The following is a 277,239-nucleotide window of genomic DNA, read 5'->3' as shown; positions in this document are numbered from 1 at the left end:
CCCTCAGCCCTCCCAGAACCTGGCCCTCACCGTGGGTGGCGACCTTTGACAAGTCACCCAACTTCTAAGCCTCGACTTCCTCATCCACAAAACAGGCTTGTTCCTGTGGTGGACATCCACTGTGGTCTGGGGACCCTCTGCAGCTATCATGGGTCATAGAGTAGATCTCTACATACTGACACAGCAAGGGCTCCAGGGGCCAGTAGCCAATGGGAAAGCCAGCTTACGTGATGACAGACAGAGCAATGCCACTTATTTTACAACATATGTGCACATGCCTGCACAACGCACTTGATTTACAACACGCACACGCAGGCACATGCACACAGACACACACACTCACACACAAATAAAACTACAGATTCTGGCCGAGTGTGGTGGCTCACGCCTGTAATCTCAGCACTTTAGGAGGCCGAGGCAGGTGGATCACCTGAGGTCAGGTGTTCGAGACCAGCCTGGCCACCATGGAGAAACCCCATCTCTACTAAAACACCAAAAAAAAAAAAAAAAAAATTGGCCAGGTGTGGCAGCGCACACCTGTAATCCCAGCTACTCAGAAAGCTGAAACAGGAGAACTCCTTGAACTCGGGAGCTGTTGAAGGTTGCAGTCAGCCAAGATGGTGCCACTGCACTCCAACCTGGGCAACAGTGAGACTTCATCTGACAAAAAAAAAAAAAAAAAAAAGGCTGGGTGCAGTGCCTGTAATCCCAGCACTTTGGGAGGCCAAGGCAGGCGGATCACCTGAGGTCGGGAGTTCAAGACTAGCTTGACCAACATGGAGAAACCCCTGTCTCTACTAAAAATACGAAATTAGCCGGGTGTGGTAGCACATGCCTGTAATCCTAGCTACTCCGGCTGAGGCAGGAGAATCGCTTGAACCTGGGAGGCAGAGGTTTCAGTGAGCCAATATCGTGCCATCGCACTCCAGCCTGGAGTGCAAGACTACCTCTCAAACAAGAGCAAGACTACCTTGCTAAAAAAAAAAAAAAAAAAAAAAAAAACCTACAAATTTTGGTGGGTTTTGAGACAGGCTCTCACTCTGTCACCCAGGCTGGAGTGCAGTGGTGTGATCATGGTTCACTGCAGCCTCAGCCTCCTGGGCTCAAGCGATCCTCCTGTCTCAGCTTCCCAAGAAGCTGAGACCACAGGCACCCGCCAATTTTTGTAGAAACGGGGTTCTGCCATGTTGCTCAGGCTGGTCTTGAACTCCTGGGCTCAAGCCTTCCACGGGCCTCAGAAAATTATGAATTCATATATGTCAGCACCACACAAGGAAAACTCTGGCAAATATGCAGACGGCAAACAAACCAGGAGGGGCAAGACCAAAGGGTCTTGATCAAGATAGACTTGAATTTTATTGGTAATGCTTTAATTTTTATGAGAGCGTTCAAGAATTACTGTGCGATTTTAAATAAATAAAGTTTAAAATAGAGTCCTTCTTGCAAGGGTGTGGGAGAATCACACCCTCAGAGCCCGATGAGGGCCGCGCCTGGGCCCTCACTCCTGTCTCCCCAGCACCTCACTCCAGGTCATTTATTCATTCAACAAGCATGTGCTGCTGCCTCCTCCATGCTGGCCTCAAGCTGGACCCTGGGTCAGAGATGACTCCGAGGCAGGCCCTGGCCTGGAGAGGCGTGCAGCCCAGCAGGAAGCTGCAGTGAGGGCTGGACTAGGGGAATTTCACCCCCAGCCCTGGGCACTGGGAGCCACTTCCGCAGTGTTGCCTCAATGTTTGGAGATGCCTGAGGATCCTGCAATAGTGCTCCTCACGCCAAACCCTGATGAATAATTTCTTCAAAAGAGAAAGTGTGTCAGACCGAAATTGATTAGCCACACAATGAAATACAGAGCCAAACCAAAGCGGCCCTAGAACCTGGTATCCCAACCATGAAGAAATAACAGAAAACAAATAACTTAGAGAATTTTTCAAACACCTGAAACACCCCAGCAGGGTGTTCCTGGAGCTTCAGATCAGAACTCCAGACCCCCGCTGCCCTTTCGGAGCCCGCGCTGTCGGCGGCATCCTCGGGGTTCTGCCGTTAGTCCTCCCCAGACCAGCATCCAGCCCCTTTCCGATGACTTTTCCCAAGCCTGCCTCTGGACCCAAACGCCCCGGTGTCTCTAAGCCAGCCAAGTGTGCCCACAATCACCCATCCCTGTGGGCACCTTCAGCAACTGCTCCCAGAAGCCCCTGCTCTGGGCCTGGCCCTAGGGTGCAGCCTCCAGCCAAAAGCGCAGTTCCCAGGGTCCCCCGTGGACTGGGGCACATTCCCCAGCTCTGGTCACCTTGGCCAGAGGATCTCCCCAGAGACCTGGGAGGAACGTAGGTGTATGTCAGGCCCGGTGGAATGCAGTCTCCAGGAGGGCACCAGGAAAAACAAGTTCCAGGGCAACCTCCCTGGAGGTCTCACCTGCTGCCAGGCTCTGCGGGACTCCAGAGCATCCGGGAAGAACTGCTGTCTGCAGACAGCAGTGCCGGGTGCACAGGGTCAGGGCCTGGAGAGCAGAGCTGTGGCAGGAGCTGAGGCTGGGGAGGGTGCAGAGCCCAATTAGAGGGCAGAGGAGGAAGCTGCCTGGGCAGGCCGGAGTGACACCAGCAATGGACAGGGGAAGCCTAGGACCAGAGACGTCCTTGGCAGGTGGGAGGGAACCAGTGCCCAGGCCAGGGCCGAAGGTTAGGAAATAGGTCCTGGCTGAGGCCTGGCCAGGAAAAGCAAGTGTAGGAACTAGGCCAGACTCACAGGATCCCGGCATTCACGGGCAGAGCCTATCTGTCAGACACTCGCTGGAGAACTGTGGACACTGGGCACCTGAGGCTCCCCCTGATGCACCTGTGGGAAGGCAGGGCTTGCGGGCAGCCTCAGTGGGTGTGGGAACCAGAGGGCAAGAAAGGCAGGAGCCCCCAGTGCCACACAGGGTGGTGTTGCTGCGTGCCAGGCTCTGTGCTGAGCTCCAAGCAGGCCAGGGAGCAGCCTTTCTCAGGATCCTGGCCAGGAAGCGTGGCCTCTGGGAGCCAGGCCAGGTGGGCCTTGCCCCAAGGTGGACGCTGCTAACCCTACTCCACCTGCCCAGGGATCACGGCCAGCATTCACAGACCAGCAACGTCAGCTCAGTTAATCTCACAGCAGCTCAGGAGGTAGACAAGGTCATCCTCCCCACTTTCCAGGATGAGGAAATGAGGCACTGAGAGGGGAAGTGACCTGCCCACGGGCGCACAGCTAGCATTCAGCAGAGCCTGCATTCAGACCCGCAGGCCATCTGAAGCCAGAGTCCCAGCTCCTAGCACCCCACTGTGCCACCCATCCCAAATCAGTGTGAGAACAGGAGCCCCGGCCCAGGGTCGGGCTGAAGACCCTCCGCCCCTCCCACCTCCCAGCTGCTGACACTTTCTTGCCTAGACCTGCTGCCCATGTAGCAGTACAGAGGGGCTGTCTGGCATCACATGACACCAGGTTCAAGTCAGATTCAGCCACTTAGCAATGTGTGACTGAGTCAGGAACTTCATCTCCACCCCAAGCCTCAGTTTCCTCATCTGTCAAATGAGGTTGTGACGTCCACATCAGCAGGCCATGGTGAGACTGCCTGAGAATGCACTGAGGTGACCCACGCTCCTTTGGATATTACGATTTGAGACGGTGGGGTGTGTGTTGAGGGGAGGGGTCAGCCCTAAAATCAGGGCCAGGAAAACAGTCACAGTGCAGCCACTCTTCAGGCCTCCTGCCTGAGCTCCGGGTTCCCCAGAGGAGCCTTGCGCCCAGCCCGCCTAGAATGGGCTGTCAGAGGCCTTCCCGTCGGGGAGAGGGGCCCTGTGCTCCCAGTGGCCTCCTCTATCACTGGGGAGGCTCCAGGCAGTCAGAGCAGTTTTGGGGTCCACGCCTCCATCCCCATCCCCAGACCCACAGCAGGAGACAGCTGGAGAAACAAGGCTGGCCTGGGGTGGGTCCCGGCTGCCGCACCCAGTTGTCTAGAAAATACCCGAATTTGTGGTCAGCTTTAGGTCGGAAGGGGCTGGGGCTCACTGAGTCTCTGCCAATGGCCCTGCCAGTGCTGCGTCTGAGGGACACCGACTGAATCCTTTTTGCTATCACTGCTGCTGATGCTGATGAACTGCAACTGGGCAAGTCACCGCCCCATCCACCAACTGGAGCAAATACCACCACCCACGCGGTGCTTAAGTGAACATGTACCGCCTTGGTAATCAGAAAATAACAACAGGACGCTTTACAAACAATAATGTAATAGCCCCGGTCCAGCTGGGGCGGGCAGCAGATGATAGGATCGTGCTGTGGGCGGGGCTTGGGGAACTCCCGGTGAGATCAGAGTCTCCGTGTCCAGGCCTGACCACCCCGACCACAGGCACTGGCGTTCCGCCCACGGCCGAGCCTCGAACCCTGAAGAAGTCCATGCACTCCTCGGCTTCCACTGCAGTGCACTGTCCTGCCCAGGGGCTGTACGGGCCCCCATTCTCCCAATCTCAGCCCTTTGCCCCAGGTCCCCCGCTGAGGCCGTGTGGAGGCTGCCTCCGCCAGGAAGGAAAAAGAGACCTTGCTTCCACCCTGCCCTTGGTGTCTGGGTGGCGTGAGTGGACCGGCCCTCAGGCAGCACCCCACTGAGCCATATGCGTGATCCCTCAGTCCCAGACCAACGTGTGCACTGGCGGCCTATTTCCCCCATGTACACAGAGGAGCTGGCAGAGCAGAGCTGGTCACTGCACGAGGTGAGTCATGTTCTCCTGGGGCAGAGCATTGAGGGCCACGGCCTCTAAGGGCCCACCAGCCTTCTGCAAGGCTGCGGCCCGGCCTACCACAATGCCACCCGGGGGGGCTGGCTGGCTGCACCCTGCACCCTCGTCCCAGCCATGGGAGCTTGGACCCTCTAAGGGGCTTCCCAGGAGCCTTAGATGCCACAGATATTTGCATTGTATGAGGATTTGGGTTTAAAAAAAAAAAAAAAGGCCAGGTGCGGTGGCTCAGGCCTGTAATCCCAGCACTTTGGGAGGCTGAGGTGGGCGGATCACGAGGTCAGGATATCGAGACCATCCTGGCTAACACAGTGAAATTCTGTCTCTACTGAAAATACAAAAAAAAAAAAAAACAGCTGGGCGTGGCGGCGGGTGCCTGTAGTCCCAGCTACTCAGGAGGCTGAGGCAGGAGAATGGCGTGAACCCGGGAGGCGGAGCTTGCAGTGAGCTGAGATCCGCCACTGGGCTCCAGCCTGGGCGACAGAGCGAGACTCCGTCATGGAAAAAAAAAAAAAAGAAGACGGGGAGGGCGTGTCAAATCAAACACCATGATCTGCCTGGAAGTTTACATTTCACAGTGCAGCCTTTCACTTGAGAACCCCACGTGTAACTCACTGGAAGGTGGTAAAGGCTTATAGTGGAGGCTTTTGGTGAGGGAGGCTCCAGGCATGGCCCTGCCTCCTGCTCTGTGCCCGCAATTCCCATGAGCCTGAACTTGGGCCTCAGCCCCTCTGCCTCTCAGCCGTGAGGCCCAGCATAGGCCCCGGGGAACAGACGGTGGACAGAGGGACGGCCGCTGGGAAGCATGGCAGGTGCTTCCTGTCCCTGCCAGGAGACCACTGGCTGTGATGTCACTCTTGTGCTCTGGCCTAGCGGTGACAGCTCTGGTCATGACCCAGTTCCCCTCAGGTGACTCACCTGCACCTTCTTCTGCTCCTCAGGTCATCATCGAGCATGACTCACCTTCAGCACCGGCTGAGCGAGGCCCAGAAGATGACCAACTCCGTGGGGACCTGAGGTCAGGAGGCAAACGTGCAAGGTGGCTCATGCCTCTAATCCAACACTTTGGGAGGCTGAGGCAGGAGGATCACTTGAGCCCAGGAGTTTGAGACCAGCCTGGGCAACATAGTGAGACCAAAAAATATAAAAATTACCCGGGCATGATAGCACACACCTGTGGTCCCAGCTACTCAGGAGGCTGAGCTGGGAGGATCACCTGAGCCCAGGAGGTCGAGGTTGCAAATCACGGCACTGCACTCCAGCCTGGGTGACAGAGGAAGACATGGTCTCAAAAAGAAAAAAGGAGACAAACATCACCGGGGGCCATCCTGCAGGAGCTTGGGGAGTTTCTGCTGCTGCCTCCTAGAGACCTTCCTGCAGGGTGTGGCTCTTTACAGTTTGCACAGCTAGGTCCCCCCAACCCCATTCTCTCATGGAGGCTCCAGAGGGGCCCTGATGGCCTAGTCAGCAGGGCGGCCAGAACGCACTGCCAGTCTCCTAACTCTGAGCCCAGTGTCCTTTGGGTCGGCCAGGCTCAGCCCGAGCTGAGGGGAGAGGGAGGAGAGCCGGAGGCCCCACCAGACGGTGAGAGGAGGGAGGGCAGCAGCCAGGGTGGGTGCACAGCAGGTGCCAGGCCTGGAGGGCATTCATGAGCCCCTTTGAGGCCTTTGGTCTCACCTGCCTGGCAGGGAAAAGTTAGAGGTCAGAGGCAGCTGAGGAGGGCACAGCGTGTCTGGGTAGATGAGGGGGCAGAGGTGAGAAGGCACCATCCACCCTCCAGCTGGATGGGGCGGGAGACCGAGCTCCCACCAGGAGCTCTGAGCTTTCGTCTCATGGCCCTGGCAGTACCTGTCACGACAGGTGGAGGCTCAGGTGCGGACAGTGTGCTCACGCCCTCCTGGCTGGGAAGTCTCATGGGCCTTGACTTCAGGCTCCTCAAGGTCCCATCTGTTGGCTCCCAGGCAGAGGAGATGCCTGGCCTGTGGTGAGAGTGTGGGGTCCGGGTCCCCCAACCCCCACTCCGCCTCACTGGGCCAGTTTCAGCTCTGTCAGTCGGTGCCTGGCTGGCCCCCCTCTCCCCAGAGAATCCCAGTGCCCCCTCCACAGTGTCCAGCCCAGACACCTTGGTGGCCCAGAGGTACCCAGAGAGCAAAGGGGAGGGAGGCAGGGGGCAGCCAGGCTGGGCTTGGACCTGCGGAAGCCCACCCTCAAGCCTCCAGGCAGATGGAAGGCGTGGTGCTGCCGCCCCCGGTCCTGCTCAGCCTGGCTGGAGTGTCTATTCTTACATCCATACTTCCTGCTTCTTTTCCGGTTCTAGGTAAAGGCTGAGGGGCTCTATGGGGCCTGGCTTCTCACCCAAGCCTGATCCCACTTTCTGGGCAGAACCATGAAATGGGGGGCTCCTACACACCTCCCCAGAGAGGGTCCTTCTGCTGCAGGGCGGCCTTGGGGATGCCTCTGCTTAGCCGCAGCCACTGCCCACATGTCTGTCTGTCTTGCACCCCACACTTCCCACCCCCAGATGCATTCTGTCACACGGCATCCTGCCAGACCCAGAGGAACCAGAGAGGAGGAAGGAGTGGGCTGGAGGAATCAAGAGGAGACTGCCTCGCTTTTTTGTTTGTTTGTTTGTTTGTTTTCACTAGAGACAGGGTCTCGCTGTGTTGCCCAGGCTGGAGTGCAGAAGCTGTTCACAGGCACGATCAGAGCACCACAGCCTCAAACAGGAATCCTGGGCTCAAGCGATTCTCCCGCCTCAGCCTCCCGAGTAGCTGGGACTGTGGGTGTGCAACACCTTGCCTGGCCTGGTTTTCTTTAAAAAGAACAATTCTGAGCTTTATCTCTGGCGCCCCTGGCTGTGGATCCACAGAAGCAGGGATCGCGTCTCTCTCACTTGGGGGGAATCTCGGTGAATTGTGAAATGCGTTCCTGCTGCGGCAGTGAAAACTGATACGGCCCCGCGGGGTTCACAGGTCACAGCCGTGGGGGGACGGTGGCTATCAGTTCTTTCGGCCACCAGCACTCAGACACCAGTTCGGGCGCAACTCAGGCAAAAAGAAGACTCTCCTGGAAGGAGGTGGAGTGTCTCCAGGTGAAAGGGGAGCCCACCCTTCCAGTCTGCAGCCTTGAAACTGGGGCCACCTCTAGGCAGGTCAATGTCTCCCTGAGGCACAGCCAGCTCAGTGCCGGGGCTGGTGATATTTCAGGAAGCTCATGGAAATGATTTCACTTATTCTAAAATCAGGAGAAAATGGACTTTTAGGTTGAAGAAAAGGTTTGTATGTGGACTCTTAACATATTCATTTTGCCATCAATGCAGTTACGGCCCTTCCTCATACCTACCCCACAAACCGGGGGCTCCTCCCTGGCCCATCAGGCTTCAGGAGGAGAGTCTGACCCTCAACTAGAGTCAGGGCCCACTGGGGGACCAATCGGCTGAAGCCCGTGGGACAGGATGACCCGGTCCAGACTTGGGCCACTCCATGTCAGGGACATTCCTGGAGAAGGGTAGGGGCTAGGAGCCCCCACAGTGGGCTCTACCCTGCCGTTGTGGTCCCCTGTGGTGGCTGCCATCAGAGTCTCCCACCTCCAGGCTGAGCCATGCCCTTGGTCTGCCCTCTGCCCTCTCACAGGTAGGCACCCGCATGCAGGAACCTTGGGGCTGCAGGCGAGGGTGGGGCACTCGCCCGCTGGAGCAGGCCAGCAGAGGCGGCATGGCCATGGCCACTTTCGAGGTCAGCACCACCGGCCCTGACCTCGGCTGTGGGAGGACAAGGACGCTCCTGAGCATGCAGGAGTTTGCTGGAGGGACCATCGGAGGGAGACCTCCCCCAGGCTCCCTGACAGCTGGCAGGGAGCAGGCATGGGGGGGACTCTGGGCCACAGGAATTTGGGAGATGGTATGAGAAGGGGCCATCCTTAGTGGCCGTGGATGGAGCCAAGACCAGCCCCTTCTTTGGTCCCCGTTAGGTCCCCTGATAAAACCTCATCAGGCTGGGGCAGAGTCTACTTAAAGGATAGGGGAGTAGAGGCCAGGGTGCCCCCCACTGTGCTTCCTGGGAGTCCTGGATCAGCTTTTCTGAATGCTGGTTCTCTAACCAGAGCCTGGAGAAGGGACGGTAACATGAAGAGTTTGCAGCATTTGGTGGTCGAGGATCCATATGAAGGGCATCCGGCTTGGGGCTGGCATGCTGGATCTCGTAGCGAAGCTGGTGACTGGCCTCCCTGCGAGGCCAGGGCCCCCTCCTCAGGAGCCGCCACAGCCACCAGGCAGGAAAGTCCACTGTGGAGCCATCCAAGCCAGAAGGGGCCTCAGACATCATCGTTTTGCAGATGGGGAAATGGAGGCCCAGAGAGGGAAAATGATTAACCCAGGGACACACAGCAATTATGGCAGAACCGGGGCTGCCCCATGGGAGAACAATGGGCTTTGGGACAGGCTTTGGACCAGCTGTGGGACTCTGGGCAAACTCTTTCCTCCCTAAACCTCACTTCCCTCTTCTGTAAAGAAACCCAGCTAGGCATGGTGGCTCACGCCTGCAATCCCAGTACTTTAGGAGGCTGAGTAGTAATCCCAGTACTTTTGAGGCAGGAGGATCGCTTGAGCCCAGGAGTTTGAGACCAGCCTGGGAAACATAACGAGTCCCTGTCTCTACAAAAATACAAAAATTAGCCAGGTGTGGTGGTGTGCACCTGTGGTCCCAGCTACTCAAGAGGCTGAGGTGGGAGAATCACTTGAGCCTGGTAGGTCGAGGCTGCAGTGAGCCAAGATGGTGCCACTGCCCTCCAGCCTGGGCAACACACCAAGACCCTGTCTCAAAAACAAACAAACAAGAAAAGAAAAAAAGAAAAAACTTCAAGGACCAAGCTCATGCATCGCTGGAGCAGTGCGGGGAGAAGGAGAGTGAGGAGAATCTTGAGACGAGATAGATTCTCAAACGGACATTTACAGAGCCCTCATTACTAGGCACTTGCCAAGTCCTTTGGGGGCATCTTGAGACTCTTTTTTAATTTTAATTTTATTTTGTTTTATTTTTGAGATGGAGTCTCGCTCTGTCACCCAGGCTGGAATGCAGTAGCATGATCTCAGCTCACTGCAAACTCCACCTCCCGGTTTCAAGCTATTCTCCTGTCTCAACCTAAGGAGTAGCTGGGATTACAGACATGCACCGCCATGCCTGGCTAATTTTTGTATTTTAGTAGAGACAGGGTTTCACCATGTTGGCCAAGCTGGTCTCGAACTCCTGACCTCAGGTGATCCACCTGCCTCAGCCTCTGGAGTAGCTGGCGTACACCAATACGCCTGGCTAATTTTTGCATTTTTGGTAGATACGGGGTTTCACTGTTAGCCAGGCTAGTCACAAACTCCTGACCTCAAGTGATCTGCCCGCCTCAGCCTCCCAAAGTGCTGGGAGAATCGTTTTCTAATTTAATTAATTTTTTTTTTTCAGAGATGTTCCTCAGGACTCAAACTCCTGGGCTCAGGTGATCCTCCTGACTCAGCCCCAGAGTAGCTGGGACTACAGGCATACACCATCACCCTTGGCTTGGGAATCTTGAGGGGAAATGAACTAGCCCAGGCCTTCTGGGAGCCAGAGGAGGTCATGACAGACAGCAGGAGGCCGGGAGGCTCCCAGTCATGACAGACAGCAGGAGGCCGGGAGGCTCCCGGTCATGACAGACAGCAGGAGGCCGGGAGGCTCCCGGTCATGACAGACAGCAGGAGGCCGGGAGGCTCCCGGTCATGACAGACAGCAGGAGGCCGGGAGGCTCCCGGTCATGACAGACAGCAGGAGGCCAGGAGACTCCCAGGAGGAAAGTCTGGCACGCTGTCCCTCCCAGACCACAGCGGCTCTCCAGGCCCTGTAGTGGGACAGCCTCTCACCATCCCCCTGGCCTTGGAGTTTCTGTACATCCTGTGCCCTGCAGGCCAGGGTGCTCTTGCCCACGTGTCAGCCCAGGCCACCCAGTGCAGACCCAGGAAATCTTCCAGACCTGTGGGAGCCCCTCATCCCCACCCTGTGTGCACTATGCACCTGGGGCACACCCAGGGCACCTTCCCAAGTGCTGACTATGTCCGGGCACCTGGGCTGCGCCATCTCACCCTCACAGCCACCCTTGAGGCAGGTGCCCTGATTCTTATCCCTGTCCACAGCTGAGAGAAGCCAAGCTCAGGGAACTGGGTCGCAGAGCAGCGGCAGGGGCTGCATCAGGTCTGTCTGTGTCGCCTCGACAAGCGCAATGTCCCGTCAGGGCAGCTTCTGAAGCGGGCCTGCCCTGCCTGCCGGTCTCTGAGACAAGCTCCCTGGGACCGGGCTGGAGCCGGTTGGTCTTTGTGGTGTCCAGGGACTACCTTGCGTGCAGGGCAAGGTTAACCAGGTCCCTGCCAAGACTGCGGCTCACATGTGGCATCCCTACCCAGCCCACTGCCCTGCAGGAGTGGCTCCACTTGGCACTGAACTGGAGTAGGCTGTACAGTTCTGTCCCAGGCCAGGAGGGGAGGGCCTGAGGCCAGGTGCAATTCCCCAGGGCTGGTCCTCACAGGTCCTCCCATGGTGTTAGCAGGGCCCCAAGGCCCCCACCCAGGCCCGAGGCCTCCTTGCTGTTCCATCCGGCCCCAGGGTGCAAGCGCTGCCATTTGGCACTTACATAAAGCATTCAGCAGGCACTCAGCCTGGGCAGGGCCGGGGAGTGGGAGGCAGCTCCTAACATCTGGAGAACATCACCTCCCTGTCCTACATGCTGGAGATAATACAGCTTGTTTGTCTGGGGAGATGCACCTTCCTGGCTGTGCCCAGAGCCGACGGGGCTTTTATGCAATCGAGTGTTTTCAGTGATGACCCTGGAGAGCCACCCCACTTTGGGGGTGAAGGAGGGCCCACACTCGAATATTTTCTATATTGTAAGTTATTTAATCCCTCTGGAGTGGATCTCTCCCAGTGATGTGAAATAAACCAGCTTTCTCTCTTGAGAGTTGTCCAAACCCTATGTACAGAGTAGTCTACCTTTTCCCCCACGGATCTGCAGAGCCAGCTCTTTGTGGGTCAAGTTCTTTAAGAGTTTAGGTTTGATCCTAAAAGTAGCAGAGACCAGTAAACCACTCTAATCCAGGGGGCTGTAGCCTGAGCAGAGAACCATGGCAGGGCAAGCTGGGCGGTGGCTGCTCTCAGCCGGGGTGCGGGGGGGGTATGAGGAGGCAGCAGGGAGGCAAAGGAGGGGCAGGCTTGGAAATAACCTGGGGGGTCTGTTCCCAGTGAGGTCCTGGCTGTCTCCCCTGGGAGCGCTTCTGCAGGCAGGGTCTGCTCTTGGGCAGCCGGGTCTGGCTTCCCTGGCAGGGCCAGGAACGGGGCCCGGAGCCCTGCACGAGACGGATCTGACTGGGTGTCCTGCCTGAGAGCGCCTTCATTTCCCGGATTCCAGGAAGGCTCCCAGAGGGGCAGCGGGCAAGCCCTCAATAGGGGTGTGCGCATCCTGCAGCTCTCGCCAGCCCTTCCGGTGGCCAACAAGAGGCCGGGTGGAGTTTCTGGGAGTGTGTCTGGCCATCCGGAGTCAGGGGCTGGCAGGCAGGAAGGCCCCAAGTTCAGCTAGGCCCCGAGCCTCCCAGAACAGCAGGGAACCGAGGTCCAAGAACCAGCCCGCAGTCACAGAGCAGAGCCACCAAGGGAGAGCCCAGGGCTGCTGGGGGAAAACGGGTGGTGGCAGCCAGTGCCTGGCTGCTGGCCCTGGCCCTCTGTGTGGCCTGGACCCTTCGGCCCCTCCCTGTCTGAAAGCTGCTGGCTGACCGGCTCCACGTTCCAGGTGTCCAAGGCCATGCACAGCCACGTGCTGACCGTGAAGTTGTCCCTGAGCCCAAGCATGCCGACCAGTTGGCCTGGGCACTGCCACGGCAGTGGAGGGCAGCACAGACACAGGCTGCAGGCGACAGGCCTGCCCAAGGGGGAGTTGGCAGCGCACCAGAGGCGAAGGCAGATTCTGAGTTTGCAGCCTCAGCTTCCTGGGGCAGGGGGCAGAGCTAGGGAGGCAGAAATGTGGGAGGGCAGGAAGATGGGGAGAGGCCAGAGGGTTCTGGTTGCCTCTGTAGAAAGGCTGGTGGGGTCCCCTTGCAACACTGGCCCTTGGGCACTCAGCATTCAGGCGGGGCCATGGAGGCAGGCTGCACCAAGACGGAGGTGACCAGCTGTAGGGTGGACTTGGGGATGAGCTAATGAGGCACAGAGAGGGAGGGCTGTGCCCAGGGAAGAATGACTGGGGACCCTAAGAATGAAGCCCAGGGAGGAGGGGGCGTCCCATGCGGGAGACATGGAGTCCCATCACCACACCTGCCAGTGGGCCTCTCTAAATCGCCCCTACCCTTCCAGCCAGCTGCCCCCGAAATGCTGGAGCAGCAGAAACAGCGCAGCTGCTGGCTCTTGCTGGGAGGCCCTGCTCCCGACAGAGCTGTCCTCAGGAGAGGGCAGGGGAATGGGGTTGGAGGGAGCATCCAGCCAGCTGTCTCAGAGGTTGGGGGAAGGAGAGAGAGGAGGCTTGCGCTGTGGATACCCACTGGTGACTTCCAGCAAACAGCTCAGGATGAAAAGGGCTGACTGGAGCACTAGCTCCTCCCATGACGAAGGGAGGTGGGCATTGCTGCTGGGCGACCCCTGGCCCGGGCTAGGAGGGTGGGGGAGCCATTCATCCCAACAGCTTCTCATTCGGTGACCCTGAAACAGGGGGCAAAGCAGGCGTCAGCGTTTCCCGAGCATTTCCTCTGGTGGATCTGCAGCACGTGGGCACGCTTCCAGGGCACTCTGCCAGTCCCCAAAACCACACACGGGGTTGCCACAGAGGGGACTGAAAACATACTGAGCAGCTTCAGTGCTGGACCACAATTGTAAGCACATTTTCTAGCGGCGATTTCACGGTCCTCAAAAGGTGAGTCCCTTGGGTCCCTCCCAAGGAGCCCCAGAGGCCGAGAGGCCAGTGCTGGTTAATGGACCTCACTTTATTCCAGCTTTATTAGCTAATGGCAGCTAAAAGTGATTTTACACAAAATAATGTGTCGGAGATCATTGTTCCCGGGCACAGGTCCCAAATTCCAGCCCACGACCGAAGGCCAAACGTGCCCGTTAATGATTAAACCTCTGGAGTCAGTGCTCAGGGACACAGGCAGGGAGCAGCCCGGAGAGCTGCCGGTCAAGGTGCCCGGCCGGGTGGGGGTGGGGCAGCAGCCAGGCCCCGCCCAACAGGAACCAGTTCCTGCCCAAAGCAGGAGGGGAAAGGCTTTTCCACCAAGGGAAAGCTAAATATTGTCTAAATCCGGCACCCAGGACGACACACAGGCTTCCCATTGTCTGCCACACAGCAGGTCTCGGCCACGGCCCAGGTTGCACCCGTGTGAGGTCAGGGAGGGTGGAGCATCCCGGGGAGGGGGCCTGCCCCCACCGTCTTCCTCTGCACCGAGGCACATTCTTGGGAAAGGTCTTATGTTGCCAAAAGGGCTTAACCACATGACACAAGTGAGCGTAGGTGGGCACCAGTGAGGAAAAGCCATCCTTGGCAGCAGAAGCCGGTGCAGGGGCGACGCTTCAGACCACAGGAAGCGAGCTCTCCACGGTGGCCGAGGGCTTTTCCACTCGGCGAGCCTGGGCACCAGTCCCAGCTCTGCTACCTTTTCGCTGTCGTAGGTTATCTCAGTTTCCTCCTCTGTAAAATGGGAACGTGGTACCTGACCTCAAGGTCACCAAGAGGTCTACCGAGTGGCCCCTGTGAAACACGTAGTGCCGGAGCCCTGGTACCTGCAAGCTCTCAATACCCGGCGATCACGTTCATTACGATTAGGATCACCAGATTCTGTTCCTTTGCGAGATCCTTTCCAACTGCACTTTCATGTCAGTGTTCGTTTGCAGGTTGATGTTGGACCGTATTTACATTCAGTGTTTGGGGCTGACCGGGAAGAAATCTGAAAGTGGAAGAGAAGGGAAGGCACCGGTAACCTCGTCTTCCCAAGAGGAGGTCAGAGGTGAGTGTGAAAGTAAACATATTCTTTTTTTTTTTGAGACGGAGTCTCACTCTGTTGCCCAGGCTGGAGTACAATGTCACCATCTCAGCTCACTGCAAGCTCTGCCTCCCGGTTTCAAGCAATTCTCCTGTCTCAGCCTCCCGAGTAGCTGGGATTACAGGCCCCCACCACCACGCCTGGCTAATTTTCGCATTTTTAGTAAAGATGGGATTTTAGCACGTTAGCCAGGCTGGTCTCGAACTCCTGACCTCTGGTGATCCGCCTGCCTCGGCCTCCCAAAGTGCTGGGATTATAGGCGTGAGCGACTGCACTTGGCCTAAAAGCTCATTATTGAAAGCCACTCAGTTACAGAGCGAGACGACCTCAGAAAGCAGAGAAAATGCGCCCGCTTTAAGTTTTTTTTATATGGGGGTCTTATCTGTATAAAGACTAAACTAAGCTGTGCCCACGTGCGCGGGTGGGCTGATAGCATGACAGAATTTATTATTCGGTTGATTTAAAGAAAACTATCCTTGACATTTTAGTATGCAGGTACAAACAGCATAAGTAGAATTATCTTGAAAGCATATATTATTGTGTCTATCAGAACATCTGGACTTTTCATCGTTGTGGGAGTGTGTCCTTGCAGGTATTTTTAAGCTGTTTTCTCATTTGTAAATATCTCAGTACTATGTGACTGGCAAGGAATGTCCTTTACTAGTTTTAAGATGAAGTTTGTTTTAAGATGTTGTGACCCTGGCTCTCCTAGGCTCTTGTTTCCCTAATAGCAGAAAGAATATTATTTAAAGTTACCAAGGGCCGGGAGCAGTGGCTCATGCCTGTAATCCCAGCAATCTGGGAGGCTGAGGCAGTCAGATCACTTAAGCTCAGGAATTCAAGACCAGCCTGAGCAACACGGTGAAACCCCGCTCTGCAAAAATACAAAAAGTAGCTGGCAGCGTGGTGTACGCCTGTAGTCCCAGTCACACAGGAGGACTAGGTGGGAGGATCGATTGGGCCCCGGAGTTCGAGGCTGCAGTGAGCTGTGTCCACACCACTGCACTCCATCCTGGGTGACAGAGCAAGACCCTGTCTTTAAAAATTAAATTAAAACATATGCCGGGCGCAGTGGTTCAAGCCTGTAATCCCAGCACTTTGGGAGGCTGAGGTGGGCGATCACCTGAGGTCGGGAGTTCCAGACCAGCCTGGCCAACGTGGTGAAACCCCATCTTTACTAAAAATACAAAAATTAGCTGGGTGTAGTGGTGCGCGCCTGTAGGCCTAGCTACTTGGGAGGCTGAGGCAGGAGAGTCACTTGAACCCGGGAGGCAGAGGTTGCAGTTAGCTGAGATCACGCCACCGCACTCCAGCATAGGCAACAGAGAGAAACTGTCTCAAAAAAAAAAAAAAAAAAAAAGTCTGGGCATGGTGGCTCACACCTGTAATCCCAGCACTTTGGGAGGCTGAGGTGGGCAGATCACCTGAGGTCAGGAGTTCGAGACCAGCCCAACCAACATAGTGAAACTCCGTCTCTACTAAAAATAGAAAATTAGCTGGGCGTAGTGGTGGGCACCTGTAATCCCAGCTACTCGGGAGGCTGAGGCAAGAAAATCACTTGAACCCAGAAGGCAGAGGTTGCAGTGAGCCGAGACTGTGCCGCTGCACTCCAGCCTGGGCAATAAGAGCGAAATTGCATCTCGAAAATAAATAATAAATAAATAAATAAATAAAGTTACCAAAAAAGCAGTAGAAGAAATAAAAATAATTACATTAACAATAAAGTTTGTAGGGTAATGTGATGTAGCTGAATTCCCATCTTTCACATGGAGGAGTCAGTAGTGTCTAAAATTTGGTAAGTCGGAGAAAAGAGACGCTGTGCATGGCGCAGAGCTGTCCAGGTCATTGTCAGCAGAACTACACACAGCAGGAGTCAAAGGAAGCAGCTCTTGGGGAGACCCTGGGAAGAAAAACTGGGGTGGGGAGGTTGGGGGCACAGTGTTACTTCCCATCATAAACATCTCTGTGTCGGCCGGGTGCGGTGGCTCACGTCTGTAATCCCAGCACTTTGGGAGGCCTAGGCGGGTGGATCACGAGGTCAGGAAATCCTGGCTAACACGGTGAAACCCCATCTCTACTAAAAATACAAAAATTAGCCAGGCATGGTGGTGGGCGCCTATAGTCCCAGCTACTCAGGAGGCTGAGGCAGGAGAATGGCGTGACCCGGGAGGCGGAGCTTGCAGTGAGCCAAGATCGCGCCACTGCACTCCAGCCTGGGTGACAGCGAGACTCCGTCTCAAAAAAAAAAAAAAAAATCTCTGTGTCATTTATGACTATGACTGTTTTGCTTTCATTCAAAGGACACTTTGTTGGCCAGCTACGTTGGCTTGCGCCTATAACTCCAGAATTTTGGGAGGCCAAGGCAGGAGGGTGGCTTGAGCCCAGGAGTTTGAGATCAGCCTGGGCAACACAGTGAGACCCTATCTCTATTACAATAATATAATTTTTAATATGTTTAAGTATAAAATTATTTTTTAAAAAAAGATGCTTTGTTGATTTGTTTGTTCATTTACAGACAGGGTTTCTTTCTGCTACCCAGGCTGGAATGTAGTGGCAAGATCACAGCTCACTGCAGCCTCAAACTCCCTGCCTCAAGCAATCCTCCTACCTCAGCCTCCCGAGTAGCTGAGACCATAGACGTGCATCACCACTTCTGGCTACTTTTTTAAACAACTTTTTGTAGAGACAGAGTCTCACCATGCTGCCTAGGCTAGTGTGGAACTCCTGGCCTCAAGTGATCCTCCCACCCTGACCTCCCAAAGCACTGGGATTTCAGGCCTAAGCCATCATGCCCAGCCAAGACACTTTGTTAATTATAAAAATGTTTGGAGTCATCAACAATTTCAGAACTAAAAATGTAAGTTTGCAAAAAGATCGGGTTCCATTTACCATTTGGCAGAAGCCCCAGAAGAGAAGGTGTCTGAAACCAGCAGGCAGCTTGAGCCTCAAGAAACCATCTGCCTCCCTGGTACTTCTGCCACTGGTTCTTGGTCCACCTGTGGAGCCGTGAGGCTCAGGAGGGGTGTCCTTGCCTACTCCCAAGGGACAGTCCTCTAAATATTCAAAGGCAGCTCTCCTGCTCCCCTGAGCCTTGTCATCTGCAGGGTAAACTTTACCCACCTCTCCAGCTGTTTTATGGACAGCCTATATGATTCTTTCTGGCCAGAAACCCCAGCAAATCAGCATATACAGGGAGACAGGAGTGGTCCTCTGGCTGCTGCTGAGAACACACCATTCACCCACCCATCCACCCACCCATCCACCTATCCACCCACCTCCCCATCCACCCACCCGCCCAACCACCCATCCACCCACCCACCCACCCAACCACCCATCCACCCATCCATCCAACCACCCATCCACCCACCCACCCATCCACCCATCCACCCATCCATCTACCCATCCATCCACCCATCCACCCATCCACCCATCCACCTATTTATCCACCTACCCACCCATCTTTTTTTTTTTGTTTGAGACGTCTCACTCTGTTGCCCAGGCTAGAGTGCAGTGGCATGATCTCGGCTCACTGCAGCCTTCGCCTCCCGGGTTCAAGCAATTCTCCTGCCTCAGCCTCCTAAGTAGCTGGGATTACGGGCACATGCCACCATGCCTGGCTAATTTTTTGTATTTTTTTTTTCTAGTACAGATAGGTTTCACCATATTGGCCAGGCTGGTCTCAAACTCCTGACCTCAGGTGATCTGCCCGCCTTGGCCTCCCAAAGTGCTGGGATTACAGATGTGAGCTACCATACCTGGCCATCCACCCACCCATCTATCTGTCTACCCACCCACCTATTCATCCATCCATCCATCCATCCACCCACCCCACCCCCACCCACCTGTCCATCCATCCATCCATCTATCTACTCACCCACTCATCGACCCATCCATCCATTCACTCACCCACCCATGCACCTGTCCATCAATCCATCCATCCATCCACCCATCCACTTGTCCATCAATCCATCTATGTATCCACATATCCACCAACCAACCCACCCATCTATCCATCCATCCATCCATCCAACCATCCAACCATCCACGCACCCATCCATCCATCCATCCACCCACCCACCTTTCCATTTATCCATCCATCTGCCCATCTATTCATCCACCTGTCCATCCATGCATCCACCCACCTGTCCGTACACACACACATCTGCCCACTCATCCGCCGGCTCATCCATTCATCTACCTACCCACCTACCCACCCTTCCATCTGCCACTTCCTGTTTCCTTCTCAGAGCCAGCACCATGAGCTCTGTCCTTACAGAACATCGAATGCAAGGGCCAGACTGACCTGTAAGCCAGCAATGACCACATGGGATGAGCAGTGTTGGGTCAGCCCCAGATGCAAGAGCATCAAAAAATACTTCCTGTTTGGGGGAGACAGTGAGGAAGACACTTGAATAACCAGTCTCAGGTTAGGGCAGCAGAGAGTGGGAGAAGCAGGGGGTTGTCCACATGGCCAAGTCTGACCAACTCAGGGGTCAGGTCAGAGAAGAACAACGATGTCACCAGTAGTAGTGATTCTACAGCAGTCTCCAGCCTCCTTCTGCAGACACCCTCCCCAACCTCAGGAAAGGCTCTGCAGCAACAAACTCAGCTTTGGAGCCCCTCCTGCTTGTGTCCTGGCCTGCTTCTCCCACTGAGTGTTCAACCTTGGGCAATGAATTCCCTTCCTGAGCCTCCAATCGCTACCTGTATAAATGAGAAACAAGGCTGAGTCTGGTGGCTCATGCCTGTAATCCCAGCGCTTTGAGAGGCTGAGGTGGGTGGATGGCTTGAGCTCAGGAGTTTGAGACCATCCTGGGCAACATGGCAAAAACCTGTCTCTACTAAAAATACAAAAAATTAGCCAGGCATGGTGGTACGTGCCTGTGGTCCCAGCTACTCGGAAGGCTGAGGTGGGAGGATCGCTTGAGCTAGGGAGGCAGAGGTTGCAGTGAACCAAGATCGCGCCACTGCACTCGAAAAAAAAGAAAAGGCTGGGCGTGGTGGCTCATGCCTGTAATCCCAGCACTTTGGGAGGCCGAGGCGGGTGGATCACGAGGTCAGGAAATCGAGACCATCCTGGCTAACACGGTGAAACCCCATCTCTACTAAAAATACAAAACATTAGCCGGGTGCGGTGGCAGGCGCCTGTAGTCCCAGCTACTCGGGAGGCTGAGGCAGAAGAATGGCGTGAACCCAGGAGGCAGAGTTTGCAGTGAGCCGGGATCGCGCCACTGCACTCCAGCCTGGGCGATAGAGCAAGACTCTGTCTCAAAAAAAAAAAAAAAAAAAAAAAAAAAAAGAAAAAAGAAAAGCATTGTGAAATGTTCTTGGGGGTTTGTGTGACAAGGGTTTATTGAGTACCTGGTATATGTCAGACACAGTTCTAGGCCCTGGGATACAGCTGTGAGCCGAAGTCTCGCCCTCGAGGCCCTGTGAATTAGAGTGAGCGCCAAAAGCATGCAGCACAGCAGGGCTGAAAAACCAGCAGCCTCAAGAAGTGTTGCCTTTTTTTTTTTTTTGAGACAGGGCCTCACTGTCACACAGGCTGGAGTGCAGTGGCAAGAACATGGTTCACTGCAGCCTCTACCTCCCCAGGCTCAAGTGAACCTCCCACTTCATCCTCTTGAGTACTTGGGACTACAGGTGTGTGCCAAGCCTGGCTAATTTTTGTATGTTTTGTAGAAATGAGGGCTGGGCATGGTGGCTCACACCTGTAATTCCAGCACTTTGGGAGGCCGAGGTGGGCAGATCACTTGAGGTCAGGAGTCCAAGACCAGCGTGGCAGACGTGGTGAAACCCTGTCTCTACTAAAAATACAAAAATTAGCCAGGCATGATGGTACGTACCTGTAATCCCAGCTACTCCGGAGGCTGACCCAGGAGAATCACTTGACCCTGGGAGGTGGAGGTTGCAGTGAGCCGAGATCATGCCACCACACTCCAGCCTGGGTGACAGAGCGAAACTCCATCTCAAAAAAAAAAAAAAGTCCGGGCGCAGTGGCTCAGGCCTGTAATCCCAGCACTTTGGGAGGCCAAGGCAGGTGGATCATTTGAAGTCAGGAGTTCAACACCAACCTGGCCAACATGGTGAAACCCCGTCTCTACTAACAATACAAAAATTAGTCAGGCGTGGTGGTGCACACCTGTAATCCCAGCTACTCGGGAGGCTGAGTCAGGAGAATCACTTGAGCCTGGGAAGTGGAGGTTGCGGTGAGCCGAGATTGTGCCACTGCACTCCAGTCTTGGCTACAGAGTGAGACCCTGTCTCAAAAAAAAAGAAATGAGGTTTCACCAAGTTGCCCAGGCTGATCTCGAACTCCTGGGCCCAAGCAATCTGACAGCTTCAGCCTCCCAAAGTGCTGGGATTACAGGCATGAGTCACTCCATGTAGCCAAATGTCACTTTCTTAACAACAATGCAGATGCAGGACCCCCCACTGCACACAGGGCCCTGGGCCTGCCTCTGGAGGGGATGCCATGAGCCCCTCCAGCCCCTTCTTCAGCTGTTGAGGAATGTGCGCCCACAGATTCTGTTGGTGGAGACTTTCTGCTGAGCCGGCTGTGGTTCTGGAAACCCCCTTTCCCCCTTAAAAAAACCTTCAAGGCCTCCTAGCTATGGCCTGCGGAGGGGGTAATAAACATGAAGGAGATGTGGCTCTTCCTTCCCACAGGCCTCAACCTGCTCATTCTGTTCAGCCTCCTCCAGCTCAGGGAGCAGGACCGCGGGCCACAGGTCGCATGGCTGCGGGAAGAGTCCATCCTGCAATTGATAGGAAAAGATCCTGCGGCCGAGTTTGGCCAAGCTGTTGATGGCCACTATGGAAGTGACCTCCGGAGACGGCACATCTGACTGGCCCCGGATGCTCACTCACAGCCACGGCACTGCCCAGACACGGGGCCTTCTTCCATAAGACCCGGAGGCCTGGCCTGGAGGGCCTGGATAAGCACGCGGCAGGCTGGGCGTGTGGTGGGCACCCACCCAGGGAGGGGCGGGGGAAGCTGGATGTCGCCGCAGGAAAGGCCCAGGCTCGCCTTCTTGTCAATTTGCCATTGTCACCAAGTCCAGGACACAGCATCAGAGAAGAAGGTGGCTGCGGCAGGCAAGGCCCGGGCTGGGTGGGGGAGGGGCGCCGGGGGAAAAGAGCACCGACCCGGTCTGGGAGAACAGAAGCCCCCCAGCAGGAAGGAAACGTGGCGGGCAGGAGGGGCCCTCTGGACTCAGGAAAGGGAAGAGGCGGTGCCGGCCACGCCCAGGCCACGCCCCCATACCACGCCCCCCGTGGGTGGCGGGGCACCTGGGCGCTCCAGAGCCCAGGGCGCACCCTCAGCCAAAACCCTTGTCAAGCGTCCTGAAGCCGGCTGGCCGCCCGCCTGTCCCTGCCGCGTCCTCCTCCACCGGGAGGGCAGGAAGGCGCGCCCGGCTGCCTCTGCTTGGCTTCTCCAACGTCCCCCCAGCCGGTGCGCGCTCACCCCTACACTGGGCCTTCGCAGGTTCAGGGCGCTGGGGGTGACCACCACCCCGACGTGGCTCTCCCTGCCTGGGACCGTCACAGGCCCCCGGGAAGGGTCTGCCGGGTTGGACCGTATCTGAGCCTGGGCCAGGGTCAGTAGAAGGTGTTCTACTACCTAGACAGTAGAAGGTATTCAGGAATGGAGAGAGCCAAGGCCTGCCCACTTGCTCGCCCCAGGGAGCACCTTCTCCCCAGGAAGAGGCTCTGCCTGAGTGGCTGCTCGGGGCCTCTTATCTGAACCCTCCTGGGAACAGGAAGCCCTGAACCCTGGACCTAGGGATGGCTACAAACATAGGACAAGAACACCAGCCACAAGCCACCACAGTGGCTGCCACCATCGACCTGCACCTTCCTGGGGACTGTCACTTTTTTTTTTTTTTTAACAGGGACTGATCTCTGCTTACTGCAGCCTCCACCTCCCAGGCTCAAGAGACCCTCCTACCTCAGCCTCCCCAGTATCTGGGACTACAGGCGCAAGCCACCATGCCTGGCTTTTTTTTTTTTTCAATTTTTTGTAGAGATGGGGTCTCAATATGTTTTGCCCAGGCTGGTTTTGAACTCCTGAGCTCAAGCGATCCTCCTTCCTGGGGCTCCCAAAGTGCTGGGATTATAGGCTTGAGCCACAGCGCCCAGCGCATTAGGGAAGCAGGAGCCCAGGACAGCCAGAGCAATGCCATTGTAAGTTCATCTCCATCCTGAGACTAACAAGGCACATTCCTTGCCAGCCACAACTTGTGGTCACAAGAAGCTTACAATTAAGGGAACAGCCTAAAGATACCTGCAAGGATGCACTCCTACAAGAGAAAGTCCAGATGTCCCCATACTCGTAACAACATATGCTTTCGAAATAATTACAGCTATCATTAGATGTACTTACACTAAAGTGTCAAGGATAGTTTTCTTTTTGTTTTGGTTTTTGGGTTTTTGGGGGGTTTTTAGGTTTTGTTTAGACAGGGTTTCGCTCTGTTGCCCAGGCTAGAGCACAGTGGCACTATCATAGCTCACTGCAGCCTCAGCCTCCTGGCCTCAAGCGATCCTCCCACCTTGGCCTCCCAAAGTATTGGGATTAGCCACCTCGCCTGGCTTGTTACTCCGTTATACTCCGCTAACAAGTGATTCCACCTGACCAGCCAGCATCCAGGGGGATTGTGCCCAGGGAGGATGGTACCAGGGCCCCTCACAGTGGTCAGAGCCAGGAATGGGCCTGGGATGGCCATGCTCCAAGGTCCAGCTGACAGCCCCAGACAGCAGGGAGGGCAGGCCTCAGGGCAGAAGGTGACCAGTGGCTGGGACCCAGACCAAGGCTGCAGCCCTGAGGTGCCACACAGGGTCAGGCAGACAGGGACCAACAAGAATGGTACAAAAGGGAAGGGACCCGGCCAGTTGGATGGGCTGTAAGAGGGTTCTGCGCAGAGCCACCTAGCAGGAACCAACCTGGTCAAGCCCTCTGGCCTCAAATCTGGCTTGGCTCCTGCGACTGAGCTGGAGCCCAGCAGGGGAATGGGGAGAGTAGGACCAGTCATGTGGCTCTAGGGATCCTGTGGCAGGGAGCCAGGCCAGGCCTGAGACTCCCTCTGCAGGGGTCAGAGGCCCAGTTCTGGGCCCCCACGTACCAGCCTGTGGCCAACCTCTAGGCTTTTCTGACCAAGGCCAGACTTTTCCTGTAAGGTCCCCTGAGACCAGGCCTGGAGGGAGTTGGACGGTGGAGCCTCAAGAGCCCACATCTTGACAGGGCCCCGCACTACCACCTCCTGTCTATGGAACACCCCATCCCTCCTCTCTTCAGGGCAGTTCAGACATTGAAGGAAGAGACAAAGAGCCTTGAATGTCACGAAAAGGAGGTTGGACTTTATCCTGCAGGCAATCAGAAGCCAGAAAGGTTTCAGGATGGATGGGCTGATCAGATTTGAGTTTCAACAGGCCACTGTGTGAGTATGCGGAAAGGGTGTGGCTGGGGACAGGAACCCCAGTGAATGGCACTGCTGTCCATGAAGAGGGGCAGCAGGGGCCTGGGCTGTGCAGGGACCAGGGGGTACAGCAAAGGGGCTGGTATCCAGAGAAAGCCCAGGGATGCCCCGGGACAGTCGTAGCACCGTGAGTCTTTGGGCCCTGTCCCTTTCCTTGAAGACCCAGCAGAGCGAGTGCTGCTTGATTTCCCAGAAGCCCTTTGTGGAGAGTAACTCGCCCCATCCCCCACCCCTGCCACACAGGCTGCTACAGACACCCAGACACCGGAGCTCCAGCCGGGGCAGGCTGCAGGATGCCCAGCCGTGTCCCCAGGATGCCCTGCACGCTGTCCTGAAAACTAACCTGTAACTGCAGCTCTTGGAGCCTTCCGGAACCCAGATCCCCACCTGAGATCAAACCAAAGACCTGGTTTAAGGTCCCTGGTTTGGCTTGTTGCCACCCAACGCTGCCCCAGTTTGCCGTCTTTTTTTTTTTTTTGAGACGGAGTCTCGCTCTGTCGCCCAGGCTGGAGTGCAGTGGCGCGATCTCGGCTCACTGCAAGCTCCGCCTCCCGGGTTCACGCCATTCTCCTGCCTCAGCCTCCCGAGTAGCTGGGACTACAGGCGCCCGCCATCACACGTGGCTAATTTTTTTGTATTTTTAGTAGAGACGGGCTTTCGCCGTGTTAGCCAGGATGGTCTCGATCTCCTGACCGCGTGATCCACCCGCCTCGGCCCCCCAGAGTGCTGGGATTACAGGCGTGAGCCACCGCGCCCGGCCGACTTCGCTATGTCTTTAGGCCAGCCCTGACCGCCCTGAGCCCCAGCTTGCCCAGGCCCTTGCAGAGTGATGGGGTCACAGAGAGGTACAGACACACAGTAGAACAACAGACATGTACATGGGGGGTGGCACATGTGACCATGGGAACAGAGAAGAGGGAGAGGGAGGAGGTCAGGGTGAGGACATCAGAGTTGGTGCCTGAAGGTGGGATGAGGCAGAGCCAGGGGTTGCCGTCACCGCCCTCTCCCCCAGGCACCAGCACCCAGCACTGGCTCTTGCTCATGGGCAGGAATGAGGAACGGATGTCATTAGTAGCAGCTCCCAGTAACTACCAATAGGTGTGAAGCCCGGTACAGTTAAAGAGGCCTGACATGCTGCAACCTGCACTTTGGCAGCACGTACCTGGGCTTTGAAGTAAGTTTCATTATCTCCAATGCACAAATGAAGAGACTGAGGGCCAGGGTGAGTAAGTCACTGTCAGTGAGTAGCCATCCTTGTCGGGTGGGAGTGTAGGCCCTGGGGGCCCAGAGTGGGCAGGGTGCTGAAGTCCCCTCCCTGTATTCCTGGGCAGCCAGGTGTGCCCTGCCAGAGCCTTGGAGCATCTCCAGTCTTGGGGCAGGAGATCCCTTAAAGTGAAGCCGAGGGTGAGCCCCCAGGTGAGGGGGTCCGAGGGCTCAGCCCATCTCCTTCCCTCCGGCCTGCCCTGAGTTTCTGAGCTGGGTGATGGGGCCCAGGAGAGCAGGAATTGTGGGCGAGGCTGGCCTCCCTGAGACTAGGTAGATCAGGAACAGTTTCTTGGAGGAGGAAGTGCCTGAGCTGAACCTTGAAGGCCGTGTCCAATTTTCACTAGCGAGGATGGAAGCAGGGACGTGTTGGGATCAACCAACAGCATGAGCAAGGATGGGCCCGGAGGGCAGGCAAGGGAATGATGAGCGGGAGGTGAAGCCAGAGGAGTTGGAATGGAGGGCCGAGGGGAGCAGGAGCCAGGGCAGGCCTCCTTCAGCACTTGGGGCCCTGCAGACACCAGCAGGTCACTTCTGTGTCAAGCTCTGAAGCAGCACCAGGGAGGCCTGGGGAACCACCTCCCAGACACACACCCTACACTGTTGGCCTGCAAGATCAGCCCTTCTAGGGCAGCACCACTGCCCAGTTACAGTCGGGTCTGGTCAGTGCCTAAGACCAGGAGGGCACAGGGGCATGGAAGTCAGGGGATTGGAGACCAGGGGCCCTGCTCCAAGAGAGGCCTCAGAGGAGCCAGCTCCACTGAGCTCTCCCCATGGCCAGCCGGTGGCACGCGCCCCTCTGAGGAGGTAAGAAATCCGAGCCTGACAACGAGCCAGATGATTGTTTCTCCTGGGATAGCAGGCCCCGAGCCAGTGCCTGCAGGCCCAGGCGTGACTGCCAGCCCCCAGCCCCGCCTCCCTCCCGGCACTGCCTGGCACTCCACTCAGCTGGGCCCTGTGCAAGGCTGCTTTGATGGTGGAAATGCACAGTCACCACTGCCCATAGGTTTGGGAGCACCTGGAGCTGAGTCTGAGGTTGCAGGGGCTCCAGGCCCCATCCCGCCTGTGTGACCTAATGGCTGGTTAATTCGCCTCTCTCGGCCTTGGTTTCCTCATCTGTCAAGTAGGAATGACAGCAGTGCTTGCTTCCTGGAGACTGTTTGAGGATGAAAGGACAATGTGTGTGAAAGGCCCCGGGGAGCTCCAGCCAGGGCGCAGGGGAGGAAGGATTAGGCAGCACCCCACAAAGCAAAGTCAGAGCTACCTAACAAGTCCACACACCTTCGAGGGGGTCAGGAGGTGGCGGAAGGTGCCTGGGAAGGCTTCCAGCAGGAAGGTTCTGGAACATCTGCCCATGTTTGAACCCCTCTCAGCGTCCTTCCAGCAATGGAGCGCCTCGCTGCTCCTCCAGGCATAGCTGCAGGTCCTCCACTCTTCTACAGAACATCCTGTGAGTCCCCTGCCCCCCCACCCCCCCAGCCCTGCAGTGTGTCCCTGGGTTTTCAAGACCAAAATGGCCAACCGGCTCGGTGGCTCACGCCTGTAATCCCAGCATTTTGGGAGGCCAAGGCAGGCAGATCACCAGGTCAGGAGTTCGAGACCAGACCAACCTGGCCAATATGGTGTAACCCCATCTCTACTAAAAATACAAAAATTGGCTGGACATGGTGGTGGGCGTCTGCAGTCCCAGCTACTCAGGAGGCTGAGGCAGAAGAATTGCTTGAACCCGGGAGACAGAGGTTGCAATGAGCTGAGATCCTGGGTGACAGAGAGACACTCTGTCTCAAAAAAAAAAAAAAAAGGCCAGCCGCAGTGGCTCACACCTGTAATCCCAGCACTTTGGGAGGCTGAGGCAGGCGGATCGTGAGGCCAATAGATCGAGACCATCCTGGCCAACATGATGAAACCCCGTCTGCACTAAAAATACAAAAATTAGCTGGGCATGGTGGCGTGCGCCTGTAGTCCCAGCTACTTGGGAGGCTGGGGCAGAAGAATTGCTTGAACCCAGGAGGTGGAGGTTGCAGTGAGCCGAGATCGCACCACTGCACTATATAGCCTGGCGACAAAGCGAGACTCCGTCTCAAAAAAAAAAAAAAAAAAAAAAAAAGAGTGGAATGACTGGAGCCACTGGTCATGGCCCGTCATCGTCAGGGGAGAAGGTGACCTGCACCATCCCTGTCCAGGGGCTTGTGCAATTTCCAGGATGCCCAGGGAGTCCCCCCGCAGCCCCCGCCCAGCTGGGAGTCCTTTCTGTGGTGCCCTGCTAAAGCTGTTCCTTCTTGGGACGAGGGAGGCAGGCATTGGCTCTGGAAGGCTCCAGTAAAGAGGAGCAAGTTCCAAGTTCCCGTCAGCAGCCCCAAAACTACTTGGCAGGTAGCTGAGTCCCACCCCAAGGGCCTCATTCCATAAATGGTGTGACATGGGCTCCCAGCACACGGGTCTTCGGTCAGTGGCCCAAGGTCAAGTCTCTGCCTTACCACCTAGTCCCTGTGTGGCCTTGAGCTAGTTGCTCAACTCCTCTGACTCTGTTCACTCACCTGAAAAGTTGTGGGTGACAATTGCGTGACCTTCCTCCAGGGAGAGCTGTGAATGCTATCAAGTTAAGTACCAGGCCAGGCGCGGTGGCTCACGCCTGTAATCCCAGCACTTTGGGAGGCCGAGGCAGGCGGATCACGAGGTCAGGAGATCGAGACCATCCTGGCTAACACAGTGAAACCCCGTCTCTACTGAAAATACAAAAAATTAGCCGGGCGTGGTGGTGGGCACCTGTAATCCCAGCTACTTGGGAGGCTGAGGCAGGAGAATGGTGTGAACCCGGGAGGCGGAGCTTGCAGTGAGCAGAGATCGCGCCACTGCACTCCAGCCTGGGCGAAAGAGCGAGACTCTGTCTCAAAAAAAAAAAAAAAAAAAAAAGTTAAGTACCAAAAAGAAGTCACAGGTGAACAACTTTTTTTTTTTTTGGAGATGGAGTCTCCCTCTGTCACCCAGGTTGGAGTGCAGTGGCACGATCTCAGCTCAGGTTTTAAGCCCTGCATGCATTAGGTATTTGTCCTAATGCTCTCCCTCCCCTTGCCTCCCCAACCCCTGACAGGCCCCACTGTGTGATGTTCCCCTCCCTGGGTCCATGTGTTCTCATTGTTCAACTCCCACTTATAAGTGAGAACATGCGGTGTTTGGTTTTCTGTTCCTGTGTTAGTTTGCTGAGAATGATGGCTTCCAGCTTCATCCATGTCCCTGCAAAGGACATGAACTCATTATTTTTTACGCTGCATTACAAAAAGATTTTTTGTAGAGATGAGGTTTCACCATATTACCCAGGCTGGGTCTTTGTATGAACATATGTTATCATTTCTCAAGGGTAAATGACTAGAAGTGGGACTATATATACACACACATTAAATTTTATAAGAAGGCCAGGCACGGTGGCTCACGCCTGTAATCCTAGCACTTTGGGAGGCCGAGGTGGGAGGATCACCTGAGGTCAGGAGTTCAAGACCAGCCTGGCCAACATGGTAAAAAACTGTCTCTACTAAAAATACAAAAATTTGCTGGGCATGGTGGCATGCACCTGTAATCCCAGCACTTTCTGAGGCTGAGGCAGGAGAATCGCCTGAACCCAGGAGACAGAGGTTGCAGTGAGTCAAGATGGTGCCACTGCCCTCCAGCCTGGGCAACAGAGCAAGAATCCATCTCAAAAAAAAAAAAGGGGGCCGGGCACGGTGGCTCACGCCTGTAATCCCAGCATTTTGGGAGGCCGAGGCGGGCGGATCACAAGGTCAAGAGATCGAGACCATCCTGGCCAACATGGTGAAACCCCATCTCTACTAAAAAAAAAATACAAAAAATTAGCTGGGCGTGGTGGTGTGTGCCTGTAGTCCCAGCTACTCGGGAGGCTGAGGCAGAAGAATGGCTTGAACCCGGGAGGTGGAGCTTGCAGTGAGCTGAGATCGCGCCACTGCACTCCAGCCTGGGCGACAGAGTGAGACTGTCTCAAAAAAAAAAAAAAAAAAAAAAAAATCTGTACACAGATGGCCATGGCAGCTTTATGCATAATTGCCAAACTTGGAAGCAACCAAGATGTCCTTCAGTAGGTCAATGGATAAATAAACTGTGGTACATCCAGAGAATGAAATATTTTTCAGCACTAAAAATAAATGAGCTATCAAACATAAAAAGACATGGCTGGGCACAGTGGCTCATGGCCTGTAATCCCAGCAATTTGGGAAGCTGAGGCAGAAGGATCACTTGAACCCAGGAGTTTGAGACCAGCCTGGGAAACATAGTAAGACCCCCATCTCTACAAAAAATCAACAAAATTAGCCAGTGTGACGGTGTGCACCTTGTGGTCCCAGTTGCTTGGGAGGCTGAGATGGGAGGATGGCCTGAGCACAGGAGGTTGAGGCTGTAGTAAGCCAAGATTGCACTATTGCCCTCCAGCCCGGGTGACAGAGTGAGACCCTATTTGTGTGTTTTGTTTGTTTGTTTGTTTTTTTGAGACGGACTCTCGCTCTGTCACCCAGGCTGGAGTGCAGTGGTGTGATCTCGGCTCACTGCAAGCTCTGCCTCCCGGGTTCACGCCATTCTCCTGCCTCAGCCTCCCGAGTAGCTGGGACTACAGGCGCCCACCACCATGCCTGGCTAATTTTTTTTTTTTTTTTTTTTTTGTATTTTTAGTAGAGACGGGGTTTCACCGTGTTAGCCAGGATGGTCTTGATCTCCTGACCTCGTGATCCGACTGCTTCGGCCTCCCAAAGTGCTGGGATTACAGGCGTGAGCCACTGCACCTGGCCGAGTGAGGCCCTATTTGAAAAAAAAAAACAAAAACCCAAAATACGAAAAAATGAAAAGCCTACATACTGTATGATTTCAGTACAGGACATTCTGTAACAAGCAAAACTACGGAGACAGCATAAGGTCAGTGGTTGCCCGAAGTTGGGGAGGGAGGGATGAATAGTGGAGCACGGGGGATTTTTAGGACAGAGAAACTACTCTGTATGACACTAGAGTGGCAGATACATATGGTTATGCATTTGTCCAAACCCATAGAATGTATGAGAGCAAGCGTGAGCCCGAATGTAAACTATGGACTCTGGAGATCATGATGTGTCAATGAAGGTTCATTGATTGTAACAAACGTGCCACTGTCAGGGGAGATGTTGGCAGTGGAGGAGGCTGCATGGGGTGGAGGGACAGCGGTCTATGGGAGAGCTCTGTGTCTTCCACTCCATTTGGCTGTGAACCTAAAACTTCTCTAAAAAATAAAGCCTATCATAATATTTTTAAAAAATCAAGCCAGGCAGAACAGGGTCTGGAGGCAGGGAATCTAAGGGCATTTCACACCAACTTCCTAGAACTAAATTGAAAAGAAAACCCTAACTTTCCAAGCCTAAATAACAAAAGGAGCCGAAGCTACTTCTTTTGCAAACCTCCTTTTTTTTTTTTTTTTTTTGGAGACAGGGTCTCTGTGGTCGAGGCTGGAGTGCCAGTGGCATGATCTTGGCTCACTGCAACCTCTGCCTCCCAAGTCCAAGCGATTCTCCTGCCTCAGCCTCCCGAGTAGCTGGGACCACAGGCAGGTGCCACCACCACGCCCAACTAATTTTTTTGTATTTTTAGTAGAGATGGGGTTTCGCCATGTTGGCCAGGCTGGTCCTGAACTTCTGACCTCAAGTGATCCGCTCTCCTCAGTTTCCTAAAGTGCTGGGATTACAAGCGTGAGCCACTGCACCTGGCTTGAACCCACACCTTTTCTTCATGGCAGATGGGAAATTGGCTGTTGGCAACCAATCAGACTGAATGGTGACCGAGTCTTCATTTGCACAGGAGTATAACTTTGTAACTTTAGCCTCTGATTGGTCACTTTCTATAGCCAATCAGATGTTTGCACAGGAGTGTGACCTTTGTAACTTCACTTCAGCCTCTGATTGACTGCTTTCCGCAACCAATTGTGGGCCACTGCTTCATTTACATAAGGTGACTACCAAGTGGCCAATAGGAAACCTGTAGTGGGTATTTGAACCCGAGAAGATTCTGTATCCGGGCTCTTGAGCTGCTCCAGCTGCTTCCACACTGTGGAGTGTACTTTCATTTTCAGTAAATCCCTGCTTTCGTTCTTTCATTGCTTCATTCTTTCTTTGCGTTGCTGGGCATTTTGTCCAATTCTTTGTTCAAAACGCCAAGAACCTGGAAAACTTGCAGTCAAGACCCTCTACTGGTGACACAAGTACATGGATTATTATTATGATGATGATTTTTTTGGAGACAGAGTCTCGTTCTGTTTTCCAGGCTGGAGTGCAGTGGCATGATCTAGGCTTACTTCAATCTCCACCTCCCAGGTTAAATCAATTCTTGTGCCCCAGCCTCCCGAGTAGCTGGGATTACAGGTGCGTGCCACCACACCTCGCTAATTTGTCTATTTTTAGTAGGGATGGGGTTTCACCATGTTGGCCAGCCTGATCTCAAACTCCTGGCCTCAAGACATCCGCCGGTATGTGCATGTATGTGGGGGTGTGTGTGTGTGTGTAAATTCCCCCCTGGCCCCAGCTGGACCCGTCTTTCAAGACCAACATCCTTCAGCAAAGCCCCTCCTGGCCTTGCCTGTGCTCTTCAGACCTCGCTCAGCTGAGCAGACCCCTGGCTCCGGGCAGGCTAAGGGGCCAGCAACTTCCTTTCAGCGTTTCTGGGAGGTATGCACCATGTCCTCCTACTTCACTTGAGAGGTGTTTCCTGAACTTTTCAGAACCATCTCAGGCACCCCAGCACCAATTGCAGCAGTCAGCCACCTTATCTCCAAATGCCACTGCCAGCTGCCTTCTCTGGTGTTGGCAAAAAGGACAGATCACCCTGTTCCCCTCTGTACTCATGTCTATGTGGGGAAGGCTGGTGTGGGTGAGCCAGTGAGAAGATGCTGCTGTTGAGCTGGTGGGAGTGTTTCAAGGTCAGGTCGGCAGCCTTCTCACTCAAGGCAGATCAGCAGATGAGCTGGCTGGCCATGAGATGGGGCCCTCCCTAGCAGGCAGCAGCGTCTCACCCAGTGCAGGGACACAGCAAATGCCGATGTGGTGTTCACCATGTGATGCACACATTGTTTCATGTAACTGACAAAAATCCTTGAGGGAGGCTGGGCGCTGTGGCTCACTACTGTAATCCCAGCACTTTGCGAGGCCAAGGCGGGTGGATCACCTAAGGTCAGGTGTTTGAGACCAGCCTGGCCAACATGGTGAAACTTCGTCTCTACTAAAAATACAAAAATTAGCTGGGCATGGTGGTGCACGCTTGTAGTCCCAGCTACTTGGGAGGCTGAGGCAGGAGAATTGCTTGAACCCGAGAGGTGGAGGTTGCAGTGAGCCGAGATCTTACCACTGCACTCCAGCCTAGGTGACAGAGCAAGACTCTGTCTCAAAAATAATAATAATAATAATAATAATAATAATAATAATAATAATAATCCTTGAGGGAGGCACTGTTATTATCCCCATCTACAGGTGAGCAAACTAAGGCACAGAAACGTTATGTAACTGGCCCAAAATTACACAGCCGAAACTAAGTGGCAGATGTTCTCTAGCTCCACAGTCCAAGCTCATAGGTACTGTGTGAAAGAAAGCACATTTTGGGCCGGGCGCGGTGGCTCACGCCTGTAATCCCAGCACTTTGGGAGGCCGAGGCGGGCAGATCACGAGGTCAGGAGATCGAGACCATCCTGGCTAACATGGTGAAACCCCGTCTCTACTAAAAATACAAAAAATTAGCCGGGCGAGGTGGCGGGCGCCTGTAGTCCCAGCTGCTCAGGAGGCTGAGGCAGGAGAATGGCGTGAACCCAGGGGGCGGAGCCTGCAGTGAGCTGAGATCCAGCCAAGATTGCGCCACTGCACTCCAGCCTGGGCAACAGCGAGACTCCATCTCCAAAAAAAAAAAAAAAAGAAAGAAAGAAAAGAAAGCACATTTTGCTAACTTCTTGCTACAAAATATCCAAGTAGTTACTGCCAAATGGATCCTGAGCTCATAAAACAATGCAAAGTGTATACATTGTAGAGAGTGCAGGATTTAGAGTCAGAAGAGCTGGATTTGAATCTTGGCTCTCCCACTCAGAGGCTGAAAGACCCGGAAAGCCTCCATATCCTCATCTGTAATGAAGGAGAAATGGTATTTCCTTCACAGGATTATAGCGACCGGCAAGTGAGATAAAATCCTTTGAAACACTTGGGAATGATGCAATGACAATTTTGAAAATCAAAATTAAATTTCAACATAAAAATAAATTAAGGAGCACTCAGAACTGGCCTTGATTCGGCCCTCTAGAAAGACCACAGCAGACGGACTAGGAGAGAAACCCCTGGCCAGGAAAGGCAGGGGCATCTGAGAAGCTTCAAGAAGGGGTTTTCGTACATGACAGATGACGGAATCAGCGCTCCTGCTTGGGACAGTGAAGGGACATTGTCCTCAGGAGTGGGACCCAAGGTTGACCTGGAAGCAGCTGGCCGGCGGGAAGGACAGGGCAGGGCTGGAAGCCAGCGTGCCAGCCGAGTCGCTTCTCCCCAGGCTCAACTTCCTCCCACCAGGAGCCCCTGTGACAGGGAGCACAGATGGTCGGAGAGTTCCAGGTGGGCCAGGGAACAGAGAATTCGGACCGAGAGTTGGACGGAGGCAGGCCGTTGGGTGCCCACCCAGGGGACTGCAGGGAGGTGGGTGCCGAGGGAGCACAGAGGCTAGACACTGGCAAGGGAGCGAGCAGGGATGGTCTGAGCTGGGAATGGTTTGCCAGCAGCTTCACTGGGCAGAACTGGCAACACTCTCCACCCCTTAGTTACCTGTGAGGGAGCCAAGGAGTTGTCCTCCAAGGAGGTGGTCAGCCAATTTCAGAGGTCAGCCGAGAAGAGGCACCCCTTCTTCTCAGGCCTCCTTCCCTTTCCCTTCCCCACCCTCAACATTCACTAAACACCTGCAGAGGTTTATGGGACCAGGTGCCAGGAAGGCCCCACATCTGTCCCCACCCGGCCAGCTCATGTGGTCCTTCCTTTCCTTCCTTCCCTCCCTCCCTCCCTGGCTCCTTCCCTCCACTCGCTCCCTCCCTCCCCTGGCTCCCTCACTTCCTTCCTTCCTCCCCCTTCCCTTCCTTCCCTCCCTCCCTTCCTCCCTTCCTTCCTTAGTGGTTACTTACTGAGTGTCAGGCACTGTTTTAAGTGCTTGGGACACATATACAGATCCCTGCTCTCCTGGAACTTATATTTTACTAGGAGCAAGACAATAAACAATAAATATAATAAGACCAGGCATGGTGGCTCATGCCTGTAATCCCAGCACTTTGGGAGGCCGAGACAGGTGGATCACCTGAGGTCGGGAGTTCGAGACCATCCTGACCAACATGGAGAAACCCCGTCTCTACTAAAAATACAAAATTAGCCAGGCGTGGTGGCACATGCCTATAATCCCAGCTACTGGAGAGGCTGAGGCAGGAGAATCGCTTGAACCCCGGAGGCGGAGGTTGCGGTGAGCCAAGATCGCGCCATTGCACTCCAGCTGGGGCGACAAGAGTGAAACTCCGTCTCAAAAAAAAAAAAAAAAAAAAAAAAAAAAAAAATATATATATATATATATATATATATATATATATATATATATATATATATATATAATATGTGAATAAAATGTTATATTAGAAGGCAATATATGTTAGGGGAAAGAGAAAAAGTAGAACAGAGCATCCTGGGTTGGCTGTCCAGAGGGTGAGCCCAGAAACTGGGATTCCAGGGCCAGCTGTGGGTCTGGAAAGTGATCCTAGGAAGCGAGATGAGGAGGGAAGGAGAGAGGACAGGGTGCATAGCTGAACAGGGTACCCTGCGCCTGCCTGGGCTCAGTGGCCTCTGGGCAGCTGTGTGGAACGTGCATCCAAGCAGAGCCGGCCCGTCAGGGGAGGGGGCCGGGGACCCTCCAGCCCCAGTCTTTGTGAGGACTGCTCCTATGCAGCAGCCATCGTGGTGGAGTGGCCTCCCACAGCCTCAGGGGCTGCCAGACGGGTCGGGTGGGGACAGCCTGGGGCAGTGGCTCTCCAAGTGTGGTCCCTGGACCAGCAGCATCAGCAGCACAGGGGAACTTGTTAGAAATGCGAATACTTGGGCCCATCCCAGACCTACTGGAGCAGACGCCCTGGGGATGGACCCAGCCCTCCAGGCGATTCTCAGGTGCTGAAGATGGAGAAGCAGCGGCTTTAGGGATGTGGCTAGGCACTGCTAAGGGATGTGGCTAGGCACTGCTAAGGGATGTGGCTAGGCACTGCTAAGTTCTGCACAGGGTTTGGGGAATCGGGAGTGAGTGGGGTAGTGTAGGGGTGGTGTCTTAGTTGCAGCTGCTGTAACAAAGTATCATTAACTGGGTGCTTGTCAACAACAAAAATGTATTTCTCACAGTTCTGCAGACTGGAAAGTCCAAAGTCAGGGCAGCAGCAGGTGCAGGGTCTAAGGAGGGCCTGCTTTCTGCTTCAGCTTCATAGACAGTACCTTTTTTTTTTTTTTTTTTTTTTTTTGAGATGGAGTCTTGCTCTGTCGCTAGGCTGGGGTGCAGCAGCACGACCTTGGCTCACTGCAACCTTCGCTTCCGGGTTCAAGTGATTCTCCTGCCTCAGCCTCCTGAGTAGCTGGGATTACAGGTGCCCACCACGTCCGGCTAATTTTTGTGTTTTTAGTAGAGACGGGGTTTTGTCATGTTGGTCAGGCTGGTCTTGAACTCTTGACCTCAGGTGATCCGCCCGCCTCAGCCTTCCAAAGTGCTGGGATTACAGGCGTGAGCCACCGCACCCGGTCGACAGCACCTTTTGACAGTGTCCACACATGCCAGAAGGGGTGAGGGGTCTCTCTAAGACCCCTTTTATAAGGGCATTAATCCCATTCATGAGGCTCTGCTTGTTATGGACTGAATGTGCTCTCCCCAAATTCATGTGTTGAAATCCTAACCCTTAAGGTGGTGGTATTTGGAAATACATTTGCACTATCGGAGGAGGCCTTGAAGGACAGACCACGTGTCAGCAGATCCACCTAGAATGGAAGAGAGGGGCCTTGGAGAGCCACAGCCCGGACCACAGGGGCTGTGGAGAACACAGCAGTCTGGCTTGCTGGGAGCAGAGTTGGGGCACTGCCGGCGAGGCCACCAGGTGTGGCTGTTACATGACAGCCATAGATGGTGCTATGGAAGGGCCTTCAGTGGGGTAGTGACATACGTATTTTGGGGTTCTGTTAAAATGCAGTTGTTCTTACAAACCAGGAAGGCTCTGGCTCAGGAATTCTCTTGATGTCTCATACTACAGAAACCCCCTACAAAGAAGAAAGGTGTTTGTGCAGAAGTTTCCTGCACACCTGTGCTGGGTGTCCGGCTCTCGTCCTCCCAGATTGATGCTCCATCCTTCACCCTGCTTTTGCCTTTTGGGGCCACCTCCATGGGCTGCAGCCAGATGTGGAGGTGCCCTGTGGGAGGTCAAAGGCAGGAGAGGGAGCGATGCGGGAATGGATCCCCTCCCTCTTTGGGCCTGCCTCTGACCAATGCCACTGCCCTCCAGGCCAGCCTCCTCTGGACTTTCTTCTTTGCTGGAGAGCTCCCCTTTCTCTTCCTTCCAGCCCTGATGGTGGAAAGAGTCCCCCTAATGCTGGTCCCAGAGTCCTGCCCTCCCCTAGTGGTCCCCCCTTCCTTCTGTAAGCATCCCCCTTTGTAAATCGCCTTCCTGGAATTTCCCTAATTTGAGGAAGCCATCTGTTTCCCTATGGGACCCTGACTGATGTGACAGCGTTGTGAGTAATGGCGGGAACTGGAAGCAGCCAAGAGGCAGAGAGCTGGGGAAAAGCAGTGGGTTAGGTAGAAGAATGTCAGGGAAAACCCGAAATAAAGGCAGGAGTGAGCGGGCGCTTAGGGTGGGATGCTTGGTGAAGAAGAAAAGACGGAAGACTAAAGTGTGTGGCCTGACACAACATCCAGAGGGAAAGCTCGCTGTGTGCAGGGACCAAGACTCCTACCCTCCTTCGGGCCTAGCACGGAGGACGCAAGAAAGGTCAGGAATGAATGAATGGATGAAGTGTCCTGGCCCAGCAGCCTTTTCTTCCTCACAGGGGCCCCAGACAGATTCCAGAAGGAAGGGAGAAAGAGAGGTTTAGACCCTGAAAGACCAGTACAGTGTGTGTAGGACACCAGGCAAACCCTGCCAAGGCAGAGGGCGGGACTTGTGGAGCTGGGAGTTTTTGGAGGCAGCGGCCACCAGGTGGAGGCCATAGACTTGGCTCCGGGTTCCAGTCACAGGCTCCGTAGCTCTGTGGCCCTGGGCAAGTGGCAAAGCCTCTCTGGGCTTCAGAGAACGCCTGCCCCGCTCTGAGTCCTCGCAGGAAGATGAGGCTGCAGTCAGCTGAACACTTGCTGAGTTCTGGGCATGGCGACCCCTACCCCTGGACAGTGATCCTGTGACAGAGGCCTGTTGCAGGAATGAAAACAGGTGGGTTGGCTCCGGAGACCCCCTCTCTGAGTTCCAAGACTCCTGTGTGGGAACTCCTGGCAGGGACACTCTTTTCTGTGGCCTGGGGTGGATGTCGCTGGGTTTCCAGCTGTATTTTATTTGGTGGAGGCAGCGGTGGAGTCTGCCCTCCATGCACATTTATTAGGTGTCTACTGTGTGCTGGGCACTGGGGATCTGGTGGGGGACACAAGTGCAGCCTCACAGGCCACAGGGGCCACCCACGGCCAAACAAAAGACCAAAAACAAGCAGATCGCTGGGTGTTTTCCCACCAACTTATTTTCTAACCTGGATAACAAAAAATATTACTTAATGCCCCAGAGGAGCAAATGGAACCACGACTGGTTCACAGCCAACACTTGTGAAAACAGGTTTCCCCGGGCAGCTGTGGGGGTGGAACAGGAGCTGCACGTCCCATTGTCCCAGAGTCCCCACCCCCACACTGGGGAGGGGCTGCCAGCGGGGCCTAGGGTGGGGTGGGAGTCGGCCTGGAGCGGGGGATGGTGAGGGCATGAGGCTGGAGAGCCGCAAACCCAAGCCCTCAGGGGTTTAACTACCCTTGACCGTCAGGGCAGAAGGGAGGCCCCGAGGGGTCCCAGTGGGGAGTGGTTGGGTCGGATTTTCCAGCGGGAGGGAGGCTAACTTGGAGTAGAGGTGAGGGCAGCTCAGGTTGGGGTGGGGCCAGAGAAAAAAGGAGGTGTGTGTGTTGTGGGGGAAGGACTGAGGGGGTGAGGGGCACGGTAACACCTGGCATTTGGCTGCAGTGCCAGATGGATCCCAGAGTGGGCCACAGGCCCAGGCTGGACAGGAAGGGGAGTCATGAAATGTGGCCTTCTTGGGGACAGCGTGGCCAAGCAGATGTCAGCACAGAGCCCACAGCGCCCTCTCTTAGGCCTGGATAAGGCACTGTGGGTGCCAGGTTGCAGGCCCTGCACAGCAGCCCCAAAGCCTGGAGCCATCCTGAGTCCTTCCTTTCCTCCTCCCAACTCCCACCCTTCAAATCTTACCCCAGATAGAAGCCCTTCCCCACATCCACTTCCTCTACCTTCCTCATCCTAAGGGCCCGTCCTCCTCCACTGCTGCGGAAGGCCAGCCAACTTCCACCGGAAGCTTAAGACTGTAAATCAGCTGTCAGAAAGAGTTTCCCCTGGAAACACCAGAGGGAAGGCCCTCTGCCCTCAGGGCCAACAAAATCCAGACCCGCCACAGCCCGCAAACTGAAGCCTGACCCTACCTCCCTCCATAGCCTCCAGCACTTTCCTTACCTGCTCCTCCCCCTCCCTGCTCCTGCAGCCTGCAACTCCCTGGCAGAGGCAGCTGTCTCTGTCACATTATCTGGCTTTATTATTATTGTTGTTATTACTATTTTGAGGCAGGGTCTCCCTCTTTTGCCCAGGCTGGAGTGTAGTGGTGCGATCTCAGCTCACTGCAGCCTCAGACTCCTGGGCTCAAGCGATCCTTCCACCTCAGCCTCCCAAAGTAACTGGGACTACAGGAGCACTCCACCACGTCTGACTACTTTTTGTATTTTTGCTGTAGAGACAGGCTCTCCTTATGTTTCCCAGGCTGGTCTTTAACTCCTGTCCTCAAGTGATCCTCCCACTCCAGCCTCCCAAAGTGCTGGGATTACAGATGTGAGCCACCGCGCCCGGCCTGGACTTATTGTTAAAAATACACTTACCAGCATTTGTGTTCTTGTCTATCGTCTTCTTGCCTGGCCGGAATACAAACTCTGTGAGGACAGGGACCTCACTGTTTTGCTCAAGGCTGTGTCACCAGGGCCTGGACCTGGGTGGGTACATGGAAGAAACCAGGCGACACCTGTTCATGGAGCCTGCTGGCCCCTGGGGCAACAGGTACATAGACAGCTCCAAGGTGGCAGATTGTGATGCGTGACCCAGGTCTGGGCAGTCTGGAGGAATGTGGTGAGATGCGTCATCCCTGGGCGATCTGGGGAAATGCTGCAGAAGAAGGCTTTGATTTTCAACAGAACAGGAAGCACTCCTTTCTGAGGGATACACAGAGTGCTTTCTCGTACACAGGGAGGTGGGTGGACAAGGGCCTGGAGGTAGGGTCTTCAGACAGGTAATTAGGTAAAATGAAGTCCTATGGCTGGGCCCTAATGCAATGTGACTATGACCTATGAAAAGAGAGACACCAGGCAGGTGCACACACAGCAAAAGATCATGTTAGGAGCCCACAAGAGGGTGGTCATCTGCCAGCCAAGGCAAGAGGTCTTGGAAGAGTCCAGCCCTGCAGCACCTGGAGCTTGGACTTCCAGAAAACTACCACGAAACTGTGAGAAAATAAATTTCTGTTTTTTTAAGCCACCCAGTCTGTGGTATTTTGTTATGGTAGGCCTAGCAAACCAATACGGGTCTTAGGCATGTTTTTTTTTGTTGCTGTTGTTTTATTTTGTTTTTGAGACAGGGTCTCACTCTGTTACCCAGGTGGGAGTACACTGGTGTTATCTCGGTTCACTGCAGCCTTGACCCCCGGGCTCAAGCAGATCCTTCCACCTCAGCCTCCTGAGAAGATGGGACCGAAGCCGCCTGCCACTATGCCCAGCTAATTTTTAAAATTTTTGTAGAGGCCAGGCGGCGGTGGCTCATGCCTGTAATCCCAGCACTTTGGGAGGCTGAGGTGGGTGGATCACCTGAGGTCAGGAGTTCAAGACCAGCCTGGCCAACATGGTGAAACCCCGTCTCTACTAAAAATACAAAAATTAGCTGGGCGTGGTGGCTCATGCCTATAATCCCAGCTACTCAGGAGGCTGAGGCAGAAGAGTCGCTTGAGCCCAAGAGGTGGAGGTTGCAGTGAGCCAAGATCGTGCCACAGCACTCCAGCCTGGGTGACAAGAGTGAAACTCCGTCTGAAAAAACAAAAAAACTAAAAACAAAAAACACAAAATTTTTTTGTAGAGATGGGGTCTCACCATGTTGCCCAGGCTGGTCTCAAACTTTTGGGCTCAAGCAATCCTCCCACCTCAGCCTCCCAAGTAGCTGGAACCACAGGCACATGCCACCACACCTGGCTGATTTTTGTATTTTTGGTAGAAATGGGATTTTGCCGTGTTGCCCAGGCTGGTCTCCAACTCCTGAGCTCAAGCAAGGCACCCATCCCAGCCTCTGAAAGTGCTAGGATTATAGGCATGAGGCACCATGCCCAGTCAAGTTTTAAAACATGTTATTGTAATTTAGTAATATAGTCACCTGATTCAAAAATCAAACATGAAATGCAACAGCAGCCTAGAGATGAAGGTCAGCGTCAATGGCACTGTCATGCTGATCATATGTATCCTTGATACAATCGGATGAGAATGGTCCCGTACCTCTGTGGTCTTCCTCCCCCAAACTCATAACATCAGTGTAATCATTAGAAAAACATCACATACATTTCAACTGAGGGACAGTCTACAAAATACCTGACAAGCACTCAAAACTGTCAAAGCCATAAAAAACAAGGAAAGCTGGCGAGGAGCGGTGGCTCACACCTGTAATCCCAGCACACTGGGAGGCTGAGGCAGGCGGATGACCTGAGGTCGGAAGTTCGAGACCAACCTGACCAACATGGAGAAACCCCGTCTCTACTAAAAATGCAAAAGTTAGCCAGGCGTGGCGGCGGGTGCCTGTAGTCCCAGCTACTCGGGAGGCTGAGGCAGGAGAATCACTTGAACCCGGGAGGCAGAGGTTGCGGTGAGCCGAGATCGCGCCATTGCACTCCAGTCTGGGCAGTGAGAACAAAATTCTGTCTCAAAAAAAAAAAAACAAAAAAACAAAACAACAACAACAAAAAAAAAAAACAAGGAAAGCCGAGACTGTCACAGCCAAGAGGAGTCTAAGGAGACAAGGAGACATGACGACTGAACGCCACGTGATGTCCTGAAACAAAGGCACTGGCTAAAAACTAAGGAAATCTGGGAAAAGTATGGACCCGAGTTGATACTAACGTATAGATAATGGTTCATTTGTTGTAACAGATGTACTGTACTGATGTAAGATGTTAAAAAATGGGGAAAACTGGATGGAGAAAGGGGTATCTGGGAACTCTCTGTATTTCAAACTCTTTGCAATTTTTCTATAAAACTGTTCTAAAAATAAAGTTTATTTTTCAAAAACTAATAGTGAAAAGCCTCACTCTGATTTCTGCCCCTTATCAACCCAGTTCCCATTCCCACGTGCAGTCATCACTTTATTAGTGTTCCCTGGATTCTTCCAGAATGTATTTATGCCAATATGAATATATACTAATGTCCTCCCTAAAGGGACTTTTTATCTGTTTTAAGAGTATTTAATCATTTTTAATTTTTTTAAATTAAAATAGAGATGGGGGGGGGTCTTGCTATGTTGCCCAGGTTGGTCTCGAACTCCTGGGCTCAAGCAATCCTCCTGTCTTGGCCTCCCAAAATGCTGGGATTACAGGCATGAGCCACCATGCTCAGCCTTTTATTTTTTTATTTTGAGACAGAGTCTTGCTGTCACCAAGGCTGGGGTGCAGTGGGGCAAACTCAACTACTGCAACCTCCGCCTCCAGGGTTCAAGAGATTCTCCTGCCTCAGCGTCCCGATAAGCTGGAATTAGAGGCGCCCACCATCATGCTCAGATAACTTTTTTTTTTTTTTGATACAGAGTCTTACTCCGTTGCCCAGACTGGAGTGCAGTGGCGCGATCTCAGCTCACTGCAACCTCTGCCTCCCGGGTTCAAGCAATTCTCCTGCCTCAGCCTCCCGAGTAGCTGGGATTATAGGCGTGTGCCACCACGCCTGGCTAACTTTGTATTTTACTAGAGACTGGTTGGTCAGGCTGGTCTCGAACTCCTGACCTCAAGCAATCTGCCTGCCTCAGCCTCCCAAAGTGCTGGGATTACAGGCGTGAGCCACTGCACCTGGCCTAATTTTTGTATTTTCGGTACAGACAGGGTTTCAGCATGTTGGCTAGGCTGATCTCAAACTCCTTACCTCAGGTGATCCGCCCGCCTTGGCCTCCCAAGTGCTGGGATCACAGGCTTAAGCCACCATGCCCAGCCATGCCCAGCCTTTAATCTACAGCCTTTAATCTTTATTTTTTTTTTTCCTGAGGCAGGGTCTATGTTGCCCAGGCTAGAGTGCAGTGGCGTGATCTTGGCTCACTGCAGCTTCCATCTCCCGGGCTCAAGTGAACCTGTTGCCTCAGCCTCCTGAGGAGCCGGGACTACAAGTGAGCACCACCATGCCTTGCTTTTATTTATTTATTTATTTATTTATTTATTTTGAGATGGAGTCTTGCTCTGTCTCCCAGGCTGGAGTGCAGTGCCGCAATCTCGGCTCACTGCAACCTCTGCCTCCTGGGTTAAGTGATTCTCCAGCCTCAGCCTCCCGAGTAGCTGGGATTACAGGCGTATGCCACCACGCCTAGTTAATTTTGTATTTTAGTAGAGACGGGGTTTCACCGTGTTGGCAAGGTTGGTCTTGAACTCTTGACCTCAAGTGATCCACCCACCTTGGCCTCCCAAAGTGCTGGGATTTCAAGCAGAGCCACCGTGCCCAGCCCCTTTAATCATTTTTTTTTTTTTGAGACGGAGTCTCACTCTGTTGCCGGGCTGGAGTGCAGTGGCACAATCTCGGCTCACTGCAATCTCTGCCTGCCGGGTTCAAGTGATTCTCCTGCCTCAGCCTCCCAAGTAGTTGGGACTACAGGCACTCGCCACCACGGCCGGTTAATTTTTGTATTTTTAGTAGAGACAGGGTTTCACCATGTTGGCCAGGATGGTCTTGATCTCTTGACCTCGTGATCCACCCGCCTCGGCCTCCCAAAGTGCTGGGAGTACAGGTGTGAGCCACCGCGCCCGGCCCCTTTAATCATTTTTAACATAAAATATTTCAAACATAGAGTATAAAGTACAATGCACCCCAACATACCCACCATCCAGGTTCAAATGTTATCAAGAATTTGCCACGTATGTTTCAGTTATTCCTAATTGCTTGGCTCTCTTTCCCTCTGGCTGAATTGTTTTTAAACAAATTGCAGACCCCTTACATATGCTAGGATGCATCTCTAAAAAATATGGACATCTTCTTCCGTAACCTTAATGCCTATATCCCATCATTACTGGTGATTCCTTTTTTTTTTTTTTTTTTTTTAGAGATGGGGGGATCTCATTGTGTTGACCAGGCCGGTCTCGAACTCCTGGCCTGGCCTCAAGCAATCCTCCCATCTTGGCCCCCCAAAGTGGTAGAATTACAGGCGTGAGCCACTGCACATTAACAACATTCACGGCGATTCCTGATGGGCTGCTCGTGAACTTTGGTCTGTGTAATGGAGAGACACAGAAGGGCTTTACAGGGTTGGGCCGTGTGTGCTCCAGGAAGATGGAGGGCAGGGGCGTGTTGGGAATGGTGGGGGCGTGGAGGCTAGAGCAGTGGGCTTATAATGAATGAGCTTGGTCCAGGTGGGAGGTGATGGGCCGATGCCTGGAGGTGGCAGGCTGGGTGGAGAGGAGGATGGGGACCAGCGGGAAGGACTTGAGGGGGAGCTGACCAGCCTGCCTCAAATGGACCCTTACCTGGAGGATATAGGATGCTTTGGTGTGAGGCACGGTAGCTGCCACTGTCTGTGCCCACAGGTCCTGCAGGCAAGAGGGGAGCCCTTGTGCCAATGCTTCCCTTCCTGGAAGAGCAGGCTCATTTGGATCACCTTACCCCGGGGGGCACCTCTCTGAAGAGCCTTGGCAAAACCTGTCCTTTGTCAGGCTTCGTGGGCCAGAAGTACCCCTTCGTGACTCAGGGACATCAGCTGTCAAAGCTGGGGAAACCAAGGCCCAGAGAAGGAGTGCAAGTTGCCTAAGGCCCCACAGGAGGTCAGAAGCAGAGCAGCTAGAATTAGAACTTAAGTATGTCTCTGACTTTCAGCCTAGGATCACTCATTATCTAGAGCCTCCTCTTCTCTCCAAACTCTGCTCCCAGAAGAGGGGTGTCATTAGCCATTCATGCCCAGGTGTGGATAGGTTTAAAAATCCCAGGGACGTCTGTACACTAAGCCTCCTTGCTAATCACGGCCCAACTACAGAATGCTATTTATGGAACAGCTACCACGTGCCACAAATTGTGCTGGGCGCTTTCCATCCCTCGCATCCGAAAAAGCCTCTTGACACGAGGCAGGCACTATTATCCCTACACTCTCCCATCACAGAGACAAGCACACTACGATGCAGAGAAGATGCGGCTTGTTTAGGATCCCAGGCGAGGGTGTGGCGGAGGCGGTGCTGAACCAAGTCTGTCTAACTGGAAAGTCCACACTCGCAAACACGAGCCCCCGTGGCCTCTGAGGGACAGGGGTGGCTCCCCAGGAATGGGCTGGTGGGAGCTCCCTGGCCTCCTCCCTTGCTCTGCCCCCACTCTGCAGCAGCCAGAAGCCTCTCCGAGAACCAGACAGGCTCCAGACTGACCCTGACCTCGCGGCGGCCTTCTCCACTGGGCCGGCGCTTCCCAGGGCGGCTTACGCCTTCTGTGTCTGGGGCCATCCGCAGACCTTGCCTTCTGATGCCCGTGGGAGTTCGGTGCTGCCGCGGGGAGCACCTCAGTCCCCCTGTCTGCTCTCCGCCGCGGTCCGGGCGAATGGCACCATGTGGGGGGCCCCGAGCGGGTGCCTACCCCCCTGGCAGCCTTTACTGAGGGTCTGCTCAGGGCCCTGCCCAGGGCTCTGTCACTCCGGCGCTCAGGCCCGAGGGGGCGGCGCCTCTGGAGACGGGACTGCAGGGAGAGACCCAGGCCCTGGAGACGAGGACCGGACCCTCCCCGGGGACGCTGGAGCTGGACCTCGAGGGATGCTGGCGCAGGTGGGCACAGGTGGCACAGGTGGGCGCGGGGTTCTAGGCGGGAGATCGCTCGGGCGAAGGCCAAGGCTCGGGAGCTGGTGCGGGGGGCGCGGCCCCGAGAGCCGCGGAAGACGCCGGTGGGGGAGAAGCAGGTGCCAGCCAAGGGCGTCGGGCCGGGGCTGGTTCCGAGCGCGCGGCCTCGGGTCACATGCTCGCTCCGGGGGCCCCCCGCGCCCCTCCCACTGGCCTCTGGGCCGCAGCCCCACGGCGCGCCGGCAGCCGGGGGTCAGGCCGCGGTCAGAGTGCGGGCGCGCGCCGTCGCCGCAGGGACGCTCCCGGCCCACAGTCGGCCCCCGGGAGCCCGGGTTCGAGTCCCGGCCCTGCCGTGATCCGCTGCGGGACCCGGGCCGGCCCTTCCCTGTCGGGCCTCAGTCCTCCCACCGTCCGCGGTCTTCCCTAGTCGGGGCTCACGCAAGGGCGGGGGAGGCCACCGGTGCCCACTGCGCGTCCGCCCCTCCCCCGCCGCCGGGAGCGCGGACGCGCACGCACCTGGCCGCCGCTGAGAGCGAGGGTAGCGGGCGGAGCCGGGAAGCCCCGCCCCTCTCCCCGCCCCCGCTCCCACCGGGCCAATCAGAGGGGGCTACGGGACCCGTGCGGGGCGTCGCGCTGGGGGCGGGGCCTGCGGGGGCTGAAGAGCGAGCCGGGCGGGCGGGCCGCAGGCTGTCGGGCTGGGGCTGAGGCTGAGGCTGAGGTTGAGGCGGCGGCGGCGGCGGCCGGGTGCCCGGGACAGCGACGCAGCGCGCCGGCGGCCGCGACAGGGCCAGCGAGAGCCCCGCAGCCCGCCGCAGCTGCCGCCTCGCCGCGGCCGGGCCGGAGAGCACGGCGGCGGGAGCGCGGCCTTAGGAGGCGGCCGGAGCGGTGGGCACAGCTCGGCGCGGAGCGTCCTGTCAGGCGGCGGCCGAGGGCGTCGCGGACTCTCCCCGCGATGATGCCGGTGGGTGAGGGCGGGCGGGAGGTGGCGGCGGCTTCCTCCGCGGGCCGCTGGCCAAACCTCCTTCCTCCCGCGGCTCCCAGCCCCCGCGGGCCGGTGCGAGGCCGGGCGGGCGGGGAAGGAAGTGGCTGGGCGGGCGCGCCCGGCCGCGGCGCCCCCCAGGCGGGCAGGTGGGGGCGGCGCCGGGCTGTCAGCGCGGGGCCGGGGCCGCCTGCGGGCCCTTCCTGCTCGGCCTCCGCGGCCGCGGGGAGAAGCAGATGCATTTGGGGCCGGTCATCTCCTCGGTCCTCTCAGGTGCGCGGTCGGACGCTGGGGCACAGGTCTGGTGGGTGGCGCAGCTGTGACCCGCCTGAAACGAACGTTCTGGGGTCGCCCTGGGAGTCGGCGGGGTGGGCACCCGCGCCCGGAGTTCCCACACTCTGCAGGCGCATTCCCGTAGCCTTCGCGGTTGTACTGAGGAAAGGTGCCGAGTGCACGGATTTGGAGAGCCATCTTAGGAATTCCCTTTTCCCGTATCTGCAATGTTGGTTCGTTTTGCTTTAACTGGTTTGTTCTCCGTGTTCTGAAGGTTGAACGAGGTTCGTTTGTAGTGGTGGTGTCTTTGTCCTGCCCTTAAGGATGCTTTCGCCTAGAAAGACATTGGCCATTAGATTTGCCATCGTCCTACCGACCCTTCCCTTTACCTATAATCTGAATAGGAGGGGATGCTGAATTCTGATTTTTAAAAATTGGCTTTTTGGGAGGTAAGCATCATGACTTATGAAAAAATGTGGGACTGGTTGTACCCAGTTGGAGAGGTATTGGTTTTCTGAGCGCCTATATCGTAAGTAAAATTCTCAAACACGTTTATAGTAAAGTAACACAGTCATTTTTTTAACCTACAATACTACGTTGAAAATCACATTTCACAGGAAAGTGCAGTTTCCCTGCATTCTCTACTTGAATATTGCCATTCTGCTATGCTGCACCCAAGGACATTTAGATTAGATCCCCCTTCTTCCTCTTTGATTTCCTTTCTCTTGATAATCTCTTCTCCCCGTTTTTAACGGATTCCAGCATGTTTTGTAGCCGGCTTTCAGCGTTTTCCAAGTCTTAAGGTTTGATCTACTTGATCCTTAGGTCTTTCTTTAGCATCAGACTTGTTGGGTTTCTAAACATTTGGTTTTAAATGAATAATTGTCTTGTAATGGAAAGAGAATTGGATGAGCATCAGAAGATCTGGGGTGAAACGCTGGTTCTTCCACTTTTTAGCTATGTGACCTTGAAGAAGTCAAGGTCTTTGAGCCTGGAATTACCTCTAAAGTAGGGATAAAAATGTACCAATATCTGAGCGCTGTCCTGAGGATCAAATAGGATGATGTATCCAAAAGTGATGGTTGAACAGAATGTCATACAAATATTTATTATTCTTAATATGGCTTTGAATTTTCAATTTCTAACTTTATAAGATAAGGCATTTGGAAACTTCCCTCCCTAATTCTCACTAGCTAGATTTTGATGAAAGGCATTATGGTGTTTCAGAATTTTGAAAGTAGTTTTAGTTAAATCCTGTAATAGTTGATTGATGCATTCATACTGTGGTGGCATTGAAGGATATCTAGAAAAATTTTGGCTGGCTTCGTCGTTGTATAATGTTTAATTATAAATATCCTGCTAAGAAACTTGGCTTACATTTTCCATATGATTCATTCAGACATCTTACCTCTATTCCACGGGAGTAGAGTTTTGAGTTCCTACCTTCACAGGTTTCCTTTTTAAGAGGTTTGTTTAGCTGGGAATTGGGGCATTTCTTCGGATTTCTCAAAACAATAAAATACTGTTTTTTAAAAAAACAGGTCTATTACCTGTTTAAAACACCGCTTTTGTTTAAAAATGCCTTTTAGAAACAGATGGTATTTCTCTTAGACTCTCATGTATGGCTTTTACTTTTGTATTTCCTTTTTGATCCCTAAAAATACTACTTGTAGGACTGAGTCCTTCCTCTATTAACACAGTTGGAGTTGGTTGTAAATTTAGTAGGAGTTTTCAGAAATGCCATTCTTACTTGGTAATATTTTAAACTATCCAAAAATGTAAATAAGATTTTTCTCGATTTATTGTATATTTGGTATTCATCATGATGATGATGAATCAAAGGAACGTTGGGTCATATTTTGCAGTTTGTGTAGAGCAGTACTGTCCAATAAAAATGTAAAGCAAGCCACAAATGCAATTTTAAATTTTGTGGTAACTACATGAAACAAGTTGAAAAAGTACTAATTTTAGTAGTATCCTTTTATTAACTTAGCATATCCAAAATATTATTTTAACACGTATTCAATATGAAAAAACCACTAATGAGATATTATACATTTTTTCTGGTACTAAGTGTCTGAAATCTGGTGTGAATCCGGTGACAGTTTGCATTTTACAGCACACACCTCAGCTCAGACTAGCACATTTCCAGTGCTCAGTAGCTACATGTGCTTAGTGACTACCATATTGGACAACATAGGCTTAGAGTATATTTTATTTTATTTGAAAATTGGCAATTAGTATATAATGTCGTGGTAACTTTTTTCTTTTTTTCTTTTTTTGTGACAGAGTCTCACTCTGTTGCCCAGGCTGGAGTGCAACATGATCTTGACTCACCGCAACCTCCACCTCCCAGGTTCGAGAGATTCTCCTGCCCCAGCCTCCTGAGTAGCTGGGATTACAGGCACCCTCCATCCTGCCTGGCTAATTTTTGTATTTTTGTAGAAACAGGGTTTCACTATGTTGGGCAGGCTGACCTTGAACTCATGACCTCAGGTGATCTGCCCACCTTGGCCTCCTAAAGTGCTGGGATTACAGGCATGAGCCACTGCGCCCGGCCATGTGGTAACTTTTAATTAATCACATGGTGTACTACAGTGCCCAGTCTCTCAGCTGTTGAGAATAAATGAGAGTGAGTGGCCAAATTCTCATCTGACACAATCAAATCTCTGTAGAAGTCTTCTATTTGCTGTCGTACAAAGTGCTGTGACTTTCCACCTTCTTTTTTTTTTTATTTTTCGAGACAGGGTTTCACTCCTGTTGCCAAGGCTGGAGTGCAATGATACGATCTCAGCTTACGGCGACCTCCGCCTCCTAGGCTCAAGTGATTCTCATGCCACAGCCTCCCGAGTAGCTGGGACCACAGACACACGCCACGGCAAACGGCTAATTTTTGTATTTTTAGTAGAGACGGGGTTTCACCTTGTTGCTCAAGCTGGTCTCGAATTTCTGAGCTTGAGTGATCTGCCCGCCCCAGCCTCCCAAAGTGCTGGGATTACAGGTGTGAGCCACCCCTCTGCCCCTGCACCTGGCCTTTCCACTTTTTTTTTTTTTTTGAGACGGAGTCTTGCTCTGTCGCCACGCTGGAGTGCAGTGGCATGACCTCGGCTCACTGCAACCTCTGCCTCCTGGGTTCAAGTGATTCTTCTGCCTCAGCCTACCAAGTAGCTCAGACTACAGGCGTGCGCCGCCACGCCCAGCTAATTTTTGTATTTTTAGTAGAGATGGGGTTTCACCACGTTGGCCAGGATTGTCTTGATCTCTTGACCTTGTGATCTGCCTGCCTCAGCCTCCCAACGTGCTGGGATAACAGGCGTATGCCACTGCGCTCTGCCGTCCTTTCCACTTCTAAACTAAATTATATTTTGGAATTTTCCCTTATGAAAATAGTATTTTTTTGTTGTTGTTATTGGTAGTCACTCACCTTTTTATCAATGGATGACATTTTAAAAATGTTTTCCCAGGAAAAAATGGTACCATTTAAATAATACTTTTTGTTTAGTCCCTAAGATCTGGCCCTGAAAGCATTTACAAGTTTGATAGAAGTAAGAATTTTAGTAAAAATGGAAAGCCCAATTTAGATTATAGAAAGGATGAAAACTGCCTTGATTCAGCATGATTTATTTTTTTTTTTGAGACAGAGTCTCGCTCTGTCACCCAGGCTAGAGTGCAGTGGCAGGATCTCAGCTCACTGCAACCTCTGCCTCCTGGATTCAAGTGATTCTCGTGCCCCAGCCTCCACAGTAGCTGGGACTACATGTGCACACCACCATGCCTGGCTAATTTTTTCAAATTTTTGGTAGAGACAGGGTTTCACCATGTTGGCCAGGCTGGTCTCGAACTCCTGGCCTCCAGTTATCTGCCCACCTCAACTTCCCAAAGTGCTGGGATTACAGGCGTGAGCCACCGCACCTAGCTCAGCATCGTTTCTTTTTGAAAGAGTGTGGACGTTTTGTAGCTAGTAAAACTTTTCGTGCATAGATGAGATATATGTGGGGAATGTTGCTTAAGATACTTTTTTTGTTTGTTTTCAGACAAGATCTCACTCTGTTGCCCAGGCTGGAGTGCAGTGGCGCGATCTTGGCTCACTGCAACCTCCGCCTCCCGGGTTCAAGCAATTCTCCCACCATAGCCTCCCAAGGAGCTGGGATTACAGGGGCATGCCACCATGCCTGGCTAATTTTAGCATGTTTAGTAGAGGTGGAATTTCCCCATGTTTGGCCAGGCTGGTCTTGAACTCCTGACCTCAGGTGATCCACCTGCCTCAGCCTCCCAAAGTGGTGGGATTACAGGTGTGAGCCACCGAGCCCGGCCAGCATACTTTTTCTTTTCCAAAAGAGTATCGACGAGTCAAGAACTGTTCTGTAGCTCTGAAGTGTTTTCTCTTCATAAAGAAGGTACTCTGGGCTTGGTATGGTGGCTCACGCCTGTAATCCCAGCACTTTGGGAAGCTGAGATGGGCAGATCACCTGAGGTCAGGAGTTCAAGACCAGCCTGCTCAACATGGTAAAACCCCATCTCTACTAAAAATACAAAAATTAGCCAGGTGTGATGGAGGGTGCCTGTAGTCCCAGCTACTCAGGAGACTGAGGCAGAAGAAACGCTTGAACCTGGGAGGCGGAGGTTGCAGTGAGCCGAGACAGTGCCACTGCACTCCAGCCTGGGTGACAATGCAAGACTCCATCTCAAAAAAAAAAAAAAAAAAAGAAGGCACTCTGGTGGTGGTGTTTGGTGATGTTAGCAATGGGGCACCTAACTTCTACTAGATGCTGTGAAGTGTGGCTATGATTCTACTTATTTCTGTCCTAGGAGCCCTTTCAGCATGTTTACTGCAGGGTAGGGATGACATTAATTTGTTTTCAGTATTTAGCTTTCATTAAATATTTACTTATTCTAGGTATTCATTTTCTTCCCAACTATGTAGAAGCATTTTGAGATACTAGAATAGGTTTTTCTCTTTTTTAAATAAACAAATAACACGTAATTGACAACAAAACCCTGAACTGGAAATAGGGTTCTTGCTCCTACTTGTTAGTGAGGACCTTTGGACTTAGTCTCTTCGGGCCTCAGTTTCTCATCTGTAAAATGAGGTGGATGTGGTAATTTTCAGGCATTTATGGTTGGTCCAGTAGCTGATTTATAGCAGATACTTGCATGAAGTTCTCTAATATTCATATTCGCTTCATCAAAGGTTGAGGCAACTTGACACTTGTTTTGGCAGGCTTCTAGTAAACTCTTTCATTTCCGAAGCATCTTTTATGACAGAGCAGATAGTAAGAGCTCAGTAAATGTTTGCTACTATTTTTTAATTAAGAATTAGGTGACTTGATAAGCTTGATTTTACAGCCTAATTCAGTAAACAAACACCAAAGACAGGACAATATTTAAAAAAATTTTTTTTTCTTTTTTTTTCTTTTTGAGTTGGAGTGTTGACCTGTTGCCCAGGCTGGAGTGCAGTGGTGTGATCTCGGCTCACTGCCATCTCTGCCTACAGGGCTCAAGCGATTCTCCCACCTCAGCGTCCTGAGTAGCTGGGATTACAGGCGCCCGCCACCATGCCTGGCTAATTTTTTTGTATTTTTAGTAGAGATGGAGTTTCACCGCGTTGGCCAGGCTGGTCACAAACTCCTGACTTCAAGTGATCTGCCCGCCTCGGCCTCTCAGAGTGCTGGGATTACAGGCTTGAGCCACCGCGCCCAGCCTAAAAAAAATTTTTTTTTTTGAGACAGAGTTTCGCTCTTGTTGTACAGGCTGGACTGCAGTGGCACCCTCTCAGCCCACTGCAACCTCCATCTCTTGGGTTAAAGTGATTCTCCTGCCTCAGCCTCCCGAGTAGCTGGGATTACAGGCATGTACCACCATGCCTGGCTAATTTTGTATTTTTAGTAGAGACAGGGTTTCTCCATGTTGGTCAGGCGGGTCTTGAACTCCCGACCTCAGGTGACATGCCGCCTCAGCTTCCCAAAGCGTTGGGATTACAGGCGTGAGCCACTGCTGCTGGCAAAAAAAATTTTTAATTAATATGTTTATATATGTTTCTGAGGTATATGTGATATTTTGTTACATGCATAGAATGTGTAATGATCAAGTCAGGGTATTTGGGATATCCATTGCTTCTAGCACTTACCATTTCCATGTGTTGGGAACATTTCAGTGGCTCTCCTGTTTCAAAATACACAATAATGTTCTTTTCTTTTCTTTCTTTCTTTTTTTTTTTGAGAGGAAGTCTCCTTCTGTTGCCCAGGCTGGGGTGCAGGGGTGCCATCTCGGCTTACTGCAACCTCCACCTCCCAGGTTCAAGCAATTTTCCTGCCTCATCCTCCAAAGCAGCTGGGTTTACAGGCATGTGCTTCCACACCCAGCTAATATTTTTGTATTTTTAGGAGAGACAGGGTTTCACCATGTTGGCCAAGCTGGTCTCAAACTCCTGACCTCAAATGATCTGCCCACCTCGGCCTCCCAAAGTGCTGGAATTACAGGCGTGAGCCACTGCGCCCTGCCAAAAAGAGGTAGTTTTTTCCACCTGGAGTTTAGGGACAACTCAGTTTTAAATGTAAATGTGTTAAATGTATTTTCTTCATTCCTTTCTCAGCATCCTACTCTGAACGGTTTTAGGATTAACAGTTTCTTAGGATTTTTAGCAAAATAAGAACTTAAAATATCACTGGGTTATTGTATTGAAGTTATATAACTGGTTGTCAACATGCGTTTGTATGTGTTTGCACAGATGGAGAATACTTTCTCAGCAAAAGTGTGGTGGGATTTTGGTGCCTTGAAATGCTGTTGTCATAGTTATTTCACAAACTGTGGTTCTAGGGCTAAACAGAGGAATGGTGGTAATCAGATTCTATTGTGACACTTTCTTGGCTTGATTGCTTTGCTTTATTTCACTGCAGAGATAGCTATATGACTGTTGTTCAGACTAATTGGTAAGCAAAAGCTGCTGTTACTGGATTTTGTAAAATAAGAATCTTTGGTGATATCATATAGAACAATATAAAACTGGAAAATTTAGGTAGTTTTTATTAAAATTTATGACATTTGAAATATTAGTGTACAGTTCAGTACAAGATCTTGTTAGTGGCATTATTGATGTGTTTAGAGAAAATGTTAACTGAGGTTTTAGCAGAATCATGATTTATGCCACATGTTGTGATTGTAATTATCATAGCTCAAGAAAATGCAAACGCCATGTGGTAGGAGCATGCCCAGCATGCTGGAGAAACAAAAGTAGGCCTGTGTGGCTGGAGCAGAGTGAGTAAGGGGGAAAGTGGAGGAGGTGAAGTCAGGTGATGGAGAGAGTAGTGTAGGATTGATCTTGTAGGGCCTTAGAGGCTATTGTAATGACAAAGGAGATAGAAAGATTTTTTTTTTTTTTTTGAGGCAGAGTTTTGCTCTTGTTGCCCAGGTTGGAGTGCAGTGGCATGATCTTGGGTCACCACAACCTCCACCTCCCAGGTTCAAGGGGTTCTTCTGACTCAGCCTCTCGAGTAGCTGGGATTACAGGCATGCACCACCACGCCCGGCTAATTTTGTATTTTTAGTGGAGATGGGGTTTCTCCATGTTGGTCAGGCTGGTCTCAAACTCCCAACGTCAGGTGATCTGCCTGCCTCAACCCCCCAAAGTGCTGGGGTTAACAGGCGTGAGCCACTGTGCCCGGCGAGAGATTTCTTTTATCAGAAATGAAACACAGTGGGCTGGGTGCTGTGGCTCACGCCTGTAATCCCAGCACTTTGGGAGGCTGAGGTGGGCAGATCACAAGGTTAGGAGATCAAGACCATCCTGGCTAACACGGTGAAATCCCGTCTCTACTAAAAATACAAAAAATTAGCTGGGTGTGGTGGCACGTGCCTGTAATCACAGCTACTTGGGAGGCTGAGGCAGGAGAATCGCTTGAACCTGGGAGGCAGAGATTGCGGTGAGCAGAGGTTGCGGTGAGCCGAGATTGCACCACTGCTCTCCAGCCTGGGTGACAAAGCAAGACTCTGTCTCAAAGAAAAAAAGAAAAAGAAATGAAACACAGTGGTCTGTGTTTATTGCATCGTAAGTAGTTCTGAGTAATAGTCATTGCCTAGGTGACTTTACTGTAGCAGGTAAGAGTGCAGACCCTCACTTTATTCTGCTTAAATATGGATGCTGGCATTGCCATTTGTGGGCTCTCTGACCTTAAAGTTACTTGACCCCTCACTTACCTCTGAGTTGAGCATAATAGTAACTTTACATTGTTGGTAGGAGGATCAGATGCATTAGTACGGTGAAAGTTGCCTGGCATGTAGTAAATGCTCAGTAAATATGTTATTTGTAAGCTCTGTTATTTCCTCTGGAAAGTTTTCACCGTCTCTGCCTTAGCCAACTCCACCATCAGAGGTGCTCACCCTGCCGTGTCTTTTTCTGGGGAGGGGGATATGGTATAATTCATGTGCTATAAAATTCACCTTTTAATGTGTACAGTTCATTGGTTTTCAGTATATGCACGAGACAACTATTGCCACTGTCTAATTTCAGATTATTTTATTTGGAGGTTCTTTGCAGTAATTGTCTTAGTTGTAATCTTAAACATTTGTTTGTGTGACTGGTTGATTTCTGTTTCTTGTCCTAGACTGTGAGCTTCATGAGAGCAGGAGCTCTCTCTTTTTGTTTCCCATTATACCACTGCCGTTTAGCCCAGTGATTGACACATAGTTGGTGCTAAATAAATATTTGTTGAATGAAGAAAGATATGATGTGGAAGGTCCTGTTGGACCCCATTGTGAAGAGCTGTGTGTGTCTGTGTGTGTGTGTGTGTGTGTGTGTGTGCCATAACAGAGTTAGACTTGATCCTGTAGAGATGATCAGAAACCACCAAATGTTTTTATTGTTGTTATTTACTTTATTTATTTGTTTATTTTGAGATGGAGTCTCACTCTGTCGCCCAGGCTGGAGTGCAGTGGTGTGATCTCGGCTCACTGCAACCTTCGCCTCCTAGGTTCAAGCGATTCTTCTGCCTCAGCCTCCCGAGGAGCTGGGACTACAGGTGTGCGCCACCATGCCTGGCTAATTTTTGTATTTTTATTAGAGATGGGGTTTCACCATGTTGTCCAGGCTGGTCTTGAACTCCTGACCTCAGGTGATCTGTCTGCCTTGGCCTCCCAAAGTGCTGGGATTACAGTTGTGAGCTGCCATGCCCAGCCAGAAACCACCAAATGTTTTTAAAAAGTGGAGTGATAGAGTCAGGTTTGTATGATAGAAAGATAATTCTAGAGCCAGAATTATTGGAAGAGAGATAGTTGGTGCAGTAAGGGAGATTAAAAATAAACAGGAAGAGTAGTTAGGAAACAAATTGTTGTAGGCCTGACTTGAGGACCTGAAGAAGAGAAAGATCCAGTTGAAAAGCAGTAAATAGATCGGATGGAGAGTGTGTGTATGTGTGCGTGTGAATGTGTGCATGTGAGGGAGTGAGTGCTTGCGTGCATGCACATGTAAGTGTGTGTGAGAGAGAGAGAGGAAGGAAGGAGGGAGGGAGGGAGATAGCTGGAATTGAGGATAACAGATTTATTGCTTCAGCAGCCAGGCTTGCCTTTCCTTTAAGATAGAAAATACTGCTTGAGAAAGGAGTAAGTTTAAAGGGTTGTGAGAATAAGGAGTTTTATTTTGGCTGTGTGGAGCTTGAGATAGATGCCTGCCATGTCCAGAAAGATGTTATCCTTAAATCTTAAGGTAAAATAGATATGTTAAATAAAACTTTTTGCCTATGTTCAGTGGCTTTAGCATAGTGGGTTCTGGATTGCTGCCTGGGCATCTGCAGCACCCACACACGTCCTCCCTGTGTTTCCGGTTTGCCTGATGAGCGTCACCCTGAGCCCACTGGACCAAGGTTCTCAGGGCAGGGACTGGACTCACTTTGTCCATCTTTGTGCTCCAGGCACCTGGCAGAGTTTATATGTACACTTTTTGTAGAGGTGTAATTTCTGTCTGTGTTGATTTCTTGTGTCCTGCTTTTTACTCAGTTGCATGTTTGTATTTCTATCCAATGACATTCTTGAAAATAGTATCAGTAAATAATAGTCAACATCACAAATTACCAAAGTATAAACAGAGATTTTTGTGATAGAGCTAGTATTTGTGATGGGAAATACAGATGTGAAAGTGTAGAGCATAGTGGTTATCAGCAAGTCCAGACCCGAGACTGTATATTCTGGCTTTGCCTCTTACTAACTCTGTGACTTTGGACAATTTTTTTTTTTTTTTTTTCTTTTCTGAGACAGACTCTTGCTCTGTTGCCCAGGCTGGAGTGCGATGGCGCTATCTTGGCTCACTGCAACCTCCGCCTCCCAGGTTTGAGTGATTCTCCTGCCTCAGCCTCCCGAGTAGCTGAGATTACAGGTGCGTGCCACCACGCCCAGCTAATTTTTTTTATCTTTAGTAGAGATGGGGTTTCGCCATGTTGGCTAGGCTGGTCTCAAACTCCTGACCTCATGATCCGCCTGCCTCTCCCTCCCAAAGTGCTGGGATTACAGGCATGAGCCACAGCGTCCAGCCAACTTTGGACAAATTGTTTAACCCCTTTGTGCCTTATTTTCCTATTTGTAAAAATGGGTTTAATAACACTATATTTCATGATACTGTTAGGATTGTCAGGTGCTTAGAGCATTGTCTGTTACTATATGTAATAAGTAGTTAGGGGCTGGGCATGGTGGTTCACGCCTGTAATCTCAGCACTTTGGGAGGCCAAGGCAGGCGGATCACCTGAGGTCAGGAATTCGAGACCAGCCTCGCCAACATAGTGAAACCCCATCTCTACTAAAAATATAAAAATCAGCCAGGTGTGGTGGCGGGCGCCTGTAATCTCAGCTATTTGGGAGGGTGAGGCAGGAGAATTGCTTGAGCCTGGGAGGCGGAAATTGCAGTGAGCTAAGATCGTGCCTCTGCACTCCAGCCTGGGCAACAAAGTGAGACTGTGTCTTAAAAAAAAAAAAAAAAGTCAGTAGGCCAGGCGCCATGGCTTACATCTGCAATCCCAGCACTTCAGGAGGCCAAGGGGGAAGGATTGCTTGAGGCTAGGAGTTTGAGACTAGACAGGGCAACATAGTGAGACCCTGTCTATATTAAAAAAAATTAAAGGCCAGGCACAGTGGCTCACGCCTGTAATCCCGCACTTTGGGAGGCCGAGGCAGGCGGATCACGAGGTCATGAGATCGAGACCATCCTGGCTAACACAGTGAAACCCCGTCTCTACTAAAAAATACAAAAAATTAGCTGGGCATGGTGGCGGGCGCCTGTAATCCCAGCTACTTGGGAGGCTGAGGCAGGAGAATGGCATGAACCCAGGAGGCGGAGCTTGCAGTGAGCCGAGATCGTGCCACTGCACTCCAGCCTGGGCGGCAAAGCGAGACTCCGTCTCAAAAAAAAAATAAATAAATAAAAATAAAAATTAGCAGGACATAGTGGCATGCCTTTGTAGACCCAGCAACTCAGGAGGCTAAGGCACTAGGATCGCTTGAACCCAGAAGTTGAGGCTGCAGTGAGGTATGATCACACCACTGTACTTCAGTCTGGGCAACAGAGCAAGACCTGGTCTCTTTAAAAAAAAAAAAAAAAAAAAGTGCTGGGCGCAGTGGCTCATGCCTGTAATCCCAGCACTTTGGGAGGCAGAGGTGGGAGGATTGCTTGAGCCCAGGAGTTTAACACCAGCTTGGCCATCATGGCAAAACTCCATCTCTACCAAAATAATACAAAAATTAGCTGGACATGGTGGCTGACACCAGTGGTCCCAGCTACTCAGGAGGCCAAGGTAGGAGGATCGCTTGAGCCTGGGAGGTGGAGGTTGCAGTGAGCCGTCTTCATGCCATTGTACTCCAGCCTGGCAGAGTACAGGCTGTACAGAGTACAGACAGATCCTGTCTAAAAGAAAAAAAAGAGCAAATGTTTACTGAGTACTTTAAGTTTTCTCCAGCAACCATGAGGCTTCTTCTTAGCAAACAAGATTCAGTCAGAAAAGGATCACAATTACCCTATTACTCTGAAGCAGAATGCTTGTGCCCTTCATGCTGAGAGTAGCTAGGTGGTTAATTGCAAAATCTATTAAGTTAATATGGACAGAGAGAGAATAGTTTGCTTTTCTTAGAAATCAAAGTTTAGCCAGTGCGGTGGCTCACGCCTGTAATCCCAGCATTTTGGGAGTCCGAGGTGGGTGGCTTACCTGAGGTCAGGAGTTCAAGATCAGCCTGACCAACATGGTGAAACCTCATCTCCACTAAGAATACAAAAAAAATAGCCAGGCATGGTGGTGGGTACCTGTAATCCCAGTTACTCAGGAGGCTGAGGGAGGAGAATCACTTGCACCCGGAGGGCGGAGGTTGTGGTGAGTCGAGATTGCTCCATTGCCCTCCAGCCTGGGCAACAAGAGCGAAACTCGGTCTCAAAAAAAAAAAAAAAAAAAAAAAAAAGACATTAAAATTTACCTTCCCTGTGCAGTGCTTTCTGTTTTCCAGACCTGACTCAGAACCAGAATAAGGTTCACTTCATGCAGTGTCCTGTCAGTCAGCTGAAAAGCCCTTCTTGGGGTCTCTACCTCGATGGCATCTTCCATCTTGTATGAAATGCCTCTCCCCTTCTTGTGCTTTATTCCTCTTTGTAGTACTTACTAGTTTTTGAGACAGAGTCTCACTCTGTCACCGAGGCTAGAGTGCACTGGCATGATCTTGGCTCACTGCAACCTCTGCCTCCTGGTTTCAAGTGATTCTCGTGCCTCAGCCTCCCAAGCAGCTGGGACCACAGGCGTGTGCCACCATGCCCAGCTAGTTTTTTGTATTTTTAGTAAAGACGGGGTTTCGCCATGTTGGTCAGGCTGGTCTTGAACGTCTGGCCTCAAGTGATCCACACGCCTTGGCCTCCCAAAGTGCTGGGATTACAGGTGTGAGCCACCACGCCCAGCCAGTTCCTCTTTGTAGTACTTATATCAGCCTGGTGTTTATTTGTGGAAGCACCATGAAAGCAGAGTTTTGTTTTCTTTTCCCACTGCAGTATCCTTGGCACTTAGGACATTGTTGGTCTCTGGTAGGCATTTAACATGTACTTGCTTACTGAAGGAACTCAGCATGCCTTTAGGATTCATCATTTACATGCTGGGTCAGCCATTGCTTTCGGTGAGCTCACATTGTCGAGAACAATCATGTAACTAAAACATGCCATTCCAAAAGATAAAAGTCAGGATACAAGGTGCAGCAGAGTACGGTGGCAGAGAGGTCTTCTCAACCTCAGGATGTTGGGAAGTTTCACAGAGGAGGCAACATTTGAGTGGGGTTTGGAAGATTGAGGAAGAGGGAGTGAAGGTGATAGGGAAGGACTTTTAGGTAGAAGGATTTTATTTTATTTTTTATTTTTTTGAGATGGAGTCTCGCTCTGTCACCCAGGCTGGAGTGCAGTAGTGCGATCTTGTCTCACTGTAACCTCCGCCTCCCAGGTTCAAGTGATTCTCATGCCTCAGCTTCCCCAGGAGCTGGCATTACAGGTGTGCACAACAACACCCAGCTAATTTTTGTATTTTAGTAGAAACAGCGTTTCACCATGTTGGCCAGGCTGGTCTTAAACTCCTGACCTCAGGTGATCCACTCGCCTCGGCCTCCCAAAGTGCTAGGATTACAGGCATGAGCCACCACGCCTGGCCAGGTAGAAAGATTGACATGCAGAATGTTGAGGTCTGAATCAGCATGGTATGTTGAGGGAAGTTGCCTAGGATATGAGGCCAAAGGAGGTAAGAGGAAGGGGATGAGGCTGGAAAAGTGGTAGAAGCCAGATGTGAGGGAAGTGTATTACCTACATAAGAATTTGAACCTGTTCCTGAGAAAGATATGAAAATATTGAAGGATTATTTTAATGTTAAAATATGAGTTACCATTTTAGCCATTTTTAAGTGTACAGTTCTGTGGCATTAAGTACATTCACATTGTTTAGCAACCATTATCACCATCTACCTCCAGAACGTTTTTATCTGCATCTTCTCAAACTGAAACTACTATTGATGGATCTTTTTTTTTTTTCTTTTTGGAGACATAATCTCGCTCTGTCACCTAGGCTGGAGTGCAGTGGCACGATCTCGGCTCACTGCAGCCGCTGCCTCCCAGGTTCAAGTGATTCTCGTGCCCCATCCTCCCAAGTAGCTGGGATTACAGGCGCCCATCACCACACCCAGCTAATTTTTGTATTTTTAGTAGAGACGAAGTTTCGCCATGTTGGCCAGGCTGGTCTCGAACTCTGACCTCTGGTGATTCTTCCCCCTGCACCCCGCCCCCCCTTGGCCTCCCAAAGTGCTGGGATGCTGGGATTATAGGCATGGGCCACCATGCCCAGCTGATGGATCTTAAGCTGAGATGTAAAGTGCTGCAATTTAAGTTAAAATTGATACCTTTAAGTGTCTGGAGTTGAAGAGAGTAGTCCCTTACAATAGTCAAGGCAGAGAAGGGTCTCTGAGTGATCAAAATAGTTGTCAAGGAACTTGGCGTTGAAACTGAATTCAGTTTGTAGACTTCTTCAATCCTTCACATAACCTTTATTCTTACATGTTACACAGTTCTAATTTACCAGGCTTCTAAGTCATTAGAAGCTGCATCTGAGATTACTAGAGGGGTAGTCGTTGGCAGACAGACTGGCTGGAGAGTGTGGTCTCAGACTGGAAATCATACAGAGGTATAGCTTCAAGCACAACCTGAGGTTGAGGTCTGAAGGTGGGCAGCCTGACCTTAGTCATCCCAACAATTGTCACAATTACAGATGACAGATTACACATAGGGTAGTAGTTAAAGTTCCTCATGATGACTGAGTCATCAAGAAAACAGTAAATAATATCAATGATGTAGACAGCAACTGGATACATTTTAGATGAGCTGTGTGCAATAGAAACATAACTTTTTTTTTTTTTTTAAGAGATAGGGTCTTGCTTTGCTGCCCAGGCTGGAATGCAGTGACAGACTTACTGTAAAGTCCTGGACTTAAACTCCTGGACTCAAACAATCCTCCTGCCTCAGCCTCCTGAGTAGCTGGGACTACAGGTGCACACCACCATCCCTGGCTAATTTTTGGTGTTGTTTTTTTTTGTGATGGATTCTTGCTCTGTCACCCAGGCTGGAGTACAGTGGCATGGTCTCGGCTCACTGCAACCTCCGCCTCCCAGGTTCAAGTGATTCTCCTGCCTCAGCCTCCCAAATAGCTGGGACTACAGCCATGTGTCACCATGCCTGGCTAATTTTTGTACTTTTAGTAGAGACGGGGTTTCACCATGTTGGCCAGGTTGGTCTTGAACTCCTGTCCTCAAGTGATCCACCCACCTTGGCCTCCCAAAGTGCTGGGATTATAGGCGTGAGCCACTGCGCCCGGCCACAATTTAAAATTTTCTAGGAGCCTCTTTAAAAAGGCAAAAGAGGCCGAGCATGGTGGCTCACGCCTATAATCCCAGCACTTTGGGAGGCTGAGGCGGGTGGATCACTTGAGGTCAGGAGTTAGAGACTAGCCTGGCCAACATGGGGAAACCCTCTCGGTACTAAAAATACAAAAATTAGCCGGGTGTGGTGACAGGCGCCCTGTAATGCCAGCTACTGGGGAGGCTGAGATACGAGAATCACTTGAACCTGGGAGGCAGAGATTGCAGTGAGCTGAGATCGCACCACTGCACTCCAGCCTGGGTGACAGAGTGAGACTCTGCCTAAAAAAAAAAAAAAAAGTAAAAGAATGAAGTTGAAATTAATTTTAATATATTTTATTTAACTCATTATATAAAAAATATTACTTGAGGCCGGGCGTAGTGGCTCATGCCTGTAATCCCAGCATTTTGGGAGGTCGAGGTGGGCAGATCATGAGGTCAGGGGATCGAGACCATCCTGACTAATGTGGTGAAACCCCATCTCTACCAAAAATACAAAACATCAGCTGGGCGTGGTGGCACACGCCTGTAGTCCCAGCTACTTGGCAGGCCGAGGCAGAAGAATCACTTGAACTCGGGAGGCGGAGGTTGCAGTGAGCCAAGATCGTGCCGTTGCACTCCAGCCTGGGCGACAGAGTGAGACTTCGTCTCAAAAAAAAAAAAAAAAAATTACTTGAGTATGTAGTTAATATTAAAACATCATTAGTGGGGTAGTTTACATTCTTTTTTTTAATACTAAGTCTCTCAAATTTTAGAACATATTTTACGTATATGACACAACTCATTTGGCTTAACCATACCCTAGGTTCTCAATAGCCATGTGTGCCAGTGGCCATCATATGCACAACACAATTTCAGATTTTGCCTGAGATGGAAGGGTTAAATCCCCAGCCATTCAGAGAATGCTGCCATTCATAAGAATTAATTCCTTAAGGATTATAGATGGCTGGGGTTTTATTATAGTAGTTTTCAGTTATGAATACTTGGTTTGTATGTTTGGAAAACTACTGGGAGGCAGTAAAGAGTACAGATTTTGGAACAGACTATCTGGGTTTGAATCTCAACACTGTCTTTTCCTAGCCCTGTAATCTTGGGTGAGTTACTTAATTTCTCTGCGTCTCAGTTTCCTCATCTATAAAATGGAGGGCATAGTAGTACCTACCTCATTAGGTTTTACGAGTTTTAAATGAGTTGTTACATAAAAAGAACCTAAAAGAGGCTGGGCAAGGTGGCTCACTCCTGTAATCCTAGCACTTTGGGAGGCTGAGGTGGGGAGGTCACCTGAGGTCAGGAGTTTGAGGCCAGCCTGGCCAACTTGGTGAAACCTCATCTGTACTAAAAATATAAAAATTAGCCGGGCATGGTGGTGTGTGCCTGTAATCCCAGCTACTCGGGAGGCTAAGGCAAGAGAATCAGTTGAACTCGGGAGGCAGAGGTTGCAGTGAGCTGAGATTGCACCACAGCGCTCCAGCCTGGGTGACAAGAGTGAGATTTCATTTCAAATAAATAAATAAATAAAATAAAAATAAAAATACAGGCCAGGCGTGGTGGCTCATGCCTGTAATCCCAGCACTTTGGGAGGCCAAGGTGGGTGGATCATGACATCAGGAGATGGAGACCATCCTGGCCAACACGGTGAAACCCTGTCTCTACTAAAAATACAAAAATTAGCTGGGCATGGTGGCGTGCATCTGTAGTCCCAGCTACTTGGGAGGCTGACTCGGGAGAATCGCTTGAACCCGGGAGGTGGAGGTTGCAGTGAGCTGAGATCGTGCCACTGCACTCCAGCCTGGTGACAGAGGGAGACTGCGTTTAAAAAAAAAATAGTAAAATATTTAGCCAGGTGTGGTGGTGCTCACCTGTAGTCCCCAGCTACTTTAGAGGCTGAGGTGGCAGAAATGCCTGAGCCCAGGAGTTTGAGGCTGCATTGAGCTGTGATGGTATCATTGAACTCCAGCCTAGGTGGCATAGTGAGACCCTTGTGTATAGTAACTATACACTATAGATGTGTGTTTTTATCCTCAAAATATTTATTATCTTTAAAATGTCAGGCTGGATATGGGTGGCTCACTCTTGTAATCCCATCATTTTGGGAGGCCAAGGCAGGAGGGTTGCTTGAGGCCAGCAGCAGTCTGAGACCAGCCTGGGCAACAACATAGAAAGACCTTGTCTGTATTAAAAAAAAATTTTTTTTAAAAACATTAAATTATTTTGATTCACTATAGTTCAAAGACATTCTTGCTTTAGAGATTGCTTAATTTCACATAGGCATTTAGCAAGTTTTCACAGGTGAAGAAAAAAATGTTGAAGTGTCATTTTGTGAGGATGCTTTCTAATTGATGTCTTTAGGTAACTAGTTTCCTTGTTCGCTGCAACATTAACAAGCACAGCAGTAGTGTGATTAAATAAAGGATTTAGATTTATAATTAAAATTAGAAAAATTTTGAGAGGATGGTTTTTATCAGCATTTAATTAATACTGTTACAATTAAGCCACTCTTTCTCTCTGAAACACTTTAGAATCCTACTATGTCTGGGGAGACTTCATGGTTTTATCTTTTTTTGCAGTCAGTATATTTAACACACTGGATTATTTTGAGAGTCTCCACTTCTTTGTTAATAGAGTAGAAAAGAGTAGCAAAAGTAAAATAAAAATATAAAAAGATTACTATTTAGTACTTGGAAGACAGGTAAGAGGAGGACCTTTATCACCTTATAGAATGAAGACGCATGGCTGGAAACAACCAAATCTTCGTATGGTTCTTTGAATGTCAAGTTTTTGGCACAGAAGAAAGCAGCTCCTAATGGGGGATTCTTCAGTCCTGCTTTCATCTGCCGTTGATTAGCAGTCCGGCCCTGCTGTTTCCAGTCTGTCCTGTCTTCTTGGGACATAATCTGCCCACCCTCTCATTCCATCTGTGGCTTACTCCTTTCTGTCTTAACCTTCCGTGGCGTCCTTTGGGAAGTCTTTCCTGTTGGAGCAGGCAGCCCTTCTGTGGGATCTCGTGGCATTCTGCAGTTCTGTACCATAGTTTTCTGCTGTCCTTTCTCTGTGTCTGCTCCAAGTTTAGTGAGGGCAGAAGTTAGCTCAGAGCCTGGCCCAGGGCCAAGCTGGGCTGAGTAAAATTTTCCTAAATGAATGAATGAGTGATCCTGTAAATGTAACCAATTTATGTTACATAAAAGGTAACACTGCCTTACACTATGGGTTTTGGCTTCTTGCACTTTTTTTTTTTTTTTTTTGGAGACAGAGTTTCGCTCTTGTTGCCCAGGCTGGAGAGCAGTGGTGTGATCTCGGCTCACTGCAGTCTCTGCCTCCCAGGTTCAAGTGATTCTCCTGCCTCTGCCTCTCAAGTAGCTCGGATTACAGGTGCCCGCCACCATGTCTGGCTAATTTTTTTGTATTTTTAGTAGAGTTGGGGTTTCACCATTTTGGCCAGGCTGGTCTCGAACTCCTGACCTTGGGTGATCCACCCACCTCGGCCTCCTACAGTGCTGGGATTACAGGCATGAACCACTGCACCCGGCCGTGCTTTTTATACTGCCATGTCTTGCCATAAAACAAAAACATTAGAGCCCAATTTTAGTCTCTTTGTGTGGTTGGTTATTTGCCTCTGGAATTGAACAAACTCTTAAAAATCACTCTTAATAGAGAATACCTTATGGTCCAATTGGTTTCTTGTCCTTTTTGAGAGTTGCTGGTAGTTAGATACTAAGGCTTCTGTGGGATAACTAGGAGAGGAAAATGCTGTTTTTATAATAGCAATAGTAGCTGCTTATACTTTTGGTAATAAAGTCACAGTAGCTAAGTTCCATGATTAAATGTAATGGAAAAATGAACCTCAGTGTTTTGTTAGCTTTTTTTGTTAGGTGACAACCAATTGTTATCGAAGTCTCTTAAGCTGAAGCTTTATGGTTAATGATATAGTATATCATATCTATATTTATATATCTATAGTATTATATATACTTTATAATACTATATATCTATAGTATTATATATACCATATATCATACACCAGATATCACACTATAGATCTATAGTGTGATATATACTATATCATACTATAACTTTCTAGCAGTTTGTGATGTATTGGCTAATATTCAGAGGAGAAGTCTGGTGCTAGGAATTACTGAAACCAAAATTTTACACTACCATGAGATAAGAAATGGGTTTCTCAATGTTTTTGGAGGCTGTACTACACATCTAGATTTTTGCAAAATCTCATTGCTTTCACATTCCACTCTCCACCCCAAAAAGTATCTAGTACAGTCTTTTTTTTGGAGTCTCGCTCTGTCGCTTGGGTTGGAGTGCAGTGGCGCGATCTCTGCTCACTGCAAGCTCCACCTGCCGGGTTCACACCATTCTCCTGCCTCAGCCTCCTGAGTAGCTGGGACTACAGGTGCGTGCCACCACACCTGCCACCACACCTGGCTAATTTTTTGTATTTTTAATAGAGATGGGGTTTCACCGTGTTAACCAGGATGGTCTCGATCTCCTGACCTCATGATCCACCCGCCTCGGCCTCCCAAAGTGCTGGGATTACTGGCGTGTGCCACCGTGCCCAGCCTTAATCTACTTTTTTTTGCCTTTTTTTTTTTGAGATGGAGTTTCGCTCTGTCACCCAGGCTGGAGTGCAGTGGCATGATCTCCGCTCACTGCAAGCTCTGCCTCCCGGGTTCATGCCATTCTCTTGCCTCAGCCTCCCCAGTAGCTGGGACTACAGGCGCCTGCCACCACGCCCAGCTAATTTTTTTTTTGTATTTTTAGTAGAGACAGGGTTTCACCTTGTTAGCCAGGATGGTCTCTATCTCCTGACCTTGTGATCTGCCCGCCTTGGCCTCCCAAAGTGCTGGGATTACAGGCATGAGCCACTGCACCTGGCTTTTTTTTTTTTTTTTTGGTAGAGACAGGGTCTAGCTGTGTTGCCCAGGCTGGTCTCAACCTCCTGTCTTCCCCACTGTGCATGGCCTATACCTACCATAATCTAAACTTAACTGCTTTGTACTTTTGTTTTGAAATTTTCAATGTATTTCTTGTGATTTGAAGCTTTATTAGTTTGTCATAAAACCATAATTTATGAACTCTCTTACTATAAAGCGAGGAGAAATCCAGACTAATAACTGCTAAGATCCTTTGTAATGCTGACTTCTCATGGTAATACCTGAGTAGACCTCTTTATGTGAAAGCCCTGTTAGGGAAGCTCCTGGTGAAGCAGGTGGGTTTCAAGTTTGAATTGTGTATGCATCCTGAGATCCAGAAAGGTCAAGTGGCCTGGGCTGAGCGGGAAGTAGTTATATCCTGGGTGTTAAATCTATAAAGGCTTACTTTGAAGATATTGCGAGTTTGGTTCCAGACTACTTTAATAAAGCAAATAATCGCAATAAAGTGAGTCACACAAATTTTTTGGTTTCTCAGTGCATATAGGTTATGTTTGGCCGAGTGTGGTGGCTCGCAGCTGTAATCCCAACACTTTGGGAGGCCAAGGCAGGTGGATCACCTGAGGTCAGGAGTTTGAGACAAGCCTGACCAACATGGTGAAACCTGTCTCTACTAAAAATACAAAAATTAAAAATAATAGTAAAAATAAAAATACAAAAATTAACCAGGCCTGGTGGTGGGCACCTGTAATTTCAGCTACTCTGGAGGCTGAGGCATGAGAATCACTTGAACCCGGGAGGTGGAGGTTGTAGTGAGCCAAGATTGCGCCACTGTACTCCAGCCTTGGCGATAGAGCGAGACTCTCTCTCAAAAAAAAAAAAAAAAGAAAAGAAAAAATCACTGTCTACAGTGTTGTTTAGTGTAGTCACCTTCGTCAGTGATTGTAGCTGGATCTTCTGGATAACTTGCTGCAGCTTTTCTGTCATTACTTGTTGTTTCACCTTGCACTTTTATGATACAGAGATGACTTCTTTCCTTGAAGCTCATGAACCAACCTCTGCTAGCTTCCAACTTTCTTTTGCAGCTTCCTCACCTTTCTCAGCCTTCATAGAATTGAAGAGAGGCCCTTGCTCTGGATTAGGCTTTGGCATAAGGGAATGTTATAGCTCATTTTATTGATCCAGACTACTAAAACTTTCTCCATATCAATACTAAGGCTGTTTCAGGCTTTTATCATTTGTGTGTTCACTGGGTAGCACTTTTAATTTATTTTAGGAAGTTTTCCTTTGCATTCACAACTTGGCAAGAGACATAGCTTTCAGCCTATCTCAGCTTTTGACATTCCTTCCTCTTAAGGTTAATCATTTCTAGCTTTTGATTTAAAGTGACAGACATGGTCACTTTCCTTTCACTTGAGCACTTAGAGGCCACTGTAGGGTTATTAATTGGCCTGATTTCAATAATGTGTCTCAGGGAATAGGGAGGCTCGAGAAAGGGAGAGAAATGGGGGAATGGCCAGTTGGTGGAGCAGTCAGAACACACACAACACTTACCAGTTAAGTTTGCTGTTCTACGTGGGTGCTATTTGTGGTGCCCCAAAGCAATTACAATAGTAACGTTAAAGACCACTGATCACAGATCACCATAGGAAATATAATAATAATGAAAAAGTTTGAAATATTGAGAGAATTGTGACACATGGGTGAGCACATGCTGTTGGAAAATGGCACCAGTAGACGTGCTTGACACAGGGTTGCCACAGCCCGTCAATTTGTTAAAAAAAATGCAATATCTGCAGAACTCAATAAAGCAAAGCACAATAAAACAAGATATGCCTGTACTTTCAACAAATATATTTGTGCTCTGACTAAATGCCAGGGCATTGTGAAAGATGTGATGGCCCAGTAGGGAAGATAAATGTAGTACAAAGAAAGTGACATACAACAAATATTTATTACCCTTTTATTATATACCCACATGATCATAGGCACTGTGGACTTAAAGACACTCATTTGCTGTCTCCTTTTTTTTTTTTTTGAGGCGGAGTCTCGCTCTGTCGCCCATGCTGGAGTGCAGTGGCGTGATCTCAGCTCACTGCAACCTCTACCTCCCAGTTCAACCGATTCTCGTGCCTCAGCCTCCAGAGTAGCTGGGACTACAGGTGTGCGCCACCACGTCCAGCTAATTTTTGTACTTTTTTAGTAGAGATGGGATTTCACCATATTGGCCAGGCTAGTCTCGAACTCCTGACCTCGTGATCCGCCCACCTCAGCCTCCCAAAGTGCTGGGATTACAGGTGTGAGCCACAGCACCCTGCCTAATAATGCCTGTCTCTAAATAAATTATGATGTGATCATATAGAGAAATAGCCTTAAAAAAGAGAATGAGGGCTGGATGCTGTGGCTCACACCTGTAATCCCAGCACTTTGGGAGGCCGAGGCGGGCAGATCACAAGGTCAGGAGATTGAGACCATCCTGGCTAACACGGTGAAATCCCGTCTCTACTAAAAATACAGAAATTAGCTGGGCGTGGTTGCACGCACCTGTAGTCCCAGCTACTCGGGAGGCTGAGGCAGGAGAATTGCTTGAACCTGGGAGGTGGAGGTCGCAATGAGCCGAGATCGCGCCACTGCACTCCAGTCTGGCGACAGAGCAAGACTGCATCTCAAAAAAAAAAAAAAAAAAAAAAAAAGGATGAGGTAGAATGTTTTTCAGCTGACAAAACATATTGTTAGCTGGAAAACTAACATTCTACTTCATGTGGCCTCATTGTGAAAAAGGAAGGAAAGTGTTTTGTGGTGTAGAAAGGGTTTGAAAGGATATGTATGTACCTGCTGTTTAAAGTGTGGGTCATTAGGGGGCTATTTTTTATTTCCTCTATTGGTTGACTTTTTTTTTTAAAGTGTATGTATATTAATTTGTAAAAATAAGAAAGATACTTTAAAAAACAGGATTTCTGGCAGGCTTGAAAGTTGTTATACATGGAAAGTGATCAGCACAAAGTCCAGCATATAGTAAATGTCAATAAGTGGGTGCTATTACTGTTATTGTTGGAGGTGGCAGTCAAGGAGGAGGAAGACTGCTAGACTGAATAATTTTGATGGTTGAAATTTGGTTCTGGGGTTTAGAATTTCCAAGGTCATTTGATTCCCCAGGTATAAGATCTTGGTGACAAGGTAGGGTCCAGAGCCCATGAGTTTTGGCTGGCCTTGTGTGAAGGAAGCAAAATGTAGACCAAAGCTAGGTCCAGTGTGCAAGTCGTATGTGAACACTGTTCTCCCTTCTCCATCCCTCCCCTTCTCCTTTGAGAATAACACTGTCCAGCTCACCTTGATGGAGGGAGAGCAGTGGCCTGCCAAATTGTCCCTGTTGTTTTTTTTTTTTCTTTTTTTTGAGACAGAGTCTCACTGTGTCACCCAGGCTGAAGTGCAGTGGCGCGATCTCAGCTCACTGCAACCTCCGCCTCCTGGGTTCAAGCGATTCTCCTGCCTCAGCCTCCCAAGTAGCTGGGACCTACAGGCACCCGCCACCACGCCCAGCTAATTTTTTGTATTTTTAGTAGAGACAGGGTTTCACCGTGTTACCCAGGATGGTCTCGATCTCCTGACCTCATGATCTGCCTGCCTCAGCCTCCCAAAGTGCTGGGATTACAGCTGTGAGCCACTGTGCCCGGCCAAATTGTCCCTGTTCTAAGAGACTTAGGGATCCTTATGGGCAATGTGATATAGTAGGCTTTTGGGGTCATCCCTGGGTTTAGATTCTGATCCCCAGCAAGGTGTCAAGCATCTCTTGAGTCTGCTTCTCCATCTGTAACGTGGGGATGATATGACCTACCTCATTCATTTGCATGTCATAAATGGTTCTTTTCCTTGTTCCTGTTCAATGCAGGAAGGATTAGGAAATACTTTTTTTTTTTCTCGAGATGGAGTCTTGCTCTGTCTCTCAGACTGGAGTGCAATGGTGCAATCTCAGCTCACTGCAACCTCTGCCTCCCAGGTTCAAGTGATTCTTTTGCCTCAGCCTCCCCAGTAGCTGGGATTACAGGCGTGCGCCACCACACCTGGTTAATTTTTTGTATTTTTAGTAGAAATGGGGTTTCACCATGTTGGCCAGGCTGGTCTTGAACTCCTGACCTTGTGATCCACCTGCCTTGGACTCCCAAAGTGCTGGGATTACAGGCGTGAGCCACCGGTGAAATAGGTAGTTAGGGTGAATTTTTATGAACAAAGAAATGTATTCTGTGGGGTTTTGGTGTTTTCTCTTTAGACTTGATTTTATAAAAGTTTGTGGTTTTGGCTGGGTGCAGTGGCTCACGCTTCTTCTAATCCCAGCACTTTGGGAGGCCAAGAAGGGCAGATCACCTGAGTTCAGGAGTTGGACACCAGCCTGGTCAACACGGCGAAACCCCGTGTCTACTAAAAATACAAAAATTAGCCTAGCGTGGTGGTGGGTGCCTGTAGTCCCAGCTACTTGGGAGGCTGAGGTAGGAGAATTGCTTGAATCCAGGAGGCGGAGGTTGCAGTGAGCTGAGACTGTGCCACTGCACCCCAGCCTGGGCGACAAGAGCAAAACTCCGTCTCCAAAAAAAAAAAAGTGGCTTTTTGATCCTCATCTCTTGGGATTGTCTTGTGGATGAAACAATGTAGTTTTTCATAGGCATGATTTGTATTGGGTTTCCATATATCCAGATGTGCATGGGAAGGTCTTGGTTTTACCTGTTGTCCTAGCACTCTGTCCTGTTAGCTTATTTTTTTCACTCAAAAGCAGCATATTTAGTTCTTAATTTTATGATAGCTCAATTATATCTCAACTAAATGCCTTGGACTTATTTATTTTTAACAAATATTGTCACTTAGCTTACATTTTCCAGGGTCTTGTTGGTATTTATGGAGCCCTCTTATGTTTTCAAATCATATTATAGATCTATTTTGTGGTCAGCTCCTCTTTATTTATTTATTTATTTTATTTATTTATTTTTTTGAGGTGGAATTTTGCTCTTGTTGCCCAGGCTGGAGTGCAATGGCGCAATCTCAGCTTACCGCAACCTCTGCCTCCCGGGTTCAAGCAATTCTCCTGCCTTAGCCTCCCGAGTATCTGGGATTACAGGCAGGCATCACCACGCCCGGCTAATTTTGTATTTTTAGTAGAGATGGGGTTACTCCATGTTGGTTAGGCTGGTCTCGAACTCCCAACCTCAGGTGATCCGCCCACCTCAGCCTCCCAAAGTGCTGGGATTATAGGCGTGAGCCACTGTGCCCAGTGCTCCTCTGTATTTATAATTCACACTTGATATGTTCCTGTGTCAATTTTGGGTCTCTTTTGTGACTTAATTTCAGTTCATTTCTATGATTTTAAAAGTTGCGGGGAGGCTTCCCGACTTTTTCAGTGCCCATTATTATCAGGTACTGAAATTAAAAAGAGGAAGAGGAAATTAGATTTGAGAGAATATGGTATGTCGTGCTGTTGCTAGACATTTTACAGACCTCCTTTAATATTCAGTGAACAAGGTAACTGAATACTGACAAGGATGTGTCATGCAGGGATGAGAATCAGCCTGGATTTTAGTCTTCATTTTGTTACCAAGATGATTTATTAACCTTGACAAATTATTTCCTTTTCTGGGCTTCTACTTCCTCATCTACAAAATGGGGAAAGAGTGTTGGATAGATTAGGTTCTAATCTGGCTCTAAGATTTTATGACTGATCTTTTTGATAGCTTGAAATCTCAACATAACCCTTTTAATTGAATGCTTTCAAAAGGACTAAGTAGCAATCACTTTCTTGCTTACTAACTCAAATTACAAGAAAAACAAAAAGTTATCCCTTTTTTCCCCGCAAACAACTTTAGTGACTATAGAAAAAAATTGAGGCACCTATGTAGTGTTGTTTTAAGTTTGCAGCTTCTAATGTAAGCTTTTCTTCTGAAAGGACTAGGGCTGGGTGCAGTGGCTCACACTTGTAATACCAGCACCTTGGGAAGCTGAGGTGGGAGGATCACTTGGGACTAGGAGTTGGAGACCAGCCTGGGCATCATAGAGCGGCCACCCTGTCTCTACAAAAAAAAAAAAAAAAAAAAAAATCCTGGGCATGGTGGTATGTGTGCCAGTCCCAGCTACTTGTGAGGCTGAGGTGGGAGGATAGTTTGAGCCTAGGAAGTTGAGGGTGCAGTGAACCATAATTGCACCACTGCACTCCAGCCTGGGTAACAGAGTGAGACCCTGTCTATTAAAAAAAAAAAAAGGACTAATGTGAATGTTTATTGAATGTTTTATTTTTGTGTCAAAAATACGGGTCCTTGTGAGAACATCCTGAGTGCTAAGCCAATAACAACACTATTTTTGAGAAGAGAGAGAAAATGATTTTGCAGCAGTGTAGAAAGATGATAAAACAAAAGGAAAGGTGATCTGCGAATTTGGCCCCATTTTCTCTCCTCTTCTGTGGCCAGAGCTTTCAACTTCGTGGAGCTGGGGCTTTCCTGTGTTTGCTGAACAGAGGAGCTGAGGCTCTGGACCTGGTGGGGTGGTGAGAAGGGAGGGGCGTTGTCCGTAATAGGATGATTCCTGCTTCTCACGCGTCCCTCCCTAGGGAAGTTGCTGGGACTGAAGCCTGATTGTTGCTGGCCTTTTTCCCCTGCCCCTCCCCCTTGTTTTTGTTTTAAGCTCTCTGTACCCGTTGGCAGGTAGAGGACTACTCAAGGCCTTGGAAGCAGTGTGCTTTAATGGAATAAGTGCAGGCTTAGGAGCCAGTCAGACTGGTGTTCATATCTGAACTCTACTACAAGTAACTGTGGGTCTGGGATAAGTACTGAGCCTTTTTTACAACTCAGGTTTCTCTTTGTAAAATGATAATAATTGTAGCGGTTAAGTTCCTTTTGGTTTCAAGTGGCAGAAACCAACTGTTGTTTTGTAACCTCTCAAAAGGGGGTTTATTGGAAGGACTCTGGAGGGATAGCCTAACAACCAGATCTTCAGATGGGGCAGAAACAGGGGAGCTCTGGGGACCTTGGCAGCAGGTGTGGTAGGCTTTCTCTCTAGGGCATGACCTCTTTCTCACAGTCCACATCCACTCCATCAGCAAATCTTGTCAGAGCTAACTTTACAGTGTACCCAGGTTCTATTTTGCATTACCTCTAGGGTTCTCATTCTCTCCTGGATTTTTATATTAGCCTCCTGAGACTCCTTCCTGTTTCATTTCTTTTTGTTGTTGTTTTTTTTTGTTTGTTTGTTTTTTTTAATAGACAGATTTCTCATTCTCTTGCCCAGGCTGGAGTACAGTAGCAGGATCATAGTTCACTGCAGCCTCAGACTCCTGGGCTCAAGGGATCCTACCACCTCAGCCTCCCAAGTAGCTGGGACTACAGGCCTGCACCACCATGTCTAGGTCTTCCTAATTCTGTGCTTGTTCCCCGCCTCAGTCTGTTCTCAACAAAGCAGCCACAGTGAACCTGTAAACCTTTATGGCAAAATATGCCACTTCTTACTTAAAACCCTCCAAGGGCTGCTAATATCCTTCTGAGAAAAAGCCTAATTAGTAGCTTATCTCTCATTTCCTACTCCTCTCCCTTTGATTTCCCTGCTTCAGTCAAGCTGGACTCCTTATTGATTCTCAGTCTCTTCAGGCATTCATTCTGCCTCAGGGCCTTTGCACTTGTTCCCTTCGCCTGAATGGTCTTCCTTCAAGCTGTCATTATGGCTCATCCTTTCTCCTCCTTCAGTGAGGCTTTTGTTCCCCTTCCAACTTAGAATTATCCTTCAGCAGTAAGGCTTTTTCTAACCACTTATTGAAAACTAAAATTGCCCCATTCCCAGTCTTCTTTGTCTGCTTAATTTTTTTCCATACTATATAGTACCACCTAGTATACTATATTTTTTGCCTATTTATTTAGTCTCTTTTTCCCAACTATATAGTAAGAATTCCATAAGGGCAGAACCCTGTCCATTTTGTCAGTGCCAAATCTCCAGTGCCTGGCAGGTAGTAGGTGCTCAATAAATATTTGTATAATGAAGAACATTTTTCATCAAGTGTTTTTCTTAGTTGAGTCAGCATGGCAAGAGGGATGGGCCATGTAAAATAAGCGTGACCCCTGGGAACTTGCCCAAATGTGAAGCCCAGAGAAGAGGAGAAAGAATTGTCATCTGAAGGCCATCCCAGTTGATGTCTCTGAGGTTGCCATGAGGACGAAATCAACTGGTGTATGATTTGTCTAGTAGCTGCCAAGAAAATATTCGTTCTTCTCCCTGTGTGAAAACAGGTACCTGACAATATTAACATTGAGAAATTCAGTCATTCTCCATAATATAGGTTGTTGTTTGCAAGAGTAGAAATTATGGTCATAGAAATATGAAAACTCATATGCAGCCTAATGTTTTAATCAGTAGTGTCTTCAAAAGGGATGGTATTGAAATTCTACAAATTGTAGATGGGTTTTATAAGGGCTCTTCTGGTATCTGAGCAGACCCAAATCTCAGGACCCAAACCACATTCATAAAAGAGTGGGAACTCATAGAGTGGGAAGGAAGGCGTTAAAGTTTTCATTTTTAATTTCCTTTCTGTAGTAGGAAATGTTTTGCATGGTGGCAGGCTAGCCTGTGAGTACATTAATCTTTGGATTTTACGATGAATATCTACTAATTCATCCTTTTATGTCACACTTACAATGTTTTGTTTTTCAAAGGTATGTGTATATTACATGTATGAAGTGAGTTCTTTCATTATAAAAAAAAAGTTTGATTTACCCATCTGATAATTTTTGGGTAAAGATTATTTCCTGTAGTTTCATCAAGATGAAGAACTTGAATAGTTGGGTTTTTTTTTTTAATGTTCATAAACTTTAGCACTGTTTTGTTCCTGAACTATCTGAGTAGAAACTTAAGCTTTGGAGTCAGACACACTTGGGTTAGATTGTCATGTCTGAAGCATCTCAGTCACATGGCCTTGGACACGCCAGTCTGTCTGCAGTGACAGGATCATCATCCTAGCACCTAGCATAGGCCTGTTGAGAGTTAAAAAAAAGGAGAGGGGCTTATCCTCAAACATAGCAAGCAAAAATAATTAGCTATTTTTATTATTAATAAATGGTAAAAGTCCTTTAATGTTGTGTCTTATTATAAATTTCATTCTGATTTTATCTAAAATGTCAATACTAACAAAATTAAAAAAAAATTTAGCTCTGTATGTACCCTACTTTGAACAAGCAAATAGTTTTCAGAAGCATAAAACATGAACAAGGCATTTATTGTGAAAACATATTTTTAAACCTTTAGGTTTCACTTTTTAAAGTTGATAACCAAGCTTAGACAAGTCTTTTTTTTTTAATATAACAAGTTTTATATGGAGATTAGTAAATTTATGTGTAGTCTTCATTTTGATAGTGATTTCTAGATCTTGGTTACAGTTGTTATTGAACAATGCTATCAGTGAATTTTTTCTTCACTGGAGCTCACCTAATTAGGTGAAACTTTATCCACCATGTCACTGTGCAGTAACAACGGTGGTCTGTCTTGTTTCATTAGGACATCTTATCATGGCTCATGTCATTAGTGCCCGAATTTAGATTCCACAAGGCCTGAGGGACATCTAAGTATTTTCCCTTTGTAAATGACATAGATAATCTCCAGGCACTTGCAATTTTGTTTTCCACACTTCGCTTTTGCTTAATTTTCTGAAGATGAGAAATATTTTAAGAACAGTAACTCTGAGCATTATAAGCAAATTCAAGGCAGCATCATGGTTTTCAAGAGCTGGCTCAGATCTGAAAGAGGAAATGGATAGAGTCATTTGTAAAAAGATGGGGTGCTATTAGATTTACTTTTCCTTTGTAAATTGTATTCATCAGATGAATAGTATTTACTAAGCTATATTGATATACATCATTATATAAAAGTGTTCTTCAGGAACATTATTTTTCTAATTATCTTTGTTGTTTTAAGCCCCAGTTGCTACTGGCAAATGGATTAATACTGAATTTTTGGTATTTGCAGACATTAAGGTACAGCTATAAATGTTTATGGGCTGAGAAAAGGAAAAATATATGAAAGGAAATAATTTTTTTTTTTTTTTTTTGAGACTGAGTTTTGCTCTTGTTGCCCAGGCTAGAGTGCAGTGGTGCAACCTCCACCTCCCGGGTACAAGCGATTCTCCTGCCTCAGCCTCCAAGTACTGGGATTACAGGCATGTGCCACCACCCCCGGCTAATTTTTATATTTTTAGCAGAGACGGGGTTTCACCGTGTTGGCCAGGCTGGTTTCGAACTCCCGACCTCAGCTGATCCGCCCGCCTTGGCCTCCCAAAGTGCTGGGATTACAGGCGTGAGCCACTGTGCCTGGCCGGAAACCTGGCCTGAGTTCTGGAGTTCAAGACCAGCCTGGTCAACATGGTGAAACCCCGTCTCTACTAAAAATACAAAAATTAGCCGGGGGTGGTGGCACGCACCTGTATTCCCAGCTACTTGAGAGGCTGAGGCAGGAGAATCGCTTGAACCTGGGAGGCAGAAGTTGCAGTGAGCCAAGATCATCTGCACTCCAGCTTGGGCAACAGAGTGAGACTCTTGTCTCAAAAAAAAAAAAAAAGTTGTTTTCATTGAGAAAAATATTTTACTGATGGTATAGGTTGAATACTTGGCATAGCTAGTTTTTTGTTTGTTTGTTTTGAGATGGAGTCTTGCTCTGCTGCCCAGGCTGGAGTGCAGTGGCGCGATCTCAGCTCACTGCAAGCTCTGTCTCCTGGGTTCATACCATTCTCCTGCCTCAGCCTCCCGAGTAGCTGGGACTGCAGGTGCCCGTCACCACACCTGGCTAATGTTTTCGTATTTTTAATAGAGACGGGGTTTTACCGTGTTAGCCAGGATGGTCTCGATCTCCTGACCTTGTGATCTGCCCGCCTCGGCCTCCCAAAGTGCTGGGATTACAGGCATGAGCCACCACACCTGGCCGTACTTTTTTTTATTATTTTAAAATTATTTTATTTTATTTTATTTTGAGATGGAGTTTCACTCTTGTTGCCCAGGCTGGAGTGCAGTGGTGCGATCTTGGCTCAGTGCAACCTCCACCTTCCAGTTTCAAGCGATTCTCCTGCCTCAGCCTCCTGAGTAGCTGGGATTACAGGCGCCCGCCACCGTGCAGGATAATTTTTGTATTTTTAGTAGAGACAGCGTTTCACCATGTTGGCTGGGCTGGTCTTGGAACTCCTGACCTCATGATCCACCCACCTTGGCTTCCCAAGGTGCTGGGATTACAGGCGTGAGCCACCATGCCTAGCCTGTGTTTGTGTTTTTTAAATAACAGCTTTATTGGTACATAATTCACATACAATAACATTCATTTTTTCAAAATGTACAATTCATTGGTTCTTAGTATATTCACAAATTGTGCAACCATCACTACTATCTAGTTTTATATTTTCATCCCAAAAAGAAATCTTGTACCCATTTTTCAGTCACTCCCGCTCTCTCCTTCCTCCCAGCTCCTACCAACGACTAATCTACTTTATCTCTCCGTGGATTTGCCTGTTTTGGACATTTTATAAAAACAGAATCATATAATATGTGAACATTTTGTATCTGGCTTCTTTCACTTGGCTTAATGTTTCCAAGCTTCATCCATGTTTAGCATTCATTTGAATCCTTTTTATGGTCAAATAATATTCCAGTGTATGGGTATACCACATTTTGTTTAGGCATTCATCAGTTTGAGTTGTTTCCACTTTTTGGCTATTATGAATAATACCATAAATATTTCCAAGTTTTTACATAAACATCTATTTTTTTTCTTTCCTTTTGTTTTTTTTTGTGAGACGGAGTCTTGCTCTGTCGCCCAGGCTGCAGTGCAGTGGTGTGATCTTGGCTCACTGCAAGCTCCACCTCCCGGGTTCACACCTGTCTCCTGCCTCAGCCTCTTGAGTAGCTGGGACTACAGGCGCCCACCACCATGCCCGGCTAATTTTTTGTATTATTAGTAGAGACAGGGTTTCACTGTGTTAGCCAGGATGGTCTCGATCTCCTGACCTCGTGATCCGCCCACCTTGGCTTCCCAAAGTGCTGGGATTACAGGCGTGAGCCACCGCGCCCCGCCGCCGGTTTTTGTTTTTTTTTAAATAGTGATGTGGTCTCGTCAAGTTGCTTAGGCTCATCTCTTAACTCCTACCCTCAAGTGATCCTTTTGCCTCAGCCTCCTAAAGTCTTGGGATTATAAGTGTGAGCCACGGGGCTCAGCCCATTGAAACTTTTACTGCCTTATCTTTTTTATTTTGAAGCATTTTAGAGTAGTGGTTTAAAGCTTAAGCTTTGGAGTCACACAGGCCAGGGTTAAATCCTGACTCTAGTATTTATTAGTTCAGCAGACTTGGGACAAATTATTATTTTATTTATTTATTTATTCATTTATTTTGAGACGGAGTCTTGCTCTGTCGCCCAGGCTGGAGTGCAGTGGGGCAATCTCGGCTCACTGCAAGCTCGGCCTCCCAGGTTCATGGCATTCTCCTGCCTCAGCCTCCCAAGTAGCTGGGATTATAGGCATGTGCCACCATGCCCGGCTAATATTTGTATTTTTAGTAGAGACGGGGTTTCACCATGTTGGCCAGGCTGGTCGTGAACTCCAGACCTCAGGTGATCCATCCGCCTTGGCCTCCCAAAGTGCTGGATTACAGGTGTGAGCCACCACGCCCATCTGGGACAAATTATTTAACCTCTCTGACCCTCTTTTTCCTAATCTGTAAAGTGAAGAGTAGTACCTATATCACAAAGATGGTATGACAATTGAGAATGTGTAAAGTCCATACTATAATGAGTAATAATAAGTACCAATAAATGATAATGGAAATGTTTTTTCCCTAGTGCAGTGACTTTTCATTTAGTTTTATGGAAGTCCTGGTAGGTTTCATGAGGCCCTCAGAGTAGTATCTTTCAAACTTTTCTGACCATGAACCCACACTAAGAAATACCTTTTACAAGGTGACTCAGTTCTTACCTAAATACTCAGACACGTATCTATACGTGTCAAAATGTCAGGAGAAAACACCCTATGTTACTCTTCTCTTACCCTGCTATAAAGAACTACCGGAGACTGGGTAATTTATAAAGGAAAGAGATTTAATGTACTCACAGTTCTGCGTGCCTGGGAGACCTCAGGAACTTACAATCATGGCGGAAGGCACCTCTTCACAGGCTGACAGGAGAGAGAACGAATGCCAGCAGGGGAAATTCCAGATGCTTATAAAACCATCAGATCTCGTGAGACTCACGCATTATCACGAGAACAAAATGGGAGAAACCGCCCCATGATCCAATTATGTCCACCTGGTTCTCCCCTTGACACATGGGTATTACAATTCAAGATGAGCTTTTGGGTGGGGCACAGCCAAACCATATCTTACCCTTTCCATGGGCAGTGTACTGTCTTATTTTTTATAGAAGTTTTAGATATACAGAAAGATGGAGCAGAAAGTACGGTGGGGACGTGAAAGTACAGTGGGGACTCTCTTCTGGATTTGTGCTTTTTTTTTTTAACATTGCTGAATAACTGAATAATATTCCAGCAGTATTATGTACCACAGTTTGTTTATCCATTCATCTACTGAAGGACATCTTGGTTGCTTCCAAGTTTTGGCAATTATGAACAAAGCTGCCATAAACATTCACATGCAGGTTTTTGTCTGGACACATTTTCAACTCCTTTGGGTAAAGACCAAGTGGTGGGATTGCTGGATCACATGGTAAAAGTATGCTTAGTTTTTTAAGAAGCCACCAAACTGTCTTCCAACATGGCTGTACCATTTTGTATTCCCAACTGCAAGTTCCTTTTGCTCCGCATCCTCACCAGTGTTAGGTGTTGTCGATGCTTTGGATTTGGGCCATTCTAGTAGGTGTGTAGTAGTATTTCACTGTTGTTTTATTAATAATTTGCAATTCCCAAATGACCTATGATACGGAACATGTTTTTCATATGTTTATTTTTCCATTTGTATGTCATCTTTGGTGAAGTATCTGTTCAGATCATTTGCCCATTAAAAATTAGGTTGTTTTGGCCAGGTGCGGTGGCTCACGCGTGTAATCCTAGCACCTTGGCTGAGGCAGGGGGATCATTTGAGGTCAGGAGTTCGAGACCAGCCTGGCCAACATGGTGAAACACCATCTCTACTAATGATACAAAAATTGGCTGGGCCTGATGGCAGGCACCCCAATCCCCGCTACTCAGGAAGCTGAGTCACGAGAATCGCTCGAACCCAGGAGGCAGAGGTTGCAGTGAGCTGAGCTTGTGCCACGGCACTCCAGACTGGGCGACAGAGTGAAACTGTGTCTCAAAAACACAGAAACAGCCACACGCGGTGGCTCACGCCTGTAATCCCAGCACTTTGGGAGGCCGAGGTGGGCGGATCACAATGTAAGGAGTTCGAGACCAGCCTGGCCAATATGGTGAAACCCCATCTCTACTAAAAATATACAAAAATTAGCTGAGTGTGGGGGCAGGCACCTGTAGTCCCAGCTACTCGGGAGGCTGAGGCGGGAGAATCGCTTGAACCCAGGAGGCAGAGGTCACAGTGAGCTGAGATTGCGCCACTGCATTCCAGCCTGGGTGACAGAGACTGTCTAGAAAAAAAAAAAAAAAAAAACCACACACAGAAACAAAAACATTAGCTTGTTTTATGATTATTGAGGTTTTTTTTTTTTTTTTTTTTTTGAGGGGGAGTCTGGCTCTGTCGCCCAGGGTGGAGTGTAGTGGCTCAATCTCAGCTCACCGCAAGCTCCGCCTCCCAGGTTCACGCCATTCTCCCACCTCAGCCTCCCAAGTAGCTGGGACTATAGGCGCCCACCACCACACCCGGCTAATGCTGTTTTTGTATTTTTAGTAGAGACGGGGTTTCACCATGTTAGCCAGGATGATCTTGATCTCCTGACCTCATGATCTGCCAGCCTTGGCCTCCCAAAGTGCTGGGATTACAGGTGTGAGCCACTGCGCCCGGCCTGGGTGACAGAGCGAGACTCCATCTCAAAAAAGAAAAAAGAGTTATTTGTGTATTTAGGATACAAGTCCTTTATGTATTTATTTATTTAGTGACGGTCTCACTCTTGTGCCCAGGCTGGAGTGCAGTGGCACAGTCATAGCTCACTGCAGCCTCGACCTTCTGGGCTCAAGCAATCCTCCTACCTCAGCCTCCCAAGAAGCTGGGACTACAGGCCTGCACTACTACACCTGGCTACTTTTTGTGTTTTTTGTAGAGATGGGGTCTCCCTATGTTGTTCAGACTGTTCTCGAACTCTTGGGCTCAAGTGATCCACCCATCTTAGCCTCCCAAAATGCTGGGATTACAGACATCCCGAAGTGCTGGGATTATAGGTGTGAACCACCACACCTGGCCAAGTCCTTTATCAAATATGTACTTTGCAGATATTTTCTCCCAGTCTGTGGCTTGTCTTTTCATTCTCTTAATAACTGTTATATATTGTTCTGTTCTAGTTCATTAAAAAACAAAACTGGTCCTGAGGCACTAATTGATTTTAGAGCCCACTAAGAGGTCATAGTCTGTGGTTTAAAATTCAGTGTTTGTTCTGCTTCCATAATATTCACGTGATCAACATTAGTAAAGCAACCATTATTTCAAGCAGTAATTTTCTTTGTCTTTTTTTTTTTTTTTTTTTTTTTTTGAGGAGGAGTCTCACGCTGTCCTCTAGGCTGGAGTGCAGTGTGGCATAATCTCAGCTTACTGCAACCTCTGCCTCCCGGGTTTAAGCAATTCTCCTGCTTCAGCCTCCTGAGTTAGGTGGAATTACAGGCACGCACTGCCATGCCCGGCTAATTTTTTTTTTTTTTTTAGTAGAGACGGGGCTTCACCATGTTGCCCAGGCTGGTCTTGAACTCCTGACCTCAAGTGATCCACCGGGCTCAGCTTCCCAAAGTGCTGGGATTACAAGCACGAGCCACCACACCTAGCCTCAAGCAGTCACTTTCAATTTTTTTTTTTCTTTTTTGAGATGGAGTCTCGCTCTGTCATCCAGGCTGGAGTGCAGTGGTGCGATCTCGGCTCACTGCAAGCGCCACCTCCCGGGTCACGCCATACTCCTGCCTCAGCCTCCCGAGTAGCTGGGACTACAGGCGCCCACCACCACGCCCAGCTAATGTTTTGTATTTTTAGTAGAGACGAGTTTCACTGTGTTAGCCAGGATGGTCTTAATCTCCTGACCTCATGATCCGCCTGCCTTGGCCTCCCAAAGTGCTGGGATTACAGGCATGAGCCACCACGCCCAGCCAAAGTAATTTTCAATATTGATGAACAGTGGTGTCAGAATTGATACTGTTCTTTATTCTAGAGTATTATTTTCTAATTTTAATTTTTTATTATTTTTGAGAGGAAGTCTCACTCTGTCACTTGGCTCACTGCAACCTCTGCCTCCTGGGTTCAAACGATTCTCCTGTCTCAGCCTCCTGAGTAGCCGGGATTATAGGCATGTGCCACCACGTCGGGCTAATTTTTGTATTTTTGGTAGAGATGGGGTTTCACCATGTTGGCCAGGCTGGTTTCGAACTTCAGACCTCATGATCCACCTGCCTCAGCCTCCGAAAGTGCTGGGATTAAAGGCATGAGCCTCCACGCCTGGCCTTTTTAAAATTTTGAGACAGCTGGGCGCGGTGGCTCACACTTGTAATTCCAGCACTTTGGGAGGCCAAGGCGGGCAGATCACAAGGTCAAGAGATCAAGACCATCTGGCCAACATGGTGAAACCCCGTCTCTACTAAAAATACAAAAATTAGCCAGGCATGGTGGCGCATGCCTCTAGTCCCAGCTACTAGGGAGGCTGAGGCAGGAGAATCACTTGAACCCGGGAGGCAGAGGTTGCAGTGAGCCGAGATCGTGCCACTGCACTCCAGCCTGGGCGACAGAGCGAGACTCTGTCTCAAAAATAATAATAATAATTTTGAGACAAGAGTTTCACTTTGTCACCCAGGCTGGAGTGCAGTGGTTTGATCATAGCTCACTGCAGCCTTGACCTCCTGGGCTCAAGTGATCCTCCCTGCCTCAGCCCCCCACGTGTCTGGGACTACTGGCATATACTACCATGCCTGGCTAATTTTTTGTGCTTTTTGTAGAGATAGGGTTTCGCCATGTTGCCCAGGCTGATCTCGAGCTCCTGAGCTCGAGCAGCCTGCCCACCTCAACCTCCCAAAGTGCTGGCATACAGGTGTGAGCCGCCACACCCAACCTATTCTAGAGTATTCTTTAAGTTTTAGTGGATAGAATAAATGTGGTCAGCTGTATCACCTCTATATCCTGTAGTCATGACACATCTTGGTATTATGGAAAGCTGTATGAATTTCACATTTCTACAAGGTTTAAGATAGGTTCTCTCAAAATGCGTTATGCTTTTAAATACTGAAGGGACTATATACTAAGTAAATAATGCAAATAGAAGCTAAGGTGTCTATTTTGTATTCCCAGGAATACTGTATAATGTAATTTAAAATGTGAAATTATTAACGCAAGTAAAACAGTGATTAGAACTCAACAGAATTGATAAGGTTATTGAGATCTATTGTAGTGGCTATTTAACTTTGAGTAGATGCTACTCAGATATTTAAATATGTCTAGGCTGAGCATGGTGGCTCATGCCTGTAATCCCAGCACTTTGGGAGGCCAAGGCGGGAGGATAATTGAGCCCAGGAGTTAGAGACCAGCCTGGGCATAGACCCCATCTCTACAAAAAATAAAAAAAATTAGCTGTGGTGCGCTTTTACAGTCTCAGCTACTTGAAAGTTGAGGCGAGGGAGGATCACTTGAGCCTAGGAGTTCGAGGGTGCAGTGAGCTAGGATTGGTGCTGCTGCGCTCAGCCTGGGCAGCAGAGCAAGATCCTGTCTCTAAAAAAAAGAAACATTAAAAAAAATGGGTGTATAGCTGTCTCTGCCTTCGTAAGAGGGTTAAATATGTACTTCTACAGTCTTATTTATTTAGAAAAAAATTTTCATTGCTCTAAGGTTAATTTTATTCCTTTTCCAAAATAATACAAGCCCTAATTATGGAAATTGAACTTAATATGATCTTACTAAACTGTACCTTTATTTTCCTTGGAGTTAATTCTTCATCCCTAAAATTTGTGTCAGGGGAAGGGGGTAGTGCTGAACTCACCCCCGTTACCCTGCAGTGCCACCTTGTGGAAAGAAGCTTTAGCTCAAGCTTGTCCAACCCATGGCACCGGGCCACAGGAGGCCCAGGACAGCTTTGAATGCAGCCCAACACAAATTAGTAAACTTTCTTAAAACATCATGATATATATATGTTTTTTAATGATCTTTTTTTCTAACTCATTGGCTATCATTAGTGTTAGTGTATTTTATGTGTAGCCCAAGACAATTCTCCAGTGTGGCCCAGGGAAGCCCAAAGTTGGGACACCCCTGCTTTAGAGCAAGGGACATCCATTGTTTCTCTAGGTTTGAGTGAAATCTGCCGAATACCACATAGTTATGTTCAAGGCTCCTGACTTTCACACTAATTTTTTTTTTTTTTTTGAGATAGAGTCACTGTCGCCCGGGCTGGCGTGCAGTGGCGTGATCTTGGCTCACTGCAACCTCTGCCTCCTGGGTTCAAGGGATTCCACTGTCTCAGCCTCTGAGTAGCTGGGATTATAGGCAGGTGCCACCACGCCCAGCTAATTTTTTTTTGTATTTTTAGTAGAGATGGGGTTTCGCCATGTTGGCCAGGCTGGTCTCGAACTCCTGACCTCAAATGATCTGTCTACCTTGGTCTCCCAAAGTGCTGGGATTATAGGCATGAGCCACTGTGCCCAGCCTTACACTAACTTTTTTTAAGAATATTTTTCTTCTCTTTGATGTGGACTAATTCAGTGATTAGAGGGGTAAAATATTGTCTTTTCTACAGAGAACTTGAAGATGAGAAAACAGGCAAACACCTACCTGTCATGATTCAAGAAACCTACTATAAAAAGACATTTCGTGGCCAGGTGTGGTGCCTCACGCCTATAATCCCAGCACTTTGGGAGGCCAAGGTGGATGGATCACACGGTCAGGAGATCGAGACCATCCTGGCTAACATGGTGAAACCCCGTCTCTTCTAAAAATACAAAAAATTAGCCGGGCGTGGTGGCAGGCACTTTTTGTCCTAGCTACTTGGGAGGCTGAGGCAGGAGAATGGCGTGAACCCGGAAGGCAGAGCTTGCAGTGAGCCGAGATCGCGCCACTGCAGTCCAGCCTGGGCAACAGCGTGATACTCTGTCTCAAAAAAAAGGGACATTTTACGTATAATTGGGGGAGTTTATTGAGTGCTTCTTACGTGCCAGGCACTGCTTCAGGCACTACTGACACAGCAGGTAATTAACTGAAACTCTGCTCTCAAGAAGCTTATGTGTTCTAGTGACAACAGACAGAGGATAAACAAATATATACATAGATCAGGTGGTGGTTGAGTGCTAAGCAGAAATACATAAACCAGGGTAGGAGGACAGAGGGATGGAGTAGTGCTATTTTAGGTAGACTCTCGGTTAAGGAAAGCTTCCTTGCTAAGACACCATTCCAGCAGAGGCCTGAAAGAAGAGGGTAATACAATGTCAGTAGCTGAGTGAAGCGGTCTATGCAGAGAATAGCAAGTGCAAAGCCCCTGAGGCAGGAGTTGGCTTGCCCTGTTGAGGGAGGCAGAAGGGATGAAGAGTGTGGTAAGCACTGAGATCAGAGAGGTATGCATGTGTGTGTTGCAGGTCTTGCAGGGCCTCTTAGACAATAGTTAGGACTTTGAAATTTATTCTCAGAGAGGAAACCACGGGAAGGTTTTGAATGAAGTGATGTATCTGAAGGGTGAGAGTGGAAACAGATGAATGAGTTTGCTCTTGCAGACATCCTTTCTGAGAGGTGGTGGTGGCTCGGGCTTGGGTAGTAGCCAGGGAGACGAGTTATCAGTTTCTGGGTACGAGGTTGACAGTCTTGCTAATGGATTGTTTGTGGAGTATGAGAGAGAAGGGAGTTGAGCCAATCCTTTATTTTATTCTCCTTTTTCTGTGTGGATGACAGCAACTCCCAGGTGTGTTTTTCAGTCTTTGAGAGGCTAATTGAGGAAAGTGAGATGAAGCATTTAGGGTGATGGCTTAGACTTAGTTTTCCTTACAGCTCTAATGTTTCTGAGATTTTAAATTGGTGAACTGAGTTGCAATCAGGGCCAGAAGGGACCTTAGCATCAATTCTCATTTTGGGGTGCGTGGCCTGCTGGAAAGCTAAAGGGGTCTTCCTGGTGTTCACCCACCCTCACCCCAACTGATCCTTTCTGTGGCTTTTATGAGCTATTTACTCATAACCTACCAAGTGAGTTATTGCAAGTTACTAAAATTTAGTATAGCTTTTATCACCTTATTTCTCTTCAGTTATTTTTTGTTATCCCTGAGCTCCTTTTCCACCAGAAAGAAGTAGTAGATGGTATAGGTGAGCTGGGGGATCTAATACTTTACCTGATTGGGTTGGGCCAGAAAAGCCTGAGAGCCATTTTCCTGCAAATATGTGTTTCATATTATCTGCTGAGTTCTTGCCAAGAAACCAAGACCCAGAGATAGACTAAGGAGCAGCTTCCCCAGCCAGTTGCAGCAGTCAATGCCATAGCTAAGGATAGAACTTGGGCTTCCTATTCCAGGGTTCTTTGTACCATGTAAGTCAAGTTTCTGAATTCCTTTTCTAGAAGTTTTATATATCCTACTTTTTAAAAACAGCTTCATTGTGTTATAATTTATGTGCCGTAAAGTTTACCTATTTTAAGTGAACATTCAGTGATCTTTAGTAAATTTACATAGTTGTACAGCCATCACCACAATCTAATTTTAGAACATTACTGTCATACCAAAACAAAGTTTGTGCCTATTTGCCATCACTCCTCATTCCCATCCCCAGTCCTAGGCAACCACACATCTTTCTTTCTCTATGGATTTGACTGTTTTGGGCATTTCATATAAATGGAATCATATAACATGTGGTCTTTTGTGTCTGGCCTCTTTCACTTAGCTTAGTATTTTCAAAGTTCATCCATGTTGTAGCATGTGTCAATACTTTGTTACTTTTATTGCTGAATAATATTCCATTGTATGATATTCCATAATTATCTGTTAATGGAGATTTTGGTTTTGTCTTGTCTTTCCTTTTCTCTCTCCTTCCTTCCTTCCTTCCTTCTTTCCTTCCTTTTTTTTGAGACAGCATCTCGCTCTGTCACTCAAGCTGGAGTGCAGTGGCATGATCACAGTTCACTGCAGCTTTGACCTCCTGAGCTCAAGCAATCCTCACACCTAGGCTTCCTGAGTAGCTGGGACTATAGACGTGTGCCACCATGCCCAGCTACTTTTTGAATTTTTTGTAGAGGCGGGGTTTTGTTATGTTTCCCAGGCTGGTCTTGAACTCTTGAGCTCAAGTAATCTGCCACCGTTGGCCTCCCAAAGTTCTAGGATTACAGGCATGAGCCACCGTTCCTGGCCTTGTTTCTTCTTTTTGGCTACTATGAACAGTGCAGCTATGAACATTTGCATACAAGACTTTGCGTGGACATATATTTTTATTTCCCCAGGGTAGGTACCTAGGAGTGGAATTGCTGGGGGCCATATGGCAAATCTGTGTTTAAAATTTTTTAGGCCGGGCATAGTGGCTCACGCCTGTAATCCCAGCACTTTGAGAGGCCGAGGTGGGCAGATCACGTGAGCTCAGGAGTTCGAGACCAGCCTGGCCAATATGGTGAAACCCCATCTCTACTGAAAATAAAAAAATTAGCCAGGCGTGATAGCGTGCGCCTATAATCCCAGCTACTTGGGAGGCTGAAGCAGGAGAATCACTTGAACCTGGGAGGCGGAGGTTGCAGTGAGCTGAGATTGAGCCACTGCACTCCAGCTGGACTGTTATGCAAAATAGCTGTACCATTTTACATCTTCATCACCAATATATGAAGGTTTCAGTTTCTCCACATCCTTGTCAATGCTTGTGATTGTCTGTCTCTTTGATTATAGGATAATTCCTGTTTAGATTTTTTTTTTTCCTTAGAGATGGGATCTCACTCTATCACCCAGGCTGTAGTATAGTGGTGTGATCATAGCTCACTGCAGCACTGAACTCCTGGGCTTATGTGATCCTCTACCTCAGTGTCCCGAGTAGGTGGGACTACAGACACATACCATGATGCCCAGCTAGTTGTTTATTCATTTATTTAGTTTTTAGTAGAGATGGGGTCTCACCATGTTGCCCACGTTGGTCTCAAATTCCTGGGCCTAAGCGATCCTCCTGCCTCTGCCTCCCTCAGTGTTGAGATTACAGGCTTGAGTCACCATGCCCAGCTAATTCCTGTTTTTTAATAGCTTATACATCCTCAATTTGTGTTTTGCTTTGGTTTCCTTGGATTGCCAAGAAAATAGTTTAAATACCAAGTTTGTAAAAATGTTAAAATATCTGTGTGGTTTACTTAAATTAGTGATTATTTGATTTCAGTTGATTTTCTTAGTTCAGATGTTCCTGAAAGCAAGGGTAAGATGACGTCTTAAGCTACTTAATAATGGTTGTCAGTTTTCTGCCTGCCTCATCCTGCATTTCTTGAGCACCACTGTGTGTCCAGGCACTGAGCTGGAGAACACAAGTATTGTCCTTATGGTCTAGTATGATATTTTCCAACTTTTTTGAATGAAAAAAAAAATGGAGCAAGTTAAGACACACTTAGATGATTTCAAGACCAGGTAATGAGTCACAGATACTGTTCCAGTAGAGGATGTAGTCAAGAAAACTATTGATAATTTAATGTAAGAAAGTTGTACTATAAATAGCCACAGTCTGTTACAGCAGGGGAGAAGAGGAGGCTTTATCTGAGGTTGGGTCAAGATGGGCAGACATTGGTTCCAGTCTTTCTCAGGTCAGGTCAGGATGGGTAGAGAGTACTGTCAGTGAGCAGAAAGGGGCAGGATTTGTTGTGTGATTCATCAGGGCAGAGAAGCAGTTTGAGGAAAGGCATAAGTAGGGCATCTTGTCATTACATGCTATATTTGTTACAGCACACAATTAGAAATTTTTGTTTTCCTAACTGTAGCTAACCAAATCTTTTATTTATTTGTTTATTAATTAATTATTTATTTATTTATTTATTTTTGAGACGGAGTCTCGCTCTGTTGCCCAGGCTGGAGTGCAGTGGTGCTATCTCGGCTCCCTGCAAGCTCCACCTCCCGGGTTCACAGCATTCTCCTGCCTCAGCCTCCCGAGTAGCTGGGACTACAGGTGCCCACCACCATGTCCGGCTAATTTTTTGTATTTTTAATAGAGATGGGGTTTCACTGTGTTAGCCAGGATGGTCTTGATCTCCTGTCCTAGTGATCCGCCTGCCTTGGCCTCCCAAAGTGCTGGGATTACAGGTGTGAGCCACCGCACCCGGCCCCAAATCTTTTATTTTTAACATATTAATCATTTAGGAAGGATAAACGTATTAACTTGTTTTCTTTTTTCATTTAGTTTCCTTAATCCTACTGAATTTCATCTGTTTTGTACATACTATTAAAGAAAAAAATATGCTACCCATTAAATTGTGTCATGCCATCGTGAGGTGTACTATGATTTCAAAGATGTTATTAAAATACAAGCAAGTGCATCTAGAATCAATACACTATATTTGTTTTGGAGCTTCTTTAGTCATGTTTAAGCTGAAGAAATCTTACTAGAATAACATTAGCAGTCACACGGCTTTTCAGCTTCAGTTTTCGGTGATGCTTTAGGGTCATCCAGGTCAAAACCAGCTTAATTTCTCTAGAAAGCTTTAAAGTCTGCCATGATTATAATGAAATTAGCTTGAATAATAGAGATTAGGGAAAATGAATTTTGCTAAAATTAGGAAAGACAGGGTTATTGCGAGTGATAAAATGGAACACAAGAAATTGAAATAATGTTTAGTGACTTTTGGATAAGTTATTTGGGTGTTCTTCGCTTTTAAAAATATCCAGATTTACAACCTGTCATCGTGCCTCTCCCCCTCCCTCATCATATTGAACTTACTCATGAGCTGAAGAGTCTTGGTAATTCAGAAGGTACCCCAAAATGCTGCCATACCATCCTTCATTCTGACAATGCATTCATAAAGAATTCCGCGTTTCAGAGCAAGTAAGCACAAGCTGTGCCTCTGTGAGTGCCTAAGGGTACTGCTTTACGCGTGCTATATTCATGAGGCAATGATTGTGCAAATGTTTTGCTAGCTCAGAGCGTTGAGAGCAAACCGTGGGATGCCTTAGTGGGTAGAAGGGTAAGGAACAAGGAAGAAAAACCGATTCCGAAGTACTGAGTGAAACAGGGCATTCTGCTTGTTGCTAGTGAACTGTAGGAATAGCATATAAGGGAAGGTAGTAAAAAAAAATTTTTTTACTCATTTGAAACTTCAATTTATAAAGCATGATTTGGGAAAATTTATTATTAGATCTTTTTGTTGTTGTTGTTGTTTTTGAGACAGAGTCTCACTCTTTTGCCCAGGCCTGACTGCAGTGGTGCTATCTTGGCTCACTGCAAGCTCCGCCTCCCGGGTTCACGCCATTGTCCTGCCTCAGCCTCCCGATATTACTAGATCTTTAAGAGCATAGATTGTGAAGTCACATTGGAAAATATTTACCATTACAACTGTAGAATAAATGTGTATAAGTAAGAATAAAACTATATTCCAGTTGTTTCTGATGAAACTGTTAAAGTATTAGTCTTGGCCTTGGTTTGAGCTGGATCCAGTGATTACCTGTTTTATTCCAAATTCTGTAGATTCCAGGCTACTTATTTCAGTATACAAAAATCCCCAGTTTTTATAAATTCTTCTTACAGGTTAGTGAGCAGAGGTAACTGTTACTTAATTTTTAAAAAATTTATTGTAAAATAGAAATGTGCTCAGGGAAGAGGGATGATGCTTGTTTATTGAACAGACTGGATATATCTTACTTCAATTGTGTGTGTATATATTTTTTCTCAACTTAGGGCATGGTGGGGGTTCTATATTTGTGTGTCATTCATGGAGTTGACCAGATTTTAGTGTGCCTCCTATGCGTCAGGTCCTGACTCAGCAATGGGAAATTAAAGACTCAAAAGTGAAGTGCTTGGAAGAGTGCAGAGTCTATAAAGGGAGGGAGTCATTGAGGTGATGCAATAGAGATCTGTGTGAAGAGCCACTGGATCGTAAAGGAAGGAGCATGTGGCCTCCCTGGTGAGCGGAGGCGGTAAAGGGATGTTTTTGCAAAAATGGTAGTTAGGAGCTGAGTTTTGAATTGTGAATAGGAATTTACAGGCAAACAGGAAGGGTACTTGGGCAGAGGGACGGCTGCCAGAGAGAACTCCATTGATGCTGATGGAGGGAGGTTTAGTGCTTGGAGAGACTTAGAACCTGGAAGGTTTTCTCAGAGTATATTTTATAGAAATCCAAGCCTCATGAGATTCCCTGGAGGGAAAAAAGAAATATATATGATCATTACATTAGACTCTTAAGGAGTGCTCAGTTAAGAAACCTATCTCCTGCTTATATACCAGCGAAGGTGTTTTGGGAAGGGCTGGTGTTGGGCAGTGGGGAGCTCTTAAATATTTTAAGCAAGGGAATAACTTTATTTGACTTTTAGAAAATGAAATGGTAGGCCAGACGTGTTGGCTCACATCTGTAATCCCAGCACTTTGGGAGGCCGAGGTGGGTAGATCACCTGAGGTCGGGAGTTTGAGAGCAGCCTGATCAATGTGGAGAAACACCATCTCTACTAAAAATACAGAATTAGCTGGGTGTGTTGGTGCATGCTTGTAATCCCAGCTACTCGGGAGGCTGAGGCAGGAGAATCGCTTGAACCCAGGAGGCGGAGGTTGCAGTGAGCCGAGTTCATGCCATTGCATTCCAACCTGGGCAACAAGAGCGAAACTCCGTCTCAAAAAAAGAAGAAGAAAAAAAATGAAATGGTAACGGTGAGGAGTTAGAGTCGGGGGAGATTAGTGGCAAGGAAACCAGTTCAAAGCTGTTATCAATTTTGGTTACATAAAATCTGACCATAGATGTAAAGATGCTTAATTTCAGAATGTAGGAATTTAGGGCACTTGTAAGAAAAAAAAATCTTTTTTTTTGTTTTTTGTTTTTTTTGTTTTTTTGAGACAGTCTTGCTGTGTTGCCCAGGCTGGAGTGAAATGGTGCAATCTTGGCTCATTGCAACCTCTGCCCCCCGGGGTTCAAGTGATTCTCATGCCTCAGCCTCCTGAGTAGCTGGGACTAGAGGCGCGGGCCACCACGCCTGGCTAATTTTTTGTATTTTTAGTAGAGACAGTGTTTTGCCATGTTGGCCAGGCTGGTCTCAAACTCCTGATCTCAAGTAGTCCGCCCACCTTGGCCTCCCAGAGTGCTGGGATTACAGGCGTAAGCCACTGTGCCTGGATGAAAAAAAAATCTTAACAACAAACTAAAATCATATGCTTACTCGAATGCAGAGATTTTAAGGTCTGGCTCTGTTGCCCAGGCTAGAGTGCAGTGGCGTGATTGTAAGCTGCACTGCAGCTTCAAATTCCTGGGATCAAGTGATCCTCCCACCTCAGCCTCCAGCTGAGACCACTGTCATGAGCCACCATTTCTGGCCTGTTTCTGACCTTTTGTCAAAGATTAGACATAAATGTTTTATAATACCTTCTGATTAAAGAAAATCTTTGGTTTAAATTTTACTTTATTCCTTTATTTTTATTTATTTATTTATTTATTTTTGAGATAGAGTCTTGCTCTGTCACCCAGGCTGGAGTGCAGTGGTGCGATCTTGGCTCACTGCAACCTCATGCCTCCCGGGTTCAAGTGATCCTCCTGCCTCAGCCTCCTGAGTAGCTGGGACTGCAGGTGCGTGCCACCGCGCCTGGCTAATTTTTGTATTTCTTTTGTATCAGAGTTGGGGTTTCACCAAGTTGGCCAGGCTGGTCTTGAACTCCTGACCTCAGGTGATCCACCCACCTTGGCCTCCCAAATCTGGGATTATAGATGTGAGCCACCATGCCTAGCCTAATTTTTACTTTAGGTGTATTGTTTTTAAAGTATCTCTTTCATTGTTCCACTGAGGAAAAGGGGAAAAAAAAATTTCCTTCCAATATGATGTCTTAAGATGCTAGATCAAAGTGTTAGTATTTTTTTGAAATTAAAAAAAAAAAAAACAAAAAACCCGGCACAGTGGCTCACGCCTATAATCCCAGCACTTTGGGAGGCCAAGGCAGGCGGATTACTTGAGGTCAGGAGTTCCAGATCAGCCTGGTCAATGTGGCGAAACCCTGTGTCTACTAAAAATACAAAATAAGGCTGGGCGCAATGGCTGACGCCTGTAATCCCAGCATTTTGGGAGGCCAAGGCGGGCGGATCATGAGGTCAGGAGTTCAAGACCAGCCTGGCTAACACGGTGAAACCCCGTCTCTACTGAAAATACAAAAAATTAGCCGGGCGTAGTGACGTGCGCCTGTAGTCCCAGCTACTCGGGAGGCTGAGGCAGGAGAATGGCGTGAACCCAAGAGGCAGAGCTTGCAGAGAGCCGAGATTGCGCCACTGCACTCCAGCCTGCGTGACAGAGCGAGACTCCATCTCAAAAAAATAAATAAATAAAATAAAATAAAATTAGCTGGGCGTGGTGATATGCGCCTGTAATCCCAGCTACTCAGAAGGCCAAGGCAGGAAAATTGCTTGAACTGGGGAGGCAGAGGTTGCAGTGAACCAAGATCGCGACATTGCATTCCAGCCTGGGCGACAGAGTGGGACTCTGTCTCAAGAAAAACAAACAAACAAACAAAAAAACACCAGGTGTAGTGGCTCACATTTGTAATCCCAGCACTTTGGGAGGCCAAGGCGAGAGGATTGCTTGAACTCAGGAGTTTGAGACCAGCCTGGGCAGCATGGCAATACCCTGTCTCTACAGAAAATACAAAAATTAACTGGACGTGGTGGCACATGCCTGTAGTCCCAGCTACTTGGGAGGATCTCTGGAGTCTAGGAGGCAGAAGTTGCAGTGAGCTGAGATCACGCCACTGCACTCCAGCCTGGGTGACGGAGTGAGACCCTGTCTCAAAAAAATAAAATAAAGTAAGGCTAGACGATTTTTATTTTTTCAAATACACTATAATGTATTTTTATGTTTAAGGGTCATTTATTTTTCTTTTACTGTGATATATTAATACACTTTCCTGGCTAATTTCTTTAAAGGAATTGGATTTTTGGTCTTTCTGTTATCATTTTTTAGGAGCGCTTTATGTATTGAGGGGATTAGCTTTGTATTTGTAATATGAGTTGCAAATGTTTTCCCCTACCTTGTTTTTCTGGATTATAAGAGATTCTTGGCCGGGTGTGGTGGCTCACACCTGTAATCCCAGCACTTTGGGAGGCCGAGACGGGTGGATCACGAGGTCGGGAGATCGAGACCATCCTGGCTAACACGGTGAAACCCCGTATCTACTAAAAAATATAAAAAATTAGCCGGGCGTGGTGGCGGGCGCCTGTAGTCCCAGCTACTCTGGAGGCTGAGGCAAGAGAATGGCATGAACCCGGGAGGCAGAGCTTGCAGTGAGCCGAGATCGCGCCACTGCACTCCAGCCTGGGCGACAGAGCAAGACTCCATCTCAAAAAAAAAAAAAAAAAGAGATTATTATATTTAATGTACTTGAATATCAGTCTTTTTAAAAATAGTGTCTGATTTTTGAGTCATAGTTTGAAACAGCACCTTTATTCCAAAGCTATAAAAGGGAATATACCCAGGTTTTATTCTGGACTTTTTATGGCTTTAGGGTTTGTATCTAAATATTTGATCTATTAGGAACTTCTGCTAGTGTACGATATATGGTATGAAACCATTTTTTCCACATGGATATATTTTGCTCAAACATCACTCATTGTATAGTCGTTTTCCCTCCTTGATTTTTGAGATACCTCCCTCATCATTTGCCATTTTTTTCATAGGTAATTGGGTCTATTTCTGGGGTATGACTTTGCCCCATTGATCTATATATATATCTACTGCTGTCATGTTGTTTTGAGCACTTTATAAGATAGTGCTCTTTCTTTTCTATTACTCTCCTCATTTGGAATTTTCCTGACTTGTCTTTTTCATCTTTCTACATGAACTTTAGAATCAGCTTATCTATTATTATTTCCAGAAAATAATTCTGTAGGCATTTTGGGGGCGGGGGGTGGGTAGAGGGATCACTTTAAATTTACAGATTAATCTGTTTGTGATAAGGAATCTAAATTACAGCTTTACTCTTTTGTCTTACAGATGATATTAACTGTTTTCTTGAGCAACAATGAACAGATTTTAACAGAAGTTCCTATAACACCGGAAACAACCTGTCGAGATGTTGTAGAATTTTGCAAGGAACCTGGAGAAGGCAGCTGCCATTTAGCTGAAGTGTGGAGGGGAAATGGTATGTATTAGGTCCTGTAAAGATTGTTACATTGATAAAATCAAATCACCATCTTTTAGCTAAGCTTGTGCTGGATTTGCTTTTTTTCTGATAAAGATGGGGAAAAAAAGTAACTAAGTACATATAATTTAGTATTTATCAAATGGAAAATATTGCTTGTAGTTCTTAGTTATCTGTGGTAATAAAGAACTGAGTAATTAAAATAAATGTAATTATATTGCACAGGACTGAGTTTTACAAAATGCTTTTTTGTATACTTTTTTTTTTTTTTTTGAGACAGTATCTCACTCTGTCTCCCAGGCCAGAGTGATAGATGTTTGGGCTGTCTCTCTTTTTTTTTTTTTTGGCTATTATGAATAATGCTCCTATGAACTTTCATGTACAAACTGTTTTTGTTTTTGTTTTTTGTTTTCTGACATGGAGTCTTGGTCTCTCCCACAGGCTGGAGTGCAGTGGCATGCTCTTGGTTCACTGCAACCTCCGCCTCCTGGGTTCAAACGATTCTTGTGCCTCCGCCTCCCAGTAGCTGGGGCTATAGGCGCGCACCACCACGCCTGGCTAATTTTTTGTATTTTTAGTAGAATCGGGGTTTCACCATGTTGCCCAGGCTGGTCTTGAACTCCTGAGCTCAGGCAATCCACCCACCATGGCCTCCCAAAGTGCTTGGATTACAGGCATGAGCCACCGCACCTGACAATGTACAAGTTTTTGTGTGGACATATATTTTCATATCTCTTAGTAGTATAAACCTAGGAATCTCTGGGTCATATGGTAATTCGTGTTTAACCTTTTCAAGAACCACCAGACTGTTTTCTAATGCAATTGCTTCATTTTACATTCCCTGCAGCAGTATACGAAGTATACGATGTGGAGAATTTCTGCACATTCTCATCAACACTTGATACTGTCTGCTTGAGTTTAGCCATCCTAGTAGTTGTGAAGATATGTCTTATTGTGATTGTGATTTGCATTTCCCTAATGACTAATGATGGTGAAAATCTTTTCATGTGTATATTGGCCATTTTTATATCTTCTCTGGAGAAATGTCTATTCAGTTCCTTTGCCTATTTATTTATTTATTTATTTTTGAGACAGTGTCTTTCTCTGTTGCCCAGGCTGGAGAACAGTGGCACAATCCTGGCTCACTGCAACCTCTATCTTCTGGGCTCAAGCAGTGCTCCCACCTCAGCCTCTCGTGTAGCTGGGACTACAGGCATGCACCACCATGCCCGGCTAATTTTTGTAGAAACAGGGTTTTGCCATGTTGCCCAGGGTGGTCTCAAACTCCTGGGCTCAAGTGATCCACCTGCCTGGGCCTCCCAAAGTGCTGGGATTACAGGTGTGAACCACTGCACCCCACCCCATTGCCCATTTTAAAAATGGGTTATTTGTCTTTTTGTTACTGAATTGTAAAAGTTCTTTATGTATTCTAGATACAAGTCCCTTGTGGGTATATAAATTACAATTTTTTTGCAAGGTCTTGTGCTTTTTACTTAGAATTCAGAGTAAAGAATTTTAAGGATACATGGAGAGAAACTTGACTTTGATAAACATTGGACTATTACTAAATTAGAAGTAAAAGGACAGGCCCTCAATTGTTAGCCTAATGACAGCTACAGGAAGCAGGCAGTTAAGTAATTGTAATTAACGTTTTTAAGGGGAGCAGTGTTAGAGCCTGATCATTCATTCCCTTGTTTTTTTTCTTCTCTAGCCTCTTAGCACTTTTGTTCTCTGTTACTTGTTATCAATTCTAATTCCTCATCTGCCTTCCCATTGTAAGGGAATAAAATTTTTACACGAGTATTATAGCCCTAAATGGTCTATGGCCTCTTGAGAATGCTTGTCTCTCTCATACGAGTCACTCGGTTGGTGCCATCCTTGTCTCCCAGCCCATCTCAAATCATAACTTAGTTTTACCTCCTCAAGGATGAGGACTACCACCCTGGAGCACAGAGTCACAGCACAGTACATTTACCGTGGCTTTTGTACATGCTCCTTCGTTGTCTAGAACAATCCCTAGGAGCTTGGCTAACATCTATTTATTCTTTGCCTCTCATCCCTTCCGTGAATCTCAAAGGGTGTTAGTGTCCCTGTGCTCTAATACTGTCGTTGTATTTATCAAAACATGATACAGGTCGGGCACGGTGGCTCTTGCCTCTAATCCCAGCCCTTTAGGAGGCCAAGGCGGGTGGATCACTTGAAGCCAGGAGTTGGAGACCAGCCTGGCCAGCACGTCAAAACCCCATCTCTACTAAAAATACAAAAATTAGCCAGGCATGGTGGCACACGCCTATAGTCCCAGCTTCTTGGGAGGCAGGAGAATCCCTTGAAACCCGGAGGCGGAGGTTGCAGTGAGCCAAGAGTGTGCCACTGCACTCCAGCCTGGGCGACAGAGCGAGACTGTCTCAAAAAAAAACAAACAAACATAATGTAGTAGTAGTTTTTATCTCTATCTTGTTGGACTAAAATTCCTGAAGGCGGGAACTTGTCTGTTGTTCACCATTATATCCCCAGTGTCCAGCCTAGTGTTCATAGAAGGCACTTAGTAAACACAGATTAGTAAGTAAAATGGCCAACGAAGCTGGATCTAGGAAGAAGAGAAGGTAACTTCCAGTGGATGCCATCAAAGGGAGAGGGCAAGCACTGTAACAGCCTTTCTCAGTCCTTTTACCTAGAGGAACCCTTACAGAGATTTTTTTTTTTTTAGGTTTCAGAGAACCCTCACATAAAACTTACTGCACCTGGCCGGGCACTGTGGCTCACTCTTGTAATCTCAACACTTTGGGAGGCCGAGGTGGGTGGATCACCTGAGGTCAGGAGTTTGAGACCAGCCTGGCCAACATGGTGAAACCCTGTCTCTACTAAAAAAACAAAAAATTAGCTGGGCATGGTGGTGGGCACCTGTAATCCCTGCTACTCGGGAGGCTGAGGCAGGAGAATCGCTTGAACCTGGGAGGCGGAGGTTGCAGTGAGCCGAGATTGTGCCACTGCACTCCAGCCTGGGCAACAAGAGTGAAACTTCATCTCAAAAAAAAAAAAAAACAAAAAACAAATTACTGCCCCCATAACTGCTGACATTAGTATGATCAGTATGTCGTAGATAGAATCCTTCAATAGTAATTATCAGTGCTTTCCAGTAGAGCCGTTTCACTGTGGATCTGTGCATTATTTTGCTGAGGCTGCCGTAACAAAGTGCCACAGACTGGGTGGCTTAAACAACAGTAATTTATTTTCTCACAGTGATGGAGGCCAGAAGTCTGAGATGAAGGTGTCAGCAGGCTTGGTTTATTCTGAAGACTCTCTCTCTCTTTGACTTGTAGATGGTTTTCTTTTCTTCCCTCCATGCCTGTCTGTGGACAAACCTCCCCCTCTTGTAAGGACACTAGTCATATTGGATTAGGGGCCACTTTGATCTCTTCATTTTATCTTCTTGCCTCTTTAAAAGTCCTGTCTCCAAATACAGTTAAATTTCGAGGTACTTGAGGTCAGGACTACAACAGATGAATTTAGCGGGGACACAGTTCAGCCTGTAACAGTCTGTTAATTTGGCCAGGTCATTAGCTACTCTGTGTGGTTCCCTTCCCCACACAGGTGTCAGTTCTAATGGCAGTCAGTAAGGTAGATAAAACCTTCCATTTTTATCTTTTGTTAAGTTTCCTACTTGAGGTTTTTTAACCTTATTTAAAGTTCCTAAAAGTCTTATAATAGATTTCCATTATACAAGATGCTAATTAGGTATATTTTATATTACATGATATGTATAGGGTAGTTAGTCCATTTTCATACTGCTATAAAGAACTGCCAGAGATGGAATGATTTATAAAGGAAAAAGGTTTAATTTACTCACAGTTCTGCAAGGCTGGGGAGGCCTCAGGAAACTTACAATCATGACAGAAGGTGAAGGGAAAGCAAGGCAGCTCCTCCACAAGGTGGCAGGAAGGAGAAATGTCAAGTGAAGGGGGAAGAGCCCCTTCTAAAACCATCAGTTTTCATGAGAACTCACTCACTATCATGAGAAACCACCTCCATGATTCAGTGACCTCCATCTGGTCTCTCCCTTGACATGTGGGGATTATGGGGATTACAATTCAAGATGAGATTTGGGTGGGGACATAAAACCTAACCAGATCAGTAGTGTTTTTTCCTTTTCTTTCCTTTTCTTTCCTTTCCTCACTTCTCTTCCCTTTTCTTCCCTTCTCTCCCTTCTCTTCCCTTCCCCTCCTTTCCCTCCCCTCCCCTCCCCTCCCATTGCCTTCCCTCCCCTTCCCTCCCCTCCCCTTCCTTCCCTTCCCCTTTTCTATGACAGAGTCTCGCCCTGTCGCCCAAGCTGGAGTGCAGTGGCGCATTCTCAGTTGACTGCAACCTCTGCCTCCCAGGTTCCAGTGATTCTCCTGCCTCAGCCTCCCTGAGTAGCTGGGACTACAGGCATGCGCCACCATGCCCGGCTAATTTTTTGCATTTTTTAGTAGAGACGAGGTTTCACCATATTGGCCAGGCTGGTCTCGAACTCCTGACCTCGTGATCCACCTGCCTCGGCCTCCCAAAGTGCTGGGATTACAGGCATGAGCCACTGCACCCAGCCTCTTTTTCTTTTTTTTGAGACAGAGTCTTGCTCAGTTGCCCAGGTTGGAGTGAAGTGGTATGATCATAGCTCACTGCAGCCTTAAACTCCTGGGCTCAAGGGATCCTTCCATCTCAGCCTCACAAGTAGCTGGGAGCACAGGCAAACTGCACAGTGCCCAGACAATCCTTTTATTTATTTATTTTTTGTAGAGACAGGGTCTTGTCATGTTGATCGGGTTGTGTTTTTTCTACTTTAAAACGAAAATTATGTTCAGTTAAACTTCCTTAAAAAAATATAGCGAAGCTTTCTTGAAATTAATCTTCTCAAAATTTTGCCAGGTGCAGTAGCTCACACCTGTAATCCCAGCACTTGAGGCCAAGGCTGGCAGATTGCTTGAGCCCAGAACTTCGAGACCAACCTTGGCAATGTGGCCAAACCCCATCTCTACAAAAAATACAAAAATTAGCTGGGCGTGGTGGCACATGCCTGTAGTCCCAGCTACTAGAGAGGTTGAGGTGGGACGATCGCTTGATCACACCACTGCACTTCAGTGCTCCAGCCTGGGTGACAGAGGACAGAGTGCGACCCTGTCTTTAAAAAAATATACACACACACACACACACACACACACACACACGATGAATAGAGGGAAACAATAAATTTCTGTTAAATAACTGGCTTAAGACAAAATGGGTTTTAATTTTTATTAGGTTATGTTCAGACTTGGTATATTTAAATATAGGTTGTAAATTGATTTTAATAAATGTAAAAGTTTAAAAGTTGATTTTAATGTAAAAAAATGAAAATTTACTGACAATGTTGATTAGTAAAACAACTAAAAATAAAGCTACTAAATGATAAGCCTAAGCAATGTGAATAAAAATGTGGCCTAAGACACAATTTTATGCAAAACTGAGAAACATGATTTAGCTAAATATAGGCCTTGCAGTTAGAAAAGGCCAATACACTTGCTTTTAAAAATCTTTTTATAGGCATATGTGTATATAAAAAAATGCTACTTTCAAAACTAAAAATATGGAATGAAATTTACTTCTATATATATATTTTGTTTGTTTGTTTGTTTTGAGATGGAGTCTTGCTCTGTCCCAGGCTGGAGTGCCCTGGCAGGATCTCGGCTCACTACAACCTCCACCTCGTGGGTTCAAGCTATTCTCCACCTCAGCCTCCCGAGTAGCTGGGATTATAGGCGTGTGCCACCACGCCTGGCTAAGTTTTGTATTTTTAGTAGAGACGGGATTTCACCATGTTGGCCAGGCTGGTCTCGAATTCCTGACCCCATGATCTGCCCGCCTTGGCCTCCCAAAGTGCTGGGATTATAGGCGTGAGCCACTGCTCCCGGCTGAAATTTACTTCTTTAATGTTTAACTTGTCATTGTTTTTTGCTCTACAGATACTTAGTTCTGATATGAACTTGAGCTAAGCACAGACAGATTTCATTTTCAACTAAGATGAGACCGTTTCTGTTTTTGCCTTTGATGTTTGTTAAATAAGACAAAGCTAGAGCCAGGCGTGATTGTTTGCGCCTGTAGTCCCAGCTACAGTAGGCTGAGGCAGGAGGATCCCTTGAGCCCGGAAGTTCAAGGCTACAGTGAGCTATGATCATATCACTGCACTTTAGCCTGGGTGGCAGAGTGAGACCCCATCTCTTAAAAAAAAAAAAAGAAGAAAAAAGTCAGCAGCATAATGTGCATTATATTTCTATGAATGGCAGGATTTTCTTTATGCAAATCTAGAACTTACCTAGGAATGGAACAGTAAATTACAATCACTTATACCTTGAATCTGTGCTTAGATTGTGTAGCTCACAAAGTTTTATCTCTTGTCTTGACATCAAATTCTTTGGTTGCACTGAAGATTTAGAGTTATAAATCTTAAGTATAAACACAAGTTTATAGCTGTATTACAGGCACGCCATCACACCCGGCTAATTTTTGTGTATTTCTTGTAGAGATGAGGTTTCGCCATGTTTACCAGGCTGGTCTCCAACTCCTGACCTCAAGTGATCCGCTTGCCTTGGCTTCCCAAAGTGCTGGGATCACAGGCGTGAGCCACCCACGCTCAGCCTGTTTACTTTTGAGACAAGGTCTCATTCTGTCACGCAGGCTGGAGTGCAGTGGTACCATCTTGGCTCACTGCAACCTCCACCTCCCAGGCTAGTTTTCTGCACTTTTAGTAAAGATGGGGTTTTGCCATGTTGCCCAGGCTGACCTCAAACTCCTGAGCTCAAGCGATCCACCTGCCTTGGCCTCCCAAAGTGCTGGGATTACAGCCGTGGGCCACCATGTCTTGGGCCTCTTTTGTAGGGGCACTAAACCCATTTATGAAGATAGAGCTCTCATGACCTAATCGCTTCTCAAAGACCCCACCTCCTAATATTACCACATTGGGGATTCAGTTTCAACATATGAATTTTAGGGGAACACAAACATTCAGACCATAGCAGATTGTTTACGTTTTTGGTTCTTATGAATAAATCTCCTGTGAACATTCATGGACAAAAGTTTGTGTGGACATGTTTTCATTTCTTTTTTTTTTTTTTTGAGACAGGGTCTCACTCTGTATCCCAGGCTGGAGTGTAGTGGTGCCATCTTGGCTCACTGCAACCTCTGCCTTCCTGATTCAAGCAATTCTCCTGCCTCAGCCTCCCAAGTAGCTGGGATTATAGGCGCCCGCCACCATGCCCAGCTAATTTTTTTATTTTTAGTAGAGACAGGGTTTTACCATGTTGGCCAGGCTGGTCTGGAACTCTTGACCTCAAGTGATATGCCTGCCTCGGCCTCCCAAAGTGCTGGGATTATGGACGTGAGCCACCGGGCCCGGCCTTCATTTCTTTTGAATGTGGGTATAAGTCTAGAGTTCTCCTCTTTATCTTACACCTCATCTTCAAAAACTGTCAGACATGTTTGTTAAGACATAAACACTAATACAATATAAAGCAGGAAGACATAATTAATAACTAAGCAAGAATTGCAGGCTGGGCACAGTGGCCCACACCTGTAATCTCAGCACTTTGGGAGGCCGAGGTGGGTGGATTATTTGAGGTCAGTGGTTTGAGACCAGCCTGGCCGACATGGTGAAACTCTGTCTCTACTAAAAACACAAAAGTTAGCTGGGCGTGGTAGTGCACACCTGTAATCCCAGCTACTCAAGAGGCTGAGGCAGGAGAATCGCTTGAACCCGGGAGACAGAGGTTGTATAAGCCAAGATGGCGCCACTGTACTCTAGCCTGGGCACGACACAGTAAGACTCCATCTCAAAAAATAAAAAATTGGCCGGACACGGTGGTTCACACCTATAATTTCAGCACTTTGGGAGGCTGAGGTGGGGAGATCACTTGAGGTCAGGAGTTTGAGACCAGCCTGGTCAACGTGGTGAAACCCCATCTCTACTAAATACAAAAATAGCTGGGTGTGGTGGCGCATGCCTGTAATCCCAGCTACTCGGGAGGCTGAGGCAGGAGAATCGCTTGAACCCGGGAGGCGGAGGTTGCAGTGAGCCGAGATCATGCCAGTGCACTCCAGCCTGGGCGACAGAGTGAGACTCCATCCCCCCCAAAAAAAAAATTGCAAAAATACACAGTACAGTTCACTTTTAACCTACCCAATGTGTATTTTTAAGTGTTAACAATAGCAGAGCCAGGGAGTCAGCTCATGAGGTATAAATATTCTCTCAGTAGAATGAAAAATTCCAAGATTCCTATTTCAGAGCTAGAGCTTGTTTGTTGCTATAAATCAGTCATTAGCATATAAAGAGGTGTTGGGGAAGATGTTTCTGGAGGGAGAAGCTAATGCCATCAGCCCACCATCCTCTCCTCCCTGCAATACTCTCACCATCTACCAACTCCTGATTGAGAATGAACTTTATCAAAGGAACGTGGTCCTGCACACAGCCATTCAGGGCTGAGAGACCACTGTTGACATTGCTAACAGGGCTGCTTGGCCATTGTCTGTCACTCTAAATGCTAATATCATGTTCTGTATGAAGTTCAAAAATGCTAATTTTTTTCAGTTACAATATCTCATGAAGCCCTTAGTGACATCTTACGGAACTCTAGGTTTCTGTAGACTCACAGAGGAGAAACTTTTTTTTTTTTTTGCTTTGATTGTTTTGAGACAGGGTCTCGCTCTGTCATCCAGGCTTGAGCGCAATGGCAGTCGTAGCCTCAAACTCCTGGGCTAAAGGGATCCTTCCATCTCAGCTTCCTGAGTAGCTGCAATTACAGATGTGCACTGTCATGCCTGGCTAATGAGAAATGCTATTTTATAGTCTAAAAGTATCATGGACTTCTGCTTAAGTAGTATGAATAAACCATACATGCATCCGTATCAATCTTTGTTCTTTCCTGAAATTACACTAAAATTACAATGAAAAGGGATAAAATAGCTTAAAGCTACAAGGTTGAAGAACAGGATGTGATAGCATTGTAATATTTTGGAATGTTCAACACAGATGGATGGGTGGTTAATGACTTAGCAGACCTCAAAAAGCTAAAATCTAAGGTAACAGTAAGTCTGACTCATGCCAAAGAAGCTAGGGAAGTTTAAGAAATTGCAGGTGTTAATACTTTTGAAAATGGTGAGACTAAAAACAGAATTGGCTGAAATCTGTTAACCAATCTATCCCCCAGATCATTCTAGCATTTTTAATCTTTTTTTTTTTCATTTTTCTCTTTTTGAGACAGGGTCTTGCTCTGTCACCCAGGCTGGAGTGCATTGTGCAGTCATGGCTTACTGCAGCTTCAACCTCCTGGGCTCAAGCAATCCTCCTGCCTCAGCCTCTCTAGTCGCTGGGACTATGGATGTGTGCCACCACACCCGGCTAATTAAAAAAAAAGGAGGCTGGGCGCGGCGGCTCACGCCTGTAATCCCAGCACTTTGGGAGGCCATGGTGGGCGGACCACAAGGTCAGGAAATCGAGACCATCCTGGCTAACACAGTGAAATCCCATCTCTACTAAAAATAAAATTAGCCGGGCGTAGGTGGTGCACACCTGTAGTCCCAGCTATTCGGGAGGCTGAGGCAGGAGAATGGCGTAAAACCCGGGAGGTGGAGCTTGCAGTGAGCCGAGATTGCGCCACTGCACTCCAGCCTGGGCGACACAGTGAGACTCTGTCTCAAAAAAAAAAAAAAAAAAAATGTAGCAATTAAGTCTCACTGTGTTTCCCCAGACTGGTCTTGAACTCTTAGGCTCAAATGATACTCTTGCCTCCCAAAGTGCTGGGATTCAGGTGTAAGCCACCACGCCCAGTCCCTAGGGTTTTTTTTTTTTATATGCCAGCTTTTCAGTGCTTCTTGATAGAGCACGTGAGCTGATATGAACTTTCTTTTTTGAGACAGAGTCTCACTCTGTCACCCAGGCTGGAGTGCATGGAGTGAAGTAGCACGATCTCAGCTGTCCACAACCTCCACCTCCCAGGTTCAAGCAGTTCTCTGCCTCAGCTTCCTGAGTAGCTGGAACCACAGGCATGCGCCACCATGCCCGGCTAATTTTTGTATTTTTAGTAGAGATGGGGTTTCACCATGTTGTCCAGGCTGGTCTTGAACTCCTAACCTCAGGTGGTCCACCTGCCTTAGCCTCCCAAAGTGTTGGGATTACAGGCGTGAACTACCACGCCCAACCTGATATAAACATCTTGATTATGTAAAAGATTAGTTTTGCAATCCCAGCACTTTGGGCAGCCGAGGCAGGTGGATCACTTGAGTTCAGGAATTCAAGACCAGCCTGGCCAACATGGTGAACCCTGTCTCTACAAAAAATTCAAAAAATTAGCTGGGTGTAGGCCAGGCATGGTGGCTCACGCCCGTAATCCCAGCACTTTGGGAGGTCGAGGTGGGTGGATCACCTGAGGTCGGGAGTTCGAGACCAACCTGACCAACATGGTGAAACCCCATCTCTACTAAAAATACAAAAATTAGCCAGGTGTGTTGGCTCAAGCGATCCTCCCACCTCAGCCTCCTGAGTAGCTGGGACCACAGGCGTGCACCACCATGACCAGCCTTTTTTTTTTTTTTTTTTTTTTGAGACAGAGTTTTCTCTCTTATTGCTCAGGCTGCAGTGTAATGGTGCGATCTTGGCTCACTGCAACCTCCGCCTCCTAGGTTCAAGTGATTCTTCTGCCTCAGCCTCCTGAGTAGCTGGGACTACAGGTGCCTGCCACCATGCCCGGCTAATTTTTGTATTTTTAGTAGAGACAGGGTTTCACCAAGTTGGCCAGGCTGGTCTGGAACTCCTGACCTCGGGTGATCTGCCCACCTTGGCCTCCCAAAGTGCTAGAATTACAGGCGTGAGTCACCCCACTCAGCCACAACCCAGATTTTTGAAAAATAGGCATAATACCTGAGACAGTTCACAGAGAAGGAAAATGGAATGCATTATACATATAAAAGTGTTCCTTTAAATTCAACAACTGAGTTAGTGCTCTTCTCAAGTAATTGGTTAGATACTGGCCAGGTACAGTGGCTTACACCTGTAATCCCAGCACTTTGGGAGGCTGAGGCAGGCAGATTGCTTGAGCCCAGCAGTTCAGTACTAGCCCAGGCAACATGGCAAAAACCCCATCTCTACAAAAATTACAAAAATTATCCAGGCATGGTGGCATATGCCTATAGTTTCAGCTAACTTGGGAGGCTGAGGTGGGAGGATCGCTTGAGCCCGGGAGGTGGAGGTTGCAGTGAACTGAGATCATACCACTGCACTCCAGCCTGGGTGGCAGAGCAAAGACCTTGTCTCAAAAAAAGTAAAGGAGTGAGAGATTGTGAGTAAGCTTTGATTTTTAAAAAAATATTTGAAATACATTTAGTTATATAGGATTTAATTTTTATTAACTTGGTACTGACAAACATTCACAATAATGTTGCCTGAGTTGCCAGGAAGTGCCCTGTCCAGCCTTCGTACCTCTGATTGCCACGCCTGACATTTTAAGAAATAACATGGCCTGGTCAATTTATGTTTCTTTCAAGAATGGGAGGCTGAGCATAGTGGCTCACACCTGTAATCCCAGCACTTTGGGAGGCCAAGGCGGGTGGATCACCTGAGGCCAGGAGGCCAAGAGGCCAAGACCAGCCTAGCCAACATGGTAAAACCCCGTCTCTCCTAAAAACACAAAAATTAGCTGGTCATGGTGGTGGGCACCTGTAATCCCAGCTACTCAGGAGGCCGAGGCAGGAGAATCTCTCGAACCCTGGAGGCAGAGGTTGTAGTGAGCCGAGATGGCACTCCAGCCTAAGTGATAAGAGCAAAACTCTGTCTCAAAAAAAAAAAAAAAAAAAGGCTGAGTGTGATGGCTCACGCCTATAATCCCAGCACTTTAGGAGGCCAAGGCGGGTGGATCACCTGGGGTCAGGAGTTTGAGACCAGCCTGGCTAACATGGTGAAACCCTCTCTCTACTAAATACAAAAAATTAGCTGGGCACGGTGGTGGATGCCTGTGATTTCAGCTACTTGGGAGGCTGAGGCAGGAGCATCTCTTGAACCCAGAAGCGGAGGTTGCGGTGAGCCAAGATGGTGCCACTGCACTCCAGCCTTGGCAACAAGAGCAAAACCCCATCTCAACCAAACAAACAAATGAATGGGAGACACAGTGCTTTGTGATAAATAAGTTTTGTAAAAGGCATGTTTCAGTGTTCCCTATTTAATGTTGCAAAATTGCTTTCGTGGATACTTTTTGTGTTTATCTGTTGCCTAAATTATTTCCCATTCATATTCTTGCTTTTACTCAGTAATGTTGAAATTCAGTGCTTGTAATATCTTTGAATTGTAACATGTAGACATACATGTGTGCATATATACATTCATTTAAGTTTTTTACAAAATTTACTTTTGGTTGGAGTCATTTTAATTCTGGAGTAAAAAAGATGTGGTCTTTTTCCTAGAACGTCCCATACCCTTTGATCATATGATGTACGAACATCTTCAGAAATGGGGTCCACGGAGGGAAGAAGTGAAATTTTTCCTTCGACACGAGGACTCCCCAACTGAGAACAGTGAACAAGGTAGATAACTGCTTTCTTCCTCATTTGTTAATTTTTGCTAGGAAAGTTAATTTAAGAAAAATAGGAATAAATATTAAATTATTCACACACACCCGGCCCTGCACTTACAAGTGGCTAGAGGGAAAGTTGGTATCCCATGTTACTTTGGCTTCTGTTAGTGTTGTTTACCATTACGGCACTTTTTTTTTTTTTTTTTTTTTTTTTTTTTTTTGGAGACAGAGTCTCACTCTGTCGCCCAGGCTGGAGTACAGTGGTGCAATCTTGGCTCACTGCAACCTCCACCTCCGGAGTTCAAGGGATTCTCCTGCCTTAGCCTCCCAAGTAGCTGGGACTACAGGTGTGCACCACCACACCTGGCTAATTTTTGTATTTTTAATAGAGATGGGGTTTCACCATGTTGGCCAGGCTGGTCTCGAACTCTTGACCTCAAGTGATTTGCCCACCTCAGCCTCCCAGAGTTCTGGGATTATAGGTGTCAGCCACTGTACCCAGCCAATTACATCACACTTTTTAGGCACCAACGCTTCTTTCCTTCTCAGGACTCTAAGTTAATTAAACAACGTACTCAGACATATAAAGGGACTTGGTGTTTAAAGGGATTTTTGTTTTGTTTTGTTTTGAGATGGAGTCTCACTCTGTCACCCAGGCTGGAGTACAGTGGCACAATCTCAGCTCACTGCAACCTCTGCCTCCTGGGTGCAAGCGATTCTCCTGTTTCAGCCTCCCGAGTAGTTGGGATTACAGGCACCCACCGCCACACTAAAGGGATTGTTTTTGGTAAATATCAGATTGGTCAAACATCTAGATTTTAAAAATATATAAAACCATGAAAATACTAGAAGAAAGTTCTGGAAGATCTTTTATTTTTGAAGTGAACAAGGCCTTTGTAAGTGTAACACTAAAACATAAAAGACAAGACTGATAAATGAATTATTTAAAACAAAGCCTGGGTGCAGTGGCTCAGGCTAGTAATTTCAGCACTTTGAAAGGCTGAGGCAGGCAGATCACTTGAGCCAAGTAGTTCGAGACCATCCTGGGAAGCATGGCAAAACCCCATCTCTACAGAAAATACTAAATAGCTGGTTGTGTTGGTGGATGCCCTGTAGTCTCAGCTACTTGGGAGGCTGAGGTGGGAGGATCGATTGAGCCCAGGAGGTGAAGGCTGCAGTGAGCCATGATTGTGCCACTGCACTCCAGCCAGCCAGGGCAACAGAGAGAGACCCTGTCTCAAAAAATAAAAATAGGCTGGGTGTGGTGGCTCACGCCTATAATCCCAGCACTTTGGGAGGCCAAGGCAGGCAGATCACTTGAGGTCAGGAGTTTGTGACCAGCCTGGCCAACGTGGTAAAACCCCATCTCTGCTAAAAATTAGCCCGATGTGGTGGTGTGCGCCTATAATCCCAGCTACTCAGGAGGCTGAGGCAGAAAAATTGCTTGAACCTGGGAGGCAGAGGTTGTAGTGAGCCAAGATCAGGCCACTGCACTCCAGCCTGGGCGACAGAGCGAGACTCTGTCTCAGGAAATACATATAAATAAAACAAAACCAAAAATAACTGCATGGCAATAATATCTAAAAAAAAAGTCAAAAGATAAATTATAAACTGGGAAGTAGCATTTGTAGCTCATATTGCAAAGGGCTAATTCTCTTTACATGTAAAGAATTCCTAAAATTTGATAGGAAAAAAACTTGGCTAGGCGTGCTGGTTCCCACCTATAATCCCAGCACTTTGGGAGGCCGAGTGGGGTGGATTACCTGATGTCAAGAGTTCGAGACCAGCCTGGCCAACATGGTGAAACCCCCGTCTCTACTAAAAATACAAAAATTAGCCAGGCTTGGTGGCATGCATCTGTAATCCCAGCTACTCGGGGGGCCGAGACAGGAGAATCGCTTGAACCTGGGAGGCAGAGGTTACAGTGAGCCCGAGATCGCGCCATTGCACTCTAGCCTGGGCAACAAGAGTGAAACTCCATCTCAAAAAAAAAAAGCTTAGTAGAATAATAGAAAAAATATATACACACACAGTTCACAGAAAAGGAATATACATGGCCCTAGGATATATGAAGATATTCACCTTATTCCTAATAAAAGACATGCAGAGAAAACTATCTTGAAATACTATATTTTAACTGTCACATTGGCAAAGATTAAAACAGTTAATAGCACAGTGTTGACAAGGACTCTGAGAAACAGGCCGTCTTCTGCATTGCTGTGGGAGGCGGTTGGCACCTTCTATAGAAGGAAATTTGGCAATGGCTGTTAAACTTACAAAACATAAAACCTTTTACCCAGCAGTTTCATTTCTGAGAATTTATCCTAAAGCTGTGCCCTGGCACATACAAAATGATATATAAACAGGGTTATTCACTGAGCATTGCTGGTAGGAACAACCTAAATGCCCACCAGGAGAGCTGAGCTAAATAAATTAGGGTCCATCTACACAGCAGAATGCTCTGCAGCCGTAAATAATGAAGAACCTCTGTGCCCTGACCCAGACCATCTCCTAAACATGTTACATGAATTAAGCATGGTGCAAAAGAATGTGCACACTTAGTCTTTTTTTGTGGAAAGATGAGCAAAGAGTAATGTGCATATCTATCTGTTTGTATGTGTATATGTATAAAGCAGTTTTGGAAAGATATCTACGCAACTGGGGATGTTGTTGGCCTGGGGGGAAAGGGAAAAGTGGCTGTAGAACAGAGGAGGGAGGGTTGTTGATTGTATACCTCTTTGTTCTTTTTGATTTTTGAACCATGGGAATATACTATATATTTTTGAATTAAAATTTAAAGAAAATAAGGAAATTTTTTTGAACACGTATACACTGTACAGTTAAAAGACCTTTGGCCGGGCGCGGTGGCTCATGCCTGTAATCCCAGCACTGTGGGAGGCCAAGGAGGTTGGATCACGAGGTCAGGAGATCGAGACCATCCTGGCTAACATGATGAAATCCCGTCTCTACTAAAAATACCAAAAAATTAGCCGAGTGTGGTGGCAGGCGCCTGTAGTCCCAGCTACTCAGGAGGCTGAGGCAGGAGAATGGTGTGAACCCGGGAGGCAGAGCTTGCAGCGAGCTGAGATCGCGCCACTACACTCCAGCCTGGGCGACAGAGCGAGACTGTGTTTCAAAAACAACAACAAAAACAAAACAAAACAAAAAAACCTTTAACTTGTTAATTAACAGTGATTATGGATTACTTCTAATATTTAAAAAAATGAACTCAAGCAAATAAAAGGACAATCCTTTGTAAAAATAATACTTCTTTATTGCAAGTTATCCCCTTTATCTGTATTTTATAGTAAAGGAAAATTTGCCCTTGAATGAGCTACTATCTACTTTAAAATCATCTTTCCGTAGCATAAGGCTGTCTTTTAGAATACACCATTACATCTGGAGCCAGGACACCAAGGCTCCGGGCTCAACTCTTCATCTACTTTTACCTTAGACCAGGGTCCGTCCTCTCTGGGAACATCCACCTGAAGAGGAGGATTAGACTGGCTGACAGTTGAAGTGCTGCTTTAGTGCTAAGGATTTATTTTAACTCTCTACCTGAGTTCTTCAGACACCTATACCCTCCCTCACTTATCTATACTTAAATAAAAAGTCTTGCCTTTTACTTATTAATATGTACATAATCCTTAATGTCCTGAGGAGAGTGGTTATTTTTTTCTCACTTTATAAAGTTTGGAAACGGGCTGAGTATGGTGGCTCATGCCTGTAATCCCAGCACTTTGGGAGGCTGAGGTGAGAGGATTGCATGAGCCCAGGAGCTGTACATTCACTCTCTCTTTCATGCCCCGACTCAGAATTCCATCTTCCCCACCTGTAACACTCTACCCTCTGCCCCTTTACCTTTGCCTAAAAGGGTGGCATAGAGAGTAGCTTATTGGGTGCTGTCTCATGTTTTGTTTTGCTTTTGCTCACTAAACTTCTCCCTTCAACTTACTAATATTCTTTTTTTCTTTTCCTTTCTTTTTTTTTTTTTTAGAGACAGAGTCTCACTCTGTTGCCAGGCTGTAGTGCAGTGGCGCAATCTTGGCTGCAACCTTCGCCTCCCGGGTTCAAGCAATTCCCCTGTCTCAGCCTCCCAAGTAGCTGGGACTACAGGTGTGCACCACCATGCCGGGCTAATTTTTTGTATTTTTAGTAGAGATGGGGTTTCACCATGTTGGCCAGGATGGTCTCAATCTCCTGACCTCATGATCTGCCCGCCTTGGCCTCCCAAAGTGCTGGGATTACAGGCATGAGCCACCACGTCCAGCCCCCATCTCAGTGAATGTCTTTTTTTTTTTTTTTTTTTTTTTTTTTTTGAGACAGGGTTTCACTTGTTACCCAGGCTGGAGTGCAGTGGCATGATCTTGGCTCACTGCAACCTCTGCCTCCTGGGCTCAAGTGATCCTCCCACTTCAGCCTTCCAAGTAGCTGGGACCGCAGGCGTGTGCCACCACGCCCAGCTAATTTTTTGTATTTTTGGTAAAGATAGGGTTTCACGCTGTTGCCCAGGCTGGTCGTGAACTCCTGGTCTCAAGTGATCCTCCTGCCTTGGCCTCTGAAACTGCAGGGATTGCAGGCATGAGCCACCATGCCTGGCCCTAAAATGCAAATGCCTTTTGGATTTTTTTTTTGCTTTTAGTTTTGGTTTTTTTTGAGACAGAGTCTCACTCTGTCGCCCAGGCTGGTGTGCAGTGGTGCTATCTCAGCTCACTGCAACCTCCGCCTCCCGGGTTCAAGCAATTCTCCTGCCTCAGCCTCCTAGTTAGCTGGGATTACAGGTGTGCACCACCACGCCTGGGTAATTTTTGTAATTTTACTAGAGACAGGGTTTTGCCATTCGGGCAGGCTGGTCTCAAACTCCTGGCTTCAAGCAGCCTGTCCGCCTCAGCCTTCCAAAGTGCTGGGATTACAGGCGTGAGCCACCATGCCTGGCCGCAAATGCCTTTTTGAAAATTTTTTTCTTTTTTTTCCTCTCTTGGTAATATGAATGCCAAATTTTTATCTTTATGTTATTTTTGAGACAGGGTCTCACTGTCACCTGGGCTGGAGCGCAATGGTGCGATCATGGTTCACTGCAGTCTCTACCTCCTAGGCTCAAGCTATTCTCCTCAGCCTCGTGAGTGGCTGGGACTACAGGCACATGAGGCACATGTCACCATGCCTCGCTACTTTCTGTATTTTTTTTTTTTTGTAGAGACAGATTTTCGCCACGTTGCCCAGGCTGGTCTTGAATTCCTGAGCTCAAGTGATCCTCCCACCTTGGGAGAATCCCAGCACCTCCCAAAGTGCTGGGAATACAGACATGAGCCACCTCGCCCAGCCCCAAATTTTTATTTTTAATTGAGATAAAATACACATAAAATTTACCATCTTCTCCATTTTTAAGTGTTAAAAGCCTTTTGATAACAAGTCAATTTCAAGATTCTGAGATAGAATGTAAAAAGAAAAGATTTCATTTACACACTTTATTTCATTTATTTTTAATTTATTTTTTTTAAACAGGGTCTTGCTCTGTTGCCCAGGCTGGAGTGCAACAGAGCAAGATTGTGCAGTAGCCCAATCCTGACTTACTGCAGCCTCGACCCCTCTCACTCAAGTCATTCTCCCGCCTCAGCCCCCCAAGTAGCTGAGACTACAGGGTGCACCACCATACCCGGCTAATTTTAAAATATTTATTGTGGAAACAAAGTCTCCCCATGTTGCTGAGGCTGGTCTAGAACTCATGGGCTCAAGCTATCTTCCTGCTTTGGCCTCCCAAAGTGCTGGGATTATAGGTGTGAGCCACTGAGCGCAGCCTGAACAACTTTATATATAAAAGATTAATTGTAAGACCATTTTTTCAACTGTACTAAAGTCTTGAATTTCTCAGCCTGGTATTTTACACTTGTGTTCAATAAATATTTGAATACATGAAGAAATGGGAGAATATTACTTTTTTCTAATACGCCTTTTGGTGAGTTTGGTTCTTTTATTTCTTTAGGTGGCCGTCAGACCCAAGAGCAACGAACTCAGAGAAATGTAATAAATGTACCTGGAGAAAAACGTACTGAAAATGGGGTAAGTGACAGTGAATTAAATTGAATTTTAAAAATTGATGGCTAGGTGCAGTGGGTTACACCTGTAATCTCAGCACTTTGGGAGGCCAAGGTGGGAGGATCACATGAGGGCAGGAGTTTGAGATCAGCTGGAGCAAGATGGTGAGACCCTCTGTCTATAAAAGGTTTTAAAAAATTAATCAGATGAGGCCAGGTGTGTGGCTCACACATGTAATCCTAGCACTTTGGGAGACTGAGGCGCACAGATCACGAGGTCAGGAGTTGAGACCAGCTTGGCCAATCTGGTGAAACCCCGTCTCTACAAAAAAATACAAAAATTAGCCAGGCATGGTGGCATGCGCCTGTAGTCCCAGCTACTCGGGAGGCTGAGGCAGGAGAATTGCTGGAACCCGGGAGGCAGAGGTTGCAGTGAGCCAAGATCGCACCACTGTACTCCAGCTTGGGCAATAGAGACTCCGTGTCAAAAAAAAAAAAAAAAAAAAGTCAGATGTGGCCAGGCGTGGTGGCTCATGCCTGTAAATCCCAGCATTTTGGGAGGCCGAGGCGGGCAGATCCCCTGAGGTCAGGAGTTCAAGACCAGGCTGGCCAATATGGTGAAACCCTGTTTCTACTAAAAATACAAAAAAATTAGCTGGGCGTGGTGGTGGGCGCCTGTAATCCCAGCTACTCAGGAGGCTGAGGCAGGAGAATCGCTTGAACCCAGGAGGCAGAGGTTGGAGTGAGCCAAGATCGCACCATTGCACTCCAGCCTGGGCAACGAGCGAAATTCCATCTCAAAAAAAAAAAAGTCAGATGTGGTAGCATCTGCCTGTAGTCCCAGCTACTCAGGAGGCTGAGGCGGGATGATGACTTGAGCCCAGGAGTTTGAGGCTGCCATGAGTCATGATTATACCACTGCACTTCAGCCTTGTCAACAGAGTAAGACCCTGTTTTTTTTTTTTTTTTAATTGCTTTTTACCGGTAGTAATGAGTTTGGGTGATAACTTATTTTTAAATAATTATTTTGGGGGTAGATATTGTCATTTCTATTGAATATTTCAAAATATTATATGAAATTATAAAGCAGCAGTCACTGAGTGGTGTTACCTATTCACATAATGGTCCATGAATCAGATCATGTCTCCTTTGGAGCAGCCCTCCACCTGCCCTTCACATGCTGCTGCCATGTCCTCTCCTGGAGCAGGCAGTGGGTGCCTCTGTGCACGTAAACACAGCATCTCTGTGGCGGCAGATGGGCTATGGGCTTAGCTTGTAGACTAAGAGTTGAGTAGGCTGACTTGCTTTGCATCTTCAGTGTTGGTTCTGGATCCTCTGTCAGGTTTTGACAGACACAATGGATGGTGGGCTGCAGTGTCTTCCTCCATCATTGTGGTATAGACTTGGAGAATAGATGGAATGCTTATCATAGGTGAGGGGAGCTGTGGAGGAGCTCTTTGTAAGAAATGTTGGTGTTGGCTGGGCGTGGTGGCTCACACCTGTAATCCTGGCACTTTGGGAGGCCAAGGTCGGTGGATCACCTGAGGTCAGGAGTTCGAGACCAGTCTGACCAATATGGTGAAACCCTATCTCTACTAAAAATACAAAAATTAGCTGGTCGTGGTGGCATGCGCCTGTAGTCCCAGCTACTCAGGAGGCTGAGACAGGAGAATCACATGAACCCAGGAGGCAGAGGTTGCAATGAGCCGAGATCGTGCCACTGCACTCCAGCCTGGGCAAGAGAGTGAGACTCCATCTCAAAAAAAGCCGAAATGTTGGTGTATGTTGAAAGAATGAACCAAATAGGGACATTTTTAATGTGGTCTTTTCTGAAAATTTGAAGATAACTGTAACAAGTAATTTTAAGACTAGAGATTGAGTTTCTTTTTTTTTTTTTTGAGGCAGAGTCTCACTCTGTCGCCCAGGCTGGAGTGCAGTGGCCTGATCTGGGCTCACTGCAAGCTCCGCCTCCCGGATTCAAGCCATTCTCCTGCCTCAGCCTCCCCAGCAGCTGGGACTACAGGCGCACACCGCCACGCCCGGCTAATTTTTTGTATTTTTAATAGAGATGGGGTTTCACCGTGTTAGCCAAGATGGTCTCAATCTCCTGACCTTGTGATCCGCCCACCTTGGCCTCCCAAAGTTCTGGGATTACAGGCGTGAGCCATCGCGCCCAGCCTGATTGAGTTTCTTTTTCTGGCTGTAACACTAACTAGGCATCTAAGCTTAGGCAAGTTCCTTCCTCACACAGGGCTGGGCATGGTGAGATACTGGTAAAGTGCATGGAATCTAGAGTGTGACTGGCCCATGTTTAGCCCACTGGCCTCGGAGCTTTCTAATGAGCTGAATTTGAGCAAGTTATTTCACCTCTCTACTTCCCAACTTATTATTGAATTGCTAGTTCTTTTATTGGCTATATTTGTGACCCTACCTCATATACTTAAATCTCTGTTTATTTGTACTATCAACTTTAAACAGTATCTCTGGACCTTGCTCTTTGTAAAATGATAATATTAGGCCCCTGCCATCTTTCCTTCCTTCCTTCCTTCCTTCCTTCCTTCCTTCCTTCCTTCCTTCCTTCCTCCCTCCCTCCCTCCCTCCTTCCCTTCCTCCCTTCCTTCCTTCCTTCCAGCTCTTGCAGCTGTACCAGACTTTCATGTTGTAAAGGTTGACAATATTTGTATATTGTTATCTAACTATAAACCTTTTTTGCTTTGTCTGTAGATTGGTTATAAAGTTGAAAACCATTTAGCAGTTTCATTATTTTAGATTTTGCAGGTATTATCCACTGCAGAGCCATGTGGTATACTAGATTATATTTTCTTCTCTTTGGTTTCAATATCATAATCCTTCTGCCACTCAGGGAGAAATATTCCTGTTGTTAAGATTATAGATTCTCCCTCTTCACATTCCTGCCTTCTGTCATTGGAGTAGAGATTTGTCCACTGCAAATCAAGAGCCTCTACAGAGTTCTTCCAGGCGGATCTGCTTCAGGACGTCTTAAGAAATAGACGCACACACACCACTGGTAGAAATTTTCATTCAGTAAATCTGGAGTGGGGCCTAGAAAACTCCCCATGTGACTATGTTGCCATGCCAAGCTTGGGAACATCCAGGTTACACTTTAGCAAGCATTTATAGCTTGTTTGTCCAACAGAATGTTGAAGATCTTTTTGAGTTCTAAGATTTACCATGGGACGGGCGCGGTGGCTAGCTCCTGTAATCCCAGCACTTTGGGAGGCCAAGGTAGGCGGATCACCTGAGGTCAGGAGTTCTAGACCAATCTGGCCAACATGGTGAAACCCTCTCTCTACTAAAGATACAAAAATTAGCTGGGCATGATGGCAGGTGCCTGTAATCCCAGCTGTTCTGGAGGCTGAGGCAGGAGAATCGCCTGAACCCAGGAGACAGAGGTTGCAGTGAGCTGAGATTGCACCACTGCGCTCCAGCCTGGGTGACAGAGCGAGACTCTGTCTCCAAAAAAAAAAAAATAATAATAATAATAAGTGAAAGAAAGAAAGGAAGAAAGAATTACCATGACCTGAACTTCAGGGAAGATTAAATAGATACATTGAGTAGGCCGTGTGTTGAAGAAGTGAGGTGTGTTGTATATGATATAATATATGGAAGAGACTCAAAAGGAAAGCATTCCAAATGTATGATAAATTGGGTAGACCAGTTTTGATGTGATGAGACCTTTTCCTTGATGAAGTTTTTTCTTGTTAATAAGGAGATAATGTGTATATTTCAAGATCAACAAAATTGAAACCTGAAACCAAAGTGAAAAATGTGTTTTTATCCTTTATGTGGCTTGTAATTAGAGGAAGGTATGAGAGCTCCTCTAGAGGAATAATTTAGGATTGGAAGCATCACATCAAAGATGTTACTGTATTTTATGGCTTACACATCTACCTTTTAAGCTTAATAATACGTTACCTTCTAAAACACTTTATTGTCTACAGAGCGGTTTTACGTGCATTTTAAGATATGAAAAACATCTTCCCCCAAAATGTTTCTGTGTATACCTTGGTTATAGAATAATGACATGCTAATAAGCCTTCTAACTTCTGGGCTGAGACATCTAAGGATAGATTAAGGAGAGCTGTGAAGAAAGGGGGGAGTGTGGGTTGGAAGAGAAGGGCAGGATGCTGAGTTGGTGTGATTGATGTCCATCAGCAGCTGCTGAACTAAGAAGCCGGGGAAGTTCTGCTCTCTGAAAATTGTAGGCCAGCAAGTCAGGTTAATACTACTGTGCTGGTTTGTCATTATGCTATAAAGGCAAATTGATTTGTTCTCATTATATATGCCTGTGTTGAAGCTTCCAAGATGTCCCCAGGTTCCGTGGTTTGCTAGGACCACTCAGGACTAAGCATAGAGTTCTCTTGAGTTGCTACAGTGAAAGGATTCAGAGCCAGATCAGCAAAGAGGAAAGACACATTCGACTTAGGTGTCCTGGAAGAACTTTTTCCTGTCTTCTCAGCCAAGCAGTTTTAAAATCTGAGTCAGTTTTTGCTTTATTCTAGGATATCCAGTAAGTTGCCAAGACCAATTGATCCTACCCTCCTGTGTTTTCTTCTAAGAGCTTTATAGTTTTAGCTCTTACATGTAGTTCTATGATCAATTTTAAGTTAATTTTTGTGTATAGTGTGAGTTAAAGGATTCAAATTAATTCTTTTCCATGTAAATATCCAGTTATCCCAGCACCATTTGGTGAAAAGACTATTCTCTCTCCCACTGAATTGCCTGACACCTTTGTCAGATCAATTGACCATAAATGTGATGTTTATTTCCAGAAGCATTCATTGCTAATGTAATCACCCAGGCACCGTTTTCCATATGGTGCCCAAGACTCAACTGTGCCTATCATCTCCTAGGCCAGATAACATTTCAACTGTCTAGAGAAAAACTTTTAGACTTATGCCAGGAGAGGATAGAGGCAGTCACCTAGGAGCATGGAGTTGGGGAGTAGATAGGGATTTAACTGCCTCTTAAATATTGTTCACTCAGTCTGCCTTATTTTCAGTCCCTACATTTTATTCCCCTTTCCAGAGGTACATGGTGTTGTCAGTTCCTGAAACTTTGAAGATTCTGTGCTGTAACTGGAGTGTTTATCCAGTTTTACTCCTTCTGGCTTGAGGTTTGTCTCAGATGTACTAGGTCAGTTATTTCTCGTCTGTTCTTTTGCCAACTTCCAAACATCTGTGTTGTGTGCACTGCTGTTAGTCCCGCTTTTGTGGTTTTATATTATTTGATGTAAAAATCCCTTTACTGTCAATTAGTGGAGTTTTGGGATTTAATGAAATTGGGATTAATCCTCCCTTGTGAGCAGAGCCAGGTGTGAATTTCTTTTAATTTCCCTATTGGGCTTTGTTGAATTTACTGATTCTGAGGATTGGCATCTGTCAACAGCTCTGGAACATTCTCTGTTATCTCGAGAAGTATTTTATCTTCTGCATTCTTTCTGTTTTCTTCTTTTGGAACTCTTATTAGACCTTCATCTTTCATTTTATTCTCCTTGTCTCTTAATTTCTTTTTTATATATTCTCTTTTTTGGTCTCTTTGTACTATATTCTGGATACTGTCCTAAGATTCATCTTTCAGTTAGTGAATTTTGTCTTCAGCTGTGTCTGTCTATTTAATACATAAAAGGTGCTTTTATTATTATTATTTTGAAAGGTATGACATAGTCTAGGAAAAATACTAGCAAATCATGTACCTGATAAAGGATTCAGATGCAGAATATATAAAGAACTCCCAAAGCTTAATAATAAGAAAACAAACAACCCAATTCAAAAAAGAAATAGGCCGAGCTCAATGGCTCATGCCTGTAATCCCAGCACTTTGGGAGGCTGAGGCGGGTGGATCACTTGAAGTCAGGAGTTCGAGACCAGCCTGGCCAACATGGCGAAACCCTGTCTCTACTAAAAATACAAAAATTAGCCCAGCATGGTTGTGCACGCCTGTAATCCCAACTACTTGGGAGGCAGGAGAATCACTTGAACTTGGGAGGTGGAGGTTGCAGTGAGCTGAGATCGCGCCACTGCACTCTAGCCTGGGCAACAGAGTAAGACTCTGTCTCAAAAAAAAAAAAAAAGAAAAAGAAACAGGTGAAAGATTGAACAGGTGCTTCCCCAAATAAAATATATGAATGTCAAGTAAGCACATGGAAAGGTGTTCACCATCATTAGTCTTTAGGAAAATACAAATTAAAACCACCATGAAGTGGCATTACACACCTATTAGAATGTCTAATGTTAAAAAGACTGATCATAACAAGTGTTGGTGAGGAAAGGGAGAAATTGGAACTCTTATGTATTGCTTGTGGGAATGTAAAATGGTATAATCTGGAAAATAATTTGGTAGTTTGAAACTTAAACATAAATCTACTGTATGACCCAACAACTCTACTCTTAAATATTTACCTTAGAGAAATGGAAGCAAATGTCTGTGCAGACTTGTACATGGCTGTCCATAGCAGTTTGATTTGGCTTGAAGCCAAAATCTGGCAACAACCCAAATGTTCGTTAACAGATAAATGCACAAATAGACTATGGTATATCCTCACAGTGGAATATTCCTGAACAATCAGAAGAAATGAACTACTAATACATGCTACAACATGGATGAATCTCAAAATCATTGTGCTGAAAGAAGCCAGCCAAAGGATTACATACTGAATACTGTTATGGTTTCATTCATATACAATTCTAGAAAACATAATCTCTAGTAACAGGGAAGGTCAGTGTTTGCCTGTGGATATGAGAACCAGGAGTGGGGGGCAAAGAGATAGGAGGAAGGGATTACAAAAGGGCACAAGGAAATTTGGGGAGAGGATGGATTTATTTTCTTGATTGTGCTGATTTCATAGTTTATACATTTGTCAAAACATTAAATTGTGTACTTTAGATATATGCAGTTTATTATATGTGAATTATACCTCAGTAAAGCTGTTGTAAAATTCATTAAAATTTTCACTTCTAGAAGTTTTAGGCCGGGCACAGTGGCTCACACCTGTAATCCCAGTACTTTGGGAGGCCAAGGTGGGTGGGTCACCTGAGGTCAGGAGTTCTAGACTAGCCTGGCCAACATGGTGAAACCCCATCTCTACTAAAAATACAAAAATTAGCCTGGCGTCCTGGCAGGCGCCTGTAATCCCAACTACTCAGGGGGATGAGGCAGGAGAATCGCTTGAACCCAGGGGGCGGAGGTTGCAGTGAGCTGAGATCACGCCATCGCACTCCAGCCTGGGGGACAAGAGGGAGACTTCATCTCAAAAAAAAAAAAAAAAAAAAAAGAAGTGTTAGTTCTTAAATCTTCTTAGTTGCTCTTTGGTTACATTTTAAACACACTAAACATATTTTATGTTCAGCAACTAATAATTTCTCAATCTGAACGTGACTTCTGCTGACTGTTGAGTCCTGGCTCCTTGATTGCTCTGTGTTTTGGTTTTTGACAATGAGCTGCTCGTTTTCCTTGGAACTTTACCTCTGGGCATTTTTTGACACCTGGATAAAGTCAGGCCTTTCCTGAAAGGCCTTTGTCAGTAACTAGGCACAAGCTAGGCTCAATTTCTACTGTCCTTTTGTGGATCATGACGCTTTCATGAGAGCTGTCTAGTGGTTACAGATAGTTAGGGGGCCGTCTCTCCTTCCACTCAGTGATAGAGAAAGGTAGGTTCCTTACTGCCCCCTTCTGTTGGGGGGTTCATTTCATAGTTAGCCTTACATTGAGGTTGTAGGTCTTCGCATCCTGGACGTTTGTGGGCATCTCCTCTTGGACTCTCCACAATGGAATGAGCTTAAGTCTTTACCTCCTAATGCCAGACTTCACCAGCTGCCAGGGAGCAAGTATGCAGGTGGGCAAAAACCTTCAGGACAAAAGCCAGCTGTGGAGTTCTTTTATTATTGCCCAAGGTTTCTGGTTTCTCTTTATTTTTGGTCCCTGTAGTTTCCTTACTGTTGTGCCAACTCAGTGATGCTTTTAAAAACATGTTTTGTGTTTTATCTTGCCTTTTAGGTGTTGTTACCAGGAGTGTGATACAGGGTGTCCTGTCAGCCATGAGGTTGGAAGCAGAGCGCTCCCAGGGTGTTGTCATAGTTCTCATGTGGCATGGGATGCGTTTTCTGTTGTTATCTGTGCACTTTGATAGCCCATTTTCCTGCCAGTTTCTTTCTAGCCCTAATTATTCCTAGCATCTTGCCTTGGGTATAAATGTGTATTGAATTGAATGGATATGGATGAATTTTTTTTTTTTTAAGACAGTGTCTTGCTGTGTCTCTCAGGCTGGAGTGCAGTGGCACAATCTCGACTCACTGCAACCTCTGCCTCCCAGGTTCAAGTAATTCTCCTGCCTCAGCCTCCCACGTAGCTGGGACTACAGGCATGCGCCACCACGCCTGGCTAATTTTTGTATTTTTAGTGGAGAACAGGGTTTCACCATGTTGGCCAGGCTGGTCTCGAACTCCTGAGCTCGAGTGATCCTCCTGCCTCAGTCTCTCAAAGTTCTGGTATTACAGGCATGAGCTACCACCTGGGCCTTATGTGAATAAGTCTTATGATTAAAATTTATTCATATTGGGCCGGGCGTGGTGGCTCACACCTGTAAACCCAGCACTTTGGGAGGCCGAGGTAGGTGGATCACTTGAGATCAGGAGTTTGAGACCAGTCTGGACAACAGAGTAGACCTCATTTCTGTTTAAAAAAAAAAAAAAGTTATTCACATTTATAGACTAAAATAGCATGTTGTAGTACTATTGCAGGGGATAGGGAGCTAGTATGCATTTTAGATATCTAATTGGCTCTTATTAATTTGTGAGACTTAGTAATTATTGGAATATGAAATATTCTGGCTTCAGAATTTAATGAGATGTTAGAGAGGCTTGATTTTATTGAACATTTTATATTTTTGCCACCTTTGTGACTGGGAATACTGAGCATATAATTTATGTGATAAAAATGAGCATCCGTGTTCATAAGGTATCTTGATATCATTATCACCTATTTTTTGTTTGCTAAATGGGCAAGTAAAACCTACTCTTCAAACCAGAAGATATATAACCTTGAAGAGATAGGAACAAAGAGGAATGATTTCATACTGATGAATATTACGTGAGCATAAGTAGGTTTTATTCTAATTATTTTGCTAGAGTTTTGCATTAGGGATGTTTGTCATTTTTGAAATGACATTTTACTTGAGAAACTGCTTATACTTTTAAAAAAAACTAGTTATACAGTATGTGTTGTGGCTCACGCCTGTGATCCCAGCACTTTGAGAGGCCAAGGCAAGAGAATAACTTGAGACTAGGAGTTTGAGACCAGCCTGGGTAACATAGTGAGACACTGTCTCTACAAAAAAAAAATTTTAAAATACATCAGTGTAGGCCAAGCACAGTGGCCCACACCTGTAATCCCAGCACTTTGGGAGGCTGAGGCGGGCAGATCACTTGAGGCCAGGAGTTTGAGACAAGCCTGGCCAACATGGTAAAGCCCCGTCTCTACTAAAAAAAAAATACAAATATTAGCCTGGCATGGTGGCACGCACCTGTGATCCCAGCTACTCGGGAGGCTTAAGCAGGAGAATTGCTTGAACCCAGGAGGCACAGGTTGCGGTGAGCCAAGATCGCACCACTGCACTCCAGCCTGGGTGACAGAGCGAGACTCCATCTCAAAAAACAGAAAGAAAAAAGATCAGTGCAGTGTGGAAGTAAAACAAAGACAAATTTAAAGACATTTTCTGTAAACTGCTAAAAATATTTATAGTCTTTTTAAATCTTGTGATGATTAAATTACAAGATAAGATACTAGACATTTGGTCTAATTTTTTTCTATTCTTTATTGTGAAATATATACACAGAAATATATGTACATGTATAAAACATGTACAGTTTAAAGAGATACTGAGAGCTGGGCAGGGTGGCTCACACCTGTAATCCTGCACTTTGGGAGGCCAAGGAGGGTGGATCAGTGAAGTCAGGAGCTTGAGACCAGCCTGGCCAGCATGGTGAAACCCCATCTCTCCTAAAAATACAAAAATTAGGCCTGGTGCAGTGGCTCATGCCTGTAATCCCAGCACTTTGGGAGGCTGAGGCAGGCAGGCAGATCACAAGGTCAGGAGATTGAGACTATCCTGGCCAATATGGTGAAACCCTGTCGCTACTAAAAATACAAAAATTAGGCCTGGTGCAGTGGCTCACGCCTGTAATCCCAGCACTTTGGGAGGCTGAGGCAGGCGGATCACAAGGTCAGGAGATTGAGACCATCCTGGCCAATATGGTGAAACCCTGTCTCTACTAAAATACAAAAAAAATTAGCCGGGCGTGGTGGCGCACGCCTGTAGTTCCAGCTACTCGAGAGGCTGAGGCAGGGGAATTGCTTGAACCTGGGAGGCGGAGGTTGCAGTGAGCCAAGATGGCACCACTTGCACTCCAGCCTGGCGACAGAGCAAGACTCCATCTCAAAAAATAATAATAATAATAAAAATACAAAAATTAGCTGGGCGTGGTGATGGGTGCCTGTAATCCCAGCTATCCGGGAGGCTGAGGCAGGAGAATCACTTGAACCCCGGGGGGCGGAGGTTGCAGTGAACCGAGATTGTGCCACTGCACTCCAGCCTGGGTGACAGAGTGAGACTCCATCTCAAAAAAAAAAAAAAGAAGACACTCAGGTGACTACCACGGAGGCTTAGAATTTCTCTATTATTTTTAAAACAATTCTATGCAACTTATTTTAATTGTAGACAGAATAAAGACACAAAAGCAAGATGGTTAGTGGAGGCCACCTGAAGTCTCCTCTCAGATTTTATAGAGAAAGAAAGGGCATTTTTGGAGACAGATGTGTGAACAAATCATGCTAGTATGAAAAGTGTAGTAAAAGTGGAATAAGGCACCAAAATAAAGGGGTATGATTAACTTTATCAAGATTGATGTTGGGCAATACTTCCCAAAAGAAAGAATCAGAGGATTCCACAAAGATACAGAGGAATAGACATGAAACTGTATGGTGACAGAGAGTTATAAACAGGACTGTGCAGCATGAAGTGTAGGGACAGGCAAGGGGGAGGAGACACTGAGAGGGGACACGGAGAGGGAGGAGAGCGAGAGCAAGAGGACCAGCCTGGGAGAGGCCAGGTCTTCACCATGCTAAGAGCTCAGATTAATCTTGTGGGATTTTAAGCAAGCTGTGTTTTAGAAAGATCTCTGTGGTGCTGGCCTGCAAGAATTATATATCAGCAGTGGGAGATAAAGAGCAGGACGGGAATGAGACTGGAGACGAGCCTTGTGAGGTCATTGTTTGCTGTGCTTTGCAATGGTGTCACAACTCCTGGAATCTCAGAGACTTTCAAAGGAAGTATTTGAAAATACAGTTTCAAGGGTATGGTGATACAAGCAGAAAAGGCATCCAGTTTTTCTTCTAAATGGTAATTTATAGATTTTCAGTTCTTATTTATTTATTTTAAAGAGACAGGGTTTCGCTCTGTTGCCTAGGCTGGAGTACAGTGGTGCAATCATAGTTCACTGCAGCTTGGAACCCCGGGCTCAAGCAGTCCTCTCACCTCAGCCTCCAAAGTAGCTGGTACTAGAGGTGTGCACCACCATGCCCAGCAATTTTTAAATTTTTTTGTAGAGATGGTGTCTCATATGTTGCCCAGGCTGGCTTTGAACTTTTGGCCTCAAGTGATCCTTCCACTCCAAAGCCCTTCGGGTCATTGGGCAGGTGACATTAGGTCTATTTGGTCACTTCTCATAATCTTCCAAAAATAAAGAGTTGCCTATAGAGTTCTCATTATTGCCTTTATCTTAGTTTTAAAATTGTTTTATTCTTGAATCAAGTAACTTTTATGTTTTTCAAGGGGGAGAAATTAATCCTTTCCCATTAGTTCGAACTATGTGAAATTGTTGATGTTTGATCATTTTTTGATCTGGCGGATCATGAGGTCAAGAGATCGAGACCATCCTGGCCAACATGGTGAAACCCATCTCTACTAAAAATACAAAAATTAGCTGGGCGTGATGGCACGCACTTGTAGTGCCAGCTACTTGGGAGGCTGAGGCAGGAGAATCGCTTGAACCCAGGAGGCGGAAGTTGCAGTGAGCTGAGATAGCGCCACTGCACTCTAGCTGGTGACAGAGCGAGACTCTTGTCTGAAAAAAACAAACAAAAAAGCAGTATTTTCATATGATTTAGATTATTAAGATGTCTTCATGGTGTCTGGTAGCGTGTTTACCCTTTGACATAATAAATGGCTGTTGATTAGGAGCAACCACGGATACCAAGCTGCAGCCAGGTGGTGAGGGCATCACCTCCCATGTGATGGAAAGAGTGCCTGCTTGCTGTCAGGAGATGTGGCTAGGATCCTGGCACTGCTACTGACCTGACACTTAAGCGTGGGAAAGCCAGTCAACCAGCTGCCCAGAGCCTTAGCTTTCTCACCTATAAAATAAGCTTAAGAATTTTCCTCCTAGGGGCCAGGCACGGTGGATGACGCCTGTAATCCCAGCACCTTGGGAAGCCGAGGTGGGTGGATCATGAGGTCAGGAGATCAAGACCATCCTGGATAACATGGTGAAACCCCATCTCTACTAAAAATACAAAAAATTAGCTGGGCATGGTGGCATACGTCTGTGGTCCCAGCTATTCGGGAGGCTGAGGCAGGAGAATCGCTTGAACCCAGGAGGTGGAGGTTGCAGTGAGCCGAGATGGCGCCACTGCGCTCAAGCCTGGGCGACAGAGCTAGACTCCGTCTCAAAATAATAATAATAATAATAATAATAATAATAATAATAAAATAAAAATTTCCTCCGAGAGTTTTTGTAAGCATCATCTAAGACAACTGTAAACTTGGGTATATGTAAATGTCTGATATGCAGCAGGCATTCATTACATGTTAATTGCTGAATCTCTAGAATGAATTCAAGAATTCATTTTAAAAAGTACTGAGTTCTTCCCATCTCTGAAAGTGAATAAACATCCTGAATATCAAAACAATGGTATGAGAGAGTCCTTAAAGAATCAGGAAGAACTTCAGGAAGCAGATGGCATTGCCTCCTAGGTCTTAAGTGATAGGCAGAGTTTAGGAAGCAGTGGGGGAAGGGCACTGTGGGCAGCGGGAAGAGCATGAGTGAAATATGCTCACAGGAAAGTGTTGGTTCTAGAACGGAGTGGCAAGCACAGATGTGGGAGGTCATGAAGAGCACTTTCGAGCAGCAGCCTTTATTTAGGGCAAGGATGGCTCAATCAAAGATGTTGCTGCTGAGGCTTCTGGAAAAAGGCGAGAGCCATTCATAGAAATAGGGAATTTAGGGAGGAAGCCAGGCTTGGAAGGAGAGAGAGGAGTTTGGTGGAGAGAGGCCAGAAGTGGATGTTTTGGCAAGGTGTGTTCTCCTATAAACTAAGTGCAAAAAGGAACGAGCATGAAACTGTTGAACTATTTCATGTCATCTCACTGGAGCTTGAAAGCTTAGGGAATTTTTTATTCCAAATAATATATATTTTTTTGATTCTAGGTTACAGTTTATTTCAAATAATCTGAATACAATGACCAGTATACAATTTTTAAAAATCACGTGCACAAGGAAATAAGACATCACGAACAAAATGTGACAAACACCTCAGATACTGGTATGACCTGACACAGGCTATAGAACAGCTGTGTTGGCCGGGCACAGTGGCTCACGCCTATAATCCCAGCACTCTGGGAGGCCGAGGCGGGCGGATCACGAGGTCAGGAGATCGAGACCATCCTGGCTAACACGGTGAAACCCCATCTCTACTAAAAATACAAAAGATTAGCCGGGCGTGGTGGCGGGCGTCTGTAGTCCCAGCTACTCGGGAGATTGAGGCAGGAGAATGGCATGAACCCGGGAGGCAGAGCTTGCAGTGAGCCGAGATCCGCCACTGCAGTCCAGCCTGGGCGACAGAGCGAGACTCCATCTCAAACAACAACAAAAAAAAACAGCTGTATTTACTTTATTTAAATAAATGACAAGTTTTGTTGGTATGTTCAAGAGAATAGGAAAATATTTTAAAATGGCACTGCAGACCGAAAAAGGAACCAAACAGAACTTTCACAAATGAAAAAAAAACCCTGAAATTAAAAGCTCAAAAGAAATGTTTAACACATATAGACAAATCTGAAGATTTGCAATGAATAACAGAAATTGAGAATAAGCATTTTGAAACTTTCATATCAACTTAACAGGGTAATTTTATGTCTACTGACTACAATAATTAACATTGTGGATGTATTTTGTACTTCTATAATAATTTATTTTCATTGTATTTTCTGATAAAGGACTCATATCTGGGATAACATACTGTTACAATTCAACAAGAAGAAGACAACCAACTTAAAAATAGACATCTCATCAAAGAAGAGAGACAAGTGGCTAACAGGCATATGAAAAGATGCTTAACATTTCCAGTCATTGGGGAAACGCAAATTGAAACCACAGTGAGACACCATTACACATCCACAAGAATTAAGCTATAAGCAAAAAGACAAATATTAGCAAGAATGTGGACACACTGGTGTCCATTGCTGGTGGAAATGTAAAATAGTGCAATCGCTTTGGAGAACAGTTTGGCAGTCTTTTAAAAAGCTAAACATAAACTCACCATACAAGCCAGGAATTCCACTCCTAGGTATCTACTCAAGAGAAATGAAATATCTGCTCGCACAGACTTCTATGCAAATGTGCACAGCAGCACTGTTACTCATACCAGCTAAGAAATAGCCCAAATGTCCATTAACTGGTGAATGGATAAACAAATTGTGGTGTATCCATCTGACTGAATATGATGCAGCATTAAAAAGAAACCACTCAACACAGATGAACCTCAAAAACCTCACAGCAGGTGTGAAAGACTACCTATGGTATGACTTCACTTATATGAAGCGTCCGGAAGAAAGTAAGTCTAGAGACAGAAAGCAGATCAGTGGGTGCCTGCAGCTGGGGCCCAGAGTGGAAATTAATGGTGAATGGCATGAGGTAACTTTTGGAGGCAGATGGAAACATTCTAAAACAGAGTTGTGGTGATGGTTGCACAACTCTATGTATTTGCTAAAATAACTAAATTTTCCAGTTACAATGGGTGAATTTTAGGATATGTAAATTATGCCTCAGTTAACTCTAAAAAAGAAAAGCCTGTGACTCGAAAAGTTAAGGAAAAAATAAAATCTAGGGATAGGGCTGAAAGTTATACTCAGAATGAATACGTGGCTTTAAATTCTTTTATTATTAAAAAGCAAACTAAAAATAAGTCAACTCTCTATTCAACTTAATAAATGAAGAAAAGGTTAAAATAAAAGACATAGGATAATTAAAGATAAAAGTACAGATGAATAATACTGAACACAAACAGAACAGTCAAAAGAATAAATGAACTTATAAGGAGACATAACCGCCACTGATAAGGAAGAGATTAAAAGGTGCATTAAACAATGACCATGTACTAGTTAACAGACCCCCCTTTCTAAATGGACGCACTGTGCTAAGAAGCTACAGACGTTTCATAGAGAAAAGCAACAGGCCCACTGAGTTCCAAGTCAACCTTTCAACCCTATTTCATGGACACATTCCACATTTTATTGTTTCTGAAATCCGGGTCCATCTCATTATCCCTGTCATAAGGTGGCAGTGTGAGGGAGCTGCGGGAAAAGCTGCTGCAGGCCACCCCAGGAACCTTCACAAAGTGCTGGTGACAACGAATCTTTTAAGGATGGTAGTTTTTGAAGTTCTCTATTATTGCTTGCACTAAACCTTGAAGAATTTTGCCGTTTGTCTTTCTTCACTATGGGCTGAGAGGCTGGTACTTTTATTTAGCAGATACTGTAGACGGGGACAGCAACAAGGCTGTTTGTCCTGATGGAAATTTGCTCTGATTCCACTGTGTCTTGTCCTTCTTTTGAACTTTTTCCACTCTTCCCTGCTTTTGGTGATTCTTTCTCCTTCCTGTTTTTATTCAGCATGGCTGGAGCGGGCGGCCGCCGCCACCACCTGCCCCCACAGCAGCAGCGCCTCCACCCCCATCCGTCTCACCCCCACGGCCACCGCCGACACCCAGGGACTGAGTCGTTCTCTTGCTCTTGGTTCCCGTTTTTCAGGCTTCCAGAGGCTGCAGCAGTGGCTGCCTATTCCAAATATTATTATGGTGACATTCTTTTTTTTTTTTTTTAATACTTTAAGTTTTAGGGTACATGTGCACAACATGCAGGTTTGTTACGTATGTATACATGTGCCATGTTGGTGTGCTGCACCCATTAACTCGTCATTTAACATTAGGTGTATCTCCTAATGCTGTCCCTCTCCCCTCCCCCCACCCCACAACAGACCCCGATGTGAGATGTTCTTGCCTATTATAACCATAATGAAGTAATTTGGCTGAATATTAAAATCAGCATATCAAGATTAGGGACATCTGAAGTGACCCATTTGCCAGTAGATGTTTAATTGCTGACAAAATCCACTAGTCTTTTCTATTAACTGATTTTGTAATCACAAAGGAATGTATGTTAGGCATTGAAGGAAAAAGCACCATTCATAGTTAAACCTCCATCGTTTATGCTGTAGCTTAGCTCCTTTAAACATATACATGTTCTCTCTCTTCTCTGGGTTATGATGATGCTGTTTGGGGAGATTGCACTGTGACTGAACTTATAATAAAAATAAAGTTATAGGACAGGAAAGCACTTCAGGGTCACAAAAGCTAAACAAGAGAGCACTTCAGAGCAGGTAGAGCCAGCACATGTGCACAACAAAACAGGCGTCGAAGATGCTCCCCTGCCTCTGAGGCACTTGGCATATGTATGCCAAGCAAAAGCAGAATATTTTGGGTTTATCCAAGCATGACACAAAATTCAAATCTGTACCAGAGTCTGTTCTCTGACTAGGAACAATTGGGTTGACTAAATTAGTATGTATATTTGCCTGAAATTGTAATGTCAAAATACCACTCCTTATAGAGCATTATTTAGTGTTTCTTTTTTTTTCTTTTTCTTTTTTTTTTTTTGAGATGGAGTCTTGCTCTGTTGCCCAGGCTGGAGTGCAGTGGCACGGTCTTGGCTCACTGCAACTTCCGCCTCCTGGGTTCAAGCGATTATCCTGCCTCAGCCTCCCGAGTAGCTGGGATTACAGGCACCTGCCACCATGCCCGGCTAATTTTTTGTATTTTTAGTAGAGACAGTGTTTCACCATGTTGGCCAGGCTGGTCTTGAACTCCTGACCTCGTGATCCGCCCACCTTGGCCTCCCAAAGCGCTGGGATTACAGGTGTGAGCCACAGCGCCCGGCCTATGTAGTGCTTCTAGGTGAAAGACTAATTATACGAAAAAGAAATGGCATAGTTTTTCAAGAACTGCAATAATGAAGAGTCATTAACTGGACAGGTATTGGATAAGGTATGTAATATGATGAATTCCTCTGTTCATAGGTAAAATTGTAGTCTTTACTACTTTTTGGCACATAGCAAAATTCTTTTTTTTTTTTTTTTTTTTTTTTTAAATATAGGGTCTTGCTCTGTTCCCTAGGCTGGAGTGCAGTGGTGCAGTCACAGCTCACTGCATTCTCAACCTCCCAGGCTCAAGCGTTCCTTCCACCTCATCCTCCCAAGTAACTGGGACTACAGGTGCCCGCTACCATTCCTGGCTAATTTTTGTGTATTTTGTAGTGATGAGGTTTCACCGTGTTGTCCAGGCTGGTCTGAAACTCATGAACTGGGATTATAGCCGTGAGCCATCATGCGTGGCCACATATTAGCAAAATATTTCAATAGTACATTAAATAGAATGTAAGACTAGCCTTATTACTAATATTTGGAGAGACAAATATTTTGTTTATAAAAATTTTGTAAGCCAGCTAATGAAGTCTCTTATTTCTGCAAGTAGATTTGTGGAAGTTTGGAGAAAGAAGGCAGTGATATGATCAGATAAGTGATAATAAAAACTATTTCCCTCTGCTCATGCTGGGGTCAGGGTGGGAGGCTAGCTAGACCTGAGGCGGGGTGGGCCGTGTTTATTGTGGAAAACAAGTGATGTTGCCGTGAGGCTGGAGAGTGAGCTGGGTTCATGAGTAGCAGAAACAGTGTTCCTGGAACCCAGAGTTCAGGTAGTGAACATCGGTGTTGGAGGAGATCTGGATCCCTGGGGCCACAGGTGGTAGTCCCTGCCGAAGGGATCATCGGAGCAGGTTTAAGGCTGGTGGGATGTTTCCTTTTTGGGGGTCCCGTATTTGTAGGCACCTGCCTGACTGTTGCTGAGAAAACTTTTCTGCTAATTTAACTTAGTTGTTGGAAGTGGCTTGTGCACTGTGTGACCTGGAGCTGAACTCATCCGACAACTCTACCATAATTAGGGACCTTGAATTGCCTGAGGGAACAGGGTTTGACTTCTTCTTATTAGATGCAATCAATGAAGAGAAATAGGGAAGAATTAGGTAATAGGTTTGTTTGAATAAATTGAGTTTGTATAAAAAATTTAAAATTGTAAGTAGGGATAGTTTGCATGTAATACAGTGATAGGCCTATTATTAAAAAATCCAGTTTGCATTGAAGAGTTTTCATTTTCTTTGAAATTGTGGAAAAAGTGCTTCTTTTTTCCCAAATTTTCACATTGCACAATTACTGAAATGTAAATTGTTACATATTTGTTGACTTACAGGTTTATGGTAGCTTATGTTTTTATAACCCATTTAAATACAATTAAATCACACAGGCATATTCACTTTGAAATAATTCATTCAGCTGTACATAATGATTTATTACACCTTTCTATATGTAAGATCTTCCATAAAATTTCATTACATTATAAGTTGATGTATAAGATACAATGAATTACCTATGACAAGATGGCGTATCTTAATTTTGTACTTAGAAAAACACACGCAACATAAAGAGTATAAATGTATGTATTGGCAAATAAAATACTTTTTGGTTTAGGTAAGTAAAATATTTTAATAAGCTCTATCTTATTCATAGATATAAACATCAGAACACCAGACAGTTAAATTTCTCTTCTATCCTCTTTTCATTGTTTTGTGAAGCCTTTGGTGGGGGAGACCAGAAAGGTAGTTTTTGATTTTTTTTTTTCTTCAAGTTGTGAAATTATAAAATTAATGTTAATTGAAAGATTTGTTGAATAGACATAGTTTTACTCTAGTCAAAAAGTGTTTAAGTCTGGGCACAGTGGCTTACACCTGTAATCCCAGCGCTTTGGGAGGCCTAGGTGGGAGGATCATTTGAGCCCAGGAGATTGAGGCCAGCACAGGCAACATGGTGAGACCCCTGCCTCTACAAAAAATTTTAAAAATCAGCCAGGCATGGTGGCTTGTGCCTGTAGTCCTAGCTAGGCGAGAGGATAGCTTAAGGCTGCAGTGATTGCACCACTGTACCCCAGCCTGGGTGACAGAGTGAGATTCAGTCTCTAAATTAAAAAAAAAAAAAAAAAAAATCTTGTACCGTATTGCTTTTTCAGGATTTTTAGATAAACAGAATGGTGGTTCCAGTTAAGACTGTTAAATCCAGCCGGGCGCGGTGGCTCATGCCTGTAATCCCAGCACTTTGGGAGGCCAAGGCAGGCAGATCACGAGGTCAGGAGTTCAAGACCAGCCTGGCCAATATGGTGAAACCCTGTCCCTACTAAAAATAACAAAAATTAGCCGGGTGTGGTGGTGGGCACCTGTAGTCCCAGCTATTCGGGAGACTGAGGCAGGAGAATTGCTTGAGCCCAGGAGGCGGAGGTTGCAGTGAGCTAAGATCACACCACTGCACTCCAGCCTGGGTGACAGAGCGAGACTCCGTCTCAAGAAAAAAAAAAAAAAAGACTGTTAAATCCTGATCCCATGTTTCAAGAGTCAAGAATGTGCTCAAACATCATAAAAGTTTGGGAAGACATGGAGCTGGAGGAACAGGAACTGTAACTGACTATTAAGAATTATAAGAGGTTTAAGGGTGGCAGAAGGTGAAGGTATCCTAAGAGTATATATGAACCTAGAAGTAGAACGTGGGAGCTTGAGGAGGAACTGTGTGGCCTCCCTGCTCAGAACTGAAGGGTTTGGAGATGGGCTTGTGAGAATGGAGCTCTAGGGCTTTAATGAGCTGCGTGCCTCTAGGCATGCTCCTTCCCCTCACCCCCATAGCTCCTCACCCAGAGTGGGGGCTCACATAACCCCCACAACCCCATGCAGATTTGTTTTGAAGAGCATATGGCACAATGCTCATAGCATGTCTGTCACAGTACACAGTGCACGTGGTGTGGGCTTAGTAAGTAATGAACTGTGAGGAACAGTCGAGAACATAGACTCTGTGTCTCTGCTTTGCCTCGCAAGCTGACTGCCCTGTGCTTGTTTTCTTATCTGTAAAACAGGGATGTAACAGTACCCACCTCATTGGTCATTCTGAGGCCGAAATGGGTCATATATGTAAAGTGTTTAGTTCAGGGCATCATTGACAGAGATTGGAGAATGGAGAAACAGCCAACTGCATTCATCTAGATGTTACTTTGCATGTTGATTTCACATATGTAATTCTCTCGGATGATGTGTTCTTCATGTAAGTCATGCATATGGTGTTTTTAGTGAGTTATTCATATATTAGAATCTGTTACGTATTTTCATTTCCTGAGATCAGGTGATAGTGAGATGACATTTGTTCTTAGGCGTTACCTGCATATTTATATTTTTGGTTGTGTATCCTTAAACATTTGACAGCCCCATTTGCTCAAATATACCTACTAAATTGTCATTCCAGAAGGAGGAATGTCACTCATAATACACATTTGCAAATGTTTGCTTAAACTTGAGCCCTTACTAAATACGGTATCTGATGTTTATGCATTAGAAAAACAGTTATTTATATTTCATAAAAGCAGTCAACAATTAGGAAAAGTTCTTACAAGAAAATAAACTAGTTGGTACTCTCCTCACTACTAGGGATCCTATCTAAAGTCCTGATATGTGTGAGTTTTGACACTAGAGACAGACAATTATGCAGATAAACTTATGTTCCAAAATAAGTGCTTTTTGTTTAGGTTGGGAATCCACGTGTTGAACTTACCCTCTCAGAGCTCCAAGATATGGCAGCTAGGCAACAGCAGCAGATTGAAAATCAGCAGCAGATGTTGGTTGCCAAGGTAAGTTATAAAAAGAGGTATTGAAACATTGTTCAAAAAGTACCTTCTTTAACCATCATTTTAGACTGGGGTTAATATATTCTTGGGTAACGCTTATAAAATAGGACCATGCCATAGGAGTGCTAAATGCAGTCTTTCTCTCTTTGTTATCACTTCCATAATAATATATGCATACTGTAGTTTCTGGAAGTTGGGAAGCTATCAGAACAAGAGCATCTCACTTTTGACACATACAATAGACACCCCAAACAGGAAACTGATGACCTTATTAAAATCATAGATAAAATTTGGAAAGGGGCCAGGCACAGTGGCTCCTGCCTGTAATCCCAGCACTCTGGGAGGCCAAGGCAGGAGGATTGCTGGAGCCCAGGAGTTCAGGACCAGCCTGGGAAACATAGTGAGACCCTGTCTCTACAAAAAGTAAAAATTAGGCATGGTGGCATGTGGCTGTGGTCCCAGCTACATGGGAGGTTAAGGCAGGAGGATCACTTGAGCCCAGGAGTTGGTTGCAGTGAGCCAAGATCATGCCACTGCATTCCAGCCTGGGTGACAGAGTAAGTGAGACCCTGTATTAAAAAAAAAAAAAAAGGCTGGGTGCAGTGGCTCACTCCTGTAATCCCAGCACTTTGGGAGGCCAAAGTGGGCGGCTCACAAGGTCAGGAGATTGAGGCCATCCTGGCTAACATGGTGAAACTCCGTCTCTACTAAAAATATTTAAAAAAAATTACCCAGGCTTGGTGGCGGGCGCCTGTAGTCCCAGCTACTCGGGAGGCTCAGGCGGGAGAATGGTGTGAACCCAGGAGGCAGAGCTTGCAGTGAGCCGAGATTGTGCCACTGCACTCTAGCCTGAGCAACAGAGCGAGACTCCATCTCAAAAGAAAAAAAAAACAAAGAAATCGGGAAGAAAGGGTGCTTTTGTTATCTCCTTTTGCCTCTGGGTATGTTCTTGGCTGTGTCATTGGTATTAATGTTCAAGAAGAAAGCAGCAATCCGTGATGAAAACACTGATCAGGGCCACGAAGACAATGACAGGTGGTTAACGGGGCTTCCCCATGTGCTACTCTAGGCTGGACTTGTTTGGTTTATTACAGTGCGGAGTATAGATAATGCTTATTATATATACTGAGTTCTACACTGGTTATTGAAACTCGAATCTTTCTAAGTAATGGTTTAGTCATATTTAATTGAAACATCAGATGTATCACACATGCCTGCTGGAAATGATTCATGTTGTAAATGATCTTAAAATATTCTGAAACTGGCCGGGCGTGGTGGCTTATACCTGTAATCCCAGCACTTTGGGAGGCCGAGGCAGGTGGATCATCTGAGGTCAGGAGTTCGAGACCAGCCTGGCCAACATGGTGAAACCCTGTCTATACTAAAAATACAAAAATTAGCCAGATGTAGTGGCTAACGCCTGTAATCCCAGCCACTCAGGCTGAGCAGGAGAATCTCTTGAAGCCGGCGGTGGAGGTTGCAGTGAGCTGAGATCGCGCCATTGCACTGCAGCCTGGGTGACAGAGCAAGACTCTGTCTCAAAATGAAAAAAAAAAAGAAAAAAAAATTCCAAACTGGCTTTAAAGATAACATTTAAACATTACCAACTAGGTTCTTATTGCTTTCTTCTGTAGAGAGATTTTCTTTATGACTAAAATGTCCAATCTGATTTTTTAAAATTTATTGAATGACTGTATATACTTCATTGTACTATCCACTTTTATGTAAATAATAATTTGGGTTGGACTTGTTTTAAAAAGTTGTCTCAATATTTATTGGATTTATGAGAAAATGATTAAAAGTTAAGTTCAATTGGAAAGTACTTTATCCCATTAATAAGATTTCTAAGATAAAATATACATAGTATTATGTCATTGTAAAAATTTTCTAATTCTGCTTTTTATTTTTTTCCAAATATTGATCCAAGAGTATTGCTGTTCAAAATAGTTATAGATATTTTCAGTAATGTGAATCACAAGTTAATGCTACATCTTAAATATTTAAGCACATATTGTTTTACCTTAGAGTGTAGTATGTAGTGCCTTCATAATCACACCTTAAACCTCTCCCTATGTAGGTGTATTTTATGCATACATATGGGATCATGAATACTTAATGTTGACTCTTTAAGGTATGTTTTCACATTAATAGGGAAAACCCTATTGAAGAATGTTGCATATATTGTTATTTTTAGATTGTTCTGGTATTGTTTGACTCTAAAATGTTTCCTTATTGAAGAAAATAATCCTGAAGAAGCAGACACTTCCTTGATTGTTCAGTATCACAACAAATTGAAGATTTATCTCTTTACTGATCACCTTTATCTCTTTTCAGTGTAAAATTCTCTGCTGGTCAGTGTTCATTTCCTTTAGGAAATGAATTAGATTCTTGGAAGCCACTTTGTAGCAGCAGGAAATGTATTACTTGCACCAGGAAAGTAAGGCTCACTGGAACATCACGGATGTGATAGAGTGAAGAGGAGACTGTGTTAGTGCATGTTCTCCTGCTGGAAGGTTTTCTGCAGAAGCGCTTATATTAACTGGTGTAGATGAGTGTAATAAAACCCTCTCTCACCGGGCGCGGTGGCTCACGCCTGTAATCCCAGCACTTTGGGAGGCCGAGGCGGGTGGATCACGAGGTCAGGAGATCGAGACCATCCTGGCTAACACAGTGAAACCCTGTCTCTACTAAAAAAATACAAAAAAATTAGCTGGGCATGGTGGTGGGCGCCTGTAGTCCCAGCTACTCGGTAGACTGAGTCAGGAGAATGGTGTGAACCCGGGAGGCAGAGCTTGCAGTGAGCCGAGATCATGCCACTGCACTCCAGCCTGGGCAACAGAGCGAGACTCCGTCTCAAAAGAAAAAAAAAAGAAGAAAAAGAAAACCCTCTCTCTTAAAAATCCCGCAGCTCTTACTATTTCATACTTAGGTACGCCCAGTAATTTCAGTTTTTTATGGTCTGATATAAGATTCCTCTAGTGTTTTAGTATTCTTTAAGATGAGTGATACTGTAGAATACTCTCACATTTTTCTTTTTGAGTATATAAAAGTAATCATAAGTTTCAATTTTTTTTTTTTTTTTTTTTTTTTTGAGACTGAGTCTCACTCTGGCACCCAGGCTGGAGTGCAGTGGCACGATCTCAGCTCACTGCAACCTCCATCTCCTGGTTTCAAGCGATTCTTCTGCCTCAGCCTCCCAAGTAGCTGGGACTACAGGCGCACACCACGCCCAGTTACTTTGTGTATTTTTAGTAGAGACAGGGTTTCACCATGTTGGCCAGGCTGGTCTCGAACTCCTGACCTCAGGTGATCCACCTACCTCAGCCTCTCAAAGTGCTGGAATTACAGATGTGAGCCACCGCGCCCAGCCTTCAATTTTCAAAGTTACATTTTTCTTTCTTTTGTTAGGAACAGCGTTTACATTTTCTAAAGCAACAGGAGCGCCGTCAGCAGCAGTCTATTTCTGAAAATGAAAAGCTTCAGAAATTGAAAGAACGAGTTGAAGCCCAGGAGAACAAGCTGAAGAAAATTCGTGCAATGAGAGGACAAGTCGACTACAGCAAAATCATGAACGGCAATCTGTGTACGTGCCTGCAACACCCCCTCGACACCACTCTCACCAGGCCCAGATCCAGTGAAACATAGTCTAACTGCCTGACAATTCAGTCACAAATTCACAGGACTAAATAGCAAGCGTGCTCAAGTTTTGCTCTGTTATTTGCATCTAAAAGGATGGGTGGGTTAGGTTAAGTGATCTTAAAATTGTGTAGTCCCAGCTACTTGAGAGGCTGAGGTGGGAGGATTGCTTGAGCCTGGGAGGTCAAGGCTGCAGTAAGCCACGATCCGGCCAGTGCTCCCCAGCCTGAATGACAATGAGACCCTGTCTCAAAAAAAAATAAAAAGATCTCTTGCGGCCCTCAGACGCAGTAGAAAAATCCTCTTGTTACGTTGGTACCAGCGGCCCTTTGGATTAGGGTGGGGCGCTCCAAGACTTACTCATTCAGAGGGTCTGTTTTTCTTGAATAACTTAACTTGTATCCGTGCATTAAGATAAGTTATGCTGATGCTCACTTTTTTTCTGTATGAACTCTTATTTTATTCATTGGTTCAGTCTGTGCCTACTTTAAGTCACAGTGATGCACGAGAGAGGCTTGGATGGCCCTGCCTTCACAAAACCTTTGGTCTCAGAGATTTCTAAGTCACTTGAACAAACTAGCTTATGGACTGATTACCCTAAAGAATAGTCGGGAATTAATGCAAATATAATTGTTTGCTTTATGAGTAATCAGATACATGTGTCCCAAAGGCTTTTTGAAATGTGTTGTGGATTCTGCATATCACAGCTTTCTCCACGGTCTGGCACTAAATGATACTAGAATTAAGTTCAGTGTATAGAAATGAAAAAAAAAAAGGATCAACTAAATCTTTTATTCTTTTCTTGTGTGGTCAATTATAGCTGCTGAAATAGAAAGGTTCAGTGCCATGTTCCAGGAAAAGAAGCAGGAAGTACAGACTGCAATTTTAAGGGTTGATCAGCTTAGTCAGCAATTGGAAGATTTAAAGAAAGGAAAACTGAATGGGTTCCAGTCTTACAATGGCAAATTGACGGGACCAGCGGCGGTGGAGTTAAAAAGACTGTACCAAGAACTACAGGTAACTCCTGGGTCTGGCAATGGTTGTATTAAAACATTCTCATCTTTCTATCTTTCATTAGCATGGGTTGGAAACCTTAGGAAGTGGAAACAAATTAGTAGATTCTAATTTAATAATAGGCACAAGATATATTCAGTACAAAATAATTTTTTAAATGACTTGGGATAGGCCGGGTGCGGTAGCTCACGCCTATAATCCCAGCACTTTGGGAAGCCGAGGCGGGCAGATCACAAGATCAGGAGTTTGAGACCAGCCTGGCCAATATGGTGAAACCCCGTCTCTACTAAAAATAGAAAAATTAGCTGGGCGTGGTGGCGCATGCCCGTAGTCTCAGCCACTTGGGAGGCTGAGGCAGAAGAATCACTTGAACCCGGGAGGCAGAAGCTGCAGTAAGCCAAGATTGCGCCACTGCACTCCAGCCTGGGTGACAGAGTGAGACTCTGTCTCAAAAAAAAAAAAAAAAAAGGATCTAATTCACACAGCGTACAATTCATCCATTTCAAGGATACAATTCAGTGGCTTCAGTACCTTCACCGACTTGTCAGTTACATCCACCGCCACAGTTAATTTTAGAACATTTTTATCACCCAAAAAAAAGGCCCGCACCTCTTAGCCATCACCCCACAACCTCCATACCCTCCAGAGCCTGGCAGCCACAGATCTACTTTCTGTCTCTGTAGATTTGCCTATTCTGGACGTTTCATATGAATGGAATCATGCAGTACAGGTTGAGCATCCTTAATCCGATAATCTAAAATGCTTCAAATCTGAAACTTCCTGAGCTCCAGCGTGGCATGCAAAGGAAATACATGCTCATTGGAGCATTTTGGATTTTGGATTTCCAGATTAGGAAGGATGCTAAACAGGTAAATATAACATAAATATTTAAAAATCTGAATGAATCCAACATCTGAAATGCTCCGGGTCCCCAGCATTTTGGTTAAAGGATATTAACCAAAACACACCCTGTATGCGGTCCTTTGTGACCGGCTTCTTTCACTTAGGATGTTTTCAGCACAAAATAATTCAATTAGCAGATAATAATCCAGTAAAGAATTAAACTTAGGGTGATATTTTAAGGCCTTTGTGTAAACTCTTTTGATGAGCTAGGTGCCTATTGTTAAATCTTTGTCTTAGCTCAGACTGCTATAACAAAATATCATAGGCTGGATGGCTTAAACTATAGACATTTATTTCCCACTGTTCTGGAGGCTGGAAGTCCAAGATCAAGGTGCCAGCAAATTCAGTTTCCAGTGAATGTTCACTCCCTGGCTTGCAGAGAGCCGCCTTCTCGCTGTGTCCCCACGTAGTGGAGAGAGAGTTGTAGTCTCTCTCCGTGAACTTCATCATGGGGGGCCCCACCCTCATGACCTTGCTTAAACCTAATTACCTCCTAAAGACCCTGCCTCCAGACACCATTACAATGGGGTTAGGGCTTCAACATAGAGATTTTGGGGGACACATTCAGTCCTTAACAATCCTTAAGATTTTCATGTCTCAGAAGTTGTCATTCAGCAGGCGATTTTTCAAGCCAGAAATAGGTCTTGCTGCTTTATTAGCACTTGCTAGAAAAAATATTACATCATTTTATGAAATGAGGGTATTTAACTACATAGAGTAAAATCACTTGTGGTTGCTGTTAAGTTCTTTAACGTAAATGCATAGAAGTACTACAGTATTATAAGGTTTCATGACTTCTACATTTTAAGCGATTGTTAAAAGTGCAGCGTTTTAAGGATTTTTTGGTGAAATGTGATGAGTGTAATATAAGGATGTCATTTATTTCCAACTTTTTGGACTGCAGTCCAGGTTTTTGTTTGTTTGTTTTTGTTGTTGTTGTTTTGTTTTTCTTTTTTTTGAGACGGAGTCCAAGGCTGGAGTGCAGTGGCACGATCTCGGCTCACTGCAACCTCTGCCTCCAGGGTTCAAGCGATTCTCCTGCCTCAGCCTCCCCAGTAGCTGGGATTACAGGCACCCGCCACCATACCTGGCTAATTTTTGTATTTTTATTAGAGACGGAGTTTCACCATGTTGGCCAGGCTGGTCTCGAACTCCTGACCTCGTGATCTGCCTACCTTGGCCTCCCAAAGTATTGGGATTATAGGCGTGAGCCACTGCGCCCAGCCTGCAACCCAGTTTTTATTGTTGTTTTTTGTTTGTTTGTTTTTTGAGACAGAGTCTGCCTCTGTCACCAAGGCTGGAGTGCAGTAGGGCAATCTCAGCTCACTGCAACCACCGCCTCCTGGTTTCAAGCAATTCTCCTGCCTCAGCCTCCCGAGTAGCTGGGATTATAGGCACATGCCACCACACCTGGCTAATTTTTGTATTTTTAGTAGAGACAGGGTTTTACCATGTTGGCCAGGCTGGTCTTGAACTCTTGACCTCAGGTGATCCACCCACCTCGGCCTCCCAGAGTGCTGGGATTACAGGCGTGAGCCACCGCACCCGGCCTGCAATCCAGTTTTTAAAAGTACATTTTACGTCCTGTTGAGTATACACACGGAAGTGTGTATGTACTAGTGCTGTGGGCATCCGAAAGTTTAAGACAGCTCTTACTATGGGAAGTACACTCTGATATTTTCTGTTCTGTCCTAGTTCATTTCTTTAAAATGCTGGTTGCAAGCCACTAAAATGATGTAAAGGTGCTTCACTTGGTGACTCAGGCCATCCTTTTTGGTCCTTTTTGAGTTTCCTGCTGCCTCCACAGTAAGGTGCATCATGTGGTGGGCTCAGGCCTGAAGCAGCTCCATGGGGTGGAGCAGAGCATCCTTTAGTTTCTGAGAGTCCCAAACACCGCACTAGTCTCCTGTAATCATCATTGGCACTAGTCATTTCGTGTGCTTTGAAGAAGATGCTTACAGATGTTTGCTCTTTCTTTGTTCCATGAGAACGCTGTCCTGGCTTATCTCTGCTGTACCTGTGAAATATTCCACACAAGGTGGCAGTGCATGCATGTAAATATACATGAGAACTTAATGCTACTTTTTCTTTTTTAATCTCCCTGGCAATGAGAATTTGACTTTTAATTAACACAAATCATAAAGGTTGTATTTTGTGGTTTGTAGATTCGTAACCAACTTAACCAGGAACAAAATTCAAAACTTCAGCAGCAGAAGGAACTCTTAAATAAGCGCAACATGGAGGTGGCCATGATGGACAAGCGAATCAGTGAACTGCGTGAACGTCTCTATGGGAAAAAAATTCAGGCATGTGAAAAAGTTTTTGTGAGATAAACTACTAAAGATAGTTTATCCAAGCATTGCCCATCTTCTGTAAGTAGCAGTATGCTCCCCCATCCACCATAACTGATAAAACATAAATAGGCCATAAACCATCAAAAATGACAGAACAGAGTTCCTTCTCCCAGTGACTCATTTATTTCCTGGTGTGTGGAGGCAGAACCATCCTCAGCCTGCAGCCTTGCTCTCAGTGTCCTGGCCTTCCTTCCTCCCCATGTGTTTCTGTCTCCTCTTCACTGGGGGATGCTGTTGGCTCTGGAGTCACAGCATCTGTCACGGTCCGCACTCTGCCATTTTAAGCTGTGCCACTTTGAGCAAATTCTTTGACTTGCGTAGCCTCATGTTCTTGCTGTAAAGTGATTTGTCCTACCTGCCCCGTGAGTTGTTGTAAGGATTCTTATAAATAAGCCATGTAGAAGGATTTTGTAAACTCTTGACCAAAATGCTATGTAAGGGGTTATGCTTCTAAAAAATCCTTATTTGATACTGAATTTTAAAGGTAGTAAATACTCATTGAAAAAGTAATACAATAAAATACTCATTGAATAAATACTCAATGAAAAAATAATACGATAAAATACTCATTGAATAAATGCTCATTGAAAAAATGAGTATTAACCTTTGAAATTCAGTATCAAAGATTTTGGACTTGCCAGCGTCCACAATCACATGAGTCGATTCCTTAAGATAAATCTCTTAAGTACAGAAATATTTAAGGGAAAATGTGAAAGTCCTTTCCACCCTGTTCTCTAGAGGTGATAGTTGCTAATGGTTCCAGTCTTTTCCCTAATAAAGACACAAAGGTACAGAACTTTAACTGAAAATGGGATTGCAGGAATTACACTAGTCTCACTGCTCACCTTGTCTTTTTCTAACTGCAGCACGGGTGTCTTTCCAGGTCGTTACTTCATTCTGGTTGCACCATCTGAAAGCTATTCCCTGGTCCCAGGGCCTATACCCCTTTACCACCCTCTGTAGTCAGGCAGGGAGTCCTGAGTCTTGCTGCTGCTCACAGTGCATTGGTGAGCACATGTACCACTGAGCCGCCTGCATGGAGGAGGGGCGCCTGCACTCTGTGTCTTTGGCCGGATGTGGCACTTGACTTTCTCGCACCTGTGGCACTCAGTGATTAGGGGAGCAGTGCCTGAATGCAGAGCTGAGTGCATTCTGCCCTCGTGGTAGGAGAATGGAGCACCCACTCTCCTGACCCACCAGCAAGGACTCCCTTCCCACATCTCCCTTCTGCATATAGTTTGGTGACAGAATAGTGTCCTCTTGTTAGCCTCTACTGCTCTGAAAGATGCTCTGAGGAGGCAGCATGGGCTTGAAGGCCTTTGCCTAGGGGGAGTGGGTGTGGAGGGTGGTAGACGTAGAAGGGAGCTTCCAGTTCTGTGGATGTCACAGTCTCTCATTTACAAATCTGCCCTTCTTTTAAAAAAACAACACAGTGAGTTTAAAGATCAGTAGTTTATTTGTACAACTTTATGATTTCAGATGTTGGTTTTCCTTTTTCTCAAGATTAACAACAAAGAGGCCATGTGAGAGAGAGGCTGCAAGCACTTTCCCTGTGCTTACATATGCTCCTCAGTAATGGCGTAGTAGTCAGGGCTTCCTAGAGAAAGAGAACCAGTAGCGTGCGCGTGCACGTGTGTGTGTGTGTGTGTGTGTGTGTGTGTGTGTGTGTGTGTGTGTGTATGTGATTTAAGGAATTGGCTCACATGATTGTGGACGTTGGCAAGTCCAGAATCTGTGAGGGCGGCCGGCAGCGTGGAGGCCCAGGGAGGATGTTGCAGCTGGAGTCCGAAGGCCAACTCTAGGCAGGATCCCGCTTTCTCAGGGCGTCTCTCTGTTTCTCTTAAGGCATTCCACTGATTGGATGGGGCCCACCCACCTTCTAGAGGGTCATCTGCTTCACTCAAATCTACCAATTTGAAAGTTAATCTCTTCCAGATTGGAGACTATTATTCTAAGTGAAGTAACTCAGGAATGGAAAACCAAACATTGTATGTTCTCACTCATAAGTGGGAGCTAAGCTATGAGGATGCAAAGGCATAACAATGACACAGTTGACTTTGGGGACTCGGGGAAAGGGTGGGAAGGGAGTGAGGGATAAAAGACTACAAATTGTGTGCAGTGTGCACTGCTAGAGTGCACTAAATCTCACAAATCACCACTAAATAACTTACTCATGTAACCAAACACCACCTGTTTCCCAAAAACCTATGGAAATTAAAAAAAAAAAGTTAATCTCATCTGGAAAATACCTTTTCAGCAACATGTCGTCTGGTATTTGGCCAAATATCTGGTTACTGTGACCTAGTCAAGGTGATGTGTAAAGTTATCCATCACAAACAGCTAGATTCATTCCACCTACACTTCAAGGGATCGCCTTGAAGAAGTCAGTATTTTTGCAGAGATGCGTCTCCACCCAAAGGTCCTAGGTACCTTTGAGCAATTGTGAAAGCCATAACCCCTCACCCCGAAATGACCTGTCCTCATGCATATAGAATCTTACAATCACAGGGGTTATGGATCCTATTTAGAGCCTATATTGAAATCTTGAGGACGTCAGTAGTTCTCTAGAATCCCTGTTCCAGGCGCCTCTGTTCCTGAGCAGTGTTATGTGAACAGTGTCCTCTGTCTGTGGCTCTGTGTCCTGGCTGAGAAAGGCAGCGCTGCCTTCAGGGAACTGGGCCCATTGCTGGGAGTCAGAGCCTTACGTGCTCACTGTGCCCCACGTGGCTTAGACAGTACCGGCTACAGCCCTTATCCCGACTCCACGGGTGTGAGCACAGAGGCTGAGTCACCTGCCCGAAGCAGCACAGCGAGTAAGTCACAGAGGGGATTTGAAGCCAGGCTCAGAGCCCAGGATTTGACCAGTGTCTCTGTGCCCACTCAAGGGAGGAAGAGTATCCTGAGTAAGAGGGAAGCTGCATGTGGATCACGGGGAAGTTGCTCTGCCCTCACATCAGCTCCTCATGTGTACAGCTCCAGATGGGTGGGTGTTGTCGGAGAATTGCTCATAGGAAGCTACAGTTCCTTCTCCACAGTCTCCCCTTCTAGATGCTGATCTTTCCAGATGACAGGCTTCCTAAAAACCAACCACTGAGTGAGTGCTTTCTGTCCGAGCTGGCAGTCTCTTGCACTAAGCTTAGGACTTCTTTGAATGTAGGAGAATCTTGACTCTCATTTCTTCCCAATTTGTAGCTGAACCGTGTGAATGGCACGTCATCACCACAGTCCCCTCTGAGCACATCGGGCAGGGTCGCTGCTGTGGGGCCTTATATCCAGGTTCCCAGTGCCGGAAGCTTTCCTGTGCTGGGGGACCCTATAAAGCCCCAGTCTCTCAGTATTGCCTCAAATGCTGCTCATGGAAGATCCAAATCCGGTGAGTGGTCCTGGCCCTCTTCCTGGGGGAGAGTTTGTGAGCAGGGAATGGGGCCTGCGGTGGAGGGGCGGGGGGTGGGGCAGGCTCCTGAGGCTCTGCCCCACACATCGTCAGACTCCAGGCTCAGTCTCCCCGTGAGGCGCTTGGAGAGCTGTGTTCCCCTGTGGTAACAATCCTAAAAGGAAAACAAGTTATTTTTACTGAACTAGAGGTCTCTACTGTGTGGCTTTTCAAAACACAAATGATTAATTAAAACTCTGATCCATGGGCCGGGTGCAGTGGCTCACGCCTGTAATCCCAGCACTTTGGGAGGCCAAGGCGGGTGGATCACCTGAGGTCAGGAGTTCAAGACCAGCCTGGCCAACATGGTGAAACCCTGTCTTTACTAAAACTACGAAAATTAGCCGGGCGTGGTGGCGTGCACCTGTAATCCCAGCTACTCAGGAGGCTGAAGCGGGAGAATCACTTGAACCTGGGAGGCGGAGGTTGCAGTGAGATCGTGCCACTGTGCTTCAGCCTGGGCAACAAGAGTGAAACTTCATCTCAAAAAAAACAAAACAAAACAAAACAAAAAAAACTGACCCACGAGTGTCCTCTCTTACTGCAGGTTTATTTACTCTGAGGACACTGAGGCCCGGCATGGATGCCTCACCACAACTCGGCTACAGCCAGCCAAGTGGAGGGGCTGCCCCTACAAACAGCGCTCTGTCCTCATTGATCAAAGTCCACACATCGTTGGTTTGGTCTTGACCTCACAATGGTGCTGTGTGATGGACTTGGACCTCTAGTGTAGTCCATGGGTGGTGCCCCTGCCAAGCAGAGGGCAAGCTGTTCATGGAGAGTCTGTTTCTCAACCAGTGCATTAAAAGTGTTGGGGCTTCCTTGCAATAAGACTTTCTTTATGACTGAGGTTGACACATTTCCCTGAAACACACAGCATCAGGAATCCCTGTCCTGATGTATTGAAACATTCCTTCGTTTATGAAAACAGTACTGTTACTCTCTGGCCATCAGGCCTGTGTTTCGAGCCCCTTTTTCGGGATTGTGGTGGATTTGTGCTCATCTTTGTTTGCTTCATTTTCTCTTGCCTGGCCCCCAGGAGGGACAGCGACACATCTGTTGCCCCCACTGGGGAGCTTGGGTCTTGTTATGAACTCCGAAAGAGAAGAGCATCACCAGCACTTGTGAGCCACAAGCCCCCACTCAGATCCCTTACGGCCGTGTCTCAGCAGCCACATAAAGTGTGGGGTTGGCATGAACCCCTAACTGCAGGTTGCTCTGCTAAGCTGTTATTTATAGTTTGAACCACCCTGTGGTAGGAGTAGATATTTGTCTGTTTCCAGTGGGAGGTAATTAGCACAGCCAGCTACTTCTCTGCTGACTTCCTTTGAGAAACTCCCCAAGGTGAGAAATGTCTCCTGTGTCCCGTCCTTGTTGGTGTCTGCTGTGCTGCCTCAAGGGGTTGCAGCAAGGAGATGCCTTCACGAAGCCCTGGTCCTAGCCTCTGCTGTGGATGAAAGTCATGGACACGGGGAACCTGTGCTCACCTTCAGAGTCGGGGCAGCAGCTCAGCCCAGAGGTGGAGCTGGGCTGTGAAGCCTCCTGGCAGGGACTCTAATCCCTTGCTGTTGGCTGTCCTGGTTCTGTGTCACACAGATGGCCACAGTAAACCCAGAGTGACCAGCTCATGGACAGTGTCAGACCTCGACGTCGGGCCTAATTATGGCTCCTCGCGGCCCTCTGCAAGCCCATTTGTAAACCGTATGTTGGCTGACAAGCTTAGTGGGAAGCTGCGTCCTCTTTAATATGTACAAAATCACCTGTCACTTGTTTTTCCAAACTGACAAAGGTCTGCTCATCACATCTAGATTTGAAAAAGATGCCACACAAACGTAATTTGTCCCTTTCTTCAACAGACAGGTATGGAGTCTGGGTGGGGCCACGTGTACCCTCCCATCCTTAGAAAGAGTGTGACACCAAGGGACAGATGCTGGCGTAGCGCGGGTTTTGTTTTGGAGGGTTTTTTGTTTGTTTTTACAAAATTAAGATATTTCTGAGTTTATTATGAGGCTTTTAGTTTTACAATCATACTAAAAGATAATTGTTCCTCTATAAAATGATTTTCCTTCTGTACCTCTTGCCTTCTTCTGAAGAAAGGAGAAAATTGCTTTTTAGTCCCCACTATGGCTGATTTCCATAAAACTTCCTGTTGTTGCTGGGTGGTTTCTGAAGCACCTGGACAGCCACATTCCCTGTGACCCTGAGACCACAGGCCCTGTCCTTGGGGAGGCTGCAGGTTTCTGGCCACACATCCTCCAGGCCACGTGGAGCAAGATGGCAGTTGGTCCAGGGGCCTTGGAATGCCTCGCCAGGACCCACGGGGCTTGACTAGAGCTGTCTCAGAAGCCGCTGCCTGGAGCCTGCATCATAACTTCACAGCCCAGCAGTGTATGCAGCTGGGGTTGCGGTGCGGCTGCATCGGGTCAGTTTGGCTTAGGAGCAAGCCGTGTGAGGCTGCGGCTGATGGGCCCTGTGTTGCCCAGGCGCTCAGAGCGCAGCCGGGAAGCTTCCTCGTCATGTGCTATGAGTCCGGAGTTCTGGCTCAGACGTTGTTGTGAGGACCACTGATTTTCCTGCTGCTACTTAGTTATCCCCTCCTGCCTGTGCTGGCAGATGGGATAAGGGAAGGGGATGTGCTGTTCCTGCCAGGAGGGCCTAAAAGAGTCCCTCTGATTTCTGTCTGTCCCATATTGCTGATGGCGCTGGAAGCGTTGAACACTTTAGTTCAGTTCAGCACCTGTTCCTGTAAAAGAGAACCAGGAGCCTGTGTTATAATGGACTTTCGGCCACTGTGAGGGGCCTTGTGTTACAAGGGGATACTTCTGCACCCTTTTTCAGTTTGGAAAATACTCTGTAAAGAACCTGTCATTTCAGTGGCTTTCCTGAAAACTTGGGGTTGATGACCAGCTTTCTAATCACTGCAACAGAATGATAGCCTGCTCCTCCTGCTACGCAAATCAGTGGGAACCTGCACGGGCCTCCTGTGATCATAAGTTACCTTAGAGGGCAGAAATTTTTATCTCAATAATTAAAGTACTACAGGTCAAACCTATTATGAAGTCAAAAGATAAATCTTTTTTATTGCTCTATGTAATTGTATTCATAAATAGTGTTTCAAAAGTAAGGGCCAGTGCTTATTTTGTTTGGTGGTGCTGATGCAATGGATTTGACCTGTGTTAAAATAGGGTGCAGCCCCAGGCCCACACCAGTGGAGCCTTGGTTTGGCGTGAGTCTCTGGTAACACTTGAGGCGATTTGGGCGTTGGCAGTGAGCTGCCAGCAGAGCCCGTCCCTTGGTCTTGTGCACGGGTCTGTGGGTGCTGGAGGAGATCAGCAGTTGTGCATGTGGCTGGTGGTTGACCACTCGGTTAATGGATCTGCATCAGAATGGGATGTCCCAGTGCTGTTTTTGTTTCTGGCAGAGTGTTATTCTTAGGTTGGTTCAACTACATTGAGAAAAGTTTTACGTAAGTTCTGTGTTCTTTTCAAGCTAATGATGGAAACTGGCCAACATTAAAACAGAATTCTAGCTCTTCCGTGAAACCAGTGCAGGTGGCCGGTGCAGACTGGAAGGATCCGAGCGTGGAGGGGTCTGTCAAGCAGGGCACTGTCTCCAGCCAGCCTGTGCCCTTCTCAGCACTGGGACCCACGGAGAAGCCGGTAGGCCTGTGTCTTTACCACAGAACACAAGCGGGCTCTTCAACAGGGCTCTCTTCTGCCTTAGTACTAAGCTAAAGGGTATGACTTGTCAGGAGGCAAGTTAATCCTGTTATTGTCCAGACAACACCCAAAGTCCTAGAGGGTTACTGGGCCCTAAGAGCCTGAGCAGCCCACGAGTACACACACCTTTCGGTCAGAACTTTTGCAGACAGGCAATGAGCTCAACAGTGTGCCCCAAGTCCTGGTCACAGCCAATTTGACGGATTACAAATTCTACTGTGTATTCTCTTGGGAATGTGGGTGGAAATATTCTTAACTGTTCAAAGGGTGACTTTGTTTTTCTTCTTAACACCTAAACTTAGGGCATCGAGATTGGTAAAGTGCCACCTCCCATCCCGGGTGTAGGCAAGCAGCTGCCTCCAAGCTATGGGACATACCCAAGTCCTACACCTCTGGGTCCTGGGTCGACAAGCTCCCTGGAAAGGAGGAAGGAAGGCAGCTTGCCCAGGCCCAGTGCAGGCCTGCCAAGTCGACAGAGGCCCACCCTGCTGCCCGCCACAGGCAGCACCCCCCAGCCAGGCTCCTCACAACAGATTCAGCAGAGGATTTCCGTACCGCCAAGTCCCACGTACCCGCCAGCGGGACCACCTGCATTTCCAGCTGGGGACAGCAAGCCTGAACTCCCACTGACAGTGGCCATTAGGCCTTTCCTGGCTGATAAAGGGTCAAGGCCACAGTCTCCCAGGAAAGGACCCCAGACAGTGAATTCAAGTTCCATATACTCCATGTACCTCCAGCAAGCCACACCACCTAAGAATTACCAGCCGGCAGCACACAGCGCCTTAAATAAGTCAGTTAAAGCAGGTAGAGTGGGTTTATACTCTCCTTTTCTTGGGGCTAGGAAATTATACTTTTAATTAAGAAAATACTAATGTATTTCTTTACGTTTGGGCCACGTGCTATTTAGGATTAAACTTAATTCTTACATAAAAGTACAGCCTTGGGTGTCAGTGTGAGAAGGGAATGGAAGCTGGAATGCATGGAGGAGGCTGTTTTGCAGATGGCTCACAGTTCTCTGACTTCCTGTCTGAGCAGCCACCTCCGTGTGCTACTTAGGAAATCCAGCTCCGGGAAGGGTGAGATGTCGAGAATTTCCTCTTTTCCTTCTGTTTCGTGGTAACTTGTGCCGGGAGCTGTCCAGTGCGTAGAGGGTGGCCTTGACCACTGGCCCTCCTGGTAGTGGCTGAGCCCGACCCCTGGGCATGGGCAGTTTAAGGAGGGCGTCTGCTGCGTAGGAGCCTCCCCCATAGCCCAGAGGGGAGGAAAGCCTTGGTTTGGGTTATGGAGCTCAGATGTTCTAAGAAGGCAGCTGAGAGAAGGTAGCTTAGTTCCACACCTACCACAGAGGCTGATGGTGTTTCCGACTCTTACGGGAGGAAGCCGCGGGTCAGGTCTAGGCTAGGGCCTTCTTAGACATTCCTGGGCATTGGCTGCAGCTTCTAGACTCACAGTTGAGGGATTCCTGGACGTGCCTAGTCACTTCCTGCACAGGGACCTCCCAGGTGGTGGTGCAGTGTTCCCTTGTGGGGAGGGTTCTGGCTGTGGTGGGAAAGGCTTAGACCATTCTCAAGAGCTCCTGGACCTCCAGGTAAAACCTTCCTGCTCTGAGGAGGCGCGTGTGTCTCCGTCATGTGAGTTAGTCCAAGAATCAGATGCATGTTTAGTGGTTTTTGTCTTTTTCCTTGGCCAGAAAACAGGCAGGCTTGTCTGCGGCAGGAAAAGTCGGGTTAGCACCCTATTTTTTTCTTTTGAAAAAGCTCCAGTTCTGGAAACCCAAATGTAAAAACCGACACATTAGAGAGGCACTGCACCTTTCAGAAGGAGTCAGTGGAGGCTCTAAGAGGGGGAGGTTTCCTCAGAGATTTGAAATGAGAATTGAATAACAGCAGCAGATGTATATGTGTGTCTTTGCAGGAGCCTGTCTCTGGTGTAATCATAGGTGTGTATGACTAGATCTCTGTAGTGAGGTCAAAATTGCCTGTCCTTTGTGTCTTCCCCAGTGTATGGTAAGCCCGTTTTACCTTCGGGTTCAACCTCTCCATCGCCGCTGCCGTTTCTTCACGGGTCACTGTCCACGGGCACACCACAGCCTCAGCCACCTTCAGAAAGTACTGAGAAAGAGCCTGAGCAGGATGGCCCCGCCGCCCCCGCAGATGGCAGCACCGTGGAGAGCCTGCCACGGCCACTCAGCCCCACCAAGCTCACGCCCATCGTGCATTCGCCACTGCGCTACCAGAGTGATGCAGACCTGGAGGCCCTCCGCAGGAAGCTGGCCAACGCGCCCCGGCCCCTGAAAAAGCGCAGCTCCATCACAGAGCCCGAGGGCCCCGGCGGGCCCAACATCCAGAAGCTGCTGTACCAGCGCTTCAACACCCTGGCCGGTGGCATGGAGGGCACCCCTTTCTACCAGCCCAGCCCCTCCCAGGACTTCATGGGCACCTTGGCCGATGTGGACAATGGAAACACCAATGCCAATGGAAACCTGGAAGAGCTCCCCCCTGCCCAGCCCACAGCCCCACTCCCCGCTGAGCCTGCCCCGTCATCAGATGCCAATGATAATGAGTTACCTTCCCCCGAACCAGAGGAGCTCATCTGTCCCCAAACCACCCACCAAACTGCCGAGCCGGCAGAGGACAATAACAACAACGTGGCCACGGTCCCCACCACGGAGCAGATCCCGAGTCCTGTGGCTGAGGCCCCATCTCCAGGGGAAGAGCAGGTCCCTCCAGCACCTCTTCCCCCTGCCAGCCACCCTCCTGCCACCTCCACGGTGGGTGTCATTGCTAGACCAAAGCCTGGCCTTCCTGGTCATTCATGCAACCAGGACCTCTGGGGTCCTTCCCTTGGTCAGGCTGTGCTGGGAGCAGTGGGAACCAGGGATGTCCCTGAGTTACGTCTTGTAGGGAGGACGGACAGTCACACAGACAAATGGGGCATGAAAAGGCATGACAAATGGGGCTCGGCCACACAAATGCACAATGTGGCCAAGCCTTTCCCAGACAGCTGGTCAGGGAGCTCCAGAGGCTTTCCTGAGGAAGGGGAGCTGTCGCTGGCACCTGAAGGTCCTGTAGAGAGACGAGGGAAGAAGCATCTAGACAAAGGCCCTGGGTGGGAGGTCAGTGTTGACGGAGCAGAGAGGGAGCCAGGCGCCATCTCAGGGAACCCTCAGTGGGATTCTCTCCACTAGGATCTGGTGCCATAGCAGGAAGAACCCTGTCGCATGTGGGCAGGAACGAGCTGCTGGCTCCCATCAGCTACTTGGCAGTCACACGCCACCCTCCCTCCCACAGAGTCTTCCGAGGAGTGGCCAGAAGCTCAAACACAGCCGTGTCCCTCTGTGCGTGAGCCAGGGACTCAGGCCTCAGACAGGGCTCTCCCTTGTAGTGAGCAGAGTGGCCCTGGCCCTTATTTGAGGTGGTCACCTGGGCGCTGCTACTGCTACCACTCCAGGGCTGCTTCGCGGAGCCACTGTCTTTGGGCTTTAGCTCCCACCACTCCTTCCCAGCAGGCGTGGGTTCTTAGACTTCAGTGGACCACCTTTAACTGGAAAGCGTGCTTCCTTCCCAACAGAACAAGCGGACCAACTTGAAGAAGCCCAACTCGGAGCGGACGGGGCACGGGCTGAGAGTCCGGTTTAACCCCCTGGCACTGCTCCTAGACGCGTCTCTGGAAGGAGAGTTCGATCTGGTGCAGAGGATCATCTATGAGGTGAGCTGCAGCCGGGGACCAGTGCACGCTGCTGGGGGCGAGGGGATGGGCGCTCACAGGCCGTGTGTCCTAGGTGGAAGATCCCAGCAAGCCCAACGACGAAGGGATCACCCCACTGCACAACGCCGTCTGCGCCGGCCACCATCACATCGTGAAGTTCCTGCTGGATTTTGGTGTCAACGTGAATGCTGCTGATAGTGATGGATGGTGAGGCCCGTAGGAGTGTGGGGTGGACAGATTTACTTTCCCTGCTTTGCATAAGGAAAACAGGCGTGTTCTAGACAATTAGGAAGCACGGAAGAGAGAATTAGAGCAAGAACACCCATCATTTCATCCTTGAAAGACAGCTGTTGCCAGGGTTTCCTTGCCTTTTTTTCCAGCCTTTTCTCTTGATGATTTTGTTAAAAACGTGGCTGTGGTTATGCTCTTTCTGTGCCTCGTCATTAACATTGCAGTCTAAGCATTCTGTGAATCATTCCATCTTCCCCTTCTCATATGTTCCGTATGGACTCTTCACACTCTGTGCTCCGTGTGAAAAGCAGCCTCAGCATCCCCCTGGGTCAGGCATGTAGGTTGTCGCATTGTTCATTCCGTTTGCCTTCGGGAGCTCTGCTGCTGGGCGAGGCGTGTTGGTCTCCTGTGGGGGTTATTTTGAACTTTCAGACAGCTGACATTGTGCTGCATTTGAATCGTGGTAAAATACACATAACATAAAATTTCACATCTTAGCTATTTTTAAATGTGTGTTTCAGTGTGTTATGTACATTCACATCACCATGCAGTGTGGCGTGAACATCTGTGGATTGGCCATTTCTTAACCCATTCCCTGTGCCCCCTTTTCAAAATGTATGTATGGTCTGAAACAATTGGCTCATGGAAATCCTGCCTTTAAAGAAACAACACTGAGACTTGATGGCACAAAGGTGAACGCCTTCCGCGAGATTCCTTAGAGGGAAATCTCTGAGGGCCACGTCCTACAGGACAGGCAGTGCCAGGCCTGCACCTTCACCCACGCTCTATTCCAGGACGCCGCTGCACTGCGCTGCCTCTTGTAACAGCGTTCACCTCTGCAAACAGCTGGTGGAGAGTGGTGCCGCCATTTTTGCCTCAACCATAAGCGACATTGAAACTGCTGCAGACAAGTGTGAGGAGATGGAGGAAGGCTACATCCAGTGCTCCCAGTTTCTATATGGTACGCAGGGGAGGCCTGGGGCCACAGTGGTGCTGTCTGCTGTGGTACTGCCATGGCAACAGTCAGCCGGTGCCAGAGAAGCTTCAGCACAGCTTTCTGTTTGTTTTTTTTAAGACAGGAGACAAGGTCTCATTCTGTCACCCAGGCTGGAGTGCAATGTCGCAATCATGGCTCACTGCAGCCTCGACCTCCCGGGCTCAATTGATCCTCCCACTTCAGCCTCCCAAGTAGCTGGGACTACAGGCTTGTCCCACCACAGCCAGCTAATTTTTTGTACTTTTTTTTTTTTTTTGTAGAGACAGTGTTTCGCCATGTTGCCCAGGGTGGTCTCGAACTTCTGGGCTCCAGCGATCTGCCCACTTTCAGCCTCCTAAAGTGCTGGGATCACAGGTGTGAGCCACCGTGCCTGGCAGCACAGCATTCTCGAGCTGTTCCACCTTCTTCAGGGGCAGCCAGGATGTCTCACTCGAGTGAAGGTCACACTGCCCCTTGTTTTCATTCCTGAAAACATGTTTGAAAGTCCATGTTGTTAGAAGGATTCTGTGCCAGATTCCCAAGAAAACAAAATGACTTGGCTGTGCTTTGCATAGATGTTCTGTACCCTTGCTTCTGGAAGCAGGGCCAGCTCCTTTCCTGGGGTGGCCTGGGGCCCTGGCCATTCCCCGGAAACATTTGATGAATGAGGCTCATGTCCTAATTAAGCTGCTTTAGCCAGGGCCGCATTTTCCAAGAGCTGGAACATCTTCTCTATTCTGAGTATTAAACAGTCACAAGTCATTTATTCCACACATTACTTGAGAACATACTATGTGCCCTACACTGGACTCTAGGTTTGAAATTATCCATGAAAACAGCCATGTGATGCCCTCTTTGGCCCAAGCTCCCACAACAGAGCCAAGCAACAAACTCTCAGGCTGTGTGGCAGGGCTAGGGGAGGCACAGCAGCCCCCAGGTGAGTCCCGCCAGTGTGAGGAGGAGGCTGCCGTCACAGTGGCACCACCACAGGGAAGGGAAGCTCCCCATGGTCACCACAACTGGGTCTCAGAAGCAGAGTGTCCCACAGAAGGGCCCTTTCTTGGGAACCCACAAGTAGCTGCTCAGTCAGGGCTCAGTTGTGTGTAGTTTGTTCATTACCATCCAAGAGCAGTCACAGCTGCTCTAGCTAGTGACTTTAGAAATCTGTTCTGGCTGTGATTGCTAAGCGTCACCTTAAGAACAGCACACTCTTGCCCTGGGGCTCAGGAGCTCGTTTGTCCTGTCTGTCCTGCAGGACTTAGAAAGGGCCGGCAGCAGGAGCAGCAGCTGGGCCGGGCAGGGGAGGTATCGGGTGGGGGCCCTAGTCTTCAATAGTGTCTCATCTCCCTCGCTGGCCTCTGTGGGGCCTGCTGAGAGCAGCCTCGGCAGCAGCACGACTGTGTCCTGTTCCTCGAGCAGGGTCCCTTGCTGCAGGCCACCCTCTGCTGAGGCCTGACCATTGCTCTCTGGCTCCAGGGGTGCAGGAAAAGCTGGGTGTGATGAACAAAGGTGTGGCGTATGCTCTGTGGGACTACGAGGCCCAGAACAGTGACGAGCTGTCCTTCCACGAAGGGGACGCCCTCACCATCCTGAGGCGCAAGGACGAAAGCGAGACTGAGTGGTGGTGGGCTCGCCTTGGAGACCGGGAGGGCTATGTGCCCAAAAACCTGCTGGGGGTGAGCACTCAGGTTACTTACTGGGAAACTAGCTGCCCGTGTCTCTGTACAGCATGCGGTCCTATCCTGCTGTGGGGCTGGGGAGGGAGGCTTCGCTTCTCTGAGCCTCAGCAGCCCCCTCTGTAGAGGGGGAGGTGCCTACTTGGCAGAGCTGGCATGAGGCTCAGGCAGGGCCCCAGGAGGTTCCCCCAGCCATGCTTATGCCATGGAGGCCCGTGCGGAGGCTGAGTGCCCCAGTGAGGGGCCGCTCAATGAGCTCGGTTCATGATGAACTTCACCAAGTGGCCCGGCTCAGCCCACCCACACTTTCCCCAATCTAGAAATCTCTGCAGCCTAGAAATTTCTCCAGTGGAGGGAGAGGTGGGAACGTGCAGGCTGCTAGCTCTGTGTTGGACTTGTGATTCCCTCAGTCCTCTGGCAGAGGGAGCTGCCTCTGCTCTCTTTGTGCCCTGCAGAGCTGCCAGGGGCTTGCTGTTGAGCCAACGTTCTTGGCCAGGCAAACACAGCAGGGAGCCAGGCAGAGACCCTTGCCCAGGGGAGCTTATGACCTTGAGAGCCACAGGCAGTCACAAGTCTTTAGGTGGCATGAAGTGTTGTGAGAAAAATAGGATATTCTGGGGGTACAAGGCACATTTTAAAGAGGGCTGGGTGGGTCTCAGTGTAGAGGTGCAGCTGAGCGTAGGCCTGAGGGACAAGGGTGCTGCACGGCTGTCCAGGGTGGCTGAGGTGAGGAGCAGGGGTCGGGTCTGGCTGGCCCTGCTCCCTGTGTGTGGCTTCCTGTCCTGACGCGGCTCCGTTGCTTCCCAGCTGTATCCACGGATCAAACCCCGACAGCGAACACTCGCCTGAACTTCCTTTTGGAGCACCGCATGGTCTTGCCAGCTACCAGGAGCCACTTAAGAGATTATTGTGCTGTTTTCCAGGAAAGCTGCAGCTAGAAAATGGTCTTAATGGTGCTCACTTTAGCAGACAGCGTCCACAATGTGAATCCTACAGTTTCCAGGTGAGGCCCTTTCTCCAGTTTGCCCATTAACTGGGAGAGGTACTTTCGCCTCCAAGGACTGAATTTTGCCAATTACTATAAATCCAAATAAATACCCACTTTCAAAACACCCACCCCTCTTGCCATTAAGAAGTCCCATAACCCCCGGTTGGTTGCCAGTGAAGACAGAAGCTCTTACTGACTTGGCCCCGAGGCCATCACCCCCTCCAGCAGTGAACACTGTCCGCCGCTGTGAGGCCTGCTCCCCTGCGACCGCCCTGCCCCCCGTCACCGAATCGGACACTCATCCTTTCTCACACTTCCCACACATGATCCTTCTTCCCTTCATCACCAAAGGAGCCTCTGTATGGAAACATGTCCAGTGTTGCTGCCCAGTGTGTATGCCTCCCAGTACCCACTCTGCTCGGCCGCCTTGGGGGTTCCGCTTCCTGTTCCAGTTCACCTAAAGGCTGATTGTGCAGGCCCAGCACTGTGGCTGGACTGCCGCGCCACGGGCACCAGGACCCCTAAGACCAAGTGACAACTGGGAGAGCCTCAGCATATACTCTTCTCCTCCGATCTCACAGCCTGTCATGCTGCTCAGTGTGGTTCTCACCCCTGCAAGCTCAAATTCAGTTCCCTGAATGGAGTCAGGTGCTGGAGGCCGTGGCAGCGGAGGGTGGTTGGGGTTGGGGCTGGGGGTGGACTGGTGTGAGGGCAGACCAGGGCCAGGTAGACGGGGCTGTTTGGTGCCTGAAGGATGGCAGACGCCTGGTGTCAGGAGGGGCCGCCACCAAGGAGCAGCAGCTGGGGCAGAGGAGCTGGGGTCAGGGGCCACCCCTCTCTGCCGATCTCCCTGCCTGGGCTGGCTGTGAGGCCACCTTTGTCCCAGGCCCAGCCTCAAGGCAAGGAGGGCGCTTCACTGAGGTGTGAATTGTACGTACAGGCTTTTTATATACCAAAAGTATTTTTTGACTAGACCATTCAAAGCTACCCGAACTATGTTGGAAATTTTTTTTTTCTCATTAAAATACAGGCCCTTAGGCTCTATTTTTCATGTATGAGTCGTGTGTAATTTATGTAAAAATGTGTGTACAGACTCACTGATGCAGCACTGTAGCCCATCACCTTGGAGCACTGACTGTACATAGTGTGGTGAAGAAAAGTGAACGCCCTTGTAGAGCAGCCCGACCACAGGAGCATGGCCGCTGCCAGCCCAGACGCTGCTGACGCTGTGTAAATGTGCACAATAAACCCGTCTCACCCCGGCGGCTGTGAGTCTTCTTTCTGGACCCAGACTGCGCTGTGGCACGAGGGTTCAGGTGATCTGGACACAGGAAGGCGAGGCCTTGTCCGTATGTTCAAAATAGTTTTTAATCATAAGCTTTATATACAAATTGCTGTACAGTCATCTTAATAAAGTGAAATAGTGAGTGAAAAGTACAAAACACAAAGCCCCCACGTTCCCCTTGGTGAAGTATCAAAGGATCACTCACAGCCCAGAAGCCCCAAATTAGTGACAAGGTAAGTGGACAAGTCTGTGAAACAGGCTAAGGCAAGTGCTGTAAACTGGCTATTAGAGGCGAACAGGCTCCACTGCAGACCAGAAGCCTGAGTTCCTACTGCCCAAACTGGTTCTGTGGAAGAATTAAATGAAATGAATATTGATGGGCCAGAACCTTCTAGTAGACCTGCGAACTCATAAAAATGGTATATATTATGCTAAAAATAGTTTAGCAGTAGTGTAGCTCAGTCTCTCCCACCCCCAATTAAGTATTGACAATACACAAATTCTAAAACATGAAGCTGTTTAAAGCATTAATAAACTGTGAACATATTGCACTAGATAAGTGAACACTCCTGTTTCTCCAAATACATGAGTGAGTTGCATTTCCCAGCACAAGCAGGATTAATCCCTGTGGTACGCAAGGAGCAGGCTCTGCTGTTCCAAGCGACTCAGTCCTGGTGACCACACGTACTCCAAGCTCAGCCCCACGTAGAGTTACTGGTCCCGAGATTCATAGAGGAGCTTGGCAGCCTGCAGATCAGACAAGATCAACACAGTGAGGCCTGCTTGGTCCTGTGCCTGGTGGAGCCAAGCCTGTGTGCATTTCAGGGGAGATGGCGTGGGCACCCCAGCTGAGGGGGAACAGGTTGTGGGGATAGGGGGCAAATGGCAGGACACAGAGCTTCCTCTGGGAAAGGCAAGCTTTTGTCTAAGCCAAAGGGCCCAGCCTCCCTGGCCTGGGCTCAGGTACCTTGTGCATGGCCACTAGCCACGCCACCGCCTGCCTCCTGCCCACAGTCACGTCCTCCACCACTGTCAGCTTCAGCTGGGTCACACCCTCCGTCCCCGGCACTGTATACTGCAGGAACATGCCTGTGGCCCGTGCGTTGCCTCCTGGAGGAGAGAGACGAGGTAAGACGGCCCAAAGGAGGCCCTGAGTGCCCAGGCGGCCACCAGCCCCAAGGCGGTGGCCAGCACATCCTAACCTTGTGCTGCTCCAAGAGTAGCCTGGCAGTGAGGGCTGGTGCTCAGGAGCACCCAGGGAACACCATCTCCTCAGGCCTCTGAGGGGAGACCCCAAGCTCACAGGTGGGGTGGGAGAGGGACCAAGACACTCAGCCGGGTGCCCCAGGGCCCGGGACAAACAACAAGAGCCACATCACCACGAGAGGCCTTGCTCTCGGCTAATTGAGGCGCTGCTATGCCCTGGGGCCTGTGGGGGTTCCTGCCTTCAGAGAACCTCCAGACAAGACTGGCTCCTGCAGAGGTGCCCACCTGCACCCAGGGCTGGGGGAAGAGTGGAGGCCACCTCGAGAGTGCCCTGGCCACTGACAGGCCAAGCAGATGGTCAGGGACACAGCTGGCCTCACCCAGGAGTCAGAGGCCTCAGCCATCCCACCGTTGAGAAGCGGCGTCAGCACAGAGGGGATTGTCACTACAAAGGCCCAGTGTCAGGGAAATGCCACCCCAGCCTGGTCACGGGCCATCTCCCCAGACCCAGCACCCATGTTGGGGACTGGTCTCTGGGACCCAGGCTCCCCGTCTTTGGGCGGTGACCAGCTGTTCCAGTGACAATGACTCAATTCCAGCACTCGCTCCAACAATACACTGCTGAAGAGAGCAGCTCTTCAGTCAGGGCTGGTGTTGAAAGAGACCCATGGGATGCAGCCTCCCATGAACTTGATGACTTGGGAGGGAAGCCCCATCGTAGGCAATCACTGACCTCTCAGGAGACCCCTCCATCAGACACACATCCCCCCATCAGCACTCAGGGCCGGCTCTTCTGCCGGTTGGTGGAGTGGGCACCAAGGCTGCAGTCGGAGGCCCACCGACCGTGCTTGGAGGCCTGAGCAACCTATGACACGCTGTCCCCTGGGAGGCCCCGGAACCACATTTTTTTTTTCCGAGACGGAGTCTTTGCTCTTGTTGCCCAGGCTAGAGAGCAGTGGTGCGATCTCGGCTCTGCACCCTCCGCCTCCCGGGTTCAAGTGATTCTCCTGCCTCAGCCTCCTGAGTAGCTGGGATTACAGGCGTGTACCTCTACGCCCAGCTATTTTTTTTTTTTTTTGTATTGTTAGTAGAGACGGGGTTTCTCCATGATGGTCAGGCTGGTTTCGAACTCCCAACCTCAGGTGATCTGCCCGCCTTAACCTCCCAAAGTGCTAGGATTATAGGCATGAGCCACCGTGCCTGGCTTTATTTTAATTATTTTTTGAGTCTCTGTTGCCCAGGCTGGAGTGCAGTGGTGCCATCTCAGCTCACTGCAACCTCCGCCTCCTGGGTTCAAGCGATTCTCCTGCCTCAGCCTCCCGAGTAGCTGGGACTACAGGCACCCACCACCACACCCAGCTAATTTTTGTATTTTTAGTACAGACAGGGTTTCACCATGTTGCCCAGGCTGGTCTCGAACTCCTGACCTCAGGTGATCTGCCCGCCTCAGTCTCCCAAAGTGCTGGGGTTACAGGCGTGGGCCACCATGCCGGGCCTCTAGAACCACACTTTCATAAGCCCGGTTCTGTGGTTAGGGCACGCACCCCCACCCCCAACACTGGGGAACCTTGCCTGTCAGTGTAACGTCCTGCCTAGGCTCTAGAGCAGGGCGACCATGGCTCTGCCTACCGCCTGCATTTGCCTGATAAAGCACCACTGGATCATAGCCATGGCCGTCTGTCACCCTGTCTTCTGCAGCCGCCTCCGCCTTCACCACAGCACACGTGGCTGGCAAAGGTTTACTATCTGGCCTTGAAAGAATGAGTGTGTGGCCTGCCCTACAGGGCCCAGGCTGGCAGGCGGCCCCTTGGCTGCCTTCAGGTCAGGGGACTGTTCCTATTGTCCCCACCCCCACCGGAAGACAGGGTGCTGGGGTCTGAAGGGCTCTACTGAGACTGGGCAGAGCGGGGCTCACTGCACCCCCCAAGCCACCACAAGGGGGACACAGTGCCAGAAGCCCTGGGGAGGGTCTGCCCGGGAGAGCAGTCCGGGAGGCTGTGTTGCCCTGGCCTCCTGAGGCACTGGCCTTCATCTGATGCCCCTAAACACTGGCCTTCATCTGAGCCTCAGGCTCCCCAGGAGGAGGCAGGCAGAGAGGGGTGCCTGGGGTGACCCCCGCTTCTCCAGACCCTACCCTTTGCACCTGGGCATCTATACCTTGCAGCCTGCTCAAGGCAACCAGCTTGATGCCATCCCGGCTCCACACACATCCCTGAGCTCAGGACAGAACACTGGCCTGGGCATCTCACCTCACCATCCAGGAGGCTGACAGAAGTGCCAGGAGAGTCAGGGGTCCCAGGAGGCCACACTGAGCTGGGGAGCAGCAGGCCTCGGGGGGAAGGGCAGTGTTGGCAGAGGCTCCCAAGGGCAGGTGAGCCCCCACGCCCCCTGGCCTCAGCCTGTTCAGGGCTGGCAGGTACTGACAGAGAGCTGTCAATTGCTGGGTAACCCTCCCGCTGAGACAGAACTGAGAAAGTACATCTGCTGCGGTATCTTCATTTATGCTTTATAAACCCACTTATCAGATCCAACATCTCTCTTAAGTCAACCAAAGTAAGTGAATTCAGGTTTCACAAAGAACCTTGGCATGGACCACCCCGTGGACAGAAGCCAGGTGGCGAGGGGAGGAACGGGCCCGCTGCATGCGGGGAGCCCCGGTGAGGAGGAAGAGGCTGACCTTCAGAGGCAGGCTGGCTCCCCCGGAGGCTGGTGTAAGCGTGAATGTCTTTTTCTATGGCAAGAAGGTGGGCAGGCAGTGGCGAGAAGGAGCAACCAAGAGCCGGTGAGAGAACGGAAGGAAAGCAACATGGGTTACGGCACACGCATCTGTCAGCACAGTTTGCAGATAACGGGATGCGAGCTCCCCGTCAGCAGAGTTTAGTGGAGAGGCCCAGGATGGGCCAAAGCTCACCAGGAAATGCACCAGGGGTTTAGTCTGCACAGACGCCTGCAGGAGGAGGGCTGAAGTGCTGGCTCCCGATGAGCCACCATTCAGACCTTTTTGGGGATCTCAGTTATTGCATTTGGGGCTTTATCCTTGGTTTGAATCCAACAATAAACCGAATGATACGTTAGAGCATTTAGAGCAGAGGAAATCATTATGACATGCTGAGGCAAATGTCCCTTTGTTGTCTTACAGTTTAAGTCTCCACTCACCTGGCGAGTTCTAAAGCCACTGAGTAAATACACGCCCCGCGAAAGAGGAAAGGCAGATTGTCCTGGAAACCCAGCAGACCCCACTCCTCAGGGCAGCTGCCTGATCCCAAAAGTGCATGCTCCTCTTGTCACCCACGCATGGCACCAAACCCTCCTGGCTTAGGAAAGGACGTGCTGGCATTTACCTCCAGGAGGGAAGCCTTCTGTGAGGATCTGCACGGTGGAAATGTGTACAATTTCGATTTCATAGTGGCTGTCTCCATCCAGAAACAAGTATCTACATCAAATAAAAGTGTCCAAATCGGGTCATTCTCAGGCTCAGTGCCACCGAGGCTCCCGGTCTGTGACAATGCTGCCCCGTGCCAAGCAGGATCCGGCTCTTACCTCTGGTTATTGGAAAGACGACAAGTCATAGTTTCAGGTTTCTCTGAGTTTCCAAACGTGACGAGGAAGGTGGCTCCTTGGGAACACAAAAGCAAACGTGAGAACAGGGCCTGCTTCTTTTCCACCTAACCCTTCCCACGAGTACCAGTAGGAGACGCACGCACAGAGGACAGAGTAAAAACAGCAAGAAACAAACCACAGCTTTGTTCTAAGGACCCCTTCAGCTGAGCAAAAAGGCAGTCATGGATCAAGGGTTTAAGAGGTAAACCCAAAGGCGCTGCTCTAGACAGGTTCTGCTTGCTTACAAAGCTCCTAGAAATTCTTTTACATCCTTCAAACGATGCAGGGAATTCATCACCAAGGTCCAGATCAAAGAACAATAAACCACTCTGCTCACACGTCCTAAGAGCTGGCAGGACAGGACCAAGACAGCAGAAAGGAGGCACAACAAAGCCCACCGTCCAGCCAGGGACCATGCCCGTTTCACACAGGATGGAGCTGTGGGCAGGAAGGCAGGTGGTCCCAGACCCCACGGCGGGCAGGCAGGGGACAGGAGGCTGGGACGGCAGTGGCCAGAGGTGGACGGACAGTGGGGAGAAGGCGCTGCTCGTTGTTCAGATTCCAGGGAGGCACACCCTATGCCCCTGGAGAATGCCCTTCTCCCACACCAGGTCCCCAGAGATGGCTCAAAACCGGGTCTGCATCGTGCTATTGGGCAAAGGTCTCCGGCCCCTCCGAGGAGCCACAGTGGTTGCAAACGCCCGAGCGCCGGCGCCGGGTTCCACCCGGGGGAAGGAGGAAGGTGCTGCCTGGGCCCAGGGCCTCCCCTCCCACCTGATGGACGTGCCCAGCGGAGTCAGCACCAACATTTTAGACGACATTCCGCCTCTGAAAAGAAGGGAAGGCTCTATAACCGCTTCTAAACGAATCCAGAAGAAAACGGGGAAGGGAGGGAGGGCGAGAGAACGTCAGAGAAGCAGAACGCCCCGTGCACAGCCCACAGCATCGCCACAGACACGAGGAGCCGGCTGGCGGAGCGCGCGGGACTGTGCAGGACACCCGTCCTTACCGCTCAGGAGCACTTTGAGCTGCTTGTCGTAGAACTCCGCCTCCTTGAGGGACACGAGGGCGCACTCCGCGCACTGCCGCACGGGGTCCACAAAGCACATGCGCCGCAGCGGCACCTTCTGGCTGCAGCACCTGTCGCAGAAGCACTTCCCGCAGCGGCGACAGTGGTGCTGGGCAGATGCGGGAGGATTGGCAGTGAGGAGGGGCAGGGAACAAGCGGCCCCGGGTGTGGCCCCGGCTGGCCTGGCACTCCCCGGGCCACGCCTAAACGCGAGGCCCCTGTGCCGGCCGCTGCACACGCGCACCTCCTGTCGCCAGCCCCTGGGCTCCCCACCACGCAGCGGGGATCCGCCTCACCTGGGAAATGAGGCCCTTTTTTCAAAATCATGGATCAAAATGGCTGTTTTTCAGCTTTCTTTCAACTACCCAAGTCCCACTGCTTAGGACGCCCTCGCGCCTCGGGGCGCCATGAGCTGGGCACACATTAGGGGCAAGACACTTCACGAGGGCAAAGCGGCACGGGGACGGGGCGGAGGGGGCAGAGGGGGCGGGGGGCAGGTGGGTGCACAGGCCTCGCAAGCTGCACCCCCACCCCATAGCGTCCGGCAGAATCAGCACAGTCACTTTCCACGGAAACAGGGCATGGCTGACACTCAAAATGAGCCATAACGGCTGGGTGTGGTGGCTCACACTTGTAATCCCAGCACTTTGGGAGGCCGAGGTGGGAGGATCATTTGAGGTCAGGAGTTCGAGACCAGCCTGGCCAACATGGTGAAACCCCATCTCTACTAAAAATATAAATATTAGCCAGGCGTGGTGGCAAGCCCCTGTAATCCCAGCTACTCAGGAGGCTGAGGCAGGAGAATCACTTGAACCTGAGAGGCAGAGGTTGCAGTGAGCCGAGATGGAGCCACTGCACTCCAGCCTGGGCGACAAGAGCGAAACTCCGTCTCAAAAAAAAAAAAAACGAGCCATAAGATGACATCCGTCCCCTGCCAGAAGGGGCAGCGGCAGCTGTCCTGTTGGGGCCCCTCCCCTCTTCCCACCACCCCCACTCAGCGGCCTCAGCTCACCTTTCTGGTGAGAAAGTCAAACTTGGCGTCACACTGCATACATCTCCGACACTAGGAAAGACACGACAAAGCGTTAAAACGCAGCTTGGTCACTCACCACGTCGCTGGGGCACGACCACGGGCTGCTGAGAAAGCTGGGCCCTGCCACCTCCCCACGCACCCAAGCAGCCTGAGGCAGGCAGGGTTGTGACGCAGGACGGTGGACTGGCCGCCTGTGCCCAGGCTCCAGAGCCAATGCGGTGGGGTGCAGGCTGCTCCCAGGCCTGCGGGAGATGCACCCAGCGTAACCATGGGGCCTGAGGTGGGCTTGGGGTTTGACTGTCTCGCAGCAGAGCATGCATCCTGGCACTTCAGGTCCCTCCACACTGGACCCAACAGCAGTTCACCTTAACAACGCCTTTTTAGCCCTGGTCCTGTTACTGGAACCAAAGAGCAACGCCACGAAGGGACTAGGAAATCCACAGCAAGAGCCAACCTAAACCCCTAAACCAGGGAAGGCTGTGCTAGCACCCACTTCACAAACGAGGCGAGCATGGGGAGGTGCTGATTCTGGGGCTGCGCGCCAGCCGGCAAAAGCCCAGGTATCTGAGACATAAAGCTTATTATTCTAGTTTACTTGGAGTCCTGGCGTGCGTGCCCTGACCCCCGCCTGTGAGGGAACCCCTGGAAGCAGCTGAAGCACACGCAGGCCGGTGTGTGCCACGGGGGCGGGCGCCAGGCCTGGGGACGCCCTGAAGATGCTTCCTCAGCTGGAGGACCCAGGCACAGAGAAGCTGTAAGACTCACAAGCCAGGGCTCACAAGGCTGGACTTTGTTGGCCAAGAGTGTTCTATGCACACAGAATGTACAAAGGTAGACAGAAACAGGAAGGTGACTGGGCTCAGGGCCCACCAGGAATTCTGACAGCACAAGACCTGGGAACTGGGCAGGTGGCCATGGGGCTCACTTTCCCCAAGGGGTCACAGCAGGCCTGAAGCCCCATGGCAAGGTGGTACTGTCCCGGCACCTCAGATGCTTGGTCGGCCTAAGGGTAAAGGTGGAATTGAAATCAGTTAGAAATAAAACAGATTTAAGATGCTCCCTGCATTTCCACTGCTTCACTTGACTAGACAAAAAAACTTGTCACCGAAGCACAGGGTGCATTTACCAAGCACCCAGAGACACACATGTGGTGGTCTATGCTGAAGCCCCCCACTGACGCTGGGCTCTCAGCCCCTGCCAGGAGGCCCTCACTGAGGAGGCCACAAGCCCAAGGTCACACCCCACTGTGGGCAGCCATGGCCACCCGGCCAACTCCTTAGAAAAACCAGCCGGGCCTCCAAGCTCCCGAGGGCTGCAGAGACCTCAGGACTGGCCACAGCCAGCTTCTCAGCAGCCCCAAATGGAGCGTGGCCTGGTGAGGTGCCTGCTCCGACCACCACAGAGCCTGCTTCTGAGGGGCGTGGGTCCCAGCTGTGCCTGCCGCCTCCACTTAGAACAGCAAGCCGGATGCGTTGACCACTTGCAGGGGGTTCCTAGCTCGAACCTCCTCATGACCAAGGGACGAAGTCACCGTGAACACGCTCACCCTCAGCACCAAAGGCACGGAACTCCCAAACCTCAGCTGGGAAGGCCTGGCCTGGCCGCCTCCTGCTCACTCCAGATGGCAGGGGGACCCTGACGCCGGCACGAGCGCAGCACGAGGACGCCGCCATCGCCGCCGGCTCCCCCGCTCTAACAGCAGGGACTTCAGTCCAAGGGGAAGACATTCAGACCTGGCTCTGAAGGAAATCTGTGTCACCATGCATTCTTTTAACAGAGTGAGGGACACTTTTGCCACGAAAATGGTCCCCGGATTTGGTAAGCCGGTACAGCCTTTTTCAAAGCTGGCCCTCGGTGCTGCCCACCCGCTCCCCAGCAGGCCCTTCAGCAGCGCATTGGGGGCTGCGGGACCCAGGACGCCTCGCCTCCCTCAGCTTCATGAGAACAAGACCCTCGTGCTCTGGGGTCCTTGGTAAGGATGAAACAAGGTGTGACAAGCACACCCCGCTTTGGTCCTCGCTGTCAGAGACCTCGGTGGCGGGTGGTGAACCAGAAACAGGTGTGGGTTCAATGAACCAGCGACGGAACGGTGGGAGTCAAAGGGGTCCTCTTGGGAGAGATGGAGGGTCTTTTGGCTTCTGATGATTAAGGGCTCGGCTGAATATTGACCAAGAATCATCCATGTTCTAAGCACAATAATCCTCAAAAGAGATGTAAGAGAAGACCTTCGCTCCACGAAGAGCCCCCTTTTCCCTTCTGGGGGAAGGAGGGGGCCCCCAAACGAGACCAGGAATTACCTGGCGAGCATAAACTGAGGGCCTGAAGTCTCGAAAAGGAGGCAGACTGGAGGTGGCCACAGCATTACCAAGCCACACAAGAGCTCAGACGTCTTATCTAACGCGAGAGCCGCCTCAGAGCTCCACCAAGGACAGACGGGCTGTGCTGGCACCGACAAGCAGCTGACAGGGCTCGGCCCCTCCGTGGGAAAGCTGCTCCCACACGCATGGCACCGTTCCAGCCCAACCCTGGGCCGGCGAACACTGCTGGGGCTGATTCCACAAGGAGGCAGGCAAGGCCTGTGGGGTCACCGGGGCCGAGCACCTTCTGGAACACAGGCCCCTGGGTCTGAGCTGGGGTGGGGACCGCGCGGCCGCCCAATCCCCCAGCGCCTCTGACATGGCTGCACAGCCTCCCTGTGGTCTGGGGGCCCAGCCACGGATCCTCCATCACCCCACCCTGATCCTCTCCCTCATAGGCATGGGGACTCTTCCCTGCCCTGCACCCCTTCTCTGGGAAGTCCAACCCCTTCTCTGAGCCCCAGAAGACGCTGGTGTGGAGGAGCTGCTCTGATGCGGTGCCATCACAGCCGCCACCCTCACCATGTCCCCGCCACCCTCAGCGTGTCCCTGCCACCCTGCAATCTGCAAAGGCAGGGGCCTCCCTCCAGCCTGCGGGACCCACACAGGCAGCACAGGAAGCCTGCAGCCCCTCCACAGGGGGCTCGGAGACAGTCCACATCAGGTGCCAAGTGCCCACTGTGCTTAGTTGGCAAAACAGAGTCTGGTGGTCCTGGGACTCTGCAGATGCTTCTGGAAGGAGTCCTATGGGGCCCACAGCCACGTGTACCCTCACTGTAGGAGGACAGAGGTCCCGGTTGTGGCGCACATCAGGGGCCCTTCAGACGCCATTCTGCAGCAAGGACTGGCCCGTCGCGACCCACACGAGGGCCTCATCCCTGCCGAGTTCCATGTCGCCACTGCCCCAACTCAGGCAGGCAGGTCCTGAGCTTTGTGAGATCCCACGACCAGCCTTTTTTTGTTTCCCTTTGCTTTTAAGCTGCTTCCTGGACTTGGAAACCAGGCCTGGCCCACCCCAGCCTTCTGGAAGCATCTAAAAAGTCCAGCTGGCAGCTCTGCCAGGGGCTCCCTGCCCACGGGCTGTGGGCGTTGGCTGGCTGTTCCCCGCCCTGATTGTGCTTCAGCCCAGCCCTGCCATTGCCCTCAAATGGGCCTGTCGGTTCTGGAATGTTCTGCCTGCTGTGCGGTGGCACAGTCCCTGCCTCTGTGTGGTGGCCCCTTCCCTGACCCCAGACATCCACTAGCCACAGAATCCACTAGAATCTGCTAGAGAAAGCTTCACGGGGGTTTTAACTCTGAGCTTAAGCAAACACGAGGCCACGTTATCACCAGGTTCCAGTGAGAGTAACTATTGATGGTCTCTCCATGGTGACCCTGGCCCACAGCGCCCGACAGGAGGGGAGAGGGCTCTCAATATTCTCAGCAGACGGTGGTGAAAGAGGACTGCTTTTCACATTTACTGTGCAGTTTGTGTTTGGGCAAGCTGAAAGGCCAATTTCTAAATATAACACCACACTGCTGGAGCAGTGGCTCACGCCTGTAATCCCAGCACTTTGGGAGGCTGAGGCAGGAGGATCACTTGAGCCCAAGAGTTTAAGACTAGCCTGGGCAACACAGCAAGACCCTGTCTCTACGAACATTTTTTTTTTTTTGAGACGGAGTCTGTCGCCCAGGCTGGAGTGCAGTGGCACAATCTCGGCTCACTGCAAGCTCCGCCTCCCGGGTTCACGTCATTCTCCCGCCTCAGCCTCCCAAGTAGCTGGAACTACAGGTGCCCGCCACCACGCCCAGCTAATTTTTTGTATTTTTAGTAGAGACGGGGTTTCACTGTGTTAGCCAGGATGATCTCGATCTCCTGACCTTGTGATCTGCCTGCATCGGCCTCCCAAAGTGCTGGGATTACAGGCGTGAGCCACCGTGCCCGGCCTGAACATTTTTTTTAATGAGCCAGGCATGGTGGTGCACACCTGTAGTCCCAGCTACTTGGGAGGCAGAGCTGGGAGGACAGCTTGAGCCCAGGAGGTCGAGGCTGCAGTGAGCCATGTTCATGCCATTGCACTCCAGCCTGGGAAGCAGAGTGAGACCCTGTCTCAAAAAAAAAAAAAAAAAAAAAGAGACAGACCACACCTAGGATTTGCCCCCTTAAAAATATAAGTGATCCAGAAGTTTATTACTATAAAATAACCAAGGAGCTTAGATGTATAGGCTTTTAAATAAGGTAATTTCCTATTGATTATATTAGTGAAAGAAATTTAAAAAATTATCAACAGAGCAATTTAATATGAAATAAAGCAATGGATGAAGACATAAGGTAAAACTACTGCCAAATACCTACCCCGCCAGTAAGCACGCCCCGCAAAGGAAGCGCAGGACAGCAAGCCGGGCCCCAGACCAGGCTCCCACCAGCGCCTCCTTTAACTGGACCCCGCAGCTCTGATGCTCAGTGGAACAGCTATTTTAGGAGCTAGGGAGAATACACCAAAGCCCAGAAACCAAGTGTGATTCATCCGTTTTCACCGTAGGTGGCCAGCGGTGTCTGGAATGCCAGCCTCTGCGTCACATCCCAGGTACACATGTGTCACCACCAGCGTGGGCTGGAGCAGACTTTCAAACCAGCACATTCGCTGGGGAAACTAAAACCTCCAAGAACAACCCAATGAAACAGGCCTCAAGACGTTTAGTGAGGAAAATGAATAAATAAATAATAAAGGTGTTTAGTGAGGGCCACGAGGCCAGAGGTGCAGGCTGTGACAAACACACAGAGATGAAGAGGGAGAGTGAGGCAAGGTCAGCTTGGGCAGTGCCCCTAATAACACCCATCTGCTGCCTGACCCTCTTGCCCAAGCCAAGCAGATAAACCCGCTAATGACAGACACTGCCCCCTAGGATGGACGGCGGGGCCCAAGTGCTCTCCAGGAGCCCTCTGTGCCCTGTGCAGTGGCGTCACAGAGGCAGCCTCGGCCCAGGCCTCTCTGGGGCGCCTGGCACTCACCTCCATGGGAGGCCTCCGTGGCCACCTTGCAGGGCCAATCACAGGCTCGGCGGGAAGCTATATGGACACAGAAGGAGCTGTCTCAAGGGAAGCGGGGCCAAGAGGGAGCGAGGATCAGGGCAGGTGCATGCAGACGGCTCCCAGTGAAATTTCGGAACACACTTCTCCTGGCTGCCTACAGGAGTCAGAGCCCTGGGCGCTTGTCCCCTCCTTGCTAGTCCAGTAAACCACAACTGACTTGCACCCACCCTGCCAGATGACATGCTCGGAGGCGGTCAAGGCAGATGCCATAAACTAGGCTTCCCGGTGGGTAAGCAAGATGGCCGCGAGCAATGAAAGAAGAAACCAGGTCAGGCGTGGTGGCCACACCTGTAATCCCAGCACTTCGGGAGGCTGAGGTGGGTGGACTGCTGGAGCTCAGGAGTTTCAGACCAGCCTGAGCAACATAGCACAACCCTGTCCCTACAAAATAAAACCTAAAAATTAGCTGGGCGTGGTGGCGGGTACCTATGGTCCCAGCTACTCGGGAGGCTGAGGCAGGAGAATGGCTTGAACCCGGGAGGTGAAGGCTGAAGTGAGCCGAGATCGCGCCACTGCACTCCAGCCTGGGTGACAGTGAGACTCCGTCTCAAACAAAACAAAAAACAGAAATCATGAAGCCCATCACTCCTCCACAGTGCGGCAGACACCAGCATGGAGCTCCTTAGAGACCTGCAGGTCGAGACCCGCTCCCCCACTCCAATGCAACAGGAACGGCCCCTCGAGGGTCACAGGGCAGCTCCTCAGAACCAGCACCCGGCCCACCCCAAAGAGTGGGGTTTGGCAGCACGCAAGAAACCAAAAGCGCCTCCATATAATCTGAAAGTATAGTTTAGGGAGTTTAAATGGATGTTCAAAAAAAGTTATAAAAAGAACCAAGTCTCAGGACACAGGCTGGACATGGACATAGGCCTGCCCTCCCTTTGAGGCTGGGGTGACAAAAAACATCAGGCCCCACCACGCACTCTGAGCTCCCACACTACAGTGAGAAGCGTCACCCACTGGCTGGTGGGGCTCCCACAGTCAACTAATTCTCAGCCCCCCAAGAACTCGCCAATCAAAAAACAATTTAAATGCATGTATCAATGCACCTTTATTGAAAGATAATCACGTTTAACTGGTAGAGCGTAACTCCTACAAACAGAAAAGGAACCCACGTCAAAGATTTACCTCATTAGTTAATGAGAGAACCAATAAGACTAAAAACCCAGTTCAAAGGAGAATCCAAAGAGCAGACATGGATACAGGCCGTGAGGAAGGAAGATATGAGTTGTAAACTGGCTCCTCTCACAGGGACCCCGCGGTGGGGTGTGTGAGAGAGGACATCAACTTCACCTCTGAGAGACAAAATCTACTTGCATCTCAGGGACTAGAAACACGTGCGTTACTATCAGTTTTCTACAATTTGAAGCTGTCAGACAGTTTGAAGACGGTGACAGGTGCAGACACTATGATCACAGCCTGGGAGGGTTATGCTACAGGCGGCCTGGCCTCCCACAGGACGCCCAGGAATCCTTTTTTGTGGCTTCAAAGTCTCAGTTTTACCTAACATCAGTAACAGCTCTCCAGCCTGGGTGACACAGCAACACCTTGTCTCAAAAAAGAAAAAGCTCTTAGCCAGCCACAGGGACCCTTGAGGAGCTCGCTGGTGTCCCTGGCAGTATCTCATGAGGCTGCTGGTTCCCAGAACACCTGTGGAGGCTCTGGCAGCCCCTGGCACCTCACAGGGGTGAGCTTTACCCAAGCGCTGAGATCCTGGAAACAATTATGAAACCCCCCACCCTGCAGTGTGCTGGGAAAGCCTTCCACCGAGAACCACCCTCCCCATACGAGCCAGAGGAGATCACAGATGCCCCCCTTGCTTACCTGCAGCAAGGCCCTCCAAATTCCCATTCTCTGCCTCAGAAAACACTGGCCATTTCTCCTCATGATCAACTGGAACACAATTCCCTTACCTGGACTTTTTTTTTTTTTTTTTTGAGACAGAGTCTTGCTCTGTCACCCAGGCTGAAGTGCAGTGGCACAATCTTGGCTCATTGCAACCTCCTCTTCCCGGTTCAAGTGATTCTCCTGCCTCAGCCTCCTGAGCTGGGATACAGGCACACACCACCACGCCCGACTAATTTTTGAATTTTTATTATTTATTTATTTATTTTGAGACGGAGTCTCGCTTGGTCGCCCAGGCTGGAGTGCAGCTGCACGATCTCAGCTCACTGCAACCTCCACTTCCTGGGTTCAAGTGATTCTCCTGTCTCAGCCTCCCAAGTAGCTGGAATTACAGGCACTCATCACCACGCCCAGCTAATTTTTGTATTCTGGCCTCAGCTCTCTGATCTGCTGGAGGTCCTGACCCTCCACTGGCCCATCCCACCTCCCCAGCTTGATTCTTTCTAGCCTTGGCCACTCCTCCCTGCAAAAGAAAAGCCCTGTCCGGCCTGGCCTGTGAGACCCTCGCAGAACTCAGGGTCCCCTGTTCTCCCCGCTGCACAGCTCCAGACGCCTCTAGCAACAGTCCTCACTTCAGATCTCTCCTCATCCGAGTCCAGGCTCGTGATCAGACGCGCACGTGCTCTCTCCTTCCTGGCTCTGAATCTAGAGTATCCATCAAAGTGTCAACCCGCCAGCATGGAGCTGCGGTCATTCTTCTGCCAGCACCACGGATGGGAGGTGGGAGGGGTGCACAGCGGCAAGGATTTTAAGGATAAAACTCAGGATCTCAGCTGCTTGTGACAAGCCCAGATGGCTGCACGCCCGGACCGCCCACCCCCAAGCCCACTGCCTTGCGTCAGTGTCGGATATTTGATGGCAGAGTCAGACAAGCCCCAGAGATCATCTGAAGCTTCCTTCACACCCCCAAAGCACCTCTATCCAAAGTGGTGTCGCACGAAGCTTTACACGCCGCCTCTGCCTCCCCTGCCCCACAGGTTCCTGAGGAGGCACAGACTGGAGAAACGATTCTCAACTGGTTCTGCGTCAGAGCCTTGAGAATCTGAGAGCTGCAGGCCACCTCTCGGAGAAAGGTGCATGTGTGCACATGCTCCCCAGGGGGTTTTGCAGCATTTTAAAGGGATAACCCTCATGGGCCCAAACTGATAAACCAGCCCGGTCAGGCAGCTGGTATTCGGGAGACGGGCACTGGGCTGGATTCAGACTCCCCTGGCTAAGAACAGAGCTGGAATGAAAATGGACCAACACGTTTACAGATATGACGATGATGCCGATCGGCACACGGCCACCAAGCCAAGGACAATGTTACCCACCTGCCAAGTTCTACCAAATTCTCCTCTCCCCATTCCAAACCACCTCAAATAAACCTATTTCCCACAACTGGTTATCTGCACATTTGAGTCACCTCCCGACAATCACCTTAGCGGCCCCAAGCACGCAGCCAGCACAGTGTAGCTCAGTGTCCCCTTCAGCATCACCACATGCCAGGCGACTGTTACCGTACATGTCCCCTCGAGCTATTGCACCTAAAGCTGGACTTTATTCCAAATCTTCCAGCCCTTACTGCCCCGTTCTAAGTTCCTCCAGAACACTGTCTTTGGTCGTTTCTGGCCTGTAAGACCATGCTCCAATACAATTCACAACGCAAAACTCAGAGACAAAGTCCATCTTATTAGAATGGTTTCTCTGTCCCCCAAGCCCACCCAATGCTAGGACCTCCCTCAGCTGCTCAGATCCCAGTTAATCATCCAAACATGGTGGGGGGCTCTGGAGGGGTATCCTGCCACCACGCCAGCGTGGGAATGAATCTTCTCTTCCACGAGGGGTGCCACCTTGACTCAAGTGTTTCAACTCCACTCAGTCGGAAGTCACCGCGGGACTGCCACACAGTGCCTCAGCAGAGGCCACAAAGAAAGGCAGGGAAAAATGCTAAACAATTCAGCTGATACCAGAAGGGCTCTGGAAGAGAGAATGAAGGAGGGGAACACAGTGGTTCACTATAAAACAGAACCGTAAGATCAGTGCATGTGTACAGCAGGGAGAAAGAAATTGTGCTTTGGTGGAAACCTCTGCCTCATCTTGGCCACACTTTCTCACGTGCTCCTTACGGTTCATACAGACGTAGAGTATTTCTGTGCTATTAAGAGTTCGTTACACCATAAATACAATTTTCACGTGTCAACTTAAAAGTAAATTTTAAAAAAGATGAAGGAGGATGATTGGCGGAAAGTGTCTAAAAAGACTCCTCATGGTGGCGATACTGGGGAGAGGTGGGCAGCACTGGTCTCAACTCTCCAGGACACGCTCAGTGACCGGTGATGGCTCCGTACACTGTAGATGCCAGAGACACTTCCCCAGAGTCACTCGAATTCCGTCCTGTCCCCGAGGCTCTGTGGCCGCTCACCCCCCACCAGGCCTCCAACCAAGCTTCAATGAACCCAGTCAATTAGTGCTACTTTGACTTCTTGAACCTAGTTCCAACGTCTGCTTAGTTCTATCACTGAGGGAATTAAACGAATCTGTAACACGTGTTAAGTATGAAAGTCATATTACAAAAATTCTTTTTCTCCCCCAATTTTTTTTTTATCGTGGTAAAATCCACAGAACAGAAACTGGACACACCTGTTAGCGCACAGCCAGTGGGATTAAATGCACTCGGGGCCTTCCCAGTTGGCCAAGGGGCTGGTGTGAGGCAAAGGCACCTCCGATCAGGTCACAGGGAACCCCACGGGAGGCCCAGCGGATGGCCTGGCTCAGGGACCCCACGCCCACGCCCCAATGTCTGCAGGAGTGGCCTGGGCAACTCCTGCCGTGTCTGGGCCCATGGGAAACGGGTGCAAATCTGCGGTCTCCTTCAAACTGTCCAGTGGGCGACTGCGACCTCGCTTCCGAGGTGGAGGGTGGTATAGACGAAGGGAAACGGGGGGCAGCCTGGCCCGCAGACTGGGTCCTGGCCCTCCTTCCGAGCAGGAGGTGGCTTCGGAACCGGCCACCCGCCCGCGGCACCGACGCCTCCCCCGGTTCCCGGGAGGGACCCCTGCGGGGCCGCCAGCTCCAGCGCTTCCGCGGACAGCACGCGCCCTCCCCACCGAGCCTGCGAGGAAGGCGCTCCGCCTTCCACTTTCTCGGGAGCGAGCCCCAGCTCTCGGGACGCAGTCCACACGCGCTAGCCCAGCACGAACCGGCCTCGGGCAGGGCCGCACCCACCCCCGGGACCAGCCCGCGCCCCGCACCCCGCCTCCCGGCGCCCGCCCTGGACAGGTGCCTCCTGCCCTCCCGGGACCCCCGCACCGGGACACCGCGCGCCTCCCGCCCTCCCCGCGGGCGTAGGAGCCTGAGGCGGCGGCCCGGGGACGCGGCCAACCTGGGAGAGAGCGGGGGCGGGGGCCGGCTGGGGAAGGGGCCGCCCGGAGGCGGAGGGGTCGTCGCGGGAGCCTGGAAGCCCGCGGGGCCGGGCCGGGGCGGCGGGGCGGGTCGGAGGCGCTGGCCGGGGCGACGGCCACCCACCTCCTTGTCCGGGACCCACTGCGGCTCCTCCAGGCCGAACGGGCTTCCGAAGGCGCGGTGTTCGGGCACCATGCGCAGGCCGCTCGGGGAGCGCACCAGCTTCTTGGCGTCGCGGCGCGCGGACACCTCGGAGGACATGACGCCGCCTCAGCCTCTCGGCCAGCGGCCCCGCACCCGGCCCCTCGCCCAGCCCGGGGCACCGCCCGCCCCGCCCCGGTCCGCGCGCGGCTGACAGCGCCGGCGTCCAATCGCCAAGCCCGCCACGGAGCGCGGACTAATCGGAGCTTGAACTCCGCCCCATCGCTGCCCTCTCCAATCCGTGTAAGGGCACCGCCCCTGCAACCCTGAGGTCGATCACCAATCGGCGGCGAGGGCTGGCCCGGGTACGCTCCGCCCCTCTCAGGGAGATTGAGACTTTGGATTGGTTAGTTAGTCAGTCACGTTAGCGCCGCTTCGTCTCTGATTGGTGTAGCCCACTCAGGGTGCTAGGCGCCTATTGGAGGAGAAGGCCGAGAGGAGCAGGACGGCGGGAAGAGGAGTGCGGAACCCGCGGGAGGTGAGGCCCGCCGAGCCGGGCTGCGAGCCGGGCTGCGAGCCGGGCGGCAGCGGGGTCGGAGGTCGTGGGCGGCAGCGGGCGTGAGGGGTGAGGCAGGGTCAAGGGGCGGGGGCGGCCGCGGGTCTCCATTGCCCGAGCCTGTGGGAGCAGGCGGGCCTGGGGCTGCAGCACTCACCCCGGGAGCCCCGCCGCAGCTCGGGTAGCGTTCAGGCACCTCGCCGGGGCCGGGCCGCGTGCGTTCGGAGCGGGGAAGGCGGTCTCCGGGGCCCCCGGTGCGCGCGGGGAGGCGTCCGCTCAGGGGAGGCCGAGGTGGGCCCGCGGCTGCGCCCCCGGCCTTCGATGCCTTCGCTCGTCCGCCTGGGACCGCGCTGGCTTCGCATCGAAGTGGGAGAGGTCTGAACAGTTATTTTAATACTTTGATTTGGAAAGAAAATCCTTTAGGCCGGGCGCGGTGGCTCACGCCTGTAATCCGAGCACTTTGGGAGGCCGAGGCGGGCGGATCACGAGGTCAGGAGTTCAAGACCAGCCTGGCCAACATGGTGAAACCCCGTCTCTACTAAAAATACAAAAATTAGCTGGGTGTGGTGGCACGTGCCTGTAATCCCAGCTGCTTGGGAGGCTGAGGCAGGAGAATTGTTTGAACCAGGACCCGGGAGGCGGAGGTTGCAGTGAGCCGAGATCACATTACTGCACTCCAGCCTGGGCTACAGAAAAAGACTCCATCTCAGAAAGCACACAAAAAAAAGAAGAAAATGTTTGTTCATCCTGCCTTTAATTCCTTATTACAAGGCGTGAATTTTTATTGTTTTTTTTGAGACAGTCTGGCTCTGTCATCCGGGGTGGAGTGCAGTGGCGTCTTCACAGCTAGGCACAACCTCGACCTCCCAGGCTCTCAAGTAGCTGGGACCGCAAGCGCCACTACACTGGCCAGCTATTTTTCTTTTTTTTTTTTTTTTTCGGTAGAGAGTAGGTCTTGCTGTGTTGCCCAGGCTGGTCTTGAACTCCTGGGCTCAGGCGACCTTGGCCGCCTTGGCCTCCCACGGTGCTGGGATGACAGGCATCAGCAGTGTTGAAGCCTGTGAGGTGGGGTCCCTGTGGCTGACTCTGCCCTCTCCTGGGGCCATTGGCAGTGCAGGGGTCCTTGTGTGTGGAGGAAATAAGGAGATGATCAAAGTATGATTCCACGAATCACACGGTTTATTGTCAAAGAAGATTTGTTCTCGGGTTCACAGTGCTCAGAGGGGAGGAGAGGGGAGGAGGTGAAGACACCTGGCAGGGAAGCAGGGCCTCCATGGATGGGGTGCATTCACGGCAGGGAGGTGAGTGGCAGAACGGCCAGGGTCCGGTTGCTCTGCTGGGATGGAGCGGGCCCCTGGAGAGTGAGATCTGGTGAGAGTTCGAGGTTTGCCTTGGTAGCAGTGGAGAGCGTGAGAGCGGGAGCTCTCTGAGAAGCTGGGACCGAGGTCCAGCTCCCAGGCCAGCAGCGTATAGCTTGCCTCAAAGCATCTGCACAACCTTCAAGCTGATGTCTGTTTTTGCAGTCCAGCAGTCAGGGTCAGTAACTCACATAAGGGAGTGTCTGACAAGGTTTAAGTGGCATTCCCAAGGTTGCGGAGTTCACTCAAGTCCTCACATATGTGGTCTGATAAGACATCACACTCTTGCAGGGGGGTCAGGTCACCCCAAAACATCAGACTATGTAAGTGCTGTGAATCACTTCAAAGCTACACAGCAGGTCCCAGGGCCCAAGGCAGAGGAGTGAGTCCACCTCGGAAGGCTCAGAGCAGCTCCAGGCAGTAACCACGGCATTTCCAGAGTCTGGTGTGTGAGCCTAACAGCTCTGGTGTGACCGTCCGTACTCACCTAGCAGCACGTGACATCAGCTCTCCCCCTGAAGTCATTGCTCAGCTCGGGTGCTGCAGGAAGACATACAGGTCTGTCTTGGGCCAGCCCCTTGCCTGCTGTGGGCTGCTCCCTGTGTGTGGCCTTCACCCCGGTGTAGAGAGATGGGCTGGTCACACCCCTGCCCCTCACAGCGGCGAGAGGACAGAGGCATGTGCCGGGCTGTCTGTGGAGCTCCCAGGCCAGTGTCTGGGATGCGGCAGGTGCTTGGTGTTAAAGGGAAAATATTCCAGGATATCTGTGAAAGCACGTTAGGCAGAGACCAGGCTTTCATTCAGAACCTTTGAGAGATGTGGGAACCACCACACTGCGGTCTTGCAGTGGGAGAGAGGCTGGGCTCAGCTCTGAACAGGCCATGGGCTGGTGGCGGCTTACAGCTCCAGAGCTGGGCAGGGGCAGAGGATGGAAGGTTGCTAAGAGGAACCCCCAGGGGCGAAGGGGATGCAGGTTCAACTGACCTGCCAGATCAGGCCGCCCGGGGGACAGTGGAAGATGAGGCGCCTAATCAGCTGTCAAGGGTGATGGGACACGGGAGGAGGTCGTCACTAAACAGACTTTGAGCCAGGCCTGTTAAACCAAGTTCTCAGCAGGATGTGCACAGAGGGCCCAGGAGGAGCCTCAGGAGCCGGACTGCCGTTGGCCAACCGGTGAGTCTGTTATCCGTCAGTGGACACTCTGCTTCCAGGTGCCTTGGCCTCGGCCCGCGTCCTGAAGGCGGGAGACGTTGCAGCCACGTGCTGGCCTTCCCGGTGCTCCTGCCAGCGTCCCGCTGCTTGACACAGTCCAAGTTTTGTATCCAGACCCAGCCTGGGACAGCAGCCTCCCGACAGCCCCCAGGCCCAGCCTGTCTGTGACAGTCACGCCTGCTCAGGGAACCATCCCTCCGTGCAGATCTGGGCTGTGTTTTGGGTGGTACCTCGGGTGTGGGGTCCCCTACCAGGTGCGAGGTTCATACTCCCCAGGCTGCCTCCTGTCCTCAGGGCTTGGAGAGTCCCATGTTCTGAAAATGACCTCTTTTCGAGCCGGGCAAGGCCGCATCTCCTTTGGCAGTGTAGTGTCTTCCCTGGAGGTGGCATTCCTTTTTGATTTGCCTTCTGTGCTTGGGAACCTCACTTCCTCACTCTGGCCAGCTCTGCCAGCAGTTTGGAGCTGGTTCAGCGCCCCACCGCCCTGCCTTGGCCTGCGCCCGGCCCTCCAGGGTGGCTTCTCGCCAGTTCCTGTCAGGCCTGCCTGGGCAACCAGGCCTGGGCACCTCCCTGTCCCTTGCTCAGAAAACCCACAGGCTGTGGGGGCCCGGGAGCCAAGCCTGGTGCGCGGGCAGGAAACGCATCCTGGAGCACCAGCTTCCCTGCCCTGCCCGCCTCACGGGGTGCCTGGGGGCGTGCCTCAGCCTGCTGCTCCTGTAGTCTGTTCCTGTCTCCCTGAGCAGGCTGAACATGGGCATACGAGTGACCAGCGTGATCGTGTCCAGGCCAGTGCCGCATTCTGTGTGGTCCAAGGGAAAACCTTCTCCAAGTCCACGGCCCGCCCTTTCCTCTGCTGGGTTACGGCCAAGGGCGCCAGGCCTCACTGGAGGACATGGATCCTGGACCCGGCCCTCGAGGCTGCTGCCTTCCAGTTTCCCCATGTCCTGGACACTCTTGGTCTCACCATTTGGGAGGCCGACAGGGGATGCAGAGTGGCCTGTTGGAAAGGCCTTATGTGACCCCAGGCTGAGTCCCTGAGCAGCCTGCTGAGGCCGGAGGGGAGAAGAGCTGAGCTTCTCCCTTGCTGGGCCAGGCTCGGGCTGTGGAATGGCTGCCAGCTCCCTTCCTGGGAGAGGCTGGGTGGGGTCCACAGCACCTTCCTCCCGTCCCACAGGAAGCTGTCTTCTGCTGTTGGCTGCTGGGGGCGACTGATGTTTGGATCCCTGAGCACCCTGCCAATCCCAGACTCACCTTCCCACTCTTTCCAGAGTCCCCAGGGAGACACTTAAGGGAAATTAAACTGCAGAGTGCAAGAGATGCCTCAGTCAAGTCAGCCAAAAACACGCGGGTCATCCCCAAGCCCCAGAGAGGTGAGTCGGGCAGGGCACTCAACTGCTGCAGGAGGATGGTCTTATTTCTAGCACTTTCCACAGGAGGTAAATGTGGTGGGTTTGGGGGGTTTTTCAAATGCATCAGTGTCTGGAATGGGTTCTAAGCTGCTAAATAATTCTTAGAGGTAAATGACAGACATGTTGCCCTAGATGTAGCTAGACAGCCTTCCCTCTACAGTGAAGTCTCCTCCACCCTCAGTGACAGAGCCCCGATGACACGGACACCTCGGCTGCTGTCACTTCCCTGGTTCGGGCCTCCCACAGGCTTTGAATTGAAGGCGAGTGCCTCAGAATTTGCATCCATTGTTCTGTCTTTCCTGGGAAGTTATTCATCCTGGTGGCCAGCCCACCGACAAAATGGATTTGGATCTACTGGACCTGAATCCCAGAATTATTGCTGCAATTAAGAAAGGTACATTTATTTCTATTTACATAAAGGGTGTGGGTGGGTGTGTGCAGTTTATATAAGGCAGGTTAACAAAACGCTGGCTGGCTAAGCCTTCCTTCCTTTGCCTACCCTGATTATTAAACCGAGGGCGGGATGTACTATGGGATTTTCAGGTGTGTGTGTGTGTGTGTGTGTGTGTGTGTTCTTAACTACATGGATTTCTTTCAGTTACTTTTATTTTTATCAAAGTAATACATGCATATTGTCTAAAAGGTAAAATGGAGCCACATAAAGTCTTTTAGTTTTTTTTTTTTGGAGACGGGGTCTCGCTCTGTCACCCAGGCTTGAGTGCAGTGGTGCGATCTCAGCTCAGTGCAAGCTCCGCCTCCCGGGGTTCACACCATTCTCCTGCCTCAGCCTCCCGAGTAGCTGGGACTACAGGCGCCAGTCACCACGCCCGGCTAATTTTTTTGTAAATTTAGTAGAGACAGGGTTTCACTGTTTTAGCCAGGATGGTCTTGATCTCCTGACCTCGTGATCCGCCCGCCTCAGCCTCCCAAAGTGCTGGGATTACAGGCATGAGCCACCGCACCCGGCCGTCTTTTAGTTATTTTTTTAAAAAATATTTACATCTGGGCTCCTAAACGTGTTTATGTTGTAATGTTTGATTTGTCAGTGTTACTGATTATCCATGGACTTCTCTTGGGGGCTGTGAGGACTGAGCGTGCCTACACCTGTGTACCCCAACTTCCTCTCCCCCCAGCTCCCTGCCCATACTTAGAACCTAGTTTGGGTGACATCAGCTGTCAGGGTTGTGACTGGGTGCATACTGGCCATTGTTGAACCTGGTGTGGTGGTGCAGGGGATGGTTTTCTTTCTTACAGCATCTTTTTTCGCCCGAGTTAGTAAATGCTCAAAACTCAGGCCCCACGTGCAGCCCCTGCCCCCTGCTCCCCATGCCAGCCGCCTGGCTGTCATCCGGGGACCCTCCTGCCAGCTTCCATCCTCCCCCGTCTCCCCGGGCCTCAGCTACGTGAACCTCAGCACGCTGTCTGTGGCGAGAAGCCGGAGTGCTCATGGAGCTGCCGCAGCAGCCTGGTGACAGGGCAGGGCCTCGCTGTCCTGACCCTCCATCCTTGGCTGTTGGTTTTTATCCTCCTGTTGGTGGCCTTGTGATCACAGCTGCTGCCACAGCTGCAGACACGACGCTTGCAGACCAGGGACAGAGAAGGGCTCAGCCAGGGAGTTCCTTTCTCACCTGTGTCTCTTATCCAAAAACCAATGTTTCCAGAAGTCCCTGCAGACTTCACGGCTGTGAAGGGGGCTGGGGCTGTGAGGCTTACCAGGGGGAGCGCCCTGCCACAGCCCCGATCCCGGTGAGTCCTCAGGGCCCACAGAGCCTTCTGGAGCAGCCTGTCTGCGGGAAGCCCCCTCCGCTGGATCTGGTGAAACCCAGGGGCGCTTTCTTCATTCCCACCCTTCCATCTCCTTGTGTTTTCTGTGTGGCTTTTCTGAAGATCACACCAGTGCTTACTGTTTTCCAGCCGCACAATGGTTGTCTTTTCACTGCAGCGTTCAGCGCACCCGTGTTGAGGGGGTTTCTGATGTGGTGGGTGTAAGTCCCCGTGGCCGGGTGGGGCGCTTCGTCCACCACTGCTCCCTCTCGTGTGCGCTTCCTCGCACTTCCCTGATCGGCTGATCAGTCTGCAGCATTTGTCGTCTTTCTACAAGTTTGAAATTAGAAAGTGATGCACTTATCTGAGTCCAAAATTAACTTCCTTGCCCTCCTCCCCAGATGGCAGGTCCTGGGGATCTGCACCCCTGTAACTGCTGCCACCGCCGTTCTGATTCGCACATGCTCTGCCCCCTGCCCTGACTGCCCTGCGCAGCTGGCGTTTGGACCTGGGCTCTGCTACCCTCCCAGCGCTCCCCTCCCCAGGGCACATGTCCTCTCCCGCGGCTCAGCCCAGATCCATGCCTGGTGGGCGGGTGGTGGAAAGCTCGGTGCTGGTTTTTTCCTGCCCCCTTCTGGAGCACTGTCTCCAGCTGGCATGGAACTGGGTGCCTGTCGTTTCTTCTCAGTACCGGAACCTGCTCTCAGCACCGGGACCTGCCCAGCCCTGTCTTCTGGCTTCTGCCCCAGCTCACGAGGCTGGTATCTGTCCGAGTGCCAGGACTCAGGGCGCAGTGTCCAGCAGCCCTTTCCTCGTGCCTGTGCATCGGCCACACTGTGTCCAGGGTTTCCAGGGAGCAGGGGATCCGGTCCCTACCCACCTTGTCCCCAGAATCGGAAGCACGGTGCTCTCACAGTGCTCTTAACAAAGCACCTTTTGTCACTGTGTTGCCCTGCGTTGTGACAGTCTGACATTTTCCTGTAATTTATCTGTGTTATTTCAGCCAAACTGAAATCGGTAAAGGAGGTTTTACACTTTTCTGGACCAGACTTGAAGAGACTGACCAACCTCTCCAGCCCCGAGGTCTGGCACTTGCTGAGAACGGCCTCCTTACACTTGCGGGGAAGCAGCATCCTTACAGGTAGGTGGGCCCTGGCATCTCTGCCAGGGGTGACATGTGGCTCCAGCATCATGGTCCCAGTGGTGCAGGGCAGGGGCTGTGCAGACTTCACCCAGGGACCAGCCTCAGGGCGTGTGGCAGCTGCTCCAGCCCCAGAGTTCCCATCTTGCTTGTCCTACACCCATGGGGCTGTGGTCACAGCATCGGGTCAGAAGATGCGTGAGGTGGACACGGGCTGTGGGACCTCCTGGGGACCTTGCTCCATGGACCAGAGGAGGGGGTGCAGGAAGCAGGGGTGGATTTGGCAGTCAGCACCCAGAGCCCTTCAGGCTCTGGCAGGGTGGGAACGGTGTGAGATGGGGCCCTGGCCACGGTCCCACCACCACGTGTGGGAAACCAGGTCTCAGCAGGGGAAGGAGGTACCCAGGGAACCCCATGCGCCTGGACGGACAAGGTTTCCATCCCTGCATCTCAGCAGGCCCTAGTAGGCAGCGGGGTCCTGGCATGAGCAGGGCCCTCTCTCCCCTGCAGGTGGCTCAGTGGCCCAGGCCCCGAGGAACGTGCTGAACTTGGGGCTGCCGTGGTGGGCAGGTGCCACGGCCACACACACGGTGCTGTGGGCAGGGCTCTGGGCAGGCCTCACAGTCAGGGTGGCCTGCTCCACCTGGACGGGGTGCCCAAGGCAGTGTGCAGACTCCAAGGGAGGGGCTGCTCCTCCCGGCCCAGGCCCCAGGCCAAGAGCGCAGCCTGCACCGCATGTCCCACCTTGAGCCTTGCCCTGAGGGGCTTCGGTGTCGTGGAGGAGGCTGTGTCAAATGGCTCATCCAAGGCCCTTTAGCCAAGAGGCTGAGACCAGCATTGCTCCAGAATGGTATCTGTCACAGAGAACTGACGGCATGTGGTGTGCATGTGTGCGCGCCTGCGGGAGCCCATTAAAGCCGCTTGAGAACTGTTCAGCACCCCAGGGCATCCCAGCTGGACAGAGCTGTGCCTTTTTCTTCACATGGAGGCTGTTAGGGAGCGCCTCGGGGCTCTCTGGAAGCTTTGGCTGAAGGCGTCTGGTGCTGCAATTGCCCCATAGGGGGATCCCTGCGGGCATGTGATGGTGGCCCTGGGGCTCCCCCTGACTCTGCATCTCAGGTGCACCCGCCCTTCCCGGCTGGGCCCCCCTCCCTGCCCTCAGCACCTTGCTCACCCCCATGACCGCAGGCACCTGTGCTCCAGCCACACTGCACCTGGCACAGGCAGGCTGACCATGCCTCCCGCAGTCCCCAGCCCTGCCCGCAGGCCCAGGAGAGTCAGGCCTGACACTATCCCTGCCCTTTAGCACTGCAGCTGCACCAGCAGAAGGAGCGGTTCCCCACGCAGCACCAGCGCCTGAGCCTGGGCTGCCCGGTGCTGGACGCGCTGCTCCGCGGTGGCCTGCCCCTGGACGGCATCACTGAGCTGGCCGGACGCAGCTCGGCAGGGAAGACCCAGCTGGCGCTGCAGCTCTGCCTGGCTGTGCAGTTCCCGCGGCAGCACGGAGGCCTGGAGGCTGGTGAGTGGCCACCCCTTCCGTGGGGTCTGGGCAGGTGGGCGGCCCCTGCTTTGTGTGGGACAGCTTTCCGTTGAGGTGGGGCAGTGGCCGCCTCTTGCGCTGTTCCTACCATTGCGTCTCCCTCCTTCTCACCCTGATTGCCCTCGCTCCTTCCAGAACAGGGAGGGGGAAGTGAGGCTGGGCTCAGCTGACAGCAGGAGGGGTGGGAGGGTACGAACCCCACCACCAGGCAGCCGGCCCTCAGCAGAGCTAGGCCCCCAGGGGTCGCTGGCTGAGCACAGCGATGCCGGCCCACGTTCCGCACAGCTGCCAAGCCCAGAGTCCACAGAGCCAGCAACGCAGGGAGGGCAGCACAGCCTTTCCCCGGGTGCCCCGCCGCCAGGCCAGGTATGCTCCTGGCGCGGCCCCGTGAGCCTGTACGCTCTGTCTGTGAAACGAGGGTTCCCTGCATTGGACTAAAGCGTTCAGAGCATGCCTGCCTGGGTCTCTCAGGTGTTAAAAGTTCACGTAGTTTTAAACTGTGAGCTGTGAGGAGGAGAGATGTTTCTCAGTAGCTCCTTAACTTTTAAACTAATTCCCTGGTGTCAACATGCGATTCCCACGTTGTCTTAAACTCCACGTGAACAGAGTGGCAGTATTTTTTCATCGGTGGCACCTCCGAGCACATCTGCTAGGCTCACTTCCCACACAGGGCCGGACCCCAGGCCCTGGACCCACAGGCCCAGCCAGCCACCTCCTCACGGGCCTGACCTGCCAGCAGCGGTGTGGCTGGGAACCTCACCTCTGCCACCCTCAGGTCAGCGTCATCCCCAGGACCCAGGGTGTGCTGTGCCTGCCTGAGCTTCAGTGCTGGGTGGAGGGTGAGGGGTCTCCTGAGCCTCCGTGTCGGGTGGAGGGTGAGGGGTCTCCTGAGAGCCCAGCTGGGGTCTGCTCACGCCACAGGCATTTTTGTCCCTGCAGCCCAGGGGAGGGCACCCTCTTGTCAGGTGCCTGAGTCCCTGCGGCTGGTCTTGGGGATGAGCCTGGAGACAGCCAGAAGCCGGGAGGACAGGAGTTGGCCTTGAAAATGGGAGTCTCCCGCTTACCGCACGGAAGAGCTGCTGTGAGGTGGAGGCGGGACTCGAGCGTGCTCAGGAACGGGACGGGAGCCGCCCTCATTCTCCAGCGTCCTCCGTGCCAGGCTTCGTGCAAATCTGATTTGTGCAATGACTCCCCCTCAGCTTCCACCCCGTTGGCCTTTTCAGTGAAGCCCACACTCCCCGATACCCAGGGACACAGAAGCCTTAGGACACCCTCCCTGAATCCCCCAGCTGTGCCCAGCCCAGTGACTGCTGCGGGATGACAGCACAGTCCAGCCTTGCGGGCCAGGGGAAGGGAGGGGGCCCCACGGCCACCGTGACCACATGCAAGGTTAGGGGTCAGATGTGCTTTCCTGGGGAAATGACTTCCTTTCCTGGATCCAATCTAAAGGCCCGAATTTTGAAAAGAAAGCGGCAGGCGGGCTCTGAAGTGATTCCGACTCCCGTGCTTAAGCCGCGTGAGGCTCTCCCAGGCCTGCTGGGGCCCCGCCCACCGCTGGGCTGTCCACAGCCACCCTCCTGCCAGCTTCACGATGTCCCCATGACTGTGCAGCCCCTACATAACGTCACCCCAACAAAAACACGCTGCTTGACCGGTTCCACCTGCTTCCGAGCCTTCCAGCCCAGCCTCTCTCCAGCCAACAGGACGGAGGAAGCCCAGGGCCCCGACCTTCCTGTGGCTCCTGACTAGGGGCACAGTCACTGCTGGGGACACTGGTGGGGAAGGGAACCAGCCACAAAAGGGATGTGGCCTCCCAAGGCAGTATTTATACGTTCCTGGCCTCAAGCGGGCCAGATGCTTCTCAGAAGCTTAGTTCTGACACAGAATGGGGCGGGGGGTTCCTGACCCATTTTTGCAACTCTTCTTTACGTTTGAAATTCTGTCAAAGCAAAATCAGCTCAGAATTAAAGGTTACGCGGACACTCACAAACAGGCTGCATGACACGGCGTGGGGGCACTGGCTCTCCCACAACTGCATGTGCCACTGCAGGAACAGGACGACGCCCCGTGGGCCACGGGGTCCTGGCTGGGCAGCCTTCCTGGCATAGTCAGTGCTTAGAGAGCTCGCCGGCCTTGTCTTTTTGTTTTTGTTTTGCAGGAAACTGGAGTTTTATTATTACTCAAATCAGTCCCCCTAAGCCTTCCTGTTTTTTAAATTGAGATGTAATTTACATGCCATAAAATTCCCTCTAAAAGTGTACAGTTCGGCCTGATAGGCGCAGTACCTCATGCCTGTAATCCCAGCACTTTGGGAGGCCGAGGCTGAGGCAGGCGGATCATGAAGTCAGGAGTTCGAGAGCAGCCTGACCAACATGGTGAAACCCAGTCTCTACTAAAAATACAAAAATTAGCTGGGCGTGGTAGCGCACGCCTTGTAATCCCAGCTACTCAGAAGGCTGAGGCAGGAGAATCACTTGAACCCGGGAGGCAGAGGTTGCAGTGAGCCGAGATCGCACCACTGCACTCCAGCCTGGGCGACAGAGTGAGTCTCTTGTCTCTCAAAAATTAAAATAAAATAAATAAATTCAGTGGCTTTTAATAGAAGCACAAAGTTCTGTGCCCGTCACCACTATCCAATTCCAGAACAGTTCCCTCACCCCAAAAGGAAACCCTACCCATGAGCAGTCAGCCCCCACCCCCAGCAGCCTGCCTCCCCTTTCCCTACCTGTGACTCTTCCTGTCCTGGGAGCTCCATGCAAGTGCAGCCGGACAGCACGTGGTCTCGTGACAGGCTTCCTGCATTGGCATTGTGTTTTCGAGGTTCATCCGTGCTGGAGCAGGTGTCAGAACTGCCTTCCCTTTTAAGATTCGATCATCCCACTGTAAGGATGGGCCGCACTTCATTCGTCCACTCCTCAGTTGATGGCCTTTGGGCCGTCTCCCCCCGGGCTGTCATGAAACGTGCTACGGTGGACGTTCTTTCTCTTGGGTATCTACCTAGGAGTGGGGCTGCTGAGTCATGTGATTTGTTTAACTTTTTAAGGAAGTACCGATTGTTTTCCGAGCTGCACCATTTTACATTCCTAGCGGCAGTGCACAGGGGTCAGGGGTCTGCCTCCTACACATCCTCACCAACACGTGTCTTTTCAAGCTGGCTTTTTGAATTTCACCATGGAGCCCAGATTGCAGGAGCTTTGAAGAGAGGAAACGCTTGCTCAGTGGGGGCCTTGAGGGTGGCCATGTGTCGGGGCTCAGGGGCCATTTCCAGAAGGCGTTGCCCTGATGCTGCCACTTGCTCCCTGCCCTGCAGTGGGGAACGGAGGTTCACAGGGGGAAGGAGGGGCAGGGTGGAGCAGGAGAGGCCTCCCATCTGTGGCCATTCCAGCCCAGGGCCCAGGACAGGGGAAGTCCTTGCCTGGGTGTCAGAAGTGGAGACCCAGCCCATATTCCTCCTGAGGGGTCACCTGGCCCCGGAGGTGGCTGCCAGTGGGAGGGTGAGAAAAAGCACCAGCCTCCTCCCTCCCCAGGCGAGGGGCAAAGAACCTGTGAGGGGCAGAGAGTTAGAAATGGCGGGAGACATCTGCACTTGATTTGTGTGGCAGTCACAGGCCCGTCTGGAGTCCCCTGGGCACATCAGGCACTCTTGCTTCCCAGGAGCCGTCTACATCTGCACGGAAGACGCCTTCCCGCACAAGCGCCTGCAGCAGCTCATGGCCCAGCAGCCGCGGCTGCGCACTGACGTTCCAGGAGAGCTGCTTCAGAAGCTCCGATTTGGCAGCCAGATCTTCATCGAGCACGTGGCCGATGTGGTGAGTGTGGGAGAAGCCCCATGACACCCCCAAGGCAAGCTATTCAGGACCATTGGGGCAGGTGTAGCCACCACGGCAATGGGGTCTCACAGCAGGGCAGGGAGAGTTGGGGCTCAGCTCTGAACACAGCATGGGTCATGGGGGTTTACGCCCGAGGAGCAGGTGGGGTCAGAGGATGGAGAGTGACTGAGAGGAACTGGCAGGGGAGGGAATTCTGGCTAAAGCATCCTGCCAGGACCCTTGCTGAAGGTGTGCCTTGGGGATCAGACGGCCTCTGGGGACTGTGGAGGATGGACCAGTCAGCTACTGAGGGCGACTGGATACGGAGAGCAGGGGTCCTGCTACAATCTCAGCAGGGATTGCCAAAACTGGATTTCATGAGGACGTGCACAGATGGGCCTAGGAGGAGGCTCAGGAGCCTGACGGCAGTTTGGCCAAACAGAATCCTGGCCAGGAGTGGCTGTGGGCCAGGCAGGCAGGGCGGCAGGCTGCGACACCCAGTTACATCTGAATCTCAGGCAGCTTTGAAGCGTGTTCTAGAATGAGGATGCCCATATTCAGATCAACTTTCTTCATGATCTGAAACTCAGATGTAACTGGGCGCCTGTACACCATCTGTCAACCTTGCCCATGAAGACGGAGTGGGGAAGAGAAGCCCCAGGCGGGTGGCAAGGACCTCCTCTGGGCTGTGGGCCCCTGACCAGCTGCCCCAGGAGACCACCGCCCTGAGAAGGATGCGACCTGCTCTCCAGGCTGCTGCCCTGGTGAGATAGCTGTGTTGGTTTCCCCTTGCCCCTGAGGGGAAGACGGCCCTCACTAGGGGCACAGGGGCTCCACCTGGCCAAGGCCTGCTGGGCACCCAGCTCAGACAGGTGACCTCAGATCCTTGACCACTGCCTGGCTGCTGGCTTCCCTGCAGACACTGGCTGGGCTTGGAGGAGGGACCTATGGCAGGGCCTTGCAGAGAGCAGGGGCCACTCACCGGGGGCCAGTGGAGTCCGTCCTGTAGCCAAGAAGCAGGCAAGAGAGGCTGGGACCCATCCCTGCAGCTGGGGCAGCAGTGCTGTGAGCTGTCAGTGCTTAGTTTATAGACATCATCCTGGGAGGGAGAAGTGATGAAGTAGAAAAGACGCAGAAGAAAAGATGGGACGTTTGGGAGTAAACCCCTGACCAAAGGCAAGTAAGGAAATTCCACCCTGTGCAGGGGGAGCGGCTGCCATGTCCAGCCCACCCTAGACATGGCTGTGGCCTGGCAGAGCAGCTCCTGGGTGGGCCTTCCCCCACTTCTCTTTTTTTTTTTTAAGACAGTCTCGCTCTGTCGCCCAGGCTGGAGTACAGTGGTGCAATCTCAGCTCACTGCAAGCTCCACCTCCCGGGTTCACGCCATTCTCTTGCCTTAGCCTCCAGAGTAGGTGGGACTACAGGCGCCCACCAACACGCCCAGCTAATTCTTTGTATCTTTAATAGAGACGGGGTTTCACCATGTTAGCCAGGATGGTCTCGATCTCCTGACCTGGTGATCCGCCCACCTCGGCCTCCCAAAGTGCTGGGATTACAGGCGTGAGCCACCGCGCCCGCCAGCCTTCCCCCACTTCTAAGAGGTCTTATAAAAACTTTCAAGTAAAGCATAAGGCATATAAACTTTTAATTTAAAAAAATGTACAATAAAATACGTTATCGCACACAACGTGAGGAAGTTACACATGGGAAGGGAGCCGTGGGCCCAGCTCATGCCCCAGGTCTCCTGGGAGAGACCACGCCGCACCAGGGCACCAGCTTAGGCCCAGCCCCAGCCCCAAGGTCACGCCAGCCGTGTGGTTATTAGTATCATGTCCTATGCACACAGACGCAGGAGAAATGAGTGAGCGCTGCGGCTCCCGGCCAGGGGCCCTCCCTGCCGCCCTGGCTGTCCCGGGCCAGCTCCGGGCCACACTCGGCAGTCCCATCCTGGAGCGGGGCCAGGTCGGGGTCACTGCAAGAGAAGATAGAAGGTCAGGGCTGGGCCGCCAAAACCTGACAGTGTTACTAAGTTCTGTTCTGGAAACAGCTCTCTGGGGAACCCCCACCCCAAGTCTGCCTAGAGAAGAGGGTGTTGCTGGTTGTGAGCCTCCCTGGGGCCGAGGGGTCATGGGGGACTGGTGCGTCTTTGGTCTCTGCTCCCTGGAGCACCAAAGGCCTGCGTCTGGCACGGGGGAAGCCAGGGGTGTGGACACAGAGCCTTCTCTTGCATAAGCAGAGCCTGGTGCCATTCCCACCCCCCCACTCTGTGGCCCTTGGGCTTGCATGAGGATGGGGACCCTGAGCCAAGCCCCTCTTGGAGGCCCAGCCTGGCAGCTAGCAGCAGTCACCACTTGCCCATCCCCAGCTCCCCCCAGTCCCTGCATGTGCAAAGTCCCTCCCTGGCCCAGCTGCCTGCTTCCTGGGGCTGCAGGCCGTGGGACTCACGTTAGCGGTGGCGTCTTCCAGGCCACTGCTGCTGCTGTCGTTTTCCACAAAAAGAGGCTCGGCCAGAGACGCCCTGGAGATGAAGCACAGACGAGTTTCACTCAGGGCGTGCAGGCGGCCCTCAGGCGTCTTCAGAGCTCCGGGCGTGACACCAGCGTGTGGCTGCAGACCTTGGACTTGAGGGACAGCCTAGGGGCCCCTTAGCAGCCTCCATCTGGCCAGAGCTGCTGGCAAGGCCCGTGGGGCCTGAACTACACTGCTTGGTGCCAGGAGCAGCTGTGTCACCCTCCCCCATCACCATGGCTCACCAAGCTGTGCGGTCAGAGGCCAGGCCAGCCATGCCAATGGCTCTGGCACCCACAGGCCACGGCAGCACCCAGAGGGAGGCCGAGGACACCTGCCTTCACTGGGGGGGTCCTCCCCTGGAAGCTCTCCTGGGAGCTGGTGGGCACAGGGCTGTTTCCACCCCTTGGCCAGGCCAGGCCAGCTCAGAGCACAGGGCTAAGGCCTGGATGCACGGGAGGCACTGGCCTTGAGGGTGTCTCAACCTACAGCCCCATCCTGACCCCCAGGTGGTCTCCCAGAGTGCCCCACGCCTTGGCAGAGGCAGGCCAGGCCTGACTCGCCTGAGTAACGCCTGAAGGGCATCAGGCCCCTGCCTTGCTGAGCGTCTGAAGAGGTCATGGCCACCACGGGCTGGCTTTGGTGGCACTGTGGCCAGGTTTGGGTGGTCTGAGTACCTGGTGCGGGGCCACTGAAGGAGGGGGCTGGTTGCTGCTGACCTGTGAGGGGGAGAGGGTGAAACCATGGCAGAAGGAGAGCAGACCCCCGCAAGGACTCAGGAGCCTGCGCAAAGGACACCTCTACAGAGGACGGTGTTGGCACAGCCAAGGGGTGACTGCCTGGGGGGGCCAGAGGAAGGACATGGGGCCAAGGGAACCAGTTGTGTGAGCCTGAAGCTTCTATAGTTGGGGCCTCTTTGAGAAAAATACAGAATTGGGCTCAGAGTATGGGGACTACAGAGTATGGGCACTGTGAGCCCCAGGTGGGTAGGAAGGTTTTCAGACGGTCGAGTGACAGTCCAAACGGGGTCTGGTCACCTGGGGCGGGGACTTGCTGACCAGCATAGACAATGACAGCTGTCCCCACAGGACACCTTGTTGGAGTGTGTGAATAAGAAGGTCCCCGTACTGCTGTCTCGGGGCATGGCTCGCCTGGTGGTCATCGACTCGGTGGCAGCCCCATTCCGCTGTGAATTTGACAGCCAGGCCTCCGCCCCCAGGGCCAGGCATCTGCAGTCCCTGGGGGCCACGCTGCGTGAGCTGAGCAGTGCCTTCCAGAGCCCTGTGCTGTGCATCAACCAGGTGAGCACCAAGGCAGGGTTGCACCCCTGAGCTCGTATTTTTAGCCAGGATGCGGAAGCAGAGCCGGTCTGGAGGTGGGGCGGGTGGCAGTGAGGTGGCCTCCGGCTCCTGCGGGTAGCAGCCTGTGCCTAACCATCGAGAAGACCCTCAGCCGTTGCAGCTGACCTGGACTGTGCTCTTCCAGGTGACAGAGGCCATGGAGGAGCAGGGCGCAGCACACGGGCCGCTGGGGTGAGTGCAGCCATGTGGTGTGTGCACCTCTGTGCAGGTGCCAGGGGCACAGCTGGGCCGAAGTGGGCGGGGCCACCAAGCCTGAGCGCCAGCTTGCCTGCTTCCTGTTTCTCAGGTTCTGGGACGAACGTGTTTCCCCAGCCCTTGGCATAACCTGGGCTAACCAGCTCCTGGTGAGACTGCTGGCTGACCGGCTCCGCGAGGAAGAGGCTGCCCTCGGCTGCCCAGCCCGGACCCTGCGGGTGCTCTCTGCCCCCCACCTGCCCCCCTCCTCCTGTTCCTACACGATCAGTGCCGAAGGGGTGCGAGGGACACCTGGGACCCAGTCCCACTGACACGGTGGCGGCTGCACAACAGCCCTGCCTGAGAAGCCCCGACACACGGGGCTCGGGCCTTTAAAACGCGTCTGCCTGGGCCGTGGCACAGCTGGGAGCCTGGTTCAGACACAGCTCTTCCAGGGCAGCGGCTCCACTTTCTCATCCGAAGATGGTGGCCACAGACTGACCCCCATCTGAGCTGGGGGGATGTTCTGCCTCTCCCTGGGTCTGGGGACAGGCCCGCTTGCTGGGTACCTGGTCCCCACTGCTGAGCTGGCCCTTGGGGAGAGGTGATTCTCAGGGCTGGAGCCTGGGGTGTCCTACAGTGACTCCCTGGGAGCCGCCTGCTTCTTCTCTCCACATGGAAGCCCAACTGGGGTTGCGTCTGAGGCCTGCCCCCTGGGCTGGGGCCTCAGACCCCCTCAGCCTTGGGACCGTGCCCACGAGGGTCTCCCCTCCTGCACACAGGGCAGTCCTTACTCCCCCACCACTCAGGCCACAGTGGGGCTGCAGGCAGGCGGCTCCTCCTCACCCACCTCTGGGTCCTTGGCTCCCGGGGGCCCCACCTCGGCACACACTGTGCCCCACAAAACTTCAGTGTGGTACAAGGTGGAGAAAGCATATCCCACCAACCTCCAGTGTCAGGGTCCAGGAGAGCCTGGGGGTGGGGGGACTGCCTTGTCTCTAGTAGTGTGGCCTGTGCCAGCACCACAGCCGGTCAGAGGAGCGCAGGCAGCGCAGGGCTGGCACGTGACAGGCTCGTCAGCCACCTGGGAACACAGTTCTGGGCAAAGAGGATCCGAGGTTGAGAGGAAGGAGGGTCCCGGTGTATCCTGGCCCTGGGGGTCTGGGCGTCCAGCTCAGCCCTGGCCTGGCTGGGTGGTATTCTGGTAGGGATATGGCAGGACTCCTGGCAGGGCCACCTGCAGGACCCTGTCCTGCAGTCCCACACTGTGCAGACCCAGTCCCACACTGTGGCCAGGCCTTACATCTGGCTGGAAAGCAGAGCCTCCTGGGAACACATCTGGCTGCACAGGCTGAAATATCCACCCAGCAGGCAGAGTGGCGTGGCCTCCCCATGGGCACAGTGGTGACCCCCTTGATTCCCACCGTACAACCCCCTCCACCCCCCACTCAGTGCCTCCACATGCTGCCTGGCACAGACCAGGCCTTTGACAAATAAATGTTCAATGGATGCAGTTCCAGGACCTGCTTCTTGCTGTCTGCCAGGCACTGCTCTGAGTAATTTATACACATTGAAGTATGTTCTCCTCACAACTCCTAGGGATAGGTACTGTTACATCTCCACTTGCAGGTAGGGAAATTCAGGCCCAGAACCGTTAAGTAGCTTGACTCCTCCCACAACCCAGAGGCAGAAATTGTCACCCCCCACCTTATGTGCCCAGGGTGAGCCTGTGGGTGCTCCTACAGTGGGAGGAAGGGGGGCTGGCACTGGTTGGGGGAAAGGTAAGGGCTGGGGCCATACTGTGCAGAATTTTTCTGTTTGCCGTTTTCCAGGGTGGGACAATCCGTTTAAACCTTCATCATGTTATCAAGGCTCTCTATGACCCTAAAGTTAAGAATCACTGGCATGAACATGGGAAAAAGTTATTTTGGGGTTGGATTTTTACAAAACAGCCTTTCTGCAAAAGTGCAGGAATTCTACAATGGCAAGTAAGACATTTTATTTCTGTAATTGAACATAAGCAATTCCAAATGCTTTTCTAGGCAAGACATGCCAGCGATTAGAAAATGAGACAGCTTAAAGACAGAGGTACATTTAACAGAGAAAACACGCCTGGAAGCTCGGCCGGCCCCGCCCATGCTGGCTCAGTTCCTGCCCCTGGAGGGAAGGGGCCGAGGGGCTTCCCGTCCCAGGGAACTCCCACCACAGGAGTCTGCAGACGGGCTGGCCTGGCAGTCAGTCCCAGAACACTGACCATCCCCTTAGGGAGGCACCACGCCCTGGGGAGCACAGTTCCAGGCCAGGGCCATGGGTCTTGCCCTGAAGACCCTCCCTCAGGGACCACGCGCCCTGACCCTCATTGCCTCACCATATTATAAAACACTAAAACCGCTTAAGTTCTTCCCCACAGAGTTGGGGAACTAATTGTAAACAGAATACACGTCTACATATCAGCCCTGAGACAGCTGGCCCCGCTGCACACGCAGCCTGCTGGCCCCAGCAAGACACGGTCAGAGCTGGTAAGTGCTCTACAGCATTCAGAAATCTGACCACAGCGTACACACAGCTCACAAGTCAGTGCAAACAGAAGCTAATGACATCCTCCAAGAAAATTCCATACAGTTATGACAATGGAAAACCTGTTATACATTGTAACGATACATCATTAGCAATGTTTAATACATCTTACTATAAACACTGAATTTCTAAGTACATGATACTCCTAGCAGCTTAATCCAGAAAACAACGATGTGAATCCCTCCAATACTGTAAACACAAGACCAAGTGCTGCCCATGAGAGTGCCCCGTGCCACCCGCGGGCACCACCGGCCTCTGAGGACCCCTGAGCCACACACTGCTGCTGCTTCAGGGAAGCATCCATGTCACAGGACTTCCCCAGGGGCCTGATTTCTGCCACAGCTGCACCAACTACCCAGAGATATGCTGTCCGCCCACAGATCCAGACGCTCCCATGCCATGGTTGCTGGGGACGGGCGCTGCACACACGGCTGCTGTGGGGGGGGGCGGGGGGCGGGGGCGCAGTGATTATTTTGACAGCAACTCTGAAGAAACAGGTGCTGACTCTCGCGTGGGGTTCCTCTCACCAGAACGACCACACACAGGAGGAGGGATGCCTGGGCCCACCACTTCTCTCCTCTGAAGGGAAAAATTCAGACCGCCAGATGGGAAATGGCTGAAATCACCGCACTTCTATTGGGTGGAAGGGTTCAAACATCGGGGACTCAGGTACTCAGATTCCCTTGCCGCCTCCCTCTGAAACACGAACCTTCCTTTATGAGCTGGCTTCAGGGAGGCCCCCTGGCTTCTCTTACCCCAACACACAGTGCTCCCACAGCCACAGTGCTGCAGAGGCCACCTCGGCCCTAAAGTCCCATGGCTGGAAGCCACAGCAGGCTCCACAGAGGCCCCACACAACCTCGTCTGCACCCATCAGTCTGAAGAGGTTAAAATTCAACTCCATATTCAGCCCTATGTTTATTCCTTCTAAATGCCCTTTTTCCTTTCCAGATAACTGTCACTAAGGGAAACTGTCTGGGTTCCAAACTCTGCTCAGCATCCTCACAGGGAGAAGGCACCCCCACCACAAGGGAAGCTCCGGAGCCCTCCTCCCTGTCGCCTGTGCACAGACATAGCCCACTACGGGGGCAGCCACGGCACCTGTCAGGGGAAGCTGCTCTACACCCCCCTTTTTTTGGGGGGGGTTGGCTTCTCACAACCCATCAAATTATATATGTATATATATGTATGTATATATATATATATATATATACACACACACACATATATATATATATACACATGGTTTTTTTTGCTAGACACAGGGACTCGCTGTGTTGCCCAAGCTGTTCTTGAACTGGGCTCAAGTGATCCTCCCGCCTCAGCCTCCCAAAGTGCTAAGATTATAGGATTACTGGCATGAACCACCGCACCCAGCCATATATATATATATAATTTAACATTTTTTCTTTTAATCCCATCCACTATTACAGAACCTATGAAATTTTCTTCAACACCTCTATGTAGCATTTAGAATGTAAGCTCCTGATCCACCAGAATCTGCAAGAATGGAGTCAGGAGCCTCAGAAAAGGAGCCACGGCCACAGGCGAGCAGCTCGGGGACAACGCTGGCTCCACAGGGCAGCTCCTGGGCCAGGCACCCGCTGGCGACTACACGGAGCTTGTCTTGTGGAAACAAACGCGCTTTCACAAACACAGCAGTCCTGCGACATGAGGCGGGATGAAACTTTGAAAGGTATTTTAAAGTCTAGCCTTGTAACAAAACCTCAGGACACTCTGTCCCCAGCCTTCGTGCCCCACGGGGAGCTTCTAGAGGCTGAAGGTGACAAGTGTGAGCCTCTGCTGTGCCACCACCCACCCTGTTACATGACAGTGGCAAGCTGAGCTTTCACGGGATGGCTGGTGTTTCACAGACCGCCCCTCCATCCCGTAGCCTAGTTGGCTGGCATGGAGGTGGCGCTGCTGAGCGTCAGCCTTTGGAATCACTGATCACCTCGGCGTCTGTTTTGTATGCTCTTTACCTATGGACTAGTTTGTGGACGGCTAAGAAATACAGCCTCAGCATTGATTTGAAAAGGTTCCTGTCAGAGTCCACCGTGCTCCCTCATTCCATAAAGCTTAAGCTTTTAAAAAGTGAAACGCCATGTTAGCCAGGATGGTCTCGATCTCCTGACCTTGTGATCCGCCTGGCGGGTGCCTGTAGTCCCAGCTACTCGGGAGGCTGAGGCAGGAGAATGGCGTGAACCCAGGAGGTGGAGCTTGCAGTGGGCCGAGATTGGGCCACTGCGCTCCAGCCTGGGCAACAGAGTTAGACTCCGTCTCAAAAAAAAAAAAAAAAAAAGTGAAACACACGTCTCTATGGGCTTCGTGTGCAGGGGCGTCCGGGAGAACACAGCTCAAAAGGGGGCATGGGGCCCCAGGGCCACAGGCATGGGGACCTTGGAAAGAGAGACCCGGAAGATGCTCCAGCTGGGAAGGAATTCACTTCCCACTGACCAGTGTCCGCTAAGCTTCAGGCTTTACTGCCATAGATCACTAAATGCCTATCGTTCTGAAAGGGGTACTTTATGTTTCCAGATTCTTAATTTACAGCCTTATTACAATATTACAATTTAAAAGAGAGTCTGGTGTCATGGCAAAAAGGTGGCAGGCAGGAAATGCAACAGCATCCGTGAGCAGGAGCCAATCCCCAGCGTGCTGAAGCCACCTCAGCGCCACCTCGGCCTCCCTGAGCCAGCCTGGCCGGGTCGCGGTCGGGGTGGCTCCTGGCACTGGGGCTGCAGGCCGAGTAACAGAATGCTGAGGCACGGCCTCCCGGGTGTTTTGAAAAGGCACCTCCAAGGTTGGTGGACGTCACTATCTAGGAAAGGAAGCCAAGGAGTGCGGCTGGCGCCTCCGGGCAGGGCGGTGAGGGGCGTGGCAGGGCGGGGCGGTCTCACACTCCCAAGACAGGTTACCTAGCCCTGCTGGCTCTCAGTGGGCCAGGTCAGTGTGGCTGGCACTCAGAGCTCGCGAGTCGGCCAGACAATTATTTCGTTCCTGCATGAAAAAACAAATAGAAAAATTACACTTAACCAGGACTTCAAATGATGCCAGCTTCAAATGGCCTCAGGCCTAACAGTACCAGCTGCACAGCTAAATCTAGGTTGGCACTCGAGAGGCCCAGGGGTCAATGTGCATGTAGAAACTCCAAGAAACTGGAGGGCAAACACTGGGTCAGCTACAGGACCCTGTAAAATGAAGAGACTTTCTTTCCTCTTGTCATTAGGGGTGCTTCAAGCAACATGTCCAGCACCCTACAAGCCTCTTTAACAGCCACCGAGAAGGGGGCTGGGGAAAAGCTTTCCCGAGATGGCTGCCTCCCAAGAGTGTTGGGGGACAGGTCGGGGCACTGGCCTGTCTGTGAGGATTAGTGGATCTGGACAACTGGGAGGGCAGTGCCTGGCCACTGTCGCGAACTCTCAGCACCAGCACAGGGGCAGGGACTGCCAAGTCCCAACAGCTCGAGCTGCCGGGTGGGCCCCAGGCACCTGAGAAACAGGTTCTAGAGCAGCCACAGGCACCCGGCCACCCACTGACAGCCACACCAAAGGGCGGAGTGGATGAAAACTCAAACGGCCTCCGTGATGGGGAAGGGAGGCAGTACTTTCAGATGTAAACCTGATGTGTCTGTGTGAGGCCCGAGCAACTGCACCGAGTGCTTCAGGTTTTAGTGTCAAACTGACAGCACGCTAGTCATCATGTTAACAGAGTTTTGAATACTTCTGAACACTGAACAACAGCTTAAGTAGACAATTAATTATTAATAGTTATAAACTTAGTAGAGGCTAAAATCAAACAATCATACAAACTAGTAATTGGTCGAGCTTTGACAGTACTTTAACAGAATACATTAATTAGGTTAAACTATTTTTAAAGACCATTTGAGATCATTAATTAATATTCTGAGAATGTTCACAGTGTGAACATGCCCATAATTCACATAATCAGTGGTTAAGCAGAATATAAAAATACTACTGTCACAACTGTCTGTCTAGGAACAAACGTGGCGGCGTCCCCAGCCCTCTGCAGGAGCAGGGGCCGAGCAGGGGCCGAGTGCGGGTCTGCAGCAGACCTGCCAGCGTGGTCTGGGCAGCCTAGGACACAATTCGGGGTAGGCTCCTTACTTGAAAGCGATCTTCAGCAGCCTTGCCACCCACGTTAAGGACATTCAGAGAGCTGGCACGCTTCATGCTGCAACCCGGACACGGACATGCAAGGACAAACGATCAGCACATCGGTCAACCAGCAACAGGAAGCACAAGCAAAGCCCCCTCCAACGCCTCTGTGACACTGGGGGCTCTAGGGACCTTGCCTTCATCTTGCTTGGGTAACCGGGGAGTCCTATGTCTCACTCTATTTAGTGCCCAGGAGAAAAGACCACAGCTTCTCTGCATCTTTCACAGCAAAATGCTTCTTTTAAAGTACCATATGCAAACTCAAAATGTCCTTAGACTTGCACTTTTAAAAAGTGGCTCATCTAGACTGGGTATAGTGGCTCAAGTCTGTAATCCCAATGCTTTGGAAGGCCAAGGCAGGAGGATCACTTAAGCCCAGGAGTTCAAGACCATCCCGGGTAACATGGGGAAACCCCATCTCTACAAAAATACAAAAATTAGCCAGGCGTGGTGGCATGCATCTGTAGTCCCAGCTGCTCAGGAGGCAGAAGTGGAGGATCACTTGAGCCCAGGTGGTCAAGGCTGCAGTGAGCCATGACTGCACCACTGCACTCCAGCCTGGGAGACAGAGCAAGACCCTGTCTCTCTTTAAAACAAAACGAAACAAAAAAAAGACCAGCTGCAGTGGCTCACACCTGTAATCTTTGGGAGGCTGAGGCGGGCAGACTGCCTGAGCTCAGGAGTTTGAGACCAGCCTGAGCAACACGGTGAAACCCCATCTCTACTAAAATACAAAAAATTAGCTGGGCATGGTGGCATGTGCCTGTAATTCCAGCTACTTGGGAGGCTGAGGCAGGAAAATCATTTGAACCCAGGAGACAGAGGTTGCAGTGAGCTGAGATCACGCCACTGCACTCCAGCCTACGCAAGAGTGAGACTCCACCTACCAAAAAAAAAAAAAAAAAAAAAAAAAAAAGCCAGGCGTGGTGGCTCATGCTTGTAATCCCAGCACTTTGGGAGACTGAGGCGGGTGGATCACTTGAGGCCCAGAGTTCACAACCAGCCTGGGCAACGTGGTGAAACCCTGTCTCTACTAAAAATGCAAAAAATTAGCCAGGCGTGGTGGTACACACCTGTAATCCCAGCTACTCTGGAGGCTGAGGCACAAGATTCACTTAAGCCCAGGAGGCAGAGGTTGCAGTGAGCCAAGATCACTCCACTGTAGTCCAGCCTGGGCGACACAGCAAGACTCTGTCTCAGAAAAAAAAAAAAAAAAAAAGTGGGGGGAACCATCTGGGAGCAGAGAGGCTCTGCCTTCAGTCTGATGCTTTTCAGGGAGGGTGCTCCAGGGCTCATGTCAGACTCGTCACCACTAAGGGATCATGAAGAGACACTCAAAACTCACTGCTAAAAGATGATGCATAAATATACTGTCATATTTTTTATCTTTCTATATTAAAAGCTGGGAAATCAACTTTATTGTTAGTAAAATAAACTCTGAAGCCAGTATTTTTCTACTTAGAAAGCAAAATGTAACATAAAGTCATGGTTCTCCACTTAAAGGAATACAGGAATGTATACATATATTTACTTTTCCTCCATCTGATGTATTTAAAATACTTGATGAAACAGCCTATAAATAATCTATAACTTAAATGATGGACAGTCATAAAATGACTATCGTTGTTCACCACCACCATGGATGCCTTTGAACATAAACTCCCCTGAAGTTTTAAAGCTAAAGCAACCGATACTGAGGGTTACTTGAATTCTGAACGTGAACTGCATGCAACATGGGACAGCGAACATGAGCGCAGCAGTTCCTGGGAAAGCCAAGGACGGTGGCTGTGAGGCTGAGGCACAGGCTTGAGGGGTGACAGGGACAGCCTCACACAGGACACTGGGATGAGGCTGAAAGCCCAGGGCACCCACCCGTGTGTCAGCAGTGCTGTGAGCACAGCGCCTGGCACATGGCAGATACTCAGCCAGCCCCTGCCGAACAACTGCACCAAAAGCAAGACCTGAATTTCCTTATCCCCAGGCAAAACTCACCCCCAAAATGTCCCAACCAGGACAAAACAAAAACATCCCAATGAAGCCCACAACAGACATTGCTGGAGTCCCAAACAGGTTTTTCTCTACCTAGAACCACTCAAGAACAAAGTATAAAATCAAACCAAATCACAAGTAAATTATCATCTGACATACTCAGTTATTCTTGCTATAAAGTGGCCATTAACTTTTTTTTTTTTTTGAGACGAAGTTTCACTCCATCGCCCAGGCTGGAGTGCAGTGGTGTGATCTTGGCTCACTGCAACCTCTGCCCTACTGGGTTCCAGTGATTCTCCTGCCTCAGCCTCCTGAGTAGCTGGGACCACAGGCATGCACCACCTGGCCCGGCTAATTTTTGTATTTTTAGTAGAGACGGGGTTTCGCCATGATGGCCAGGCTGGTTTCAAACTCCTGATCTCAAGTGATCCACCCACCTAGGCCTCCCAAAGTGCTGGGATTACAGGCATCAGCCACTGCACCGGCCGCCATTAACTCTTTTTAAAAGAGCTACACAACCTTCCCTCAAACCCCCTTTTACGAAACGAAAGAACAACTCGAATCCTCAACGTCTCTTCCTACCACTCTTGCGAACTGCCTTGTTTGAACACGTGGCATTCAAAACCTTTCAGTACAGTCACTGTTAGGAGTCAGCCAAACAGCAAGCTGCAAACACCCTGGTCCTTGAGCGATTCTCAAAAAGTGGCCCCGGGCCAGCAGCCCCAGCACTGTGGGAACTTGTGTGAAATGCAAATTCTGAGATCAGGGACTCAGGAATTGGAAACTCAGGGGTGGGGCCTCACAGTCTCTGTCTGAACAAACCCTCCAAAAGATGTCTGAGACTACTGTCTAGTTAATAAAAACAGTCACTCTTATTTGGAAAGATTATTCAGTTGTATGCATTTTACGGGATGCAATTTCCAAAGTCATGTAGAAAACGTTAGTCCGTGCAAGTGTGTGCATCTATGTCACATGGTTCAGGCTGGCAGTGCTACAGCCCCATGAACACTGACCACAGTTCTAACACTGGGGACTGGTCACACACTGCTACATTTTTATCACGGCAAAGACACAAAACACGAGAAAACAGAACAACTCTGAGAGCTGTCATGTGGGAGTGTGGTCCAAGTTACAACACTCAGCACCAGAACTGGACTCTGCACTTAAAAGGCTTCAAAACTTAAGAACCTCAAACAATCAGTGTGATCCCCTCCAGGAATTAAATAATGTCCAGAATGCTCTCTCTGGGCATCATGTAATTCCTGGAGGGGATCTGAGAGCTGCTGTGTGACACCTCACATCATTCCAAGGAAGCGACACCAAGCAGTCACACAGCACTGCTCCAACCCTCTCAATGCTGTTTAAGAAGAAATGTGTAATCTCAAAATTCATCGAGAGGCAGATAGTAATCTATCATTTTGGTTCTGGAAATCTGTAAACATTTTAAAATAAGATCACTATTCCAAAGGCAATTTAAAATCCATTTCCCCCAAATAAGAGTTCATTTGTTTCATTGTAAGCAATTTGCTGCTAAGTCCCCATAAACTTCCAGAAGTCCAGTCTTCAAATCCTTGGGATCTTCCAGGGAGTTTTCTGAATGAACATTTGTGGGGCTCCTAAAACTCCCTCTCCAGAAATGGGCTGGAAAACAGTTGTGAGAAGCTCCTTACAAAAGCCACGTCACTCCTCTTGCCTCAGGCCTGCACCTCTCTCACAGCCATGAAGAGAAGTCTCCATCCACGACAGAGACTCCCACAGGGATACCAAGCGGACAAGAGGGTGAGCCCTACCACTAAGGGACTGGGCCATCTCTGGCCACCCCGCACCCTGGCCGTGTATGGCAACAGTTCTAAGGGCTTAGGTTATCAGGGATACTGAGAGAGATGAAAAAGTGGACATACTTTTTTTTTTAAATAGCTTTTAAAAGACAAAATAGGCCAGGCACGGTGGCTCACACCTGTAATCCCAGCAATTTGGGAGGCCGAGACGGGAAGATCACCTGAAGTCAGGAGTTCGAGACCAGCCTGGCTAACATGGTGAAACCCCGTTTCTACTAAAAATACAAAAAACTAGCCAGGCGTGGTGGCATGTGCCTGTAATCCCAGCTACTTGGGAGGCTGAGGCAGGAGAATCACTTGAACCCAGGAGGCGGAGGTTGCGGTGACCGAGATGGTGCCATTGCACTCCAGCTTGGGGAACAAGAACGAAACTCCATCTCAACAACAACAACGAAAAAGACAGAGTAACGAAACAACTGATCAGGCACATAACTTTATTATTTCCAATATGTTCTCCAGAAGAACTCGGTTTCACCATCCTGAGGTGATCAGACTTCTTACTCACAGAACTTAAAGTGGGATCACTTGTAAAATAGTTTTACTAGGAATCAGTCTCTAAAAAGTCGGTCACCATTTAGGAAGTCAGAGTTACACAGAGTGGCTGGCAAAAGTCTGCCTCATGAGAAATACGTCCAAGCCAGGAGCAGCTGCCCAGAGGTGACCCTGGACACTGCGGCAGGGACAATCTGTCAACTTTGTGCACCATATTAAAAACAAAGGATATCTTAAGAACCAAATTCCTTTGACAACTTAAATGTTATTTTTCAAAAGCCTCTAAGACCCATGACTCAAACCTTTTTTTAAACATATGAAAAGCCTGAGGTTTTGAAAATCTCCTTATAATAAAGTCTTAAAAGTTCTGATCCTATTTGAAACCATTTTTCTCCCTATTATAATACTGTATGAGATTTAATATAGTCATAGCTAACATCTGATTTATTTAAAAGATTAAAATTTTTAAAGAATTTAAACTAATGCTAATTTAAAAAATAATGCATATCTAGAGTAAACAAGTTCAAAATGCTCAACATTTTAATATAAATGCCCACATTTCGTTGCTAAGGCTTTCTTAGAACATGTGACAGAATCAAAAAATTCCATAAATTTCTTTTAAAGGTATTCGCCCTTTAGCCACTAACAGGAAGTTACCCAATTACTTCTCAACCTATCCTGGGAAAAACCTACGTGGCAACTATGAAACCCTTCGGTTGTGAGAATACGGGAACCAACTGGAGTGTCTTTCCTCAAGTCTGTGGGTGAGGAAGGCTGCGCTAGGAAGAGAAGCGGCCCAGCAGCCGGCGTGCAGGGAGTCGGGAGAGCTGGAAGAGATAGTTACCCGGGGTTCTTTGGCTCACTCTCTCGTGAACTTCCTCCCTTCAGCTTCCTAACCAGCTTCTCACTGCTGCGTCTAATGGAAGCCCGGAGTTTGCTAAAGGAACCACTGCGTTTTAAAGATCCAGTGCCATCCTGAAAAAAACGTGAACAAACGTGAAGCTGCAGGTGGTTCTCCCTCCTTCCCACAAGAGCCACACCGGGTGCAAATAAGAGCTCCACCAAGGCCGCCCTGCTTGCCAGCAGCTCACTGCTGACAGAGTCTTGCAGAAACCACCAATTACCATGTACGTGAATATACTTTAACTAGAAATTGTTCTTTTTAAGTTTCATTAAAGATAATCCAATGATCATGAAAACCTTTGGACATAAGGAAGCTCATTCAAACAAGTGATCGCATCCCAAAAGCAATGTGAATCCTGCTATTTTGAGACAAAAGCCAACACACAAAGTCTCAGGAAAATTAAAGCAGCTTCTAAGAATATCATCAAAATCGACTTCCACATTTAACAGATACATAAGCATCTGGTACAAGTAACACAGTACAGGACCCAAACCATTTGGATCTGACAGAGGCTCTTCCTTTTAACAGTTTCGTCTAAATGCAATAGTTGGAGGTACTGTTTCCTTCAGTAAATTTTACAGAACAGTTTCATTAAATGTTAACTACAAAGGTGGTTGGAAAATTAAATAAAATGCCCATTCTATACAAATAACTAAAAATCCTCAGACAACCTTGTAGGGAGGTGAGAGTGCCCAGCTCTCATCTTAATTGATTCAGGTATTAATAAGTGAAATACTTGGCAGTATCTGAACATGAAAATAAAAAACACAGAGTGAAGAAGATGTGCATACAGCAGCATTTCTTCTTGGAAGGAACTCCTTGGTGAGATGAACTGTCACCCCATGACCCCTAGCAGCTGTGCCATGCGGCGTTTCATGGATAAAGAGTGAGAAGTTCTACCAAGCAGACAGACACCAAGACACAGGTCAGTCGGAGTGAGTTTATTAGAAGTTAGAAAGACACAAATACACAAATCACTGAGCACTTCAAGATTAGTAGAGAAAAGCAGAATGCCCAAATTTCACACACAGACTACACAGCAAATGCTACTGGGGCATATCCTAGGGAGACCCGGAGTCCGAGCGGGGCCCCCAGGGCTCTAAGTACCACGGAGCACGTGCGGCACATGCCTTGCTGTAAGGCTTAGTTACGTCAACAGGTCACCGTCATGCCATTGCAACAACACCTTGTGTGACACTTAACTACCTGTTACCAAAGTGAACAGCTAATCGCTCTTAATTTTTAAACTCGTGTATTACACAGTAAATGGATTTTATTAATACAGTTTATATTACTAAGTACATATCTGGCAAAGCTACATGTATACAGAAATCAGGAACCCCCCCAAAAAGGACAGCAGCACCGAAAGGAATGGCCAGTTCACAGAGAGGTGCAGCTCTGACAAGATCCTAGAGGCTGCTAGACACAGCGGGCAGCACTGGAGAGAGAAGGGAAGCTGCGGGAGGCGCCACCCGTCATGCAGGAGACAGTGTGAGAGTCACGGGCGGCTAGGCCTGTCAGACAGAAAGGAGAGAGAAAACCCACGTGAAACCGCGGCGAGGAAAGGCAACAGGCTCTGCATAACAGCCTGGCTTACAGTATTTCTAGGTCACAAGTCTCAGCAGCCTTCTGAGTGGCTTTAGGACTGGGATGACCTTCTGCCTGCTTCTACCAGTCCAGCATAAAGCAGGTGCTGGGCCTCATGGTGCATTTCACAGAATCCAGACTGGTCCATTCCCAATGGTCATCAAAGTAAATGTCAACACTTTAAGCGTAAAGATTGGCAACGTATTAGAAATCTCCTTGACACTTGGTGTAAAAGGCTTTACAAGTAACTGTATATAAGGAGATTATGCAATGAAAAACATAGGGACCAAAATAAAGGCTACAGGTATGACTTTCATTCTCTTAAAAACACATTTTAGACATTTCAGAAACTTTAGGAAACCACGGACTTTAAAAGTCTACAGCCCATTTTAAACATGCAGTTGATAATCCAAAAGAAAATTAATTTCCACAGGCAGCAATGCGTCCTGGGTCCTGCCAGGTTGGAAAGCCGACGTCTCGACAGAAGCGCCAGACGGCAGGGCCTGCGCCCCGCCCGCTCGGACTCACCATGGGACGCTGAGCAAGTCAGTTAACCAGCCCGAGCTTCATTTTCCTCATCTTTAAAATGGAAAAATAACACTTGTTACCAACACCTCAAAAATGTGGGGAGGACAAGAAAACATAAGTTTTTGCTGCTCTTGAGAAAAAGGATGCTAAAATGCTAACGTATCGTCATTAACAGTGCAGCCCCTGCTGTTCATTTCAAAACTCAGCGCTACACTACAGTAGTTTATAATACACCTCAACTAAATGCTTGGCAGAACACAGAAGATTCATTTCACTCAGATTCAAAAGTATTTCATGTGACACACACACACACGCGTGCACACACGCTCACTCATGCTCTCTCTCCCCTCTGCAGCTGCTGGAGTAGCAAGCTGACAGCTGACAGCTGGGCAATGGGCCCAGGAGTCCCAGAATTGGGGTCCGACCCAGCTGCCTCCTCCTCCCTGAGCCTCTGCAGACCCAGACCAGCACCTGGGGTTGGCAGTGGAGCGGGTCTGCCCCACTCTGGGTCAGTCTGCCTGCTTCCCTGAACTTGCCACCTGAGGACCTTGGCTGTGAGAACCAGGGGGAAGGCCGGCGGCTGCCCTGGCCCAGGCAGATTTCCATTCAACTGGACTTCAGGGCCTGGGAGGATTCACTGCATTCTAACAGCTTAAGAAACTGTCTACCTCTTTATATTACTGGGAAAGAATATTCACATTACAAAGGTGGGTTACCTGAGCAGGATTAATAGGATAATGTGTTCACAGTTTAAAAATATGCAGTCATCGTTATTATCTGTATACAGTAGGATCTCAGATAATTTAGTGCTTAAGTTTATTTATTTTTGGCATATTCTAGTTGTCTTACTAGTGTAATTTGAGACAGATTCTGGCTCTGTCACCCAGGCTGGAGTGCAGTGGCATGATCTTGGCTCAATGCAGCCTCCACCTACTGGGTTCAAGCAATTCCCTGCCTCAGCCTCCTGAGTAACTGGGATTACAGGCGCGCACGACCATGCCTGGCTGATTTTTGTTTTTTTCGCACAGACGAGTTTTCGCCATGTTGGCCAGGCTGGTCTCGAACTCCTGGCCTCAAGTGATCCACCCGCCTCGGCCTCCCAAAGTCCTGGGATTACAGGCATGAGCCACCTCGTCCAGCCCTTATTGTCATTTTTTAAAAATAAAAATTCATCTATTTCTAACCATATATTCCATTCCCCAATAATCCTAGGTAAGAATTTAGTGTCTTCGAAACGTGTAGAAATCTTAACATGGGAGCAGTGTGAAAAGAATGGCAAGACGGAGAGAGGCTGCTTCAGAAGGCCCCAGCAGAGCTGGCGACCTGCAGACAGACAAAGGTGGTGCAGCTGGGAGGCAGACCCCGGGCTCCACCTAGGATAGAGGATGTGTGATGTGGCTCTGTGTGTCTTTACAGAGGATGGGACCACTGTAAAGACAACTGCTAAATGATGAGACAGCCCAAGGGGCTCCCACATCCCAACAGGGACCTGGTGCTGGTGGCTGACACATGCACATCACACCATGAACATGAAGCCACACGGACAGCAGTTATAGAAGACCCAGTTTTACCCAGAAAAGGATTTCTGTGCACAATGCAGTTGCATTTTCAGAGGCAAGACCGTGAGAGAGAGCCAACTGAGACTCACGGTGACGGCGGCTTCCAGATCTGCATGTGTCACACGAAAATGAGGTCACAGAGGTGCCGCTGTCAAGTAGTTTAATCATAGTCCCTACCGTGTGTACCTAAAGAAGAGAACTGTCCTTCCCTGGACAAACCACCCACCAGGTCGAGACTCCGATCCGGACGCTCCCTGCACATTACCAGGGTCTGTCACCACCCGCTTTGCTTCTCAGTTCTGTGTGACACCAACGCCCAGGGCCCACAGGGGACGATTATCATTAACCAGTTTGTCCTTTCTTTGACCACATAACTCTTTGTTTTCAATGTTACTTATGAATATTGAGAAAAACTGAGCCGAATATCTGGTGTATGTGGTTATTATAACTTAATCAAAAGCTGTCACATTCATTCCTGGCAGTCACTTCTGCTGAAGCTGTAACTTCCCAACAGGGAGGCACAATGTTTTTCCCTATGGTAGTAGTTTTCAACCTTTTAAAAAGCATTAAAATGCCTTCTAGGCTGAGGCAGGAGAATCGCTGGAACCCGGAAGGCAAAGGTTGCAGTGAGTGGAGATTGTGCCACCTAACTCCAGCCTGGGCAACCTCCATCTCAAAAAAAAAAAAAAAAAATACATATACATACATATACATATATATATATATAATTGAAATCACATTTTCTCATTATACAGATAACAGGTATAGTTGTTTTTTCTTTTTTCTTTTTTTTCTCGAGACACTCTTGCTCTGTCACCCAGGCTGGAGTGCGGTGGCGTGATCTTGGCTCACTGCAACCTCTGCCTCCAGGTTTCAAGGGATTCCCTGCCTTGGCCTCCCAAGTAGCTGGGATTACAGGTGCCTGCTACCATGCCCAGCTAATTTTTGCATTTTTAGTAGAGATAGAGTTTCCCCATGTTGGCCAAGCTGGTCTCAAACTACTAACCTCAAATGATCCACCCGCCTTGGCCTCCCAAAGTGGTGGGATTACAGGCATGAGCTACAGCAACCGGGCACAGGTATACTCTTTTTTTTTTTTTTTCTTTTTGAGACAGAGTCTTGCTCTGTCACCCAGGCTGGAGTGCAGTGACGTGATCTTGGCTCACGGCAAGGTCCGCCTCCCGGGTTCACATCATTCTCCTGCCTCAGCCTCCTGAGTAGCTGGGACTACAGGCGCCCGCAACCATGCACGGCTAATTTTTTATATTTTTAGTAGAGAGGGGGTTTCACCGTGTTGGCCAGGATAGTCTCGATCTCCTGACCTCGTGATCTGCCCGCCTCAGCTTCACAAAGTGCTGGGATTACAGGTGTGAGCCACCGCGCCCGGCAAGGTATAGTCTTAACATTTACCTCAACACCTATGTCTCTATTTTAACTTAATTGCATAATACTGAAAAAAATCTTGATGCACACAAGTAAGTGGCTACAGTGGTAACGGTTTGCTTTGCAATCTCAGGGAAATTTTCACTTAAACAGAAACAGCATGAGAAACTTTGTTCTAACATCTATATAAAGACAAACTAATGTGCTGACCTGAACCGTGTTAATATTTAAATCAGACAACAGTTAAAATGGGCCCCTTTTACTGTCTCTAATTATCCCTCAAAAAAGTTGATTAAAAATTAATACCTATGTGCATACTGCCCTACCATTTAAAAAATAAGAAAAGTCGGTGGTTTATGCCTGTAATCCCAGCACTTTGGGAGGCCGAGGCGGGCAGATCACGAGGTCAGGAGTTAGAGACCAGCCTGGCCAACATGGTGAAACCCTGTCTCTACTAAAAATAAAAAAATTAGCCAGGTGTGGTGGCGCACACCTGTAATCCCAGCTCCTCAGGAGGCTGAGGCAGGAGAATTGCTTGAACCAGGAGGCAGAGGTTGCAGTGAGCCGAGATAGCGTGACTGCACTCCAGCCTGGGCGAGAGAGCAAGATTCTTGTCTCGGGGGGGAAAAAGTGTACTTTGAAAAGAAAATCAAAAGTTGGTCGAGTTTAGCATTCTGCCTTCTCAGAACCTTAGAGTTGTGGGGTTGGAGGCCAAGGCCTTCCTCTGAAGACTCTGAGGCAGCCTCAGCTGCCCACCCAGTGAATTCACTCATTTTATCTAAGACTCCATCTGAAGAGGGGGCTGCCTCCATGCACAAAGTGAGTCTAGGAACCACTGCACTGGATAATTTAAAACTCAAACTGTTTTGGTAGATCACCCGTGGCCAACGCACCCTGGGATGAATTCCATCAAACCTGCAGAGCTATCAGGGGACACACCAGATACACAGCCTGCACATGGCCTATAGAATCAGGTGTCCAAAGTGAGAAAGGAAGCGTGGAAGGAGGAAACCAGCAGGCGTGCAGAGGAGCAGCTGCTTTCATCCCCAGCAGCGACACTTCCAGCCCGCGGGCCTGACGGGGACACCTGCCCACGAACCCCCTGCAGGGGACACGAGTTCTCCTTCCTCTCCGAGTCCATCTTTAAGATGGTAACAGAGCTCTGAATCGTCACCATTTTATCATCAGATGATTTCATGTCAACATGGACCTAGAAATACTGTCTCAAGAGAAACTTCCTCCAGAACTTCATTCAAGAGGATCACAATCTGCACCCTGGCTCCTACAGCCTAGATAAAGGACTTGTCCTTCTATACGAAGCATGCAGATACGACAGCAACCAAGAGAAGAGTACAGTACACAGTTCTGACAGGATGCGGGCGACAGGGAGGCCTGCGGGCCAGGATTTCAGTTTAGACTACTGCCCAACTGGGGTTGAGTGGGCAAAGCAGATGCTGATTGGTTGTCTTGGCACAGAGAAAAACCAAAGCAAGAAAGCTGCCAGATAGACAGTCAAAGAGAATGTTCTCCCTCAAATTTTGCTACTAACATTTTTTATAAAATATTTATTTAGAATGCTAGCTCCTACCAAATTGCTATAGCTATAGAAAATCCTAAAGAATAAAAGGATTTACATTGTAAGAAAGCCCAAAACTACAATTTGGCAGAACATCTGTAGAATTATAACTAATCAAACTGTACTACGGCAACTTCAAAAAACCAACTGTGCCCCTAGATGAGTCAAATGCCGCCTTCAATTCTCCCTGACAAAAGTAAAATACCAAAGACATCAGCTTATGTATCAAAAAAAAAAAAAAAAATCCATGTGCTAAAAAATTCACTGGAGAAAAAATGTCCAGAAGGCCACATGGTCTTTGGCAACCACTGGATAAACAGCAGTGGTTAGGAATTTCCAGGGGCAAACCAGTAAAACCCAGAGGGGGCCCTGTGCAGCCTCTCAGGCACATGGCGGGCTGGCAACCAGGAAGAGCCAGCCCCAAAGATCTGGACGCCCTCTCAGGGGAAATGCAGGACGCTCAGGACTGAGGCAGGACATCAAGAGAGCAGCCATGTAAGCTCTTGTTTCTGACCTGTTTTCTAAAAACAAATTCCACTTAAACAGCATCTCCCTTTAAAGCATTTCAACTCATTCTAACAAAATCTAGAGCAGCCTGGTCAGTGAAGTTAGGAGCACTGGAGTTAGCAATGAAATGGGTGAGTTAAAGAAGCAAGTTAGTTATCTGCCACACTGATCCCAATATTAAAATGAAACCAGACAGGGATCATGCTTTAAATAGCCAGGACACTCAATCAGCATTTAAGTGCTCAAAGTTAAGCCAAACAGCTTTCATGGATTCCTGAGAAGAAAATTACCACTTTAAACAAATAACAGACTTCAGTATTAGCAGAAGTGAAGAACTTACAGAAAGCTTAATTGGCACTTAATTTGAGAAAAGCAGAAGGTCTAGCACATGAGACAGGAGGAAGGCCTGGCAAGCGCCACTTGGGGGCGCCTCCCGGAGCACGTGCCCGCTGTGTACTGTACTTACCCCGTTCCACTCTACGCTCATACTCACTTCCTCCCCTCCGTCAGGGCCACTCTCGTACTTGACCACGTCCACGTTGAGGCTCTCACGGCTCCTGCGCTTCTCCATGTTCTCAGGGTCATTGAGCACTTCTGCCACCCTCTGTTTGTGAACATTGTCAAGACCCTGTGAGCCAGGCAGGGGAAAATGGTTTGACCCATTAGCACTTAAGATTTTCTTAGGTATTTCTGAGATACTTCGCTAGAAAAAAAAAAAAAAAACAGTTCTTAATCACTGGAGGGAAAAACATTGGAAGAGTGGTTCCTTGGAGGGGGTGAGGGTGGAGGCGGGGAACTGGAAACACAAAGGACCCCTCAGAGGAACAGTGATGGGGCTGGGATTGCACAGGGTGTGTACCCGTGTTCAACTATTCTGGGTCTATACCTAGGACTGCAACTGCTGGGTCATGTGGTTTTCTAAGTTTAACTTTTAGATAAGCCATCAAACTTCTCCAATGCCTGAACCATTTTACATTCCCACCAGCAAGAAGACATGAGACTCCAGCATCTCCACCTCCTCACCAATGCCTATTTTCCATTTGTTCGCTTATTATAGCCAGTCTAGTGGGGATGAGGTAGTATCTCACTGTGATTTCAGTTAATATTTCTATAATGACTAAAGATGTTGAGTATCTTTTCATGTGATTGTTGGCTATCTGTATATCATCTTCAGTAAAATGTGTATTCAGGTCCTTTGCTCATTTTTTAACTGGGTTGTCTTTTTGTCTGGATACCAAAACCTTATGAGATACATCATTTGCAAATATCTTCCCCTGTTGCATGGGGGTCTTTTCACTTTTTCTTTTTTTTTTTCTTTCTTTGAGACAGGGTCTCGCTCTGTTGCCCAGACTGGAGTGCAGTGGTACCATCTAAGCTCACTGCAACCTCCAGCTCCCGGGTTCAAGCGATCCTCCCACCTCAGACTCCCAAATAGCTGGGACCACAGGCTTGGGCCAACACACCTGGCTAATTTAAAAAAAAAAACTTTTGTAGAGACAAAGTATCACTATGTTGCCCAGGCTGGTTTCCAACTCCTGAGCTCAAGGGATCCTCCCACCTCAGCCTCCCAACGTGCAGGAATTGCAGGTGCTCAGCACCACACCCAGTCCCCTTTCACTTTCTTGATGATGTCCTTAGATGCACAAGAGCTTTTAACTTTGGTGAATCCAACAGATCTAGTTTTTATTTTGCTGTTCATGCTTTTGGGGTCATATTCATGCTATTTTATTTTATTTTATTTTAATTTTTGAGACGGAGTCTCGCTCTGTTGCCCAGGCTGGAGTGCAGTAGTGCAATCTCGGCTCACTGCAACCTCTGCCTCCTGAGTTCAAGCGACTCTCCTGCCTCAGCCTCCCCAGTAGCTGGGACTACAGGCTTGTGCCACTGCACTGTGTTTTTAGTAGAGATGGGGTTTTTCCATGCTAGCCAGGCTGGTCTCGAACTCCTGACCTCAGGCAATCTACCCACCTTGGCCTCCCAAAGTGCTGGGATTCAAGTGTGAGCCACTGTGCCCAGCCTCATGCTTTTTTTTTTTTTTTTAAATTGAGACGGAGTCTCGTTCTGTCACCCAGGTTGGAGTGCAGTGGCATGATATCGGCTCACTGCAGCCTCCACCTCCCAGGTTCAAGCGATTCTCCTGTCTCAGCCTCCCGAGTAGCTGGGATTACAGGATTACAGGCGTGTGCCACCACGCCCAGCTAATTTTTGTATTTTTAGTAGAGACGGGGTTTCACCATGTTGGCCAGGCTGGTCTTGAACTCCTGACCTCAGGTGATCTGCCCACGCTGGCCTCCCAAAGTGCTGGGATTAAAGGTGTGAACCACCACGCCCGGCCTCATGCTCTTTTAAACAATATAACTTTATTTGTTCAAACTAAAATAATCAACATTTTCTATTTCTAAATCAAGCTTTCAATAAAATTCATGTAAAAGAGAAGCATTCAATTCAAAGTTCCCATGGGCCGGTTAAGGACAGAAGTATGACTAACCTGTTTACGAGACCTCATAGCAGCTTCTTCTAACGTTTCTGCAGCTTCAAATTTGCCTTGACGTCTGTAAAGTGCCCCAAGGTTTTTTAGAGTGGTTGTAACAGTTGGACTGTAAGAAAGCACATGACATACAGAACTATGACATATAAGCTCTGAACAACCACTATCAACAGCACATAATCTAAAGAACTAACAGACTTCTGTTTTGGCTTGAATATATTTTAACTTTCTCTTGTACTTTTCTGAAACTGTAAAATTGTAAAGCGTTCTTCCCTCTCAGGTAGCTCTACCTCCCATGACCCTGGCCCGTCCTGTAGACAGCCCCTGCAGGCCAGGCTAACACCACACTCCATCCAGGCTGAGGCGGCTCTCACAGACCACTGGCCACTCTGTCAACAGAAACATCTGGGCCAGGTCTGTGTGGTATCAGCATGCTTTCCCTGGAGACGACTTGGTCTGCGCTGACAGTAACGACGAACAGTGCTCTGAATGTTGCTGCTCACGTGCTGCCGTCTCCCCTCAAGTACCCGGGAGAAGACAGCAAAGCAGAACCTCCTTATCAGTGGGGTGTGAGGGCAGAGGATAAATGCTTCATGTACCAGGGAAGCAATAAGCAGATGGCCGAGAGGACGGCTGTGTTTCTGTGTTCTTTCTTTCTTTCTTATTTTTCAAACTGTATCATTGAGCTTGATGTTTCTGCATTCTTGATAGAGCAGACTTACTAAAAAAATTATAAATAAACCTAGATTCATTTTAGCATAGATAAGTACTTCGAGAGAGTTCTGTTCACTTACTTACAATAGGCATTTTGGGTACAGAAATAAAGAAGCTATTTTCTATGTCTCTGAAACAAGTAATCTATGGTAAGTGCTATGGGAGCCCTAGAGAGAGTTCAGAGAGTTTTCTGAAAATAGATGAATGGTAGGCTGAGTCTTAAAGGATGAGGAAAGTTAAGAGTGGAAAGACACAGTGGCTCACACCTGTAATCCCAGCACTTTGGGAGGCCGAGGCGGGTGGATCACCTGAGGTCAGGAGTTCAAAACCAGCCTGGCCAACACGGTGAAACTCTGTCTCTACTAAAAATACAAAAAATAGCCAGGCATGGCGACAGACTGTAGTCTCAGCTATTCGGGAGGCTGAGGCAGGAGAATCACTTGAACCTGGGAGGTGGAGGTTGCAGTGAGCCATGATCACGCCATTGCACTCCAGCCTGGGAGACAAGAGCGAAACTCCATCTCAAAAAAAAAAATAGAGTGGAAAGACAGCCAAACAGGTGAGCCACCTGGACCCAGGGACAGCAGCCATCACAGAGGGCAGTCTGCACAGGCTCGGGCTCAAGAGGCAAGGCTCTCGGGCCGGCCACGGAGGGGCCTACACTTCCCTCTGCAGAGGACAAGGCCCCATGGGCTGTGAGGAAAAGGAGTGTGTGTGGATCTGTGTCTCCAGCGCTGTGTGTGAGGGGCTGGCTTTCCCAGGCCTGCTGGCATGCTTCTCATGAATTTACTGTATGGTTTCTGCCATTAAAAGTAAAAGTAATGGCAAAATCGCAATTACCTTTGCACCAACCTAACATGATAGTGGGTTTTATACATGTAAGTGATCTCATTTACAAGGTTAGTGGGGTTTTTTTAATTGGAATTCGGGAAAAACATGGGACTGTGCACTTAAGGAACACTACACATTGGTCATTTATAAGCTGCCCTGTAGAACACAATTACCTTCCCCCTGCTTTTTGGTTTTTCCAGCCAAACGCAATTCCAGACATACCTATCAACTTTGCAGGCTTTGTACCAGCCGCCATACTCTCCAAAAGATGTCCCATCCTTTTGCTTTCCCTAAATTATAAGAAATAATTTCAAATGAATAATTATCTTGAATGCAGTATATACAATTTAGAAAATCTCAAAATAATAAATTCTTACTTTGCATTCTTCTCTTTCTTCAGCATGCATCCAGATGGGTTTATTTTCATCTAGGGAAGAAAACACAGCATACAGGTTGAGCATCCTTAATCCAAAACTCCAAAATCTGAACTGCTCTAAGGGGAATTTCCTTTGAGTGTCAAGTCGGCACTCGAAAAGTTTCAAACTTTGGAGCACTTTGAATAATGGGATATTTAACCTGTACTATAAATGAAGGATAACAGAGCCTGCTAAGTAAACTAGAAATCATGAAGCCTCTGTGGTTTTTTATTTTTTTGAGATGGAGTCTCACTCTGTTGCCCAGGCTGGAGTGCAGTGGTGTGATCCCGCCTCGCTGCAACCTCCAGCTCCTGGGTTCAAGTGACTCTCCTGCCTCAGCCTCTCAAGTAGCTGGGATTATAGGCACCCGCCACCACACCCAGCTAATTTTTTTGTATTTTTAGTAGAGATGGGGTTTCGTCATGTTGGCCAGGCTGGTCACTCCTGACTTCAAGTGATCCACCTGCCTCAGCCTCCCAGTGTTAGGATTACAGGCGTGAGCCACCGCGCCCAGCCTGTTTTCTTTTTTATATGATCCTTGTTAGATACTACTTCTTACAGCATGGACAGATTAGGTTCACACTGGAGGAAAAAGTCTATGGACGACAGAGCTGGACACCAAGCAACAGGTAAGACACAGGGTACAGAATCAATGTCCTGAGACAGGTGAGCAACTGTCAAGACACCCCAGCAAATGCTAGGGCCCTGGAATGTAATTTCTAAAATGCCAGCTGCTCAAGTAGCACAAGGGAGTATTCAGAATGTGAGCACTAAACAAAAACATTAAACAATAGTCTAAGAAAAAGTAGCAAGATGTTGCTAGCAAAAGTAGAAAAGATACAAATCAAGGCCGGGTGCAGTGGCTCACACCTGTAATCCCAGCACTTTGGGGGACTTAGGCAGGAGGATCACCTGAGGTCAGGAGTTCAAGACCAGTCTGGCCAACATGGTGAAAATCTGTCTCTACTACAAATACAAAAATTAGCCGGGCGTGGTGGTGTGTGCCTGTAATCCCAGCTACTCGGGAGGCTGAGGTAGGAGAATCACTTGAATCCAGGAGGCAGAGGTTGCAGTGAGCCAAGATCACATCATTGCACTCCAGCCTGGGCAACAAGAACGAAATTCCACCTCAAAAAAAAAAAAGAAAACAAGCATACGAATCAATATTCGTTTTAAGTCATCTTCTCGGAACACTCACGCAAGTTTCTAGACAACCAACAGACCCATGCTATGGAGGAAAAAGCCACCTTAAAAGTAATGTTTATGAAAATATTTTTATGACTGAAAGGTACTCACACTAAAAATGTAAAGAAAATAAGCAGTATACATGATGATATGGACGGTATGGTTTGAAATCTGTAAACCAAAGGCACAGAAGGAAGGAAAGACATTAAAAATGTGAAAAGATGAATTTGGGTGATTCTCCTGTTTCCATTTCTGCATGAATTGGGTAGGTCTCTGCAATGAGGACATGAAGATGGATTTGGGTGATGCTCCTGTCTCCATTTCTGCGTGAACTGTATAGGTCTCTGCAATGAGGACATGTTATGGGCTCTGGGCACTGTAATCCCAGTCTAACTGCTTCTCAGCTACGGGGCCTCACACAAGTCACTTAGTCTGTGGTGTCTTTTTTTTTTTTTGAGACAGAGTCTCACTCTGTTGCCCAGGCTGGAGTGCAGTGGCACGATCTCGGCTCACTGCAAGATCCGCCTCCCGGGTTCACGCCATTCTCCTGCCTTAGCCTCCCGAGTAGCTGGGACTACAGGCGGCCGCCATCACACCCGGCTAAGTTTTTGTATTTTTAGTAGAGACGGGGTTTCACTGTGTTAGCCAGGATGGTCTCGATCGCCTGACCTCGTGATCCACCCACCTCGGCCTCCCAAAGTGCTGGAATTACAGGCGTGAGCCACCACGCCCGGCCTGTGGTATCCTTGCTTTTAAAATGGGGTAATGTTTGACCCGCTGCACAAGACTGCTGTGAAAGTGAAGTGAAATCACACATTTAAACTATTTAGCTTAGTGATGTACAAAGTTAAGTGCTTAATAAACAGTAACTAATACTATTAGTATATTACTATTAGTCAAGTCATTATACAATTAAATTCACTTGAAACGGGAGTATATTTCTTACCATCTACAGAACCAAACTCCCTTTCATGTGCACGAGTGAGAATCTCTTTGTACAGTGTTTCTGCTTGCTTGAACTTTCCTTGTTTCAAATAGCAGGATGCCTTAAAATAAAATAAAATAAAATATTTCATATCTTTCAGATGTAAATAAAGCATACATTTTAATCTCCAGTTAAATGAGAAAGTGTTTGGACTTGGGACGAAAGCACTCCTGGCCCCCTCCCTAGTGCTGTGCAGTCAACACACCAGGTTATTTTTCGTCTTAGCCACGTTGGGGTCATCAGGTCCCAGTTTTGTCTGGTAGATCTCGAGGGCTCTTTGATAATAATATTCTACTTCTTCATACTTGCCCTGGTTCTGGCACAGTAAGGCCAAGTTATTTAACTGCTTGGCAACATCGGGGTGATCCTTCCCCAAAACCTGAAAATAAAAAACAGCATATTAGAGACACTTGTTCTGCTTCCATCCAATCCATTCTCCACCCTACTGTCACATCAGGATCTTCCTCAACATAAGCACGACTGTGCTACACTTTCAGATTTAAATCCTTAACTGGCTCGCTACACCACGTAGTAATAAAATAACCAGAATTTCTCAAATTCTTATTCATGAGGGGAGGGAGGGAACTGTGCTCATCTTCTTTAGCTGTGTTAATTACTGTAGTAATCCTTCATGGTAGTTATATTTTTGTACATTGGTTGTACTATGTACAAATGTACACATTAGGCACATTTTGAAGATAAGGAAATGGGCTTTGTAAAGGCTATGTGAGTTTTACTGCCAGCTTCTGAAGAGCCCACAGCTGTCCCAGTTGCCCAGGATGCTCTTCTCCTAGCCCTCCCTACTAGCTACGACTTATCCTTCAGGGTTCTCCTCAGTTCCCCTCAAAGGAGACTTCCCTATACCACCCCACCTCACCTAGTGAACTCACAGGCACATCACCTGGTTGTTCTTTATAAGAATCACTTCTCTAAACTACCTTGAATATTTTTTATTACAATGTAAGCCCCAAGAGTATAAATTCTTTGTCTCTCTTCTTCACCAATGTAATCTCCGCATCGAAAAAGGGGTCTGGCACAGAGATAGATGAATGAACACTAACCTCCTCCCTCAGTACCTTGAACAAGTGATGAGTTCTCTCCGCTTTGTGCCTTTACACATGTGGTCCTCAGGGAGGTAAGCTGCCTTTCTACTCCCTTCTGCATTCCCTACCTCCCCCTGCCTAGGACACTTTTAACTCAATTATTCAAGATGCAGTTCCAACACCGACCTTCCCTGAGAAACCATCCCCAACACCCCCTGGCTCTGGCCCGCAGAAGCCCACACTTCATATCCTCCCAGAGCTCTCTATTCTAGATGCTGATGTGCCCTCTGCGGTCCTCAGTCTGTCCAGTGGACTGTGTCCTAGTGGGAGGAACTACATGTCTGATCTGTAAATCACCAACTCTAAGCAGGGGGCTCTAAATGAATGAAAGGGTAAATATATGAATGAATTTGGCAGGTCATCTTATATGGTTCCTAATCCTTAATTTGATACTTTTGTGCTCTCCCTGACTTTAACTCCAGCCCACCCCAAATTCAACCATTCTATTTCAGAAATATCATGCAGATTGACAGCATGATAAAATATTACCTGTATAATTTGATAAGGAGCCCCTTTTTATTTTCTCTCCCCCAATTCCTTGCCATGTGGCTCAAAATTAACTGATAAGAATCACTGATAAATAATCACAAAAAATACCAGGTTAAAATACCATTTGTGCGGCTGGGTGCAGTGGCTCATGCCTGTAATCCTAGCACTGTGGGAGGCTAAGGCAGATGGATCACCTAAGGTCAGGAGTTCTTGGCCAGCCTGGCCAACATGGTGAAACCCCATCTCTACTAAAAAATACAAAAATTAGCCGGGTGTTGTGGCACATGCCTGTAATCCCAGCTACCCAGGAGGCTGAGGCAAGAGAATTCCTGGAATCCAGGAGGCGAAGGCTGCAGTGAGCCGAGATCGTGCCACTGCACTCCAGCCTGGGCGACACAGCAAGACTCCGTTTCAGAAAAAAAAAAACACAATTTGTGGTCACTCATCGGATAGACCCAATACCCGAATCTTCATAACATCTAAAGAGATTGTCATACACAGCACTGCTGAAATGAACAAGTTGTTATATTTTTTAATACCTAATTACCATGAACTGTAGCAGCTGGTATTAAATATATATGACATTGACTTAATCTATAGCTCTGAGTTAATCTTTAGTTATAATAATAATTATTTCATTTTTCAGCTTCATAAAGCATATTTGGTGAATTTATCTTTAATCATGTTTTTCTTATTGACAAGCACATGTTCCACTGTCAAATGCAATGCTCCCAGGCTTTCCATCTCTAGTCCTCAGACATGTCTTCTTCAATCAGAGTCACTTCTAGGCCATATCAGGCTTGGACAGCATCAGACTCAGGACTGCACCTTTCTAAATGCACACGCCTCATAACTGGACCTTCTTTTCTTTTTTTTTTCTTTAGAGACGAGGTCTCACTATGTTACCCAGGCTGGTCTTAAACTTCCTAGGCTCAAGTGATCCTCCCACCTTGGCCTCCCAAAGTGCTGGGATTACAAGCATGAGCCACTGCACCCAGCCTGTAATTGAGTCTTAAACACTGATTTGTATGGGCCAATCTGGCTTTGTTTTGTGGGCTATTCTCTAATTAAATGAGTTGTTTTCAGCTAATAGTCAGTTAAAAACACATCACAGTGGTTATTTCTCAAAACCTAAAACCGAAAAATTTTTAAAAACACAAAAAACAGCGCCGGGCACAGTGGCTCAGCCTGTAATCCCAGCACTTTGGGAGGCCAAGGCGGGCGGATCAGGAGGTCAAGAGATTGAGAACATCCTGGCCAACATGGTGAAACCCCATCTCTACTACAAATACAAAAATTAGGTGGACGTGGTGGTGTGTCCCTGTAGTCCCAGCTACTTGGAAGGCCGAGGCAGAAGAATCACCTGAACCATGGAGGTGGGGGTTGCAGTGAGCCGAGATCACGCCACCGCACTCCAGCCCGGTGACAGAACGAGACTCCATCTCAAAAAAAAAAAAAAAACCACACACACACAAAACAAAAATCTCAAAGAAAACGACTGCCCCCTTCTTTTGTACCTTTTCTCGGATTTCCAGAGCTCTTTTACACAACGGCTCTGCTTCTTTGTACTTCCCTCTTTTACCATAAAGGACTGCAAGGTTATTCAAAGTCGCCGCCACCTGTCAACACAGAGAGAACCACTAAGAATGGTAAAAGATAACCAAATAAGAGTACATTTATACACCACATATTCATTTATATTCAATCTATACAGTAAAGCATTCTTAGTCGGATAGAACAATATGACTTCAGTTAAAATGAAAAGCGCAATTCACTAGAGTATAGATTATACAAAGTAACACTGCAGAATACTAAAATTAAACAAATCAACAACGTATTCCTGACTTTTTAAAAATTTCCCTGGAAGCCACAAAGCCAACCAAAACAGATTCATATGCAAATCTGACCAGATTTTAATGAAGACAATATAATTTTCAGAAAAAAATTTCTAGAAGGACATGCAATTTGATTTACAATCAAACAATACAGTTGGTGATCCATTTGAGGTGGGGTCATAAACAAATTAAGTGTGCTCTGGCCTGTCACTAGCACTGAGTAAGTGAAGACCTCCTACCTGCACCATCTAGGGAAAAGGCAGCACTTAAACTTTCCCTGTTGAGTTTAATGGTAAAATGAGTTGGATAAAAGAAATATATGGGGAAAATAAAATATTAAAAGAATGAAAGAACTGGATATACAAACCGCAGGATGATCTTTGCCCAAAGTTTTCTCACGAATAGCCAAGGCATCATTCAGTAGGTTAGCTGCATCTTTGTATTTATTCTGATCCCTAAATGGAAAAACACACATTAAGTGTTTCAGATGTAGATCACTACAGCTTTTCTTTTCTTTTCTTTTCTTTTTTTTTAGACAGAGTCTGACTCTGTTGCACAGGTTGGAGTGCAGTGGTGCCATCTTGGCTCACTGCAACCTCCGCCTCACGGGTTCAAGCAATTCTCTGCCTCAGCCTCCTGAGTAGCTGGGATTACAGGCATCTGTCACCACGCCCGGCTAATTTTTGTATTTTTAGTAGAGACGGGATTTCACCATGTTGGCCAGGGTGGTCTCAAACTCCTGACCTCATGATCCACCCGCCTAGGCCTCCCAAAGTGCTGGGGTTACAGGCATGAGCCATCGTGCCCGGCCTCACTACAGCTTTTTTAAATGTAATTTTCAACTACAGAAATAAAAGTTAAGCTTAAACTATTTAAGAAAAACCACAGGGCCGGGTGCAGTGGCTCATGCCTGTAATCTCAGCACTTTGGGAGGCTGAGGCGGGCAGATCACGAGGTCAGGAGATCGAGACCATCCTGGCTAACATGGTGAAACCCCATCGCTACTAAAAATACAAAAAAATTAGCCGGGTGTGGTAGCAGGCGGCTTTAGTCCCAGCTACTCGGGAGGCTGAGGCAGGAGAATGGCGTGAACCTGGGAGGTGGAGCTTGCAGTGAGCAGAGATCGTGCCACTGCACTCCAGCCTAGGCGACAGAGTGAGACTGTCTCAAAAAATAAATAAATAAAAAGATGGGTGTGGTGGCTCACGCCTGTAATCCCAACACTTTGGGAGGCTGAGGCGGGCGGATCACGAGGTCAGAAGATCGAGACCATCCTTGCTAACACAGTGAAACCCTGTCTCTACTAAAAATACAAAAAAAAATAGCCGGGCATGGCAGCATGCGCCTGTTGTCCCAGCTGCTGGGGACGCTAAGGCAGGAGAATGATGTGAACCCGGGAGGCGGAGCTTGCAGTGAGCATAGATCGCGCCACTGCACTAAAGCCTGGGTGACAGAGCAAGACTCCGTCTCAAAAGAAAAAAAAAAGAAAAAAGAAAAACCACAAGCTTATGGATGGGGAAAAAACACTGGAAGGAAATCCACCAATAAATGGACTGGCAAGGTGAACTCTGGAATCAGACCCAACTAGCTTCTGAACTTAACCTTCCCATCTAGGCCACTGGGAAGATAATGTCCCCACACTACAGTGTTGTCCTGCCTATGCCAGCTGGCCAGCACAGAATAAGTGCAACAGTCTAGAACAATGGACCAAGCTTGCATTTGGTTTCAGACAGAATTAATTCTAGTGTCTGAGCTTGGGCTCTACCAGTTAATGGCTACATGGCTTTGGGTGCATTACGTGACCTCACGCAGTCCCAGCCTTCCCATCTACAAAGCAAGTATATGATCTATTGCACAGTCTTGCTGTAAGAAGATGATATGCTACATGTATACTGAAAAAATATTTTAAAAAACAACAAACAAAAGTAAATATATTGTTGTGTCTGAACTTGGTACCCAGTCTCCCTCCATTTTGTTGAGTATGGAGGAACGAAGAATCTTTCTTGATTGGAGTAAAACAGAAACACCCCAGAACCAGAAACTCTCAGTTTAAGCGTGCTACTCACTACTGATGTGACTGAGAACAAGTACTTGCTTTTGAGACTTAGCACACATCTTTCTCAATTGAGTAGTAGTAACTGCCTGGCAAGGCTTTCCCCTGAAAAACGTGAGAAAGGTTAATAAGGCTTCTACAACCTCTGAAGCACACTAATTCTGGCCACGTATTAATATATTGTTGTTTCTTCTTTCATCCTATTACATCCTATTGTAAGCTGCCTCAAACTTTTTGTGAAAGTCAGCAAGTACAAAATAGAGTTCCAAAAAGTAGTGGCCAGGTGCGGTGGCTCACACCTGCAATCCTAGCACTTTGGGAGGCTGAGGCGGGCAGACTGCCTGAGCTCAGGAGTTCAAGACAAGCCTGGGCAACACAGTGAAACCCCATCTCTACTAAAATACAAAAAATTAGCCAGGCCTGGCGACATGCACCTGTAGTCCCAGCTACTCGGGAGGCTGAGGCAGGAGAATTGTAGCAAATGCAATTTAAAAATAAGCTACCAAGGCTGGGCACGGTGGCTCACGCCTGTAATCCCAGCACTCTGGGAGGCTGAGGCGGGTAGATCACCCGAGGTCAGGAGTTCAAGATCAACCAACATAGCAAGACCCTGTCTCTACTAAAAATACAAAAATTAGCTGGGTGTGGTGGCAGGCACCTGTAATCCCAGCTACTCGGGAGCCTGAGGCAGAAGAATCGCTTGAACCCAGGAGGCAGAGGTTGCAGTGAGCTGAGATTGTGCCATTGCACTCCAGCCTGGCCAACAAGAGTGAAACTCCGTGTAAAAAAAATAAAATAAAATAAGCTACCTAAAGTGTTATGAGAATTAAATGAGGCCGGACATGGTGGCTCACGCCTGTAATCCCAACACTTTGCGAGGCTAAGGCGGGTGGGTCACCTGAGGTCAGGAGTTTGAGACCAGCCTGACCAAGAATGATAAGACCCTGTCTCTACTAAAAATAAAAAAAATTAGCTGGGCATGCTGGCGGGCACCTGTAATCCCAACTACTAGGGAGGCTGAGGCAGGAGAATCGCTTGAACCTGGGAGGCAGAGGTTGCAATGAGCCAAGATGATGCCATTGCATGCCAGCCCGGGCGACAGAGCAAGACTCCGTATCAAAAAAAAAAAAAAAAAGAAAGAAAAAAAATGGCCAGGCACGGTGGCTCACGCCTGTAATCCCAGCACTTTGGGAGGCCGGGGTGGGTGGAATCGCCTCAACCCGGGAGGCAGAGGTTGCAGTGAGCTGAGATCACACCATTGCACTCCAGCCAGGGGTACAAGAGCAAGACTTCGTTTCAGAAAAAAAAAAAAAAGAATTAAATGAGATGAGGTATATTAAACACTTCTGTAAACGATGACATATTATAAAATGTCTGGGACTATTAGTTAGCAGTGGTTCTCCGGTGTGGTCCCAAACCAACAGCAGTCAGCCTCAACTGGAACTTATTAGAAACCCAGACTACCCTAGCCCTGCTGAATCAGAAACTCTGGGAGTGGGACTAGCACACTGTGATTTGTTAAATCAAGTGGGTTTAAGAAGCCCACCAAGGGCCGGGCACGGTGGCTCATGCCTGTAATCCCAGCACTTTGGGAGGCCAAGGCGGGTGGATCACAAGGTCAGGAGATCAAGACCATCCTGGCTAACATGGTGAAACTCCGTCTCTACTAAAAATACAAAAAATTAGCCGGGCGCGGTGGCAGGCGCCTGTAGTCCCAGCTACTCGGGAGGCTGAGGCAGGAGAATGGCGTGAACCCGGGAGGCGGAGCTTGCAGTGAGCCCAGACAACGCCACTGCACTCCAGCCTGGGTGACAGCGAGACTCCGTCTCAAAAAAAACAAAAAGAAGCCCACCAAGAACTCAAATTCAAAAGAAAACAAACATAGAATACTAAAGCATTAAAATCCTAACAGAAAAATGTGCAAGGTAACAGGAAATTCACAGAAGGATACAAATGACTAAAAATACATAATCAAAGAAATACAAATTAAAACACAATGCATACTCTATCTCCACCAACGGAATAGAGCCCCCCACCTCCAGGGTGGCGCCTGTGCGGCAGAAGCATGGGCAGACACAGCCTTTCTGAGTGGCAGTTTGGCAGCAGGTACCAAGGACTATAAAATGTTTATACTCTAACCCGTCTTAGGAATTTATCCTAAAAAAAGAAATACATGGCTGGGCACAGTGGCTCACACCTGTAATCCTAGCACTTTGGGAGGCCAAGGAGGGTGGATCACCTGAGGTCAGGAGTTTTGAGACCAGCCTGGCCAACATGACAAAACACTGTCTCTACTAAAAAATACAAAAAATTAGCGGGGCTTGGTGGCAGGTGTCTGTAATCCCAGCTACTTGGGAGGCTGAGGCAGGAGAAATGGTTGAACTCCAGAGGCTGAGGTTGCAGTGAGCTGAGATCACTCCACTGCACTCTAGCCTGGGCGACAAGAGCAAAACTCCATCAAGACACAAGACAGGACAGGACAGGACAAGACAAGACAAGACAGAAAGACAGACAGACAGACAGAAAGAAAGAAAAGAAATCAATCAATCCATCCTGGCCAGGCGTGGTACCTCGCAGCTCACACCTATAATCCCAGCACTTTGGGACGTCAAGGTGGAGGATCATTTGGAGCCCAGGAGTTTGAGACCAGCCTGAGCAACATGGTGAGACTCCATCTCTACAACCAATCAATCAATCCAAAATCTTGAACAAACCTTATAAAGATCAGTAAAATATTAAAGGCAAAAAAAAAAAGCTTAAAATTATGTGTCCCTTAATACAAGAATGATGAAATAACAAGCTGAAAGGTAGAATACTGAATATGAATACATATGTAGCTACTATTTTTTTCCCAAACATCTACGCACGTGGGTCAACTCTCACACTATAATGCTAGGGAAAAACACAAGACTGACAGAGGCCATGGCATCCCCAGCACCCAGCAGTGATGTGTGTGCCCATGCACGCTGTGCACAACAAAAACCTAGTTATGCTTACTTAACTCATTTATATTAATAATATCCAGTGCTGTCCAGAAACTTCCATATGTTTTAATGGGCATATAAGTTTAAAAAAAAAAAAAAAAAAAAAAAAGCCTTGGCCAAGTGCAGTGGTTCACGCCTGTAATCCTAGCACTATGGGGTACCGAGCTGAGCAGATCACTTAAGCCCAGGAGTTCGAGACCAGCCTGGGCAACATGGCAAAACGCTGTCTCTATGAAATATATAAAATTTAGCTGGGTGTAGTGGTGCATGCCTGTGGTCCCAGCTACTCAGGAAGGTGAGGCAGGAAGATTGCTTGAGGCCAGGAGTCAGAGGTTGCAATGACCCATGATCGCATCACTGAGCAAGACCCTATCTCAAAAAAAAAATTTTTTTGCAATGAAATGTCTCAATCTAATTAAGAGCTAAATGCAAATATCTCTGACTAAGAAATTCCTGCAGTGAAATATGCAAACAATTGGCCAGGCACAGTGGCTCATGCCTGTAATCCCAGCACTTTGGGAGGCCGAGACAGAAGGATCACTTGAGGTCAGGAGTTTGAGACCAGCCTGGCCAACATGGTGAAACCCCGTCTCTACTAAAAATACAGAAGTTAGCCAGGCATGGTGGCGCATGCCTGTAATCCCAGCTACTCAGGAGGCTGAAGCAGGAGAATCACTTGAACTCAGGAAGCAGAGGTTGCGGTGAGCTGAGATTGCACCACTGCACTCCAGCCTGGGTGACAGAGCCAGACTCTGTCTCAAAAAAAAGAAAAAAGAAAATATGCAAACAATCTCAACATTCACCAACAGGAAAACAGTCAAAAAATGTCCAGAATGTCCACGAAACCCTGCTGCATAGTCATGGGGCAGACCAAGCTGCTGACAAACTACAGAGCCAAAGGGAACGGCCTCATTTTAAATAGTGTTGTTATAACAGGGGGCTTACTTTCTTATTTGTGTGTTTTTATTTTATCAACTTTCAAAACTTATTTTTAAAGAAATCACTTATGCGTGTGGGTAGTCATATCACCGCATTTCTCTTCAAGCGTCATTAGGCCCTGTACTCTCCTCTTCCTCCACGTCCTCCTCCTTGCTCAGGTTCCCCTCGCCCCACCCCGACAACCTCAATCCTGTCCCAACAGGACACCCTGCCTCCGGCTCCAGCCCCCAACTGCATCCTAGGCACTGAGCCAAAGGAACTCTTCTACCACACAACTGAGAGCCCACCACTCCCCCGGGGCGTCCTTCAACAGGGGTGAAAGGGTTCGGGGAGCACACAAGGGGCAAAGGGCAAGTTGAATCCCGGATTCCAAAAGGAGGCACAGCGCACCAGGCCTCAGAAGGCAGGAAGACACCGCCAGGCCAAGTGGGAAGGCTATTTAGACAAAAGAAGCCGCCTGCACAGGGTCTTGTGGAAAAGGTCAAAACAGCTTCGTTTGGCTGGCGTTAGGGGTACACTGTGGTCTATTCTAAACAAGCTGAACTGAGTGGTCACGGGCAGCATCTGTTCTTCTGATTCAGTGACACCCTTCCACAAAGCTTGCTAAATAGGCCGGGCGCGGTGGCTCACGCCTGTAATCCCAGCGTTTTGGGAGGCTGAGGCGGGCGGATCACGAGGTCAGGAGATCGAGACCATCCTGGTTAACACGATGAAACCCCGTCTTTACTAAAAATACAAAAAAATTAGCCAGGCATGGTGGCGGGTGCCTGAAGTCCCAGCTACTCGGGAGGCTGAGGCAGGAGAATGGCGTGAACCCGGGAGGCGGAGCTTGCAGTGAACCGAGATCACACCCCGGCACTCCAGCCTGGGTGACAGAACGAGACTCCGTCTCAAAAAAAAAAAAAAGCTTGCTAAATATTTTTAATTTAACCCCTGTTTAAAGAGAAGTGGATATGGTTGAAAAATAGTTTATACAGATACATAAAAATATATTTTAAGGGGCAAGATGGTTAAAAACATTGTCTCTAGGTAAAATTCAGTAGGTAAACAAAAGTGACTAGCCTGTACACCAAGGCCAGGATGTTGAGCATGGTGGCCACGTCCGGGTGGTCGTGTCCTGAAGTCTTCTCCAGGTCCTCCAGGGCCTGCTTGCAGAGGGGCACAGCTACCTCGTAGCGCCCCTGCGAGGCGTACTGGATCACCAGGTTGTGGAGCGTCCGCAGCCGCGCGGGGATCTCGTAGCCGCCCTGCTGGGCAGCCGCGGCTGCACTGCTGTGCTGCTGCTGGACTGCACCGAGAAAGTTCACTTCAGATGGGTTTTTAAAGACAATTATCCAGATGAGTCAGTTTCTTTAAAATTATCTTTACTAACTTTGGTTCAAGTTAGTACTTGGCCCCCAGTGCTATTTAAATCTTTTCCTAGTACTGTCTGGGCAGGCAGGGTAAGAGTAGTGACTACAGTGTCAGGGATGGCAACATGGCCACTCAGTGCCATGAGACTCCTCTTGGCGCCATGAAACAAGCAGGATAAGTAATTCTGACCTCTTCACCCTGTAAGAATCTGCAGACCACGCCTGAACTGCACGTGCATGCCGCTGTATCCTAGGGTCTGCTCTAGCATATTCCCGTATCACAACACAGATTATTTTGGAAAACCAAAGGCAACCCCGCTCTGGTGGTGCTTCCTCCAGGCAGGCCGCATGCACTAAGGCTGCCACTGATTGCTATGACCGTGTTCTAGGAGGAACACCTCTCTTCTGCACTCGGTAACATGCCTGCATCACCCATCACTCACTTCCTTGCCCTGGGTCGTCTTCATCATTGGGGAAAAGGTCATCCAGAGGCTCTTTGGTAGAATCAGTGTCTTTGTCCTCCTATAAAACAGACCCAGGACAACACTTCATCTTACACGTGCTATACACATCCTGTCCTGAAAATTTTTAATATTAAATACATTTTAACTAAGAATCTTAGAAAAGATGATCAGTTTTTAACATCAAATGTAGGATCGCCGACAATCTGGCTTATCCATCAGTTGAACAGGAGTAATGAAAAGCTTTTTAGACTAGAATACAAATACTTGAGTGCAGACCACAGTTTGACGAAATGGGCCATGGCTGCATTTCATGCCTCAGATCCTTCTCCCGCGCTTTGAGGGAGGTCTAGGAGAGCAGGGAAAACCCTGACTCAAAATAAAATCTTATTTGGGAACCAAATATGTAGCAACAGGTGAAAATGGTGCATCTCTGATCCCCAGAGAAGTGGAGGGGCTAGATTCCTCACCACCACAATCGGCTCTGGGGCAGGATCCCTGGGAGCAGTTTGAAACCTCCCAGCTTTAAAGGCCTGTGACCCATGTTTCCCTACATTTTGCTGATTAGTCAAAGAAATAAAATCAGAAACTACATAATGGAAAAGACAGGTAACAGCCTGACCAGTAAGAAATTAGCTTTGTCATGAGGCAGATGAACACTGTTTGGCTCCGGAAGGGAAAATGTGATAAAGACACATTGCTTTTAGAATATTCCTGTCTGGGATGCATAATCCAGGCATTAGACGAACCCCAACTGAGGAATGATGGACAAAATAACTGGCCTGCATTCTTCAAAAACACCAATGTCATGAAAGACAACCAGAGACAGAGACCCCATTCCACGTGAAAGGCTACTCAACAGATGTGACGGCCACATGCAGGATGTACCCCTGAACTGGACCCTGGGACACAGTGAAACAATGCCATGAAGGATGCTGTTGGCAGTTAACAAAAGGAGAGTATGAGCTGCAGAGGAGAGGACATACTGGGTCTGTGTGCAATTTCCTGAGTGCCCTTGGCCCTGGACTGCCACAGGAGAACCCCTCACCCTAGGGAAAGACGCCCAGCAGCAGTAAGCAGCCGTGGCACATGCTATGCCACTATGTGAACAGGTTTCAGAAGAAACAGGCACTCGTAAGTACTCTGGAAAGGGTAAGGAGAGCCAGCTCACTGGATGTTTTCTCCAAGTTTAACACTTTTTCAAAATAATAAATTTTAAAAGTCTCCGATCCTACGAAACCAGTTTTCTTCTTCTCAACATCCTCCAATGTCCCAGGTCAATCACTGCTGGCATCGACATCTGCAAAGTACTTGCATTTCCATAGCACTCTAGAGCAAGCATCTTTTATTTATTTATTTATTTATTTATTTATTGCTTGTTTTTCTGAGACAGGGTCTCCCTCTGCCACCCAAGCTGGAGTACAGCGGCATGATCTTGGCTCACTGCAACCTCCAACTCCCAGGTTCAAACAATTCCATGCCTCAGCCTCCCAAGTAGCTGGGACCACAGGTGCACTCTACCACACCCAGCTAATTTTTTTGTATTTTTTAATAGAGAAGGGGTTTTGCTATGTTGGCCAGGCTGGTCTTGAACTCCTGGCCTCAGGTAATCCACCCGCTTCAGCCTCCCAAAATGTTGGGATTACAGGCATGAGCCACCGCATCGGCCTTAATTTTTTTTTTTTTTTTCTTTTTTGAGACAGAGCTTTACTCTGTCATCTAGACTGGAGTGCGGTGGCATGATCTTGGCTCACTGCAACCTCCATCTCCTGGGTTTAAGCGATTCTCCTGCCTCAGCCTCCTGAGTAGCTGGGATTACAGGTATGTGCCACCATGCTTGGCTAATTTTTGTATTTTTAGTAGAGATAGGGTTTCACTATATTGGCCAGGCTGTCCTCCAACTCCTGACCTCAGGTGATCTGCCTGCCTCGGCCTCCCTAAGGGCTGGGATTACAGGCATGAGCCACTGCGCCCAGCCACATCTTTTAAATCAAAACATTTAGTTGGCCCCTAACCTAGAGGAGATGTGAGGGAGGATTTTGGTAAGCCTTTTGAAATAGCATGCTGTCAACTAAACTGTGTTCTCCCCAAATTCCTATGTTAAAGCCCTAACCCCCAGTGTAATGGTATTTAGAGATGAAACCTTTGGGAGGTGATCAGGATAAGATGAGCTCGAAAGTGTGGGGCCCTCATGATGGGATTAGTGCCCTCATAAAAAGAGACACCAGAGAGCTTACTCCCTCTCTCTCTGTACCATATGAGAACACAAAGAGATGGCAGCAGTCTGCAAGCCAGAAAGAAGGCCCTCCCCAGAACCGGACCCTGCTGGTACCCTGATCTCGGACTTCCAGAACTATGAGAAAATAAATGTTAAGCCATCCAGCCCGTGGTATTTGTTACAGTAGCCCAAGCAGATGAAGACAGAGGGGAAATGCAGGTTTGCTGGTGCTACGCAAAAAACTGTTTCAGTAGTCTTAGGATGGGGATTCGAACGAGACACACAAATGTGCACCTCTCTAGTATTCTGATTATGTACATGAACATGTCTGGCATCATACAGGTATTTAAAAAACGTTAGTTCCAAATGCAATGTGGAACACTGGACTAGGTCCTAGCACAGAAAAGAGATACTAGTGGAAGGCCTGGTGACATCCAACCAAGTCTGTGTTTCAGTTAACAGTAAAGTGTTGATGTTAATATCTTAGTTCTGACCACTGTTCTATGATTATGGACGATCAGGGGAGACTGGGTTATGGGCACATCAATTTTCTTCTCTAACTTTTCAACTTTTCAATCAATTTAAAATTATTCCATTGGAAACTTGAGAGGAGGGTAAAATTTTTAAAATTAAAAATAAGTAAAATAAAATAATTCCAAAATTTAGAAATTTTCTTTAAAAAGAAGTTAACTGAAGCCGGTCGTGGTGGCTCACGCCTGTAATCCCAGCACTTTGGGAGGCCGAGGCGGGGGGATGACCTGAGGTCAGGAGTGGCCAACATGGTGAAACCCCATCTCTACTTAAAATACAAAAATTAGCCAGTCGTGGCGGTACGCACCTGTAATCCCAGCTACTTGGAAGGCTGAGAAGGGAGAATCGCTTGAACCCAGGAGGTGGAGGCTGCAGTGAGCCAAGATCGCGCCATTGCACTCCAGCCTGGGGTACAAAAGCGAGACTTCGTCTCAAAAAAAAAGTAAAAAAAAAAATAAAAAGAAGTTAACTGGCTGGGCGCAGTGGCTCACACCTGTAATCCCAGCACTTTGGGAGGCCGAGGCAGGCAGATCACAAGGTCAGGAGATCAAGACCATCCTGGCTAACGCAATGAAACCCTATCTCTACTAAAAATACAAAAAATTGGCCAGGCGTGGTGGCACACACCTGTAGTCCCAGCTACTCGGGAGGCTGAGGCAGGAGAATCGCTGGAGCCCGGGAGGTGGAGGTTGCAGTGAGCCAAGATCGTGCCACTGCACTCCAGCCTGGGTGACAGAGTGAGACTCCATCTCAAAAAAAAAAAAAAAAAAAGTTAACTGAATCAGAAATAAATGTTGAATGAAAAATAACTGAGACTAGGATAAACATCCAAATAGAGCCAACAGAGAAAGAAGGCTGGGCATGGTGGCTCCCACCTGGAATACCAGCACTTTGGGAGGCTGAGGTGGGCAGATCACTTGAGGCCAGGAGTTCAAGACCAGCCTGGCCAAAACAGTGAAACCTCATCTCTACTAAAAAAAAAAAAAAAAAAAAAAAAAACTTAGCTGGGCATGGTGTCACACACCTGTAATCCCAGCTACTCCAGAGGCTGAGGCAGGAGAATCACATGAACCCGGGAGATGGAGGTTGCAGTAAGCCAAGATTGTGCCATTGCACTCCAGCCTGAGTGACAGAGCGAGACTCCTTGTAAAAAAAAGAAGAAGAAGAAAACCAAGATCGTTTCTTCCCCTGCAGATACAGAAAGATAAGCTGGCAAGGGAAGCCAAGGGGAGGATGAGAGAGGCGGCAAGAGAGCCAGGTGGTGTCCAGAGGGCCAGGGGAGTTTCAAAGAGAATGGCAATGCCAAGAGCACCCACCCTAAGGGGCAGAGAGGTTGCCCAGAGTCCAAATTCAGACGGCCAGATTGGACCACTGCTAGACCAGCAGCTGATGGCATGGAAGCCAAGCTACAGAGGGGCAAGGAAGCTCCAGAGCCTAAGCTGGGGCAGACCTCGGGACAGACCTCGGGGCAGACCTTGTTGAAGGTAATGGTGTCTCTCTGGATTGTGGCTTATATTTACAAAACATTTTTGCATGTTCTAATGTTCTAATATGTTCTAATATGAAAAGAATATGGCAAACAGAACCTCTATGACTTTCCCAGTGACTCCATTTTAAACATTAGCACCACATTTGCTACAGAGCCACTCACGGATGGGGAAATGTCGTCATCATATTTTTTTAGCTGATTCATAAACTCCAGATGCTTCTTCTCCTCCTCCAGTTGAGCCACAGACTGCTCACTCTTCTGCAGTTTCTGCTGCGTGTTGGCCAGTTCATCCCGTAGCCACTGATTCTCCTGGCACAGACGACGAACCTGCGCACGCAGTTTCTGCTTCTCGGACTCCACAGCATTCAGGTGATTTGACAAAGCCATCATAACCTGAGCAGACAGAAACGTGTGCAGCACTGTGGCACGTTGTCCAGCAAGAGTCCCTCCCACCCGTGCGAACATTCTGTGGCTGGGGCTGTAGCTTACACTCGCAGATATTTTCTCCAAAGTACATATAAGTACAATCTGCCATTTACTTCTCTTTTCCCCTTCAGCCACAGACTACAAAGCAGGGTATGATAAAGAATATCACACGCTCAGAATGCCTACAAAAAAATACTTATTTTTTTGAAGAGCATGCCAAATGAACTAGCAATGAAAACACAGCTACCCTTCTGATGAAACTGTATTATTTTACTTTCTATCAAGATGGGCCCAACATAATTTTTTATAGACCCTTTCCCATGTGTAAGACCTCGTGTACACACATGCATGTCTGCGCACAGAGTGCATGTTGGTGAAGGGCTGCAAGTGGGGGTCAGAGAACAGTGCACATACAAATCTTCCTTGATGTTCCAAGGTGAGAGAAGACATCTCTGTAGCTACCACCAAGAGTAAGAATGCACTGGTGCACTCATAAGCTTATGTTTATGTCATAAAATCCAGGGGCCACTCCAGGGCTCTGCCTACAGAGTGCTCACTGGTTTCTGGAACAGACCAGCGTGAGGCTGTGGCAAGTTCCTAGGAGCATAAGAGCACAAACAGCTAGGAGCTGGCTGGCAGCAATCTGTTCTCTCTTTAGAACATACATCTGCCCATCCCTCTCATAACATAATAACCAGGTTATTATCCTCCTAGGTTTAAAACCTGAAACTCCAGAAGGTGGGACCTTTTCTTCCTTCTTTTTTTAAAACTCTTATCTGCGACACCAAAAAAGCAAGTTTAAATTCATGTCACCTGTTCTCAAGGTAACAGAACTTGAGAAATAATACGTTCACAATATCCAAACAGAGCTACAGTTCTGCAACTCAAGGCTGTAACATGGTTAGGATGAAGACTCTAAAATCAGGGTGTGGGCAGTCACTTCCTCTATGAAAGCAGAAACCGCTGGCCAGCAGCCCCTCTTCTGCTCTATTCACTCACTAAACTAGAGAATGCTAAGAAAGAAGCAAAGCTTTGGTATATTTAATTTTACCTAAGATATGCTGACAGAGCCAGAAGTTATCAGGAGAGAGTATTTAAAAACCTAGATGTTTCCAGTGTTTTCATCTCTATGTCAAGCATGATATTATAGAAACAAAGGTTAGTCAAAGATATGAAGCAATCTGGCCCTGGGATTGCAGAGACCATCACCCACTGGCCAGTGTCCATTCTCCTTCCTTAGGCTTAAGGACCTGCCACTGTAAGTGGGAAGACAACATTCCCCAGTCTCCCACTCACCCAGGTACAGCCATAAGGTCTGGCCAATGCAATGTAAGCACTGCTGTACACATCATCAAAGCAGCAGCCTTCAAGGAAGGAGGCACGTCCTTCCTTTCCCTTCCCCTATGCTAGAACAGGGCCACATGGAGCTCACTCTCAGTCCCCAAGACAGGCTGCCAAGGTGCAGTGTGGCAGATGTTAGGAACCTGAGTATCCCCGATGACTGTGTAGCTACAGAACCCGTCCAGGAGAGTGTACCTCAGTACTTATTTGACAAACATCTTGTGGTTTAAGCCACTGTTTTTGTTTTTTTGATACTGGCAGCCAAATCAAATCCTAAATGATACACAGCAGTATCCACTATTTTGGATCCGCTTTTCAAAATTCAGAGAGGCCCTGAGGTCAGGAGTTCAAGACCAGCCTGGCCAACATTTTAGTTTCTACTAAAAATACAAAAAATTAGCCAGGAATGGTGGTATGTGCCTGTAATCCCAGCTACTTGGGAGGCTGAGGCAGGAGAATCACTTGAACCCGGGGGACAGAGGTTGCAGTGATCTGAGATTGAGCCATTGCACTCCAGCCTGGGCGGCGAGAGCAAACACTGTCTCAAAAAAATAAAAATAAAAATAAAATTCAGAGGCCGGGCATGGTGGCTCGCGCCTGTAATCCCAACACTTTGCTGAGGCAGGTGGATCACGTGAGGTTGGGAGTTCAAGACCAGCCTAACCAACATGGAGAAACCCTGTCTCTACTAAAAATACAAAATTAGCCAGGTGTGGTGGCCCATGCCTGTAATCCCAGCTACTTGGGAGGCTGAGGCAGGAGAATCATTTGAGCCCAGGAGGCAGAGGATGCAGTGAGCCGAGACTGCATCACTGCACTCCAGCCTGGGCAGCAAGAGCAAAACTCCATCTCAATCAATCAATCAATACAATTCTGATAGGCCCAAATCAATAGTAATTTATTAACATACAGAACACATGATCTGTTTTGTTTTGTTTTTTCTTTGAGAAAAAGTCTCGCTCTGTCACCCAGGCTGGAGTGCAGTGATGCAATTTTGGCTCCCTGCAACCTCTGCCTCCCAGGTTCAAGTGATTCTCCTGCCTCAAGCCTGCCTAGTAGCTGGATTACACACGCCAGCCACCAGGCCCGGCTAATTTTTGTATTTTTAGTAGAGTCAGGGTTTCGCTATGTTGGCCAGGCTGGTCTCAAACTCCTGACCTCAAGTGATCCACCTGCCTCAGCCTCCCAAAGTGCTTGGATTACAGGCCTGAGCCACACCGCACTCGGCCTGGATCTGTTATTCTATAATCATCTTTCCTCTTCTTTAGTGAAACTGCTTATTTCAAACAAGTCTCCATTTTACCATCAAAAGTTCCTGATAACGTCTGAGTCATTCTCACTCGTACCTGTGCCTCACTCAGGCCGAGCTCCAACATCTCCAGTGACTTCCGGATCATGTTTGATTTCTCCTCCACCAAATTACTTTCATCATCTTTCTTCAAACACTTCAGTGTCTCCAGCAAACTTTGTAAAATGGAATTGTGCTCATTCTTCAAAGCTTCCAGCCCCTGAATTACTTGCTTTGTCTTAGAAATAATTTCATCCTGTGTAAGCTTCTCCAACTTGTCTTCCTTTATGTACACCATTGTGGACATGTTGTCATACATTCTGGAATGAAAAAAGAAAAAGAAATTAGATCCCTCATTACAGGTTTCATTTCTGTTACATCAAGTAAATATGAAAATTTTTTAATTAACATTTTATAGGGGAATAATAAATATGCACATTTGTAATTTATGACCTTGAAATACCATATTCTGCAGTTTCTGTTTTTCCTTTGCAGACACATTTAATTACTTTTCTGGTTTATGTCTTAATTCTTTTTTATGACAGCAACTGAAATTAATGCCAAAGATTAAAAGCAGCAAAACATCTAAATGGCATTTCCAAAACACATAGCCTCGGTGAACAACATTTTTTCTCAGAATGTTTGCAAGCCTTTTTCTCTTCCTAATGAAATGCAGGAAGAACACTACATTCTTGGTAAAATGTTTAACTGGACAAAGGCTTGAAAAGGAGTCACACAGCTGGAAGAAGAAAGAAAAACCAGCCAAAGAACATGGAACAGGAAGAGCAGCAGGGGAGGAGCAGACCTGGAAGACACAGGGCATCAAGGACAGGTGCAGCACGGTCACCGGGCAGGCTCACAGATGAGGATGGCACAGCGAAGCACCACCAGGGCCAGGCCCAGGGTGATGTGATGCAATGTCTGGAAGGGGCTTTCAAACACCAAAGTGAGAAAGAAAAGGGGGAGGAAAGGGGAATATAAAAACAGCATCATTTGTGCTGTTGTGCCTGACAGCCGCTGTCACTGAGCAATGGTTCCCTCTGCTAGCCTCTCTCCTTTTTTCTAAGTCTTAAAAACCCATAGTTAAGTTTAAAAAACAGAAAGATAGTGAGCAGTGATCTTTTTCGGCACAGTGACAGGGATGGAGGCAAGATTACACGTCAGAGTTATTTCCTTCACAGCACTGCCACTGTCTAAAATCTCACGATTCATTAAGTGTCTAATGTCACCTTGAATATAAGCTCTTATTTAAAAAGGCAGGACAGCCAGGCATGGTGGCTCATTCCTATAATTCCAGCACTTTGGGAGGCCAAGGCAGGCGGATCACTTGATGGCAGGAGTTCAAAACCAGCCGGCCAACACGGCGAAACCCTGTCTCAACTAAAAATACAAAAATTAGGTGAGTGTGCTGGCACACGCCTGTGGTCCCAGCTACTCAGGGGGCTGAGGCACGAGAATCACTTGAGCCCGGGAGGCAGAGGTTGCAGTGAGCCAAGATCTCACTACTGCACTCCAGCCTGGGTGACAGAGCGAGACTCTGCCTAAATAAATAAATAAAAATAAATGAAGTAAAATTAGCTGGGTGGTATGTGCAGGTATTCCTTGCTACCCAGGAGGCTCAGTGAGGCACAAGGATCGCTTGAGTCCAGGAATTTGAGGTGACAGTCAGCTATGATGGTACCTCTGCACTCTAGCCTGGGTGACGGAGCAAGACCCTGTCTCTTTAAAAAATTCCCAAAAAAAGAAAAAAGGCAGGGACTTGATCTTGTAGGACTCCACAGCTTCTAGAGGCAGCTCCTGGCCCAGAAAGTCCATGTAGTGAATGGATGGACTGACAGACGCTGCATGAAGGGAAGAAAAGCTGAATCAGCAGATACAGACTATATATTCCAGGATTTTGGGGTGAAGCTATGAGTGCTTGAGAATAGGGTCACGTTAGTCTCTGCATCACACACTGGAAAAATGATTTTCTTTTTCCATACATATGAAGACTGAATTCCTTTTAAAATTTGGAAGTTGTCTGTAAGACTATTCAGAAATCCACCTCCACTCCACTAACAAAGAGGCCAGAAAACAACAAAACAACAAACGCCGACCGGGCACGGTGGCTCATGCCTGTAATCCCAGCACTTTGGGAGGCGAAGGCGGGCAGATCACGAGGTCAAGAGTTCGAGACCAGCCTGGCCAATATGGTGAAACCCCCGTCTCTACTAAAAATACAAAAATCAGCCGAGCCTGATGGCGCTCGCCTGTACTCCCAGCTACTCAGGAGGCTGAGGCAGGAGAATCGCTTGAAGCCAGGAGGCAGGAGTTGCAGTGAGCCGAGATCGCGCCACTGCACTCCAGCCTGGGCAACAGAGGAAGATTCTGTCTCAAAAAAAAAAAAGAACAAAGGCCACTCCTCTACCTGACAGTATGTTAACTGTTAGTATTTATTTAACACAGGGCTCTCCAGCTTCACTGTAGCAAATCCATGGTGTGCCAGGCTGGGAATATATTGCTGAGTGATACTGCTGCTCCACTAGGGACCTCATCCATACTGTTCCATGATATATCCCCGGCCTGGCACTCAATACACATTTGTAAAATGAGTGAAAGAAAACACTTAAGGACCAGTTTTCAACAAACAAGATTAAAATGTACTAGGTTAAAGTGTTGATCTGAACATCTTTGAGGTTCCTATGACTGAAGGGAAGGGTCTTCAGGAGGAGGAAAATAAAACTTAAGGCCTGTTTTTCCACCCTGACAGCAAAGTATTTATGTATTATATCCAAATGATGCAACATATATTCTTTTATGTTTCCCAAACTAGCAGATGCAAGTGTTTTACTAAAACTTACTCTGAGCTAAGCCCTGGAATGTACAGATTAATAAGGGCCTCGCCCTTGGGGACATGCAAGCTAGCAGAAGACAAGCTACACAAGCAGGTGCACAAAGACCTGAAGGCTCAGGGACAGTGGCTGTGTGGCGGAACACGGTGGTGGGGGGCAATGGCCAACTGAGAGACGAAGGCCAGACAGAAGAAACCACTCCCAAGGGAAGCCAGTGTTATCAAGTAGCACCTCTCAAGGCTAGTAAGGGCTACTAAGATTGCTAAGGGCACTGCCAGCCCGGCAGCAAAGGGGAGCTGAGGCAGAGGTGTGACGGCACCCACTGCTGGTGAGCAGCTGCTCATCACTGCAAAGCCAGACCCAGTACCAAGGCTAGAGGAGCAGCACGGAGTGAGAGCACAAGAAACCTGCCCCCCAGGTGACCATGGTATAGATGTTAAGTACACGTGCCACTTCTTCAGAGGGAAACAGACAGCGGCATGTATATTTAGACTCGATACCTCTCACCATTTCTAGGCTAAGCCATTATAACCAAAGACAGCTTATATAATAAACGGTGCCAAGGCAACTGGCTATTTAGGAAAAATAAAATAAAGTTAAACTCCTACACTCACTATATACTAACATGAATTCCAGATTAATAACTAAATTAAAAAAAAACCAAGAAACTAGAAGGAAATACAGGCAAAAGTCTATATGCACGTAGGTCAAACTAAAGATCATTCTATGAATAAAAGTAATGGCAAGCTGGGCGCGGTGGCCGACGCCTGTAATCCTAGCACTCTGGGAGGCCGAGGCTGGCGGATCACGAGGTCAAGAGTTCAAGACCAGCCTGGCCAACATGGTGAAACCCGTTTCTACTAAAAATACAAAAAATTAGCCGGGCGTGGTGGTGCACACCTGTAATCCCAGCTATTATGGAGGCTGAGGCAGGAGAATCACTTGAACTCAGGAGGTGGAGGTTGCAGTGAGCGGAGATCTCACCACTGCACTCCAGCCTGGGCGACAGAGCAAGACTCCATCACTAAATAAATAAATAAATAAGGTATAAAACTGTAAACGACTGACAAGTCTACTTAGGACATTTTTCAAGTTTGATGCAGAAACAAAATGCGTTTCTGAGGGAAAACTATCTTGCAGCTCCTCAAGATGAAGAATTCAAAAGTATACAGGCGGCTGGGCTTGGTGGTTCACGCCTGTAATCCCAGCACTTTGGGAGGCCCAGGTAAGCAGATCACTTAGGTCAGGAGTTCCAGACAAGCCTGGCCAACATGGTGAAACCCCGTCTCTACTAAAAATACAAAAAATTAGCCAGGCGTGGTGGCAGGTGCCTGCAATCCCAGCTACTCGGGAGGTTGAGGTAGAAGAATCGCTTGAACCCGGTAGGCAGAGGTTGCAGTGAGCTGAGATCGCACCACTGCACTCCAGCCTGGGCAAGAGTGAGACTCCATCTCAAAAAAAAAAAAAAAAAGTATACAGGCTACCGCTAAGTAACAGGTAACACTGATTTACTGATTTCTGCAAGGTAAAAATTACTCAGTATCTAAGTTGACTCAAACATTTTGCCAGCCTATAAATCACACCATCACTGGACCATCTTCCAACTCTCATGCCGTGTATGCCTGGAGATGATTCAATGGAACAAGGAATCAGCCAAAACAATGCCTAGCAACCCACGGGCATGCAATAAAGATGTGTGCAATGAATGAATGAAGCAGCTTTGGAGCTAATGCATCTTCTTCTCACCTACCCTGGGGTGTGGTGGAGGCTCAGTCTCCCTGTACGTCAAGTGAAATTGATACCCACCTGACCTGGAACAATAGTACAGGCTCAGAAATACTCCCTTCCCTCTTTCCCTCTGACTGACACACAAGCTATCTGGCCCCAGGTTATTCTAACTATGAACTTTTTTTATTATGCTTTTATTCCTTAAAAAAAAAAAGTCCTATTTAAAGTTCCATTATTTACTCCGTGAGACCAAAAGAACTCAATGCAAAATCTCCAGTGTAAAACCTGATAAATCTAACATCTGAATTAAGCTCCCAAAACACAAGAAGCTGCCGGGCACGGTGGCTCACGCCTGTAATCCCAGCACTTTGGGAGGTGGAGGCGGGCGGATCACGAGGTCAGGAGATCGAGACCACCCTGGCTAACACGGTGAAACCCCGTCTCTACTAAAAATACAAAAAATTAGCCGGGCGCGATGGTGGGCGCCTGTAGTCCCAGCTACTCCGGAGGCTGAGGCAGGAGAATGGCGTGAACCCGGGAGACGAAGCTTGCAGTGAGCCGAGATGGCGCCACTGCACTCCAGCCTGGGCGACAGAGCGAGACTCCGTCTCGAAAAAAAAAAAAAACACATAAGAAGCCCTTTTTAGGGTCAAACCTCTTTAAGGCTATTGTTCAACAGGCAAAGCTATTACAGTCTACTAAATTTAAAGTCTCAGGATTCAAGTAAACCTAACAAATTCTTTTTTTTTTTTTTTTTTTTTTGAGATGAGGTCTCACCATGTTGCCCAGGCTGGTCTAAAACTCTTGGGCTCCAGTGATCCTCCCACCTTGGCCTCCCAAAGTGCTGGAGATATGGGTATGAGCTATCACACCAGGCCCCTAACAAATTATGTACTGTGTCTACAGACTGTAAGTCACTACCTAACATAATGAAGACCAAAAAAACCCTATAATTGTTATTTTTATTTTAGAACTCATTTTGTTTACATTATTTTAGATAGTGACTCAACTTTTGCAATTATATAGTATTGTGGTTTTCATGTTTTTCTCTTTCTTTTAGAGATGGGGTCTTGCTATGTTGCCCAGGCTGGACTTGCACTCCTAGACTCAAGCAATTCCCCACCTTCAGTCTCCCAAGGAGCTAGGAGTATAGGCAATTGTCACTGTACTGTTTCTTTGTTTTTTTTTAAGACAGGCTCTCATTCTATCACCCAGGGTGGGCTGCAATGGCACTATTTTGGCTCACTGCAACTTCCGCATCCCGGGCTCAAGCGATCCTCCCACATCAGCCTCCCAAGTAGCTGGGACTACAGGCATGCACCACCATACCCAGCTAACTTTTGTATTTTTAGTAGAGACACAGTTTCGCCATGTTGCCCAGGCTGGTCTCAAACTCCTGAGCTCAGGTGATCTGCCCGCCTCGGCCTCCCAAAGAACTGGGATTACAGGCATGAGCCACTGCACCCAGCCCACTGTGCCATTTTGACATGTATTTTTAACATACATGATTCTCCTTTTTTGTCTGAGACAGGGTCTCACTCTGTCACCCAGGCTGAAGTGCAGTGGCATGATCTTGGCTCATTACAACCTCCACCTCCTGGGCTCAAGTGATCCTCCCACCTCAGTCTCCCACGTAGTTGGGACTACAGGTGCGTGCCGCCAAGCCTGGCTAATTTTTCTTTCTTTTTTATTTTCTTTTTATTTTCTGTAGAGAGGGTCTTGCCATGTTGCCGAGGCTGGCCTTCAACTCCTAGGCTCAAGTGACCTGTCCACTTCACCCTCCGAAAGTGCTGCGATTACAGGCATGAGCCACCATGCCAGGCCACAAGTCTCAAGTCCAAAGATTTACTTCAATCATTCTTTCGTACTACCACATTCTGAGGACATAAATTGAGAATGTTAAGAACCTATCCTGTCAGGCTCCACATTGGGACCTCTGATTAAATACCTGTATCGCAACTTGCCAGGAGTAAAAAATAAATCAAAATAAATGTTAAAATCCTGTCTGTAGCATTTTGTAACCTAGAAATAAAACAATTTTTACTCTTTTTAAAATGTCATTTGAAAAACAATACAGGCTGGGCGCGGTGGCTCACGCCTGTAATCCCAGCACTTTGGGAGGCCAAGGCAGGCAAATCACGAGGTCAAGAGATTGAGACCATCCTGGCCAACATGGTGAAACCCCGTCTCTAATAAAAATACAAAAATTAGCCAGGCGTGGTGGCGTGCACCTGTAGTCCCAGCTACTCGGGAGCTTGAGGCAGAAGAATTGCTTGAATCTGGGAGGCAGAGGTTGCAGTGAGCCGAGATCGCGCCACTGCACTCCAGCCTGCCAAAAGAGCGAGACTCCGTCTCAAAAGAAAAAAAAACCCAATACAAATAGACCTGGTCTTTTACAAACTACCCACTGGGACAGAAATTAGGAAATGCTATTCTTTTTTTTTTTTTTTGAGATGGAGTCTTGCTCTGTCGCCAGGCTGGAGTGCAGTTGCACAATCTCGGCTCAATGCAACCTCCACCTCCCAGGTTCAAGCGATTCTCCTGCCTCAGCCTCCCAAGTAGCTAGAACTACAGGAACACACCACCATGCTCAGCTAATTTTTGTATTTTTAGTAGAGATGGGGTTTTACCATGTATGCCAGGATGGTCTTGATCTCTTGACCTTGGGATCTGCCCACCTTGGCTTCCCAAAGTGTTGGGATTACAGGCGTGAGCCACCATGCCTGGCCATGCCATCCTTTCAAAAGGCTTACCTGCCTTTTGGAAATATAAGAAACAATAACAAAAAAGTTTCTGGGTAAGGCACAGTGGCTCTCCCTGTAATCCCACCACTTTGGGAGGCCCAGGCAGGCGGATTACTTGAGGTCAGGAGTTCAAGACCAGCCTGGTCAACATGGCAAAACCCCATCTCTAGTAAAAAAAAAAATACAAAAATTAGCTGGGTGTGGTGGCACACACCTGTAGTCTCAGCTACTCAGGAGGCTGAGGCAGGAGAATCGCTTGAACCTGGAAAGTGGAGGTTGCAGTAAGCCGAGATCCTGCCACTGCACTCCAGCCTGGGTGACAGAGCAACACTCCGTCTCAAAAAAATAAAAATAAAAAAAAAGTTTCTGGATAAAGAAAGTAAATAAAAAACCCATGCTCAAACTTGAAATAAGGCTTAACAGTTCGGATAGACAAGGTAACTGTAGCATGTTTGTATTATTCAACATCCTACTTGACAGGTAAGGATTTGTACCCGTGTAACTGAAAAGAGATGGCATGCAATAAAACCTAATATACAGACTACAACGAAAGTTCTACCACTCAGCTCTGACAAAAACACCAGACATAAATATGAATTTGTATATTCAGTTGCTTTACCTCTAAAGTAATCCAAGCAGAGGTAATATGAAAAATAGAAATAGTTCTTATGCTGGACACTGTGGCTGATGTGTGTAACCCCAGCACTTTGGGAGGATGAGGTGGGAGGATCCCTTGAACCCAGGAATTCAAGACCAGCCTAGGCAAGACAGCAAGACCCCATCTCTACAAAAAAACAAAAAAAATTAGCTAGGCATGGTGGCACATGCTTGTACTCCCAGCTACTTGGGAGGCTGAAGCAGAAACATCGTTTGAGCCCAGGGGTTCAAGACCAGACTGGGCAACATAGAGGGGTCCCATCTTTTCAAAAAGAAAAAAAAGAAAGAAAAAAAATTAGCTAGGCATAAAGATGCATGTCTGCAGTTCACGGCTGCAGTGAGCCATGACTGTGCCACTGCACTTCAGCCTGGGTGACAGAGTGAGACCTTGTCTGAAATATGTATATATACACATATATATGCATACATATAATATTTTAATTAAAAAATTAAAAATTAGATGGGCATGGTAGTATGTGCCTGTACTCCCAACTACTTGAGAGGCTGAAGTGGGAAGATGGCTTGAGCCCAGGAGTTCAAGGCTGCGTGAGCTATGATCATGCCACTGCACTCCAGCGTAGGTGACAGAGCAAGCAAGACTGTCTCAGAAAATAGTTCTCATTACACACTAAAACTGTCCTTTTAATTCGTCCTTTATGACAGGAGTGATATTTTACTTACTCTGTCACACTAATGACTAAAAGAGAAGGCCTTGGGAATTTTAACTAACTCCCTGATAGATATGACGCAAACTAACAAATTTACAATAGACAAATTCTGTACAATACAGTCATGTGCAGTATAATGACATTTTGGTCAATGAGGGACCTCATATTTGACAGTGGTCCCATAAGATTATAACACCAGGCCAGGCATGGTGGCTCATGCCCGTAATCCCAGCACTTTGGGAGGCTGAGGCTGGTGGATCACGATGTCAGGAGATCAAGACCATCCTGGCTAACACGATGAAACCCTGTCTCTACTAAAAATACAAAAAAATTAGCTGGGCATGGTGGCGGGTGCCTGTAGTCCCAGCTACTCGGGAGGCTGAGGCAGAAGAATGGCATGAACCCAGAAGGCGGAACTTGCAGTGAGCTGAGATTGTGCCACTGCACTCCAGCCTGGGCAACAGAGCGAGACTCTGTCTCAAAAAAAAAAAAAGGATTGTAACACCTATTTTGACTATATCTTTTCTATGTTTAGATATGTTTAGTTGCACAAATATTTACCACTGTTACAGCTGCCTACCACAGCCACATACTGTATGGGTTTTTAGCCTAGGAGCAATGGGCTACACCATACAGCCTAGGTGTGCAGTAGGTTATACTTCCTAGGTTTGTGTAAATGTACTCCCTGATGCCCCCACAACGAAATCACTTAACGATGCATTCCTCAAAACACATCCTCAACGTTCAGCATAACACACACACAACTGCATTAGGTGGATGCTTTAAACTAAGAAGTGCGACTGCGATGTCCACTACAAGCATGGCAGGGAGCTGCAGAAGAACTGAGCTAGGCAGCACCAGGGGGAACCTGGGAGATGACCAACTCTCAGCCACCACTTGGTTTGTAGACCTGGTAGGGCAGCTAGGTCTTCGCCTCCAAAAAAAAGACAGGCAAATTTTCCCGAGAAATCTGGCCAGCCCCAGGCCAGGCGCAGTGGCTCCCGCCTGTAGTCCCAGCACTTTGGGAGGCCGAGGCGGGCGGATCACCTGAGGTCGGGAGTTCGAGACCAGCCTAGCAAACATGGAGAAACCCCGACTCTACTACAAATACAAAATTAGCCAGGTGTGGTGGCACATGCCTGTAACCCCAGTTACTTGAGAGGCTGAGGCAGGAGAATCACTTGAACCCAGGAGGCGGAGGTTGCAGTGAGCCAAGATCACCCCATTGCACTCCAGCCTGGGCAACAAGAAAGAAACTCAAAGAAAAAGAAAGAAAGAGAGAGAGAAAGAAAAGAAAAGGAAAAGAACAGAATAGAACAGAAAAGAACAGAACTAAAGAAAGAAATCTGGCCAGCCCCAAAAGAGTAACATCCATCCATTCCTCAAATGTTTACTGAGCCTCTACTTTATTCAAGGCACTGTTCTAAAGGTAGAACTTGACCCCCCAAAAAAATTGTCCTAAGAAAATTAAAATATTTTGGTGACAAGAGAATATTCTTTTTCTTCTCTTCTCTTTTCTTTTTAAGTAGAGACAGGGTCTCACTATGTTGCCCAGAATGGTCTCAAAGTCCTGGGCTCAAGTGATCCTCCTACCTCGGCCTCCCAAAGTACTGGGATTATAGGCGTGAGCTACCACACCCAGTCCCAGAGAATATTCTCTATACTTCCAGAGAGGGAGGAAAAAAAACAGGTCATGCAGGCCGGGCGCGGTGGCTCACGCCTTAGTCCAAGCACTTCGGGAGGCTGAAGCGGGTGGATCAGGAGGTCAGGAGTTCAAGACCAGTCTGGCCAATATGATGAAAGCCCATCTCTACTAAAAACACAAAAAAATTAGCCGGGTGTGGTGGCGGGAGCCTGTAATCCCAGCTACTCGGGAAGCTGAGGCAGAGAATTGCTTGAACTCGGGAGGCGGAGGTTGCAGTGAGCCGAGATCACGCCACTGCACTCCAGCCTGGGCGACAAAGCGAGATTCCATCTCAAAAAAAAAAAGTCACGTAGAAAGAATCGAGAATAACTTTAGGCTTTTTTTTTTTTTTTTTTTGAGACAGAGTCTCGCTCTGTTGCCCAGGCTGATGTGCAGTGGTGCAATCACGGCTCACTGCAAGCTCCGCCTCCCAGGTTCAGGCCATTCTCCTGCCTCATCCTCCCTGGTAGCTGAGACCACAGGCGCCCGCAACCACACCCAGCTAATTTTTTGTATTTTTAGTAGAGATGGGGTTTCACCATGTTACCCAGGATGGTCTCGATCTCCTGACCTCGTGATCTGCCTGCCTCGGCCTCTCAAAGTGCTGGGATTACAGGCGTGAGCCACCGTGCCCAGCCAACTTTAGGTTTCTTAACAGCCACATTGGAAGCAAAAGGAAATTAAACAAATGCCTTCGGGCCAGGCAACCTCCACCTTCTGCGCTCAAGTGATTCTCCTGACTCAGCCTCCCGAGTAGCTGGGATTACAGGCATGCACCACCACGCCAGGCTAATTTTTGTATTTTTAGTAGAGACGGAGTTTCACCATATTGGCCAGGCTGGTCTGGAACTCTTGACCTCAAGTGATCTGCCTGCCTTGGCCTTCCAAAGTGTTGGGATTACAGGCGTGAGCCACCATGCCCGGTCAACCAATGTATTTCTTAAATGTATCTGATTGATGTCTCATGCCTCTCTAAAATGTATAAAACCAAGCTGTGCCCCGACCACCTTGGGCACATGTTCTCAGGACTTCCTGAGGGCTGTGTCACGGGCCATGGTCACTCATATTTGGCTCAGAATAAATCTTTTCAAATATTTTACAGGGTTTGAATCTTTTCATAACAATTCTATCAAGGGCACGTGCCAACATGATTTACACCTAATACATCAGCCTCGACCACCTGGCTCAGGTAGCATTTGCAGGTTTAGCCACTGTAAGATTATCACCACCACCTCCACACACAGTCATCCCATTCCATACTCTTAGGAAGCAAGTCACTAAGTGCAGCCCACACTCCAAGGAGATGGGGAAAGTTATAGAGGACCCTCTGGAAGATGGAAGAATCTACCATTATTTGGAATTCTTCTCTAAGGGAGATCAGTCTATTCTTTGTCTCTTTCCTCATTTATTAATGTAATTATTTATATCAATATGGACTTACAGATATTTGTTTTATACTTTAGGTGATAAGTAAAATACTAATTGTTAAAAATACATTCTTGGCTGGGCATGGAGGCTCATGCCTGTAATCCCAACACTTTGGGAGGCCATGGTGGGTGGATTACCTGAGGTCAGGAGTTGGAGACCAACCTGACCAAAATGGTGAAACCCCGTCTCTACTAAAAATACAAAAAAATTAGCCGGGCGTGGTGGTGTGCGCCTGTTGTCCCAGCAACTCAGGAGGCTGAGACAGGAGAATTGCCTTGAACCTGGGAGGTGGAGGTTGCAGTGAGCCGAGATCACGCCACTGCACTCCAGCCTGGGCAACAGAGTGAGACTCCGTCTCAAAAAAAAAAAAAAAACCAAAAAACCAAAAAACTACATTATTTATTTTATTGTTCAAGTTGTTCCAGCTTTTGTCAATGGGAGCTCTTTCAGTTGGTTCCTGTGTCCCTTCTTCATGTTCCCATCCCTTTGTTTTTTAGCATATCCTTACATTCAAACACTAGAAGAAGCTTCAGGCTCATCTTATATTTTCCCTGCCCCAGCCCTAGAATCACCCATTACTCCAAAGAGTTCTGATTTGTTTTGGTACAATGGAATCAGAATCCAAAACTGGGAGCCAGTAGTCTTTCTCCTAAAAACTCATAACCCTGACTTAACCATGGGAAAAATATCAAGACAAACCCAAATTTAAGGACATTGTACAAAATACCTTGCCCATATGTCTCAAAACTATCAAGGTTATTGCAATGGAATCAATGTGTGCCCCCCACCCCAATTCACATGTTAAAATTCTAATGCCTAGAGTAATGCTTTTAGGAGGTGGGGCCTTTGGGAGGTGATTAGGCCATGAGGGGACCCCTCACGGTGGGATTAGTGCCTTTAAAAAAGGGAACCCAGGGGCTGAGCAGTGGCTCATGCCTGTAATCCCAGCACTCTGGGAGGCCGAGGTGGGTGAATCACCTGAAATCAGGAGTTCGAGACCAGCCTAGTCAATATGGTGAAACCCCGTCTCTACTAAAAATACAAAATTAGCCGGGCATGGTGGTGCATGCCTGTAATCCCAGCTACTCAGGAGGCTGAGGCAGGAGAATAGCTTGAACCCAGCAGGCAGAGGTTGCAGTGAGCTGAGATCATGCCACTGCACTCCAGCCTGGGCGATGGAGTGAGACTCTGTCTCAAAAAAATAAAAAATAAAGGGAACCTAGGCAGAGTATAGTGGCTGATACCTATAATCCCAACACTTTGGGATGCCAAGGCAGGCAGATAGCTTGAGCTCAGGTGTTCAAGACCAGTCTGGGCAACATGGTAAAACCCCATCTCTACAAAAAATACAAAAATTATCTGGGTGTTGTAGTGTGCACCTGTAGTCCCAGCTACTTGGGAGGATGAATTGAGCCTGGGAGGCTGAGGTGGAGGTGGGAGGATGAAGTGCACCCAGGAGGCGGAGGCTGCAGTGAGCCAAGATTGTGCCACTGCACTCCAGCTTGGGCAACAGAGACAGACTCTGTCTCAAAAAAATAATTATTATTAAATTTTTTTTAAAAAGGGAACTCTCTCACACTCTTTTCACCATGTGAGAATACATCTAGAAGTCGGTAGCATGCAACCAGAAAGAGGGTCTGCACCAGAATCTGACCATGCTGGCACCCTGATCCCAGACTTCCAGCCTCCAGGACTGTGGCTTGTGTTGTTCGTGAGTCACTAGCCTGTGGTACTTTGTTACAGCCTCGCAAGCTAAGACAGTCCTCTAATGCAAGGAAAGTCTAAGAAAACAGCCACAGAGCAGGAGGCATGATGACTAAATGTGATATGGTATCTTGGATGGGATCCTGAGGTACAACAAGGACAAGGGAAAAACCAGTGATACCAAATAAAGTGGAGTTCAGTTAATAATAATGTACCAGGCTGGGCACAGTGACTCACACCTGTGATCCCAACACTGGGAGGCCGAGGCAGGTGGATCACTTAAGGGCAGGAGTTCGAGACCAGCATGGCCAACATGGCAAAACCCCATCTCTACTAAAAGTACAAAAATTAGCCAGGCATAGTAGCGCATGCCTGTAATTCCAGCTACTAGGGAGGCTGAGGCAGGAGAATTGCTGGAACCCAGAAGGCAGAGGTTGCAGTGAGCCATGGAGCCACTGCACTCCAGCCTGGGTGACCTAGCAAAACTTTGTCTCAAAAGAAAAAAAAAATAATAGTAATAATAATAGTAAGGTACCAATGTTGGTTCCTTGGTTGTCACAAATGTATCACAGTAATGTAGGATATTAACATTAGGGGAAATTGGATGCAAAGTATGTGGGAACTCTCTGTACTATCTTTGCAACTTTTCTGTAAATCTGTAACTATTCTAAAATTAAAAGTTTATTTTCAAATCTACACATAAATACAAAATACATATATAACTTGATAAAAACAAAACCAAAAAAGTATACATACAATATGTATATTAAGAATTCACAGGGCCGGGCGCGGTGGCTCACGCCTGTAATCCCAGCACTTTGGGAGGCCGAGGCGGGCAGATCACAAGGTCAGGAGATCGAGACCATCCTGGTTAACACGGTGAAACCCCATCTCTACCAAAAATACAAAAAATTAGCCAGGCGTGGTGGCGGGCGCCTGTGGTCCCAGCTACTCAGGAGGCTGAGGCAGGAGAATGGCGTGAACCCGGGAGGTGACGCTTGCAGTGAGCAGAGATCGCGCCACTGCACTCCAGCCTGGGCGACAGCGCGAGACTCTGTCTCAAAAAAAAAAGAATTCACAGGCCAGGGGCAGTGGCTCATGCCTGTAATCCCAGAATTTTGGGAGGCCAAGGTGGGTCGATCACCTGAAGTCAGGAGATCGAGACCAGCCTGGTCAACATGGTGAAACCCTGTCTCTATTAAAAATACAAAATTAGCCAGGCATAGTGGTGCACACCTGTAATCCCAGCTACTCGGGAGGGTGAGGCAGTAGAATCGCATGAACCTGGAAAGTGGAGTTTGCAGTGAGCCAAGATCGTGCCACTGCACTCCACAACAGAGCGAAACTCTGTCTCAAAAATAAAGAAAATAAAAGAAAGAATTCACAGCCTGACTCAGTGGCTCACGCCTGTAATCCCAGCACTTTGGGAGGCCAAGGCGGGTGGATCTCTTGAGCTCAGGATTTCAAAGCCAGACAGGGAAACATGGCAAAACCCCATCCTAAAAAAAAATACCAAAATTAGCTGGGTGTGGTGACATGCACCTGTGGTCCCAGCTACTCAGGAGGCTGAGGTGTATCACTGGAGTCCAGGAAATCAAGGCTGCAGTGAAACATGATTGCACCATTGTGCTCTAGCCTGGGTGACAGAGTTGAGACCCTGTCTCAAAAATAATAAAATAAAAATAAAGAATTCACATCTGGGCCGGGTGTGGTGGCTCATACCAGTAATCCCAGCACTTTGGGAGGCCAAGACAGGAGCACTGCTTGAGCCCAGGAGTTCAAGACCAGCCTGGGGAATACAGTGAGACCCTGTCTCTACAAAAATAAAAATTAGTTGGGTGTGGTGGCACACGCCTGTGGTCCCAGCTACTCAGGAGGCTAAGGTGGGAGGATTGTTTGAGCCTGGGAGCTCAAGGCTACAGTAAGCTTTGGCTGTACCACTATACTCCAGCCTAGGTGACACAGCGAAACCCTGTCACAAAAAAATAAATAAGTAAAAGACAAGAAAGAGCCAGGCGTGGTGGCTCACACCTGTAATCCCAACACTTTGGGAGGCTGAGGCAGGCGGATCACTTGAGGTCAGGAGTTCAAGACCAGCCTGGCCAACATGGTGAAACCCCATCTCTACTAAAAATATAAAAATTAGCTAGGCGTGGTGGCACATGCCTGTAGTTCCAGCTACTTGGGAGGCTGAGGCTGCAATGAGCCAAGATCATGCCACTGTACTCCAGCCTGGACAACAGAGCAAGACTCCATCTCAAAAAAAAGGAAAGAAGAATTCGCATCTGTCCAATATGTTAGTTTTGGGAGCATTTTCAAATGTGTAATATTTTATCGAAATAACAACAAAAAAAGTCTGCAGGTAGTTTGATGACCTATCATTATAATTCCCATTTACAGCTGAGGAAACTGGGATACATGAAGTGATTTAAGCTTATTCTACCAACAAGAAGAACACAATCCAAGGTCTCTTTGCCCCAAGTGTCCCTCTGCTTCAGGAACCCTACCACTCTGCATGCACGCACACACACACACACACCCTTGTGCTCACACACATACACCCTATGTTCATACATATGCACCACTGTGCTCACACACACCCCTATGTTCATACATACACACACCACTGTGCTCACGCACACACACCCCCACTGTGTTCATACATACACACCACTATGTTCACACACACCCACACACCCCACTGTGTTCATACATATACACCCAGACTCCAGCCTGGGTGACAGAGCGAGACTCTGACTCAAAAAAAAAAAAAAAAAAAAAAATTAATGAAATGAAAGCAAAGGCCAGAGAAGCAAAGGGCATCATCTTTGGTCACTTTACCTCCCCTGGTTTTATCATGTGAAATTCAGCCAGGTGGGGAAAGCTTACAGTGATGAAGAAAGTTAAGAAAAAAAAAAAACACCAAGCACTAAAAAGGGAAAAGGAATGTGTGGAATTAGATAGATGGTAGTTGCACAAAACAGAGAATACATTAAAAATCACTGCACTGCACGCTTTAAAATGGGGCATTTGATGTGATGTGACTTACATTTCAATTTTCTAAAAGAGAAAAAGAATGTGGTAGAAAAAGCAATAGGTCTGGGTGCACAGAATGAAGGACAGCCAAGAAAGAAATGTCAATTACTCTCAGTTCTCAAGTGTTAAATAAAGTTCCTATGAATACAGACGAGGGTAGCACATTAAGGAAAAATGGGATGGAGGGAAGAAAACAGAGGTTTTTTCCTTGCAAAGGTTTATAAGGGATGTTTTACCGAGAGATGGGCAACAGGAAACCCTGGCAGTGCTGGCCAGATCAGCAGGGTCAGGTCCCATCCCCATATACAGGCGCAGAAGCCCCAAACAATACCAGCAAAGAGGGTCCTGAGGTGAAGGGACCAGCCTACAGGAACAGTCCACGTCATATTCAGGGAAATAAATAGTATCTTGGTGGCCCAGCATAGTGGCTTACGTCTGTAATCCCAGCACTTTGGGAGGCCAAGGAGAGCAGATCATTTGAGCCCAGAAGTTAAAGACTAGCCAGGGCAATGCCATGAAACCCTGTCTCTACAAAAAACAAGCCGGTCATGGTGGTGCGCACATGTAGTCCCAGCTACTTCAGGGGCTGAGGTGGGACGATCACTTGAACACGAGGCTGCACTGAGCCACGACTGTGACACTGCACTCCAACCTAGGCAACAGAGCAAGATCCTGTCTCAAAAATTAAATAAATACATAAATATTTTTTTAAAAAGAAAACATTAACAACCAGACAAAACAAATGCATCTATTTGGCCTTTGGGTGACTTATTTATAGATATGCTTTCAGAATTAAGGAAAGCGGATGTTGCTTAGGCAACAACAAAAAATAAAAGATAAAAATAAACCCTGCGAAAATTTCTTTTTTTTTTTTGAAACAGAGTCTCACTCTGTTGCCCAGGCTGGAATGCAGTGTCGCAATCTCGACTCACTGCAACCTCTGCCTCCCGGGATCAAGCGATTCTTCTGCCTCAGCCTCCCAAGTAGCTGGGACTACAGGTGCACACCACCACGCCTGGCGAATTTTTGTAATTTTAGTAGAGACGGGGTTTCACCATACTGGCCAGGGTAGTCTCAAACTCCTGACTTCATGATCCACCCGCCTCGGCCTCCGAAAGTGCTGGGATTATAGGTGTGAGCCACCGCGCCCAGCCGAAAATTTCTTTAATAAAACTTGCCAGAGCATGGTTAAGAAAAATTAAAAGTATTGATTTATTAAAAGGCACTACCAAAAAATAAAGTTAAGCCATAGATTAGGAAAAAATATTTGCGACACATATATATCTGGCAAACGGCTTGTATAAAAAATACGTCAGCCTGGGCAATAGAGCAAGAGCAAGACTCCATCTGAAAAAAAAAAAACATGTAAGGAACTGCTGGGCGTGGTGGCTCACGCCTGTTAATACCAGCACTTTGGGAGGCCAAGACGGGCGGATCACGAGGTCAGGAGATCGAGACCATCCTGGCTAACATGGTGAAACCCATATCTAATAAAAATACAACAAAAAAAAAAATTAGCTGGGCGTGGTGGCAGGCGCCTGTAGTCCCAGCTACTCCAGAGGCTGAGGCAGGGGAATGGCGTGAACCCGGGAGGCAGAGCTTGCAGTGAGCCGAGATCGCGCCACTGCACTCAAGCCTGGGCAACAGAGGAGACTCCATCTCAAAAATAAATAAATAAATAAATATGTAAGGAACTTAAAAATACAAACAATCCAATTTTTTAAATGGGCAAAAGTCTTGAACAGACACTTTACAAATCCAGGCATACAAAGACCGACAAGCATGTAAGCGCTCACCATTATGAGTCATCAGTGAAATGCACATTAAAACTAACAAGATGCCACTATACCCCGCTAGAATGGCTCAGATGAAAAAGACAGGCAAGGCCAGGCACGGTGGCTCACGCCTGTAATCCCAACACTTTGGGAGGCCGATGGGGGGTGATCACCTGAGGTCAGGAGTTCAAGACCAGCCTGACCAACATGGAGAAACCCATCTCTACTAAAAATACAAAATTAGCCCGGCATGGTGGCCCATGACTGTAATCCCAGATACTCAGGAAATTAAAGCAGGAGAATTGTTTGAACTCGGGAGGCAGAGGTTGCAGTGAGCTGAGATCGTGCCACTGCACTCCAGCCTGGGCAACAAGAGTGAAACTCCATCTCAAAAAAAATAAAAAATAAAGTATTGAAAGTAGTCAAAATCATAGAAACAAAGTAGAAAAGATGGTTACCGGGGGAGGGCGAGGGAGGAGGAGATATCAGTATTTGGGGGCTACAGTCTCAGCGCTGCCAGATGAAAGAGTTCCAGAAATGTGGAACAACGATGTGCATATCCTTAACACTACTGAATTGTGAACTTTTAAATGGTTAAAATGGTACATCTTTGAAAAAAATTGAAGTGGCGCGAGGTTTCCCCAAGAAAAAGTAATGATAGGATTAAACAGCATTATCATGATTCACTTGAAGCTGCAGCTTTAAGTACTGCAAGGTGATTCAAAGCTTATACCGCGAAGCAAAAAAACTGAGTTAGAATCTTGACTTCACAGCTGTGTAACTTTGGTTTCTGAAACTTCCCCTCTCTCACCCTCAAATTCCTCAACAGTAGAATCTCAGTAACAGTACCTATTTTACTTTTTTTTTTTCTTTTTGAGATGGGAGTCTCACTCTGTCGCCCAGGCTGGAGTGCCGTGGCTCGATCTGGCTCACTGCAACCTCCGCCTCCCGGGTTCAAGTGATTCTCCTACCTCAGCTTCCCAAATACCCGGGACTACAGAAGCATACTACCACACGCGGCTAATTTTATATTTTTAGTAGAGACAAGGTTTCACCCATGTTGGCCAGGCTGGTCTCAAACTCCTGACCTCAGGTGATCCGCCCTCCTCAGCCTCCCAAAGTGCTGGGATTACAGACATTAGCCACCAAGCACAGCCTTTTATTTTTTTAAGAAACAAGGTCTCACTATATTGCCCAAGCTAGTTTGAACTCCTGGGCTCAACTGATTCTCCCACCTCAGCCTTCGGAGTAACTGAAACTACAGACACATATGACATCCGCAGGGTTTACAGTACCTATTTTCTCTGGAACAGTGCAAACATCACTCTGATCAGTTTTAGTAGCAGCATAGTGAACTTCAGAGAAGCCTGAACATAAATTTATGTTATGCAACTGAAGTCAGGGAACAATCTATGGTTTAAATGAAGGTAACAGATATTTTAGAACCAAGGAAGTAACTCAGTTCACGTATGCACGTAACTCAGCTTAACATGTTTGCTCCATATCCGTTGCTTTAAGTTCAGATAGCACTTTTCAAATTCAAAAAGCATATATGCAAACTGCTTTCATCTGCCTCCAAAAATTAGTTAAAACTAAAAAAAAATCATAATTCATTTCTGATCCATGAGTATACTAACTAGGAGGCTACAGAGTACAACGCCACAAAGGATGCCTTGGGAGAACGAATGAAGATCATCTCGAAATAGCCTCCATCCTTAAGAGGTAATATTCTCAGGAAACAGGCAACAGGCCGGGTGCAGTGGCTCAAACCTGTAATCCCGACACTTTGGGAGGCCACGGCAGGCAGATGGCTTGAGCCCAGGAATTCGAGACCAGCCTGGGAAACACAGTGAGACCCCCGTCTCTACATAAACTATATTTAAAAAAAAAAAAGTTAAAGGTCATTAGTAACCTCCTAGAAGCAAAATCCATAGAGACTTCTCAGTCCAACCCATCACTGACTTCTTAGCCAATTTGCTACTGATCTCCTCCCTCCTCTTCTCTTGGTTTCCCAGGACCCTCTCCTCTTAGACCCACTCCCCATCTCTACCAGATGGACATCACACCCGACTGGCTCAACGATATGATGCAGTCTCTGGAATCTTTACCTCCAGCCTCAGCCTCTGTCTTGAGCTCCAAAGATGTATCTCTAACTGCCCACTAGTCCACTTGGCTGCCCCACAAGCACTTCAGATTTAACATGTCCAAAAACAAACTCATAATCTCATCCTTCTCCCATTTTCCCTCCTTGGATGAGTGTCACCAGCCAGTGAATCACCCAAATTAGAGATGAGGATCATTCTAGATGCATTCCTTCAACAAACATTTACTAAGTTCCTATTACACGCCAAGCACCGACACTGAATACAAGAGACAAAACTCCCCATCCTTGTGGAGGTTATGAATGTTAAGTGGAGACAAACAATAAAAATTTTAAAATGATTAAAATAATACAGTATTGGCCAGGCACGGTGGCTCAGGCCTGTAATCCCAGCACTTTGGGAGGCTGAGGCAGGTGGATCACTTAAGGTCAAGAGTTCGAGACCAGCCTGGCCAACATGGTGAAATCCTGTCTCTACTAAAAATACAAAAATTAGCTAGGTGTGGTGGCACATGCCTGTAGTCCCAACTACTTGGGAGGCTGAGGCAGGAGAATGGCTTGAACCCGGGAGGCAGAGGATGCAGTGAGCTGAGATCATGCCACTGCACTCCATCCTGGGTGACAGAGCGAGACTCCGTCTCAAAAAGTAATAATAAAAAAAAAATAATAATAATACAGCATTTAAGATAGTGAGGTGTGCTAAGGAGAAAAATCAGGGCAGAGGCTAAGGAGTATGTGGGGAAGTGAAGAAATGCTAATCACTACAAGAATGGGTTTGGTTCAGAACTCCAGATGCACCTGGAAGTGCTTGAGTAGGGCCAGAGCAGGAAGATGAAAAGAGACAGGGTGGGGTGCTCAGAGGACACTGACAAAAGCTTTAACAGAGGAGTGACTCAGGTTTTCACAGGATCATTCTGGGGAGTCCTCCCTGCAGCTCCTCATTTACCCCAATCCAGTCAGCCCCAAATCAGCTCCACTATAACCCTTACAGCCCAGCCCCTGCCCCCACCTAGCTTCTCTGTTCCTTCTGTCACTGCCCTAATCCTGAGGCTTGCCGAGTTGGGGTTAATGGCTTCCTAATTAACCTCATCCCAGTTCACAGCACCTGCCCCACCACTGCCTATGCTCTTTCTAAAGTGGCAACTGGCTCCTCAGAATCTTCCAACCCTCCGGCCAGGCGCGGTGGCTCACGCCTGTAATCCCAGCACTTTGAGAGGCCAAGGCGGGCGGATCACGAGGTCAGGAGATGGAGACCATCCTGGCTAACGTGGTGAAACCCCGACTCTACTAAAAATACAAAAAATTAGCCGGATGTGGTGGCACGCACCTGTAGTCCCAGCTACTCGGGAGGCTGAGGCAGGAGAATCACTTGAACCTGGGAGGTAGAGGCTGCAGTGAGCAGAGGTCGTGCCACTGCGTTCCAGCCTGGGTGACAGAGCAAGACTCCATCTCAAAAAAAAAAAAAATCTTCCAACCCTCCTTTGTAAACCTCAGAATGAAAGCAGACTTCTAAGAAGTCATTCAAGGCCTTTCCTAACCTCGTCTTTCCACACTCACTCCCATGTCCCCTTCCCAACATGCCCCTTTACAGCAGCACAACCTCAGGATTTATTTCCTCCAAGCAGGAACCCCAATCCCAATCCCACCCCTGACCCCCTGACACTGGCTGATTGGTACTTTTCTTTTGTGAAGAATCGCCTCCTCAGTGCACTCCACAGCCTTTAACCTGGTCTGTGGTACCTGCCCATGCCAGCCTGTGAGCTCCTAGAGGACAGAGTTTTTTTGTTTTTTGGTTTTATTTTTTTTGAGGCAGAGTTTTGCTCTTGTTGCCCAGGCTGGAGTGCAATGGCGTGATCTCGGCTCACTGCAACCTCTGCCTCCCCAGTTCAAGCGATTCTCCAGCCTCAGCCTTCTGAGTAGCTGCGATTAGAGGCACCCGCCACCACACCCGGTTTTGGTTTTTTTTGTATTTTTAGTAGAGACAGGGTTTCACCATGTTGTCCAGGCGGGTCTCAAACTCCTGACCTCAGGTGATCGGTCCATCTTGGCCTCCCAAAGTGCTGGGATTACAGGAGTGAGCCACTGCACGGCTGACAGCGGCTCTTTTTGTTTGTTTTGAGACGGAGTCTGGCTGGACTGCAGTGACGTGATCTCGGCTCACTACAACCTCCACTTCCCGGTTCAAGCGATTCTCCTTCCTCAGCCTCATGAGTAGCTGGAATTACAGGTGTGCACCACCACACCTGGCTAATTTTTGTATTTTTGGTAGGGACGGGGTTTCACCATGTTGGCCAGGCTGGTCTTAAACTCCTGACCTCAGGTGATCCACCTGCCTCGGCCTCCCAAAGAGCTAGGGGCGATCTGCAGCCTCAGCCTCCCAAAGAGTTAAGATTACAGGCATGACCACGCCCGGCCAACAGTGGCTCTTTTATCAAGGTATCGCTGACTACTCAGCACAGTACCTGCCATTCAGTTGGTTCCCAACAGACATTTAAGACCAGTATTTGCAATCTTAATGTGCTTGTCACTTTTATTCTATGCCCTGAAATTTGACACTTAAATCTTCCCAAATACTCTCGTCTTGAGTATATTACTGATCATTTCTTTGCTACATAAAATACTGGTTTCAGCCCAGGTGCAATGGCTCACACCTGTAACCCTAGCACTTTGGGAGGCTGAGGCGGGTGGATCGCCTGAGGTCAGCAGTTTGAGACCAGCCTGGCCAACATGGTGAAGCCCCGTCTCTACTAAAAATACAAAAAATCAGCCTGGTGTGGTAGTGGGCACCTGTAATCCCAGCTACTAGGGAGGCTGAGGCAGGAGAATCACTGGAACCTGGGAGGCGGAGGTTGCAGTGAGCGGGGATCACACCACTGCACTCTAGCCTGAGCCACACAGTGAGACTCATCTCTAAATAAATAAAAATAAAATACTGGTTTCTAACATTCCACTTATCTACAAAGAATGTTTTCAGGTGATACTAATCATACATTTCACTCAACTTTTGATTTTTCTATCCTAGGTTTCTTTTTATACAAGTATGTTTTAAGATAATTTATGGCCCTATACAGAAAGTTACACATTGACTTTTTTCCAACATTGAGAAACATGCCTAAGAATGTATAAATTTTAAAAATGTATAAATTTGGGCCAGGTGCGGTGGCTCACGCCTGTAATCCCAGCACTTTGGGAGGCCGAGGTGGGCGGATCACGAGGTCAGGAGATCAAGACCAACCTGGCTAACATGTTGAAACCCCATCTCTACTAAAAATACAAAAAATTAACCGGGCGTGGTGGCGGGCGCCTGTGGTCCCAGCTACTCAGTAGGTTGAGGCAGGAGAATGGCGTGAACCCGGGAGGCGGAGCTTGCAGTGAGCCGAGATCGCGCCACTACACTCCAGCCCGGGCGACAGAGCGAGACTCCATCTCAAAAAAAAAAAAAATGTGTAAGTTTAAACGACTGCAGTTATTTGCTATGAAATACTGAAGATACTGTGTGCCTCTCCCCAGTGTCATTCCCTCCCCCCTTGCTGGAGATAAACGCTGTCCAGAGTCCTGTGCATGTCTGGATGCTTTTCTCTAAGACAATGCCAAGGCTGCAGTAGGGTTAGAGGTTACCACCTGGGTCCTCCACAGCACTCAGTGCCAGACAGGGCTGCCAGGCTCAACTGCAACATGATGCTGCATTCTTTGATGACTTGGAGAGACACTGGCTCTTTAGAGTGCCTACCCTCCCACACAGAATTCCATACAAGTTGAAATATACTTCATACTTAGTATCATTGTATTCCTACAAATATTTAGGAAACAGAGCAATAGGTCAAATTTCTCACCATAACAGGCTTGCTGACAATCCCTGAAAGAAGCAAGGCCATGTCTGTAATATAACTTCAGGAGGTTCTTCCAGTTTTCTAAAGTGTCTTTCACTAAACTAGTGCAATGTATTCCGAGCTGATTCTGATCAATGGCTTAGTCATGCCGTACCAAAAAAAAAGGCCTTGGGATTTAACTAATGCAAAGAATCAAAGCTCTAACTGCCCTTTTACAGAACACCTGAAATAGTATATCTCAAATTTTTTGTTCTCACATTTTTAAAAAACATCATTTTTGTAAGTATTCCTTTTCAAACGCTTAATATGTAAATTCTTAATTCATTTAAATAATAAAACAGTAACAGGCAGCAACAATTCTAATACAAATATACCTAGAAATGACCTACAAATGTTAAGTTATAAAACCATCCACTCCATCACGCATTAATTTCACTACTTTTACGCTTTATTTTAATTTTCTTAAGGAAAAGGGTACACCCAATTTTACATGGAAAAAGCATTCCAGGACGGAGGCTGCTTCAAGTTTAGTTGGAGCAACGCCAGCCTAGGTGAACAGGGTCGCCTGAAACGTTTCGCATCTGGTTACTGAAAATAAGGGGTCGCCAAGGAGGCAAAGCGGAGCCAGCTCTCGGGAGGGACCCGGCCCCCCGCCGCCCGCGAGAATGACAGGCGCGTCCGCTCAGGGCGGTGCCGGGAGAGGCGGGGGTGGAAGGAAGAGGAGGAATCGGACAAAGCCAGCCCCGCCGGGCCTCCGGCCTCCCCGCCCGCCGCGATCCCGGGGTCAGCCACCTCCCCTGTCGCGGGTTCCCGGGGTCCACAGCTGTCCCCGGGAACGGCCGCCGCCGCCCGCAGCAGGGCCAAGCCGGGGATGCGGGGCCAGGGCGGGGCCCTGGGCAGGGCCGGGGACCGGAACCTGCAGTGGGACGCGGATGGGGAGGACGCGCGGCGCCGGGAGCCGGGGCTGGCAAAAGGGCCGGGGACAAGAACCCGACCTGAACCTGGAAGGGGTCGCGGACCGGCCGGGGCGGTGAACTGGGGCGGGTACCGGGGTGGGAACGGAGAGGGGCCGGGACCCAAACCGGGAAGGAGGCCTGGATGGGGACAGAGTTACGGCCGGGGCGGGTCCGAAGAGGAGCGGGACAGGGACGGGGCGGAGGATGAGGAGGGGGCCGCGGTCCGGGGCGCACGCCGGGGACTCACCGCCTTGCTCCTGAGGGCCGCGCTCTCTCGCGCTGTCAGCACCTGGAGCGCCGCCGGGCGCGCGCGCGGAGCAGCGACTGTGCGCCGAGCCCGCCTCGGCTGTGTGAGGCACGGCGCAGCAGTCACCAGCTAGGGGCGCCGGAGCTACCGCCCCGCAGCATCCTCGGCCACCCACGCGCTGTCCCCTTGGCCGCCGAGCACAGCCCCGCGGCTCCTCGCACCAGCAGCCCAGCCGACCCAGCCAGTCCCGCTCGGCCGCCTGCGCCGCTCCCGCCGCCGAAAATGGCGTCTCAGTGTTGCTCCCCCCGGCGCCCCGCCTCGCCCCGCCCCACAATGCCGCGCGCCGGCATGACGTCATCGCCCCTCGCCCCGCCCGGGGCTGGGGAAACTGAGGCTGGGTGGCTCCCCGCAAGCGCTCGGCGAGCTGGGGACTGGAGGGGCGAGAAAGTTGTTTGGGTATCAGGTGGGCGGTCACAGGGAGGAGGGTGACGGTGCAGGACCCAGCGGGCCTCCCGGTTGTAACGCGGACGGGGGTGGGGCGCTCGGGGCAGGGCGCGGCTCGCGGGGTGGGCGGCCAGGCCCTGGCCTCTCCGACTCCGCAGCCGCGATGACCGAGCGCTTCGGCAGCTTCCCTTCCAGCCGGACTGTGGGCCCTACCAGAATGCGGCCGGGGACGGTGCAGGCCCGGCCGCAGCCGCCACCACTGGGCTCCCGCCCCACCCCACTCCCAGGCCCGCGAGCTTCATGCGCTCGTTTCGGTCCCCCCAAAACCCAGCTAGGAGGCCTTCGGGAGGCCCCGGAATCAGATGATCCCGGCCAGGCCTTTCTCCCTCCTCCAGGAAAACCGACAGCCTTTGGTCGAGACCCTGACCTCTAACCCTGCGCCCTCCCCTTCTCATTATTCCCTCTCCTCGGGGCTTTTGGACCCTCGTATCTGTACGAGGAAACTTTCCAGGCGCTCCCCCTCGACACAAACTGCGCCTCAGACGGGCAAAGGGGAAGGGCCGGGGTGTAGACTGTGAGGGTGGGAGACAACCCCCCTCTGTCCCCACGCAGCCACCGGCGCATCTCCCTGGCTGCAGGGCCTCGACCTCCAGCCCGGCCTGAAGGGCAGCGGAGCGCGCCTGGGTCAAGTCCTGCGGCTTCGCCGGCTCCGCAGGCCTGACTCAGCAGCCAGCCGGGAGGGCATGCTGATTCAATGGGCGAGGCTCCGCTCGCTGCTGCCAGCGGCTTGGGAAAAACCCTCCCAGTGCCTGCAGACGTCCCAAGTGCGGGGCCCGGAGGCATCATTTAACCTGGAGGGGTTCCTGGGCCAGTCCCCCAGCCCCATCTTGTGAACTGCTGTTCCTTTCCGATGTTATCACCCAGCACCAGCAGCCCTTTGTGAACCCTGCAGTTAGGCCCCGCAGTCACCAGAGAAGCAAGTGCTCCTCGGTTTTTCCAGGGAGGTCTGGTTACTTTTATCTCATTTATAAAGACAAAGGGGGAGCTCCTAGGTAACACGGTAGGGTTGGCCCGGGGAGAGGCACTGAGTCAGGGTCAAACAAACTTTCTCCATACCACTTTCAGGTTAGTGATTTCAGCCAGACTGCAGCTTGGATGTCACTAAGTTCAGCCACTGGGCTGGGCACCGCCAAGCATCGACTGCTCATTCTTTCTGTGCCGCTGCGCCCAGTAACTGTCCCCTCTGCTCACCCACAACCCTAGCCAGAAACCTGGGATGCCTGCACCGCTCCCTTACGCCCTACTACAACAGGTGGAAAAGATTCTACTTCCTCAATATTTCTTTGAGTTAGGGTATCTTTGTCACCCTGACTGGAGGGCAGTGGCAATCAGCTCACCGTAACCTCGAACTCCTGGGCTCAAGAGATCCTCTTGCCTCAGCCTCCCAAGTAGCTAGGGACTACAGGTGTGCACCACCACTCCCAGCTAATGTTTTTTAAATTTTTTGCAGAGAGGAGATCTTGCTATGTTGCCCAGACTGATCTCGAACTCCTGGCCACAAGTGATCCTCCCAGCTGGCCTCCCAAAGTGCTGAGATTACAGGTGTGAGCCACCATGCCCGGCCTCTCAGTATTTCTTGAATCCATCTCCACTGCCACCACTTTGTTCTGGCTTTATTACCTTGTTCTTTTATTTCCTCAATAAATATTTGTTGCTCTCCCATGATCCTCATAACAGCCAAGGATGCATAGGTGAACAAGATAGATAAGATCTCTGCTTTCTAAGAGTTTACATTCCAGTGAGGAGAAGTAGGCCATAAACACATAAGGAAATACCGGATCTTGCCGAGATGATGGAACAGGCAGAGATGGAACAAAGATGATGGAACAGGCAGAGTCTAGGTGGTCAGGGGTGAACTCAGAGGCAGGCGGGTGACCTGAGACCCAAATGAGAGGAGGGAGGCAGGCGTTCAAAGCCCCAGGAGAGGCCGGCGAGGTGGCTCACGCCTGTAATCCCAACACTTCAGGAGGCCGAGGCAGGTGGATTGCCTTCAGGAGTTCAAGACCAACCTGGGCAACACAGTGAAACCACATCTCTGCTAAAATACAACAAATTAGCCAGGCGTGGTGGCGCACGTCTGTAGTCCCAGCTACTCGGGAGGCTGAGGCAGGAGAATCGCTTGAACCTGGGAGGCAGAGGTTGCAGTGAGCCAAGATCACACCACTGCACTCAAGCCTGGGCAACAGAGCCACATTCTGTCTCAAAACAAAATAAATAAAAGCCCCAGGAGAGCTCTGAGGGCAGGAGTCCTCAGGCAGGAATGACCCTGGAGTGTTGGGGGAAAGGAGAAAAGGCCAATTCATCCACCAGTGCTGCCACGCATCACTGTCTGCAGCAACTTCAAATTCCTTGGGTTGGTCAACAAGGCCCCCAGGGCCTGGTGCTGCCAACCTCCTGGTCTCCTGTGCTCTGAACACCCTTATCTGTTCCTGAGTTCACCCTGGTCTCTCACATAGCCATGCCCCTGTACATAGTATTCACTGTGCCTAGAATGTTCTCCCTCCCCCATTCCCCCCAGTGCTCCAGGATTCAAATGATCGTCACTTCCTGGGGGAAGCCGCTTCTGACAGCACCTGCCTGGGTCAAGGCCTCCTCTGACCACCCACCTGTCCCTTCCCCAATGTGTAGTATGTGGTCAGCTTACACAGCTGCCTTCTCCTCAGCCTGTAAGCAGAGAACAGGAGGGGCTGGTGTCCTCTTCCCCACAGCCTGCTCAGCACCTGACGCAGCTGCAAGGGCAACCCTCAAGCAAGCATGAGAGGAGGGCTGGGCTGCTGCTTCTCCAGGCTTCCTTTGCACAGAGATGCTGCTCTTGCTCCCTTTTCAAGGGGAGCAGACTCTTCGGGTCCCTTAAGTCCCTGACTTCTGCCATGATCCTCAGGAGATCCTGCAGTCCTTGGAGCCGTTAGCAGCTCCTAGGTTGGGCTCCTAAGGTACTGCCTGGGGTTAAAAGGCATGGACAACCTGGGCAACATAGTAAGACCCTGACTCTACAAAAAAAATTTTTTTTAATTATCCAGGCATGGTGATGCACCCTTATAGTCTCAGCTACTCAGAAGGCTGAACTGAGGTGGAAGGATCACTTGAGCCCAGGAGGTCAAGGCTGTAGTGAGCTATGACTGTGTCACTGCACTCCAGCCTGAGCAACAGAGTGAGACCCTGTCTCAAAAAAAAAAAAGGAGGGGGGGAACTACCCACCTTCTGCCATTTGCCAGGCCCCTGGGACATCGGAGGCAAGCATAGAGCCTACAATTTTTCATATTCACGTCATTCTCAGTATTCATTGAGAACTGCTAGTATCAGGTGCCAGGCTGGGCAACAGAACCGGGTGCCCTGGACAAGTGAGCTGACGGCCAGCAGGAACTAAGATGAGAGGCCTGAAGAAGTGCAGAGGGGAGCCCTGCGTCCCTCGGGGATCCAGGAGATGAGGGAGAGGGACACTCCCGTGGCAGGTGGGGGGACCACAGGAAGGAAGTGCAGTGCCCACATGCAACAAACCATGCAGTCCCGTTTGTCTCAAGTGGAGAATGGAACAGGAAGTTGTTATTTTTTACACTATTCATCTTTTTACTGTAGATGTTTGTAGATGTCTGTCTTTGCGAGCGGCTTTTTGGAAGAGACAAGCAGGCAGGAATTTCCCTTTGGTTCTTGAGGATCTGCAGCCTTGTGGGCAGCCCTGTCTGTGAATGCCTGAAGAAAGGAGGGAGGAAGAGGGTGGGGAGGAAAGAGGGAGAGAAGAAGAAGGGCAGGGTGGAGGCAGCCTGAAGCCTGTCCCTGGCTGGCAGCTGTACTCAGGTGCCCATCCTCTGGCTGGGAGGGGTGACCTGGCTGGAGGGGCTGGGGCGGGGGAAGCACAGGCCATGGGAAGAGCAGGCTGGTTGACTCCACACAGCTCTGACCCCTCCCCGCAGCCTGCTCACCCTCCTTGTCAGCACGAGGCTTAGGGACGAGTCACCGGACGGGCGTGCTGGTCCAGGGAGGGGCTGCCTGGCATCCGGACCTGGCTAATCTGGGATCTGGCCCGCGTTGCTCTCAGCCACAGGTCACACCCTCTCTGGTCTCAGGCTTCAATTCTAAAAATGCAATTCCTCTGATTTCCAGGGTGTTTTTTCCTTTCTTTCTTTTTTTTTTTTTTTTATTGAAACGGAGTCTCACTCTGTTGCCCAGGCTGGAGTGCAGTGGTGCAATCTCGGCTCACTGCAACCTCCGCCCTGCAGAGTTCAAGCAATTCTCCTGCCTCAGCCTCCCGAGTAGCTGGGATTACAGGTGCCTGCCACCATGCCTGGCTAATTTTTGTATTTTTAATAGAGACGAGGTTTCACCATCTTAGCCAGGCTGGTCTTGAACTCCTGACCTCGTGATCCACCCACCTCGGCCTCCCAAAGTGCTGGGATTACAGGCGTGAGCCACCACACCCGGCCAGGGTGTTTTTTCTTTAAAGAGCTGGGGCCGCTGAGCACAGAGCTCCAGGGACCACTTCCTTCAGAACTGCAGGGAAAGGCGCGCTCAAGATCGGAAGGAGGTGTGGTGGACACCCTGGCAGGAAGCCACCCCTCAGTCTGTCTTTCTGTCCTTCACACCCACTCCACTCCCGCAGGACAGCCCAGGGGCCCCTGAGAGAACAGAGCCCTGGGTTCTCCCAGGGCCAGCAGGCCACCGTGACGGCTCAGCAGCACTGTCCCCCACACCTGGGATCCTGTCTCAGCAAGCCCTGGTTGTGGTAGCTGGTTTCCTCACATGGCCTGGTGACCCAGACCCTCAGCATTTGTGTCCTGTTTCCTGGTACAGCTGGAGGGAGGCTGCGCCAGTGCCGGCCGAAGCTTTAAGACAGCTGGAGGCGCCAGGCAGCGAGGGAAGCCGTCTGGGCGGTCCCCTGGGACCAGAATTTCTGCAGATGAGGACTGAGGCTCAAATGGCAGCAGGGAGGAAGACATCACCGACCAAGCTCAGCCTGGCTGGGTACACTGAGTTCGTCCTATGCCGACTGAGCCCGACCTGTGTCTCTGGACTTGAGCCAGGTGCCAGGGCGACAGCACTCCAAGTGACCAGGATAATATTTACCCCACTTCACTTCCTCTCAAGGAATCATGAGATATCTTGAGGAAAGTGCTGGACTTCCCACAGTATGTGGCATGGAGACTGGACGTGTTTTATATAGTTATCCAAAAGGTTATGCCAGAAACTGGGAGAAGGGAAGACACCTATGTCCTCCAGATAATTTCAAAATGGTTTGAAGAACACTGATAGAGGGAAACAGTGGGGCTGTGGTACCTGCGATTAGGGATTTGCCATGGAAAACAGATTCCATATTGGAGATTTTCTCCCAACATTTTATTATGAAAATACATTTACAGAAGAGTTGAAAAACCTGTACAGTGAAGGCTGGGTGCATTGGCTTACACCTGTAATCCCAGTACTTTGGGAGGCCAAGGGAAGAGGATTGCTTGAGGCCAGGAGTTCAAGACCAACCTGGGCAACATAGTGAGACACCAACTGTACACAAAATTTAAAGAAAAAAATTAACCACGCCTGGTGGTGTACGCCTGTAGTCTCAGCTACTCTGGAAGCTGAGATGGGAGGCTCCCTTGAGCCCAGAAGTTCAAGGTTACAGTGAACTATGATCATGCCACTGCACTCTTGCCTGGACCACAGAGCACGACCGTGTGTCTCAAAAAAAAATAACAAACTGTCCAGTGAACGTTCACATACCCACCACCAGGATTCTACCATTAACATTTTGCCTGGGCTGGGCGCAGTGGCTTGTGCCTGTAATCCCAGCAGTTTGGGAGGCCGAGGCAGGTGGATCACTTGAGGCCAGGAGTTCAAGACCAGCCTGGCCAACATGGCGAAACCCCATCTCTACTAAAAGTACAAATAATTCGCTGGGTGTGATGGCGCACCTGTAGTCCCAGCTACTTGGGAGGCTGAGGCAGGAGAATTGCTTGAACCTGGGAGACAGAGGTTGCAGGGAGCCGAGATCACACCACTGCACTCCAGCCTGGGCAACAGAACAAGACCCCGTCTACAAAAAAAAAAAAAAAAAAAAAAAAAAAAAAAAAAATATATATATATATATATATATATATGGCCTTATTTCCTTTATCACATCTCTTCTCCCCATTCTTCTATCTATCAATACATTTTTAATGCATTTCAAAGTAAATTGCAAAGATCAGTACACACCACCTCTAGACGCTTCAGCATTCATAGCATTAATGGAATCCGATATTCTTTGCTTGTTTGTTTTAGGAAACATTTACACGTGGTAAAATGCATAAATCTTAAGGACAGCATTTGAAGAGTTTTGCTTTATATGATATTGACCTTTATTTCAGAGACTAAACAGTGGTTTTGTTTTGTTTTGTTTTGAGACAGGGTCTCACTCGGCTGCCCAGACTGGAGTGCAGTGGTGCAATCTCAGCTCACTGCAACCTCCACCTCCCAGGCTCAAGCAATTCTCATGTCTCAGCCTTCCAAGTAACTGGGATTACAGGCACACGCCACTACCGCCCAGCTAATTTTTGTATTTTTAGGGTTTCACCATGTTGGCCAGGCTGGTCTCAAACTTCTGTCCTCAAATGATCCACCTGCCTCGGCCTCCCAAAGTGCTGAGATTACAGGCATGAGCCACCGTGCCCGGCCGGTTTTGTTTCATTTTTAATTGTGTTTCGTTAAAGCAGTTTTAGGCTCACAGAAAATTTGAGCGAAAAGTACAAAGAACTGCCATGTATGTCCGGTACCCAGTTCCCCTACCACTAACATCCTGCACTAGTGTGGTACATTCGTTACAACCAATGGACCGATATTCATATATTAACTAAGTCTAGAGTTTACATAAGGGCTCACTGTCTGTATTGTACACAGTACTGGATATTCTATGGGTTTTGACACATGTAAGTATAATGATATGATGAGTTGTGAGAAACCTTTCACCTGTGTAACTGAAGTCCCTACCAGGAAATGGAACGTTTCCATCACATTGCAGGGTTGCCTCATGCCCCTTCCCATCTGACCCCAGGCAACCACTCTTGGGTTTGTTTGTTTGTTTGTTTGTTTGTTTTTGAGATAGACTCTCACTTTGTTGCCCAGGCTGGAGTGCAGTGGCACAATCTCGGCTCACTGCAACCTCCACCTCCCAGGTTCAAGCAATTCTCCTGCCTCAGCCTCCCAAGTAGCTGGGATTATAGGCGCCCACCACCACGCCTGACTTATTTTTTTGTATTTTTAGTAGAGATGAGGTTTCACCATGTTGGCCAGGCTGGTTTTGAACTCCTGACCTCAAGTGATCCGCCCACGTCAGCCTCCCAAAGTGCTAGGATTACAGGCATGAGCCACCACGCCCGGCAGTTTATTTATTTTTTATTTATTTTGTAGCGAGGAGGTCTCACTATGTTGCCCAGGCTGGTCTTGAACTCCTGGCCTCAAGCAATCCTCCTGCCTCAGCCTCCCAAAGTGCTGGGATTACAGGCGTGAGCTACCATGCCTGGGCTGTTTTTTCTTTTTTTTTTTGGTTTTTTGTTTTTTTAGATGGAGTCTCACTCTGTCACCCAGGCTAGAGTACGATGGCGCAATCTCAGTCCACTGCAACCTCCGCCTCCCGGGTTCAAGCAGTTCTCCTGCCTTAGCCTCCCAAGTAGCTGGGATTACAGGCACGCACTACCACGCCCTACTAATTTTAGTAGAGATGGGGTTTCACCATTTTGGCCAGGCTGATCTCGAACTCCTGATCTCAGGTGATCTGCTCACCTCCCAAAGTGCTGGGATTACAGGCATGAGCCATCGCGCCCCACCCCAGTTTTTATTTTTTAAATGTAGACCTATTTTGCCTGTTCTAGCATTTTACATGAAGTCACATAGCATCTACTTCTGTGTCTAGCGTCTTTCACTCACCTCCTGTTTTTGACATTCATCCACATTGTCCCACATTTGTTTGCCATTCTCCTGCTGATAGAAGCTGGGATGCTTCCATTTTGGTTGATACGAGTAAAGGTAATCTCAGCTTTCTTATACAAGCCTGTTGGTGAACATGTATTTTCATTTCTCTTAGGTAAATACCTAGGAAGGCCACGTACAGTGCCTCATGCCTGTAGTCCCAGCATTCTGGGAGGCCAAGGAGGGCAGATCATTTGAGACTAGCCTGGACAACATGTCAAAACCCTGTCCCTACTAAAACTACAAAAAAAATTAGCTGGACGTGGTGGCACATGCCTGTAACCCCAGCTACTCAAGGGGCTGAGGTATGAGAATCGTTTGAACCCAAAAGGTGGAGGTTGCAGTGAGCCGAGATGGCATTACTGCATTCCAGCCTGGGCAACAGAGCAAGACTGTATTTCAGATGATAAACAACAACAACAGCAACAAAACCTAGGAATGAAATTGCTGGGTCATCAGGTAGGCATATGTTTGTTTGCTTGTTTTTTTTTGTTTTTTTGTTTTTTGTTGTTTTTTTTTAAGACGGAGTCTCCCTCTGTTGCCCGGGGTGGAGTGCAGTGGTGTGATCTCAGCTCACTGCAACCTCCGCCTCCCAGGTTCAAGTGATTCTCCTGCCTCAGCCTCCTGAGTACTCCTGAGTAGCTGGGACTACAGGTGCGTGCAACCACGCACAGGTAATTTTTTGTATTTTTAGTAGAGACAGGGGTTTCACTGTGTTAGCCAGGACAGTCTCAATCTCCTGCCCTCGTGATCCACCCATCTCAGCCTCCCATAGTGCTGGGATTACAGGTGTGAGCCATCATGCCCGGCCAGGCATATGTTTAGTTCTATAAGAAACTTCTGGGCTGGACACGGTGGCTCACGCCTGTTAATCCCAGCACTTTACGGGGCTGAGGTGGGCAGATCACAAGATCAGGAGTTCAAGACCAGCCTTGCCAACATGGTGAAACCCTGTGTCTACTAAAAATACAAAAATTAGGCCAGGCACGGTGGTACACGCCTGTAATCCCAGCACTTTGGGAGGCCGAGGCAGGCAGATCATCTGAGGTCAGGAGTTAGAGACCAGCCCAATCAATATGGAGAAACCCCATCTCTACTAAAAATACAAAATTAGCTGGGCATGGTGGCACATACCGGTAATCCCAGTTACTCGGGAGGCTGAAGCAGGAGAATCACTTGAACCCAGGAGGTGGAGATGGCAGTGAGCCGAGATCGTGCCTTTGTACTCCAGCCAGGGCAACAAGAGCAAAACTCCGTCTCAAAAAAAAAAAAGGAAAAGAAAAAGAAAATTAGCCCAGCATGGTGGCACGTGCCTGTAATCCCAGCTACTCAGGAGGCTGAGGCAGAATTGCTTGAGCCTGGGAGGCAGAGGTTGCAGTGAACAGAGATCACGCCACTGCACTCCAGCTCTGGGCAACAGAGCAAGACTCCATCTCAGGAAAAAAAAAAAAAGAAACTTCTGGTTGGGCACAGTGGCTCACACCTGTAATCTCAGCATGTTGTGAGGCTGAGGCAGGAGGATTGCTTGAGCCCGGGAGTTCGAGGCCAGCCTGGGCAACATGGCAAATCCCCGTCTCTACTAAAAATATAACAGTGAGCTGAGTGTGATGGCATGCACCTGTAGTCTCAGCTACTCAGGAGGCTGAGGTGGGGGGATCGCTTGAGCCTGGGAGGCGGAGACTGCACTGAGCCAAGATCATGCCACCACACTCCAGCCTGGGCAACAGAGACTCTATTTTCAAAAAAAAGAAAGAAAGAAAGAAAGAAAGAAACTTCCAGGCCTTTCTCCTAGGTGACTGCCCATCTATCCCTCCCATCAGTGAGCTATGGGCATTCCAGTTGTTCCACGTCTTCCCCAGCGTCTGGTGGCATCAGTCTTTTGAATCTGAGTCATTCTGGTGAACGTGTAGTTCTCTCTGTGGGTGGTTTTTTTTTTTTCTTTTGAGACAGAGTCTCACTCTGTCACCCAGGCTGAAGTGCAGTGGCACTATCTTGGCTCATTGCAACCTCTGCCTCCTGGGTTCAAGCAATTCTTCCATCTCAGCCTCCTGAGTAGCTGGGATTACAGGTGCACACCACTAAGCCCGGCTAATTTTTTTTTTTTTTTGAGACTGAGTCTTGCTCTGTTGCCCAGGCTGGAGTGCAATGGCACGATCTCGACTCATTGTAACCTCCGCCTCCCAGGTTCAAGCGATTCTCCTGCCTCAGCCTCCCAAGTAGCTGGGATTAGAGGTACATGCCACCACGACCGGCTAATTTTTTTTTTTTTTTGAGATGGAGTTTCGCTCTTGTCCCCCAGGATGGAGTGCAATGGTGCGATCTCAGCTCACTGCAACCTTCACCTCCCAGGTTCAAGCGATTCTCCTGCTTCAGCCTCCTTAGGAGCTGGGATTACAGGGGCCTGCCACCACGTCTGGCTAATTTTTGTATTTTTAGTAGAGACGGGGTTTCTTTCACTATGTTGGCCAGGATGATCTCCAACTTTTGACCTCAAGTGATCCACCCACCTTGACCTCCCAAAGTGTTGGGATTACAGGTGTGAGCCACCGCGCCCGGCCCCTAATTTTTGTATTTTTAGTAGAGACGGGGATTCACCATGATAGTCAGGCTCATCTCGAACTCCTGGACTCAAGTGATCGTCCCGACTCGGCTTCCCAAAGTGCTGGGATTACAGGCTTGAGCCACCGTGCCTGGCCTCTTTGTGGTTTTATTTTTTTATTTTTTATTTTTATTTATTTATTTTTTTTGAGACGGAGTCTTGCTCTGTCGCCCAGGCTGGAGTGCAGTGGCTCAATCTGGGCTCACTGCAACTCCACCTTCCGGGTTCACGCCATTCTCCTGCCTCAGCCTCCCGAGTAGCTGGGACTACAGGCACCCGCCACCACACCCGGCTAATTTTTTTTTTTGTATTTTTTAGTAGAGACAGGGTTTCACCATGTTAGCCAGGATGGTCTTGATCTCCTGACCTCGTGATCCACCTGCCTTGGCCTCCCAAAGTGCTGGGATTACAGGCGTGAGCCACTGTGCCCGGCCTCTTTGTGGTTTTAATTTGCATTTGCCTCGTAAGATGCTGAACATCTTTTCATGTACTTATTGGCCATTTATATATCTATCTTTGTGAAATGTTTGTTCAACTCTTTTGCTTTTTTTTTTGAGACGGAGTCTTGCTCTGTCACCCAAGCTGGAGTGCAGTGGCATGATCTCAGCTCACTGTAACCTCCGCCTCCCGGGTTCAAGTGATTCTCCTGCCTCAGCCTCGGGGGCTGGAATTATAGGCAACCGCCACCATGCCTGGCTAATTTTTGTGTTTTTTAAAGTGGAGACAGGGCTTCACCATGTTGGCCAGGCTAGTCTCGAACTCCTGACCTCAGGTGATCTGCCCGCCTTGTCCTCCCAAAGTGCTGGGATTACAGGCGTGAGCCACCGAGCCCGGCCTGAAATTTCTGAGATTTTACCTTAGCTGCAAGCTAACAAGGTGGCCTGCCACTGGTTCACGGATGCTGACAAAGGACACCAACGCCTGGATATGAGACAGGACAGATTTTTACTCACAGGTCTACAGTGGCCTGAGTCTCAGCACTGTGGTGCTGGTTCCTGAGCTCGGTTCCCACAGTTCCCACAGGGCAATGTGAAGAGGGCTGGATGACACCTGCACACACACTCGTGTGCATTCCAGGAGAGGATCCCTGTGCCCAGGAGCTGGCTGGAAAGGCCGCCCGTATTCCACTCAGGAAGGCTACGTTATGTTTTGTTGAAGGTAATTTGCTACACCAACATGCTTGAGAGGATGGGCTGGAACAAAGGAGTCAGTGCCGCTGATCATACATGCAGGGAAACATGAGAGACTCACGTTTCCCTGCAGAACAGCCCCAGGGTCCCGGCAGGGAGGGGGCTTTGCTTGGATTCAGTGGCCAGGGGTCTGGGTGATTAGAGAGGGCCGGGAGGTATCCAGGCTCCTGCAGGGAAGAAAGGCTGGCTGCTCGGCCACAGCCCCGCCCACAAGGTGCAGAGTCCCTTCAGAAGCCACCCCGTAAACCAATGATTCTGCCACCAAAAAAGAATATTGGAATATGTGCCCAAAATGTGGAGGGACTGGAGATGGGGGTGGCAAGCAGGAAGGGTACAGCAGGTGTCGTGCAGCTGCCGTCTTGGGAGAAAATAATCAGCCGTCCTTCAGGCTGCCTCACCATCTCCCCTTACACAGTTCTTCTCACA

The 277,239-nt window shown here is 48.9% G+C and overlaps 4 protein-coding genes, 3 long non-coding RNA genes and 1 other non-coding gene across 61 annotated transcripts, besides 40 other annotated features; 4 read left to right on the top strand and 4 right to left on the bottom strand.

The window, feature by feature from the left end:
* Positions 11,931–12,612: an enhancer, noted in NCBI's record as "H3K27ac-H3K4me1 hESC enhancer chr14:104347808-104348489 (GRCh37/hg19 assembly coordinates)". NCBI's record gives its function as "activates a minimal SCP1, AML or CMV promoter by ChIP-STARR-seq in primed H9 embryonic stem cells {active_cell/tissue: H9 hESC(primed)}" and the evidence as "EXISTENCE:reporter gene assay evidence [ECO:0000049][PMID:30033119]".
* Positions 13,296–13,978: an enhancer, noted in NCBI's record as "H3K27ac-H3K4me1 hESC enhancer chr14:104346442-104347124 (GRCh37/hg19 assembly coordinates)". NCBI's record gives its function as "activates a minimal SCP1, AML or CMV promoter by ChIP-STARR-seq in primed H9 embryonic stem cells {active_cell/tissue: H9 hESC(primed)}" and the evidence as "EXISTENCE:reporter gene assay evidence [ECO:0000049][PMID:30033119]".
* Positions 13,296–14,131: a biological region, named in NCBI's record as "Sharpr-MPRA regulatory region 8463".
* LOC105370689 (uncharacterized) lies at positions 13,705–21,996 on the bottom strand. Its single transcript, NR_188198.1, has 3 exons — positions 20,622–21,996; positions 16,488–16,688; positions 13,705–14,679 (listed from the first exon to the last, which is right to left on the bottom strand). It is a non-coding gene; the product is annotated as an uncharacterized LOC105370689 (long non-coding RNA).
* Positions 13,837–14,131: an enhancer, noted in NCBI's record as "tiled region #8463; HepG2 Activating DNase unmatched - State 1:Tss". NCBI's record gives its function as "activates a minimal TATA promoter and a strong SV40 promoter by Sharpr-MPRA in HepG2 cells {active_cell/tissue: HepG2}" and the evidence as "EXISTENCE:reporter gene assay evidence [ECO:0000049][PMID:27701403]".
* Positions 21,432–21,611: an enhancer, noted in NCBI's record as "active region_9113". NCBI's record gives its function as "activates an Ori minimal core promoter by ATAC-STARR-seq in GM12878 lymphoblastoid cells {active_cell/tissue: GM12878}" and the evidence as "EXISTENCE:reporter gene assay evidence [ECO:0000049][PMID:35858748]".
* Positions 21,852–21,911: a silencer, noted in NCBI's record as "silent region_6181". NCBI's record gives its function as "represses an Ori minimal core promoter by ATAC-STARR-seq in GM12878 lymphoblastoid cells {active_cell/tissue: GM12878}" and the evidence as "EXISTENCE:reporter gene assay evidence [ECO:0000049][PMID:35858748]".
* Positions 21,922–22,291: a silencer, noted in NCBI's record as "silent region_6180". NCBI's record gives its function as "represses an Ori minimal core promoter by ATAC-STARR-seq in GM12878 lymphoblastoid cells {active_cell/tissue: GM12878}" and the evidence as "EXISTENCE:reporter gene assay evidence [ECO:0000049][PMID:35858748]".
* On the bottom strand, positions 36,034–46,362 carry PPP1R13B-DT (PPP1R13B divergent transcript). The gene is made up of 3 exons (NR_038436.1): positions 46,340–46,362; positions 39,681–39,787; positions 36,034–37,959 (listed from the first exon to the last, which is right to left on the bottom strand). It is a non-coding gene; the product is annotated as a PPP1R13B divergent transcript (long non-coding RNA).
* PPP1R13B (protein phosphatase 1 regulatory subunit 13B) lies at positions 45,269–160,888 on the top strand. 13 transcript variants are annotated; one of them, XR_001750206.3, is made up of 20 exons: positions 45,269–45,811; positions 96,565–96,712; positions 109,169–109,288; positions 115,262–115,338; positions 136,332–136,433; positions 139,839–140,013; positions 140,887–141,083; positions 144,149–144,289; positions 147,530–147,710; positions 149,367–149,471; positions 151,260–151,429; positions 151,792–152,293; positions 153,490–154,259; positions 155,060–155,197; positions 155,271–155,404; positions 156,223–156,389; positions 157,881–158,080; positions 158,888–159,083; positions 159,420–159,716; positions 160,161–160,331. XR_001750206.3 is itself a non-coding variant. In XM_011536593.4 (18 exons), the coding sequence occupies exons 1-18, from the start codon at positions 45,599–45,601 to the stop codon at positions 158,927–158,929; spliced, it is 3,582 nt and encodes a 1,193-aa protein (XP_011534895.1). In that variant the 5' UTR covers positions 45,269–45,598; the 3' UTR covers positions 158,930–160,888. The 13 variants fall into 13 exon arrangements, 9 of the variants coding, with proteins under 9 accessions (XP_011534895.1, XP_005267544.1, XP_047287128.1 ...); XR_001750205.3 differs by having other exon boundaries at positions 159,420–160,331; XR_001750204.3 differs by having other exon boundaries at positions 158,888–159,716.
* Positions 45,949–46,018: a silencer, noted in NCBI's record as "silent region_6179". NCBI's record gives its function as "represses an Ori minimal core promoter by ATAC-STARR-seq in GM12878 lymphoblastoid cells {active_cell/tissue: GM12878}" and the evidence as "EXISTENCE:reporter gene assay evidence [ECO:0000049][PMID:35858748]".
* Positions 46,039–46,168: a silencer, noted in NCBI's record as "silent region_6178". NCBI's record gives its function as "represses an Ori minimal core promoter by ATAC-STARR-seq in GM12878 lymphoblastoid cells {active_cell/tissue: GM12878}" and the evidence as "EXISTENCE:reporter gene assay evidence [ECO:0000049][PMID:35858748]".
* Positions 46,189–46,628: a silencer, noted in NCBI's record as "silent region_6177". NCBI's record gives its function as "represses an Ori minimal core promoter by ATAC-STARR-seq in GM12878 lymphoblastoid cells {active_cell/tissue: GM12878}" and the evidence as "EXISTENCE:reporter gene assay evidence [ECO:0000049][PMID:35858748]".
* Positions 46,799–46,998: a silencer, noted in NCBI's record as "silent region_6176". NCBI's record gives its function as "represses an Ori minimal core promoter by ATAC-STARR-seq in GM12878 lymphoblastoid cells {active_cell/tissue: GM12878}" and the evidence as "EXISTENCE:reporter gene assay evidence [ECO:0000049][PMID:35858748]".
* Positions 73,812–73,911: an enhancer, noted in NCBI's record as "active region_9112". NCBI's record gives its function as "activates an Ori minimal core promoter by ATAC-STARR-seq in GM12878 lymphoblastoid cells {active_cell/tissue: GM12878}" and the evidence as "EXISTENCE:reporter gene assay evidence [ECO:0000049][PMID:35858748]".
* Positions 87,091–87,190: an enhancer, noted in NCBI's record as "active region_9111". NCBI's record gives its function as "activates an Ori minimal core promoter by ATAC-STARR-seq in GM12878 lymphoblastoid cells {active_cell/tissue: GM12878}" and the evidence as "EXISTENCE:reporter gene assay evidence [ECO:0000049][PMID:35858748]".
* LOC124900347 (small nucleolar RNA SNORD51) lies at positions 96,735–96,811 on the top strand. The gene has a single exon (XR_007064401.1). It is a non-coding gene; the product is annotated as a small nucleolar RNA SNORD51 (small nucleolar RNA).
* Positions 98,434–98,933: an enhancer, noted in NCBI's record as "H3K27ac hESC enhancer chr14:104261487-104261986 (GRCh37/hg19 assembly coordinates)". NCBI's record gives its function as "activates a minimal SCP1, AML or CMV promoter by ChIP-STARR-seq in primed H9 embryonic stem cells {active_cell/tissue: H9 hESC(primed)}" and the evidence as "EXISTENCE:reporter gene assay evidence [ECO:0000049][PMID:30033119]".
* Positions 98,934–99,435: an enhancer, noted in NCBI's record as "H3K27ac hESC enhancer chr14:104260985-104261486 (GRCh37/hg19 assembly coordinates)". NCBI's record gives its function as "activates a minimal SCP1, AML or CMV promoter by ChIP-STARR-seq in primed H9 embryonic stem cells {active_cell/tissue: H9 hESC(primed)}" and the evidence as "EXISTENCE:reporter gene assay evidence [ECO:0000049][PMID:30033119]".
* Positions 145,282–145,331: a silencer, noted in NCBI's record as "silent region_6175". NCBI's record gives its function as "represses an Ori minimal core promoter by ATAC-STARR-seq in GM12878 lymphoblastoid cells {active_cell/tissue: GM12878}" and the evidence as "EXISTENCE:reporter gene assay evidence [ECO:0000049][PMID:35858748]".
* Positions 150,286–151,067: an enhancer, noted in NCBI's record as "H3K27ac-H3K4me1 hESC enhancer chr14:104209353-104210134 (GRCh37/hg19 assembly coordinates)". NCBI's record gives its function as "activates a minimal SCP1, AML or CMV promoter by ChIP-STARR-seq in naive H9 embryonic stem cells {active_cell/tissue: H9 hESC(naive)}" and the evidence as "EXISTENCE:reporter gene assay evidence [ECO:0000049][PMID:30033119]".
* ZFYVE21 (zinc finger FYVE-type containing 21) lies at positions 160,419–178,273 on the bottom strand. Of its 2 annotated transcripts, NM_001198953.2 has the most exons (8): positions 178,104–178,273; positions 167,241–167,291; positions 166,169–166,337; positions 165,100–165,175; positions 164,901–164,992; positions 164,237–164,290; positions 161,321–161,463; positions 160,419–161,100 (listed from the first exon to the last, which is right to left on the bottom strand). In NM_001198953.2, the coding sequence occupies exons 1-8, from the start codon at positions 178,239–178,241 to the stop codon at positions 161,065–161,067; spliced, it is 759 nt and encodes a 252-aa protein (NP_001185882.1). In that variant the 5' UTR covers positions 178,242–178,273; the 3' UTR covers positions 160,419–161,064. The 2 variants fall into 2 exon arrangements, with proteins under 2 accessions (NP_001185882.1, NP_076976.1); NM_024071.4 differs by lacking the exon at positions 164,237–164,290.
* Positions 172,281–172,781: an enhancer, noted in NCBI's record as "H3K4me1 hESC enhancer chr14:104187639-104188139 (GRCh37/hg19 assembly coordinates)". NCBI's record gives its function as "activates a minimal SCP1, AML or CMV promoter by ChIP-STARR-seq in primed H9 embryonic stem cells {active_cell/tissue: H9 hESC(primed)}" and the evidence as "EXISTENCE:reporter gene assay evidence [ECO:0000049][PMID:30033119]".
* Positions 175,399–175,909: an enhancer, noted in NCBI's record as "H3K4me1 hESC enhancer chr14:104184511-104185021 (GRCh37/hg19 assembly coordinates)". NCBI's record gives its function as "activates a minimal SCP1, AML or CMV promoter by ChIP-STARR-seq in primed H9 embryonic stem cells {active_cell/tissue: H9 hESC(primed)}" and the evidence as "EXISTENCE:reporter gene assay evidence [ECO:0000049][PMID:30033119]".
* Positions 177,460–177,539: a silencer, noted in NCBI's record as "silent region_6174". NCBI's record gives its function as "represses an Ori minimal core promoter by ATAC-STARR-seq in GM12878 lymphoblastoid cells {active_cell/tissue: GM12878}" and the evidence as "EXISTENCE:reporter gene assay evidence [ECO:0000049][PMID:35858748]".
* Positions 177,600–177,669: a silencer, noted in NCBI's record as "silent region_6173". NCBI's record gives its function as "represses an Ori minimal core promoter by ATAC-STARR-seq in GM12878 lymphoblastoid cells {active_cell/tissue: GM12878}" and the evidence as "EXISTENCE:reporter gene assay evidence [ECO:0000049][PMID:35858748]".
* Positions 177,770–177,849: a silencer, noted in NCBI's record as "silent region_6172". NCBI's record gives its function as "represses an Ori minimal core promoter by ATAC-STARR-seq in GM12878 lymphoblastoid cells {active_cell/tissue: GM12878}" and the evidence as "EXISTENCE:reporter gene assay evidence [ECO:0000049][PMID:35858748]".
* Positions 178,040–178,609: a silencer, noted in NCBI's record as "silent region_6171". NCBI's record gives its function as "represses an Ori minimal core promoter by ATAC-STARR-seq in GM12878 lymphoblastoid cells {active_cell/tissue: GM12878}" and the evidence as "EXISTENCE:reporter gene assay evidence [ECO:0000049][PMID:35858748]".
* On the top strand, positions 178,632–196,466 carry XRCC3 (X-ray repair cross complementing 3). 10 transcript variants are annotated; one of them, NM_005432.4, is made up of 10 exons: positions 178,632–178,659; positions 181,152–181,208; positions 182,516–182,617; positions 182,838–183,050; positions 185,424–185,561; positions 186,868–187,080; positions 190,756–190,910; positions 194,507–194,719; positions 194,904–194,950; positions 195,066–196,466. In NM_005432.4, the coding sequence occupies exons 4-10, from the start codon at positions 182,996–182,998 to the stop codon at positions 195,283–195,285; spliced, it is 1,041 nt and encodes a 346-aa protein (NP_005423.1). In that variant the 5' UTR covers positions 178,632–178,659; positions 181,152–181,208; positions 182,516–182,617; positions 182,838–182,995; the 3' UTR covers positions 195,286–196,466. The 10 variants fall into 10 exon arrangements, with proteins under 10 accessions (NP_005423.1, NP_001358160.1, NP_001358158.1 ...); NM_001371231.1 differs by having other exon boundaries at positions 182,422–182,617; NM_001371229.1 differs by having other exon boundaries at positions 181,142–181,208.
* Positions 178,690–178,949: a silencer, noted in NCBI's record as "silent region_6170". NCBI's record gives its function as "represses an Ori minimal core promoter by ATAC-STARR-seq in GM12878 lymphoblastoid cells {active_cell/tissue: GM12878}" and the evidence as "EXISTENCE:reporter gene assay evidence [ECO:0000049][PMID:35858748]".
* Positions 179,146–179,831: an enhancer, noted in NCBI's record as "H3K27ac-H3K4me1 hESC enhancer chr14:104180589-104181274 (GRCh37/hg19 assembly coordinates)". NCBI's record gives its function as "activates a minimal SCP1, AML or CMV promoter by ChIP-STARR-seq in naive H9 embryonic stem cells {active_cell/tissue: H9 hESC(naive)}" and the evidence as "EXISTENCE:reporter gene assay evidence [ECO:0000049][PMID:30033119]".
* Positions 187,048–187,609: an enhancer, noted in NCBI's record as "H3K27ac-H3K4me1 hESC enhancer chr14:104172811-104173372 (GRCh37/hg19 assembly coordinates)". NCBI's record gives its function as "activates a minimal SCP1, AML or CMV promoter by ChIP-STARR-seq in primed H9 embryonic stem cells {active_cell/tissue: H9 hESC(primed)}" and the evidence as "EXISTENCE:reporter gene assay evidence [ECO:0000049][PMID:30033119]".
* Positions 187,610–188,169: an enhancer, noted in NCBI's record as "H3K27ac-H3K4me1 hESC enhancer chr14:104172251-104172810 (GRCh37/hg19 assembly coordinates)". NCBI's record gives its function as "activates a minimal SCP1, AML or CMV promoter by ChIP-STARR-seq in primed H9 embryonic stem cells {active_cell/tissue: H9 hESC(primed)}" and the evidence as "EXISTENCE:reporter gene assay evidence [ECO:0000049][PMID:30033119]".
* Positions 192,191–192,240: an enhancer, noted in NCBI's record as "active region_9110". NCBI's record gives its function as "activates an Ori minimal core promoter by ATAC-STARR-seq in GM12878 lymphoblastoid cells {active_cell/tissue: GM12878}" and the evidence as "EXISTENCE:reporter gene assay evidence [ECO:0000049][PMID:35858748]".
* KLC1 (kinesin light chain 1) lies at positions 192,539–264,872 on the bottom strand. 32 transcript variants are annotated; one of them, NM_001394832.1, is made up of 17 exons: positions 264,589–264,872; positions 239,258–239,519; positions 236,307–236,537; positions 231,889–231,967; positions 231,156–231,381; positions 224,485–224,572; positions 223,800–223,901; positions 220,896–221,069; positions 220,652–220,751; positions 218,482–218,531; positions 218,327–218,394; positions 216,560–216,668; positions 214,538–214,774; positions 206,872–207,002; positions 201,658–201,724; positions 193,356–193,428; positions 192,539–192,882 (listed from the first exon to the last, which is right to left on the bottom strand). In NM_001394832.1, the coding sequence occupies exons 2-16, from the start codon at positions 239,516–239,518 to the stop codon at positions 193,357–193,359; spliced, it is 1,995 nt and encodes a 664-aa protein (NP_001381761.1). In that variant the 5' UTR covers position 239,519; positions 264,589–264,872; the 3' UTR covers positions 192,539–192,882; position 193,356. The 32 variants fall into 32 exon arrangements, with proteins under 32 accessions (NP_001381761.1, NP_001381763.1, NP_001381766.1 ...); NM_001394834.1 differs by having other exon boundaries at positions 214,565–214,774; NM_001394837.1 differs by having other exon boundaries at positions 214,538–214,699.
* Positions 204,624–204,824: a silencer, noted in NCBI's record as "peak2255 fragment used in MPRA reporter construct". NCBI's record gives its function as "represses an SCP1 promoter by STARR-seq MPRAs in K562 erythroleukemia cells {active_cell/tissue: K562}" and the evidence as "EXISTENCE:reporter gene assay evidence [ECO:0000049][PMID:32103011]".
* Positions 204,724–204,773: a silencer, noted in NCBI's record as "silent region_6169". NCBI's record gives its function as "represses an Ori minimal core promoter by ATAC-STARR-seq in GM12878 lymphoblastoid cells {active_cell/tissue: GM12878}" and the evidence as "EXISTENCE:reporter gene assay evidence [ECO:0000049][PMID:35858748]".
* Positions 219,764–220,263: an enhancer, noted in NCBI's record as "H3K27ac hESC enhancer chr14:104140157-104140656 (GRCh37/hg19 assembly coordinates)". NCBI's record gives its function as "activates a minimal SCP1, AML or CMV promoter by ChIP-STARR-seq in primed H9 embryonic stem cells {active_cell/tissue: H9 hESC(primed)}" and the evidence as "EXISTENCE:reporter gene assay evidence [ECO:0000049][PMID:30033119]".
* Positions 249,862–249,911: a silencer, noted in NCBI's record as "silent region_6168". NCBI's record gives its function as "represses an Ori minimal core promoter by ATAC-STARR-seq in GM12878 lymphoblastoid cells {active_cell/tissue: GM12878}" and the evidence as "EXISTENCE:reporter gene assay evidence [ECO:0000049][PMID:35858748]".
* Positions 253,592–254,092: an enhancer, noted in NCBI's record as "H3K4me1 hESC enhancer chr14:104106328-104106828 (GRCh37/hg19 assembly coordinates)". NCBI's record gives its function as "activates a minimal SCP1, AML or CMV promoter by ChIP-STARR-seq in primed H9 embryonic stem cells {active_cell/tissue: H9 hESC(primed)}" and the evidence as "EXISTENCE:reporter gene assay evidence [ECO:0000049][PMID:30033119]".
* Positions 264,125–264,304: a silencer, noted in NCBI's record as "silent region_6167". NCBI's record gives its function as "represses an Ori minimal core promoter by ATAC-STARR-seq in GM12878 lymphoblastoid cells {active_cell/tissue: GM12878}" and the evidence as "EXISTENCE:reporter gene assay evidence [ECO:0000049][PMID:35858748]".
* Positions 264,345–264,394: a silencer, noted in NCBI's record as "silent region_6166". NCBI's record gives its function as "represses an Ori minimal core promoter by ATAC-STARR-seq in GM12878 lymphoblastoid cells {active_cell/tissue: GM12878}" and the evidence as "EXISTENCE:reporter gene assay evidence [ECO:0000049][PMID:35858748]".
* Positions 264,485–264,604: a silencer, noted in NCBI's record as "silent region_6165". NCBI's record gives its function as "represses an Ori minimal core promoter by ATAC-STARR-seq in GM12878 lymphoblastoid cells {active_cell/tissue: GM12878}" and the evidence as "EXISTENCE:reporter gene assay evidence [ECO:0000049][PMID:35858748]".
* Positions 264,655–265,014: a silencer, noted in NCBI's record as "silent region_6164". NCBI's record gives its function as "represses an Ori minimal core promoter by ATAC-STARR-seq in GM12878 lymphoblastoid cells {active_cell/tissue: GM12878}" and the evidence as "EXISTENCE:reporter gene assay evidence [ECO:0000049][PMID:35858748]".
* On the top strand, positions 264,940–266,581 carry LOC105370688 (uncharacterized). The gene is made up of 3 exons (XR_944248.2): positions 264,940–265,051; positions 266,158–266,344; positions 266,543–266,581. It is a non-coding gene; the product is annotated as an uncharacterized LOC105370688 (long non-coding RNA).
* Positions 265,105–265,304: a silencer, noted in NCBI's record as "silent region_6163". NCBI's record gives its function as "represses an Ori minimal core promoter by ATAC-STARR-seq in GM12878 lymphoblastoid cells {active_cell/tissue: GM12878}" and the evidence as "EXISTENCE:reporter gene assay evidence [ECO:0000049][PMID:35858748]".
* Positions 265,745–265,834: an enhancer, noted in NCBI's record as "active region_9109". NCBI's record gives its function as "activates an Ori minimal core promoter by ATAC-STARR-seq in GM12878 lymphoblastoid cells {active_cell/tissue: GM12878}" and the evidence as "EXISTENCE:reporter gene assay evidence [ECO:0000049][PMID:35858748]".
* Positions 267,868–267,917: a silencer, noted in NCBI's record as "silent region_6162". NCBI's record gives its function as "represses an Ori minimal core promoter by ATAC-STARR-seq in GM12878 lymphoblastoid cells {active_cell/tissue: GM12878}" and the evidence as "EXISTENCE:reporter gene assay evidence [ECO:0000049][PMID:35858748]".

Source organism: Homo sapiens, chromosome 14 (genome assembly GCF_000001405.40).
Source record: "Homo sapiens chromosome 14, GRCh38.p14 Primary Assembly".
Classification (NCBI taxonomy): Eukaryota; Metazoa; Chordata; class Mammalia; order Primates; family Hominidae; genus Homo; species Homo sapiens.
This window is presented reverse-complemented; position numbering and strand designations above follow the sequence as displayed.

Bases quoted from the DNA above. Each gene is read 5' to 3' on its own strand.
- PPP1R13B (XM_011536593.4), top strand. From the start codon at position 45,599: ATGTGGGGGGCCCCGAGCGGGTGCCTACCCCCCTGGCAGCCTTTACTG. The intron at 151,430-151,791 runs GTAGGCCTGTGT...ACCTAAACTTAG, and splicing joins TGGGACCCACGGAGAAGCCG to GGCATCGAGATTGGTAAAGT. The intron at 152,294-153,489 runs GTAGAGTGGGTT...TGTCTTCCCCAG, and splicing joins AAATAAGTCAGTTAAAGCAG to TGTATGGTAAGCCCGTTTTA.
- ZFYVE21 (NM_001198953.2), bottom strand. From the start codon at position 178,241: ATGTCCTCCGAGGTGTCCGCGCGCCGCGACGCCAAGAAGCTGGTGCGC. The intron at 165,176-166,168 runs GTAAGGACGGGT...TGTGTTCCCAAG, and splicing joins GCTCAAAGTGCTCCTGAGCG to GAGCCACCTTCCTCGTCACG. The intron at 161,464-164,236 runs GTCAGCCTCTTC...TCTCTCCTCCAG, and splicing joins GAGCCAGCCTGCCTCTGAAG to GAGGCAACGCACGGGCCACA.
- XRCC3 (NM_001100118.2), top strand. From the start codon at position 182,996: ATGGATTTGGATCTACTGGACCTGAATCCCAGAATTATTGCTGCAATT. The intron at 187,081-190,755 runs GTGAGTGGCCAC...CTTGCTTCCCAG, and splicing joins GCACGGAGGCCTGGAGGCTG to GAGCCGTCTACATCTGCACG. The intron at 194,951-195,065 runs GTGAGTGCAGCC...CCTGTTTCTCAG, and splicing joins GCAGCACACGGGCCGCTGGG to GTTCTGGGACGAACGTGTTT.
- KLC1 (NM_001394832.1), bottom strand. From the start codon at position 239,518: ATGTATGACAACATGTCCACAATGGTGTACATAAAGGAAGACAAGTTG. The intron at 221,070-223,799 runs GTACAAAAGAAG...TTTTATTTTCAG, and splicing joins CTCTGGAAATCCGAGAAAAG to GTTTTGGGGAAGGATCACCC. The intron at 218,395-218,481 runs GTAAGAATTTAT...CTTATAATTTAG, and splicing joins AAGAAAGAGAAGAATGCAAA to GGAAAGCAAAAGGATGGGAC.